Source organism: Mirounga angustirostris, unplaced genomic scaffold (genome assembly GCF_029215605.1).
Source record: "Mirounga angustirostris isolate CCGP_5_RB_7025 unplaced genomic scaffold, mMirAng1.0.hap1 SCAF_2, whole genome shotgun sequence".
Taxonomy (NCBI): Eukaryota; Metazoa; Chordata; class Mammalia; order Carnivora; family Phocidae; genus Mirounga; species Mirounga angustirostris.
The window spans coordinates 36,596,807-36,885,164 of record NW_026991710.1 but is presented as its reverse complement, the minus strand read 5'-3'; the positions used below and the strand labels follow the sequence as shown (position 1 = coordinate 36,885,164).

General features: G+C 36.7%; 1 protein-coding gene across 6 annotated transcripts; it reads left to right on the top strand.

Moving 5' to 3' along the window:
• The first annotated feature begins 49,159 nt into the window (after positions 1-49,159).
• KCTD8 (potassium channel tetramerization domain containing 8) lies at positions 49,160-286,649 on the top strand. Of its 6 annotated transcripts, none has more exons than XR_008506602.2 (4): positions 49,160-50,505; positions 95,863-99,899; positions 101,859-103,017; positions 106,007-133,172. XR_008506602.2 is itself a non-coding variant. In XM_045881218.3 (2 exons), the coding sequence occupies exons 1-2, from the start codon at positions 49,542-49,544 to the stop codon at positions 106,009-106,011; spliced, it is 969 nt and encodes a 322-aa protein (XP_045737174.1). In that variant the 5' UTR covers positions 49,160-49,541; the 3' UTR covers positions 106,012-133,172. The 6 variants fall into 6 exon arrangements, 3 of the variants coding, with proteins under 3 accessions (XP_045737174.1, XP_064440504.1, XP_045737172.1); XR_008506600.2 differs by having other exon boundaries at positions 101,859-103,726; XR_008506601.2 differs by having other exon boundaries at positions 101,859-103,749.
• Positions 286,650-288,358: the final 1,709 nt, after the last annotated feature.

Below are 288,358 nucleotides of genomic sequence, written 5' to 3'. Positions count from 1 at the left end.
TCGACCTTTAATCACTTTGCTGTGGGCATCACAGTAGTGTCCCTGAACACTCTATCAATTTTCTGGCACTGCTTCTAGGCTTTCCTAGGGTTCTTATATGGCAAGAGCCAAGACATGTGGAGCGTATTTGGGTTCCCCTGTAGTAGAAGCCATAGTAGGAATCAGGCAGTCAGCAGCATGGGCTGACTTATGGAGTATAGGAGAATTAGCAGCAGTTCCAAATAAGAAAATCCCCACCCCGGATATTTTGTGGCCACAGGAGCCTGTTTTCCAGACACCTTTGAGCATGTTGAGGTCGGTTCCATAACTATGTTCTTAATCTTCCCATAATCTAAAAATTTCTGTAGGTCAACTGCACATTTTTTCCTTTCCCTATTATTTCTTCTCTCCCCCTTGTTTTCTTAAACAGAGAACACAGTGAATGGAAACAACTGAGAATGTAGCTTCTTTTAATCCAAAACTATTTTTTCTCTGCCTGAACTTTTATCCTCTAAACTTAACCTACTCTTTTGTCTTAATGATTTCTCTCTCTGTCTGATTGAAGCCAGACATATGAGTTTATTTATGTCACCATTTATAAAATTTAGAAGTGTTTCACAAAATAATTCCTTATATGGATCAACTATTTCTAGTTTCCAACAAGAAGATCACAGTAACAATGGTCCTTCCTCAATCTCAATAAGCATAAAGGGCTAGTAAAAGTGCAAAATTGAATATTCACATCCATGAACAAAAATAAAATGATACTTCTTTGTCAGATTAAAAGTTTCTTAAGACCTGAACTCCTGTTTTGTATTTTATTTATAAATTTCAAACTGAAGGAGACCTATAATATACAAGACCCATCATTGATGCCAACAAACTGTACGTACAATAATAATGTTGAAAACAGCCTTGGCATTCCATTATGATGTACTTTCATATATATTACCTGATTTGATCAGAATATAAAACTGACCCTGAGATCATGATCTGAGCTGAAACCAAGAGTCTGACTGAGCCCCCAGGTGCCCCTCTTCTACATTTTTTAAAACATTATTTTCTTAGTGGTGGTCCTGAGAATTACCATTAACCACTTTAATTATAATAATAAAGTCCTGATTAACAGCAACTTAATATGAATAGTATATAAAAACTCTGCTCCTATGGAACTTCATTTTATCACCTCCTTTTTTCTGCTATTTTCTTTCTTTCTAAATTATGTCTTTGTACTTTGTGTGTCCATCAACATAGATTTATAATGATTGCATTATGCAATTGTATTTTAAATACTATTGGTCAAAAATAAAAAAATACAGTGATACTTTTTTTATATTTGTCTTTGTATTACCTATGTAGTTATCTTTATTGATACTCTCTATTTCTTCATGTGGCTGTGAGTTACTGTCTAGTGTCCTTTCATTTCATTTTGGAGGACTCCCTTTATTATTTCTTGTAAGGCAGATAAAATAACAACAAATTATCTCAATTAAAAAAAAATCTGGATGTATCTTAATTTCTCTTTCCTTTTTGAAAGATTGCTTTGATTGACTTTTTTTTTTCTTTCAAGCACTTTGAATATATCATGCTATCTTCTGGCCTCCGTAGTTTCTGATAATAAATTAGTTGTTGGGGCACCTGGTTGGTTCAGTGGGGTAAGCATTTGCCTTTGGCTCAGGTCATGATCTTGGGATCCTGGGATGGAGCCTAACATGGGGAGGGAAGAAGGGAGTCTGCCTCTCCCTCTCTCTCTCTGCCCTGCTCATGCTCTCTCTCTCAAATAAATAAATAAAACCTTAAAAAAAAAGAAATTAGTTGTTAATCTTATTTAGGATACCTTGTACTTGGTAAGTCATCTCTCGTACTGTTTTCTAAATTCTCTTAATTGTCTTTGGTTCTCAAAAATTTCTTTATGGTGTGTTTAGGTATGAATCTCTTTGAGTTTACCATGCTTGGACTTTCTTGAACTTCTTGGACATGTAGATTAATTTTTTTAACATGATTAACAGGATTTCTGGATGGATTTAATGCCAAGTTTGAGTCCAGTGTTTTTGCTGTTGTCGCTTGTTTGTTTTTATTAACATGTTTTTTTTTAGGGCATTTTTATGTTTACAGCAAAATTAAGGGGAGGTATAGAGATTTCCCATTTTCTTCCTGCCCCCACACATGCATAGCCTCCCCTATTATCAACATCCTCTATCAAAGTGTCATTTTTGTTAAAATGTATGAGCATACATTGATACATCATAATTACCCAAAGTCCAGAGTTTACACTACAGTTCACTTTCAGTGTTGTATATTCTATGGATTTGAATGAATATAGAATGACATGTAACCTACATTATGGTGTCTTACAGAGTATTGTCACTGCCCTAAGACTCCTCTGTGTGCCACCTGTTGTCCCTTCTCAACTTCCAACTCCTGGAAACCACTGATTTTTTACTGTCTCCATAGTTTTGCCTTTTCCAGAATGTCATAGAGTTGGAAACATACAATATGTATGTGTTCAGATTGGTTTCTTTCTCTTAGTGATATGCATTTAAGTTAACACGTTTCTTTTCATGGATTGATAGCTAATTTCTTTTTAGTGCTGAATAACATTCAATTGTGTGGACATTCAATTTACCTACTGAAGGACATCTTGGTTGCTACTAAGTTCTGGTAATTATGAATAAAGATGTGGTGAACATCTGTGTGCAGTGTTTTGTGTGGACATAAGTTTTCAACACCTTTGGATAAATACCAAGGAGTGCAATTGCTGGATCATATGGTAAGAGTATGTTTAATTGTGAAAGAAAACTGCCAATCTGTTTTCCGAAGTGGTTGTACCATTTTGTGTTCTTACCAGCAATGAGTGAGAGTCCCTGTTGCTTTACATCCTTGCTAGCGTTTGGTTTTGTCAGTGTTCCAGACTTTGACCATTCTACTGGATGTGTAGTGGTATCTCATTGTTTTAATTTGCATTTTTTTGATGGCATGTACTGTGGAGCATTTTTTTCATACGCTTTTTTGTGATCTGTATATCTTCATGGTGAGGTGTCTGTTAAAAATCTTTGACTCATTTTCAAATCAGGTTGTTTGTTTCCTTATTGCTGAGTTTTAAGAGTTCTTTCTATATTTTAGCTAACAGTCCTATATCAGATGTATATACTTTTTTAAAGATTCTATTTATTTATGTGAGAGAGAGAGAGAGTGCATTAGTCGGGGGCAGAGGCAGAGGGAGAGGGAGAAGTAGGCTCCCTGCTGAGCAGGGAGCCTGATGCGGGACTGGATCCTAGGACCCTGAGATCATGACCTGAGCCAAGGTAGACACTTAACTGACTGAGCACCCAGGTGCCCTCACATATATGTTTTGAAAATATTTCCTCCCTGTCTATGAATTGTCCTCTCATTTTATTGACATTGTCTTTCAGATAGCAGAAGTTTTTAATTTTAATGATGTCCAGCTTATTAATTATTTCTTTCATAGATTGTATCTGTGGTGTTGTATCTAAAACATCCTCACCATACCCAAGGTTATCTAGGTTTTCTCCTATGTTATGTTCTAGCAGTTTTATAGTTTTACATTTTACATTTAGGTTGGTGATCCATTTTGAGTTAATTTTTGTGAATAGCGTAATTTTTTGCATCAAATTTTTTTTTTTGCATGTGGATGTCTAGTTGTTCCAGCATTTGTTGAAAACACTATTTTTGCTCCAATATATTACCTTTGTTCTTTTGTCAAAAATTAGTCAATATATTTATGTTGGTCTACTTCTGGGCTCCCCTTTTTGTTCCATTGATATTCATCTATTTTTTTGTTAATACCTGTTGTCTTGATTACTGTAGCTTAATAGTAAGTCTTGAGGTCAAGAGGCATTGGTCCTCCAACTTTTTCTCTTTTAATAGATTAATTTTTTAACAAATTTGAAACACTTTTAGCCATTATTTCTTCAAATATTCTTTCTGATACCTTTTCTCTCTCCTCTCCTCTGTAACTCCCATTATTTCTCTTTTGGTTCACTTGTTAGTATCCTGCAGGTCTCTTAAGATCTGCTCATTTTTCTTCATTCTGTTATCTTTACGTTCTTCAGACTGGATAATATCAACTGACCTATCTTCAAGTTTGCTGGTTCCTTTTTCTATCTAATTGAATCTGCTGTTCCCCCACTATAGTGAATTTTTCATTCAAGTTATTGTATTTTTCAACTACAGAATTTCTATTTGATTTCTTTTTATAATTCCTATCTCTTTATTAATATTCTATTCATTAGAATAGCACTGAGTGTTATATGCGATTATTGAATCATTGAACACTACATCAAAAACTAATGATGTACTGTATGTTGGCTAATTGAATCTAAACTAAAAAAAATTCTATTCATTAAATATTAGAATGATAAACAATTATATTTCCCTTTATTTCTTTAGACAAGATTTCCTTTAGGTCTTTGGGTGTATTTAAAATAGCTCATTTAGGGGCACCTGGGTGGCTCAGTTGGTTAAGCGACTGCCTTCGGCTCAGGTCATGATCCTGGAGTTCCGGGCTTGAGTCCCGCATCGGGCTCCCTGCTGAGCAGGGAGTCTGCTTCTCCCTCTGACCCTCATGATCTCTCTATATCATTCTCTCTCTCAAATAAATAAATAAAGTCTTTAAAAAAATAAAATAAAATAAAATAGCTCATTTAAAACTTTTGCCTATCCAAATACCATGACTGCATTCATAAATGGAATCTAAGAAAATGAATAAACATAAAAACAAAATCAGAACTATAAATACAGAGAAAAAAACTAATGGTTACCAGAGGGGAGGGAGGTGGGGGGTTGGGCAAAATGGGAGAGGGAGATACAGGCCTCCAGTTTTGGAATGAGTAAGTCGTGGGAATAAAAAGCAGAGCATAAGGAATACAGTCAATGATACTGTAATAGCAATGTAATGGGACAGAAGGTGGCTACACTTGTGGTAAACATAGCATGATGTATAAACTTGCCATATTACTAGGTGGTACACCTAAAACTAATGTAACATTGTGTGTCAACTACACTAAATACAATAAAATATATATACACATATATATATAATTAAATATATAAAATAATATATATACAAAATAAAACTTTTGTCTAGTAATTCCAAGGTCTAACTTTGTCACAGAGTTTCTATTCATTGTTTTTTTTTTTCGTCCTGTGTATGGGCCCCACTTGATTGTTTCTTTGCTTGTTTTCTAATTTTTTGTTGAAAATTGGACATTTTAAATGATATGATTTGGGGCGCCTGGGTGGCTCAGTCAGTTAAGTGAATCTGCCTTCAGCTCAGACATGATCCCAGGGTCCTGGGATCAAGCCCCGCATTGGGCTCCCTGCTGAGCAGGGAGCCTGCTTCTCCCTCTCCCTCTGCCTGCTGCTCCCCCCTGCTTATGCTTATGCTCTCTCTCTCTGTCAAATAAGTAAATAAAATATTTTTTAAAAAATGATATGATTTGACAACTCTGAAAATCAGATTCTCCCCCCTCCCCAGGGTTTGTTTTTGCTGCTTCCTGTTGTGGTTGTGACTTTCCTAAACTGATTCTGTAAGTTACATATCTTTGTTGTTTGTTGCCACTGAAGTCTCTAATCAGTTAGCTTAGGATCAGCTAATGATTAGACAGAGATTTCTTTAAATATCTGGAACCAATAAATCTCCTCTTTTTTTCTTTCTGAAGGTTCTGTGTGCATGTTAGGACCTGTCTTCTATTTCAGTTGTTCAATTTACAACTCTGACTTAGCCTTCATTTCCTGCTTGCAGACCCTCAGGATCAATCAGAGGTGAGAGTTGAGGGACTTCTCAGATTTTTTCTGAGTACACGAACAACTCTACACTTGCATGTAGCATTCTAAATTTCCAGGAATATGTTGGAGTTTTTCAAAGCCTCTGTGGACATCTCCTTTCTCAACTTTTCCTTTTAAACTTATTGGTTAATATATTATTTGCTCCAACTGTTATCTGTTGCCTCAGGCAGTAGTGATGTTAAAATATCCAACAAATGGCCTCTGGGAAGAAGCTTTTAGCACAGGGTAAGTTCAGCTGAGGTCCATAAAGGCAAACTTTTCAAGTGGGATCTTTCAGGGAACCACTACTTGGGGCAAATAAGGACTCCTTTTTGGGAATGAGGTCTTGAAAGAATTCCAACAGTGTTCTGCTCCCTCTGGTTCTGTGAATGCTGGATGATATTCTTAAGACTGATGTGATAACAGGGGAACTAGGGGTGGGATGGGACTAGGCAGGGCAAGTAAAAGATGCCACAAATCTCACTATTCTTACCGAGATTTAGCTAACTTTCCCCACTAAATGCTCCCATTCTCTGAACTGTTATAAGCTTTTGCTTAATTTCAGGATTCTAAAAAATTGATTCTGATAATTTTTTCCAGTTATCAAAGTACTTTTATTGGAGGGGAAGCTTTCAAATGTCCTCGCTCCACTATCTTCACTATGTCCCCCCTTTAGAACACTGGTTCTTAAGCTTTTAGTTGTTGGTGGTTTTATTACTCTGGGATCTTTTTGTGGATCTCATAAAACTTATGGATATAATTGTGAAAAAAATCCATGAATGCACTCAGACTACTTTGGACAACATTCCACTGGGTTTATTAATACATTGAGTTCAACCATGGATCCCTCACCAGAAAATTCTGAGGTTAACAACCCCTGTTTTAGAGTTTCTTCTTCCTGAGCCAATATCAAAAACCCAACTACAAAGAACTCTAGGACAAATTATTCCAGAAGCCTAATAGCAAATTTAGTAGGCATATTTAATAGGTAAATTCAATCTTTTTTTTTTTAAAGATTTTATTTATTTATTTGACAGAGAGACACAGCGAGAGAGGGAACACAAGCAGGGGGAGTGGGAGAGGGAGAAGCAGGAAGCAGGCTCCCCGCAGAGCAGGGAGCCCGATGCGGGACTCGATCCCAGGACCCTGGGATCATGACCTGAGCTGAAGGCAGTCGCTTAAACAACTGAGCCACCCAGGCGCCCGGTAAATTCAATCTTATTGCCAATTTTCTTATCTGGAAAATCACACCTCGTAAGATTCTTGTGAGGATTGCATGGGAAAATTAATATGATATTGTTTAGAGTAGTGCCAGACACTTTATAAATTCTAACCATTAATAATATTGTTCCCTGCTGTTTATTTTCCTCCTGTTACTCCTTTATTACGTCCCTGAGGAAATTCCTTTGAAGAGCACCACATTTGTGCTCATTCTTTTAGGGGTTTTTGGAAATCTATTTTTTACTTTTACTAGTATACTAGCATTATTTTGTTGGAGGAAGTATTTGAACAGCAATCACTGTTATAAAGCAGGAAGCGTTATTTAACCACAAGATATGACCTTAATTGGAAAGGTGACAAGTCTAAATATAAATACAGAAAAGTGAAAAAGGGAAGAATTATGACTGTGTCAAAATGCTATACACATGGAGAAAAGGTTGAACAAGTTTGATTTCTATAATGTTTTTCTTTAAATTACCTTGTTTTCTCGGATATTTGTTAGATAAAGTCCAGACCAAATTACATTACATAAAGTACATTCCCATTAAAAAACATTTTGTGAGAGTTTGGTAATAATATGAAATCTTTTTTTCACATAAAGAATTAAAGTATTTGATAAGCAGAAGGGAAGTAATATAAATTAAAAATTCAAGCCTCAAATTCGACTTATGCTCTTAAAAACTATGACTTCTCAAGGTCAGCCAACATAATTGCTGCCAGGGGTTAGTAACAGGATGTGTCTTCTTGGATAAATTACAAAATGGAATGAGTCCAAAGCCAAACTAAGTAGTATCTGCGAAACACCTACAAGTTTCCAGCGAGGTACTAATACTGCCCACAGAGACTAAGATGTAGAAACCTTTAGAAGTTTATCACCTGTTAGAGAGTAACTACTGGACAGATGCTATATATATTTTATACATCTATCTTAGGAATATTGGGTGTGTTTTAGAAAGTAAGATGAAAGGAGACAAGGGGTGAAGGGAATGAAATACTATGAAGTTCTCCCTCCTTAGGACCTTTCTGTAGTCTGTGGGGTCCCAGGTTGGTGTAATGGGAGGTCTCTGATGCACAATGAATAGATAAAACTGATCAACTAAGATGTTGGTTCAAATAATGTAGAATAAATATCACTTTATTTCCCAAGGTCAATTTAAAAAAAATACAACCATGAGCAACATACCACAGTGACAATGAAATTTTATGTTATAACTTGCTAAAATGTTAGAGAATGCCACAGACACTTTATATGTAAATGAATTTATCTCCCTTGACTATTGAAAACCCTTGTTATTATTTTTAAATTTCTAGATTTTGTTTTCATACACTGTATTTACGGGTCTTCTCTTGTTTTTTCTTAGTGAAGGACATTGGAATAGAGGTACAAAAAATTTGTAATTCACATTTCTTTTTCGTCTGGATGATTCCAAACTTTAGATTTCAATTTTGTATATAGAGAAGCCAGGAATCTATGTTAAGAATCAAAAGTAGCTTCAATTAAGACATATATAGATTTTGGACTTTATAAAAATACTCCTGATCACTTCTGTAAAACGTGATTCAGATAATTTAACTTTTTTTTTTTTTTTTCTCTTTCTAAGTTAAACCCTTGTTGAGGGTGGGCTAGTTCATTTACGAATTTTGAAAGCTTGCCTAGGTGGTTTTATAATTAGGCCCTTCCAGGTAGCGGGAAATTTTGCTTTGCCTTCTCATTTAACAGCTGTGTTCCCAGCTGGGTCTGTTTGTTATAAATGAAAATGGCTCTTTAAATTTACATTCTCTGCATGACCAAGCTTGGCATCAGATGTAGCTTCTGGTTGATGCCAAAGATAAGCACCAAAGGATGTCAGATTGAAACTCTGGATCATAGTGTGTTAGATGGCATTATCAGCTACAACTGTATATTTCTATAAAACCAAATGATGTGGCCAGTGGATCTTTGAAAAGTGAATTGCTTCCAGTCTGAATGTTTTTGTAATGTGATTGAGATGAATCCCCCCCCGGTATGTCTATGGAGCATAATGAACTGTGAAATATGTAAGAATAGAGGTTGTGGCCACATAGGACACTTGTTGACCCAAGTGATGATAATACTTTGCTTTAGGCCATAGGCTGGTGGAGGAAGTGAATAATTACTTCAAATAGTACCCATTAAACATCATAGATTGGAATGATGTCTTCCTATTTCTTACTCTTTTTTTTTTTTAAAGATTTTATTTATTTATTTGAGACAGAATGAGAGAGAGAGAGAGTGAGCACATGAGAGGGGGGAGGGTCAGAGGAAGAATCAAGCTCGCTCCCGAGGAGGGAGCCTGATGTGGGACTCGATCCAGTGACTCCAGGATCATGACCTGAGCCAAAGGCAGTCGCTTAACCAACTGAGCCACCCAGGCGCCCTTCCTATTTCTTACTCTTTTTTTTTTTTCTTTTTTTTTCAAAGATTTTGTTTATTTATTTGACAGAGAGAGATAGCGAGAGCAGGAACACAAGCAGGGGGAGCGGGAGAGGGAGAAGCAGGCTTCCCGCCGAGCAGGGAGCCCGATGCGGGGCTCGATCCCAGGACCCTGGGATCATGACCTGAGCCGAAGGCAGACGCCCAACGACTGAGTCACCCAGGCGCCCCCTATTTCTTACTCTTAAGACTTGTTGTGCTCACAGTTCTCCTTTTTTTCCTTCCTTATTGAAATCAATGGGATGTGTAGACTTTTCACGAGGCAAGTCCCAGCAGCGTCTATACTAATTTACTGAAAATCCACAAAGCTCTCTCAGTACAAAAAGGATAAACAAATGTTAGAAGCTGCTTTGTTTTTTTCTAAGCAGCAGTTTTAGTTCATATCTGAGGAAGAGGATTGGGGAAGCAAACTCCAAAAAAGGTATAGCATCTACTTTAGCTTCCCTAAAATAGTTTAAATTATTATTTTTCAATTATTTTCAAAGCTTTATCTGTGAGAAATTATTAAAAGTGACATTCTCTCCGTCTTTGGGTTATTAACACCAGGTACATGGACCCCCAGTACAGCTTTAAACCCACTAACATTGTAAAAAAGAAAGAAAGAAAGAAAGAAACATATGTGTATTTAAAATGTATATATATATATATACATTTTCTCTGGGGAGAAAATTCTTTGGTATTTTAGTTTTTTTATTTTTTTTTAGATTCTCAAAGTAATCCAAAAATAGTTGAGAACCACATCTATAGAGTATATTTTTCTCTAGCTCATTTTGATGACATTTTTAATTTGATGACGTATGTACAACCTGAAATGTTTGTCATTTCACCTCTAGGCATTTTGTAATCACAAAGTAGCACATGAAAAAAACTCCCACTCATTTGCTCTCTTTCTGATTTCATCATCCATTATTTTGTTTTGTACTAACTGGTGAAATTTTGAATATTGAATATACCTAATTGAAATAAAGTGAGACATAATTTAAATATTCTTTCAATGAAATGTTAGGCACTAGTTTTTGAGCAGAATTTTTGGGTTAATAACTAATGTTGTTTTTCACTTTTTCTCTTTTGTCATTGCACAGCTGGATGGTAAAGTTTGAAAATACCTTACTAGGATTTCTAGCAGAAGCTAGGTTTTTGGTTTTTTTTTTTTTTCAAGATTTTCTTTTTTCTTTATTTGACAGAGAGAGAGAGAGAGAGAGAGAGAGTGCGCGCACAACCAGGCAGAGTGGCAGACAGAGGGAGAAGAAGCAGGCTCCACCCCCACCCCCCACCAGAGAGCCTGACATGGGGCTCCACCCCAGGACCGTGGGATCATGACCTGAGCTGAAGGCAGCTGCTTGCTTAACTGACTGAGCCACCCAGATGCCCCAGAAGCTAGGTTTTTTTTTAAAAAAGGACCAACTTAAAAAAATAGGAATGACTTAAAACATAGCAAAAGAGATGAAATTTAAGTCATGTGACTGTTTCTGTGCATTTATCTTTCAACATTGAGATCGGATCCTTAGAGACTTGATCTCATTTTTCCAGCTTAATCTAGGCAAATAAAATTAGTACTTATAGTTCAACTTTCTATTTCATTTGCATTAATTGAAATTCTATCACAAGGCCCAATTTAAAAGTTAGCACCTATATACTTCATTAGGACCCTCAAAAGGACATTATTGATTTATACTTCACCAAAATCATTTGTCTATTAGAATATAACACCCTTTATATCTGTCACTAAAATTGGTTCTGCTCTTAAACAGGACATAAGAGGAAGTAGTAAATTATTCAGTCAAACCTTTTACCCCCAGCATTTTAAGAGAGGTTAGAAAATTCTATTTCTGTTAAAGTTAATTCTTGTTGCCTTGTTTAGTCTTCCTTGCATTAGTAATTTATGTTTTTGGTGATTTGTCATGTGTCAGGTAAACACTTTACATGCAGATTTTCATTTAATTCTCATCACATGTACAAGAGTTTAGAGATACTGTTTTTATTTCCCAGGTGAGGGAACTGAGACTGAGAGTAGACAAATCACTTTCCCAAGACTACATAGATGGTGAGCAGTGAGACCAGACTGATGACAGACCACAAGCCCTTAGCTACGACCTTATATAGTCCATCCTCACTATTCTTGGATTTCATATTGAGCTCCTCTATTTGTTAATATTTATTTCTAACCCCCACATCAATACTTATCACCCTTGTGTGGTCATTTGCAGACATGTACAATAGATCAAAAACTTTGAGTCACCACACATGCACACTCCCAGTTGAGGTCCAACAAGGTGACGGATGCTCTGCCTTCTTTTTTCATATTGTAAGTAGGTATCCTTCTCATGATCTATTTAGTGCCATGGTTTTTGAATTCTTGTAATTTTTGTTGGTGATTTCTCTGTTTAAAATGGCATCCAAACAGAGGTGCTGAAATGCTGCCTAGTGTTCCAAAGGGTAAGAAGGCTGTGCTGTGCCTTACAGACAAAATACATGTGTTGGATCAGCTTCATTTAGGTATGAGTTATAGTGCTATTGGCCATGAGCTCAATGTTAATGAATCAATCATATCTATGAATTGAAATGTCTTTAAACAGAACACATATAAAACAAGATTTTGTATTGTTCAGTTGACAAAAATGTTGTGACCGAAGTCTTACAGGAACCTAACCCTCTCTTTCTTAGGAACAATGGTTCAGCGTTTGCTAATCTGTTGTTCACAGCTACTGTATACGAACAAAACTATCATGAATAATGAGAATCAAGTGTATTGCCTTTCAATAATAATCAGTCTTGGGGCGCCTGGATGGCTCAGTCATTAAGCGTCTGCCTTCAGCTCAGGTCATGATCCCAGGGTCCTGGGATCGAGCCCCGCATCAGGCTCCCTGCTCAGCAGGAAGCCTGCTTCTCCCTCTCCCACTCCCCCTGCTTGTGTTTCCTCTCTCGCTGTGTCTCTCTCTGTCAAATAAATAAAATATTTAAAAAAAAAAATCAGTCTTTATTGAAGACTTAATAGTCTACAGCCATTATTTAGTTTCATTTTCCCCCAAGTATTTTTTTCCCCTTTTTACAGATGAGGCATTGAGGTATGATTGTCACCCAGTTAGCAGGTGACTATATGATATTTGAATCAGGCTGTCTTCACAGCTGACACACTTTACTGTCATGATATATATCCTGGTCATTAACCTTATTTGTTAAAACTTCCAAATAAAAGTACTAATCTACATCTTAAATCATCATTCTTTATAGATGTTCTATGCAGCACATGATTCTATAATATAAACAAAACCTAGCAGAACAAAACAATAAGGCTCTGTTTAACAAAATAATAAGAATAGTAATAGCTATTCAGAAATGCTAGAGGAGCCCTATGTATTTTCAGAATATGTGGCTATTTTTGTGCAATAATTTTGGAATGACAAAGTTCCTCCACCCTCCTGATTGCTTTCATTCCACAATCTTCTTTTTTTATTTCCAGATTCAAATGAAATTCACTGGAAGGAGTAAAAACCTTCCCACTTTTCTTCTAATAAAAACCACTAAGTGGAGTTTAAGTGGTAGCCCTTTCCTGATCTGGGGAATAAGAATTTAAGGGATGCAGGCAGCATAAGACCCTGCAGGACCAAGCTGGGTTGGGTGTTAGAGAGCAAGGGCAGCTATCTTGTAGTTTCCCAGGACTGGAGTGCAGCAGGTGGGTGGGCTAGAGGAGGAAAAGCTGGAGGTAGAAGGACGAATGACCTGTTTTATCAAAAACCTGCTTTTACCTTGGGTTGACTCTGCTTAATTGGAGCACTAACCCTTCTTCTGCCCTACTCTGACCTCCATAATCACCCACGATAGCTTCTGGAGCTGTGTTTTTCATAACTTGAGATATGAAGAAGGCATCTTTGTGAGCTGACACAAAGTGAATTATTATTTCTGTGGGTGGGCCGAGCACTCTCGGATGAGAAACTTGTAGGGTAGCAAAGAACAGAGCAAGGAACATAGAGGTAGTGAAAAAAAAAAAAAAGTCAACTGAGACACACAATGCTTGAACTGAAGCCCAGGATTTATCACTTACTAGGTGTATAACTTGGAGCAATCCACTTAATTCCTCACTGAGCCTCACTTGGTCCATCTCTAAAACGGGGATAAAAATGAAAACACCACCAATGGCTATCTTAAGGCTTAAATAAAACCAGGCAAGTAAAAATGCTTTGTAAGATTCTTTATTAACAAAAATAATGTGATATTATTCTGTTTTAAGATTCTTTTTTAGGGACGCCTGGGTGGCTCAGTTGGTTAGGCATCTGCCTTTGGCTCAGGTCATGATCCAGGGTCCTGGGATCGAGTCTTGCATCAGGCTCCTTGCTCATCGGGGAGCCTGCTTCTCCGTCTGCCTGCCATCCCTCCTGCTTGTGCTCTCTCTCTCTCACCCTCTCTAACAAATAAACAAATAAAATCTTAAAAAAAAAGGATTCTTTTTTAAAATTGACTAATTAAATGAATTAAAATGCTTATTATAACTTAGAAAGTTTTATATTCAAAGTTTGCATTACCTTGGGGAGAAATATGTGTTTGCATTACATGGGGGAGGAACACGGTACAGTATGGAATACGATGAAGGCTTGCCCTCCCCCCAGGGATCTTTCTCTCTCATCTGCTACAGATGCTAAAATCATATTATAAAGAATTTTTATTCTAACCTCCTTTAGAACGCAAATGCTACTTGGGAGAAGAGATGTTTTGAATCTAATTTATTAATGAATTTTTATACCTGGGGATGCCGGGGCCAAGAAAGAATACCTTAGAGTCTGAAAGGGGCCTTCAAAGTGGCATACAAAAAATCTTGCCTACTTCAAACGTGGTCTCTTTCTTTGTTAATTCAGTGACCAGAAAATAATCAATCAGCACGTGTACACACACACACACACACGCACACACACACACTGTGGTGGAAATTAGAAAGAGGTAATTAGTAAAGCATTAGAGGAAACGGACAAATCATGTCTGTAATTAACTCGGAGCAGAGGAGAAGGAAATGTTGCAGCCAATGCCAAGATATGCACAAAAGTGCTTAACTTTAGATGCCATGCTACAGGAACGATGGGGATAAAATTACAGAGAAGCAAAGTGATGTTACTCTTAGGCACGTCCTTTGTCAGCGGATGGCTAGCTATGACTAATGTCAAACTCAGAGTGGTAAGAATCTGGCTTTAAAACACTTGGCATTTGCTTCTTCCTGTGTTTACCATGCTCTCACCCACAGTCATCTCCCATCACCTGGGACCGACCAGTGCTTCCCTCGTCAAGAGTTCAGCACTACCCTGCCGAACTGCCACCTCTCTGAGAGGCTTTTGACAACTCAGGAGAATAACACCTCCCCGCAACCTTTATGCTGTTAAAACACTTTATTCATGCCTCTTTAAAAAAAAATGTATCAAACTGTATTATATTATTTTTGTATTAGTATTTATTTTTTTCTCATATACATCCTTCTCTATCTCTAGAATGTGAACTCCTAGAGGTGTGCAAATCATCTGTCCAGTTTTGTATTCCTAGCACTTAAGATCAACGCATGGTAGGTTTTCAAAAAATGATTGCTGAGGAAATTAACATGATTATTATTACAATTTTTAGTTTGTCAATTTCCTTATCACTACTAACCTTTTTCTATTCACAAATTATCAGACTCTTCCATTTTTCTTTCCAGCTTACCAGTGATTTATATATCTTATTACATGTATACTAGTTATTCTACTTTTCATTCCGAGGTCATAGTTAGGACCACAGCATACTTTCTTGCTTCATATGAATAATTCTCTAATTTTGGCCAGATATTTGTTTTACCTCCTCCCATTATTGAGCTTACTTTTCTTTATTTTAATGTCAATGAGTTCTAATTTAATTTGGTTTATAGGAACTCCATTGGAGATTTCTCTTTCTATCAAGTTTTCCCTGAATTTTCAGTCCCCTAATAAAATTATTTTCTAGAATGCCAAATAAATCTTCCTTTTGTCAAAAAATTTTAGTTGCCTTGAACAAAGAAATGCCATTTTATCCTCATATATTATCTGGTCATCATGACATAACGACATTCTCATATTCTTTAAAAATGACACAGTAGTATAAGAAAAATTTTTCTCATTTTGAAGATTTAACAAATAAAACTGCATTATAGAAAATTAGTGGCAAATGGAGGTTTCCCCATTCTGAAGAAATTTCTATAAAGTTAATTATCTCCAATATTAGCTCTTTATTCACTCATTGAATATACTTTTATTAGGTCCTGGGCATGGATAATACATAGATTACATAGAGATTTCTTTTTGGTAGATAGAAGATTTAAAAAAAATAATGTCCTTATTCAAATGGATCTCTCTTAAAGCATTAGATTTAAATGTAACCCAATTTAGTAGTATTATTGATGTTTGTAATATGGTTTCATCTTAGGGGCGCCTGGGTGGCTCAGTTGGTTAAGCGACTGCCTTCGGCTCAGGTCATGATCCTGGAGTCCCGGGATTGAGTCCCGCATCGGGCTCCCTGCTCGGCAGGGAGTCTGCTTCTCCCTCTGACCCTCCCCACTCTCATGTGCTCTCTCTCATTCTCTCTCTCGCAAATAAATAAATAAAATCTTTTAAAAAAATATGGTTTCATCTTAGATGTTACTTAATTCAGAGAATTTCTCTGAGCAGAGGTATCTGATTTCATTTTTAAATCAACCTTTTTTATTATATGTTTCAAGGGTACATTATAATTCGACATCTGTATACACTACAAGGTGATCACCCCCAAAATTCTAGTTACCATCCATCACCCTACCAATGACCCCCTTTATCTCTTTTGCCTACCCTTCAACTCCCTTTTGCTGTGGTAGCCACCAATTTATTTTCTGTATTTATGAGTTTGTTTCTGTTTTAAAATAGGCATTTTTTAACCAGCTTGCTTTTCCCACTTTATCTTCATAGAATTTTCATTTACTATATCCATAGGAGAAACCACATTTTTTCTCTGTTTATAAAATCTTCAAATCTATCTATCTATCTATCTATCTATCTATCTATCTATCTATCTATCTATCTATCATCTATCTATCTATCTATCTATCTATCTATCTATCTATCTATCTATCATCTATCTATCTATCTATCTATATCTCACACCCAAAGATTACCAGACCCTACTATCGTTGTTTGTTTGTTTGTTTGTTTGTTTTGTTTGTTTCAAAGGCAGTCACAGAAGGATGTTTTATCCCCCTCTTGATTCAGGAAAAAATTTCAATTAGATTATCCATGCGTATACATGTTAGACGGTTTCCTCTGCCTTTGTTTCCCTTGACTTTGGAAATATGTTTAGCAAAAATTTGATGCAGCCGAGGTCCAAGAGGTTGCTGCCTGTGTCCACAATAGCCAAACTATGGAAAGAGCCCAGATGTCCATCAACAGATGAATGGATAAAGAAGATGTGGTATACACACACACACACACACACACACAATGGAATATTACTCAGCCATCAGAAAGGATGAAATCTTACCATTTATATCAATGTATATGGAGGGTATTATGCTAAGTGAAATAAGTCAGTCAAAGAAAGACAATTAATATGGTTTCACTCATACATGGAATATAAAACAGTGTAGAGGATCATAGGGGAAGGGAGGGAAAACTAAATGGGAAGTTATCAGAGATGGAGACAAACCATGAGAAACTCTTAACTTTAGGAAACAAACTGAGGGTTGCTGGAGGGGTGGTGGGTGGGGGGATGGGGTAACTGGGTGATGGACATTAAGGAGGGCATGTGATGTGATGAGCACTGGGTGTTATATGCAACTGATGAATAACTGACCTCTACATTTGAAACTAACGATGTACTAGATGTTGGCTAATTGAGTTGAAATTGAAGAAAAAAAAGAAAAGAAAAAGAAGGTTTCTTTTTTTTTTTTTAAGATTTTATTTATTTGACAGAGAGCGCACAAGCAGAGGGAGAGAGAGGGAGAAGCAGGCTCCCTGCCAAGCAAGGAGCCCGATGTGGGACTCCATCTCAGGACCCTGGGACCCTAACCCAGGCCAAAGGCAGCCACTTAACTGACTGAGCCACCCAGGCATCCCAGAAGGTTTCTTTTGAATGCCACCACTTTCCTTTGCTTACAAGTATTCTGAGATATTGCAAGGACAGTAGGGAGGTGGAGAATTTCTCCCTGCAGGACAGGCTTGGAACAAAGTCCTGTGGCACAACCTAGCATCATTTCTGCCACTGGTCAAGGGATCATATGCTGGTAGCTCTTGAATGAAAATCCTCCCAGTATACCACTAGGAGGGACAGGGAGATATTCCCAACACAGACATTTTAGGACTTCCGTTCTGAGTTCTAGGTCAACCTCCTCCAATAAAAGAACAGTATAAACTACAGTAGTTATTTTATTAAAATCTGTCTGTGAAATTGCTCTCTGAAGCATTAGCCACATGTATGTAGGGAGTTTTGGCAATGATGGGCACAGACATCAATGCTCTGGATTTAGGCATTTATCAACTCAAGTCATTTTTGGAATGAGGTGGATTATAAACGAATTAATAACAACAAAAAAGCAACCCAAAACGGCAGCCTCTTCAGTCACCTCGGTGGCTCAGTCGGTTACTCACCGAATTATTATTGAGACTCCTGGGGAGCAGAAGAGGGAGAAGGATAGTAAATGCTTAAGAGCAACCTATGGATCAATCCTCCTCAACAATTAGTGTCACTGTTTTCTTCCCTTTCAGTACTCTTTCTATGGATTTGCCTCTTCTGGTTATTTCATTTAATGGAAGCATATATGGCTTTTGCGTCTGGCTTCTTTCACTTACCATAATGTTTCAATGCTCACCCATGTTGTAGTAGGTATCAGAACTTCATTCCTTTTGATGGTGGAAAAATATTCCATTGTATGGATATATCACATTCTGTTTATCCATGCACCAGTTTGTAGACATTTGAGTTATTTCCATCTTTTGGCTATTGGAAATTGTCCTGCTATAAATATTTTTATACAAGTTTTTGCTTGAACACCTGTTTTCAGTTCTTTGGAGTATTTACCCAGGAATGGAGTTGCTGGGTTATATGGTAATTGTACTTTTAACTTATTGAGGAATCATCCAACCGTTTTCCACAGTGGCTGCAACATGTTATATTCCCATTAGCAATGTACAAGTGTTCCAATTTAATTTTTAATTAAAAAAAAGGGAAATAGTTGCAGGTGTGAAAGATATCCACAGGTTACCCAAGAAATTATGAACTGCTAAATGCCAACAATTTGAAATTCTAAGGAAATAAATATTTTTGACAATATAATACCCCAAACAGACACTATAACAGAAAATTTGTACGTATTAAGAACTACTACCAAATCTTTACCCCTAAAAAGAGGATATTATGGATGAGTTCCACCAAATTCCCAAGGAATATGTGTATATTTTATACAACTTCTTATAGCAGAAAAGATGTGCAACTCATGTTTTGATGTGTCACTTTGATATCTCTGTCATTCAGGGTCCCAGCAGAAGTCGTTGGCACATTCACACTGAGGAATTGAGGAGATTTTCATTAAGGGACTCTACTTTGGCATGGGCTGACTTTAAGAAAACCAACAGAAAATAGTTTTGCACTCAGACTTAAAACAGAAGAAGCCAATATCACTCTTTGGCCTAAAAGGGCGATTCAAGGGTATTATTTACAAAATCCAGAGTGGAGCTGGGATTTTTGTAGAAAAATGCATCAAACTGCAATCTAACAGAAAGGGAATTGGGGTGTTAAGTACCGAGACTTCACTCATATCCTGCCCTTGAATCCCCTGCCAGGAAATCATTGACAGCCACACCAGAAGTCAGAGGACAACGGAACCCATTGAAGGAATCTATTCAGTCACCTTCCATGATACAGAGCAGGGAGGAGAATATATAATAAATTGAAAGAACAAATGAAAAAATATTCAGCAGAATATTAAAATTAGATGAAGACACCGAGAAAATTAATGTATAAGCCAATTTCTCTTTTGAGCATAGATTAAAAATTTCTAAATATTAATTAGCCAACAAGGTTCAGCAGCATATTTTAAAAAACACCATGAATCAAAAAGGATTTATCTCAGGAATGCAAGGACAGTCAACATCAGTAACATAATAATATAATTTATCACAATAATGGATGCAGAGCGAACATCACATGACCATCTAAATATGCACAGAGAAAGCTTTTGATAATGTTCAAAATACATCTGAGATTTTTTTTAAAGTTCTTCAAAAAGCAGAAATAAAAGGAAACTTCCTTAATCAGATAAAATCTGTCTCTCCTCACCTCTATTGACACTCATCCCCAGTTGCGATATAAAGCAAAACAAACAAATTAGTAAATACAAGCCAATAACAAATGTCATATTTAATAAAGAAATTTCAGAAGATTTAATATTAGGAATTAGGTGAAACTCTGATATACTACTTTTAAGATAGTATTGGAGATTCTGTCCAATTAAATACAAAGGGAGCAAGCACGTATGTGAATTAAAAGGAAGAAGACAAATGCTCGGTATTTGTAATTAATTGATCATTTACAAAGAAAACCCCATATAATCAGCAAACTATTAGAACTATTGGCATTGCAGCAAGATCAATATGTAAAAATCAGTAGTATTTCTTCACAAGAGCAATTAACATTTAGAAACTGAAATACAAAATAGGATACTATTTACAATCACAATAAAGACCATGTAGCCTCTAGAGATTAACCACCCAGTTCTTGAAGTAAAAAAGTTTAGAATCCATCCCAGTATCTTGTTTGCTTTTGCTCCTCAGAGCTCATTTACCATTGTCTAAACTATTTCCCAAATCTGTCTACTTTGCTTTACCTCCATGACTATTACTTTTACTGAAGCAACAGTCATGTCTAGATTTCTGTTCAATGAAGTTACCACAGACAAAATTAATAGACAGTTAACAGACTAGGAGAAAATATTTGCGACATTAAAAAAAAAAACTTTTAATTTTGGAGTAGTTTTATACTTACCAAAAAATTGTAAATATAGTACAAAGAGATTATATATACCCTGCAGCCAATTCCCCCTGTTGTTAACATATTAGCATGAGTATCTTGTTACAACTAATGAATCTATATTTATATAATATTATTAACTAAAGTTTATATTTTATTCAGATTTCCTTAGTTTTTATCTACTGTCTTTTTTTTTTTTTTCCTTTTCTGTTCCAGGATCCTATCCAGGATAGTTAGTACATTACCTTTAGTCATCATGTCTTCTTAGGATCCTACAGACTGTGAAACTTTCCCTGTTTTGGATGACCTTCACAGTTTTGGGGAGCACTAGTCATTTATTTTGTGGAATATTCCTCAGTATGGGTTTGGCTAATCTTTTTCTCATGATTAAATCGGGATTATGGGGTTTAAAACAAAAAACCATTGAAGTAAAGTGCCATTCTCATCATGTCATATCAAGGATAGATTTTATCAACATGACTTACCATTCTTGATGTTAACCTTGATTACCTACTGACACCGTGTTTATCAGGTTTCTCCACTGTAATTTAGTCTTCTACTTTCAACCCTAACACACACCTTTCATATTATACTCAGAGTCAACTCTGAGAACCCACACTTAAGGATTAGGAGGTGTTGTATTCCATTTCCTTGAAGGGGCAGTCTCTAAATAAGTTCTTTGGGGGCCTTTTGCACAGGAGACTTGTCTTCCTCTCTTCATTAATTTATTTTTCAGTTATTTATTTAAATCAGCATGCACTCATGTAATACTTATTTTATACTCTAGTTTATAATACTACACTATTTTGTTGTTCAAATTGTTCTGGTTTAGCCATTAGAAGCTCTTAAGGTTGGCTCCTGGGCCCCTTTGACATACCCCCATTGTTTTAGGTATTTTTTTTTAAAATTTTATTCTTATGTTAATCCCCATACATTACATCATTAGTTTTAGATGAAGTGTTCCATGATTCATTGTTTGTGCACAACACCCAGTGCTCCATGCAGAATGTGCCCTCCTCAATACCCACCACCAGGCTAACCCATCCTCCCACCCCCCTCCCCTCTAGAACCCTCAGTTTGTTTTTCAGAGTCTATCGTCTCTCGTGGTTCGTCTCCCTCTCCAATTCCCCTCCTTCATTTTTCCCTTTCTACTATCTTCTTCTTTTTTTTTTTTTTTTGAATACATAATGTATTATTTGTTTCGAAGGTACAGTTCTGTGATTCATCAGTCTTACACAATTCACAGCCCTCTTCTATTGTCTTTGTGAACTGTTCAAACATGAGGACTAAAGATATGCTAGCTTGTGGCCCTTCTTAACTTTCTGGACCTTCATTTTCATTTGCACCATCTGTCTTTATTCAGCTAATTTTAGATTCTGTTCCAAGGGGGTTCTCCTTTCATCCTGAAGGGAGCTCCTCCAGCCTACTCTACCTCCCCTGGACCTCACTGCAGGTCCCAAGTACTCATCGGCAACTTGGAAAATGTGGAGATCCTGCCTAGTTTCTGTTCCCCAAAGGCTTGCTGCTGTTTCCAGGGAGCACCTGCTGGGGTTCAGGGTTTTTCCTGAATCCTGTAAGATGCATCATTACTGCCCTCTGTTACAAATGTTGATACTAACAGGTTGTACAGAGCTATAGTGTTTGTCTCCAGATTTAGCAAATAAAGAAAAGTTGCCATATTTAGCAAATAAAAATTCAGGATGCCCAGTAAATTTGAATTTTAGATGAACAATATATAGTTTTTAGTATGATTATGTCCCATGTTCTGTTTGAGACATACTTGTGCTAAAGATGTATTCAAGTTTTAACTAGATATCTTACATTTTATCTGGCAACCTAATGCAGCTTTTTTTATCCTTATGGGTAGACTCAGGGATATTTAAGAGCAAAGCCATCGCCATGGCCAGCAACACAGACTTCCTTTTCTTGCTTTGATTTTAAATGTTTATTTTGGCTCTATCTTGTAGTTATGAAATGATCCTTTTTTATTTATTCACTTTTTGTCTGTTTGAATTCCATGATAACATTAGGTGTGTTTTTCAGAAAGACACAGCTTTCTAATTTTACCTTTCTGTAGATGTCCAGAAATATTTGTAACTAGAGATGTGTTGTGACCTGCATGTTTGTGTCCCCCCCCCCAAATGCACATATTGAAATCCTAACACCCAATGTGATGGTATTGGGAAGTTGGGCCTTTGGGAGGAGATGGGGGTCATGAGAGTGGAGCCCTCATGAGTGGGATTGGTGCTCTTATTAAAGAGGCCCCAGAGAGCTCTCTCAGCCATTCAGCCACGGAGAACACAGAGAGAAGAACCTCTCTCAATCAGAAGCAGGCCCCCACCAGACACAGAATCTGGCCAGCACATTGATCTTGAACTTTCTAACCTCTAGAACTGTAAGAAATAAATGTTTTGTTGTTTAGGCCACCCAGTCTATGATTCTGCTATAGCAGCCCAAACGGACTGAGACAAGATGCATTAGTTGTAAATTCATCTAGCTCTGCTTCATATATGTGTGGTCAGGGTATTGACTGGGTTGGTGGTAAGGGCTTTTGATAGGTTACTAATTTACAATAAAATGCAGTTTATTTTGAAGTGACATTTCCAATTCAATAAATCATATAACACTTTAAAGGAAGAATCACTTATGGCCTTGAAAGGAGAAGGAGATCTTAAGGTAACATTTAAAAAAGGAAAAAAAAAAAATGACTCTGTTTTAGTGGGAAAGGACAGAGTTCCAGCTATATCAAGCAGCACTAATTATTTGTTCATAAATGTTACAAGGGCAAAGCACCACGAGAAGAGTTATATCCTTCTTTTGGTGCCCTATAAAAAAATATATCCTATATTTTTAACTCATAAGAGGAGAAAGGGATTAAGAGTCCTAACTAAAGAAGCAACAGATGTGTCCACTATTAGGAAAATAGGAAAGGGCTTTTAAAGGTCACAAAAAATTCTTGGAATATCACTTGATAAACACACACACACACACCAGAAAATGTGGCCAAAAAAGGAGCATCAATTTTCTAGGCAAAAAAAGGCTAATGTCGAGATGATTTTCTCCCACCCCCTAAAAATAAAAATCACCTCCCACATTTAGGTAAAATAAGAAAAAATACTATGAATAGAATTTAGAAGAATGGTCTCATTCCAGAATTTCTGAATACTCTGAATCAGACCTTTCTATCTCATGAATGTAGTTCATAAAACAAGGACAAAGATCATAGACAAAAAGCACACAATGAACAGCAACAGAAAATGTAGAGACAACTTCACATACAATGGTGTTTGCGTTGGAAAGGTACCCATTATGGAAGGTAGAAGATAGTATGATTTGAAGATCTTTGAAAGGAGAAAATGACGGGGCGCCTGGGTGGCTCAGTTGGTTAAGCGACTGCCTTCGGCTCAGGTCATGATCCTGGAGTCCCGGGATCGAGTCCCGCATCGGGCTCCCTGCTTGGCAGGGAGTCTGCTTCTCCCTCTGACCCTCTTCCCTCTCATGCTCTCTGTCTCTCATTCTCTCTCTCTCAAATAAATAAATAAAATCTTTAAAAAAAAAGAAAGGAGAAAATGAGGGAAATATATAAGACTAAGGATATTGTAAAATTCTAATGAAGAAAGAGTGAATTTAAAATCATTAAGCGCATTTCAACTGACTACCAGCCCACCACGTGCCCTTCCACCATAGGAGCTCACACCACAGATGGAGAAATGAATCCAGGAAGTAATGTTAAGGCACTTGCAGGCTGACTTTGACCTTTACGACTTGGCATTTCAAAAGCCACCATTAGAACTACCTTTTAGAATGGTCTTTTTTATATGTTTATATACAAGGAAAATAAGCCATACTAAATAGCACATACTATTCTATAAAGTGGGTTTTCTTCCCTGAAGTTTAAATGTAAATTTTATAGGGGCGCCTGGGTGGCTCAGTCGGTTAAGCGACTGCCTTCGGCTCAGGTCATGATCCCGGAGTCCCGGGATCGAGTCCCGCATCGGGCTCCTTGCTCAGCAGGGGGTCTGCTTCTCCCTCGGACCCTCCCCCCTCTCATGTGCTCTCTTTCTCATTCTCGTTCTCTCAAATAAATAAATAAAATCTTTAAATGTAAATTTTATAGTGTTGGACTGTAACTATGCTGAAAAAAATTTTTTCTCTAATAGCTAATAGTGTTTCCTGATTGTTTTGGGTGATAAGTTAAGTAGGTTCTAGATATTTTTGAGGTTTTTGTAAACTTCTTGAAATAGTTTCATTTTAAGATTAAAAATTATGCCAAACATCCCTTTTAGTAAGGGGAGAGTTTGCACAAAAAGTAATATTTTAGAATTCTCTAAAGTCTTACCCTTATTGTACTGGATTGGCGTTGAAAGAGAGAAGGGACATTAAATGCTATGTCAAAACCAGGTGCACTGAAAGTAGAAACTTGAATTAGAAGTAACACAGTCATTAGCCATTGAGAGTGTCACCTTAACATGTTGAAACCAATCTAAAAGAAATCAAAGACTTCATAGATAAGGAATATAAATTTGGATTTCAAATGGGAAATACTGCTTTTTTTGCTGATACTGCTTTTGGTTTTGTGTTTGGAAAAAAATTACATTATAAGCATCAATTTTAAGTGTGATAGGAAAAGTTTTGTAATAATACATTTCTTTTTTTTTTTTAAAGATTTTATTTTATTTATTTGACAGAGAGAGACACAGCGAGAAAGGGAACACAAGCAGGGGGGAGGGAGAGAGGGAGAAGCAGGCTTCCCTCCGAGCAGGAAGCCCGATGCGGGGCTCAATCCCAGGACCCCGGGGTCATGACCTGAGCCGAAGGCAGACGCTTAACGACTGAGCCATCCAGGCGCCCCTTAATACATTTCTAATGATAGATAAAAATATTAGAACACAGTGATAATTATGCCTACAGAAAAACTATATAAAGCTTTGTTAGATTCAGCAAAGATAAGCAGAATATAGAGCTGCACTGCCCAATAGAGTACCCACTAGCCATAGGTAGCTAAAAAAAATAAAATAAAATACTTGAAATGTGGCTAGTCCAAATGGAGATTGGTTGTAAACATAAAATACACACAGGATTTCAAAGACTTAGTATGCAAAAAAGTAAAATATCTCAATAATTTTTATATAGATTGTATGTTAAAATGATAATATTTTGGATATACTGAGCTAAATTAAATATGTTATTAAAATCCATTTCACTTGTGTGTAAAGAATTTAACCTTGTTCAAAGAGAGGTCTGGCCTTTGCCCTGTGATGTCCTGCCTGATAAGAATGTCTTGTTTACCTGATAGTCTTGGTACTATCAATGTGATTTATGATGAGGACTTTGAGTCACATGGTATCAGCTAAATCTTGGGGGGTATGGAGACTGAGGTTAACCATGTGGGCAGCCAGCTATGTCCATGGGATGGAGCTGCATTAAAATCTCTAGATATCAAGTCTTAGATGAGCTTTCTCGGTTGGCAATACTCTGCATATTGCCACACATTGACGCTGGGAAGGTTAAAATTGTCCATGACACCCTTGGGAGAGGACAGCTGGAAGCTCCATGTGTAGAACTTTCCAGGATTCTGCCCATGTATCTCTTCCCTTGGCTGATTTTAACCTGTAGTCCTTTACTGTAATAAACCCTAACCGCAAGTATAAATGCTTTCAGTGAGTTCAATGAGAACCTCTAAAAAATTACCAAAAAATGAGGGTGATCTTGCAGTTGGTGTCACAGGTGAGGATGGTTTTGAGGACCCCCAGACTTTCAGTTGGTGTTAGAAGCGAGGATGGTTTTCTGGAATGTTCCTGAACTTTCCAACCTGTTTCTCATTACTTTGTTTATTGTGTCAATTAGAACATTTAGAAGTACATACTTGTCTTGCTTTTCTGGCTTGCCTTGTCTTTCTTTTGGGCAGTGCTAGGATAGAATCTATGTCTAACAGGAAAAGGTAGAATAAGGCAACATGAGGTACCACAGCTCAATGAAGGGAAAAATTCTTTCAGTGACCGTTATTTAAGAACACACATTTCACTTTAGATTCTAATCATCTGATTGGATGCCATGAGTTTGATCCATAGAAAGGTTAAAAAGGAAATTTCAGTGACTTACAAAGGAAGTAGTTACAGGCTTCTGCAACTTTATACGAATCCTTCTGTTTATAAACAACAGCCCAAAATTAAAGAAATAAATGAACCAATTTTTCAATGAGCTAGAAATTGGGGTTAGTAAAAGGAAGTGATTATTGTTGTAACTCTGCAGCCAGACTGCTTGGTTTTGAAACTCACCTCTACAGTTTGTTAGCTGTGTGAGTTTAGGGAACTTACCTAATTATTCTATCCCTCAATTTATTTATTTTTTTATTATTTTTTAAAGATTTTATTTATTTATTTGACAGAGAGAGACACAGTGAGAGAGGGAACACAAGCAGGGGGAGTGGGAGAGGGAGAAGCAGGCTCCCTGCAGAGCAGGGAGCCCGATGCGGGACTCGATCCCAGGACCCTGGGATCATGACCTGAGCTGAAGGCAGTCGCTTAAACAACTGAGCCACCCAGGCACCCTATGCCTCAATTTAATTCTAAGTAATGGTAAAGATGATAGTGTACCTATCTCAAAAGTGTATTGTGAGGATACATGGTTTAATATAAGCAAAGTGCTTACGCTATTGGCACATAGTACACAGGAATAAGTATTATAGTTATGGGGTCACGACCTACCCAACCATCATTAAATCTTTTCTCGAACTCATCCCCTACATCCAGTGAATCACTAAGTATTGTTGATTTTGTTGCTAAAGGTTTTTCTGAATCTGTCTCTTCCACTCAGTTCTCTGCCACAGATCTAATTCAAGTCTTTCTGCTTGCCTGGATCATTTCAAAAATTTCTTAAATGGCCTCAAAATGTCCTCCTGCTTCCTCCCTCCATCTTATTTTTACCAGTAGGTTAATTATAGGACTCTTTGGCCTCAAATAGTCTGATAAGTCCCCACTACTCATATAATGAACACAAAATTACTTAAGTTGGCATTTCAGTCTATTTTGGCCTCATTATTTCCATTTGCTCCCTTCCAATTCTCTAGGGTTACTAAAAATCTTCTAAAGACACCAAATGCTTGTTTTTTCCCTTAATAACCCCCAGCTGGGAATATTACTTTTTGCCCCAAATCTTCCTTTTGTCTTCCACCTTGGCCTTTCCTGCCATGAAAATCTGGCCACAGTTCTTTTCATGGCTTGTCTTCCCTTAGCGTTTTGTTTATGTTGCTATTGGAGCACCATCACTGGATTATTGGTCTGCTCTAGATAGCTCCCATCTGCGCTTCCAAGTCCACTCTTTATTCTTTGATAGTTTACTCTGTGTTCTAGAATATAGACCCATATGGAATAAACAATGGGCTCCCTTGCTTTCTTGCTTTTGGTTGGGTTTAATCAAGTGATACTCACTGGCATTAAAAAAAATAAAATAATATAGAAAGTCAACTAAAGTAAAAAATAAGGAGGAGAATAAGACTGTAGTGTTTATTTTTCCCCATTCCTTCCTGCTGGGTTGCTCCAGGACGATGCTTCTCTACCAAAAATCACAGCCCCTCTCTATGTAGCTGCATCTCTGAGGTTCCAGTAACCGCTCCTTCCCTTTGCCTTTCAGACTTAGGCCTGGCGATCACCCTTCTTCTCTTACTAGTCCAAATACTTCTTCTGTTACATTTCTTAAACCCTATGCACACCAGCTCTTATCAGTGAAACAACAAGAATGTGTACTATCAGTTTCCTGCCTAGACCCTGTCTGACACAATGCTTATGATACTTTTTGAGAAAGGAGATTAAATGAGACAAATTCTAATTTGGAAGGATTGAATAGGAAATAATTAATTCAGAATATACATTATTAATTTTATTATTTTTTTTGGTAAAAGAAATAAATTACAGTTTGACCTTGCCCATGTTATTTTCTCCAAGTTTAAAGCACATTTGGCTTGTTATTTCATTAATCCTGGCCAGGCTCCATCAGGCATCAGAACAAACTAATAGTGTGAGACACAATATGATGTGAGACAGGAAACAAACAAGCCTCTTGGTTTAAGGGAGTCAAGATCTGTACTCAGATACAGGATTTTAAATACCAATACAGGAAAAGTGACAAACCACCTAAAAAATAGTTGGAACCAAGGAACAGACTCAAGGTCCAAGATAAACAGAACAGCCAAAGTAATTCTGCCTAAACCTGAGGTTATGCATCGTTTTTAAGGAGATTTGGGTTCCTGTCACATAGAAAGCATTGCATAAATATTTATTGAAAGAATTGGTAACAATATAACAAAGGAATGCCAGATTAGGAGGCATTTACTGCTCTTCTGTTAAGAATCCTTATCCAGCTGTCAGATATGGCTACATGAGGATTTAAGGTACAGGAAGGGACAGACTTGCATTTATTGATTGCTTAGGGTATGCTGGGCACAATCCTGGGTACATTTAATCCTTAATAAAATTCAAGTAGTAAATATTAAAATTTCATGTTTTATATATTGATATGGAGGCTCCGATAGAGTGAGTAAGCAGTCCAAAGTGAATAATCCAGAAACTGGACTGATTTTTCAAAATGTCATACAATCTTAAGTTGGTGGCAAGTCCATGGCTAATAAGGAAATTTAGCTATTCTGATTCCCAGATTAGTATATATGTTTCCAGACATGATTAATTCTACATAAGTAGGGAATGGACTAAAATAACAAAGACAGCTGCTTGTTATCCTGTTATTTTGCTCTCAAATGCTGGTTCCTTTAGGGGCCAGAGGGCAACATAAAACATTTTACTGAAGGGAACACCTGGATGGCACAGTAGGTTAAGCCTCTGACCCTTGGTTTTAGCTCAGATCATGATCTCAGGGTTCTGGGATCGAGCCCCACAGTAGGCTCTACACTTAGCCTGGAGTCTGCTTGGATTCTCTCTCCTTCTCCCTGTGCCCCTCCCGCTTGTGTGTGCTCTCTCTCTCTCAAATAAAGAAATAAATCTAAAAAAAACCAAAAACCAAAAAACAAAAAACATGTTTTTTAAAAGATTTTATTTATTTATTTGACAGAGAGACAGAGAGAGAGCACAAGTAGGCAGAGCGGCAGGCAGAGGGAGAGGGAAAAGCAGGCTCTCTGCTGAGCAGGGAGCCTGATGAGGGACTTGATCCCAGGACCCTGGGATCATGACCTGAGCCAAAGGCAGCCACTTAACCAACTGAGCCACCCAGGCGCCCCCCCAAAAAACAAAAAACATTTTACTGAAGTTTGGTCTAGAGATCTAAACAAACCCTAGTTTGATCCCAAACCTGCTGGGAGGCTGATTCGGCCATTTCATGGGCTATTTAGGTAATATATCTTTTATGCGTTCTGTTCAGAGAAGACTAGTTCTGCCTCTGCCAAAGCCGAGGAACCCTTCCTGTTCTCTTGATCTCATTTGTCTTTAGGCTTTGTTCCACTAAACAGTCTCTCTTTAAGATTTTCACTTTTCCACAGGCTGCTTCCTTTTAACCTACAGGCATTCCACTTTTCCTGCCCCCAAGGTCTTTATTTTCATCCTGATAATATATTCTCAATTAATCTCATTGCAGCCCAACTCTCTGATGATTTCTGCCTCTAGACTTTCTCTTGACCAATCTTCTATCCTTTATACCAATCAGCTTTTACTCCCACACTGAAGAAACACTGGATTCAAATCCAAATTCATACTCTGACCACTCCCTGCTGAGTGTTCTTGGTGGTGACTGACTTACTATTACTGAATCTCTATTTTCAATCTCGGAAAACAAAAATATTACCAACATCCCCTATGGAATTGTTTTAACTAAGTTAACATTAATGTTTGGTCCTTAGTTCTCAGTCAGGGTAATTAGATTTGCTACCACCCTTACTCTACTATTACATTTATATCAGGTATATTATTTGTGATACTGACCATTATTAGATACTCAAGCTTCCCAATATATAGAAACATTTAGCAAATCATTTTAGTTTCCCAAAAGCATTAATGATTTCTTTTTTCTTGTGGATAATTTGAGTCATGTAACTGATCACCTTTTGCTTCTTCTAGGAATCTCACATGCCATATAAGCCAGATTTGGGTCAACTTGAATAGCCTAGGATACTATGAAATATATAATTATGTTCTAATTTTCTTATTGGTCTCAATCTTGTATGCTCTATTTTCCCTATCCTGATTTTTATCTACTTATATTTCATAGCATCCTAGGCTCTCTACAAACCATCTTTTTGAAACAAGTCAGGGCAAGGATTGGTAGGTGAATATTGAATAGATGAGTAGATAGGTAGATCAGTGAGACAGTGCTGGTGACTAACTAGTTCTTTTTTTTGCTTATGCTAAAATTTAGCTTTGAAATACTACTCTCTGACACCCAAATCTATGAAAATTTTGTCCATTTTAGAGCCTGTTTATTCTACCCACTACCTACTTCTTGAAACATTTTCTAATCCTTCAGCCAGAAGTACTGCCCCTCTCTCTCTCTTTCTGCTGACCCTCATATCACTTTGTGTATTCTTCTGTTGCCACATTAACCTCACTCCTCTCTGTAATTCAATCTCTGGTTTATTTGTGGGCTTTTCTAATTCTCCTTTCCCATGTGTAAGTTTTTAAGGGCAATGGTATATGTACCATTCATTTTTATAACCTGCAATGCACTCAGCAGAGTATGTAACTGATATTCAATAAATTCTCAAATTTTATTGAAATGAATTTGGTATTCGCTTAGATTTTTAAGCTACTTCAAAATTGATTCAAACTATGTGTATAACTAAAACATAAATATCATCTTTTTTGGATATTTGGGCTAAGGTAACTAATGATTTCCTTTTATTTGATCAATGTCCCTAAGATGGGGCAGACAAATTCAAAAGTTGTGGTTTCATGGATAGCCATGTACCAAGGCATATTATATTTACTGTCTTTCTAATCTTTGAGTAAATAAGCAACAGAAGTAGGATGGAGTAAATGAGAGTAACATGGACAATAATGAGAAAATTTCGCGTAATGAGTGCTTCTAGACAGAGAGCCAGTACTTTTGTAGGGAGAAGAGTGAACTTTGGAACACAGAAACTGAAATTTATACAGTAGAGCTGTATCCATTACATAGTGATCAGAGTCGAGAAAATTGTTGAAAGACTGGGTAACAAGTAAATTTTTAAGCGTTCACAGATGTATTTGCATTTACAAGGTCAGCATCTAAAAGATGAGAAGAGGTGATTCACTGAGGGAGAATGAAGACTTGCAGATGTAATAAGGGATGTTGAAAGAATGAGGCAGAAGGGAGTTCTGGATTAACTAGAACAAAGGCAAATTGGCTGAAGCAATTTACGAGAGCAGAACAAATGGTCAATATGAAGAAAAAATGGAGATTTTTATTAAAAATGAAGGACATACTTGGCTATCCTTTCACGTCTTTAAATACTGGCCTAAGATTTCAGACAACTGGCTATTGTATTAGCTGCTTATACATGTGTGTATACTTCTTCCCGTTTATGTGTCCCCATACATCACTAGCAGATGACATCATTAGGTATGCAAAGCCTGTAAAATGCGTATCACAGCAAAATGGTATATGGCTCTATTTACAGTATTCTCTCTACATAAATATTATAAAGGGTGTAATGATACCTGATTTTTATAGTTTTTGTGATAGAGTAAAATTTCCAGGTAGGGCCACAACAGTATTTTTGGTCTTACATGTTCTTCCAGCAGGTGTCCACGATTCCTTCAAGCAGTAGAGTCTCTTTCTTCCCCTTAAAACTGGGAGTGCCTTTGTGGCTGCTTTGATAAATAGAATATGATAGAAGTGACACTTTGTGACTTCCTAGGTGAGGTTATAAAACATGACTCAGCTTCTGCTTGACTGACACTTCCTGGGTCATGCAGCTTTGGCGCCCTGAGTCACCACATTGAAAAGACCACATACACAGACAACAGGGAAAGAGAGAGAGAGAGAGAGAGAGAGAGAGTAAAAAACCTCATCTCTTCCAACCCTCAGATTTTTGTGTCTTCATACGTCAGGCACCAGATAATTGCAGCCTCAGATATTTGTGTCTTCATACGTCAGGCACCAGATAATTGCAGCCAAGCGACTATCTCATAACAACCTGCGAGAGACTGGAGCAAGAACCACCTAGTTGAGCCCAGAACTGTAAAGATAATGATAAATGATTGTTGTTTAAGCCCCTAAGATTTGGGGTGGTTTGTTGTGTAGCAATGCATAATCAGAACAGTACTTCCCCAAATATGTTAGGACAAGTCCATTTGACCAGCTAGGAAAGTGAACAGAAATGATACTTGCTTTGGTTCACTTAATAAATCTGTGTTATTCTTAGGGCTGGTATTAAAACTCAGAGTTTCTGTTTCTTATTTGGACCTCTGGTCCACTCTACTTACAATGGGAGAAAACACAACACACCCTAACATTCATTGGCATGAAAATTTATGACATACAATTTACTTTAAGGCTAGATTTTTAAAAAGCTGTTTACCGAACCTGAATAACATAGTGCACTATGATGGGTTTTCATTAGCTGGATTTATACCTTATATTAGAATGCTCTCCCAGATTGAAGCGCCGTGTTTTAATTGTGTTTTAAAAGTCTGATTTGATGGATGTATGTTTAAAAATAGAATCTGGAGATATACAAATATCAATATTTTCCTATTTAGTAATACATAGAAAAATTAAATAGTACCACACATGCCTGCTCACTGCTAATTAGTCATGCTGTAGATCAACAATTGGCCCATCATCATTTTAAGCTTCCTGTATGCAGAACACTGAATTGGAAATAAAACAACTGGAGAATAGTCCTTGTTTTCAAAGAATTTGTTATCTGGGTAGAGATAGAAAATAGACACATGTGAAGGAAAATTCAGAATACACACAAGCCAAATAGAAACAAATTGTTTTTTGTACAAACTATATTTAAGTAGTGAGGGGAAAAAAGAGTAAAGTGGTAGACAGAACTTTTCTTTTTGAAAAATCATAAATATTTCGCACACTTACATATGCATGTTTAAAACTCAAGTTATGAATTACGCATTTCTAAATATTTAAGCGTATACTGATATGGTGCTAGATTCATTGTCTGTCCTTGTTACTGAAACTATTAAGAAAATATTGCCTATTTTCTTTTTCTTCCCTATGACAAAATGGCTTTATTGTTGTTTTTTTTTTTCAAGTTTTTATTTAAATTCTAGTTAGTAAATATATAGTGTAATACTAGTTTCAGGAGTAGAATTTAGTGATTCATCACTTACATACAACACCCAGTGCTCATCACAAGTGGCCCTCTTAATACCCATCACCCATTTAAACCATCCACCTCACCTCCATCAACCCTCAGTTTGCTCTCTATAGTTAAGAGTCTGTTTTATGGTTTGCCTCTTTCTCTCTTTTTCCCCCCCTATGTTCATCTGTTTCATTTCTTAAATTCCATATATGAGTGAGGTCATTTGGTATTTGTCTTTCGCTGACCGACTTATTTTGCTTGGCATAATACACTCTAGCTCCTTCCACATCCTTGCAAATGGAAAGAGTTCATTCTTTTTGATGGCTGAGTAGTATTCCATTGTATATACATCTAGACCACATTTTCTTTATCCATTCATCAGTTGATGGACATTTGGGCTCTTTCCATAATTCGGCTATTGTCTGTAATGCTGCTATAAACATTGGGGCACATGTGGCCCTTCCAATCAGTATTTTTGTATTCTTTGGATAAAAACAGTGTAATTGGGGGATCACAGGGTCATTCAATTTTTAACTTTTTGAGAAACCTCCATACTGTTTTCCAGAATGGCTGTACCAGTTTGCCTTCCCACTAACAGTATAAGAGGGTTCCCCTTTCTCCACATCCTTGCCAACATCTGTTGTTACCTATGTTGTTAATTCTAGCCATTCTGACAGGTGTCAGGTGGTATCACATTATAGTTTTGATTTGTATTTCCCTGATGATGAATGATGTTGAGCATCTTTTCATGGGTCTGTTAGCATCTTTGTGTCTTCTGTCCATTTTTTAACTGGATTATTTGTTTTTTGGGTGTTGAGTTTGATAAGTTGTTTATAGATTTTAGATACTAACCCTTTATCGATATGTCATTCACAAATATCTTCTCCCATTCTGAAGGCTGCCTTTTTGTTTTGCTGACTGTTTCTTTCACTGTGCAGAAACTTTTTATCTTGATGAAGTCCCACTAGTTCATTATTGCTTTTGTTTCCCTTGTCTCTGGAGACATGTCTAGTAAGAAGTTGCTATGGCCGAGGTCAAAGAGGTTGCTGCCTGTGTTCTCCTCTAGGATTCTGATGATTTCCTGTCTTACATTTAGGTCTTTCAACAATTTTGAATTTAGTTCTGTGTATGGTGTCAGAAAGCGGTCCAGTTTCATTCTTTTGCATGTTGCTGTTCAGTTTTCCCTATACCATTTGTTGAAGAGACAATCTTTTTTTCCATTGGATATTCTTCCCTGTTCTGTTGAAGATTAGTTGAACATACAACTGTGAATCAATTTCTGGGTTTTCTATTCTGTTCCATTGATCTGTGCGTCTGTTTTTGTGCAATTACCATGCTGTCTTGATGATTACAGCTTTGTAATACAGCTTGAAGTCTGGAACTGTGATGCCTCCAGCTTTGCTTTGCTTTTTCAAGATTGCTTTGGCTATTTGGGGTCTTTTGTAGGTCCATACAAATTTTAGGATTGTTTGCTCTAGCTCTGCGAATACTGCTGGTGGTATTTTGATAGGGATTGTATTAAATGTGTAGAATACTTTGGGTAGTATAGATATTTTAACAGTATTTGTTCTTCCAATCCATGAACTTGGAAAGTTTTTCCATTTCTTTGTGTCCTCTTCAATTTCCTTCATAAGTGTTCTATAGTTTTCAGAGTACAGATCTTTTACCTTTTTAGTTAGGTTTATTCCTAGGTATCTTATGGGTTTTGGTGCAGTTGTAAATGGGACCGATTCCTTGATTTCTCTTTCTGCTGCTTCATTATTGGTCTATGGAAATGTAACAGATTCCTGTGTATTGATTTTGTATTCTGTGACTTTACTGAATTCATGTATCGGTTCTAGCAATATTTTGGTGGAGTATTTCAGGTTTTCTATGTAGAGTATCATGTCATCTGCAAATATTGAAAGTTTGACTTCTTCCTTGCTGATTTGGATGCCTTTTATTTCTTTTTGTTGTCTGTTTGCTGTGGCTAGGCCTTCTAGTACTATTAAATAACTAGTACTGTTAAATAACAGTGGTGAGAGTGGACATCCTTGTCTTGTTCCTGACCATAGAGGAAAAGCTGCCAGTCTTTCCCCATTGAGGATGATATTAGCTGTGGGTCTTTCCTACAAGGTCTTTATGCTATCAAGTTATGTTCCCTCTATCCCTACTTTGTGGAGGGTTTTTATCAAGAATGGATGCTGTACTGTGCCAAGCACTTTTTTTGCATCTATTGAGAAGATCATATGGTTCTCATCTTTTCTTTTAGTAATGTGGTGCTTCATGTTGGTTGATTTGCAAATATTGAACCAAAACTGCAGCCCAGGAACAAATCCCACTTGATCGTGGTGAATGATTCTTTTAACCTACTGTTGGATTCAATTTGCTAGGATTTTGTTGAGGATTTTTGCATCTGTGTTCATCAGTGATATTGGTCTGTAATTCTCTTCTTTAGTGGGGTCTTTGTTTGGTATCAGGGTAATGTTGACTTCATAGAATGAGTTTGGAAGTTTTCCTTCCATTTCTATTTTTTGGAACATTTTGAGAAGAATAGGCATTAACTCTTCTTTAAATATTTGGTAGAATTCCCCTGGGAAGCCATCTGGGTCCTGCATTTTATTTTGTTGGGAGATTTTTGATTACCGATTTAATTACTTTGCTGATTATCGGTCTATACGAATTTTCTATTTCTTCCTGTTTCAGTTTTGATAGCTTATATGGTTCTAGGAATTTATCTATTTCTTCCAGATTTCCCAATTTGTTGGTATATAATTTTTCATAATACTCTCTTATAATTGTTTGTATTTCTGTGGTGTTGGTTGTGATCTCTCCTCTCTCATTTGTGATTTTGTTTATTTGGTTCCTTTCTCCTTTCTTTTTGAAAAGTTGGCCATGAGTTTATCAATTTTACTAATTCTTTCAAAGAACCAGCTCCTAGTTTTATTGATCTGTTCTATTGTTTCTTTTGTGATTCTACATCATTTATTTCTGCTCTAATCTTTATTATTTCCCTTCTTCTGCTGGCTTTAGGCTTCATTTGTTGTCCTTTTTCTAGCTCCTTTGGGTATAAGTTTAGGTTATGTATTTGAGATTTTTCTTGTTTCTTGAGGTTGGCCTGCATTGCTGTGTACTTGCCTCTTATGCCTGCTTTTGCCACATCCCAAAAGTTTTGGACTGTCATGTTTTCATTTTCATTTGTTTCCATGTATTTTTTAATTTCTTCTTTAATTTCCTGGTTAACCCATTCATTCTTTGGTAGGATGTTCTTTAACCTCCATGTATTTGTGGTCTTTCCAAATTATTTCTTGTGGTTGACTTTAAGTTTCATAGCGTTGTGTTCAGAGAACATGCATGGTATGATCTCAGTCTTTTTGTGTTTGTTGAGGTCTGATTTGTGATCTAGTATGTGATCTCTTCTGGAGAATGTCCCATGTGCACTCAAAAAGAATGTGTATTCTGCTGCTTTAAGATGAAATGTTCTGAATATATCTGTTAAGTCCATCTGGTCCACCGTGTCATTCAAAGACATTGTTTCCTAGTTGAACTTCTGCTTAAATGATTTGTCCATTGCTGTAAGTGGGTGTTAAAGTCCCTAGTATTATTATCAATGCAATCCTTTATGTTTGTTATTAATCATTTTATATATTTGGATGCTCCCATGTTGGGGACATAAATATTTACAATTGTTAGATCTTTACAATTGTAGATCCTTTATTATGATATAGTGCCCTTCTTCATCTCTTGTTATAGTCTTTGGTTTAAAATCTAGTTTGGGGTGCCTGGGTGGCTCAGATGGTTAAGCGTCGCCTTCGGCTCAGGTCATGATCCCAGGGTCCTGGGATCAAGTCCTGCATTGGGCTCTCTGCTCCTTGGGAGCCTGCTTCTCCCTCTGCCTCTCTCTCTCTGTCTCTCATGAATAAATAAATAAAAATCTTAAAAAAAATAAGTAAAATCTAGTTTGAAAAAAATTAAAAGTTAAAAAAATAAAATCTAGTTTGATATGAGTATGGCTACTCCAGCTTTCTTTCGACATCCATTAGCATGATAAATGTTCTCCATCCTCTCACTTTCAATCTGTAGGTGTCTTTAGGTTTGGAATGAGTCTCTTGTAAGCAGCATATAGATAGGTTTTTGTTTTTTTTTTAATCTATGTTGATCCCCTATGTCTTTTGATTGAAGCACTGATTTCATTTACATTCAGAGTAATTATTGATAGATATGAATTTAGTGCCATTGTATACTTACTAAGTCATTGTTTCTGGAGATTTTCTCTGTTCCTTTCTAGTCTTTGTTGCCTTTAGTCTTTCTTTCACACTCTAAGAATCCTCTTTAATATTTCTTGCAGGGCTGGTTTAGTGGTCACAGACTCCTTTAGTTTTTGTTGGTCTGGGAAACTCTTTATCTCTCCTTCTATTCTAAATGACAATCTTGCAGGATATTGGCTGCATATTTGTCCCATTCAGAATGTTGAATATTTCCTGCCACTTTCTTCTGGCCTGTCACATTTCTGTGGAAAAGTCTACTACTAACCTTATTTGTTTTTCCTTGTAAGCTAGGAACTTCTTTTTCCTTGATGCCTTTAGGATTTTTTCCTTTTCTTTATATTTTGCAAATTTTACTACAATATGTCTTGGTGTTGGCCTGCTTTTGTTGATTTTGATGGGAGTTCTCTGTGCCTCCTTGATTTGGATATCTGTTTCCTTCCCCAGATTAAGGAAGTTTTCAGCTATAATTTCTTCAAATAAAACTTCTGTCCCTTTTTCCCTCTCTTCTTCTTCTGGGACTCCTATGATATGAATGTTTTTATGCTTTATAGAGTTACTGAGTTCCCTAAGTCTACATTCATGATCCAATATTTTTCTTTCCCTCTTCTTTTCAGCTTCATTATTTTCCATAATTTTATCTTCTATATCACTTGTTCATTCCTCTGCTTCTTCCATCTTTGTGGTCATTACATTCAGTCAGTTTTCCATCTCGGTTATAGCATTTTTTATTTCAGTCTGACTAGTTTTTAGGTCTTTTACCTCTGCAGTAAGGGACTCACTGGTGTTTTCTTAAGCCCACTTAGTACTGTTACGATTGTTGTTTTAAATCCTGAATCAGGCATATTACTTATATCTATTTTTGATTAGATCCCTGGCTGTGACCTTCTGTTGTTCTTTCTTTTGGGATGAATTCCTCCATCTTGGCATTTTGTCTAGGTCTCTGTCTTCTTTTGTGTGTTAGGAAAGCCTGTTATGTTTTCTGCTCCTGAGAGTAACAGCTTTATTAAGAAGAGGTCATATACTGTCCAGGGCCTGGTGTTTCAGGAAGTGTTTCTGGTGTATGCTGTGTGCACTCTGCTACTGTGTTTTGGCTGTTCTTTCCCTCAGGTTGGTCCCCTGCAGAGTTTCTTCTTGCCTGCAGTAGGGAGTGTTTGGCCCTTGACCAGAGTGTGGCAAGTTTTAATTAAGTGTGCTCTGGTCTGCTTGTTAAAAGAGATCTGATGCTATTTCCGCTAGAGTTGAAGCTTTGCAGCACTCTATGATTAGCAGACTTGGTGTGTGCAGGGGTTTATGCTGGTCTTATGGGGGAGGGGCCTGCTGTTGTTCTGGCTCTCAATCACACTTGCCCTTGTAAAAAAGGGGCCTGCCGAGCACAGGGAAGCAGGGCTTGGTGTAAGAGGTTTAGGCTTCCAGTGTTGGCACTATGCTGCTTACTGAAGTTAGTTTATGCTGAGGGACCAGGGAGAAAAATGGTACCAGCTGTCTCCCTTATCCCCAGAGAGGAGATTTTACACCCACTGCTGTCCAGGAAGCCCTCCCAGGAAAGCAGTCTTCCCTAGTGTGTCCCGGGCATCTCTCAGGTCCCTGCCTTCACCCAGTCTGTGTCCTGGCCTTTTGCCCACCTGGCAGTGCAGTGCACCTGTGTTTTACCTTAGGCAGGTGGCTGAGTTTTAAAATTCCAAACTTTAGGGACCTGGTATGGCACAGACCCACACTGGTCCTCTGGGAGAGGGTCTCGCCACACTGGGACAGGTGCAGGTTTATCCTAGAAGGGTAGTTCCACCAACACACTGGAGCTTGGAGTTTGGAGTAAAGCTAGCAAAAAGCAGATGTCCAGGTTAGCTGCCCTCAGCGGGTGTCTCTGTCCCTATGTTTAAGGGGCTGGGGAAGACAATGGCATCTGCCGGCTCTTTTGTCCCCTAAGAAGCAATGCCTTCTCTTCCAGATACACTCCAAGAAGGAAGAATTGTCTCTCCCAGTGCATCCCAGCGGATCGTCAGTTTGCTGTGATTCTTCCTGTCCTTCTCCACAGGAGCTCTGCAGTGCCCACCAGGTTCAATACCACCCATACCCTGGACCTCTAAAACTCCAGTCTTTGAGACCCAAAGACTGGTTGTAAAAACTCACAAAAATCAGCCCCTCTCATTCTCCCAGTCAATGGCTTTGGGGAAGTGTTTTCCTTGGGCCATCCCCTGTGCTCTCTTCTCTCTCTCCCTCATACATGTACCGGCCTCTCTCTGTGATCAGGGCTCCCTCCCCTCTGCACACCCATGACCCTTTTCTCTCCCAAACCAGGTCTCTGCACCTCCTACTTTCCATGATGTGGACTCTTCTCTCCCTCTATTTGTACAGTTTGTTCTGTCAGTCCTCAGATAGGTTTCTTGGGTGTTCAGAATGATTTGATATTTATCTAGCTATGCTTGAGGGACAAGACAAGCCTAGGGTCCTCCTACTAGTCCACTATCTTCCCTTCTTTTCCTCTAACATTACCAGCTTTCAACAGTTTTTACAAAATTTTACAAAATTTCATATGGTTCAGTCTGACCTTACAGTTTAGTGAAGGTACTGTCCCAGGCTCAGACAATTAACCCTTACCAAGGACCACAGTCATTTGACAAATGTTCAGTCATCCTTTTGAAAAATCCCAATGACAGGAGAGTCAATTTTATGTGTAAATAAATATATACTATATTTTATTATATCAAACTATCAGCATTCCCATCTATACTCTACATTTATAATTTTTAATAATAGATTACGTGGGAGCATTTATTTTAAAATTTTAATTACCTCTTTTTAGATTTAAGATAGTTATCAAACATTTTACAAGCTGCAAGCCTCAGACTGAAGGACTAATTTCATAGATCCAACGCACCCTTTGTTCCCAGTGGAGACAAGTATCACAGGAGACGTATAATATTTATAATAATGCTATTTGGGATCCATCATAACTTCCTTTGAGGAGGATCAAACACCTTCCAGTCACTATGTAAATAATCCTTTTGACAAACCTACTAAGTAGGACAAAAAGTTAAAAGGTATAGGAAATGGTTGAATTACAGTTATGATTAGGTTTTTGATAATGGAATCAAACCCATCAGTTAATAAATAGTTACTAGTCAGAATAAATTTAAGGAAAGTTTGTAATTTTGGGGCATTTCCAAGGGAAAATCTGACTAGTTATCAGAAATTAACATTACCGTGCTTATATTTTAGAATCTTCTTCCAATCAGTGAGACGTTTTGTTGTTTAGTTGCAGCACAGAATTGATAAAATTTATATTATGGGTATAATATCTCTAGTTATAGACTCCTGGGTTATGTTATCTGAAAAGGTTTAGAATCCATCTGGATCAGAATATTATCCCCAAATTCCAGCCTAAAATTACTACCCAGAATGTTCTAAGGTTATGGAGAATTATTTTCTTTATTCCCCCAAGCTTTGGGGAGCCAAGCAATGTTTCAGTGAGACAGCCAGTTGGGCAAGATGAAATACTAGACCATCTGTTGCTAAATTACCCTCAACATGTGCATTCCACACACATTCAATATATTAATTATAGAGCCACCTCTGAAAACATGACCTTTACATCATACACGTTAATTTGAAAATGGTTTATAAATGATTTTATTCACAAACATCTATTGATCACTTTTTATGTGCCAGACACTATACTAAGTGCCTAGATATATTGAACCATAATCTTTACACACTTTCATTAATTTCTTTGGGTATTTAACTTAATGGAGTTTTACCATGTGTCACCCTAACCTTTAATAGTGTTTCCGTAAAATTTATAATATAGAATAAGAACTTCTATCAAATTGTTATTTAAATTGCAGAAATATGCTATATAACATGTGCATCAAGCATCAATACTTTGAGTTTTCTGAATAACTCATTTCCAAAATTTTTCATTTCATAGCATCATTGAAATTCTGACAACTGTTATATGAGATTTTTGGAGTGAACTAGTTTCTATACTCAGCTTTCCAACTTTCCCCAGATTCTATTGCAATTGTTGAATTTGAAGGTGGTCCTTCCCATCCTATATTCAGTCTTGTTCCTACCAATGTTGACCCTGCTCTGGCAGCAAACCTTTTGCTTTTACCCTGTAGACGGCCACTGGCCCTTGGCTTGGCTCCCTTTTTACAAGTGTGGTGTGTGAGAAAAATGTGCTTCAATTTCATGATATAGGGGTATGATAGGTGTGAAAGAGGAACCCAAATTCTTCCACAAATAGAGTATATATTATTATTTTTCTTCTTTTTAGAACTCTTCCTTTTTTTTTGGCTGGAGAGATGCTTCCTGGTCCCTATTTCACGTGTCAATGATTCCACTCAAGTGGAATTCCAGCCTCCTGTCATTACAAGTCCTGTAAGGAAATCATTTAAAAGACATGTTATCCTACTTAATCCTCAAAACAAGTAGGTATTGACTCACAAATGCTCCAGAGATGGGCTGTGCAACACACATTGGCCACTGAGCACATGAAATACCCAAACTGAGATGTGTTATAAGTGCAAAATACCATATTTGGAAAACCTAGTTTGGAAACACGTAAATTATGCCATCAATAATTTTTTTATTAACAACATGTTGAAATGATAATATTTTGGATATATTGGGCTAAATAAATGACATTATTAAGATAATGTCACCTATTTCACTTTTACTGTTTTAATGTGGCTACTAGAATATTTCAAATTACATGTGTGGCTGACATATTTTTTATGTAATAGCCCAGTGCTCTAAAAACCGCAGAGCTCCTGGTTCAGGAAAGAATTCAGACTTTTTGCGTAGAACTACAAATAATTGAATTTTGTTTCTTTGTTTGTTTGGTAAAACTTTCAACTGCCTTGAATAAGATAAACAGATACCAGGAAATGTTCCTGAAAACTAGAATCGCAATTGGCCTTGGATACAAGGTCTTGATCACAGTCAAATGACTGAACAAAGTTTTTAAAGAAAGAAAAGGGCCAAAATAAATTAAACCAATGAAATTATATCAGCGTCTAGGATGATAAAGGGCAACAAGAGAGGGACAAAATGGCTATAGACAGCAAAGGACATGCTGGGGATGGTGCGGGGATGTTCAAGATGGTAGGACTATGTTACCTCAGGCCCTAGGGATGAAACAATTGAAAGGAAAGTGGAGCTGCTAAAATCATATATAATTATAATAATCTGCTTGGGAACTCAGATCTGTCTAGTTAGGATGTAGCTCTGCTGTCATCCCTCAGAACAATGGTGTAAAACAGACATAATAAATTTCGTGAACTTTATTAAACTTGAATGTGCCTCTGATTGGACATAATATCACAGTGAGAAGTCTGTGATCTTTATAATTTCCACTGTATCCACAAGAAAACTGAAGTTTAGAGGGGTTAAGTAACTTGCTTAAATCAAAAACCTAGCAAGAAACAAAGTTAGATTTTAACCCAGTTTGACCTGACTTTATTCTATGTTCTTCTTCTTCTATCAAAGAAGATACCTGCCTTTAAGTAATTCTCAGCCTAGTGGAGAAATATTTTATTTGTTGTTTTAAATTATAAATTATTTAATCTGGACTCAATATAACCTTTTTGGTTAGTTTGCTGTGCTTTTAGAGACAGTTTTGACTATGTTATTTTAAAATGTGCTAGAAATGTGAAGTGATCTAGCGTAGTTTCTAGTCAGAGAAGTTCGATATCTTATTTTTGCACAGCAACAGAAGATCTTAAGGACCTATCTTTATGATCAAGTTGGCCTAGGAAGCACTACTGATGTTTGTAGCTTAGAGCAAAATGGTTTTGATTACAGGCATACTTCAGAGATATTGTGGGTTCTGTTCCAGACCACTGCAATAAAGAGAGTCAAATGAATTTTGTTTGCTTCAGTGCATGTAAAAGTTATGTTTACACTATACTGTTGTCTATTAAGCACTCATGAGCATCATGTCTAAAAAAAAAACCCACAGTGTATATCCCTTAATTAAAAATACTTTCTTGCTAAAATATACTAACCATCACCTAAGCTTTCAATGAGTCATAGTCTTTTTGCTGGTATGGGTCTTACCTTCATGTTGATGGTTGCTGAATGATCAGGGTGATGGTTGCTGAAGGTTAAGGTGGCTGTGGGAATTTCTTAAAATAAGACAATGAAGTTTGCCATATTCATTGACTTCCTCTTATGAACGATTTCTCCGTAGCATGCAATGAATGTTCTTTCATAGCATTTTACCTACAGTAGGGCTTTCAGAATTGGAGTCAATCTTCTCAAACCCTGCTGCTGCTTTATTAACTATGTTTACGTGATATCATAAATTCTTTGTTACCACTTTCACAGTCTTCACAGCATCTTCACCAGGAGTAGATTTCATCTCAAGAAACAGCTTTTTTTTTTTTTGCTAATTCAAAAGGAGCAAGGAGCAACTCCTCATGTGTTCAAGTTATAAGATGAGATTGCAGCAAATCAGTCCCATCTTCAAGCTCCACTTCTAATTCTAGTTCTCTCACTATTTCCATCACATCAGTTTCTTCCTCCACTGAAGTCTTAAACCCCTACAAGTCATCCATGAGTGATGGATGACTTTCCATCCATCCAGAAGTGAGTCATCCACTTCTTCAAATTCCTGTTAATGTTGATATTTTGACCTCTTCAAATTAATCACAAATGTTCCTAATGGTATCTAGAATCCTGAATTCTTTCCAGAAGATTTTCAATTTTACTTTACTTGGATCCATCAGAGGAATCACTATTCTGTGTCAGCTATAGCCTTACAAAAAGTATTTCTTAAGTATTAAGACTTGAAAGTCAAAATGACAGTTTACCCATGGGCTGCAGAATAGATGTTGTGTTAGCAGGCATGACTATAACATAATGTCATTGTACACCTCCATAAGAATTCTTGGCTGACCAGGTGCATTGTCAATGAGCAATCATAACGAAAGGGATCTCTTTTTCTGAACAGTAGGTCTCAACATAGGCTTAAAATATTCAGTAAACCACGTTGTAAACAGTTATACTCTCAACCAGGTGTTGTTTTTCCACTTATAGAGAACTTATAGGGCCCTTAAGGGCCCTAGGATTTTCAGAATGGTAAACGAGCATTGACTTCAACTTCAAGTCACCAGCTGTGTTAGCTGCTAACAAGAGTCATCCTGCCTTTGGAAGCTTTGAAGTCAGGCATTGACTTCTCCTCTCCAGCTATGAAACTCCTAGATGGCATCTTCCAATGTAAGGCTGTTTTGTCTCCATTGAAAATCTGTTGTTTAGTACAGACACTTTCTGAATTATCTTAGCTAGATCATCTGGATAAGTTGCTGCAGCTTCTACTTCAGTGCCTGCGGCTTCACCTTTCACTTTGATGTTATGAAAATGGCTTCTTTCCTTAAATTGCATGAACCAGCCTCTGCTAGCTTCAAACTTTTCTTCTGCAGCTTCCTCATCTCTCAGCCTTCATAGAATTTAAGAGAGTTAGGGCCTTGCTCTGGATGAGGCTTTGGCTTAGGGGAATGTTGTGGCTGGTTTGATCCTCTATCCGGACCACTCAAACTTTATGCATATCAGCAATAAGGCTGTTCTGCTTTCTTATGATTCATGTGGTCACTGGAGTAGCACTTTTAATTTCCTTCAAGAACTTTTCCTTTGCATTCACAACTTGCTAACTGTTTGGCACAAGAGCCCTAGTTTTTAGCCTATCTCAACTTTCAACATGCCTTCCTCACTAAGCTTAATCATTTGTAGCTTTGGATTTAAAGTGAGAGAGTGGGCCTCTTCCTTTCATGTGAACACTTGGAGGCCATTGTAGGTTTATTAACTGGCCTAATTTCAATATTGTTGTGTCTCAGCAAATAGGGAGGCTGGAGGAGAGGGAGAGAGATGGAGGAATAGCTGCCTGCTTCATATGGACATGGATTGTGACACCCCAAAACAATTACAATAATACATCAAAGATCACTGATCACAGATCACCATAACAATTCTAAAAATAATGAAAAAGCTTGAAATTTTGTGAGAATTGTGAAAATGTGGCACAGAGATACGAAGTGAGTAAATGCTTTTGGAAAAATGGGGTCAATAGACTTGCTCAATGCAGGGTTGCCACTAACCTTCAATTTTAAAAACTGCAGAATCTGTGAAGTGTGATAAAATGAGGTATCCCTGTATAGTATTTGTGTTGATTGCTCAGTTCATCAAAATGATTGTTCCAATAGTGTAGATATCTTTTTAGTTTTCCCTTTTTAGATTGAGTTTGTTTTGATCAGATTCTGTTCTCACTTTTCCTAATTAGAATTTTGAAGGACCAAGTCTTACTTATCTCTGCAATCTCATTGTGTAGCCCGGTGTCTAGCACAGAGTTGACACTTCATCATCCATTCATGATATGAACATATTTATATGCAGTAAACATTCAACAAATAGAAATTTTCTATCTCTTATGGGCTGGGCACCATGCTGGGGATAGAATAGTGCATATGGTTATATGCCATACTTACAATTTAATGAGAGACAATGACACATCAGTGTGATAAACCCTGCCCATGTGTGAGCACAGAGTGCTGAGGGAACACCTGTTTCCATAAAAAGACGAAGATTTCCAGAGAAAGTGCTATTAAAGCTGAGACCTCAGGGAAGAGATAAACAGGGGGAAAGGATTAGGGAACTGATAGGAAAGGAAGGCATTCCTAGCAGAAAGACATTCTGGACCTGCAGTTTGTTTGGTTTGGAGTTTTGTTAGAGCGTTTAGTTATGGGAGGAAGTGAGAGTCAGAGGAATATGGGGAGGGAAGGGATGAAGGAGAAATGTTCAATCAACACTGAAGGAATTATTTTAAGAAGCAGTATAGCACACAATGCAATTCATTAAGAATTTCTAAGATGAGGGCACTTGGGTGGCTCAGTTGGTTAAGCGACTGCTTTCAGCTCAGGTCATGATCCTGGAGTTCTGGGATTGAGTTCTGGCTCGAGTCCCGCATAGGGCTCCTTGCTCAGCAGGGAGTCTTCTCCCTCTGACCCTCCCCCCTCTCATGTGCTCTCTCCCTCTCTCATTTTCTCTCTCTCAAATAAATAAAATCTTAAAAAAAAAATTTCTAAGATGATTCATTTAGAGTATGAATTTTAGACCATTTATCTTATAAGCGTATTTTATGTAATTAAAAAATTAAAATGGATTTTAACCTGATAATATTGGCGACCTCATATTCATAAATACATACGCATATGTATTTTATGTCCACTTCATTGCGATTCTATGGTCTGTACCATACTTATCATTAGGGATATTTGCCTCATGATAAATGGACTTCATTAGTAGTGGTTTGAGGCATTATTATTTATTCATCTATAAAGGTTATAAAGCTCCTATTAATTCATTTTCCAGGAACTATTATTTTAAATTCCAAATACTTTGCGCTGTTAGCTTTTAAATGAATAAGGTGAAAATTAATTCTCCTTCTTAATTTGATCAGTTTATAAATTTGGAGGGCAATAGGCTCATATAAGAGGATTGCATGAAGATGCATACTGTAAACCCAGTTTTAAGTCTCAGTCTTAGAAGATATGTGTTGTGTTCCTTCATTGGTCCACTAGGTTCTCTCAGACTCAGGTAACCTAACTTCAAAGCTGACATAACATTTTCTGTGGATGTCGCTTATAAGGATAAATTAATTAAATATTATTTATAACTCTCCAAAGAATAATGTATTATTTATAAAAAATTGAGGTTAGTACTGTTATCTCAAATCCAGTACTTTTTTTTTTTTTTTTGGTGGATTCAGAGAAGGAATCCTAAGTAGGCATTTAGAATTAAAAAAAAAAGTCTATACATTATTTTATCTATTAGTGGATAAAGTTCATCTGTAATATTATTATAATCATAGAAACAAACTACATTGTGTCACAGTATACTCTTTTCACTTTTGTATTTTATAATCAATGATTCTTCATGTTTTTGAACACAAAAGGATGCCGGAGGTGGATAGCCACTAGAAAGGAGATTTCTCATTTGCACTGCTATCCTAGGTAACTTTTTTTTTTTTTTTTTTTTTTTTTAAGGGAGACAGAGAATCTTAAGCAGCCTCCACACCCAGAGCCAGCCATCTTGGGGCTGGGCCTGTATCTTACCACCCTGAGATCATGACTCTGAGATACATGACCCAGAGATCATGATCTGAGCCAAAATCAAAAGAGTCCGTGTTTAATGGACTGGGCCACGCAGGCGCCTCCATCCTAACTCTTTATCACAAATAATGATGATCTTGCAGACTGTACCTGTGCTACGTACAGGTGGAAATTAGTGAGCTTAAATTCATATAATTTTCACTTGTGGCTTGGCTCTTGGGGTTAGAAGTGGAGTTGAAAGGAAAATGGAGAGATTAATGAAGGCACTGATCAGGATTGGAAAGTAGGAACAGGGAGTAAGTTTCCTCCCTGGTTGCGTCTTTTCCTCCATAAACATTTATTAAGCATTTTCTATGAATCAAATAATGAAAAGACGAGAGAAGAAAACAGTTACGTTACGTACAATCCTTTGTTAATTTTGTGAACCGAAATCAGATTTTAAAGATTCTTCAGTTATGCGTATCGCATGCAGTTAAATATGCAATCATGACAACTGATTGCAATAGAGGTTCGGGCATTTCTCCCTTCACTTCAAAAACTATGGTAAAAGCGCCGCAAGAGATTCACAGCCATGTAGTCTGCAATCACTGTTCGCACGCCAACATTTGTAGTAATTTCAGATTAGGAGCCTCGCATTTTTGTTATAATCCAAACTTTCCTACCTTCCCCCCTGATGCCCACTGCTCCCTGCCCCACTTCCCACCTTAATGCAAGCGTACCTCCTCGCCCCGCCCGCCCCAAACAAACACCCCCTCTCCTCCCCAGCCAAATTAATTTTACTGGGCGAACAGGGATTAGAATAAGGAAGGAAGGTAGGGAAGGCGGAAGAGAAGGAAGAAGGGAGGGACGGAGGGACGGACGGCTGGAAAGAATGAAATGAATGAAGGAGAGACGCTGTCCTTCTCCCCGTGTTTTCGGTTCCCTGCTCGCTCTCCCCGCGGGCTGCCAAGCAGCATCTCCTCCCAGCTCGGCCCCCGCCCCGCCCCCTAGCGTCGGAGCCCCGCAGCCAGCGGCTGGCGCCTATCTCTTTAAGTGACAGCTGCGGCTCGGGTCCCAGTCCGGAGCTTGACGTCAGTGCCGCCGCCCCGGCTGCGAGGAGTAGTTAGCGCCACCGTCCGCGCTCGGAGCGGGCTGCGCGCTCGCAAGCTGCCGGGGCGGCGAGTTTTCTTGGCTCCGGCCCCTCCTCCCGCCCTGCCCGCGGGGAGCCGAGCGGCCGCCCAACAGCCTCTCGCAAGTCTCTCTCACACTTCCCCGCCGTCACCCCAAAGGAGCAGCCGCTCCTCCTCGCGCCCCTGCCGCCGCCGCGGCGCCCGCGGGGCTCTTCTCCCGCGCTTCGCTCCCCCGATGGAGCCCGGGCGCCGCCGCCGCCGCCGCTGCCCCGAGCCCTGAACGGGGACGCCCGGCCGAAGGAACGTGCCGCCCGGCCCGAGGGCGCACCAGGCACACGCCAAGGCCGAGGGCCGCCGAGGGTGGAAGGAGAAAGTGCTGCTCTCCCGGGTCACTTGGCCGGCGGCGGGGGGACCATGGCTTTGAAGGACACGGGCAGTGGCGGCAGCACCATCCTGCCCATTAGCGAGATGGTCTCCTCGTCCAGCTCGCCGGGCGCGTCTGCGGCCGCCGCCCCGGGGCCCTGTGTGCCCTCGCCCTTCCCCGAGGTGGTGGAGCTCAACGTGGGCGGCCAGGTCTATGTGACCAAGCACTCGACGTTGCTCAGCGTCCCGGACAGCACTCTGGCCAGCATGTTCTCGCCCTCCAGCCCCCGGGGCGGCGCCCGACGCCGAGGAGAGCTGCCCAGGGACAGCCGGGCGCGCTTCTTCATCGACCGGGACGGCTTCCTCTTCAGGTACGTGCTCGATTATCTGCGGGACAAGCAGCTCGCGCTGCCGGAGCACTTCCCCGAGAAGGAGCGGCTCCTGCGCGAGGCCGAGTACTTCCAGCTCACCGACCTGGTCAAGCTGCTGTCGCCCAAGGTCACCAAGCAGAACTCACTCAACGACGAGGGCTGCCAGAGCGACCTGGAAGACAACGTCTCCCAGGGCAGCAGCGACGCGCTGTTGCTGCGTGGGGCGGCCGCAGCCGCGCCCTCGGGCCCGGGAGCGCACGGCGGCGGCGGCGGCGGCGGCGGCGCGCCGGACAAGCGCTCGGGCTTCCTCACGCTCGGCTACCGCGGCTCGTACACCACGGTGCGAGACAACCAGGCGGACGCCAAGTTCCGGCGTGTGGCGCGCATCATGGTGTGCGGGCGTATCGCGCTGGCCAAGGAGGTCTTCGGGGACACGCTCAACGAGAGCCGCGACCCTGACCGGCCGCCCGAGAAGTACACGTCCCGCTTCTACCTCAAGTTCACCTACTTGGAGCAGGCTTTCGATCGCCTGTCCGAGGCTGGCTTCCACATGGTGGCGTGTAACTCCTCGGGCACCGCCGCCTACGTCAACCAGTACCGCGAAGACAAGATCTGGAGCAGCTACACCGAGTACATCTTCTTCCGTAAGTTCCCGGTCTCCGCGTCTCCTTCTCCCGCCCCTTCGCCGACCCGCGGCGGGTTTGAGCCCGGCTGGACCCCAGACGGGGCCGGTGTCCCGGGCGGGAGCTGGTTAACTAGTAAGTGCGACGGGCTTTCCCTGCACGGCCCCGTCACGCTGCAGACGCAATTTACGGTTTCGTCCCTTGTGATCTCCCTTTCGATTCCCGTCTTCTTCAACTCGCGAGCACGCGATTCCCAACCAGTCCTCTTTCTTAACTTCATTGATTTTGCCCTCTCACACCCTGCCCTGCTCTTGGAGGCGCCGGGCTCCCTTCTGCCGAGGGCGGGGTAAGACGGGAGCCCGAAGCTGCGCGCGTAGGTCCTCTTCCTTCTCTCTGCTTCCGCGGAATTCCTGGGGTTAACTTATGTGGGTCTCAGAGGTGTCCCTACAGAGGGCAGTTCGGCATCGAGGCATTACGGCGCACGCCAGGATCATCTCCAGTTGGTGCCTGTCTGGCGCAGGAGCTTAAATTACGGGTGTTTTCGGAAGGGGGCAAGGAGAGAAAGGGCCACCGTGCCCCCTGAGCTGCCTAGGGGGCCGGGGCGTGAGGGCAGCTGGTGGGAAAGAGGTGTCCACCGACTCACAGAAACCTCAGATTTCCCCCACGCCAGTTGTCAGTTAACTGCTGGGTGTTCTGAACAGCGGAGGGTGGAGGGAACTGGAGTTTGGATGTCTTCTGCTGTCAGGTTGGAGATTAGGAACGGACGTTGTGCGTGTGCGTGTGTGTGAGTGAGATTGTGTTTCCTTTCTGGGCACCTCAAGTGCAAAAGGGGGATTGAGTCCACTTTCCCAGGGGGGAATGAAATGCCGTGGTTCTCTGAAATGAGAGAATGAGGGTGAGGATCCGGAAAGCATTTGGCATGGTGCTTTTTGTAGTGCGCTTCCGGAGGGGGCTCTGTGGATCAAGTTCAAGGACTACAGCAAATATCACTGGGGCTGGGAGGATGGGCTCAGCACAGCAATCAGTGACGCTTACCAAACGAGGAGGGCCACAACCAGAGAGCTGTTTGGACAAATGAAAAGCCAGCTGGGATGGCAGCAGGAACATCATTTGGCAAACGTTTGTTCTTTGGCAAAACACAAGAAGCTTTAAAACTTGCCTGTAGAGTTAGGGAGAATATCATTGACAGCTTATGATAGAAATAGACCAGCTTTAATTGTATCTATTTCTTTTGGTAATTCACTCACTGGGAACTAGACAATTTATTGCACTTTATTTTGACTGGAGAAGTGGAAAGGACTTTTTTCTCTTTTTTTTGCACAGGTGCAAGCTTGATGGGGAGGTGCTCATTGTATGTTCTAGGAACCTTGGAGATATGGTGACACAACACAGCACACAAGGCCTTCGTGTTAGATTGTCTTTTTTAATAGTGCTGGATTTCCCGTGAAAACCATTTCACAGAGAAGCAAAGAAAGTGCATGTTGTAGTGGTAGACAAAAATCTAATTGTCTTCATTATATCAAGGTATTATCTGCTGCACAGTAAAGAAGTTTGATAGAAAAGTAGCCTAAAGGAAGGTGGTATTTTATTGCTTACATAAAATTGGGATCCCTTCAATAGGTATTAAGTAATTAAAACATTTTTTAGCATCGCTGTTTACATCTTATCCTTTATCAATGGGACCTTTATTAGCATTTTAGCTCTTAAACATTTATGTCATTCCAACATGGGTGTACTTCCAAGCATTTTAGAAGATGAGATGAACTTTTGACTCTCTTTTGGCTAGAGGTTTTTGTTAGAGAAGATAGGAGCATAAGTGCTCAGTGGTTAAGATTCTTGCATTTTGCGATCTTTCACAGTGTTGGCCTTTCTTTTTCCCCTAGGGAGTTGTGGACTTGAACATGTTTATTTTGTTTATAAAGAGAACATAGGTTGTCTCTAAATTTTGAAAACATGTCCTTAAAATACTTTATTGCAGTGGGAAACTCATGCAATTTAACTAATAAGGTAATTCGAGAGATATTTGGAATTTAGGATATTTAACTTCTGGAGCCAGAAGAAGTGTTAAATAAAATAAAATATCTGTATTACAAATAACTATGTGCAGAGTACTCACATAACTAATGAGCTCTGAGCTTCATTCATAAAAGTCCTAGAAATCTAAGCAACCCACAGCCTTCTTCATTGATTATTCTGTGGGGGAAAATACACAAGCCCAGGTTAAATAATGTTCTCCTGAACTGGTATTTTAGTCATTGACTAACCAAATGTAATATAAAACCTATTTGTGATGTAAAATTTATCTTGAATCCTATTGTATATGCATTTATTTTATGTTTTGTATAGATTGTAGCATATTTTCACAGATTATTTTGCACAGGATTTCTTTTAATATTGGTGAATGAAAATACACTGTAAAGTTTTTATATTTCCATTCCCTTCAGCTTAAGTAATGATATAAGTATACAGAGTATAATTATTTTGTCTAGCAGTCTCTATTTAAGAAAACTATTCAGTGTTATTCATAAAAACAAAATTAGTGAATGAACTTGTTTGCCCACTATATTTTAGAGGTAGAAGGAGGTCGTATTATTTTTTATTTCCCCTTTGACACAGTTTTTTCAACAAATATTTATTTTAGTGTATAACATGTATCAGTCATTTTAACCCCTTTTAAAATTCTGGCTATGTGTGAAATCAGCAGCATAAAGATGCTCTGAAAACTATAGAATTGTAGTTTATACACTGGAACATCAGTTTCAGCTCCTTACTCCCTCTCCCCCTTTGCCCCTGAATTTCTATGTAGATGGGAAGAGAGTGGCAAATGGTTTGGTAATCCCAGACACTGCCATTGCCAAATGTGTGATCTTACTTAAATTACTTACTTTTTCTGAGTCTCCATTCCTCTACCTGTATTACAATGGGGGTTATTATAGTTCCAATTTTTTTTTTAAAGATTTTATTTATTTATTTGGCAGAGAGAGACACAGGGAGAGAGGGAACGCAAGCAGGGGCAGAGGGAGAGGGAGAAGCAGGCTTCCCGCTGAGCAAGGAGCCCGATGCCAGACTCTATCTCAGGATCCTGGGACCATGACTAGAGTGGAAGGCAGACGTCTAACTGACTGAGCCACCCAGGCGTCCCTATAGTACCAGTTTTATAGGATTTGAGAATACATGTAAAGTCCTTAGACCAGTGCTTGACATATAATAAAAGCTTAACAAATGTTAGTGGTTACAATTATAAGTCATATTATACCAAGTTTATTATTCTTGTCAATATTAAATTTTAACTTTGTTACATACTAAGTAGAGTTGATTTAATTATAAAGTTTATTAGAAAATTATTTTGCAATTCAGTGATAACAATAAACTTTCAAAAGTTTGACATGACCAATTTAATAACAAGTTCTTTCTTGGAACTTGGATTTTTCAGGCCAAGTTCAAGTCACCTAGGTTTGCTGGTCATACTACAGTTAGTTTTTTGGGTCAACTCCAACAGAACTCTTTTCTCATTCAGGGCCAAGAAGTGTTTTAATGCTCTCTACTAGGACTTGAAAGTTTGGTAATATTTTCTGACAAACACTGAGCTAGATTCATTATCTCCTTAAGTGCTGGTATCCAGGTCATTGGGTTCCAAGGCTCAAGGTTATATACAGGCTATTAAACATTTAATACCAACTTCATTTGGCTGGATGGACACTTTTATCTATTCTCAGTGTTAACTCATTATTTTACCAAGTCTTTTAGACTCTGCAACCTATACTAATGATATTACCATTCCATATCACTCTTTTAATACTGAAGATTGTCTTTTCTTGAAGGAAAGCAGAGTGATTTCTGTGCTTTTTGTTTTTTGGGTGGAGGGTGTCTGTTAAGTGTGCTTGTGGCTGTTTTTAGCTGTATCTAGAAGACAAGGCATTTTATGTTGGCATTGTACTACATCGACAATAAATAGTTATAGGCTTGGCATGTGATATGTAGACTACCCATAGTTAAAATAAACATTATATATATCCTTTATTTCTCACAATCAGGTGTTTACAGAATGGTAGTACTGCTCTTATTTCAAGTGCTTCCAGTTTTGTACTCCGTAGGTTGGTTGAGTAATATTTGGTGTGAAAGTATACATTTCTCCAGGATGCACTTGATATACTCTAAGTTTGGTGTACATTTTTTTTTGTTGTGATGTATGAGAGTACCAGATCTAGGAATTAATGCTATTATTGAACTGGGCTGTGAATTCTGATTTGTCAAAATGGATTCTTATATCTACTCTTTCAAATCTGTTTTGATTTACTTGACTGTGTTGGGTTGAAGATAGCTAGTTCAGTTGAAAATATTCAAATAGCTATTTAGTCCTATGTTAGCAGCCCTGTTGTATTCAAAGCTTTCTAACAAACATCTTCAAAAAGTTATCTATTTAGATGCATACCTTTATTTTATTTATTTATTTTATTATGTTATGTTAATCACCATACATCATTAGTTTTTGATGTAGTGTTCCATGATTCACTGTTTGTGCATAACACCCAGTGCTCCATGCAGAATGTGCCCTCTTTAATACCCATCACCAGGCTAACCCATCCTCCCATCCCCCTCCCCTCTAGAACCCTCAGTTTGTTTTTCAGAGTCCATCGTCTCTCATGGTTCGTCTCCCCCTCCGATTTCCCCCCCTTCATTCTTTCCCTCCTGCTATCTTCTTCTTCTTCTTCTTTTTTTTTTTTTAACTTATATTGCATTATTTGGTTCAGAGGTAAAGAATTTTATAAAAGAAAAGTAAAATTAAAAAAATCACCAACAGTAACTGCTAATAAAATCTTGATTTATTTTCTTCCAGTCTTTTTTCTATGCATTGTTGTTGTACTATACAAATGGTTTGTATGCTGTCTTTGTTTTGTTTTGTACATTTATTATACTTATTGACATTTCCCGCATGACATTAACATTTTTACTGACATCTTAGATAATAAAAGTATAATACATGCCCTTTACCAGAGACAATATTATAAATAAATGTTGATGTTAAATACTTTCCCTGTAAGCTTAGAAAAAAGTTGATTTTTTTTTCAAAATACAGAACGTGTAATAAAAAGAACATTTACTGTATACCTAATTTTTTGATGTGCTTTATACACATTACTTATTTACTTCTTCCTTGAGCTTGGTTCCCTGATACTCCAGTTAGGAAACTATGATTTGAAAAGGTTAAATAACATCCCTGGGTCATAGACCTATATGGGGCTGTGATGGAATTTGAATAGTTCTTACTTCAAAGCCCTTCCTCCTAAACATATAAAAACTATACCTGTTTCATGCAATTTGACAAGTATATTTCAATGTCCACTGAGTACTTAGAACTTAGCTCTATAAGCAAAAAAAGGTAGTGTGAACTATGTATGAATGAATCAAATATTTCTACATGAAATTTCCATAAGAATATAGTAAATACATATTTTATGTCTTTATTTGATAAAAGGGTTAATTTTTATTGCATAAGGCTACCATATTTATGAGTGTTTTTTAAACTAAAGAAAACAAACCATTTGACTCAATTCAGGACTTTTTGGGGGGAACAAGTAATATAAGTTTGATAAACTGGCTTAAATTTAGACAGTGCTAAGGTGGTCGCATACTCCTTTTCTATAGAAAATTCATTTTCACTTTGTGTATCAGAACTCATTTTATATGTTTATATGTTCTTTTCTTAGAAGGTGGCATAATGAAGAGGCTATTTTAGTTGAAATCAATTTTGTTAATTACATATAGTCTGTTGGTTCTGGATATTGGTTAATGACATTAAATTATATACTTGGTATAATTAAGTTCAAAACAGTATTAAATACCAGCTGGGTGTTGAGATTGACTCTCCCTCTCTATATATAATCTGTATATTATATGTACTGTATATAAATGTGTATTTGAAGTATTTGGAAAGTAGCATTTTAGATTACCCTTCAATTTATATTTATTTACAGGTGTCATTTTCAAACCCTTGTTTGAATTAACTTCAGGGTATTTGAGTAAACTCTCAGCATTTAGTAGCAGCCACTATCCTGCAAGACATGCTGGTGGCTTTTCCAGTCGAGTTTATTCTTTTAGTAGTGAGAGGCTGTGCCACCGGAGGTTTTGAAAGGAGTTGCCTAAAGATGAGAACAACTGTATTCATAGGATTTCAAAGTTACCCCAACAGATTAACTGCTTTACAAGTTCTAAGGGTAATGGTGAACCTCTCTAGCTGCTGACTTGATATACATGTCTTGTGCTTATCAGCTGTAAACTTCCCATCATTCACTTTTGTGTGGGAGCATTTCATGAAATCTAATTATCCTACAAGGCTAGCAGTATTTTGCACCTTCAAAAACAAAAGTAGATGAAGTATTTTATGCTGAGCTTGTATTATTTACAAGGTTGTATCCTAACCCATTGGGTTTAAGTGTATTCCTGGGTATCATAGTCATGCAACACTGAGTGACCCTTGCTGTAGAATCCTTTTGCATTTAGTCTCTGCGCTTGCCTAGGTGAAGAGTCCATACTGCATTTCCTACAATATGTAATTCCCTTTCTCTCTCTTTATTCCTTTCTTGATAGATCCCATTTTTCCTAACTTTATTGAGCTATAATTGATATGCAACATTTAGTAAGTTTAAAGTATACAACATGTTGATTTGATACATTTATATCTTGCAATATGATTACCCCTATAGCATTGGCCAATACCTCAATATCCCATAATTACCATTCTTTTTTGTGGCCGGAATGTGTAAGATCTACTTTAACAACCTTCAAGTATATAGTACATTATTGTTAACTATAATCACAATGCTGTGCATTAGATTCCCAGAACTTAATCATCTGGTAACTGGAAGTTGTACCCTTTGACCAACATCTCCCCATTTCCCCCATCTGTCAGCCCTTGGTAACCACCATTCTGTACTGTTTCTACAAGCTTTTTCTTAGATTCCATGTATAATTGGTATCATAAGGTATTTGTCTTTCTCTATCTGACTTATCTCACTTAGCATAATGCCTCAGGGTGTGTACATGTTGTCACAAACGGCAGGATTTCTTTCTTTCTCTTGGCTAAATGATATTCCATTGGATATATACCACACCTTCCTTTTGTATCTGTTCGTCCATTGACGGACACTTAGGTTGATTCCGTATCTTGGCTGGTGTGAATAGTGCTGCAATAAACATGGGAGTACAGATATCTCTTTGAGATCCTGTTTTCCTTTCCTTTGGCTATGTATCCAGAAGTGGCTTTGCTGGATCATGTGACAATCTCATTTCATATTGATCTTCTGCATTAGTCCTCTCCTTGAAAATTGACACCAAGTCTTTTGTGTTCTCAGCTCCCAGTGCAGTGGCTAGTACACATTAAACACTCAACAAATACTTGTTTTTTGAAAAAGAGTGCAAATTAATGAATGAACTAGATATGTTGGCGGTTCCATTAAGGTAGTTACTGAATTAAGATTTAGTATCACTTCAATTTATTTATTTATTTATTTTAAAGATTTTTATTTATCTGAAAGAGAGAGAAAGAACAAGCAGGGAGGAGGGGCAAAGGAAGTGGAAGAAGCAGGCTTCCCGCTGAGCAGGGTTGGATCCCAAGACCCTGCAAGGGCTTGATCCCAGGAGTCTGGGATCATGACCTGAGCCAAAGGCAGCCGCTTAACCAACTGAGCCACCCAGGTGCCCCATCACTTCAATTTAAATAGAACTTATTGAGCAATTACCGGGCTACACCACCATGGGACAAGACATACAAATATGAATGAAAGAGGCCTTGCATTTAAATGGTGATCTCAGTGAACTTTGTGTAATTATGAATTATGTTACTAGGTATGAGTGTATTAGCAAGAGGCATGAGTAAAGACGTGCGAAGTTGTTACACAGGCACCTATAAAGAATAAAAATAAGTAAAATGTTAACAAAAATAGAGGCAGATTAAAATAATGTTATAAATGAACTTGTTAGCATTGTAAACATACACACAGATCCCCACACACATTTATTTATATTTAAATGATATGAAGAATGTTGGGCAAATGCTCTGTGCTGCAACCTACCTGCAATCACATTGCTGAGTACTTGCCTTTCAAAACATCTTAGATGTAGAGTGGCTGCTACCTCCAGACATAGTCAGACCCTACTGAGGTGTAATATAAGGTCAGGAATTATTTGACTATACTGGGAGGTATTTACAAAGGTGAGGATCTGGTTAATTCTATATTGCAATCTCAACTCATAGTTTTAAAGATTTTTTTTTTTTATTTATTTGAGAGAGAGAGAATGAGAGACAGAGAGCACGAGAGGGAAGAGGGCAGAGGGAGAAGCAGGCTCCCCGCCGAGCAGGGAGCCCGATGCGGGACTCGATCCCCGGACTCCAGGATCATGACCTGAGCCGAAGGCAGTCGCTCAACCAACTGAGCCACCCAGGCGCCCTCAACTCTTAGTTTTTAAAAGTTACTTTAAAATACACTTAACAGATGTTGCTATTTTATGATCAGTATTGCAATATCAATTTTACTTATATTCATTAACCTTGTGTCAAGACAGTTAATAAAAATAAATCAACTTTGCTGGCAATAACAGCACACACTTCATGATGATGGTAGGATGCTCATTATTTCAGTGTTTATTCACCAAATTTAGTTCAATGCTTGTTCAGCAGTTAACTTAGAAGACTATTTCCACCATATTGTAACCATTCTCACATTAAAATCTATTTACATTGGGGGAAAAAGTAAGCTAAATACAACAGAAGAAATAATAAAAAAAATATATAGTGTCGAGTCTCTTCAACAAATGGTGTTGGGATAATTGGACAGCCACATGCAGAAGAATGAAACTGGACCATTTCCTTACACCACACACAAAAATAGACTCAAAATGGTTGAAAGACCTCAGTGTGAGACAGGAGTCCATCAACATCCTAAAGGAGAACACAGGCAGCAACCTCTTCCACCTCAGCCAAAGCAACTTCTTCCTAGAAACATCGCCAAAGGCAAGGGAAGCAAGGGCAAAAATGAACTATTGGGACTTTATCAAGATAAAAATCTTTTGCACAGCAAAGGAAACAGTCAACAAAACCAAAAGACAACTGACAGAATGGGAGAAGATATTTGCAAATGACATATCAGATAAAGGGCTATAAAGAACTTATCAAAGTTCTTAAAAATCTATAAAGAACTTATCAAACTCAACACCCAAAGAACAAAGAATCCAATCAAGAAATGGGCAGAAGACATGAACAGACATTTTTCCAAAGAAGACATCCAAATGGCCAACAGACACATGAAAAAGTGCTCAATATCGCTCGGCATCAGGGAAATCCAAATCAAAACCTCAATGAGATACCACCTCACACCAGTCAGAATGGCTAAAATTAACAAGTCAGGAAACGACAGATGTTGGCGGGGATGCAGAGAAAGGGGAACCCTCCTACACTGTTGGTGGGAATGCAAGCTGGTGCAGCCGCTCTGGAAAACTGTATGGAGGTTCCTCAAAAAGTTGAAAATAGAGCTACCATATGATCCAGCAATTGCACTACTGGGTATTTACCCCAAAGATACAAAAGTAGGGATCCGAAGGGGTACGTGCACCCCGATGTTTATAGCAGCAATGTCCACAATAGCCAAACTGTGGAAAGAGCCAAGATGTCCATCGACAGATGAATGGATAAAGAAGAGGTGGTATATATATATATATATATATATATACAATGGAATATTATGCAGCCATCAAAAGGAATGAGATCTAGCCATTTGCAACGATGTGGATGGAACTGGAGGGTATTATGCTGAGCGAAATAAGTCAAACAGAGAAAGACGTGTATCATATGACCTCACTGATATGAGGAATTCTTAATCTCAGGAAACAAACTGAGGGTTGCTGGAGTGGTGGGGGGGTGGGAGGGATGGGGTGGCTGGGTGATAGACACTGGGGAGGTTATGTGCTCTGGTAAGCGCTGTGAATTGTGCAAGACTGTTGATTTTCAGATCTGTACCTCTGAAACAAATAATGCAATATATGTTAAGGAAAAAAAAAAGAAGAAGATAGTGGGAGGGGAAGAATGAAGGGGGGGAAATCGGAGGGATGGACGAACCATGAGAGACGATGGACTCTGAGAAACAAACTGAGGGTTCTAGAGGGGAGGGGGGTAGGAGGATGGGTTAGCCTGGTGATGGGTATTGAGGAGGGCACGTTCTGCATGGAGCACTGGGTGTTATGCACAAACAATGAATCATAGAACACTATATCTAAAACTAATGATGTAATGTATGGGGATTAACATAACAATAAAAAATTTTAAAAAATATAGTGTCAACTTTTTGTCACCAAAATAGTGAGTGATTTAACCATTCAGTTGTGTAACTTCCATTTCTTTCACAAGTTAAAATAGCCAAAGCTTGAGCATAGATGGAATTCAGAATGTATTGCTCTTTCTCGTCATTTTGTATAATTAGACAGCTATAATTTCTGTATGAGGAGAATAGGAAGAGTAGTAGTGTGTTTAGGGGGAGACAATCCCAGAATCTGCTGGCTTCCACTCTGAAGAAGTAAAAGCCTTGAACACTATGAATAGTTCAGTACTTCTTGGTCAGATTCCTTGACAAATTCTTGACAAGCTTTGTCAATCTTAGGAAATCTTAGGATCTAGCTTTGTTATCTTAGAAAAATAATTTAATCTCCCTCTTGAAGGGAAAGTGAGGGAACCAATAATACTCATAGGTTTGTTATGAGGATTAAATGAAGTAATCCATATAAAACACTTAGAAGAATAATAGGCACAAATTAAATGCTCAATATAGGTTAGGGCCTCAGATCATGTAACTAATCCCATTTCTCTACATTATTAATTCTCAGCACCAGATTTCTTCTCTTTTTCTTTTTGAGGTAATCAATAGCAAATACCTATTTAAATTGCTCTGAAAAGGTCCCATCATCATTAGTGAAATTTTACAAGAAATACTGAGCTAGTAAGTATAAAATCAATGTCAAAATATTATTAAAATAAGTTTATTCTAGTTGGTTCTTCATTGCTTAGGAGAAAAATGTACTTTTCTAGGTTTGGTGCTAGTCACTGGTCAATTTTGACACAATTAAGAATATTGTTATTCACTGGTTATTGTCTAAACTATGGCATGTATTTAGGCAAAGCACCTCTTAATCATACTCCATATTTATATTTCTGGTGAATGCATTTAGCTTTGATTTTTTAGCAATTTTGTGCAAGAGAACAAATTGTCACAGAGCCAGGTGGGCTCAAACATTGCTCAGAATTTGGGCACCTGGCCAAAAATTTTAGGCTAGAAATTGGATTTAAATACATATTTCTACAATTTTGAGAGAACTGTGTTAACTTTCAACTCATTAGTTCCTATTGAAATTCTGCTACACATTTTGAATATAAGCTTTTTAGTTACTGAAAGTTCAGGTTTTTGAAGAAAGCAGAGAGATCTAAGGCAGATGCTCACAGCCATTTAGAAGTAACTCTCCCATATTTTGACCTCTTTTCTCCTGGTTGGTGAAAACTGCATCTAGGATGTCTCTGCGGGTGGAGGGTAAGGATTCATACATATAATTCCAGTGATTTCTGTATTTTTAAGTTTAAGGGGCATAGTGTGTTACTTTGATACATTTATATATCGTAATATGATTGCCCATGTAGCGATATTTATCACATCATATAATTATAGTGCAATATTATTGTCTGTATTCAATATACTGTGCCTTAGATCTCTATGGCTTATTTACTGCTGGTTATACTTTGTACCCTTAAACATCATCCTCTTAGTGCTCCCCCCCATACAATCCCCTGGTAATCACCATTTTACTCCATTTTTTTACAGGTTTAACTTTTTAAGATTCCACATATAAGTGATATCATACAGTACTTGTTTTTGTTTGACTTATGTTGCTTAGCATAACATGCTCAAGGTCCATCCATGTTGTCACAAAGAGTAGTACATTCTCCTTTCTCATGGCTAAATAATACTATACTGTATGTATGTACCACATCTTTTTTATTTATGTATCCATTGGTGGACATTTCCAGACATTTCCATCTCTTTGCTCTTGTGAGTAATTCTGTGATAAACATGGGCATGGATATATCTCATCAAAATCCTGTTTTCATTTCCTTTGGGTATATACCCGGTAATAGAATTGCTGATTGTATGGCAGATTTTTAATTCTTTGAGAAACCTCCATATTGTTATCCTTAGTAGTTGGACCAATTCACATTCCCACCAACAAGGTATAAGGGCTCCTTTCTCACCACATTCTTGCCAACACCTGTTGTCTCTTGTATTCTGGGTGATAGCCGTTTAACAGATGTGAGGTAGTATCTCACTGTGGTTTTGATTTGCATATTTCTGATGATTTGTGATGTTGAGCATTTTTCATGTGCCTGTTGGCCATTTTGATGCCCTCTTTGGAAAAACGTTCTGTCCATTTTTAAGTTATTCTGTTTGTTTTTTGTTAACTGAGTTCTTTTTGTATTTTTGTTATTAACCCCTTTTATAAGATATGCAAAAATTTTCTCCCATTCTGTAGGTTGGTTTTTCATTTTATTTGTTGTTGTTGTGCAGAAGCTTTTGAGTTTGATGGAGTCCCATTTCTTGATTTTTGCTTTTGTTGTTTGTGCTTTGGGCATCACATCCAAAATATCATTGCCATGACCATATCAATGAGCTTCTTCCTGTGTTTTCTTTTCATTTTCTTAACATGTAAAAAAATACTGAAGTATAATTGACATACAATATCATATTGGTTTCAGGTGTACAACATATTGATTTGATAATTCTATACATTACTAGATGCTTATCACAATAAGTGTAGTCACCATATGATGTTATTACAATATTATTGACTATATTCCCTGTTCTGTACTTTTCATTTTGGTGACTTCTTTATTTTATAACTGGGAGTTTGTAACTCTTAATCTCTTTGATCTGTTTTGCTCATCTCCCACCTACATCCCCTCTGGCAACCACCAGTTTGTTCTCTGTATTTCAGGCTCTGTTTGTTTGTTCATTTGTTTTGTTTTTAGATTCCACATGTAAAGTGAAGTCATACAGTATTTGTCTTTCTCTGTTTGACTTATTCACTTAGCTTAATACCCTCTAGGTCCATCCATGTTGTTGCAAATGGCAAGATCTCATTCTTTCTCATGGCTGAGAAATAGTCTATTGTGTACTTACCATATCTTGTTTATCCAATCATCTATTGATGGACTCGGGTTGCTTCCATATCGTGGCTTTTGTAAATAATGCTATAATAAATATAGGGGTGTGTGTGTCTTTTTGAATTAGTGTTTTTGTTTTCTTTGGGTAAATATCCAGTAGTGGGATTACTGGATCATATGGTATTTCTATTTTTAATTTTTTGAGGAACCTCCATTCTGTTTTTCAGTGTTTACACCAATTTACATTCCCACCAACAGTGCACAGGTGTTTCCTTTTCTCCACATCCTCACCAACTCTTGCTATTTCTTGTCTTTTTGGTACTAGCCATTCTGATAGGTGTGAAGTGATACCTCTTTGTGGTTTTGACTTGCATTTCCCTGATGATTAGTGATGTTGAGCATCTTCTCAAGTGTCTGTTGGCCAACTGTGTGTCCTCTTTGGAAAAATGTCTATTCAGATCATTTGCCCATTTTTTTAATCAGATTTTTCTTGGTGTTCAGTTGTATAATTTTTAAAATGTATTTTGGGTATTAACCCCTTATTGGATATATCATTTGCAGATATCTTCTCTCATTCACTAGATTGCTTTTTTGTTTTCTTGATGCTTTCCTTTGCTAGGCATTTTTTTAGTGTAGTCCCAATAGTTTATTTTTATTTTATATTTTATTTTTAGTATAGTTGATGCACAATGTTACATTAGTTTCAGGTGTACAACTTAGTGATTTAACAAGTTTATACATTACGCTGTATTCACCACAAGCATAGCTACCATCTGTCCTGTTACATTGCTATTACAGTATCATTGACTATTCCTTATGCTGTGCCTTTTCTTTTTGCTTTTGTTTCCCTTGCCTGAGGAAACAGCCATAAATATGTTGCCAAGGCTGATGTCCAAGAGATTGTTGGCTGTGTTTCATTTTAGGAGTTTTGTGGTTTCAGGTCTCACATTTAGGTTTTTAATTCATTTTGAGTTTATTTCTGTGTATGGTGTATGAAAGTGATTCAGTTTCATTCTTTTGTATGTGGCTGTCCAGTTTTCCCAACACCATTTGTTGGGGAGACTGTGTTTTCCTCATGGTGTATTCTTGCCTCTTTTGTCATAGATTAATTGACCGTATAGGTGTGGGTTCATTTCCTCTCTATCCTTTTCTATTGATCTATGTGTCTATTTTTGTGCCAGGACCATACTGTTTGGATTACTACACTTTTGTAATGTATCTTGAAATCTGGGAGCTTTGTTCTTCTTTCTCAAGATTGCTTTGGCTATTTAAGGTCTTTTGTGGTTCCACACAAATTTTAGGATTATTTGTTCTAGTTCTATGAAAAATACTATTGGTATTTTAATAGGGATTGCATTGAATCTGTAGATTGTTTTGGGTAGTATGAATATTTTAATGATATAATTCTTCAAATCCATGAGCCTGGTATATCCTTTCATTTGTTCGTGTTGTCTTCAATTTCTTTCATCAATGTCTTATAGTTTTCAGAGTATAGGTCTTTCCCCTCTTTGGTTAAATTTATTCCTAGATATTTTATTCTTTTTTTGGTGTAATGGTAAATGGGATTGTTTTCTTAATTTCTCTTTCTGCTACTTCGTTATTAGTGTAAGTAATGCAGCAGATTTCTGTATATTAATTTTGTATCCTGCAGCTTTACTGAATTCATTTATTAATTCACATACTTTTTTGGTGGAGGCTTTAGAGTTTTCTTTATATAGTATCATGTCATCTGCAAATAGTGAAAGTTTTACTTCTTTCTTACCAATTTGGATGCCTTTTATTTCTTTTTCTTATTTGATTGCTGCAGCTAGGACTTCCAGTACTATGTTGAATAAAAGTGATGGGGGTGGACATCCTTGTCTTCTTCCTGATCTTAGAAGAAAAGCTCTGTTTTCCACCGTTGAGTATGGTGTTAGCTGTTGGTTTTTCATATATGGCCTTTATTATGTTGAGATAAGTTCCCTCTAAACCCACTTTGTTGAGATTTTTTTATCATGAACAGATGTTGAATTTTGTCAGGTTTTTTTTCTGTATCACCTACTGAGACGATCATATGTTTTTTATATCTCATACTAATTTTTTATTATGAATGTCTAGGCAGGAGTGTGTGTGTGTGTGTGTGTGTGTGTGTGTACACATGAGAATTCTTTGGGGGAGCATCAGTATAACTCCATGGCCACTGCGGGCAATTAAAAATGTTTGCCCTCTGACCTGTGGTTGAATAATGACATTTGTTTTAGAAAAATGCAATATTGTTATTGATCTTGACCTTTTGTTGAACTTGCCTATTTTGAGATAAACTCAGTATTTTGAGTGTTATAATTTTTTTGGTTTCTCTATTACACCTGAATCCTTATGAGAAATTTTACCACTTGAAGAAATGAAAAGTTTATTCAATAGACCAGGTGTTGCTATATTTCTTACAGATGTTGCCTATTCTCCATGAAGAAATCCTCTAGTCAAATTAAAATGAAGACTTCTCCTAGTCACCTTTGACAGGTATTCCATGTTTAGATTGAATTTGAATTTGAAGTGGTTAGTTGGTATTCTTTTTATTTCAGTCAGGTGGACCTGTGATGTGTTGATTTAGCGTGATTCACAGACAGTTATAAAAAGATACGTATTTGTTTTGTAACAAGAAGGTATGGAACTTGTTAACAGTTGTTGATGTTGCTGGTAAATGGAATCATGGATAAATATGCTAGGAAGTCCAGCATGGAAGATTCTGTAGCTTAGTATAATTATTTACATTTCTTCTATGGAATGATGCATTTCTGTGTCATAAAAGGACCATTACAATATTTCAGTTTTTAATTCTTGTGTTAGCATGTTTGGATTGTCAAGTAAACAGTTATTTCAAGCTATCTGCTTTATAGCTACTACTATCAAGCCATATTTATCATAATTATAATTTGGTACTTAGCATTCATACTGGGAAGCGTAATAATACTCAGTATTTGGTAAAACTAAAAAAACAAACAACAACCAACCAACGAACGAAAACAAAATAACAATAACAAATTTACTCCACAGTTTCAGTACAAACACTAGGCAATAATGGCTATAATTTTTATTAAATTGTATGCAGTATCTTATGGGTTCTATTGTGTCTCCCCAAAAAGATAAATTGGTATGCTAATCCCCAGTACCTCAGAATATATGACCTTATTTGGAAACAGGATCTTTACAGAGGTAATCAAGTTAAAATGAGGTCATTAGGATGGACCATAATCCAGTATAGCTGGTGTCCTTATTAAAAGGAAAAACATGTGGACAGGGGCGCCTGGGTGGCTCAGTCGTTAAGCGTCTGCCTCCGGCTCAGGTCATGATCCCAGGGTTCCGGGATTGAGTCTCGCATCGGGCTCCCTGCTCTATGGGAAGCCTGCTTCTCCCTCTCCCACTCCCCCTGCTTGTGTTCTCTCTCTCGCCGTGTCTCTCTCTCTCTGTCAAATAAATAAATAAAATCTTAAAAAAAAAAAAAAAACTTTGGACAAAGAAATACAGACGTGCATGCACCCTGAGAGAACACCATATGAACATGAAGGTGGAGATCAGGCTGATGAATCTACAAGACAAGGAGTGCTATAGACTGGCAACAAACCATGAACGTAGGAGAGAACCATGGGACAGATTCTTCCTCATGGCTTTCAGGGAGAAGCAAGCCTTCCAACACCTTGATCTTGGACTTCTAGCTTCCACAATTGTGAGATAATAAATTTTTGTTGTTTACCCATCCTGTTTGTGATACTTTGTTACTGCAGCCCTAGCAAAGTAATATATTCATTTCAGACTCTTCATATTGTAATAAATCCGGGAAAAGTTTGAAAATACAATGATTTTTAAATGCCCTCTGTGTTACAGAGGTTTTAGTTACAGGTAGCAGACTCCACTCTAGATAATTTAAGATGGAAAAAACTTATTATTAAGTTTTTTATTATTATTAAGTTTGCATATGAATATTTTACTAGCCTTTCTCCCAAGGGGGAGACCTCAAGTCTCATCAGCCCTGCCTCTGTTTTGGGCAATGTGCAGTATGTTGTATGAGATCTGAATGTGATTTCTTGTGGAATGCTCACTTGTGAATTAATATATGACTATATAAGTTATTTGCTCTCTGTGCATCCATAAACAATATCAAATAGGATACTTGGATGGCTTCAGTAAGAACTTTTGTTTCAAGAATGGGAGAATGTGGAACACGCAGCATCCCAGGTCTATAGCAAATCCCGCTATGCAGACAGCAGAGACTCTCTTTCCTGGCCTTAGAATACATTTCTTAAGACTATCTGGTAGCACCTGGTTCTGCTATTGAATAAGACCCCCTTGCCTATTGTCCTTTACGGTCTCATTCTTCACTTTCTGCTAGACTCTTTTCTGTTCGGTGTCTTCTGGGGCCACATCTGAAGGAGGCACTGGGTAGTACACCCTGTTGGCAGCCACGCAGACTTCAAAGTGCACTTCTTTGCTTCGCAGGTCAGAGAAATGCGGGCTGCTTTAAGGGTTAAAGAGCCTCGGCTATTGATGGCCAGTCTTGCAGTTTCTTTGGCAAAAGAATTCCTTCAAAATTGTAGTGCACTTTTGGTCAGTTTCACAAGTGAGTTAAGATCCATCAAAATCAGTGTCCTAATCATTTTTAGTCTCTTTATTTATTTATTTTGAAAACTTTATTTTGTGGCCTCTCTGAGTCAATCATTTCAAATAATGTGTGAAAGAGTTATACCTCCTGCTAAAGCTGCAGTTTTGTAGTTGTTTTTGTTGTTGCTGTTGTTTTTGTTTTTGTCTTGTTTTGTTTTGTTTTTAAAGATTTTATTTGAGAGAGAGAGAGGGTGAGAGAGAGTGTGCACAAGAAGGGGGGAGAAGCAGAGGGAAAGGGAGAAGCAGGGAGCCCGACGTGGGGCTCAATTCCAGGACCCTGAGATCATGACCTGAGCCAAAGGCAGACGCTTAACTGACAGAGCCGCCCGGGTGCCCCGTTGCTATTGTTTTCTTAACATAAATTTTTATATTATGAAAATTTTAAACATAATGAAAAAAAGAATTGTTGAGAAAAATTCCCATATATTCATAATCTAGATTTAGCAATAATCAAAATATCACTTCATCTCTCTGATTTTATTTTTGCTAAAGCATTTTAAAAAAAACCCAAACCATTGTTATTTCACTCCTACACTTTAGTATCTAAAACAAAAAAAGAGGATATTTCCTTATATAGCCACTCTTCCAATTTCAACTCTAACAAGACAAATAATATTTTTTGTCAAAGTCTGATGTATAATCCACAATCATATTTCCAAGATGGTCTCAAAGATTTTTTAATAGTTATTTTTTTTTGAACTTGGGACTGTTATGTGCCTGTCCCAATATAGGATAGCTCATCCTCTCTCTCTTTTTCTGCCTCTGTCTCTATTTCTTTACGTATAATGCCATCAATTTGTTTACGGAAATAGGGTCTGGTGGCCTAATTATTAATGCCTTGTGTTCTGGATATGGTTGCTTGCTTTCTTGTGACCTCATTTAAATTGTGCCTTTGTCTCTACCTTTTCTGTAAATGAACATTAACTCAGCCTTGATTAGATTCAGCTTTTTTTTTTTTTTGGCAAGACTATTCATAGGTGATTCTGTGTAACTCTATTAATATATTAGTTCATAGGTGACCATTCCACAAGTGTCAGGTTGTCCCATTTTTAATGGTAATTAATCTGCAGATGTGTCAGTCTGATCCCTTCATTGTAAGTGCCCACGAAACATTGATCTAATAATTTTATATTGATGACCATTGCCTGATGCAGCTATTATATTAGGGGATGCCAAAATTGTGATTTTCTTATTTTATCATTTCTTCCATATTTATCAGGTGGAATTTTATAATGAAGAACTTTCTCTCAAGAACTACTTAAAATACAATTCATAGAGGAAAGGCAGGGAAAATGCATAATTCTTTCTTATTTGTTGTCATTTTCCACAGTAAGGAGTTGGTTCCTGAGTAACTTCCAATAATATTCAGGGAGTCGTTACTATTGTTTTGGTCTTTGGGGGGCTTCCCTTTTTCATTTCTTCCTGTTGTTGTCCTCATCCTTGTCGTTCTTCTCCTCCTTTGCTGCTTCTTTTCTCAATCTCTCCCCCTCCCTCCCTCCCTTTCTCTCTCTGTCTCTGTCTCTCAAGTGTAGTTGTGAAATCATGGATATTTTATGTATTTAAGCATTTCTGTCAATGACATTTGTTACTGCTATATGCTCAAACTGCTCAGTCTTTGACCAGCGAGAGGCTCAGTGCTCTTTTGACGTAGCCCCTTAGGTCCTTGGAAGATTCCCTGCCCTTTTGTGGCCACATCTTTTAACTGTTTCTGTTTCCTGTATGGAAATAGCTAGATTTGTCAACTCTGTAAGTTTCCAAATTCTAGGACTCTCCTTCAAATTCTCTTTCGGACTTCAGGCAAAGAGAGGAAAGAGCACCTGTTTTAGAAGAGATGGGTTCTCTTCTGTCTCTTCTGGAAGGTTTCCTAGGTGGGTCTCTCTTACAAGGCTTTGCTGAAAGAAGCAGGAAGCAAACACTACATACTAATATTCTGAAATGTCCTAGCATTTTATCTCATGCTATAGCTTTAGTTGGCATGTGTCTATGTTCTTAGGTACAGCAGATCATAATTTGACCAAATGGTCATCATCACATAATGGTTGTTGTCAGCTTTCCTGTTGGTAGCATCTTTATCCTGGCACCAACCACCTGACTGCCTCCCTGCTACAATAAACCAGTACCATAATTTATGTTTTGTTATTGCAGCAAAGAACTGTATTCTCTAGTATAAGACCTATTTCTAAGCTACATAAAACCAAATGCATTCTAGTTAGTTTAAGCTGAATGGGATTTATTAAGGATATGCATATCTTGGAATCATAGGAAGAACTGAAGACATGTACTTTAGGTTGAGCTCATAGGAAAGACTTCAGATTACACTGGAGAACTTGAGGAATATTTAAATTATGGAAGTATGTAGTTTCAAAATATGCATGTTAGAATCTTCGATAAATGAAAATCTGCTAAATCATTAGACAACTGTCTCTGTAGTTAGGCTAAAGTGTATATGGATTCTGGTGAAGATTAGAGAAAATCAGAGGCTAACTTCTGTCACTTTCTAGTTTATTGATTTAATGAAAATGACTTAAATACTTTGAGATTATTTCTCCATCTCTTACCTGAAAAATGATCTAAGCATAAATGAGATAATACTTGTCAGGTGTTTTTAGCATGTCGGTTGAATTGCACTATGTAAATTGAACCAGAAGTAACAAAATATAAGTTTCTTTGAGTTAAAATATGAGGAAGAAGCTGGTTAAAGCACTAACGCATTCTCCATAACAGTCAAGATACAAGCTGAGGCTTCTACTCTAGCGACTTGCCAGATGAAAAACTTTTGCCTGGCATTGGAATGTGAGTTTAAATTCATGAGGTGCAAGATACAGGGCAGTTGTAGGGAAATTACGGGCAACAATAATGCCTATACACTGTAATAAATAATCTTCCAAAAGCCCATGAATCATAGCAATTACTACGTTCCTTTAACTATCCAGAGAAATTTACTGTTAATCCTGATGTGGATGTTTCGGCTAGTCCAGAGTTAAGGGAATAATTTCACATTAGACATGTTCTCCCCTCTGCGGAGTGAAGTCTCACAGTGTGTCTGACAGTACTGTTTCTTTCTTTTTTAAATTTTTTTTTAAAGATTTTATTTATTTGAGAGAGAGAGCACACCCATGCGTGTACACAGGGGCATGAGTAGGGGGAGAGGCGGCAGGGGAGGGAGATGGACAAGCAGGCTCCATGCTGAGCACTGGGCACCGAGCCCTTCATGGGCTAGATCTCCCAACCCTGAGATCATGACCTGAGCCAAAATCAAGAGCCAGCCACTTAATCGACTGAGCCACCCAAGTGTCCCTCTTTTTTTTAATTTTAGTTCTAGTATGGTTAAGTACAGTCTTCTGTTATTTCCAAATGTACAATATAGTGATTCAACAATTCTATATATTAGTGCTCATCGTGATAAATATACTCTTAATTCCCTTTACCTATTTCACCTATTTCCCCACCCACCTCCCCCGCCTCCCCTCTGGTAATTATCAGTTTGTTTTCTGTAGTGACAAATCTGGTTTTTGGTTTGTCTCTTTTTGTTTTGTTCCTTTTTTTTTTTGTTTTTTGAATTATACATAGGAGTGAAATCATATGGTATTTGTGTTTCTCTGTTTGACTTCTTTCACTTAGCATAATACTTTCTGGATCCATTCATGTTGTTTCAAATGACAAGATTTTATACTTTTTAATGGCTGAATAATACACACACGCGCGCGCGCACACACACACACACACACACACACCACATCTTCCTTATCCATTCATCTATTGATGGACACTTGGGTTGCTTTCATAATTTGGCTATTGTAAATAATGTTGCAATAAACATAGGGGTGCATATGCATATAACTTTTTTAATTAGTGTTTTTGTTTTCTTTGGACAAATACCCAGTAGTGGAATTAACTGGATCTTATGGTAGTTCTATTTTTGATTTTTTGAACAACCTCCATATTGTTTTCCACAGTAGCTGCACCAGTTTGCATTTCCACTAACATGAGAGCTTCTTTTTCTGCGTATCTTCACCAACGCTTGTTGTTTCTTGTGTTGTTGATTTTAGCCATTCTGACAGGTGTGAGGTGATATCTCATTGTGGTTTTGATTTGCATTTCCCTGATAATGAGTGATGTTGAGCATCTTTTCATGTAACCATTGGCTATCTGTATGTCTTCTTTGGAGAAATGTCTGTCATGTCTTCTGCCCATTTTTAATTGGATTATTTCTTATTTTGGTTTTGAGTTGTGTAAGTTCTTTATATATTTTGGATACTAACATTTTATCAGACATGTCATTCGCAAATATCTTTTCCCATTCAGTAGATTGTCTTTTAGTTTTGTTGTTTTCTTTGCTGTGTGGAAGCTTTTTTATTTTGATGTAGTCCCAATCAGGGAATGTGTTGGGGGAAAATCTGGAAATGTAGGAGAGATAATACAGTACATTGTATGTCAGGCAAAGGGTTTTAAACCCTGAAGGGATGTGATCAAATATGGAGTAACATATGGAATTGGGGAAACCAAAGTTACTTGGTTGGCTCGTGGTTGTTGGAAAGGTTCAGGCTAGAGATCAACTGGTGTGCTCTAGAAAATATAGGGAGTAAGGAATAAATTCTAGTGCTGTGTAGGTGATAGAATCAATTGAACTTTGGGAGGAAAGAGTTAAAGTATCTGGTAGTCATCCTATGATTAATTTATTCCCTTTACCAGTAAGATGCCTTGGGAAAAAGCAAAGAAGTCAGGTGACTTGGTCTAATCTTCTTGTTAACTGGCTCTCCAAGTGAATAGATAAATGATATTTCTAGGAAGAAAGATCTTCTCTAGTGAAGGACTTTGCCATATGACCTTGGCTAAAGGATGACTTATGGTAAATAAGTAAAGAATCTATAAGGCATGGCCCCTACATAAGCTATTTATTTCTCTGGGTACCTTTTTTGAGTTCTTCATTGATTATTTGGAGGCAGAGAGTAAATATCTTATGTCAGAAATAAGGGACTGAGGAGGCACAAGGGATGTCCCAGACCACTCTTTGTTTCATCTGTGCCTCTATTTTCAAAATTATTAGTTAAGCCTGATACTCTAATCTCTCTTTCATGGGAGTCTGAATGATTTTTTGATCCTGTGTCAGGAGCAGCTCAGACTTTGTGACCTAATGGATGTAGGTGAGAGAGAGAAAGAGATATAGAGGATGACTCCAGAGTTGGTGATGGCCTTACATGAAATGAGGCATCCTGGAGCAGTGAGGACCTGCCCTTCTCCTTAAGGAGAATATGATGAGGTCGGTTTTAGACCTTTTGAATTTGAGTTATCTGTGTAATTTTCAGGTGGAGATATCTCATACACTGGTACTGGAGATCAGATGATCAGTAAGTTTGGAGAGGCAGAGAATGTGCTGAGGCTGTTGAAGATAGATAAAGAGCAACCTGGAAAATGATACTGAGAAAGGTCAGTTGGACATTGGAAATATCATAAGAGAGAAGTGGTTGTAGAATCTATGGGAAAAACAAGTTTTAAGCACAACAGTGTAAATGGTACAGAGGGTTGACCATAGATTAAGACTGAAAACATCAGTTAGATTTACCAATTAGTAGCTCATCAGTGATTTTAGAAATAATTAAAGGAAATTGTAAATTTGTAGTGGTAACAAATTGTGTGACTGGGAGATAGTCTCTGGTGTAGATACAGAAGTAGAGAGGGTAGATAATGGGATTCACCCAGCCTTGTGGATGCTTAGTGTGGGTCTTATGAAAAATAGAGCAGAGCTAGTTAAGGATGCTGATGAAAGAGGAATTGATAGAACCAATTGCTTCTTCCAGGATGTGTAAAAACATCAATAAAGCTATGATAGTCTAAATAACTTGTAGTAGCATCACTTGGGATGTTGGCTAAAATTGAATATTTGTTCCCTACTGAATTAGAATCTCTAGGGGATGGTGCTATAGAATATTCTTCTTTAAGCACTTTCCAGATTAATTTTTAGCAACCTGTTTAATTATAAACAAGTGGGTTCTAAGAAAAATTATGATCTTGCTGAAATACTAAGTGAAAAAACAGGACAGAGATCTGTATGCATAGAATGCTGTTAATTATATTGAAAAAGATGCAAGTCAATGTTCATGCATTAAAAAGGCTAGAAGGAAATGCCTTTAGTTATTTCTAGCTTGTAGGACTTTAAGTAACTTGTATTTGTTTTTTTCAAGTCTTTTAATTATAGCTTATACTCTTTCAGAATTAAAGATAAATTATAATTATTAAAAATTGGTAGCTAATAAATGATGTATTTCTACATATTGGATTATAGATACAGATACAGAGAGAGAGAATACTGTCTTAAAGAGGCTGTTTTAATAAGGATGGAAGGAAGAAAGAACATCAAAGCATTTTATATCTGAATTAGGTATAGAGAGAAAGATATGAGAGGAACATGGCGTAAAAGCAGAACTTTGTTTTTGAAAACCAAATCCATGTACTTCATAAGTTTGCCTAGAGTGGCCCATCCTCTAATACTCTGAAGACTACATGTATTCAAACTTTCAGCTCCTACCCATTTTGGTTTTTTTTGATCAAGACCAAAACTGTCCAAGTGTCATGGATTAAATAAAAAAAAAAAAAATACAGACAACTTTGTAGAATCAGTACAGTGATTTAGAGGGAACATCAGTCTGATAAAAAGCTGAGGCCATGAATCCAGCTGTGTTAGGAAAATCCCAAAGGCCATCTTAGAGAAGTGGCTGAAATCTGCCATAGATTTCTGGTCACCTAGGATTATATCTGTCAAAAACTATTCTGACAAAACTGGAGCACAGAAGACCAGAATATTCTTTGATAGCTTAAATTACAGATTTTTTTTTTTTACTAAGTGTTTGATAAAGCTGGTGTTATCACAGTGTTATCAGAGGAAAATGTGTCAGATTCATTGGTGTTTACCAAGTAATCATTATAGGCTAGATTCTTTGATGAGGGATATCAACATGTCTATATCATAAATACGATCCTTAACTTCAGTGAACTTACAAGTGGGGAGACAAAACAAATATCTTTATCCTGAAGATAAAGGTAGATATTAAAGATACAGAGCCAAAGGAAGACATGAAGGGAGTAGATTATAGCCAGAAAAGCCTTTGAGAGGTGATGATTGCAGGAGTGTAGGCATGAGATAGCCCTAGCTTGAACTGAGCTGATGACAATGTAAATGGAAAAGAGGGGAAGAGTCTGAGAAATATGGTGAAGAACTAATCATTAGGACTTCTGGACTGCTTATTGAGTACAAGGGAGGTGGGGAGGTAGATTCAAAGGTGACTCTAATACTTTCATTCATGCCTACTACCTAGAAGAACTCACAGGCATATAGAAGATGAGAGGAAGGGCTGATGAGTCATTTATTATATCAAGTTGGTCATCATTGGCATAGTCATATCCATGAGAATTTGTACTTCTGTTCTCTTCAGAATGTGCTTTCATGGACAGAGGATTGCCAATGAATACTCTAGATAGATAGATTACCAGGGGAGACACTAAGGTTGGGGATGGGGCAAATTTTGGCTCAAATATTTTTCTGGTCACTAACTCAAGACAACAAAGATAGACCATATGCCATATATATATATATAGTTGCTTCACTTTCAACACTATTAATTCAAAATCTCATGGCTCAAAATATCTTCTCCTGCTAGCTTGTGTGATCGCTGTCTGTTATAGCCACTTTCTTTCAATTCATCAGCCTTCCTTTGTTCACTGCCCTCATTATCTAATTTAGGTTACAGCTTTATAATTGCCATCACTTTCCTGGAAATAACCTGAACACTCTTGTTCTTCTGCCTTTTTCTTCTTTCCCCAATCCCTCTTGTGCCTTTGATTAGACCCAGCTAGCAAATTTCCCCAGTTATAACCAAGAGACTTGGACATGCTGGAGAAAGCCACATAATAGAACAGATCACCTCTATTAAAAATCCATGAACACTAGCCTTAATTAGACAGCCAACACTGCCTGACAATTCTCCTGTGCTTTTCTGATAAACTCTTCTCATCTTGACAATGTATTCTTATTGCAGCTTTTTTTTTCAAACCTCCATTTACCTCACCTATTCCTGTCCATCACTCTCAGCAAATGTCTTTCCCTCTTTCTTTACAGAAAAATGGAAACCATTACATTAATTCATCTTCCCGCTGCCAATGGTACAAACCTATCCACAACTGAATCCAACTTATGTGCCTTTTCTTCCATGACAGTAAGAGAGGAACTGTCCTTTCTGCCTGAGGATGGTTCTTCAGCTCTATGCTCTGGGTCCTATCACTGCCATTGTATTAGGAATCTTACATTAATGATTATTACTTTTATTTCTTGGCATTCAACCTCTCTTTCTCTCAACTGCATCCTTCCCATTAGCTTTCAAACTTGCTGGGTTCTTTCCATTAAAACAATAATGAAATGTCCTCAAAGTTCCTTATTTTAACCCAACTATCCTCTTACATAGTTGAATTTTTGAAAGTTATCACTTATCTTTATCCAGTTACCACCTTAATCAACTGACCTTTTTGAAACAATGGTCTCTATTTTGATGTTAACATTTCCATTTTTTCACTTTACACTTACATCTCAGCACACATCAAGCTATCTGGCTTTTTGTCCTCAGCACCTCTTTAAAACAGCCCAGTGTTTTTCATCCATGCCATTAAATCCAGTAGCTGTCTTTCCTTCCTTATTTATTTCCACCTCTTATCAGCATTTGCCATTGTTGACTCTTCTGTCTTGAAACCCTCCTCCTGTTGGCTTCTGTGCATATGGCTGTTCAGCTTGCGCCTAACTGAGGGGATAAAATCAAAGGTGTAATCCTCTATCCAAGCCTTGTAAAAAAGCTTGGACCAGTGCCAGACCAGAGGAAAAAGGTGATTTTTCTGTTCCTCCATTTATCAGGGACACTTTTAGGATTCTTTTTTTAAAAGATTTTATTTATTTGCAAGACAGTGAGAGCATGATAGAGCAAGCACGAGTTGGGGGCGGGGGCAGAGGTTGAGGAAGAAGCAGACTCTCTGCTGAGCAGGGAGCCCAATGTGGGACATGATCCCAGGACTCTGGGATCATGACCTGAGCCGAAGGCAGGCCTTTAACCGACTGAGCCACCCAGGCGCCCCACACTGTTAGGGTTCTTAATTTTAGGACACAACGGTATGCTTATCTTGTTGTCTCTTCTTTTTGTTTCCATCATTCTCTACCTAGAAATTAAATATTAGAGTTACTTAAGTTTTGTTACCATTCCCATGTCACTCAGAGATCTAATCCATCATAATGCAATGATCACTTATTCACTGATGGCTCCCAAATTTATATCCATAGCAGACTTGAGTGCCATACCCAGTGGTAACTAAACTCCTATTCAGAGTTGTGAATATGTGAGTGACATGTCTGATTTATTATATTCAAGTTAACAAGTTCTGAACAAAATTCATAATCGCCCTCCTTCTCTCCTACCGGTACCTATTTCAATTTCAGTAAATGGCCGTTTTATGCATTCTGATACTTACGCCAGAAACCTAATAATCTTCCTTCACATATTTCTCTTCTTGTTTTTCTTTTAGAGTTGAAAGGAATTGTAGCTGTTTGCTAGCTTAGAAATATTTCATCTGAGGCGCAGGGACCTCTTAAAGGTCTGTGAATTTTCTGATATTTGATTCACAATTATTTATGCATTATCATCTGAGCATTTTTAGGAGAGCAGAAGGTGCCTACTCTTCATGAGTCTCCAAGTGGTCTATAATCCAAAAATATTTTGATAATATTAATCAAGATTTTGATTAACTCTTGAATGAGGAAACTGAAACTCAGAGAGGTTAAGTGACTTTGCGAGGGTAATAATTCTGACTAGAGCCAAAATAGGACTTGAACCTAGGCTCCTGACCTACAGGCCATTACTCTTTTCCCTTTAACGCATTTAGTGGTCAAAATCAAATCGGTTGGCCGTCGCCTCTTACCACAAATAAAACTGCACCGATAGTAATGTAAGCCTGAAGATACTTGTTCTTTGCTGTGCATAAGCATTGGAAAATTTCCTATTTGTAACTTATTTCAAATAGGTTATGCTTATATGCAAAATATATTTTTATCACATTTTATATTTATATTTAAACATTTTTAGAATGAACTTCTTTTTAACTTGTTTGTGCAAATTAATTTCCATTATGTTTCATGTGCCCTTATCTATCGGATTTTTGATTCCTTAATCACCTAGGCCAATTCCCAAGGCTCCAAGGCCTATTTTGCTGTTGAATGAAAGGATTAGGCTCTGCTACTATCACAGGATGTAAAAATGACAAGGGAAACCTTGTACAAGATGTTACTTTTATTAACTTAGTAGTTCCACTTTTTATATTAAGGTCTTTTAAGTATCTGGAGTACTCTTGTATGTGGTATTCAAAGGTAGAATTGCAGGGTTTTTTTGCTTTTAATTTAAGTTCAATTTAGTTAATATATACTGTCTTATTAGTAGAATTTAGTTATTCATCAATTGCATGTAACACCCGGTGCTCATTACATCAAATGCTGTCCTTAATGTCCATCACCCAGATACCCCATCACTCCACCCCTCACCCTCCAGCAACCCTCAGTTTGTTTCCTATGATTAAGAGTCTCTTATGGTTTGTCTCCCTTTCTGTTTTTGTCTTATTTTTCCTTCCCTTCCCCTATGTTCATCTGTTTTGTTTCTTAAATTCCACATATGAGTGAAATTACATGGTATTTGTCTTTCTCTGACTGACTTATTTCACTTAACATAATACCTAATGCCCTCTATTTCCATCCACATTGTCGCAAATGGTAAGATTTCATTCTTTTTGATGGCTGAGTAATACTCCATTGTATATCTATCTATCTATATCTATATCTATATCTATATCTATATCTATATCTATATCTATACACATCATCTTTATCCATTCATCTGTCAATGGACATCTCTTTCCATAGTTTGGCTGTTGTGGATATTGCTGGTATAAACACTGGGGTGCATGTGCCCCTTCAAATGTTATGTTTGTATCCTTTGGGTAAATAGTAGTGTAATCACTGGGTTGTAGGGTAACTCTATTTTTAACTTTTTGAGGAACCTCCATACTGTTTTCCAGAGTGGCTGCACCACCTTGCATTCTCACCAGCATTGTAAGAGGGTTCCCTTTTCTCTGCATCCTCGCCAACATCTGTTGTTTCCTGGGTTGCTAATTTTATTTTTTTATTTTTTTTTATTTTTTTAAAGATTTTATTTATTTATTTGACAGAGAGAGAGACAAAGAGAGAGGGAACACGAGAAGGGGGAGTGGGAGAGAGAGAAGCAGGCTTCCCGCAGAGCAGGGAGCCCGAGGCGGGGCTTGATCCCAGGACCCTGGGATCATGACCTGAGCCGAAGGCAGACGCTTAACGACTGAGCCACCCAGGCGCCCCCTGGGTTGCTAATTTTAGCCATTCTGACAGGTGTGAGGTGGTATCTTTTTTTTTTAAATTTATGAATATATATTCTTTTTTAATTTATTTTTTATATTTTTATTATGTTATGTTAGTCACCATACAGTACATCATTAATTTTTGATGTAGTGTTCCATGATTCATTGTTTGTGTATAACACCCAGTGCTCCATGCAATACGTGCCCTCCTTAATACCCATCACTGGGCTAACCCATTCTTCCACCTCCTCAGTTTGTTTCTCGGAGGTGGTATCTTATTGTGGTTTTGATTTGTATTTCCCTGATGCCAAGTGATGTTGAGCATTTTTTCATGTGTTTGTTACCCATTTGTATGTCTTTGGAAGAAACTGGATTATTTGTTTTTTGGGTGTTGAGTTGGGTAAGTTCTTTATAGGTTTTTGGATACTAGTCCTTTCTCTGATAAGTCATTTGCGAATATCTTCTCCCATTCCACAGGTTGCCTTTTAGTTTTTTTGACTGTTTCCTTCACTGTGCAGAAGCTTTTTATTCTGATGAAGTCCCAATAGTTCATTTTTTGCCTTTGTTTCCCTTGCCTCTGGAGACGTGTCTAGCAAGAAGTTGCTGTGGCCAAGGTTGAAGAGGTTGCTGCCTGTGTTCTCCTCTAGGATTTTGATGGATTCTTGTTTCACATTTAGGTCTTTCATGCATTTTGAGTTCATTTTTGTGTCTGGTGTAAGAAAGTGGTCCAGTTTCATTCTTCTGCATGTTGCTGTCCAATTTTCCCAACACCATTTGTTGAAGAGACTGTCTTTTTTCCATTGGATATTCTTTCCTGCTTTGTCAAAATTAGTTGACCATAGAGTTGAGGTTCATTTCTGGGTTCTCTATTCTGTTCCATTGATCTGTGTGTCTGGTTTTGTGCCAGTTATCATACTTGTCTTGATGATTACAGCTTTGTAAGTCCAGATTTGTTATGCCTCCCGCTTTGGTTTTCTTTTTCACCATGACTTTGGCTATTAGTTTTTTTTTTTTTTTTAATTTTATTCATTTATTTATGAGAGTGAGGGAGGGGGAGAGAGGAGGGGGAGCAGAAGAGAGGTAGGGAGAGGGAATCTCAAGCAGACTCTGTGCTGAGCGGGGAGCCCAATGTGAGGCTCCATCTCACAACTCTAAGAGCATGACCTGAGCCAAACCAAGAGTCAGACTGGACACCCAATCGACTGAGCCACTCAGGTGCCCCAGGATTGCATTTTATTTATTTTTCTATCCACTACACAGAAATTTATCCTTTATTACTGTAGAGAAATTTATTCTTTCCACCTTAATTTATGCTAACAATTTACTCATTACCTTGATTTGTGATACGACCTTACTTGTATATTGTTATTTTTTAAGCTTTGGAGAGTCTCTGCATCTCTGTTTTGTTCCATTTGCTTAGTTTTATTCAGACCAGTGTTCTTTTATCTTTTCTTCCTTAAGTTGATTCCTACTTTGTAGGTTTTCTTTTATTATGAAAGGTATTTTATTTCTCATTATATTTTGTAGCTGGTTATTTGGTAGTTTCTAATGTAGAAAAACATTCATGGTTTTTGTAAACTGATCTTGTATTTGATCAAATTCTTTTGCTTTCATAGTTTGTCTAATCCTATCATTTCTTTCTGTTGTAGACCATCATATTATCTAAAGGACAGTTTTATTCTTTCCCTTTTAGTCTTTTTACTTTTATATCTTTGTCTTTTTTTTTATAACAGTTGCTAAGATTTATAGTACTATCTAGAACATATATAGTCTTACAGTTTCTTTGTCAACCTGCAATTCTGTAAGTCACCTGAAATTTAATATACAGTTTTGTATGAATGCCTATCTTAATTTTAAAAGGAATGTGTGCAAAGTTTTTCCCTTAAATGTAGTGTTAAAGCATGTTTGCTTTAGGTAGTTAGTTTATAACCATCACTAACTTTAGCCTGTTCCTTCTATTCCTAGGAAGTGAATTTCTTTTTTAATCATAAATAAGGTTTAAATTCTTTACAATTTGTTTTTCTTTATCTCTTGAAATAATTATATGTTTTCTCTTTATTAGTATATTGATATGATAAATTATATTGGAGTTTCTTTTTTAGTATTAAAATATCCTCACAGTTTTGGGGTGAATCCTACTTGATCATGTTGAATTTTATTTTAAATACCTTTTCATTTGGCTAATATTTTATTTTGGAATTTGCACATACACTTGTAATTGAATGGGCTTATAATATTCTTTTTTGTACTGTGTTTATCTAATTTTTGAATTAAGATTACAACTAGCCTTATAAAAGGGGCAGCTTTCTTTCTGCTTTTCCTTGAAAGGTAAGACTGATATGCTCCTTGATAGTTCAGTAGAATGCATCTACAAATCAGCAAGGCCAGAGAATTTTGGGGAGGAAGAGACTTTGTTTTTTAAATTTCTTTATTTAATTAATTTATTTATTTTTAAAGATTTTGTTTATTTATTTGACAGAGAGAGACACCGCGAGAGAGGGAACACAAGCAGGGGGAGAGGGAGAGGGAGAAGCAGGCTTCCCTGCCCCCCCTCCGAGCAGGGAGCCCAATGCGGGGCTCGATCCCAGGACCCTGGGACCATGACCTGAGCCTAAGGCAGATGCTTAACGACTGAGCCATCCAGGCGCCCCTTTAAATTTCTTTAATACTTATTGATCCATTCAAGTTTTCTATTTCCTTTCATACTAATTTGACATTTTGTGTCTTTCCAGTAGTATATGTTTTGCCTAGATTTTCAAATTTGTAGCGTATGGGTGCTCATAATATTCTTTTATTATTTTAATATTCTTTTGTGTCTATATTTTTTATTTCTGTCTTTTATTTGTATATTCTCCTTCCCTCCTTCTCTCCCTCCCTCCCTCCCACTTTCCCTGTCCTCCTCCCTCTCTCACTCTCCTTCTCCTTTCCTCCCTGCCCCCTCCCTTCCTCTCTCTCCCCTTTCACCCTTCCTTCTCCCCTTCTGCCCCTCCGTCTCTCCCTCTTCTCTTCCTCCCCTTTCCCTCCCTTTCTTTATTCCTTTCCCTTCTCTCTCTTTCCCAAAACGAATTGCTAGATTCTACTTACTAATCTCCTTTATGCTTTTAATCCTTTTTTTCCTCATTTTTTTTTTTTTGTGGTTTGTTCTCTATTTATTGATTTTTGTTAGTGTTTTTATTATTTTCTTCCTCCTTGTTTCTCTGGATTTGCTCTGTTCTTTTTCCCACTGTCCAAGTTCGGTGATTGGCTCATTTTCTCCCGTCTTCTTTCTTGATGAATGCACTTAAAATAAATTTCCATTTAAATGGAACTTTGCAAGTGTCCTGTACTTGTTGATATGCATTATTTCATTTAATTTTTTTATAATTTCTCTTTTCTTTTTAAGTATGTTATTTAGTAGTATTTTACTTGGTTTTCCTTTTTCAATTCTTCTTTTTATTGATTGCTGATTTTTATTGCTTTTGAATCAGATATCTTTGATATAGATAACAGCTGCTGCTAATTCCTGTCTGGCAAATGGTGTGGGACAGACAATGACTCTTCCAAAGCAGCATTTAGGAGAGGCAAGAGCAGAGTCTCTCTGAAAATAATCCTCAGGTACTGTGCCTACCCACACTCCGCCACATGGTATTATAATTCCACAACAGCTTTCTCATAGCTTTCACATTGGTTCCTTAGATCTATGATTATCTCTGTCTTTTGTCCTAAGGGTGATTTTTAGGTAAGAAGCAGTACCTTGTGCTGGTTTGCCATCTTGTTAGGAGTCAGTGGAAGCCACTAGTATTTTCTCTTCATTGATTCTTTCAGCATGCAGCCGCTATTGATTAAGCAATGACAGTGACCAGAATATAGTCTAGGTCCTCCTGAGGATTAAGTTCCTGCCTCTTAGTACTTACATTTTTATTAATAAAAAACGTTTTGTTTCCAGGCCAAAATGAAATATGTCCTTCTGTTTATGAATGCAAAACTAACTGCTTTGTCAGACTTAATTTAATGTCAGCATAGTTATGTGATATTTAGGGTCAAGAGAAGTGGAAGACTGGCTGACTAACTTTAGCCTGCTCTATTACCTTTTGTCTTTTCGGATGCAGATAGACTAACATGAGTAAATCACAGTTAATAGTGGAAATAGACTGTGAATCGTGGGAACTTTTCTCCCTTTAAATTTTTTTTTCCCAAAATCTTAGTATTGGTTTGCTGGGGCTGCCATAACAAAGTACCACAGACTGAGTGGTTTAAACAATAGAAATTTATTTTCAGTTCTGGAGGCTAGAAGTCTGGCTAGAAGATCAAGGTGTTGGTATGGTTGGCTTCTTCTAAGGCCTCTCTTCTTGGCTCACAGATGATTGTGTCCTTCTGGTACGTCTGTATCCTAATATTCTCTTTTAATAAGGACACCAGTCAGATTCGGGCCTATCCTAATGATCTCATTAAACTTTACCACTATAAAAATCCTGTTTCTAAATATAGTCACATTCTGAGGTATGGGAGGTCAGGACTTCATCATATTAAGTTTGGGGGACACAATTCAGTCCTTAATAATGGGAATTATATAACAATGAAGTGTTTCTTAATATTACCGACATTACTGGTAGATATTCTTTATGATTAAATTAGTAGAACCGTATATAATTTCCATGTTAACTTTTGGAGTTGACTTTTTGGGGTATTTTAAATGATGTAAACGTGTGTTTAGCTTTTCAGGGTTAATGTTGGAAGCAAATGTTAAACTTATTTTTGGTGGATGAACTGATAACCTCATACAATAATATCAAGCAGGACTGCTTTCAGCTGATATTTTCTAAAGATTATTTATTTATTTATTTGAGAGAGCGAGAATGAGAGAGAGAGAGAGAGAGAGAGCACATGAGAGGGGGAAGGTCAGAGGGAGAAGCAGACTCCCTGCTGAGCAGGGAGCCTAACGTGGGACTCGATCCCGGGACTCCAGGATCATGACCTGAGCTGAAGGCAGTCGCTTAACCAACTGAGCCACCCAGGCACCCCAGCTGGTATTTTCTAAACAGAATTTAGGGGTCTTTAACATTTTGTAAATGTTATTCTGTTCTGCATTTCCCATGCTTCTCTACAATTTTTGCTTATAAGCACAGAGATAAAATTGACAGAGAAGAGAGAATGGCTGTTTACATTGTGTGTATATGTAGGAGTCTAGTGAATAATGTAGAAAAGCAGGGTCACTTAGTAGAAAGAGCCCTGAGAAAGCTGGGCTGGGAGTGAGAACAATTAAGTGAGACTCCAGGAGCTGCTCCTGTACAGAGAGGCGGACATAGGTACATGGCCAGACTGGATGGGGACCAGAGGAACAGTTGGGGGAGTTGGTGGGAGATCCAAGAGAGTCCCCTTAAGGCCATAGATATGTCTTTAGAAAAGATGCGCCAACCCATATTAGTTAACAGTGTCTCTGTGGACCTGAAGAGTAGACAGTGTTCATTGCATAAGATCAAGAACCTATTTGTTTGGGTTAATGATGGATAGTGTCTGATAAAAGCCTATATAAATGTGTCTATATAAATTACCTACTCAGTACAACTTTATTAGGTATAGTTCAGTATGAAATTATGATATTATTTATATATTGTTTTTACCATCAGCACCTGAAAATATGTAAGTTAAATCAAGTCACAAGGCTTACTATTAAATCAAGTCACAGGGCTCATTCAGAAGCTTCATTAAATACCTGCAGAAGAATTAAACTTCTCTTTAGGATAAAATATCAGAATGTATAGAAGGGATATGGATCTGCTGATTACAGCGCTCTTCCGTTATGTTTTTAAGCAGCTCACCTTGTGTTCATAGCTCAATGGGATTAAAAATACTTATATTTCTTCATCATTGATGATTCAAGTAAACAATATCTCATGGTACATATATTATGTGCTTTTTTTTCTCAGCTAACTTTTTACTCTCCATTTGTCTTTAGAATTCTGGGTTTGCCTTTAAAGGGAGATGAAGTTCATTGTCTCTTGTGGACCATTCTCAAGAACTTTTTCCAGTTTAAATTAACAGAGGAATTGGGTCACTTTTTATTAAGCAGACAGACTTGCAGACATTCTCTGGAATCACAGCTGTGTCAGTTAATGAGCTGCAGAGAAGCTCTTTTTCACTGATGTCTTGACTATTAACAAAATAATTAACAGCATAGTTGTTTTACTAATGGAATATTTTGTGTTCAGAGTGTTGTGATTGCTTACTTTCAAAATTGCTAAAAAGTAGAAAAGCATGTACCCTGCTTTGTGTAAAAAATACTCACCAAAGAAACAATATGAATGTATCAACTTTATTAATTTAGGTCAGGGCTTCTCAACTTCAGTGCTATTGACATTTTGGGTCCAATAATTCTTTGCTGTGGGATGTTTAGTAGCATTCCTAGCCTCTACCCAATAGATTCCAGTAGCACAGCCTCTTTGTCTCCCTGGTCTAAATGTAACAACCAAAAATGTCCCCAGATATTGCCAAATGTCTTCTGGGGAGCAAAATCGCCCTAGTTGAGATTCACATACTTAGATCAGTGTTAACATTTACCTGAAAACTGAAGCCATCAAATTTATGGTTGGTAAAATAGAGTCGTAAGCCAGTCTCTTTCTTAGCCAAAACCAACAGCCCCAGCAATAACACCAGCCGTCACTACCACCGTGGGCTGAGAACATGGAAAGGGATATTTGCTGGATATGAACTAAGTACTTGGTACTGTCTTAGGCCCTTTATATTATTTCATCATCTCCTAATTGCCCTATGAAGAGGACATTGTCCCTCTCATTCTACTACTGTGAGAATTGAGACTCAACATGATTAAGCTTCCTATCCAGGGTCAAAACATCTACCTGCAGGGCAGTTGGGATGAAGCTTAGCCAGACCCATCTCCAAACCCTCTTCTTTCTGTCTCATTCTACTGTACCCTAAAAACACCTTCTTCTACAAGTTCTACTATTTCTGTCAATGTAACAGCGTTCTAAGCATCCAGGGTTGTATTGTGTTTTAATTTTTATATATTAATAAAATTATTAGCTCTACTTCAAATGTGATATGGTTTTCTTTTTTTTTAAAGCACACAATACAAATTTGGAGAGAATTCCTTTAAACAATATGTACTCTCCAAGGAATTCTAATATATGTTCTTTCTTGGCTAGGGGGTTGGTTCTATCTCCTCCCCCTACTCCTGCATACCCAAATGGAAAATCACAGTAATAAATATTTCTCAAAGGTATTCACTCCAGCAATTAATAATGGAGAAAAATATTTTCATATTATAAATATTTTAATTTCTAAATTGAGAGACTTTCTTTTTTTTTTTTTTTTTAAAGATTTTATTTATTTATTTGAGACAGAGAGAATGAGAGACAGAGAGCATGAGAGGGAGGAGGGTCAGAGGGAGAAGCAGACTCCCCGCCGAGCAGGGAGCCTGATGCGGGACTCGATCCCGGGACTCCAGGATCATGACCTGAACCGAAGGCAGTCACTTAACCAACTGAGCCACCCAGGCGCCCTAAATTGAGAGACTTTCTAATAACAAAATTCGATAGATTTAAATTTAGTACTTTTTATTGTTCCCTTGGTGAGAGGGGTCTAATCAATTAGCCACCGAATGGCTAATAAGTAGATAGAAAAACTAAGGAGGAGTGAGTGACGTTCTAAGTTAAGGATGTGAATGTCAAGTTTGAGATTTCTATTTCAATGCTAAAGAATGCTGTGAATTACATTTAGCATAGACGTTTAGAAACATATTTCTAAGTAACAAAAATAAGAATGAATGGGGCGCCTGGGTGGCTCAGTTGGTTAAGCGACTGCCTTCGGCTCAGGTCATGATCCTGGAGTCCCGGGATTGAGTCCCGCATCGGGCTCCCTGCTCGGCAGGGAGTCTGCTTCTCCCTCTAACCCTCCTCCCTCTCATGCTCTCTGTCTCTCATTCTCTCTGTCTCAAATAAATAAATAAAATCTTTAAAAAAAAATAAGAATGAATGGCATATATTTTAGGAGCAGTTACTTAATGCGCACGCTCACGCTCAGATTATATAATTGCTCTTAAGCACAGAATAGTTTAAATAAAGAGAAAAAGGAGATCCCTAGTTAAAATTGGAAACCATAAACATTATTATGAACAGGCCATTGTGACTTTTTTTTCTATACTATAAGGATTCTGGGCTTTCTCCCAATAGTAGTTGCATCAAACATTGAAACATCTGAAACAGATGTTGCATGTTTTTTTCCAAATTTCCAAGCATTTTATCTATTAGAAAAGGTAGGCAAGTGATAGGGAGTCATACAATACCCCTATCATGCTTATATTGTGATGAGACTTTTGTGAACTGTTTGGGTAGGTTCTTTGCAAAGCCTTATCTTCAGAAATTTGTTCTATTTCTTGGAAGGAAACATATACTATATATCAGTAAATATCATAAAACCAGAGGGTATGAAGAAACATTTTGCTTTCAGGGAAACCCACTTATGCTATCTCAGTTATCTGAATCAAACAAAACATAATAAAATGACCAAAAAAAGAAAAAAGAAAACGATAATTTTAAAAACACCTTCATGAAGAGATTCTACAAGTCCCTTGCCTTTTTGTTGGAAATTCACTGTCAGTCGTTTTTTTCCCCTCCTACCCCCCTTCTAAAAAGCAGCTTATTTTTGTTTCTGGACAGGTGCCATCCTAAGGACTGAAGACCATGAACCCTACTCTATTTTAAATGTTTAATTGTAGTTCCTTTAGAGACTTCATTTTCTGACAGGTTTTAATTAGCTTCCTGACATTCTTATAATCCTTCCCTGTAACTCGAATAATACTATCTGAATTGCTCTGTTAGGAATTATTATTTTATTCCACGAGGGAGACTTCCTCAGGATTTTCCTGATCTTTTCTCTGAGTGCCTGGGGGAGAAGCCTGGAAGAGGATGTGAATTCTGTCTATGTTTACAGCTCTCAGGAACTTTACTCTCTCTTGCCAGTGAACACTCAGTCTCCAGCAACTGATCCATCATCTAGCTCAGGGGTGGCAAACAATGGCCTGCTCTGTGTTTTTTGTGAATAAATTATTGGGACACGTCCATGCTCATTCATTTACCTATTAGCTATGACTGTTTTTGACATAGATGAGTGGTTATGACCCAGTCTGTATGGCCTCCAAAGGTGAAAGCCATTTACTATCTGGCCCTATGAAGAAAAAGTTTGTTGACCCTTTATCTCGTCTTCCTATTGTCCAGATGTATCCTGGTTAATTAAGTCACTGCTCACCTCTTCCTGTAGGCACCTGACTCTCCTGAGATTTTGGGTCAGTTGCTTACCCTGTGACCTAGGACTTCAGTAAGTTCAAGTTGTCAAGTTGCTGTTTGTTCACTGCTGTAGACTGAATATTTGTGTCCCCTCAAAATTTATATATTAAATCCTAATGTCTGATGTAATGGTATTTTGAGGTGAGGTCTTTGGGAGGTGATTAGGTCATGGCAGTGGAGCCCTCCTGGATGGGATTAGTGTCAGAGAGCTCCCTCACACCTTTCACCCATGTGAAGACAAGGTGAAAGATGGCTGCCTCTGAGCCAGTAAGTGGATCCTCCTCACGAGTCACTGAATCTGCCGGTGCCTTGATCTTGCATTTCCCAGCTTCTACAACTGTGAGAAATAAATTTCTGATGTTTATAAGCTGCCAAATCTATGGTGTTATGTTATAGCAGCCCGATGGACTAAGATACGCATCACATTTTGTTTAAGGTTGGGAGAGAAGCTCTTTCAACTCTGTATCTCCAAGTGATACTCAAAAGTCTTCATTCCTCTTCCCCTCCCTCTTCTCCCTCTTATGATTTATCTGTTAAAGAACCTGAGTAATTTGGTAGATTTCCCAATAGTGGGTAGTTTTTGTGTAGCATTGAAATAATATGGTGCCTTGTTTTCTGAGATTTCTTGGCGTGGTTCCCAAAGGCTACTTTTTTCTTGGGCTTTCTTATTCCTTTCTCCCTTTTGCCTCTATTCTGCTGTGTTTTGATTCCATTATGAACAATTTTTCCTCAGTATCAAAAAGACAGCTTGGAAGGTCCCTTTTTAGAAGCCACATGCATTAGGGGTGCCTGGGTGGCTCAGTCAGTTAAGCATCTGCCTTTGGTTCAGGTCATGATTTTGAGGTTCTGGGATTGAACCCTGCATGGGGCTCCCTGCTCAGTGGGGAGGAGTCTGCTTCTTCCTCTCCCTCTGAGCCTCCCCTCTGCTCTTGTGAGCTGGCTCTCTCTATCTCTCAAATGAATAAATAAAATCTTAAAAAAAAAAAGCCACATCCATTAAACTGTTCTAGCTCTATCAGCCCTTATCTTGAGACACTATTGGAGTGGGGAGAAGCCATCCATTCAGTGATGGCTCTTATAACTGGCCCGTGGCACTTTTCAGTGAGTACCTAGTGGCTACTTTGGAGTTCTTTTGTTCTCAGTGGCTTCATTGTTTCCCTTTGTTTTTTCCATAAAGTGATGAAACCAGGAAGGTCATATGGCTGTTAGTGCTTTGAACTCACCCACTTTTACTTTGGGGCTTTGCAAAATATCTTGTTACCTAGTTTTGGTAAATTTTGTCCATAGGTTCTTAGTTTTGCTATGTACTAACTCTATGTTTTTATATAGATACTCAGAATATTTAAAATTATGTTTCCACAATTGCCATCATTTTCCTTGAATTCTTGATTCAATTTTTTGATTAGTTAAGGGTATTTGAATGTATTTCATTAGAATATTTGAAAGTAAGAATAATAAAATAATTTGAGTTTTATTAAGTACAGCCACATTGGGATATATGCAAGGTGGTTGTCATGTGAAGAAACTGGGTATACATCCAAAATTACAGTAGGAATAGCGACTCTTTTAGGATCATCTTCTGTGTGTTCATGTGCTGTGTATTATCTTAATTAATCTTAGGAAATACACAGTAAAAATTTGTTTTTACCATTTAACAGATGAGGAGACTGAGGTTCCAAGAGGTTAAATATGATTTGCACAAAGTTTCACACTACTAGGTGGGGAGCTGGAATTCTAACAAAGTCACGTCTAATTCCAAGGACCATGCCTTGAGCACTGTAATACACTTGCAGTTGTTCAGCAAGGTCTGTTTTGATTCTTTCGTGTCTTTTCCATTATTTTCACCCACAGCTTTAATCCTCTCCCATAGATTCCAAAAATAACCCTCTGATCCTTTCTGGCTTCCGTCATGACTGTTGACATTGCCTGGCCCCTTGCTTACCCATAAGATTACAGAACAAGAAATGTTAAAACCTCTGTGAAAAGTTCTAGTTGGTCAGAAAGATGTATGAATGAATGGTATTCCAGTTCACATTTTATTGTCACAGAAGAGATTTCAACTGTTCCACCATTGGCTCTTGCTTAGTTTTTGCCCTGTTTCCAGTTACTGCCCTTTACCAATCCTGTGTTCTAGCCATATCTATCTATTCACCCTCTGTAGTGCTGCCATTTAGTTTCACTGTTCTGCTTGCTCATGCTGCCTTCTGTTCATGTAATGTCCCCTCTTTGCTTTGCCATCCTTTAAAGCCAGATGCTTAGGTGGTCTGCTCTGTGGAGACATACCTGGTTTCCTCCAATGATGAGGCAGAATCTGTGACTCCTTAATGGTCCTCACACAGTCATTGGAAAGGATCTCTATCATAGCATTCATCAGAGTGTGTTTAGGCGAGGTATGTTTGAACCTGTCTGCTCTGCTAGACTCTGAGTTTACTGAGGAGTGGGACATACCTTACTTTTTGTAAACCCAGAGCCTCCACAGTGCCTGGAACACCACACTGACTTAAATCAGTTTTGTTAGGTGAACCCAATTAGTGTCATTGACATTATTTTCTAGTAATAAGATTAGTTTTGTGTGTGTTTGTTCTTTTTTTTTTTTTTAAAGATTTTATTTATTTATTTGACAGAGAGATAGAGAGACAGCACAAGTAGGCAGAGTGGCAGGCAGAGGGAGAGGGAGAAGCAGACTCCCCGCTGAGCCAGGAGCCCGACGTGGGGCTCGATCCCAGGACCCCGGGATCATGACCTGAGCCGAAGGCAGCGGCTTAACCGACTGAGCCACCCAGGCGCCCCTTGTGTATGTTCTTTTTTATTTATTTTTTTTACTGAAGTAGAGTTGACACACAAAGTTAACGTTAATTGCAGGTGTACAACATGGGGATTCAACAAGTCTATATGTTATGCTGTGCACACCACAGGTGTAACTGACATTTGTCACCATGTAATGTTGTTACAACACCATTGACTACATTTCCTATGCTGTATTTTTATCCCTGTGACTTATTTTTTCCGTAACTGGAAGCCTGTTATAAGACTAATTTTAACTTCTTGATTAGAAAACAGATACTTAACAATTGCATACTTATTTTGCTTTTCTATTATGACTTATCTCATAACATGTATTCAAAACTATACTAAATAGGCATGGCTGAATAGGCAAAGAGCATGTTTAACTAAATTTGCCACAAAATTAAACTTCTTTCTTGTCTGGCAGTTCTCTGAGAATTATCTGGGTGTGAATAATATTTTTTCATGTAGCTCATCATGGCCAGCAAAATTAAATATTTTAATTAACATTTGTAATCAGCTTTTCCTATTCTTGGGTCTAGTGGTTTATATTCATTTAAGCAAATTGAATTTTAAAGATAAGTTAAACACAGCCTTTACAAAGCCAACTTCAGATTGATTTTCTTTTCTCTAATGTCATATACTTTATCAATTTACATTTCCATCATTCATTTATTTGTTCACTCATTTAATAAATCACATGTGTATTGAAAGCTAATAACCATCATTTCTGGATAGGTCTGGAATTTGCTCAAGTCAGGGTGATGGGCCTTTCTGGAAAACAGTGTGCTTTAATTTTTAAAATCACAATGAGACAGAAATCTCAGGATATCAAGAGACGCAGACTAGACAAAATGGTTTTACTATTCATTTATTTTCTGATCAAATAGTTTAAGCAATATTCATAAGTTAATTGATTAGAACTTCTTCTGGTCCTCTGTCTAAGGGTGAAATTATTCAGTTGTTCCAATAGGTCCAGGCTCCAGTTTATCATTATTCTTTTAATGACTGAGATTAAAAAGTGATGATGTCTTACCTTGCAGACAAGTTAAATACTTTATAGGCTTAGGGGCTCTTTTTATAAGGGGATAGGCTTTGACTCCTTTTTCTGAGGGTAGAAATTATGGGTCTTTCGATGACATTCAAACATAATTTTTTTAACTCACCTGCGACACTTCAGAGAAAATTTATCTCTTTTTAAACATAAGAGCAAGCAATTTCTAGGAATATAGAGACTATTTGGTGTTTTCTTTCTTTTTTTCTTTTTTCTTTTTTTTAAGAATTTATTTATTTATTTGTCAGAAAGAGAGAGAGAGAGGACAGGCAAGGGGAATGGCAGGCAGAGGGAGAAGCAGGCTCCCCACTGAGCAGGGAGCCCAATACTGAATTTGATCCCAGGACCCTGGGATCATGACTGAGCTGAAGACAGATGCTTAACCGACTGAGCCACCCAGGTGCCCCAGTGTTCTTTCTTATTGCAATATGCAGTCTCTAGTTTTGGAAAAAGACACACAGACCTTAAGGCAGCTTGTTTAGCACAATAGATACAGTTTATATAGTCTGCTAATGTCACCAGCTTCCCACAAAAAGGAGACTTTTATCCAGTGGTGCTGTTGGTGTTTTTTTTCAGGTCTCTTGGAAGAGATTTTTCTTAAGGATTTGCCTTGGACAGGGATACAAACCCAAGTAATACATGGTTCTTTCTGTCAAGTAGTTTATAATTTAACCAGAAAAACACACAACCAATGATTACAAATAAATGCGACAAATTCTTCTGAGTAACTAATTTACTAGGATAGATGATATTATTTTATTTTTAAATGATTTTCAAGGCTGATGTAAAGTGCTCTCCTAGAGAGTAATAGTCTATGAACTCTAATTTGGACATACTTTTTAATAAGCTTTGTTTCCTAATTTCTGTGGGAGCTATAAGTTAAATTCTGATAACAAGATTGGAAAAACTGATTAAAGACACCATAAATGAATTTCAGAAATCTAGCTCTCAGGGTCAATTTGCTGTGTGAGTGAAAAACCAGAAGTGACCCCCAACAACATCACTGTATTATAATAATCATTGTTCAGAGCTTGGGGCTTTGTAGTTCAGACAGATGGGGATTCAATTTCTGGCTCACTATTAATTGTGTGATCTTAGATAAGTTACTTAACTGCTCTAAGTATCATTTCTTCACCTGTGCGATGCCTCAGAAATTATTTTGAAGACTAAAAGACATTTATGATTGTTAAAGTTAACAGTATAGTGCCTGGTACCTAACAAGCCCTAAAAATATATTTGCTATCTTTATGTTACTGTGATAATGCCCCTGAATCAGTTTTAAAATATTTTAAACAATTTACAATGTATCTATTCAAGGAAGTGTCGAAATGAAAGGGAGTGAAATAAAGGTGTTACAAAGGGATCATGACAGGGCCCTGAGACTTCAGAAAGAGTGGCCATCCATCTAATCCTCAACCGTGACAGGCCAGACACTCAGTTTGTCAGTGTCTTTTAAAATGGACTCATCAGGATCAGGGGATATCTCCTACTTTGGGCTCATTGATAGTGGAGACAATGCTATTTGTAATTACAATTCACCAGCCAGAGCACTTTTTTCTCCTATTTTATATCCTAGAGAATTCAGTCATTAGCTTTTTGCACAGTGAGCACAGAAGCAAATCAGAGGTAATTACATTGTCTTGTGGAATTTTTTATTCAAGTTTCTTAAAAGCCCAAGACCTCCCGACCAAGAAGAGTACACCTTTTTAATAACTAGCGTACTTCAGGGTCTCTTTACTTTGGTCATCCTGAGTAAAAAATCTTCCCAATCTTTTGCTCTTTTTCACTGTTCTTTTTTTCAGTATTCTATGAAGACCACCATACTAGCTTCCTATTACAGCTCTAACAAATTACCTCAAACTTAGAGGCTTAAAACAATGTACATCTCACAGTTCTAGAGGTCAGAAGTCTGAATAGATCTCACTGGGCTGCAGTCTAGGTGTTGTCAGGGCTGTGTTTTCTTCTGAAGGCTCTAGGAGACAATCTGTTTCCTGGCTTTTCCAGCTTCTAGAAGCTGCCTGTATTCCTTGGTTCCTGGTCCCCTCCCATCTTCAAAGCCAGCGGAGTAACATTGCAAACCAGTCTGTCTCTTTCTCTGTTTTTGCCTCTCTGTCTCTCTGTCCGATTCCCTGGCCACTTTCTTTCACTTATAATGATCCTTGTTATTGCACTGGGCCTGCCTTGATAATGCTTGGTTATCTACCTCACCCATCTCCCCATCAAGATTCTTAACTTAATCACATTTGTACAATCTCTTTTGTGTGTCAGGTAACATGTTCACAAGTTCTGGGGATCAGAGGGTGGATGTTTTGCCAGAAGCATTATTCTGTCTACCACAACTACCTAGTCTTTCTGTGGGCGAGGCAATACTACTGATTGCATAATGACATTTTTCACATTTAACAATGCTATAATTAGATTTCCAGACTGCTCTGTAAGCATTGATTTGGGAGAAATCTAGTCCTTTAGGCAGATTTCTGTAATAACTCATCTTATTCCTTATATGGTTATAACCTTATAGGTTAATGTTATATTGAAGTTCAAGTACTTCTTTTACTTACCAACTAGAAATCAGAAGATGAGGTCATATATTTCAAAGATTTCCATCTGTAGGAATGAGAATTTCTTTTCTAAAGTTTACCTTTTAAAGTTGCAAGTTTCATTTACCTGGGGAATTCACTTGCATGGAATTGCTCATTTTCTAAGGATGCTAATTCATTACTTATTACTGTAGCACATATCTGAGTTTCTTAAATTTTAGCAAGTACTTCAATCTGACTCCTCATTTAGATGTACTCATGCTTTTCACTGTCTATTTAGGTAAATTATACAATAAATCTTCCTTTTTGAGGGTGTTCCAATGTGTTTGCATTGACCTGATGAGATATAATAGGTACTGTTATTATAGGATACTGTATTAAACAGCAAAATATAAAGGCAGAATGAGCATCTTTGACCCAGGAGTGACTTCTAGATGGCATGTAGGCAATATTTTATTGCATTATCTATTCATTTTATAGGTCCTGTACTCATGAATAAATTGCAATAGCAGGGAAGCATGATCATGACAAGGTAAGAAAACTGGGAGAAAGGGCTCAGAAGAAAGAAAAGAAGTATTTTTTTGTGTGTGTATGTGCTTTGGACAAGCCCTTTGAATAAGTAAAAATTATCTACATGAAGTCTTAGACAAACAGCTTTACATCATATTAGATAATTTAGCTAATTGAAAATATGGCTAGAAAAATAACATTAATTTTAAATTGTATTTTGAATGTCAAGATAGTAAGTGCATTCTTTTGCATTCCATTATATACTTGAAGACTATTTTATCCAATTAAATACTCTTAAAATTTGTAATCTTAGGCCAAGGTCTGCCTACCAAGTTAATCAAAGAAACAGATTTTGTAGGAATCCCTTTCACAGAAGGCTAATTTTCAAAGATATATGGCTCCATACTGTCTTCTAGTAGATGTATTGCTTTTAGAAGTTGTACTAACTCTTCTGGGCCATTAAGCTAATGCATAACATTTTATGGATACTGTGTCTGAGAAATTATATATAAGTTGGGAACCTATTTATAATATCTATTCTTTCTTCACTAAAATAACTTTGGAGCTTTATGAGGTAACTCAAGGCTGGTGGCTGGAGAGATAATATTGATAGAATGAAGTAGCTAATGTAGGAATGTCTTGCTTGCTTCCCATATCCCAGTTAGTCACTATCATAATTTTGTAAGGTATGAGCTGGTAGCCCCATTTTCCAGGTAAGAAAATTGAGTTTCTAGGTGTTCTAGATACTTTACTCCAAATATTCTAGATTTTGTCCCATGTTCAAAGTATCAAAATTTTGTCTATGGTAACTCATGAATGTTAGTTTCCTAGGCTGTTGTAACAAAGTACCACAGATTGGGTAGCTTAAAACAACAGAAATTTGTTCTCTTAGATTTCTGGGGAAGTCCGAAATCAAGGTACCTGGAGTGCCGTTCTCCCTCTCTGAGGCTCTTGAGTAGACTCTTTCCTTGCCTTTTCCTATCTGATTCTGGTTGTCAGCCCGTGGCTTTCCTTGGCTTGCAATGGCAGTACTTTAATCTCTGCCTGGGTCATCACATGGCATTTCTCCTGTGTGTCTGTGTGTCTTCACATGACATTCTTCCTGTCCTCTTCTTATAAGGATACTAGTCATATCAGAATAAGAGTGTACCCTACTCCACTATGACTTCATCTTATCTAATTACATTGGTAACAACCCTGTTGCCAAACAAATTAGTATTCTGAAGTCCTAGGGGTTAGAATTGCAATGTATCTTATTTGGGGGACACAATTCAACCCATAACACCATGTGTACCACATTTGGAAGAACATAGATTTTTGTAAATTGTGTTTTTTGACATTAGGTTCTTAGCTTTGTACCAAGGATGTCACAACTAATGATTATATGAAAATAATTATTGTACTTTTTTTTTTAAAGATTTTATTTATTTATTTGACAGAGATAGAGATAGTGAGAGCAGGAACACAAGCAGGGGGAGTGGGAGAGGGAGAAGCAGGCTTCCTGCTGAGCTGGGAGCCCGATGTGGGACTCGATCCCAGGACCCTGGGATCATGACCCGAGCTGAAGGCAGTCGCTTAACCAACTGAGCCACCCAGGCGCCCATTTTGTACTTTTTATAAGTAAGTGTTTCTCCAAATTTCTTCCAAGAAATACTCTTTTTAGGGTGCTCTAAGAAAAATGGAATGTGTTATCAAATGATTGTGGGATATACTAAATATTATTCTACATTTTAATCACTGTTCTTGGAGACCTAGTGACCCTTGGGATGTTAAAGTCACTTGGAAGTCCTGGGTAAAGTCTGTTGAACCCACCTTAAGTTCCCTAAACATGTTTGATGTCAGAAACTATCATGTAACACTTGTTACTTTGTACAGCCATCTTGGAAGATGCCACATTTGTGGATCACAGCATATATGCCATTTTCCCTTTTCATTATGAACGTGGGCAGATGACTTAACCTTTGTATGCTTTGGTTTTCTCAACTGTAAAATGAGAATAATAATTGTAGTTATATCATAAAAATTATTGAGACTATTAAATAAGATGAAACAGGCAAAGAGCATGACCTAGTGTTCAGCCATGGAAAGAGCTCAATCAATGCATGTTTATCATTATTGTGATTAGTATTCTATTTAGTCAATATTTGTCACTAGACATTAATCCTGAGTGGTGCTGAGCTCCAACAAACAGAAGGCCGTACTTATTAGCTTGAACACAATTTCTATATAATTTACAGAGTAAAGAGATCTTACTTTTTATTCTCAAAGTGTTTACGTATTTTACCTGTTTCATTGCAATGTCTCAGGAAACGTAAAGAAAAAAAGGCTATATTAGAGTTGGTGTAATATGTGTAATAAGAGGGAATTGTGCAGCACATTTTAGAAAGAGATTTTTGGAGAATGGTTAAAATTAAGGTTTCTCATTAAGAATACTAGTCATTTTATTGTGCTATTAATAAAGTGATGCCCCAGGAGCAATTGAAATATACATATAAGGCTGAAGGAGCTTGCAATGAAAGCCCCAGAATCCTATGCTTTGGATTCTTGTGAGTTTTTTCCTATTGTCTTTTATGTCAGGCATTCAGCTGACAGTTTTGGTTTTTTCTCGGTTTCTCAGGCACTTTATTCTATCATTTATTCTAACCACTTGCTGTTTTAAAATATACTACAAACTAGAAAACTGGTAATGAAGGTTATTCCGTTGTTTCTAAAATAGTAAGATTGCCGAAAGCTTTTTTCTCCCTGCAGATTCTTTTTTGCTTTTTTGTTTTTAAAATAATTTATTTAATTGTAAGTTTATATAATTTAATGTTTAATAATGATTTTGCTTAACTGGCTTACAAAATTTCTGAAAATTCAACATTAGACTCTCACAGCATACCACATGTGTTAATATTTTTTAGTATAGTTGTTAATATTTTATAACTTTTTAAAATTTTAATTCCAGTGTAGTTAACATAACAGTGTTATATTAGTTTCAGGTGTACAACGTAGCGATTCAATAGTTCCATATACTACTCAGTTCTCATCAAGATATGCTGCAGATTCTTGAGCATATTTTTCTACATGGTTGAAATTGCTAGCTCAGTGACTTCTATCCAGTTGGTGAAATGTTCCTGTAGGTCCCTTAAAATGATTATTTTTGTGTAAGCTAAGGATAGTTCCCAAGCTGTCACTTCACCATTATTTCTTGGTCTCTGAATGCCCCTCTTTCCCCATCAATTCCTCATAATTTCTCCAAATGGGTGCTGACCTGGCTACAACCGTGCCTTTTACAGCTAAACTACTCTAGTCAGAAGCTTGTCTTCCTGCCCATTAGGGGATGCGAACTGCTCTTCCAGTACAGCTTTATACCAGATGATAGTTCTGTCTTGGAAGAGCTGCAGACATTGCTTGGGGGTCCCCCTTGGATATATAAAAATCTCACTTTATTCTTTGTCAGTCATTTTACTTAGAAGAATCATAACGCTGAAAGGATGATTAGAAATTTTCCATTCAGGTCTTTCTGATTGAAAAATCATACTAATTTCTCAACTGTTAACTATATTAAACCCTGTCTTTCTGTTTGTGTATATGTCATTTGAGGGGATTATTTTTTGTTGTTGTTAGTAAAGAATTATAGTTAAATGTAACGTATATACCAAGTATATATTATTGATTTTCAAAGGATTCATAGAACATAGAATGTATGGGCAACACTAAAAGTATGAGAGAGATTTCCTTTTTGTTTAATACTTAGGGATCATGTAGTGAGTCAAGGTTATAATTTTAACAACTATTTTATGATTATACTTAGAAGTATGGATTAGTATTTAATAGACTGCCAAGTAAAATCACTAGTCTATGCTAGTACTTTTCATATAGTGTTTCATTTAATCTTTCGTTGGCCGTATTATTTTGGCCTGTCTTGCAGATAACGAAGCTAAGGTTCAAGGACTTAACTTGCCTTTCACAGTGGATGGATGACAGGGCTGGGATTTGATCTCAGAGTTGCCTGAAACCTCAGCGTATGTGTTTCCTACTCTGCTGTACTACTTCTGATGACATAAGGGGAAAAAAAAAATCAGAGAAGAGGTGAGACCAGATTAGCTTCTGAAGCATGAGGATTCAGTGGGCCGTGAGTAGGAGAATATCCTTTGTGCGGAGAGTGGTGTGTGGGATAGAAAATCAGCAAGTCAGAGACCTAGGGTTATTTGTAGGACTTGAGGAGCATATTCTGATTATAATGGTAGGGTTTGATAGGAGAGAAATTTAGGTAGTGTTATCCTCAATAACAGACTGGAAAGTTTAAACTTGTTTCAGTAGGTGATGAAGAATTATTGAAGGATTTGATTCCAGGCTGATGGAATGTCATGATGAAAGTGTTGAATTAAAAAAAAAAATAATGTGGTGACTATACCAGGGTAATTGAAAAGATAGTCTTTGAAGCATTAAAATGAATAAGGAGTTTGTCATAGCAACTGAGAGGAGAATGATGAGAACCTAGACTAAGTTAATAAATTAGGAGATTTTTTTTTTTTAAGATTTTATTTATTTATTTGACAGAGAGAGAGACACAGCGAGAGAGGAAACACAAGCAGGGGGAGTGGGAAAGGGAGAAGCAGGCTTCCCGCGGAGCAGGGAGCCCTATGCGGGGCTCGATCCCAGGACCTGGAATCATGACCTGAGCTGAAGGCAGACGCTCAACGACTGAGCCACCCAGGCGCCCCTAGGAGATTTTTTGAAGGCAGTATCTTTTGAACTTGTTTGGGAATGAAAGAGTTGAATGAGAGAATGAAGATGCTGAAATTTAAGTTTTAAATAATTGGAAGGATTGTGATAATATTGATTGAAGTAAGGACAATGCAAAGCAGTACTTTTTTGAGGAAGAAAAAGTAATACATTTAGAAAATTATGGGATGATGATTGGAATATGAAATGGATATGTCTAGTGGGCTATTTAAGACAAATGGAACTGAACTCAAGTGTTTGCTGACGATTAAGGAGAAAAATTAGATAGTCATATATATACATTTAACATCCAAGATTTGTGTTCTTATATTTATTTAGTTGTTATGCTTAATTCAAACATTTAAATACCCAACTTGAGCTCTTAAAATTAACCTGAGAACAGAAACATTTGTAAATACAATATGTAAATTTAAGAATAAAAATAATGTGACAAGAAGCACAGATGGGATCTCCTTCACTGGAATCATAAATATTTTTTTTCAAAAATTGTACTTCAACTTTTTTTTTTGGTTAAAGTTGTCATTCCTTTAGATATTTATGCTCCTACATCCTTTTCTTAGATTTGATATTTTATAGATTCTGTTTGACTTAAGAGCAGAGCCATATCTTTCGATGCATAAAATTATGCTTTGAAGTTGAATATCCCAGCTGTATTTAACTCATGAAAGCTATCCATTATATACTTTGAGTACTGCACTGACTACCAAAAACTTGTCCCTTTTTTTACCTAAACTTGAGAACTGATATTCACTGTATATTCATCTCCTTATCTTTGGATGCTGTTCCAGTGTGGGAAGTGGAAGAGGAGTCCAGGGTACTATGAAGAAAGCAGAAATGTCTCAATCTAAAGGAGACATGATACATTTTTTTTTCATTAGCTGTAATTTTACAAAGAAATGCAAAATAGAAGTGTTAATCTCAAAGAAAGCAGGGCTGCCAAAATAACATGTCAGTCTTCTAGCATGGCCACCCCTTTCTTCTACTCTTGTCCAGTTCTCTCCAACCAATCTTTGTTATGAGAATGGCTCAGAGCATAAAGACATGCTTTGGGATGAGAAAAACTGTCTTATTGCTTGTTCTCTGGAGGAAACAGGGCAAGTCCTTCAAAATACTCATATCTAGAGTGATGATTGATCAGTTGATCACCACATTAACCTTGTCTGCCCTTAAGAAACTTTCTAGTTTTTTTCTTGCATTAGGATAAAACTGGATAACACCTTCTTCTTGGTAAGTAGGGCTATTTGAGTAAAGATCCTGAGAAGAAAACAGAAGAAAAGAAGAAGAATGACTCTAAGTAGCCGTGGCCACTCCTTCTACTCTTCTGTGATTATAAAGACCTGGCTGATCAGATCTTTGACCCTAAAGAAGAGCTCATTTTGCAAGTGATTTTGTTGTTTTAACCTAGGACCATGTGTGGGTGTTTTAAATCCTTTTTCTATTGTTGTTTTGGTTGGGCCAAAAGCTGGTATATTTGGTCATGAATATTAGATCTCAGGAGGTCGAAATCCAGATCTAAATTAAGAAGCCTCATGAAATATAAATTTAGAAAAATAAAACTGCAGTTATCTACTTTGACCTGTAATTTTTTTAGGCTTTTCAAAGCAGCTTTGTCCTAAGAAACCCAAAATATTTTACTTCAAACATTGCTGAATGAAGGTGAACTGTGATTATTATGAAACAAGAGAGGCATTTAGCGGCTGAAAGTCTGACCTAAATTCTTCTCAACATTTCAGGGAATGTTGAAAGTGAGATTGATTGAAGCTTCATTACTTTTATGTGACTTCAAACATGAAATTAAATGTAAAATGATAGAATGTTGAATGAGTGTGAGTTAGGAGATATCTTGAAATGCAAAACATGAGGATTTTATAAATTAGATACCCAATTACTTCATCTCATTAGTCCCCTGGGTGTCTGTCAAACTGGACAGCTCTTGAGGTCATTCAGCTTATTTCCTCTTCTGGATTCTATCTTCTTAGGCGGGAGACAAAATTTGGATCATATTCAAGGACATGCTGATGTTCTAGGAGAAACTCTATACAGGGTTTATACAATTAGTGCCCCATTAAAGAATGATGCATAGATTATAATACAGAAAGATAAAATGTCATACTTATTTGTCTTCTTGGCAATGTCAGGCCCATGTAGATCTTGTTTGTGTCACTAGGCAAAATTTTCTCATTGGTAATCTAAAAATTTTGTACTTATGACCTTTATAGAGAGAAATAGTAACAAGACATGAAATATAATGTAATGAGAACACAGCAAGGAATTTAATGTTTGGACTTAAGGACAGTTGAATATTAGGAGAAAAAATAACCTTTTATTTTTTGGTCTTCTAAGGAAAGAATCTCAATCTATGACTTTTCAGAGATGACCATGTCTTTTGAAAATGTAGGTATCTTATATTAAAATGGACATGACATCTTTTTCAATGTCAATAAAATGATTTCTATTTTAGAGATTAGTCAATTGAATCCTGACACTCTATGAAGACATCGAAACTGAGATGGAGGTGGATCTTAGTTTTGTAGGGACTGAATCCGATGCAGTGTCAGGGGCAGGCAGCTCTCCTGAAAGAATACAAAATAAATTGTGAATACAAAACTAGGTGAATACAAAAATGAATTTCTCTCACACATGAGAAAATAAATTACAACAACTTGCACATTTAAAAAAGGTGACAAATAGCAAAAACATTTCAAAGTCCATAAAAATGACATACTTCTACAAAGGTTACTTTTTTCCACTACATTTTATGGCTACATACTCGTAGTGTCTGTTATGGGCTGGATTGTGTTCCCCCAAAATTCACATGTTGAGATTCTCATCCCAAGTATCTCAGAATGAAGATAGGGCCTTTAAGAGGTAATTAAATTAAAAGAAGGCCTTTAGGGTAGACCCTAATCCAGTCTGACTGGTCTCCTTATAAGAAGAAGAAGAAGAAGAAAAACACACAAAGGGACACCAGGGATGTATGCTCACAAAGGAAGACCATGTGAGGAAACAGTGAGAAGGTTGCCATCTGCAAGCCAAGGAGAGAGGCCTGAGGAGAAAACAAACCTGCTGACACCTTGAGTTTGGACATCCAGCCTCCAGAACTGTGAGGAAATACATTTCTGTTGTGTAAGCCCCCCAGTCTGCAATATTTTGTTATGGTAGCTCTAGCAAACAAATGCAGTTCCTCGACCTTCTCCCTATTAAAATGATTTTGCAGTATTTTTTTATAGAGAAAAAAATACAAAGGTAATTCAGCTTTTCTTCTTGTATGATTGATCGAAATTTATTTTTTCATTATTGGGATGCATAAACCACGTCTTTACATACAGACGTGCTGACTTTATGGCCAGTAAACAGAGTAATTGTGATAAATTCTGTTTTGTTCAACTCCAACCCCCCTCAAGCGTTCATAGTTACATATGCTGCATTGTTGAGTATCTTGACAAGAGATGTCGTGAGTTTGAACGGTGTTGGTATATTTCCCATTTTCAATTATACATTGAAATGTTTGATAAATGGAAAAAAAAAATCCCACAGATTAGCTTCTAGCTCCTTTCATTTCCAATCTTGTTTCTCCTTTAGTGACCACACACTTTGAGTGCTCGGTGCTGAAGGACTCATTTATATCATCACATTTAGTCTCTGTCTTTGTGTTGCAGAGCTGAATAAATTGTCCCAGTGAGCAGTAGGAGTGTTCTTGGAAGCCATTTGTACACTGGGATGGCTAATAGAATGGAAGCTATTGAAAATCATTTCAATATATCTGACTCCATGTATGCCTAATTCAACTTCCCCTTAGCCAGATTCCTGAAGTGCTCACAAACACTAGTGCCAATTGACACAAGGGGAGGTGTGACAGAAATCACCATGGGAAAAGATGGCAATTACATTCAGTTTCAGTTGAAATATCTTTTGCAAGTTTTATGAACATTTAAATGTAAATACAATTGCTAGGGCCCCTCCTCAGGCCGAGGAAGGAGCCTTGAAGCTTAAGCTTTATTCACTACTGGGTAAGTTGGCTTCTCAGACTCCAGAGGTTTGCCTAAATTCACACAGTGGTTAATGGGGACACTGCCCTAGGTCTCTTTCTCTATGCAGTTTCCTTTTTCTCTTTATTTTTCAAAGCATGGATTTATGCATTTTTGTTCTTTCTACTATATTTAAATGTCATATGACAATTAATTTCAATTAAATAGTAATTAAATACTGATACTATTTCGGAGACTCTAATGCCAAGAGGAAATAGGGTCTTGGAATATTTGCATTAGTAGATTATTGTTTACATTACTCTGTTGAGCTAAAGCCTGTGCTTAAAAGGGAAAATAAGCATTTGAAGTTGACAGGTTTAAATCCAGATACAGAAATGAAAAATCAAATGGCAGCATAACTAAAATCTAAAAAGTTAAAAAATGTAACCGAGTTATCCTTTATTCCGTTGCTGTTCTCTAGCTACATATCTCTTTGCTGTATATGTAGTCATTCAAATGCCAGGTTTATTTTACCTTTGTGGATTCAAATTTTGCTCTAGAATATAGATTCATTCTATAACTTAGAATTTTTTAAAAGCGTAGTGAAATAACTAAGGGAATCTTTGCTGGACTACTTTATGTTTCATCATATATTTCTGTTTGTAGAACTTCATGGCCCCTTATATAAACTTATTTGGGGAGAGCTGTGTTACTCTTGGCAATGTAAAAAAAATAGAATTTTCAGTTTCTTGGTGGAGCAGTGCAGGCAGGGCAATAAGAAGAGATGCCTAAATAGAATAGTGATTGCTGCCACATATTTGGGATTTAGTATGTCCTCTGTCCAGTGTGAAACATCCTGCATATATTAACTCATTTAATCTTTACAACAACTCTGAGCATTATTTCCATTTCCATTTTATAGATGAGGAGACCAAGGCTCAAAGATGTAAAGTAACTCATACAAAGTTGACTTAAACCCAGGTATTTTTACTTCACAGTCCATGTGCCCGGCCGCTGGCTTATCCTGCTGTTTTCTCTTTGAGAGTGAATCAGTGATGGCTGCAAGAAGTTGCACACTGTCTAAACACACTAAAAACAAGCAAGGATGAAAAAGAACTCCAGTCGCTCCAGAGAATTCTAAAGCATTCGTGCTTCTGAGATGGTGATTAGAGGAAAAATACTGGAAGTAGGAGATGTAGTCTTGTTTGAAAGCACTCAGCACCATAAGCCTATAGCATTTACACATCATGCCAAACTGTATCTTAAGAAACTCATGATCAAAACAAAATCATGAAATTTATTCATTGAACTAAAATAAAGTAGCCATATAGTGAATTCCCATGAGACTGGTTGAGCTGGCAGAACTGAAGGTGCTAAAAGAACTGCTTTTGATGTCTTTTTTTTTCCTTCTCCAGTGTGAGCATGGTAACAACCTGCTAGAAGAGATGGAAACTAGGAGACAGGAATATGAATCTGACCTGACATCACTATCTGATTGAAGCAACGAGAAAGTAAATGGAACTCCATGCTTTAAAATATTTTTAAGTGTTTTATGTCCGATTCAAACATTCAGCAGTTGTTATGTGGTAGGCAGTACAGGACATTATTTTAGGATTTGAAGGAACTTTATAGAAACTTATCAGAAATTAAATATAATTAAGAAAATTTAAACCTGTCTTCTTCTAGGAATAAAATAATGCAGATTTATTTACATAGAAATAGGCAATTAAAATATCAGTCACATAATTTGAAATGTACTATGATGAGTAGAGTTGGTAGTAATAGTAAATTGTCTAGTTTCTAACTAGCATGAGGTCTCTTTGTATCACAGAAAAAAAGTGTTGGATGAAAGAAATGATAGAGTGAAATTCAAAGTTGTTTTAGAGAACATCTAAAAATGTGATTAGCTGGCTTATCTACAAAGAATATATTTATTTTCAATACCATTTAGTGTATGTGTTCTGTAAAAGATTTATCCCATTCACAGTTGGAGGAAGATAAACATACCCCTTACTTACACTTAGGCCTTTTTCTTCTGTTGTGTGATTCATGCTATCCAACCTTAGTTAGATCCTTATTAGGACTTGATTGCTCTTTTTCATTTTGTGAGGGAACTTGTGATATTTAATGTAATATGTTCTACCAATTTTGCTTTCTCCTCAAGTCCCCAGGCCAGGCACTCAATGCTTTGTTGGTTGTCTTTTATCCTTCTGGGGGACCATCCCTTGTGAAATGGGCTAACTCTTTCTCTCCTTTAAAAATGACCATTGATCTCTTCTCTTGAACCTTTGCTCAGGGCCACTCTTCCACCTCTTATTCTGATCCCATTCCTTTCTGCCCCCTTTGCAATCTGCTTACATCCTCAGTCTCTCCCTGTTCCACTGGCTCTTTCACCTCTACTTGCATCTAAACTAAAATTTCCATATCCCAACAAGAATTTTTTTTTTTTTCAGTATTCTATCTGAGTGGTTTCTCTTCACTGATGTTTCTCTTATTTCCATCACTTGCAAAATCCAGTTGCCTGAATTCTTTCACTAGTCAATTATTTTTTACTCCTCCACAGTCTGGCTTCTGGAATGACCTGTAATGTTTGGCAGTATTGATCAGCTCCCCTTCCCCACCTGAAACTCTCTTCCTTGGCTTCTGTCATATAGTTCTGTCTTGGTTATCTTCATTGTGTCCAGACTTGCTAATTACTTTACCTTCTCCTCTGTACCAAATGGGTGAAGGCATTCTGGAAGGTTTTGTCTTTTCTCATTTGTTTATCGACTTAAAATTAAATCCTTTCTCCATCCCCCGGAGTCCTCATGAACTAGCTCTGGCTTACTTTCCGACCTCAACTCCTACTTCTCTTCTTTGGCATCAGTATACTCCCATCATTCTGGCCTTCCCTCGGTGAGAACCACATGTGATTACGAAGCATGGATCTGGCCCTTCACACGTTCTGGTCTTTCCTCAGGTATCAGTTCAACTGATTACTTTATATGTAGTAGGTCTGCTGTCTTGCTGCCCAGTGAAATCAGCTATAAAATGAGCTTGTACTAGATGTCCTCTTGAGTTCGTTCTGGATCTTTAATTCTGTGATAGACTTAAATGACCTAAGATGATAGAGTTAAAAGGCTGCTCTAAGCAGAATACCTTCAAGTATCCCCTTCATCAACTCTGTGTCCACAACAGCTAGAATATAGTTGATGCACAGTGGATGCTTGATGAATAAATCAGTTGTCACTGTGTGACTTAGGATAAGTCACTTCTCTTTGTACTTCATCTTTGATGTTTATGCTTCAGTTTTCCTTTTTTTTTTTTAATTTCTTGTGAGAAGTGACATGGATAGTGTAATCCTTTCAGGACCAAAGGTAGCAAGTGTTAAGGAGGGCACATTAACACAGATATCCTGGCACCATTTTCTTGCATCCTTGATTTAATGGATGTCAATAGTTGACTTTTTAAACTTACTTCCAAGGAATAAACTTCAGGGAATAAGGAAAATAAATAAAAGACTTTGACCTCTAAGGGCATAGAATTGTATAAGTTTGTCGTTTACCTGACAAACATCATTTTAAAGATTTTCTTAGGACTCCTATAAAATGAAATACATTTTTGAGTTTCAGCCTCTGAATCCATGAATTTTAGCTTTCTGTCAATGATTTTACTGTAGGAACATGGCTGTAAAATGAATCCTTTGTATTAAAAAATACATCTAAGCAAAGGGAAATTTAGTCTCTTTTAAAATGTAGATTTAACTGTAATTTGTTACACTACAACTGCTTTTAACCAACAAACAAATTAGTCCCATTTGTGAGATACTGTAATTGCAATAAATTGTATGTTAAAGGACAGTTCAAAATTCTTATAATGTGTTCTCACAAAGTAAGAACATTTACCAGTATATTTTGGTTTTAACACATTAACAATAATAAATCCGAATGTCTTTCTTCTAAAGAATGATTTGGTTCCTTTTGTAAGAAAAAGATAATAAGCCCATTGTTTAAAAAAAATAGATAAGCAATACAGAAACATTCAAGAAGAATAATAAAAAAGTTATTCAGGGGCGCCTGGGTGGCTCAGTTGGTTAAGCGACTGCCTTCGGCTCAGGTCATGATCCTGGAGTCCCGGGATCGAGTCCCGCATCTGGCTCCCTGCTCGGCAGGGAGCCTGCTTCTGCCTCTGACCTTCCCCCCTCTCATGTGCTCTCTCTCTCTCATTCTCTCTGTCTCAAATAAATAAATAAAATCTTTAAAAAAAAAAAAGTTATTCAAATGTAACCACTCGGAAAATACAATTACCAATATTATGCATCTGACATTCTCATCTGTCATGATGATGACAGCAGAATACCTTCAAGTATCCCCTTCATCAACTCTGTGTCCAGAGTTGGACCTCTTTATGTAAGACTTGACTCCTTAATTTTGTTTCGAGCCATGAACATAAACTCCTATTTACCAGCTGATTATTGTCCTGTGTATATGTATATATGTTTATATGTATATGTATGAGTGGGTGACACACATTTTTTATCTTTAAATATATGAATGTGCATAAATATATGTGCACATCTTATTAATGTATATATTTAAATAGAGAAAGGGGCTTAATATTTGCTACTAATGGTCAATGTACTTATAAATCAATAAAAATGGTTTTACTAATTGGTGTGTGATGTATAAAAGAGGCGACTGTTTCTTAATGTTTCTGTGGTCCTCGTTTTTATAGAAATTAATTCATTCATGTTTGTCATGATGTCTTTATTTTATGTCCAGTTAATCAGAATTCATAATCTAGCTAATAGAACCTGAGAAGCGACAGCTTAATGAAATTAAGGGGTTGGGCGCCTGGGTGGCTCAGTTGGTTAAGCGACTGCCTTCGGCTCAGGTCATGATCCTGGAGTCCCGGGATCGAGTCCCACATTGGGCTCCCTGCTCAGCGGGGAGCCTGCTTCTCCCTCTGACCCTCCCCCCTCTCATGTGCTCTATGTCTCTCTCATTCTCTCTGTCTCAAATAAATAAATAAAATCTTTTAAAAACAAAACAAAAAACAAAAACAAAAAAAAACAAAAAAAAAGAAATTAAGGGGTTATTTTGTATTCATGTGAAAGGCTAGATGGAGGCAGCCTAGGAATGTTATTGAGGCCCAGTTGTATCCCCAGAAACCAGACTCCCCTATGCTTTCTCAGCCTCTCTCTTGAGAATGTGATACTTCTCATAATTGCAAATTGGCTGCCAGAGTTCAGCCACCAGGTTTGCATTTCAAGCTGTAAGGAAAAGACAGAGGGCACAATGGAACATGCCAGCTTAGTTGGTTTCTTTCTTTTGAGGAGCTTTCTTAAAACTCCTTCCAACAATTTCCATTTTCCATTTTATGGGCTTGAAATGTGTCATGAGGCCATTCCTGGATGCTAAGGAAGGTGATTCTCTTAGTAAAGAAGTGGAGAAAAGATACTGAGCATTGCAAGTCGTGGACTCTGCCACTGATGTTTTCCTAATTGGTTAGGCAAAGACTGGCTTGATTTTTTTTCCCTTAGGCATTAATCAAATCATTTTTGTGTTTGTTTGTTTCTTCAGAAGTTTCATGTTATAAAGCAGATCCATGAAAAAGTTGCTGAAGTTGTTTTAGATTTTTGTGACCTGATTTTGAGGATAAACAAAATTGCAAGTATCTGTTTTAACTGGAAGCATTAAAAAATTCCTTCCTTGTAGTTCTTGAGGCAAACATTGTAATTGGATCACACAACACCCCTTCACCTCCTCCTTCTTTCATTTCTGTCTTTTCTGTAAAGTCTGGAGAGATGAACAGTTTCTTTCCCCATGTTTCTTGCTGGTAGGGTTGGAAAGTTCACAGGGTTTTGGCTATGGACATAGGAGGAAGTCTGCTAGGAGTGTGTATAAGATGATTTACTTTTCATTAAAAGGGGAAAACCAGGGGGAGACATTATCCATTTGTCCTCATTCTTGCCCCGAGTACACTATGATGCCTGAAACCTGAACATCCATGTTGAGAACACGAAGGAGTATGCATGAAGGGAAAAACCTAGATATTCACAGTTTTAAGTCCTAATATTGTTGAGTCACTGGGCCAAGTCTATCTCAGAACCTAAATGCGTTGTTAATGTGAAAAAGTGTTTGTCACTCTAAGTTTTTCCTTTACTTTCGGGTAAACTCTTGCCCAATTGATGCTTTATCTGTTTCTTCACTGAATCAAACTAAGGTTTTTGTTTTTCTTTTTGAGACTTTGGCCTGGTTTAGAGTTGTCATCAAAAGCCCCTACAGGGAATGCTTTATCTGTTTAGACCATGCATGTAATAGCAAAACTGTGTGTGCTCATGTTACCTGCTTTGAGCTCAGTGTGGTTTTATGTGGTCACACGGACTTAAGTTTGAAATCAGAATTTGATCTTGAGGAATTAAATCTAAAATATGAATAATAATGACTACATCTTGGGGTTTTTGTGATATTAAATGTGATAATATGGGAATACATATTGCCCAAACATTGGCTTTCTCCTGGAGTACTTTCACAATGACCAAAGGATTCCTTTTTGCTGAGATTCAGTTTTCTTTGAGACATATTATGATTTTTATGTTGGGATCATGGAGTTTGGAAGCTCAGAGAAGACAAGTATTCAAATCCCACTTGTATGAATTATGAGCTTTGGCTACTTAGTTGATCTTTCTGAACCTCTGTTTCTTTACCTGCATCTTCATTGTCTCCAGATTTGCTAGTTACTTTACCTTCTCCTCTGCATAGTAGCACTTATCCTTAACTAAATGAAATGATTCATGTGAAAACTCCTAGTCTTTGCCATGCTATGGGACAAGTAGTAGATGGTATTTGTTCTTCTGATTCATTTTAGCTTTCTACCCATAATTATATTTTAGAGTGAATGGTCCATATTTTGAAATAAATATTCCTTTTGATATTTTCTAATGACTTAAGAGAAAGTGAACTAGTGACAATAAACAAACATACAGAAGGGTTGGGAAATATTATGTTCTCTTGAACTCTGTATTCTCATTGACTGAAACCATATTACATAGATTATCAAATTCAAAGTAATTAATATATAATTAGTGCAGGATTACTAAATACCACTTACTTTTATATTAATAATACATAGGATACTTTAATATTCTGACAGTTACCATGAAGAAACTCCATTGTTCTTGCACACTAGATTTTTTTCAATGTTCATTTGAATTTTATGACTGGGTTTTTAAAAAATTGAGTTTAGTATTTATAATATTGGGTAGGTAGATAGGTCCCTTTTTCATATATTTTTTCAGAGTGACCTTTAGTAGCTGCTATTTTGAATATATAGTACATTTACTAACATTATTGGTGTAATTTTGATTTCTAATTTTTTGATTACCTAGCTTTAAACCCCACTGGTGTATGAATAACTAATACAGTTTTAGGAAAATTTTTTGATGGTAATTTTCTAAGGAACATAGTATTTGCAAAACCAAATCTAGGTTCTTCTTTTTATTTTCTTTATAATTTTAGGAAAATAGGATAACCTTTGTTCCTGTCCCTATCAGGTCTCCCTTACTGAAGCCTGATCCTACTTTGAAGAGCCAGCAAAGCTGTAGTTTGCAGTTATAATGCTTCTAAAAATACTGTGTTTATCTAAGGCCACAGAATTGTGCTCACTACAATCAATGCTTAAATATGGAAAGAGTACAACTCTGCTATCATCACAATATTGCATCTTTTCCCACATTTTGTGGCCTGTTTCCAGCAGGAATGGGGATTCAGTGTCAGCACTTTGCCCAGCTATGACTTAGCACTGATCAGTATTCTTGTGTTGTAGGCTGGGAAGAAAGTGCTTTTCTGTCCTTATCTGTTCTGACAATTTGATATATTTAGGTTTATCTCATGAATATCATTTGATGTTATTTTTGGCATTTGGTAAAAATAGATGTTTTTCAGCTGTACAGAGCTATAGTTTATAATAAACTTTATATTGCAATGTTCAAGGAAGAAATTATGATGAATTGAGACCATTCTCTGCCTGTAAGCCAAATCTCACCATTTTTACACTTCTCATTTAGCCTGGAGGGGAAGTTGTATCCTCCATTTGGGATTATTTCACCTGGCTATTCTTAGCTCCAGAAGTTTGTCACTATCAGCATGATTAAAAATACTTACCAAGCATCTTTTTTTTGGTTCTTTATCTGAGTGAATCAGCCTTGAACTTTTGGCTGGTCACGAATATTGTCAGGGAAAACCAAGGTGGTTTGGAGCAATTCAAAGTCTTCTCCAAGCACACCCAAACCATTTAATTTAACTAAGGTTGACTTTGATGTTATGGGTAATCCGATTCAATGATAGCTGAAACTATGTAATGATAATTAAAATATCAACCCACAAGTTCAGTTGTGTTTTCTTTTTTTAGGATTTGGAAGACATGGTCAACAAATATGTTATTTAATATATATTTAAGGTTTTTGTTTTTCTTTTTGAGACTTTGGCCTGGTTTAGAGTTGTCATCAAAAGCCCCTACAGGGAATGCTTTATCTGTTTAGACCATGCATGTAATAGCAAAACTGTGTGTGCTCATGTTACCTGCTTTGAGCTCAGTGTGGTTTTATGTGGTTTAATGCCTTGTTTTTGCAGAAGGCCATGCATATTACTATGGGAGGCTGCTATAACACTTCTGGGGTAGGAGAGGGTCACATAATCAGCCCACTCAAAGGACTAACTATCTCTCCTTCCACAAACCTTAATGTCTTTTCTCAACACGACTTAAAATAAGGAAGAGGTTTATATTTAAGTTTAAGGGACAGTAAAACCTATAGGTCCAATGCTGTTGAGTTAATGGAATAAGCACTCGTGTAAATAATAAGATCTGTGTGGGTTGAGGTAAGGCAAAGGGCTGCTTGACCAAAAATTTGTTCTCAACGTGTCAAAGTTTCTGAAATTTTCACAATTGGCAAGACTGTAAGTGTCTTTTTTTTGGCTTATATGGAGGTTTGGCATAGGCCTTTAGATTTAGACAACACCGGTTGTTGGCTTTAGCTCCAGGCTCAGGGTTTAGAAGACTGATTTGCTGAATGCCATCTCTGTGTCATTGAACTCATGTGAGATCATGTGGATTTGCCATCATGTGATGGCACGTCTAATCACTGTAACAATAATACTCTAACAGAATATGCCATTTGTATTGATTCTGAAAATCTGAACATATTTTTATGATTTAAAAAGTTTTAAGGGGTGCCTGGGTGGTGCTGTCGGTTAAGCGCCCTGACTCTTGGTTTCTGCTCAGGTCATGATCTCAGGATCCTGAGATCAAGCCCTGCATGGGGCTCATGCTCAGCGCGGAGTTGCTTGAGTTTCTCTCTCCGTCTCCCTCTGCTCCTCCCACTGCCCCCCATGCTTGTGCGTGCTCTCTCACAAATAAATAAATAAATCTTAAAAAAAAAAATAAAAATAGATAAAAATTTTAGAGGTTAACAGAGTGAAAAATCTCATGTGATTTATATATTGAAATAAAAGTGTATGTTAGTGTAAAATGCTACGAGGAATAATTGTGAATATTCTTATTAAGAAAAATATTTATCAAAAATTTCCAAATAAATTTGGAAATACGTCGAAATCTAATGGATCTATTAAGAGTGACTGTACTAAATAGATAGCTTAGGAAGAACATATTCTTTTTGAACCCACTAATATTTTTATATAATTTTAATAAGAGAAAGCAGAATATAGTTACATGACTTCATAATTCTAATTTTTAAGAATTAAACAAGTGAAATGTTCACATTGAAAGTCTTCACATCTTTTAAGCAAGAATGACAAAGACTATCAACTTTGCACTTCAACAAATTCACAAGCAAAGTAACCTTCAAAATCATATAAAAGATTCATGAAGAATCCTCTTCAATACACACAGTGTAGGAACTATAAAAAGGTATGAAGAGAAGAACAAACGATACAGAAAGTTGAGGTATGCCCTAAATATCTTTTTTTTTTTTCACTGAAAAATGAGCATGTAGGATTGTAGATGTGAAATTGGGTGACCACAGGAGCAATGTGGTAACTAACTCTCTATGCTAAGAAATTGTCCTTCACTAATAATGTTGATCTTTTAAAATTTGAATATCAGAAATTTTAATAATAAAATTATATTAATAATTAAACTGTTTAATAAAATCTCAGAGTTATTCTTGTATCTCATAAGTTCATTATGTAATTAAAATATTTGCTTCGGCAAAATATCAATTTTTAACGTGTGCTCATTCAGCATTTGATTTGTAGTATGTAATTGGTTTACTTCTATCTTGGGTGGATAGGTATGTTTAACTGAGTCGTAGAAGTGAGCTGGAAGACTAGAACCTAGTGTAGCTTAATTTGATAATGCTGTTGCTGAACATTAGAGAATGGAAATGCTGTGAGGAAGGTTCAGGATGGTGTGCATGATGTGTCCCATGATAGCACAATAATAGGGAAAAGGTGAGTTATTTACTTCAGATTGTCTGGGGCTGTTCCTGAGTGTCACAATTATTGATAAAGTGTGTATTCAAGTATGACACTTTAGGAAACAAAATAGTATATGCTAGGAAACATGCTATCTACCAGGGACTTTGTTCTTTTATCAGACAATGCTAAACTTACCACTGATATACAAGAGAAATATGAAATATTATAATAGGTTTTATTTAATTGCAAAGGAAATACCTAGTATATCAGTGGATTACAAAGTGAGCTAATAAAAATTTTAGACTTTGAGCATACTTTTATTAAAAATACACATCAGGTTCTGTGTAATTGCTAGATTATTGTGTGTATAATGGTCTTGCAGTAGAATTGATTAAGATTAAAAAAATTAGTAATACAAAAATTAATGTAATTTTACATAGCAACAATACACAATCCCATTACCTAGATTAATATGGTGTTTCAGTCAAATTAAAAAGCTGATATCCTTTGCAATGTGCTATCTCACAGAGGATATTTTACAATAAAATATGAGGAGCATGGGATTTTGATTCTTAACCAATTTATCCATTGTGATGTTATTTTAAAGGGACTTTGCATATGTTAATTTAAGGATATTGAGATGGGGAGGTTATCTTGGATTATCTGGGTGAGCACAATGTAATCACAGGTTTTATAAGAGACAAAAGGTTCAGAGTCAGAGAGATTGGAAGATGCTATGCTGCTGGCTTTGCAGATGGAAGGAAGGGGCCACAAGCTAAGGAATGAGGAATGCAGGCAGCCTCTTGTAGTTAGAGAAGACAAGCAAATGCATTCTCCCCTAGAGAATGGAAAAAACCAGCCCTGCCGACACTTTGATTTTAGATAAAACACCTGTGTTATTTTAAGCCACCAAGTGTGTGATAATTTGTAGCCATAGGAAATTTGTAACAGCAACCAATAGGAAACTAATGAGTCCCAGATATTTATATGAGTATTTCTTTGTGATTGCCTTATTAGTAAAATATAATCATTATATCATTATATTGTTCATTGCAGTAATTGATAATTAGTTAAAAACCATTTTTAATCAAGAAAATGTGAAGGTTATCTTAATATCTTGTTCATTCACTGATAATGTATGTATATATACACACATTCACACATACACACACACACACACACACGGCCAGGGTGGGAAGAGAGGTGAGACTGTCCAGAGAAGGTAGGCTGCCTCTTCACACGCTACCAATGCCCTGGTGTGAAATCTCAAGGAATATAAGAATTCTAAATTTCAATGTGGCCTCCAGGTCGTTAGGACTATTTGTAAATGTAGAAGGCTAGAGCATATTTTATTTAATAGTAGGTCAGCTTGATTTATGTATTTCAAATATTTAGACATACAATATGAAAGCTTCTTTTATATTTTTACTCTAGGTCCTGAAAATGTTAGTGTCAGGTCTTTTCTTCAAGATCATTTCCTGCTGTTTTTCACTTATTCTGAGTGCTCCAGACATAACAGGTTAAGCACAGATTTCTCAATCTTCCATGCTACTTGTTACTTTTGCTTGTATTACCTCCTCTGCCAAGAGTGCCCTTTCTTATTCTTTCACCTAGGAGCCTGACACATATTCTTCAAGACTGAGATCAAAAGTTATCTCCAACCTTCTCTGGTCACAATTAACCATTTCCCTATTGGTGGTCCCTTTGCTTCTTTTAGTCCTGATATAGCTCTTCTATCCCTAACTTGAATGTGAGCTGCTTGGTGGAAAGGACATTTTATTTACATCTGTATTCCCATGCCTTGCTTATAGCCAATATTAGTGAGGGAGAGCATTCTTTGTGTTTCTTACATACGTTGATAGTGTGAAATGAAAATCACTTAGTTTTCTTCCTCCTGTTGGTCCCAACTGATAGCACACATCCACACTAGATGCGTAGGTATTTAGGCTAAGAAAAATAAGCTTTATAAATGAAGACCCCATAGGCCCAAAGTGCATGCCTCCCTTGTGAAAGTGTGTTGAGAGTATGACTATGTCTTGAAGCTGAGGTGGGAATTGGGGCCCTACCACCTTTTTGCTAAATCTCAGCCTCAGGACTCTTTGTAGGGAGAAGCTCTGAATATGTTTACAATCCACCTATATGGAGCACTGCACATCTTCATGCACTCATGAGCAGATGGTCCAGAGAGCTCCACATGATACTAGAGGAGGGCTCCAGGATTGGCTCAGGAATGAAGGATTCAGGTCTGATCCTGTGTGCCTTCTGCATGGGTCGGAGAAGGGTGAAGAAATCTGGCCCTGATCCTCTGATACATCATCAGGCAGTGTGTGAGGGGTTGTGGGCGGTGAACCTAAGTCTTCTTTCTGAGGAACAGTATTCCTCACCGGTGGCAGCAAGCTCTCTAAACACATAATCACATAATCTCTCCAATCACATAATCACTCCTTTCTGAGGTGGGGTTAGGACGACAGAGAAGAAAAAGAGTAAGAAGTGGAGGTAGAAAGATGCAAAATATTCACTCTAATACTTCCTGAATCATGAAGGCAGAGGATGTTTCATCATGTGTAGAAAGGAGATTCTTGGGATTAAGTATAATCTTTTTTTTTTAAGGATATTATTTATTTATTTATTTGACAGAGAGATAGAGAACACAAGTAGGCAGAGTGGCAGGCAGAGGGAAAGGGAGAAGCAGGCTCTCTGCTGACCAGGGACCCCGATGCGGGGCTCGATCCCAGGACCCTGGGATCATGACCTGAGCCAAAGGCAGCCGCTTAACCAGCTGAGCCACCCAGGCGCCCCTAAGTATAATCTTCTAATAGTAGGAAACCAGTATGATTTTGCTGAGCAGTTTATGGGCTGTCGTGACTGAGAAGTCATGCATGAGGGCCACCCTTTGTTCTGCCCTCCCAATAGGCTCTCCACCCTGTTCTGTGCACCAGAAAGCTCATCTTGAATTGTTTCAAAGCACTCTCTTCCCTGCTGTCAGTTGGGTTTAGTGATAGGAGGTTTCCTGTAGACAGCTGCAATGCAGGTGTGCTCAAGAGAACATGGGATCTAGACATGCAGGTCCTGGAATTATTAGCCTTTGGCTACTGTAGAACCCCATGGAGTCTTTGAAATCACCTATTGGAAACTCAAGAACGCAGAGAAAAATTTTACAATGTTCTCCCAATTCCTTTATGTTGCACTTCTTTCCTGATGCATTGACTACTATTTTACCCGCTGTCCCCAGCGCCCCATATTTTCTTATTTCACTTTGAATGCTTCCTTCACTTATAATGTTCTTGATTTCTATCCCTATCAATTTTGCTTCGAATTGCCTGGCATTTTTTTCCTGCCTCAGACATCACCACCACTTCCTGGACTTCTGCGTTCCCTGTTTCTTACCTCATTCTCCCAGTATACACTTCTCTGTTCGCATATGTTTACTTAAGGATATTGAGATGGGGAGCTGTCCCATTGCTTCTGTCTATCCCCACTGACCATGTTTCTGTCTCCTCTATTGTCTCACATATTCTGCTTACATGGAAATAGCTTATGTAATATTTAACTCTCCAATTTTGAAATGTAAAGGAAAACGTAAAAGAAAAACAATTCAGGCTAGTGAATGTGATAATCTGGTTAAGTTATAAGGAAGATGTGGGTTTTACCCAATATGCTACGATTTTAATGGGACTCCATAATGTTTACTAAGCCAGGTTTTCCTTGAACAAAGACCACATCTAGAGGGTAAGTTAGGCATAAAGTTGCTTAGACTATTAGGGTTTCAGGTCACAAATTCCTGACTTAGTGCATTATATGGTACATTCATGAGCAGAAAGAATACACCATTTCTTTCTCTCGTAAGTCATATGGGGAATCTGCCTCATTTATTTGTTTTTTCTTCCAAAGGTCCTTCCGTTGGCCGCCATTTTTTCTCCACACTTGAACATTGGTCTGTAGGGAGTTACAGAAAACATTTAAGATATGACAAAAGGGTAGAAATAGACTTAGATATTTACATTTAGTAGATGTAAATATTTCATATTTATCTTATATAAAAGAAATGGTATTTGCAACAGATGTTTCATTCTGTATTATTGAACAGAAAAGTGTCTTCTGTATTGTACATGAACTGCTCAAACCTTTCCTGGATTTCCAAAAAACATTGATACAACTGGGATTTTAATTATAGTTGTGCTGTAATGAAAGATAATGTAGATAATTTCTCTGCACCAAACATGCAACTTGTAATAATGTCCCAGGTTTTTAAAAGAATTGAAACAATGTCTCTGAAATGTGACGTGGTTTTAAGAAACATAAATTAAGACACAAGTCTGTGCCTGGAAAGGCATCCTGTTATTGGCCTTAAGACCTTTTCTTTCCAACACAGTAAAGGATGGTTAATCAGAAACTCACTGGATTTTGAAGTGAGTTTGTGAGTAAAGTGAATGAAGAAAAAAAAATGCCTCTGGCTTTTTTTCCATAGAAATGAATAATCCTTCCAAAGATGTTCTCTTTACTTTCCTTGAATGCTTTACCTCCCTCCCCTCCCCTTCAGAGTCCACTTGTTTCTGTAATATGAATCTGCTCCTGTATTACCTCCTCCCTAAAAACACCTTGATTCCTCCTGCCCCTAGGTAGATCCTGTAACCTTCCTCCACACTGGGGCACATACCCTCAGTATAGCATTTGCATCTGCCTCATGTTCCTATAATTCTTAGTACATCTGTTTTCTTTCCCCGGACTATGAGCCCCTTCAGAGCAGGGACTGTATTATATTCAGTCTAATGGATTACATGACACACTGCTTATTAAAATCTGAATCACCTAATACCACTAAAATATTATCTAGTGGGGAATAGTGCTATTTCAGCTAGAAAAAGCAAATGCATGGTTCCCTAGAAATACAAGGCTTGTCACCAATATTCACCAATATTTCTCCTCCCCCTTTTTTAACCACTTCTAGGCCAAGATTGGCCTCAAATACAGAACCAGCAGAATGTAACTTTTACAGTAACTTTTACAGCTGCCTAAGTTCTCTGGAGCAGAAACGCAAAGCTAAAGCAACATTTTAAAACTGGCCAAAAAACTGGTCAAAGAAGAGGGAAGGGAAGAAAGCAGATTCTTTTGGATAACTGAGATACTTGTTTCAGATAAGCGAGGTGCTTATTTCATATTTCATACTTATTTCATGATCATAACGAACTTGGGATGTTACCCATTTTACAATGTAGATTCTAAAGCACAGCAGGATTACAGTTCACAGTAATGCTAACTAAAGAGAATCACTTTTAACAATCTGGAATTTATTTCCAAATCTGCTTGTATGTGTATGTTTCAGGACTGGGATCACAGAATATATAGGTTGTATTCTGCTTTCTTAATTTAATATTTTGTTGTGAACAATCTCCAGTGCTCTTAATAGTTTTTTGACAATATAGTTTTAATGACTGCCTATATTCCATTCATTTATCAATCACTCATTGAACGTTTCTATGTGCCAAGCAGTAGTATACTGTACCTCAGGGATATAAAAGCCAACAGATAAAACCCCTGCTTTCGTGAATTTATTTTAAAGATGTAATTTATGTGGCCAATACTGTTGGTTGGCTAACTTAGCATTCATCTCTATTTCCTCTCTCTACTTCCAGGAATTGAGGCTGGAAAAGAAATACGCTTTTCACACTTCTCTTTCAGTGAGGGTTGGCAATATAACCCAGTTATGGCCTGTGGGATTTCTGTAGAAGTCTTCTACTGGATTTCTGGGAAGTTTTTGCTTTTTTGATGAAGGGGATGGATGTATTGAGATTTTTGAACATATCCCCTTCTAAAAGAATATATGAGGGACGCCTGGGTGGCTCAGTCATTAAACGTCTGCCTTCGGCTCAGGTCATGATCTCAGGGTCCTGGGATCGAGCCCCGCATCGGGCTCCCTGCTCCGCGGGAAGCCTGCTTCTCCCTCAACCACTCCCCCTGCTTGTGTTCCTTCTCTCGCTGTGTCTCTCTCTGTCAAATAAATAAATAAAATCTTTAAAAAAAAAAAAGAATATATGATGCCTGAGCTGTGTCTGCCTTCGTTTAACTATGAGAATACAAGCAACATTCTGAGGATGTCAGAGCAGAAATACAGAAAAATCCTGGGATCCTGCTGAGATGTGAGCACCTAAAGCAGTGCCAGCTACTACTTACCAGTAGACTTAGTTTGTGAGAAAAATGAACTCTTATTTTTTTCAAGCCTCCATTAGTCAGATTACGGGTTATTTGCAGCTGAATAGAATCCTAATGTTACATATTATTTAGCCAACCTGCTAGGTCAGTGTCTTTAGATTGATTTACATTTTTTCCAATTTTTAACTTATGCTCTAAAGAATAATACCATGCAAAGTTTTGAGCCCATTTCTAATTATTCTGGTAAAATACATTTCTAGATGTAGAATTGCTGGATATGAGTTTGATTCTGGATGCATTTTGGCCATATTTCCATCTTGAAAGTTGGAGACCATTTATAATCTCAAAGATGTGAGAGTACCCAATTCAAATGAATTGGTACTTCTTAACTATATATTTTCAAATTATTGTATCCTTTCAATGACACTAAAAATTTGAGTTCAGAAAGTGACCCCGTGTACTCTCTGTGAGAAAGCAAGGTTCAAAAGAAAAGTAGGGGAACACTAATGGATGCCCAGGAACCTTTTGTAAAAGGAGAATATTTCCTTGTGTAAACTCTGTAGGTGGAAAAATAACCCAGTCTTGCTATCTGAGATGCAGAAACAGAAAGAACTACAGTGTCAGAGACACTTGTTCTCATCCAACTTGTAGTTTCTTCACCATTCTGAAATATCTGAGTAAATTTTAACCCAGAAAACGTCTTGAGAATGTGTGTAAATTCTGGGGATATTCCAGGCAACAGGTATGGTACAAAAAACCCTGCAAGGACTCGGTAAAGAACTGCCAGTAAAAGCAATTGTGCTCAGGTTTCATCACCTCTTACCCGATTTACTAAAAAAAAAGTGATTATCAGCTTAGTTCAGCAAAACTCAAAAGACTTCATGTTTAAGTGCTCTACACTTTGCCAACTTTTTCATATAAAATGTGTAAATCCTGCTAGCATATTGGAATGGTTATTTTTTCCTAAACATACTCTTAATCTGGTTTTGAACTATGGAATATAGATTGAGCTAAATATTATGCACAGCTTTCCTATTATATACAAGGCAAAAAAAAATTTCCTTTGGGAATTGTTTTCTAGAAGACCAAACATGACCTAATTAGATATACAGATAACCTTAAAGAAGCTTAAATAAATAATCCCTCTCCAATCAATTCCTGCAGGCTATGCTAAGGGAGTATTTCTCCCTCTTTAATGCAGTTCTGTTCCAGCTTAGAGCTCTTTTATGTCCATAAGCACTCTAACTTTTCTTCTATAACCAGAAAGGAATATTTTCATTCTGTGTCTTCCTTACACTGGTGTATATTCAGCTACTACTTGAGTAGAGTCGCTGGCATAGAAAACCTGGACCATCAGCTTGCATGGAACTTTGCAAAAAAAGGACAGAAGGAGCTGAGCTGTGTCTAAGCTGATGACTCACTGAAGTCCAGTCAAGTGTAAAATCAAGTTAGAAGCAGCCCAGGCCAGATACTGAAATGTGCCAGGTAAGATTTCTAGAAAGTGTGTTTTCATAATGATTATGAAAACTTTGATCCTTTCCCCAGATATCATTGCCCTTCATATTGAATCATAACTCTGGTTTACGTTGCTTACTCTGGAGCAAGTGCTTTTGAAGATACTGAGGGGTAAAGATGAGTCTAACAGGATTTGTTGTTGGTTGTTTCTGGGCTCACCTCTTTACCTTACAGTTTACATAACATCTTTTCCCTTCAAAAAACCTGTTCCCGTTCTGGGTGCCAAAATCCGCGTTTGTCTTCCTCCTACAAATTCCAGAAGTCAAAGGATCTAAGGCATAGCCTTTTCTATCTGTATTTAAAGGAGTTCTTCATGCGTTCAATGTGGTCCTTAACGTAATCTCACCAAACTAATTTTGTCCTTGGGCACCCTCCCGTTAGCTTAGTGTCACTGAGTTTCAGCAGTCATTGGCTGAATTCCGGAGTATAGCTCCTGCAGCATCTGATTTGCTTTTACGAAAAATATAAACCAGACGCTGATGAAACTGTTCAGGAAGCTCTATGCGGTGTGTGTGAAATCCTGGTTTTATCCTTAATCTCAAAGATTGGGCATGACTGCTCATATCAGAGGATTTCAGCTCAATGCCGTCTTGATAAAGCAACCACCAAATTTTCTAAAGAAAAATATTTTCTCCCCCTACTTTGTCAGTTCATTTTGTGGGGGTCCCTATCACGGTTTCAGATAGTAACCTACAGTGATAGCTTTAAAGATTGAATAAAATCATGAATATCTTTGGATAGGTGATGGTTTTCTCTGATGCCACTGGCTATGTTTTGTACATCCAGTAGCTGGAGAGATATTTAAAAGATCATCTGGCTGGATCATCAGACTTACACTCAGTAGAAAAGAAACACTGCCATCATTTTTTTTCTGTGGGGGCTCAGAGATTTTCAATAATGCCAATATAGTTAGTTGAATGGATAGTGACATTAATTCTAATTTCAAGTATGCCGAGGTCCCCTAAAAGGTTGACTGTTGAGGGAAAATATCTTTTACTCTCATTTTCCTCATATATAAAAATACTTTTTTAAAAAAATACTTCTTTGTGAGGCGCCTGGGTGGCTCAAATGGTTAAGCATCAGCCTTCAGCTCAGGTAATGATCCTAGGGTCCTGGAATTGAGCCCCACATTGGCCTCCTGGCTCCTCAGGGAGCCTGCTTCTCCTTCTCCCTCCTTCCCTCTCCCCAGCTCATGCTCTCTCTCTCTGTATCTCTGTCAAATGAATAAATTAAAAAAAATCTTTAAAAAAAAAAAATACTTCTTTGTAAGGTCAGTGATAGTCTGCGCATACGTGATTCCTTGTAAATTTAATGTACAGTGTAAACATTGAAGCCTGATGTGCTAAACTGGATCCGGTAATGAAGGACGAGCCTTTAAGAACTTTGTTAACTTTGAGATTGATTGATTGGTTGATTGATTCATTCATTCATTCATTTATTCATTCAGTGAGTTATTTGTTGAGTTCCTTCTGGGTATCAGGCTATGTGCTGGCAAAGCAATAGTAAGCAAAAACAGACATGTTCCCTCTACTCTTGGGGCTTGCTGTGAAGTAGAGGAGAGAGGTATTAATCAAATATATCATCTATTGCAGTTGTGATAAGAGCATCAAAAGAGGTACATGATGATGCTATGTGGTTTCTTAATGAGGGATTTCACCTGGTCTGGGAAGTCAAGATGGGCTTCACTGAGGACTTGACTGAAATGGCATGTGGAAGAAAAGCAGGAGTTAACAAGGGGAGTAGGAAAAGGAAGAAGCAGCAGCCTAAGAGCCTATGGCAGAAGGGAGCCCAGCAAGTCTGAGGGGCTAAAGGAAGGAAGACAGGGAGGCCTGGAGTGTAGAGAACATGGCTCACTGTGAGGCTGGAGTGGGTAGGTAACAGCCACTCAGGCTGGGTCTTAAAATGTCTGATCTTTATCTTGAGAGCAATAGGAATTCATTAAAGGTTTTTTAAGTGGGTGGTTCAGGGAGCAGGATAGAACACATATAATATGAAATTCCTCTTCTAAAAAGACCACTCAGGCTGTGGGGGTGAAAAGAGCCGAAAGACCAGGAGGGGAGTGTATGTATACCTGCCTTTAGTTTAGGGCTTTGGAGGACTTTACAAATGACAGAAGGGCAGTAAGGGGAAGACTGGGTTCCTTAAGCAGAAAGGTTAAGAAGGTTAAGCAGGGTTTCAGAAACTGGTAATGATTGTTTTTAAGTCCAAATCTGGTTACAATGAATTATGGATAACACATTTACTATGATGATAATTATGAGTCAGTAAGGTAGGCTAATCCATATGTAAGCCTTCCCTCATGGGTAGGGAAGGGTAAGTCTTCCCTCCTGGAGGTCTTATAAGTAAGCCTCTCTGGTTTGGTTTTGTTTGTTTGCTTGCTTGCTTATTTGTTTTAATTATTTTTTCCTAGTTCCACATTCTTAAGTAAGATGTAAAAATAAAAGCAAAGATTCACTCCCAGCTCTCTCTTTCCACACACACACAATGAAACACACACATTTGCATACATGCAGAATATTTTTGTACATACATCTTTTTATCCTTGTCTGATTATCTTTTTTAGGATAAATGTCTAGATGAAATTACTGGCTCACTTGGTATACACATTTATTTATTTATATTTTTATATATTTTAATTTTTTTTATTTGAGTATAGTTAATACGTACTGTTACGTTAGTTTCAGGTGTACAACCTAGTGATCTGACAAGTTTATAAGTTATGCTGTGCTCACCACAAGTGTGGCTTACCATCTGTCACCATACAATGCTATTATGTCATTGACTATATTCCTTGCATTGTACCTTTTAGTCTACTGACTTATTCATTCCACAGCTGGGATCCTGTATCTCTCTCTGCCCTTTACCCAGTTTGCTATCCCTTGCCCCTCTTGCCTCTGGCAACCATTTGTTAAAATTTCAATGTGTTTATGAAGTATCTGTCCTCCTAAAAGCTTGAAACAATTTAAGTTTTACCAGTTTTGGAGATGATTTCCATTTTATCACATCTTTGTCAAGGCTAGATAGATACATTTTTCGTCTGATTATTATTTTTTGCCTTTCTGATAGGTCACAGATGATTTTTTTTTCTGTTTTCATTTGCTTTTTAAATTTTTAATTGATGTCATTTTTCTCGACAGCTCTGTATCACATTTTGGTGTATTCATTTTGCTTTTAGGAATTCATTTAAAATAATTAAATATCTTTAAAGTACATCTGTGGTTAATATAATATATCCTTTCTGTGTAGATTTTGGAGTCAACTTTTTTATTCAGGGACAGTACAGGAATTTCAGTGGAACCCGATGCAATCAACATTTAAAAGACACATTTTCCTTGATGCTGTTATGCAAAACCCTATTTTTCTCAGACTAAACAATTCACAAATTTTTTTATGTAATCTTTAAAACATTAATAGACTTCATTTTTTAGAACATTTCTAGGCTTACAGAAAAATTGTGCAGAAGATAGGAGTTCCCATATGCTCACCACCCTCTCAACAGCATTGCCCCTACTATTCTTGCATTAGTATGGTACATCTGTTATAATTGATGAACCAATATTGATACATTATTATTCAGTATTGTTCATAACTTATATTAACATTCACTCTTTGCGTTGTACAGTCTATAGGTTTGGAAAGTGTATAACGTCACATATCTACCATTATAGGTTCATACAGAATTAGTATTACCACTCAAAAAATCCTCTCTGCTCTGCTTATACATCTCTACCCCTACCCTCACTCCTTGCCTGAACCTCTGGAGGCCGGGATTGATATTTTTTCTGTCTTTATTGTTTTGCCCTTTTCAGAATGTCACATAGTTGAAATCCATATATTAGATAGCCTTTTCAGATTGGCTTCTTTCACTTAACAATATACATTTAAGTTTCCTCCATGTCTTTTTTTTTTTTTAAGATTTCATTTATTTATTCATGAGAGATAGAGAGAGAGAGGCAGAGGCAGAGGGAGAAGCAGGCTCCCCGCGGAGCAGGGAGCCCGATGCGGGACTCGATTCCAGGACCCTGGGATCATGACCTGAGCTGAAGGCAGACGCTTAACCGACTGAGCCACCCAGGCGTCCCTTCCTCCATGTCTTTGTGTGCCTTGATAACTTATTTTTTTCTTATCGCTGAATAATATTCCAAACCACAGTTTGTTTATCCATTCACTTATTGAAAGACATCTTGGTTGTTTCCATAATTTGGGGAGATTATGAATAAAGTTGCTATAAACGTTTCTGTGCAGGTTTTTGTGTGGTTGTAAGTTTTCAACTCATGTGGATAAATTGTAATTGCTGCATTATATGGAAAAACTATGTTTAGCTTTGTAAGAAGCTGTCAGATTGTTTTCCAAAGCGGCCATACCATTTTGTTTTCCCACCACCAATAAATGAGAGTTCCTATGCTCCACACCCTCACCAGCATTTGATACTCAAGTGTTTACGATTTTAACCATTCTAATAGGTGTGAGTGTTACCACATTGTTTCAATCTGCAATTTTCCAATGACATATGTTGAACAAATTTTCATCTGCTATGCTTTTTTTCCATCTCTATATCTTCTTCAATGTGGTGTCTATTAAAATCTTTTCACCATTTTTAAATTGGATTTTTTATCTTTATATCAGTGAGTTTTAGGAGCTGTATTTTGGGTACAGTCTTTTATCAGATATGTGTTTTGCAAATTTTTTCCATGGATTGTCTTTTCATTCTCTTAATAGTGTCTTTCACTGAGCAGAAGTTTTTAATTTTAATGAAATCAAATTTGATCCATTTTGGAGTTATTTTTGTGAAAGTTGTAAGGATTGTGGTTTTATTGACTTTTTTTGTATGTGGGTTTCCAGTTGTTCAAACACCACAAATGTCTTGTCCATGCTTGGAACCCTAAAACACCTCTGTGTTATTAATACTAAGACTACAGATTTAGATGTAGACATGAATATTTTGCTACTTCTGAGTGGCTTACTTGAAAGCCAAAAAAAAGTGACATATTTACTCTAAGAGTCTTTAATTTAGGATGAGATCACTAGCAGAAACACTTCCATAATGTACAATTTTAATAGAACTGGTGTGTTATTTAGAAACACACAAAGGACTATTCAAAAGTTGGTGTAAAATTATAGCTGTGCCTAGAGAAAAAATTATGTTTCTTAACATCTCCCCTGTCTGCCCTGGTTCTTCTTACAGCTTCTCTTTTTACTCAAGTCTGTGATCTTTGTCTTTGTTAGCTTGCAGTGAACTTCATTCACTGATGCTGGAGGGAGAGAGTTTTCAGTTAGATGCCCTAGCTCCTGATCCATACCCTTGGAAACTGGATGTAGTCTCAATATTAAAATGTGCAGGAATACATCAAAGATATGTTTTTAAATGTCCCCCTTTAACCTTAGAATAAATAATTTGGAAGTATTTCTTTTAGTTCCTAGCTTTGATATGACTTACAATGGAATAAAAAGACAGGAGTTTCAGTTCCTTTTAATGCTTCTCTTCTAATAGGTTTGTGATTTGATACCATGGTGATAGGCATCAAGGAAATACTTAGGATTAATGATGTTTTCAGTTGATTTGGAAAAGAAGTGTATTTTTAATTCCTCTAGCTTCTTGGTTAAATTACCATCTTGCATACAAACTCCTTTTTGGCATAAACGAATTGAAAATACTGATTTCAAGAAATACTTTAATCCATATAGCACCATGCTTACTTTTGCTTAACTTTACCAGGTTATTTTAACCCAAATCATAGAGACAACAACAATAAAAAGAGTAAAGCAGATGGCTTAAATATTATAAGTACATCTTAGAACACTTTTGGTATTTAGAGAATTACTTTTAGAATTGCTGAGCTTTTTCTTAGTATTTAAATGTCTGCTATTTCTTAAAATGTTTTTGGTCTTAACTGGGTTAAAGTTTTAATTTTTTTTTTATTTTACCTTTAATGTGGAAAGAAATAGCCACTTGAAGTTATCAGAGTATTCCCTTTATGACACAGCAAAGAAGTTGTGTAGATTCTTTGGAGTGTCCTTTGAAATATTTCTTTCCCATTATTTTCCTGTGACAACCATTGCAGGTTTCCGCTTCAACCTGGACTTATTTCTTGATGTCTCTGACTAAAGTCTTTTCTTGTACTGTTTTGCCCCACATTCTACACACTGTTTGATCTTCCACAAACATTACTCTGCTCCTATTATTGTAGTAATTGTTCTGCATTGTGGTGTAGAAAGAGTATGGATTTTGGAATAAGTGCTACTTATTCTCCCTGCGCTTTTGGACACACACTCTAATCTCTAAGGCTTACTGTCCTTAACTATAGAGTATTGTCAGCACTCTCATAAAAGTTGGCATTATGATTAAATGAAAAGGGCTTGTTCCCTTAATACTTCTCATCACAATCCAGAATTCTTATCTTGACATATGAAATCAACCAAAATTTGTGCTCAGATAAGCTTTCAACACTTACATTAACTCACCTGCATGTGGCCAAAATTTTAGCCAACACCCAGACGGAACTCTCCAATTCATTAAAGTGACCTGAAATGACATCTCTAAATTCCTGATTAAATGTAGCCAGCCTAAAATGGCCTTTTTTCTTCCTGATATTTGTAGGGCACTGATGTTTGTTTTCTTGTGACACTTAATAATGACTGCTTTGAATAATAGTTACTTGTGTAGAGATCTTTTAAAAATTTTTTTATTTTTATTTTTTTAATTTAAATTCAATTAATTAACATATAGTATATTATTAGTTTCAGAGGCAGAGTTCAGTGTTTCATCAGTCCTTATATAATACCCAGTGCTCATTACATCACGTGCCCTAAGGAGGGTAGCCATCATCCAGTTACCCTGTCCCCCCACCCTTCTCCCCTCCAGCAACCCTCAGTTTGTTTCCTATGATTGTCTCTTATGATTTGTCTCCCTCTCTGATTTTGTCTTGTTTTCTTTTTCTCTCCCTTCCCCTATGATCCTCTGTTTTGTATCTTAAATTCCACATGAGTGAGATCACATGTAATTGTCTTTCTCTGATAGATTTATTTCGCTTAGCATAATACCCTCTAGTTCATCCATGTCATGGCAAATGGCAAGATTTCATTTTTTTGATGGCTGAGTGGTATTCTATTAAGTATACATACCACCTCTTCTTTATCCATTCATCTGTTGCTGGACATCTGGGCTCTTTCCATAGTTTGGCTATTGTGGGCATTGCTGCTATAAACATTGGGGTGTAGGTGCCCCTTCAGATCATTACATTTGTATCTTTGGGGTAAATACCTAGTACCCTATAACCCAGCAATTGCACTACTAGTTTTTAATTTTTTTAAAGATTTATTTATTTGAGAGAGAGGGGGCATGAGTGTGGGGGAAGTGGCAAAGGGAGAGGGTGAGAGATTTTTTTATTTTAAAGATTTTATTTATTTATTTGACAGAGAGAGAGACAGCAAGAGAGGAACACAAGCAGGGGGAGTGGGAGAGCGAGAAGCAGGCTTCCCGCTGAGCAGGGAGCCCAATGCAGGGCTTGATCCCAGGACCCTGGGATCATGACCTGAGCCAAAGGCAGACGCTTAACCAACTGAGCCACACAGGTGCCCCGAGGGTGAGAGAATCTTAAGCAGACTTTGCTTTGAGAGCAAAGCCTGATGCAGGGCTCGATCTCCTGAGCCTGAGATCAGGACCTGAGCCAAAACCAAGAGTCATATTCTTAACTTACTGCGCAACCCAGGTGCCCCTGTAGAGATCTTTTCTGAGAGGTTATAAGGTACTCAACTGCAAAGCCAACGTTATACCCATGCATCCTTACAGCACTGAGACCAATATCAGACATAAAGAAAAAAAAAAGTTTTCAATAACTATTTGGTGAATGAAGGTATCATTTACATTTTTAATATTCATCATTGTCCTATTATTTCAGGATTACCTCTTAGAGAATTTTTCCATGTTAAATCATTAAAAAATTGTCAAATTTTGAGGTAATTTTGTGGCTCAAGAATACTTGTTAGACCATTTCAGAGTGATATCACTTTGGGTATTATTATTATTATTATTATTATTATTATTATCATCTAGAAAATTAGCTCAAATTGACTAACAGCAGAAATGTTCCTTAATGTATCAGAGTTTGACAAATCTATTCCCATTAAGGAAAAAAAAAATCTGAGGCATTGTTAGTTAATACTTCATCTTTTAAAATATCTAGGTTATTTTTGACCCCAAACCTTCCAAATACTTAAGACTCTATTGTATTAATGAATGAATGTCCTTTTGTTCAGAGATTATGTTAAACCGTGCCTCAAATAATGCATAATATCTCATTAGACACCATAAGACTAAGGAAGACTTCTTAACCTGTCTAATACATTTTCCATATTTTCAGCAAGTTTACTTAAACCATTTCTGACAGGAAGACAACTTTTCTAGTCTTATTTATCCCAAGGGAAGATGATTTCATAGCCTCCCTTATAAAATAAGGATTTTCACAAATGAATGTGGTAAATGAACCCTAGAGCTATTGTGGTGACAAATGAATTCTGTCATTGAAAAACTTGGAATGAATAACACCAAGGAAGAAAAAAAAACTCACCTTGCTTGAGATTAGGTAAGCGTAAGGCATTTATGATGACTTTCACTGATGCTGCTCAGGAAAATCCTGCTTTGCAATAGATAGAGAATGAAGAGAAGATAACACACTTTGATAGAAGGGGAGAGGAAGAGAAAAGAGCATTTGAGGAAACTGAAGAAGAAATATTGGGAATTAAATGGAAAAATGCCATATGAAAAGAAATATACCCGTAAGTAAATGAAATATAAATGCACAAAAGGGCCCCAAATAGGAGGATCTTCCCTGGATTGCATCTTTAAGAGATATTTAATGCCCATCAGTGTGAAGTTTAAAAACTATTACCTGTGCATTTATATTAACTGTTAATCTTTAAAAAAACATTTAAAAACCTTTAAATACTAAATTTTTATGATTGCTTTCCTAAAAGTTTTCCTCAAGGATTTCTCTGTTTTCACTTTGGTTAGTTTTTAACAAATTAATTAAATATAAGGTTTGCCTTTCCATTCTCTTCCCGTGATACTCCTGGCTGTTTGAAAAAGAACACTCAATTCATTTAATAAAGGAAACACTTGTTGGGGTGCCTGGGTGGCTCATTTGGTTGAATGTCCAACTCTTGATTTCACCTCAGGTCACGATCTCAGGGTGGTGAGAGCGTTGGGCTCTGCATTGGGCATGGAGTCTGCTTGAGTGGAAGACCTGGAGTCTTCTCTCTCTCCCTCTCCCTTTGCCCCTCCACCCCACACCTCTCTTTCTCTAAAAAAAAAAAAAAAAAAAAAAGAAGAAGAAGAAGAAGAAGAAAAGAAAACACTTGTGATGAGCACTGGGTGTTGTATGTAAGTGATGAATCACTAAATTCTACTCCTGAAACCAATATGACACTATGTTAACTAACTAGAATTTAGATAAAAACTTGAAACAAAAAAAGAAAAGACTTGTTCATTGGTCCACCTCTCAAGACATCCAGCAGATAGAAGGATAATTAAACCCATCCCTTAGTATAGCTGTTGTTTTCCTTCTGGCAGCTTCAATTCTATTTTTTCTTTGACTGCATCTAAGTTTTCTTTAAGAATTTTATGAAATTGTCCAAGAAAGGTGACTCTAGGATCTGAGATGGCACTGACAGAAAGCAAGCCATACACAGTTAGTGTGCAAATCGTAACAGGGAGCAGGTTCTTGATTTGTTTTATCCTTTCTTTGAGTATACATAAAACAAATAAACATTTTATAGTTTCTTAGAGAATTTGGATAGTGGGTATGAAGCAATCTGGATAATCTACTTTTTCATTATATTACATTTATAATTTATATGTTCCGTAAATCCCTTTTTTATGAATAAAATGTTTTATTAAAATATAAAACATTTGGTGTTGGATTATTGTAAGCTTCTATCTACTGGAAAAATTCACTGAAATTTTTCCAGTTCCCTTTATTGTAAGGCTAAATACTTTTGCTCTTGAGAGATGTGTGTATGTACCTTTGATAGTAATAATCAGCTGTGCTTTTAACCCTGATGAAATAATTCATTATTCCTTATTTTTTTAAAAAGGCACATGTATATATCTATTCACTCTATAATACATAAAGGCAGAATAAAAACGTATGGTTTTGTTAAGCTGTATTGCCTCAAAATATTTAGGGGAAAACTACATGCAGATTTTTAAAAATAAATGTCTTGTCTGGTCTCAGTCTGGTCTTATCTGATCTCAATCTGATCAATGTTGAATTTATTCAGAATGGTCATTAGAGATTTTGCCTAAGCCTAGAGAAAATATAACTGTTCTACATGGGTTTAAACTTTGAATTAAGCCTCACAAACAGCAAGGCCAAAATAGCAGAGTTAAATAACTCTGAAAAATCAATGATGTTTGCATAAAATGAATTAATTAGAGTGTTTTGAATTTTATATTACTTCAATACAAGAAAATATACATATAGAAGCCATTCCACTAGTATTTCCTATATACTTCATTTCCTGCCCGGCCTCTGAGGTTTGCTTACTGTCCAGTCTGCAAATAACTGATGACATGGATGATCAATACATTTTGTAAGTGATGTATTGAAAATGTAATTCATTTTATTCCTATTACAAGCTTTTGCCTGCCATTAACTTCAATAAAATATCAATAGGGTAAGAAAATCATACAATTTGATATGTTAGGGAAAGCCAGTTAGTAGAAGAAGGAACAGTGTATTAAAATCTTGCTAAATAAATGAATCTAGGCAAGAGAAAAAATGAAATCATAAGAAAAAAAATTATGTAACAGAAGTTTTTACAGTACTATTCTATTAATACATGTGGGGCTTTCTGATTTAAAAACTATTATTTGGAGAGTAAAATTTCTGATTTACTTTTTATTTCAAATTTTTATTGGTACGACATATATTCAGAAAAGTCTCTAAAGCAAAGTTATATGCTACTGCAAAGCCAATACCTGGGCCTCCACATTCAGGACAGCAAATAGATCTTTACGCTCTTAAACACCATCTGTGCCGTAGCCTCCCAAGTTAATTTTTATGTTGACCTTAAGGTTACCAATTTAATGTTATTAATTTCCTTCTTTATAATTTTAACTTTTTTTAAAAAAGATTTTATTTATTTATTGGAGAGAGAGAGAGAGAATGAGAGAGAGCATGAGAGAGGGAGGGTCAGAGGGAGAAGCAGACTCCCCGCCGAGCAGGAAGCCTGATGAGGGACTCGATCCCAGGACTCCAGGATCATGACCTGAGCCGAAGGCAGTTGCTTAACCAACTGAGCCACCCAGGCACCCTATAATTTTAACTCTTAAGGGTGTATCCCTAACCATGTTTAGTTGGCCATTTTTTGAAGAAATGGAATCATGCCATATGCATCCTAGCCTCCTACAGTCAGCATAATGCTTGTGATATTGAGCCATGTGTGTAGCTGTACTTTGCTCCCTTTCATTGCTTTAAAAGTATTTATCATTTGGCTACTTCTCAATTTTTAAATCTATTCTGTTCATGGACATTTAAGTTGTCTCTAGTTTTGATCTTCATGTCTCTTGGGTGTATACACTTAGACGTGGAACTGCTAGGTACATGTGTCTTTAGCTTTAGTAGATAACGCCAAACTTTCCAGAGTGGTAGAACCGTGCGCTCCCTCCAGCCATTTGATATTTTCCCCATTACTTCATCTCCCTACCAACCATGGTATTTGTCAGGTTTTGAAAGTCTAGCCACTCTGATTAGTGTGCTCTGGTATCGCAGTGTATTTTTAATTTGCATATCTGACTAATTAGGTTGAGTTCCATTTGGCCATCTGGGAAATATTTGTTTAAATCTCTTGCCATATTTTTCTACTGGGTTATCTTCCCCTCCCCCCCGTTGATTATGATTGATACACACACCCACACGTATAAAAATCCTGTGTTGGTTCTATTTGTTGCAAATATTTTCTCTCAGTGTGTGGCTTACGTTTTTACTCTCTTCATGCTATCTGCTGGGAACATAAAGAATTAATCTTTTTTTTTTTTTTAAGATTTTATTTATTTATTTGAGAGAGAGAGAATGAGAGAGAGCACATGAGAGGGGGGAGGGTCAGAGGGAGAAGCAGACTCCCCGCCAAGCAGGGAGCCCGATGCGGGACTCGATCCAGGGACTCCAGGATCATGACCTGAGCCGAAGGCAGTCGCTTAACCAACTGAGCCACCCAGGCGCCCCCATAAAGAATTAATCTTTATGTGATCCAATTTAACAGTCTTTTTCTTCATGGGTATTGCTTATTGTGTCCTATTTATGAAATCTTTTTCTGCCCTATCATATACTTTCCTATATTATGTTCTAGAAGCTTTATTGTTTTGCCTTTTACATTTGCTCTATACTTTACCCGGAATTGATTTTTATGTATTATGTGAGATAGATGTCTAATTTCATTTTATTCCATTGTGGATTTTAAATTGTCCTAGAATCATTTATTGAAAGAGACTGTCCATTCCCCACTGTATAAAATGATATGAAGTGATAAAAATCAATTGTCTGTATATGCATGCATCTGGTAATGAACTCTTTATTTCATTCCATTTGTTCACTTGTTTGTCCTTGTGCCAATTGTCTTAATTGTGTTTTTGTAATAACTCCTGATATCCCGTACAGCAAGTCTTTTTGCCTTGTTCTTCCATAGTAGTGTCTTAGCTATTCTTGGCTCTTTGCATTTCCACCTGTTAGTATCAACTTGTCAAATTACACACACATACTTCACAAAGTTGTGATTTTTACTTGGATTCATTCAATCACTAGAGTAAATTGGGGAGAATTAATGTCTTAAAATGTTGAGACCTCAAATCCATGAATGTGATCTCTCTCTCTAGTTTTTTAGATCCTCTTTATTTTCACTCAATGTAATGTTGTTTTTCTGTGAAGAGGTCTTGCACATTTTTTATGATTTAATCCTAGTATTTTATTGGTTTTCCTACTATTGTAAATAGCATGCTTTACAAACATTTATCTAGCACTCTTATAAAACTATTTATCTCACATCTTTGTAAATCTTTGTAAAATTATTTTATATCAAGGTTAGTAATTCTCACTGTGTATCTAAATTCAGTACTTTAATTACATACTTGTCACTGACCCCCGATAATCTATGGATTTTAGCTTCCAGCAACAAACTAATTTTGGCTAAGTTATACAAAGGAGAATTTACAAGAAGAATGTAGGTGAAATCACAGGTTTCTGGGTTTCTGGAGATCTGTTTTGAAAACAAGTGAGAACCAAAGCTGCCTCAAAGTCCTTAGAGCGTGAACTAAAGTTTGAAAGCATGATGCCCTTGTGACAGTTTTCCTACACCTGTTCTTGCTTATGCTTGTATCTTCTCCTGGGTTGCAATATTCATGGCACAGAGCATTTGCTTTACCAAGCTTAGGTCACTTCCTGATTCTCTTTATGTAAGAAGGGAAATTTGGTCTTTGGGGTTATTTAGTGTAGGGAGCAGTTTCTGAGAATTATCTTTCCACTAATGCTACACACATTGGGAAAGAAAAAGCAGAATATAATTCCTCAAAAGATAATTGGGTGCTTTTAAGAAGAAGGTTTGAATGCTGAGAACAAAACCAACAAATAGTCACTTCTCTTCAGAGGAAGATAATAGATGACAGTTTGTTGTCCATCAGGCAGTTCTTTCTGAAGTTTATTAGTAAATGTTTTACAAAGTATAGTTATATACTGTAATAGGATTTCTGAATCATGATTGTTGTTATTCTCTACCTTCTCCCCCTCCTCCCTTCCTCCCTCTCCCAGCTCCCTCTCCACCTCCTCTTCCTCACTCTCCCTCTCCTCCACCCCCTCCTCTCTCCTCCTCCTTCTTTTCTCTCTTTCTCTATCTATATTCCACTATTATCCCCTATTGATTTTAATCCGTCAAAACATGAAATTGATAACAAAAAGATTTAGTGAAGCATAAGATTAGAGAATTAGGAAGTCAAGTCTTGGTATAACTATTTAAATTTTTTCTTTAGAAATTTGTATTATTAAGCAAACTAAGAGAAATGTACCTTATAACTTAGTTATATGTCCTTAGATATGGACATATAACATTTTATTTATCATCATCATCATCATCATCATTATTATTACAGAGCAATGAAGTTCAGTTGGTTGGTATTTAACCCTTTTTCCATTCTAGAAATGCTCCAAATTCAAGCATGTTACCCACAAAATGAGTAACTTGCTGTGTAGGTGTTTCCAGATGTTTTAGGCTTGGAGTAATGTTTATATATATGCAGGACTAAATGTTACAGTGACATGGTAGTCTACTGTGCTTTAAAGAGACTTCTGAGATCTTTTAGTTCAATCCCTACCTAATGAAGGAACTTGGCCTATATATCTCTGGAATTTATTGTGTAGTATCCATTGAAAGCTTCCTGGGATAAAGAATGGTACTCTTTGAAACAATCTTCTCCATTATTGGACAGTGCTAAAATCACTTTCCCTATCAATTCTTTAAGACTCAGTGACTCTACTTATTTTTGATCTATCCTTTTTCTGAATGTAATTTAAAAATTTTTAAAAATAATTGATGTTTCTTTTTTATAATCGATGTTTCTTTTAAAAAATTTATGCAGGTAGTATAAAATTATATGAAATAAAAAGTGAAAGTTTAGAAGTGTCTTATACCACTAAAGTAATTCTTTCTCTATACAATTTCCACATATCTAAGTTCAGCTTTCTGGAGCAAGAGAATGTGTGTCTGTCTACTCTTTCTTCACATAAAAACACTGCAGGTGTTTGAATACAGCCATCATGTCCTCATTAAGTGTTTTTCTCCCTTTCTTACTGTGCCATATATTTTCAGTTGTTAAGATAAGTATTTTAAGTATATATAAGACATCTTTAAAAGAGAAAATAGAATTGCCTAATGTTTTCATAGAAACACTTGTATGACATTTGTGCGATTTGATTTTATTACCTAAATTCAGGACAGTACTGAATAGGTTTGCTTGACATTCTGAATCATGCTTCAGCTAATACTGAGCTTTTACATGAAACCTCAATATGAATACCTATTGGTACTATTTATATACACATATGGCATTTTTGTTTGGGACACTGACTCAATAAAAAAGAAACATAATTTTGTCATTAAAATGTTACATGTCTGTATTGTTAAAAATTTCTAGATAGTGGAACTGGTAATCATAATTCTCCTTTTAATAAAATAACAGACAAAGATAGCATTACTTTAATTTGTAAAATCACTGCATTGAACGATCTTGAAAGTGCCTGTGTTAGTACATGCATCACCTCTTTAACGAATAAAAGAAGTGTCATTTCAAGGTCACATGCATGTAATATAGTTCCCATGAAAATAATTAATAGCAAATATTATCAACTCTTCTAATTAAGAAAGAGGTTCTTACTGAGAAGACTTAACACAGCAATAGGATGAAGAAAAAAATTAATGTAAGTTCATGATTGTGTCATTGAGATATATTTCTTAATATTTCCCCCTAATTTGTATAATTTTTAAGAAAATGATTATAATATATAACTACTCAGTAATGTGTTTTTAAAACAATAATGTATATTTGTATTTATGGAGTTATCCTTTTAAAAAAATAACTGCTCATTGTTCCATAGCTTGGGTGTTCTAAAAATTAATTTAGCCATTCCTCTTCTAATGAGTATGTAAGTCTTTTGATTATTTATAACAAATAATGTTGCAAAGAATTTCTTTGCAAGTGGATGTGAATATTTCTCTAATAGATTTCCTTGAACTGGAAATACTGGGTTCAGAGTATGTGATTTCAGTCATTGACGTACAAACCCAAATTGTTCTCTAATGACATTGTGCTTTCCATTCACACCAGGTATGGTACTTTGGAGCATTAGTTTTTTCACATTCTCTCCAACAATGAATAATAATCACAATACTTTTAATTTGGGCAGATTGATAGTCAAAAAATGATATCTCATTTTAATTTTTCAGTTAAGGACGTTGTAGTTTGGGACCATTTGAGTATCTTTTCCTATGGATATCCTTTTCTCATTTTTATTTTTATTTAGTTATTTTCAAAATTTTATCATATTCAAATTCAATTAATTAACATATGGTGTATCATTAGTTTCAGAGGTAGAGTTCAACTATTCATCTGTTGCTTATAACACCCAGTGCTCATCACGTCATGTGCCCTCCTTAATGTCCAGCACCCAGTTACCCCATCCCCCTACCCACTCCCCCTCCAGCAATCCTCAGTTTGTTTCCTATTGTTAAGAGTTTCTTATGGTTTGTCTCACTCTCTGATTTCGTCTTATTTTATTTTTCCCTCCTTTCTCCTAAGATCCTCTGTTTTTTTCTTAAATTTCACATATGAGTGAGATCATATAATTGTCTTTCTCTGATTGACTTATTTCGCTTAGCATGATACCCTCTAGTTCCGTCCATGTCATGGCAAATGGTAAGATTTCTTTTTTTTTTTTTGATGGCTGAGTAATATTCCATTAAATATATATATTTACCACATCTTTATCTATTCATCTATCAATGGACATCTGGGCTCTTTCCATAGTTTGGCTATTGTGGACATTGCTGCTATAAACATCAGGGTGTGGTGCCTCTTCAGATCACTATGTTTGTATCTTTTGGATAAATACCTAGTGGTGCAATTGCTGGGTCGTAGGGTAGCTCTATTTTTAACTTTCTGAGGAACCTCCATACTGTTTTCCAGAGTGGTTCCACCAGCTTGCATTTCCCATCAACAGTATAAAGAGGGTTCCCCTTTCTCTGCATCCTGAGGCACCAACATTTGTTTCCTGACTTGTTAATTTTAGCCATTCTGACTGGTGTGAGGTGGTATTTCATTGTGTTTTTTTTATATCCCTGATGCCAAGTGACGTTAAGCATTTTTTCATGTGTCTGTTGGCCATTTGTATGTCTTCTTTGGAGAAATGTCTGTTCATGTCTTCTGCCCATTTCTTGACTGAATTACTTGTTCTTTGGGTGTTGAGTTTGATAAGTTCTTTATGGATCTTGGATACTAGCCCTTTATCTGATAAGACATTTGCAAATATCTTCTCCCATTCTGTAGGTTGTCTTTTGGTTTTGTTGATTGTTTCCTTTGCTGTGCAAAAGCTTTTTATCTTGATGAAGTCCCAATAGTTCATTTTTGCTTTTGTTTCCCTTGCCTTTGGAAACCCGTCTACCAAGAAGTTTCTGTGGCTGAGGTTGAAGAGGTTGCTGCCTGTGTTCTTCTCTAGGATTTTGATGGATTCCTGTTTCACATTTAAGTCTTTCATTCATTTTGAGTTTATTTTTGTGTATGGTATAAGAAAATGTCCAGCCTTTCCTTATTTTTAATTGGATTCTTTTATTATTATTGATTTCTTATTGGAACACTTTTAAAATTAGGGTTGTTATTTTTTGTCTATTATGTATGATGCAAATATCTTATTCCAGTGTAGTGTTTGTTCTTTAACAATAGTTTGTGGAAATATATTTTGCAACTGACTTTTTTTCTATTTTTAATCTGTCAGTCTTTTATAGTATATGGTTTTCTGTCATGTTTATGGCAGCCATTTCTTTTTAAAGATTTATTTATTTGAGAGAGAGAGGGAGAGAGAGCAGGAGCTGGGGGTGAGGCAGAGGCAGAGGAAAAGGGAGAGAAGCATGTTCCCTGATGAGCACAGAGCCCCAGGCAGCTGGATCTGAAGACCTGAGCTGGAAGACCTGAGCTGAAACCAGGAGTCCAATGCTGAACCACTGAACCACCCGGCACAACTATAGTAGCCTTTTTTACCCCAAGAATATAAACTGTTATTCTCTATTTCTCTCATTGATGATATTTCTTTTTTAAATAGGTATCAAATAGAAAAAAAAGCAATATAATAATTGTTAATATATATTATGGGGTGCTTACTGTGTGGCAGGCAATTTCCTAAGATCTTTGCATGCACTAATCCATTTAATCTTCAAAATATCTGATAAGGTAGGTTTTTTGTCACTATGGATAAGGACACTGAAGCACAAAGAGATGAAGAGGTCACTCAGCAGGTATGTGGTAAGTGAGGAATCAACCCTTTGCAGTCTGCCTCTTCAACCTCTTCAGTTAACATAATGAATTGCTCGCTAATACAAGCAGGTTTAATGATGTACTATATGTTGGCTAGCTGAACATAATAATTAAAAATGAATTATATTTTAATATCTCTTTGTTTCCAGCACTATTGGATTGCATTATGTGGGGGAATATGGTAGAAGTTTAAGTGCTTCTCCCTTTCACATGGAATTCAGAACTAAGAAAATTGTATAATAACTTGAAAGCAATGGAAAACAAATAAGAAGGTCAAGCAATCAGAAAACAAATTGTATACTTCAGAAATGAGAAGCTCTTGGTGATAAAATTCACAGGTTATATAGCATGAAGGTTTTAGTCTTGGAAGTCCTCCTTACCTTTCTCTAAAAAATCAAGAATATGTTGAATCAAAGGAGAGCTTTGGAGGAACAGAGGTCACTGCATTTCTGATAGAAAAAGAAAAAGAATCTTTTCAAATAAGAAAAAAATACAATAACTCAATCTAATATGTTATGGCACCTAAGAGATCATCTGAAACAATCACTTTATTTCAATAAAGAAGAAAAAAAACTTTATAGAAGAAAGTGCTATCACTTGGTAGCGGTTCTGGGACTAGAATTCCATTAGCTAGCTCCTAAATTAGTATACTTTCTTTTTTTTTTTTTAAAGATTTATTTATTTATTTGAGAGAGCGAGAATGAGAGAGAGTACAGGAGAGGGGGGAGGGTCAGAGGGAGAAGCAGGCTCCTCGCTGAGCAGGGAGCCCGATGCGGGACTCGATCCCGGGACTCCAGGATCATGACCTGAGCCGAAGGCAGTTGCTTAACCAGCTGAACCACCCAAGCGCCCCTAAATTAGGTATACTTTCTACTACCTTCAGTTTCTCTGCTGCATATCCTTTATAATGTAATGGCTTTGATTGAAATAATTTTTAAATTGCTAATTAAGCAGTGACCCACCTTGATATTTTAAGCAACATGTTTATGCTCATATTAAATTACAAGAAGTGTGTAGCTTCAAGAGAGGGGGGAAAAAAACAACCCTGACCTTGTGAAGTCCTTCCTGTATGGATTTGGTAGAAATTTCCAACTCAGTTTCATCTTCTATATTTAGATATCTTAATAACATTCAAGGTTATCATAGAAAAACATTTCTGGCAGTGTTTCTTTTCTTTCATATGTTATTTTTTGACTATATTATGAAATAGAAAATAAACAAACAAATAGAACAGAATAAATCCAGAACATCCAATTAAAGAATATTTATGTTTAGAGAGGGTCTTGGTTATTATGCCAGATATAATTATTCCTTAACTTTGATATTTCCTTTTATTTGGATGATACCAGAGGGTAGCATTTATTCAAGTAAAAGGTACAATGTATAAAATAAAATATCTACTTAAAGATATATGCAGAAGTTAATTACATTTTTGTCCTTCAATTTTAGGTTAATTACAGAATGGTGGCCATTATATATAGTGCTCCTATTCACATCCTCTGAAAGATATATCCAATTCTGGTGACTCCTTTGAACAGATTCTCAAGGACTTTAACTTAATATTCTTTGTTCCATCCTGTTGGGGCTTTAGGAGGGGAATCCTCTGAAATATTCTTGTAATACACTTCAGCTGTTTGGTCTTTTGTATGAAGAGCTAATGTAGTTATTTTATGAAATGATCTGTGCCTTGGATTAATCTTAATCAAGAGAAGAAAGCTGCATTCGTTCATTCTTCATGCATTCAAATATTCATTCCTCTTTGTCTGTGGCAATGATTTGGTAATGATGGAGGAGAGGGAAGAGAAGGAGAAAAGGGTAGACTGACAAAGAAAGAACAAAGATCCAATCCAGAGCAGCCTCTGGAGTCAGGCTGCCTGTGTTCTACCACTTTGCTAGGGTAACATTTGTCCAATTATTTAACCTGTTTTTCAGTTTGCTCATCTTTAAAAGGGGTACAAAATGGTGCAGTAGAGAAAGAGATATTAATTAATGTAATGTGACTGTTAAGTATATTTTTATCTTTGTTTCAAAGATTTTGTTTTTGTTTTTGCTTTAAATGTCTTATTTTCAATACCTGCCCTTAAATTTAGTTTTGTGGAAAATGGTATGACATCTTACAATGGAGGATTTTCTACAAAAATGATATTTATTAATTTTATACTGTTCAGAGTTTTCAACATGTTGTTCTAAATGTGGAATTACTGAGTCTTACGACAATTTTGTATCATAGCCATCATGGTCATTAATCTCCTCATATAGACAAGGCCTCTTACATAAAGAGCAGGCTGAGTCAGAAATGAAATATGGATCACATAAATTCTGTTCCTTTCACTTGATACTACCTTACCTAGGACCTAGGTCCCTGATGGGGATAGGGAAAGGGATGGGGATTTAAGAACCTGTTAAGAGAAAGGAGCAATTACTGTCATAATTGTCAGCTAATAATGCTTAGTCTTTCCTTCCTTTTTTATTTTGCAAAAAAAGAAAAAAATGATGCAAAGAAAATTAAGAAGTGAGAATACATCCATCATTCTTAACTCAGAGCAAACTGCTTGTAATCTTTAGGATCTTAATAAATTTTATGTAAAGTAGGTAAAAGATTAAAGTTAAGTGAAAGGTAGTAAAAAAGACTTTTGGTGCAAAGTTAGACACTCTTAAGCTGTAGTCAAAATCTGAAAACTAGGAAAAATTCAGAGTAAAAATGTTGTGTACTACTCAACCATGAAGCAAAGTCAATATGGGATGAAGAAGTTATGTATAGTGTATCTACATATATATAGTGTTAAATGTGTGCATTCGTGTGTTTGTGTAATTATTTTCCAAGTTTAGATAGTGATTACTTTACAAATTATTGTTGATGATTATACTCAGATTTTTAATTTTTTAACCTTTATTGTAAATTATATTATTTTCTATACTTTTATGAATTTTCTTTAATGATTATATTTAACTCTTCCAGTAGCTTTGTTCATTTATTGAATATTTTAAGTAACTACATTGTACCATATGGAATGCAAAAGTGAATAAATAACATTCTTAGTTGGAAATTGATATTATCGAACAGAGATGTATGCTAATCTGGGTTTCTTGGTTGTGTCCATGCCCTCAATACATAGACCAAATAATTTTCACTGAGACACTGGATAGTAAATTTTCCTAGTTATGTAAATACTTTATTTGTGTAGAAGTCACATTCTAATAGCTCTAGCAGTTAAAACAAATTCACTAAGAAAAAAATGAAAACAATTTCTTACTGGAAAACATACTGCAGAGCCCATAGAGGATTATAATAGGATTAGAACCACCCATAGTGGCAGGAAATATTTTTAAAATCATGTATGAAGTTATATTGCCTAATTTAGTGAATTTTACATCACAAACTATTAACAGCATGGATTAGCGTTACTAAAAATGGAAACAATGTGTCATGATTCTTAATGAGGAAGAAGACACAAGAAGCAGCATGTCCAGCAATAAAGCAAATGTCCTCATTGATCTTGCTAACTCCTGAAGGCATGACCTTATAACTGCATAATTTAGAAATCCATATTTCTAATGAATGGATTATCAAGAGAAAGGATAAATAATATTTTGGTATTCCCTGTTTTAAAAGATATAAAAATCTTACGTTTTAAGATTTTTCTCAACAATAAATTGTAATTTTAAAAATAATGTTTTATTGGATAAAGGGGTAAATTTAAACTTATGTGGAAATGGAATTTCCATGATAACTGTTAGTCATTGAATTTTTCTCAGTTGACTCAATTTTCATAAAGTTTTCTATTCCAATTTTTAGTTTTAATAAAACAATTACTCAACATAAAGTATCAAGGCAGCTAAAACCATTCTATTATTTACTGCCAACTTCGTAGTTCTTGTGCTTTTATTCATTTTCCCCAAATCATATCAACTTTTAGAAGAGAATAGCATTTCATGACTATTATTTCTTACTCTTTCTGCCTTCCAGAGCAGGAACAAATACTTATTGTATCATGCCTGCTGTATTCAAGGTCTTTACTAAATATATTGCAAAGCCGTTGCCCTTGTGCAGTTTATATCTATGATAATGTGTAAGGATGTGCTGAGTAAAGTAACATAGCATAAGTAGTACAAATGTAGACAACTTATTTATCATCCCATTTGTAAGATAAAGATAATTACAGTACTCACTCAGCAGGACTTTATGAGGCTTGGATGAAATAATTGGCAGACTTAGAAAAGTAAGTGGCAGGGTCACCTGGGTGGCTCAGTTGGTTAAGTGTCTGCCTTCGGCTCAGGTCATGATCCTAGGGTCCTGGGATCAAGCCCCGCATCAGGCTCCCTGCTCAGTGGGAAGCCTGCTTCTCTCTCTCCCTCTGCTGCTCCCCATGCTTGTGCTCTCTGTCTCTCTTTGTCAAATAAATAAAATCTTAAAAAAGAAAACTAAGTGGCACACATGGAGTGCTTAGTAAGTTAATAAAATAAGAGTGTATTATAATGGCTCAGAAGAAGGAATTTACATCTATCTTCTTTAGGCTTCATGAAGCATGTAGTATCTGAGATGGACCTTAAAGATGTGATTTTGACAAATGGAGAAGGCAAGGCTCTAGAAAAGGCTGTTTCAGATGGAGAGAACCATTGTTCACAGATGGGATTCCATGTCATATTTAGGAAAGAGTCATCCAGTTTCACTGGTATGAAAAGTAAGCAGGAAGGAATAGGATCAAACTATCTGGAAACGTTAGGTTAGGGACAGGGAATGGGAAGCCCCCTAGGTCAATCTAAGAAGTTTTTACTTAATTTAGAAATTGCAAAAATCAAAAAGATTAAGCCTGGAAGCTGATATGATTAAAATTTTATCATAGAAAATCGTAGAAAAAATGTATAGTATAGTTTGTTTAACAAAAGAGATTGGAGGGAGAGAGACATGTTATATTTACTACAAAAAAACAAAAACAAAAAAACCGACCAAATAAAGCAGTAGGTTAGTGGTAATAAGATTGGGAGTTATGTATGAATGTTAGAAAACTAAGATTGCTGACACTGACAAATATGTGGGTATATATAAATAGAGTATTTTCCCATTTTGTAATTAAAAAATATAGTTGACTATTTAGAATAAGATAATAACATATGTAATACATGTAGCAGTCAAAGATGTGATAGCATCCTTTTATAAAGTTTTTCCATTATATATAAAATAATATAGTGTTATTTGAAAGTATGGTTATTGTAAGTAAAAGATGTATATGCATATTATAAACCATAGAGCAACCATAAAAATACCCAGAATAGGTGCAATTAATAGGCAAATGATAAAAATAAGATGGAGGTTGCCTGGGTGGTTCAGTCAGTTGGGTGGCTGGCTCTTGATTTCGGCTCAGGTCATGATCTCAGGGGCCTGGGATTGAACCCCACATCAGGCTCTGCGTTCAATGGGGAGGAGTCTGCTCAAGGATTCTCTCCTTCTCCTTCTGCCCCTCCCTCCACTTGCTCTCGTTCTCTCTCTGTCTCTGAAATAAATCTTAAAAAAAGAAATAAAATGGAATAATGTTCAATTAATCAACAAATTTTTTTTTAAAAAGATAAAAGAAGTAACATGAGACAGAAAATAAAAAGCAAGATGATTTTTAAGCCTAAACTATTGATAATTACATTAAATCTAAAAAGGTCAATATACTTAAAATGATGCTTTTTTTTTTTTTGCGAGAGAGAGAATGAGAGAGAGCACGAGAGGAGGAGGGTCAGAGGGAGAAGCAGACCCCCCGCTGAGCAGGGAGCCCTATGTGGGACTCAGTTCGGGGACTCCAGGATCATGACCTGAGCCGAAGGCAGTCGCTTAACCAACTGAGCCACCCAGGCGCCCCAAAATGATGCTTTTTATATGTAATAAGACACATGAGGTACTTAGGCATATACAGAACAAAATACATGCAAGATGTGAGCAATGAAAACTAAAAATAATTGATAAGAGAAATTATATAAGACCTAGCAGAATGGGAAGCTATACTATGTTCATTGTTTGGACAGCTCAATATTAAGATGTGAGTTCTTAATGACATTGTTAGATTCAGAGCAATCCCAGTCAAAATCTCATCAGGCTTTTTTATAAAAATTGACAAGCTGATTGTAAAATTTATATGGAATTATCAAGTACCTGTAATAACCAAGCCAATTTTGAAAAAAGAAGAAAAATTGAAGGACTTAAATTACTTGATTTCAAGACTTATTGTAAAGTCACAGGAATCAAGAACAGGTGGTATTGGTGTAAATGTTGACATAAATATTATTGGAAGTAAATAGAGAATCCAGAAATAGAACCTGTGCAAAGTAGAGAAGGCAATTCAGTGGAGAAAGGTAATTAAAAAATGGTGCCTGAAAAAACTGGATAGTCATATGAAAAAAAAAATCCCAAACCTTACTTCATACATTATATAAAATTTCATTCTAAGTGGATCATAGATCTAAATATAATAGTGAAAATATAAACTTCTAGAAGAATAATTTTAGAAAAATCTTAGTGGCATTGGATTCGGCAAAGATTACTTGTAGCATACAAAAACCATGAAGTGTAAAAAAAGTAAAAATTTTAAAAATTGACTTAAGCAAAGTCAGAGATTTTGCCTTTCAAAAGACACTTACAAAAATGAAAAGGCAAGCTATTATTTGGGAGGAAATATTTACAAAATATATATCTGACAAGGAACTATATAAAAAATATATAAAGAGATGTTACAACCAAATAGTAAGAAAACCACCCAATTGGGCAAAAGATTTTAGAAGATACTTAATTCATATATATGTATAGATACATATGTATCATGTATATCATATGTCTCCTCTATATATCATATATCTCATATATACATATACATACACACAAAATCTGATGCCTTTCTAGTCTCTTTATTTAAAAGTGAGTTTCCTGTCCCTGTCAATCAAGGGAGCTGTGCCTTTTCCTAACCATCATCACATATATCACAAACTTAATCACAAGTGGGCATGTCAGTGCTTCAGAGGTAGTAGAGTTCAAACAGGTCATTGATAAATATGGCGATGCCACTGTAAGCTGAATAAAGTCAGTTCAGCAGAGCTAAAAAGGCTTTCATTTAGGTAAGCTGGCTTCATTTAATGCATACTAGGCTGTATCCAAGGTGGTGATTGATCTAAGGTAAGTGAGCAAAATCTTCAAGAATCATGGAATGGGATGAGAATGCTTGTGTTCCTAGTGGTGACCAGGCAAGAGGTCCACTAGATTCCCAGGCCGGTTTCTTCCTTTCTACTATTTATTACAAAAACAAAAAAATAGACTATTTCATATTTCCTTACTTTTTTAGACTTGGCTATATATGCAAAGATGAATGGACATTTAATGGAGTTTGAATGTTGACTTAATAAAGTGAAACTAAAATGTTGAAGAAAGAATAAATGATTCTTTTCAGCTCAATCTAATAGCTATAATTGATGCCATCCCTCTGTACTCAGTAGTGTTCTAAGCAGGGAGATAATGTAAAGTTACTGGAAGGTCAGATTCATGTTTCAAAAATCTTATGAACTCTTTGTCCTATGAGAACATATTGATACTTTAAATTAATGATATTTCCTGGATTTTTATGTTGTTAAAATAACAGAACCTCATTTTTTAAATCTTCCCATCCAAAGGAAATATTGTGTGGAATTTCAATATATAAAATTAACAACGACAAAAGGCAAGTGGGAGGGGGTGTGAGCCTGAAGCTCTTCAAACTCAGAACTCAGTGATTTATTCATTTCAGAAATCTCCACAGAGTTTTAGGGTTCCTGCTGAGATCCCCAGACCTCTTGGGAAGCTTATGGTTCATGTGCACACAATTTCAAAGTCAGTAACAAAGATAATTTTGCAGCAAGCCTCCATTATTTTTTCTGAAGCAATGGCCAAAACCATATGGATGTCTAACTTGGTTTTGTTTACTAACTAAATGGGTTTGTTTGGATACTTTTAATGCACAAAAGTCCTGTTTTTAATAACCAAAAATTGAACTAATTTCAGTCCTGTGGTGAAAATATTGGATCATCTAACCCCTAATGTTATCTTCAGAACATCATTTATTCATGCATGCCACAGTTATTTACTGACAGAGCCATTCTAAGTGCTGAGAATGAAACAGCAAGTAGGATGAAGTCTATGTCCTTATTAAACTTCCATTATAGGGAAGGAGATTTTAAAAATTGACCAATTTAAAAAGTCGATAGTTAACTATGTCAGGTAAAATTATATGTATGTGAGGACAGAGCACATTAAAGGAATAGGTAGAGGTTTGGGGAAGCTGAGGAGCTATATTTGGACAGAGATCTGAATGAAATTGTGATACTGAGTGAATCAAAATGTACCCTTCGAATGTTCCAGGTAGCCAGCGTGGAATTCATTGGTGCATGTGAGAATGGTTGTATTCAAGTAGAGGGGACAGAAGTCTGATTGCATTGAATAGGAGGAGGCTAGGAGAGATGAGGAAGAAAGTAGGTATTGACAGCTCTTTCAAGGACTTTGGCTGATTAGGGCAGAAAATCAATTTTGGTTAAATAAATGACGGAAAGGATGGGCTGGTTTTCCTGATTCATTTAATGCTGTTTTACATGGATGGCATTTCATAGATTAGTGGCTATCAAAAATTTTCTAAACATATTTTATTCATTTTTACCAAATATGTATCTTTTGTGGAGCCATCATGCATAAACAGGTATCTTTAGAACATCACTAAATAATCTCATGAAGTTGTTAGCTTGCATATCACCAGATGATGTTACATTGAAATATTTAATGAGGATTTACTATTGCAAATGCCATGCTAGAAGGTTTGGTATTATGTTTATATATAAATATGTACATATACCGACCTTAACCTTATGATCCATTTACTGTAGGAATAAATGAAAATAAATAGGTGCAGAAAAAAAGGAACATGCGACTTCCCATGAGTGTTAACCAATTGGTTTGTTTCATTTTGTTTTTGTTTTTGTCTAAATGATGGAGCAACATCTACCTGGGGAGATCAGAAGGGGTTAGACTGTAAGACTTCAGATGATGGGTAGGATTTGAATAGATGAAAAGGTCTTGGGGAAATGATATGTTGTAGAGAAAGAGCTTAAAACAGGGTTAGAGGTAAGGCATAGGCAGCAAAGAATGAGACATATTCAAGGTATGGTAAAGGATCTGACTGGGATGCACGCAGAGGAGAAAGAATAGTAAAAGGAAATCAAAATGCATTAAATGTTTTTTGTGTCCTACAATTATCTCAATAAACTTGCAAAATGTACCTCAGATATTTTCATTTTACTAATGACGAAATAAAGGTGAAAATAATGTTACATACCTAGCAAGTGGTGGATAGAATCAGCATTTTAAGCCTGTCTCTCTGGCTCTGAAGTGTCTTTTCTACGGCACCTTACTGTCTCTTAGACAAATCTATAAAGAATGACTGGGCTCGTATTTTGGTGGGCCTTCAATGCTGAGTTAAAGAATTTCAACTTCATTTATTAAATAACAAATATGTAATAATATTAAACAATATTGAAGACTTTTGAATAGGCATTGGTACAATCAGAATTGTGCTTTGGAAAATTAATTCAATGGCTGAGTCTAGAACTGAGTGTTACGGAGAAGTCAGGATGGAACACACCAAGGGGAAGTCAAATGTAGTCATGGAAGTGGAAGGTATTGAGAGGATGGATGGCTGCCATGGGGTTGTGCCACTCAGCCGTACCTTCCAGAAAGAGCCTACTGGTCAGCGGCAAGTTGTACAGTTGCTGGACAGTTCCTACTGTTAGTGCTTTCAGGATCCACATTGGCTTTTGAACCAGGGTCATGCTTTTCCTGGGCAGCTCTCTATCAGTGGCTGAGCATGTCAGGTGTTCTAGAGCCTGGCCATTTCTAAACAATGTGGGACTGCTATAATAGGAAGTCCTTGCTCTAAAGCTTTCCACTGGGTTAGCCAAGACTTTGTCAGATCTTTACTGTGTTTGGAGGCTTTCTCTGCCCAGTCCTGCTTATTTCCTCCACCCAAATCCTTTTTTTTTTAAGAATTTATTTATTTGACAGAGAGAGCACAAGCAGGGGGAGTTGCAGGCAGAGGGAGGGGGGAGCAGGCTCCCCACTAAGTGGGGAGCCTGATGCGGGGCTCAATCCCAGGACCCTGGGATCATGACCTGAGCCAAACGCAGACGCTTAACCAACTGAGCCTCCCAGGCGCCCCCCAGATCTTTTTCTTAACATTTTCCACATCTATATCACAATCCGAAGTCTTTCCTTACCCAGCGTTTCTTCCCCTTTTATCTTTTACAGATATTATCCCCAACAAATCTCATGTGCTCCTACCTCTATCTCAAAAATGTTCATTCTACAATAGTTAATGTGGGGAAATAAAAAAGTGAAGACAGATGCTAGAGCTGCTCCTGGATGATGATGAAGGTGATGATGATGATGATAAGATGACTTTAGCATCACTTAAGTTCTTCTGTAGTCTCAGTCAGAAATGCAGTTTCTAAATGTGCAGTTTCTAGAACTGACAGTATATCCAAAGAAGTGGAATCTAAGAAAGAGAGAAAAAGTTAGGAAAAAAAAAAAGGAGGCTCAAGGGTGCCAGCAGAGAGAAGAGTTTCATTGAGGAGGAGGGAATCAATATCATAAATGCTGCCAAGCTGACAAGGAGAGTGAACACAGCCAAAAGGTCGTGTTACCTATTTTTTTTTTTTTTTTGGATTCTGAAATATAACTATTCTTAATGTGAGCATAAGGGGTTGCAAGCAACAGGGCCTGAGAGGAGTCACTAATCTAGAATCTTGGGTTTAGAACTTAATGATGTTAAAATCCTGAGGAAATATCACCTCCCCTCTGAAGCAGTAGGTATATTTTTTCTTATAAGTAATTTTGATGAGGAATTAGTATAAGAATCCTAACCAACTGTAGTTAAGTTATACAGATATTCATTATTAGAATGAATACCATTGATCACAAGAATAGAAACTTTGAAGATGCACATACACATTTAGTTTGCGTTTGTTCTGTGATTCTGGCTAGTCTGGTTGAAGCAAATGGAACTAAACATAGTTATCTCCTTAACTCGGTTTACACCCATATTTTCTAGAGTGTGACTTTCAGATTGGTGTTACATATGCCATCTGCATTATTGCAGTGATTTAAAACTGTGTTAAGAAAGGGGAAGTTAGAAAAATAGGGTTTTGACTAATGGCTTTACTTATCTAGTATTTAGGCCAATTAACTGTGTCATTTTCGTTAGGGATTTTCACCACTGACCTACAGACTTTACCATGAAAAGCTGTGTGCTCATTTTTATGTCATACAATCATTTTAATTATATTCTTAACTCTGTCTTTCTATGTTATTTGAAGCTAGACATACTAATTAGGAAGGAATAGTATATTTCCAAGTAAAACTGGGCTATCATTCCTGTACCTGCTGGGTGTATTCAGAGAACAGTTCTCCGACTGTGATATTAATATTACATTATTTATCATGAAGGAAACTTGCCGACTTATTTCAAGTGAAAGGCCAAGATTATGCCCTACGGGGATAATAATGGCACTTATTTTTTGCATAAAAGTATTGATCTAATTATTTCTTTAATGGTACCAGGAGAAGCATATGGCTGCCTGCATTACCATTAGCATGATTCTGGTTTTACATATAATATTAAGTTATATTTAAAACTAATTTTTAAATCTTATAACTGAAAAGTTTTATGTAAAATTCTTTTATTGATCATAAATGTCAGAATGTTGATAATGCTGATATGTTTTTTATATAATTTTCTCATTAATTCTACTAAGGATGTATACAGAAATTGTGACATAAAACACTTATTAATGATTTACTGGGTTTTAGTGCTAACTAAGCATTTTTAGTTGAAAAAAAAAAACACCTCAGGAATACTGAATTAAACAATGGGGAATTAATAGTGGCAAACAGAGGAATTTCTCCATAAAACTGCCATTCCACGCTCATATTTGAAGATGGAGGCTGGAAGGTCTCCAATGACCAGTAGCTCTTGCTGTCTCCAGGAATGCATTCTGGCTTTACTTGCCACTGATTAGCACCAAGAAAAAGCTGGGTCATTCGCGTCTGTTTGCTTTTACGCAGCCATTGTTTTGGTGCTGTCAGTCTTTAAATTTAGCTAGTTTAGTGAGGTTTTGGTGGTATCTTTTGGCTTATTTTGTTTTTCCCAGATAACTAATGCTATTGGACACCCTTTATATGCTTATTGACCATTTGTGTTTTTTTTATTTTGAAATGTCTTTTCAAATTGTTTTTCCATTTGGTGGGAGGAGTTATCTTTTAATTATTCATTTGAATAATGTTTTTATATTTTGTACAAATATTTTGTCAGTTGATTATGAAACAATTGATTAATTTCCAAGTATCGGCAGTTCTCTGAAATGTAATTGTAGAACTGTCCATTTCTCACTTTAGCTGTGTCATTTTGTCTTATTTATTTTGAAGTTCCACTATTAGGTACATATACATTTGGAATTGTTATGTCTTCCTGATAAATTGATCCTTCTGTTGTTTGAATCATCTCTTTATTTTTTTAAGATTTATTTATTTATTTGACAGAGAACAAGAGAGCACAAGCAGGGGGAGAGGCAGAGGGAGAGGGAGAAGCAGGCTCCTCGTTGAGTAGGGAGCCCAATTTGGGGCTTGGTCCCAGGACCCTGGGATCATGACCTGAGCTGAAGGCTGTCGCTTAACCAACTGAGCCACCCAGGCGCCCATTTCTCTGTTTATTTTTGATAGTACTCCTTAACCAGAGGTCATTTTGATATTAACCACTACAATTTTCTAAGGATTGGTGTTGTCAAGTAGTATCTTTTGCTATCTGTCTACTTTTAAACCATCTGTTTGTTTATATTTAACATATAAATATAACTCTTAAAGATAGCCTGTATTGGGGGCACCTGGGAGGCTCAGTGGGTTAAGCAGTGGACTGTGGATTTTGGCTCTGGTCATGAGCTCAGGGTCCTATGATAGACCCCTGCCTTGGGCTCCGTGCTCAGCGGGGAATCTGTTTGAGGGTTCTCTCTCCTCTCCCTCTGCCTTCCCCCTCCCCACCCATGCTCACTGGCACGCTCTCTCTCATAAATAAATAATAAATCTTGTTAAAAAGCTAACGTGTACTCAATTCCTGCTTTTCAAATCCACTTTAATAATTGGTTCTTTTTATTTATTTATTTGAGAGAGAGAGACAGAGATAGTGAGAGAGAGCACAGGTGGGGAGGAGAGGAAGAAGCAGACTCCCCGCTGAGCAGGGAACCTGATGCCGGACTCCATCCCAGGACCCTGGGAACATGACCTGAGCCGAAGGCAGACGCTTAACTGACTGAGCCACCCAGGGGCCCCAATAATTGATCCTTTTTTAATTAAGAGTGTTAATAAATTTATTAGTTTAATTATTGATATGGTTGATTATCAGCCTATTTTGCTAATTTTTTTCTATTTGTGCCAATGGTCTTTGTTTTTTTGTCCCTTCTACCTTTCTATTTCCTGAGTAGCTTTATTTTTTATTTATTTATTTACTTTTTAAGATTTTATTATTTGGGAGAGAGAGACAAAGATAACGATAGAGAGCATGAGCGGAGAGGAGAGGAAGAAGCAGGGAGCCTGATGTGGGATATGAGCTGAAGGCAGATGCTTAAGTGACTTGGCCACCCAGGCGCCCCTCCTGAGTAGCTTTAAATATTCTGTAATATTTATCCTATTGGTTATTTATTTTTAACTTACATAGTGAAATTTATTTTTTGCTTTACAGTTATATAGATTTTTAAAAAATGAGTAGAATTATGTCCACCACCATAATCAATATAATAGAATGTCCTATTAATACCCTGTATAGTCAGCCAGTTTTCCCACACCCAACCATTCATCTGTTTTCTATCCCTATATTTTTGTCTTTTTCAGAATCTGACGTAAATGGAATCAGATAGTATACAGCCTTTTGGGTCCAACTCTTTCACTTGAAAAATGCATTTGATAGTCATTCATATTGTTGCATGTATTGATAGCTCATTACTTTTTATTGCAAGTACTATTTCATTGTATGGATGTGCCAGAGTTTCTTTAGCCATTCTTTGGTACATTAGGGTTGTTACCTACTTTTGGTGTTTATGAAAGAATAGATTACAGATATTCATGTAGATACTTTGTGTGAACATAAATTTTTACTTCTCGTGAATAAATACTTGTGCTATATCCACAGTGCTTGGAAAAATAGAGCAGCTGTCAGGAAATATTTTAATAAGAAATTGCAGGATATTTCTTTTAAATTTGACTTCTTATTTATATTATTTCATTCCTATTTGTAAATGTCAATGTTTGAAGTGTTTTATAACAAAACTTTAAGAATTCATACGTCATTATGTTTTATAAACTTTACAGGTCATTAATTATTCTATGAAAGTCCTGGTTCTCAGTGTTTGGAGAGATCCAGTAAAACAACTGGACCATGGAGCCTTCAAATTACGCAAATGAGCAAATAACACAAAGGCAAATTTGCTAACTATATTAATGGGCAATATATAAAACTTATCACAGTGTTATAATCACAAGGGTGTTGTCAGAGATCAGGGTGGTTTTTTTTTTTTTAAGATTTTATCTATTTATTTGAGAGACAGAGATAGTGAGAGAGAGCATGAGTGGGGAAGAGAGGGAGGAGGCTCTGTGCCGAGCAGGGAACCCGATGCGGCACTCAATCCCAGGACTCCGAGATCATGACCTGAGTCGAAGGCAGACGCTTAACTGACTGAGCCACCCAGCTGCCCCGGAGATTAGGGTTTGAGTTTCATCTCTACCTTTTACTAGTTGGATGACCTTGGGCAACTTACTTTATCTAAGTCTCAACTTGTTTATCTGTAAGATAGGGATAAAAATAAAATCTACCAAAAGGGTTTCCTGAAAGTTAAATAAGATAATGTTAGTCAAGTATTTAGGATAACACCTGACATTCTATGTATATTAGTTGTTAGTAGTATTAGTTTTAATTATACTTTTTAGATCATATTATTTAATGACACTCTAAATAATTAGTATAAATACTTTATAATCAGTTAATGATCTAATTATATTTGACAGAACATGAGAATTTTATGACTGTCATTTGTTCTACCAAATGACTTCTAACATTTTCTCTATATGAGTTTTTTATTGTTTCCATAACAAATTACCACAAATTTAGTGGCTTGAACAACATGTATGGATTGCATGGATCAGAGGCCTAGTAGGGGTTTCGCAGATCTGAAATCAAGATGTCAACAGACCTGCATTCCTTTCTGGAGGCGCTAAGGGATAATCAGTTTCCTGCTCATTGGGTTTGTGGCAGAATTAAGTTCCTTGCTGGCTGTACACTGAGGACCAATTCCCAGCTAGAGGCCACCTGCATTCCTTGGCATGTAGCCCCCTTCCTTGGTATTTAAAGCCAGCAACAGTGGATTGAGTGTTCTCAATGTTGCATCTCTCTAAGCCACTCTTTGTCTACTGTCTTTCATTTTCAGAACTGGTTTGATTAGATTGGGCCCACCCTGATAATCCAGACTAATCTCTGCATCTTCAGGTCCTTAAACTTAATCACATCTGTAAAGTTCTTTGTCACTGAAGGTAACATATTCACAGGTTCTAAGGGTTAGGTCTAGGGCCCTTTTATTTTTTTGGTGGGTGTGGGGTAAGCGTTATTCTGCTTACCACAGATTCTAAGAATTTCTCAGGGATATTCTTTTAGTTCGTATAGGACATAACACCTCAAAGATGTCAGGTTTTGCCTTTTTAAATCCATTACAACCTCAAATGCTATCCAATACCCTATGTCCTATTAGACAGGAACCAATAATTTTCTGCTCTTTGTTATATCAGAGGTTGGCTAAGCAGTTGTTGCTGTGTAGTAATAGGTGGGGAGAGAAAAGACCAAATTTGGGATGAACTAAAGAAAGGAACAAAATATATATAAGGGATGCCAAAGCATTTGATTCTTTCTGTGTTCTTGTTTTAGCTACTTAATCATTCTTTTCCTTTTTGTAAATTTTGAGCAAATGATCACACACACACACACAATTTTTGAATTGATCCAGTTGTTACCCTGTTTTATATTAATGGTACTTTTTTTTTTTAAGATTTTTTTATTTATTCATTTGAGAGAGAGAGAGAAAGCAAGCAAAAGCATGAGCAGGGGGGAGGGGCAGAGGGAGGAGCAGGCTCCCCCCTGAGCAGGGAGCCTGATATGGGACTCGAACCCAGGACCCTGGGATTATGACCTGAGCCAAAGGCAGACGCCCAATCAACTGAGCCACCCAGGTGCCCCAGATATAATGGTACTTTTAAAACAGTCTTTTTTCTTACCATTAAAATGTTAGTGTTTCTGAAAACCGTGGAATAATCCTTAGTTCCCATTTTAAAATTTATTTTTCAAGTTTAGGGATCTTTTGGCTATACATCCAACACAAATACCCAAATTTCTTGTTATGTATTAACAATATTGTATTTCTTTTTTCCTCAATAAATAAGGCATGAATTATATGTTTTGACTTTTTAAAAAGTGCCTTTTGCAGTTTTTAAAGAAGTCAGCTGTATCATAAGTAATAATCACTTTGCTAACTATAAATTTCTGTGTCATATTTGGTTTTCATATGACTCTAGTAGGTAAATTGGGCAGGTAATATCTCCATTTTGGAGATAAAGTCAATGATGCTTAATGTCAGCCTCATTGTCAGCCAGCATAAACCATAGATTTATCTGTTAAATTATACCGTCATGATTTTGACTGTTTTTTTTCTTTTCTCCAAAATCTAAATTTCCCTGCCATGCAAGATGGGTGAAAAATAGAAAAAGAAATCCTACGTTTTCTCTTTTAAATTCAGAATATGCTCTCCTGTTCAAAAAAGGCCTCAACTAGCCCTTGCTCTATTCTGTTCTCTTGTGAGTATATATAAGGGACTTATATAAAAATATAAGACTTATATTTTTATAAATTAAAATATAAGAGATATTTTTCTGTTATAAATACAAATTATGTTCCTCACCATCTTCCCTACCATTTCCTTCCTCTAAAATGTCCAATTCAAAATCTATACTTTAGGAAAATCCCTGATTAGCTCTATAATAGGTCAATTATAATTTGTTTTACTTTGTAATTAATTATTAGTTAGATTGAACATTTTGGAGGTATTTACTACCTATGTGCATTTCTTCTTTTATAATGTATCCCTTGAGGTTCTTTCCTGGATTAATTCCTTTTTTGACATATTTATTCTAAATATTTTCCCATTGGTCATTTTAACTTTATTTGTTTTAATTTATCATTTCTTCAATCATTTTTAAACATAAAAGGGTTCTCTGAATATAGATTTATTATAGAGCAGTTTTATTTTATTCTACATTTCTTTTGATATACAAAATTGACATATAATTTTTTTTTTTAAAGATTTTATTTATTTATTTGATAGAGAAAGACACAGCGAGAGAGGGGACACAAGCAGGGGGAGTGGGAGAGGGAGAAGCAGACTCCCTGCCGAGCAGGGAGCCCGATGCGGGACTCGATCCAGGGACTCCAGGATCATGACCTGAGCCGAAGGCAGTCGCTTAACCAACTGAACCACCCAGGCGCCCAAAATTGACATATAATTTTATTCTTTTTTTTTTAACAAAGTGCTCATCAATTCTTTTTATATCTCCCAATAAAGGTATGTAGTTTTCTCCCAATAGGTGTCACACATTTATTGTTTGGAATATTTTAATTTCATGATATTATGGCTGTTTATATATTTTCTGTTACTGTTACAGAGAAAAGTTAGTGATTTTTGCATTTTTATCTTCTTCTTAGCCATTTGAATGGGATTTTTATCTTTAGTTTTTCAGCTGATACTTTGCAAATAGTCATACTTTCTCTTATAATTATAGCTCCTATTTATGTTTCATGTTTTTTGTTATTTTATAGACCAAAGATAGCAGCAATTTTTGTTTTTTTTGATTTGGGTGCCTTCAGTGGAGACATAAAAAAAAATGCTATCCAGGGACGCTTGGGTGGCTCAGTCGTTAAGCGTCTGCCTTCGGCTCAGGTCATGGTCCTGGGGCCCCAGGGTGGAGTCCAGCATTGGACTCCCTGCTCAGCGGGGAGCCTGCTTCTCCCTCTGCCACTCCCCTTACTTGTGCTCACTCTCTCTGTCAAATAAATAAATAAAATCTTAAAAAAAAAATCCTATCTATTTGAGAATGACATGCTTCATGACTTAAGGGAATACTCTTTATTCCTGATTTTTTAATTGGGTGGTATTAAAATTTACCAAATTAAATTTTGATTCCATGATGTTCTTTTTGCTAATTTGTCCTATTTATGGTAAGATACATTATTTTATTAGTAATTCTAACATTAAGGGATTTCATATTTCTGAGATGAATCTTTATTAAGTACACTTTAAAAACTTTTTTCATTTTTATTAACATATAAAGCATTATTTGTTTCAGGGGCACAGGTCTGTGATTCATCAGTCTTACACAATTAACAGCACTCACCATAGCACAAACCCTCCCCAATATCCATCACCCAGCCACCCCATCCTTCTCACCCCCCTCCACTCCAGCAACCCTCAGTTTGTTTCCTGAGATTAAGAGTCTCTTATGGTTTTTCTCCCTCTCTGATTTCATCTTGTTTCATTTTTTTCCTCTCTTCCCCTATGATCCTCTGCCTTGTTTCTCAAATTCCACATATCAGTGAGATCATATGGTAATTGTCTTTCTCTGACTTATTTCGCTTCGCATAATACCCTCTAGTTCCATCCACGTCATTGCAAATGGCAAGATTTCATTTTTTATTAGGTACTTTTGATTAGTGTTTTAATATTCTATTAAATTAGATTTGCTAATACTTTATTCAAAAATTTAAAACTTTCTTTTATACTTGTATACTTTATTTTTTCTGTTATGGTCAGAGATTCCTTGAGGTTGTACTTCTTTCATTGAATCAGAGGATGCTTTCCTTCTTTTGCATTCTCCAGATAATTATAATTTTTATTATATCTACATCTATACTGTACCTATAACAGATATTATCTGTTCCTTGAAAGCATACTATATTCACTAATAATTCTCAATTCACTAATAAAAACTGCCATTTTTACAAAAAAATTCTTTCTCATCATTAAAGTATCTCCTAGACTGAATATCTTTTTCATGGTTTTCAGGATTTTTATTTGTTTTTGTTAAGAATTCCACTTAAAAATAATTTTCCAATTCCAAAGATGATCAATTTTGTTAGCATAGACTGGTATACAGCATCATAATTTTCAAATATTTTTAATACATGCTATATGTAAGTTTTTAATCCTAACTTTATTTGTGCTTTCTACCTACCTCATTAAAAAAAGATATTTTGGGGAAAAAAAATAAAAATATGTTTTGCCAGAATCAAAAATATCTAGTTGTCTATTTGACTACTTTTAATTTCTATCTAAAACCATTTTATGTTTTTGTCTCTTGTCTGATGAAATTGTAATCATTTATGAATTTGCCTATTAGGTATTAACATTAAAATATGTTTATGTATGTCATTCTGATTTTGGATGTATTCCAGATAATCTGCAATTGTATGTTTGGATTTCACTTTGATGGTAAACAGTTGAGCAAAGTATTTCAAAATTTCCAAGGCATATTTATTTTATGAACTTGTAATCCTCCCTTGTTTCTGTCCTCAGCCTGTAATATTTATGACTGTCAATTTGATGTTTTATTCCTTTGTGATCATATATTAGTTTATATCCTGAATTTTTTGTTGTTATTATGTTAAAGGATTTTCTGACATTACTATGAATTCTCCTCAAACCTGTATTTTAAGTGGTTGTATATTGCATCATACGGTTGTCTTTAAAAACTTCCATTAATTATAATTCAATCCTTATGAGACTTATGTAATTAACTAATACCTCGATAAATACCCTTGTAAATAAATCTGTATGCCTACCTCTAGTTATTTCTTAGAATAAACTCTCAGAAGTAGTATTACCGAGTAAAGTTGGTGTGAACACTTAATAATAGTAATAATAATGACAATGATAATAATAAACTGGTGAGGACTTCGTTTGCATATGCCCAATTTAATTTGTTCCCATGTCATGTTGTGATTAGAAGATGTATCCTGCATAATTTCTGCTTTGGAATTTTTTGAGGGTTTTTTGGTGGCTTACTACAATGAAATGTGTGCTGCATGATGAAGGGGATTTCATCTTTTGTTCTTTGCTGTGTCCCAATTACTAAAAGAGTGCCTGCCACATAGTAGACACCCAATGTATCCAGTGACTTCTAAAAACTCTTCAGTGGTTTACTGGAATGAAAAATATATCTCTTTGAAGAGTGCTAAGTTCAATATACTATAGCTGTTAACTTTATTAATTCTAGTCTGTAAATTCTGTCCTAATTTCTATCTTCTTAATTGATAATAAGTTGGTAGTGATATCTACAGTTTCTTATATTTCCAAAAATCTTTATACCTTTAATGATACCTTTTTAGTGTTTGAAGGGTTATGCATATTATATCATTCTATGAGTATTAATTTCTAAGTATATAAAATGATCGACCCTCCTTTCCTTAATTTCCTTGGCAACTAGTAAGATAGCCATTACTCCTTTTTACATTTGGATTTGCCTTATGTTTTTGCCTTTCATTTTTGAACTTCTTCTGCCAAAAGAGTCTCCATGTCCATATTTTCAACCTCATTCTCTTTAGTATATCACATTGTTAGCTCAGTTGCTGAATCATCTTTTCTTTAGTTTCTAATCTCTTACATATTACTAGATACAATGATCACTTATTAAATGTTTGAAGATGTGTGATGGGGTCAGTTAGGAGCAGTCATCAGGACATTCCTTGAAGGACTATCAGCTACTGTTACTAAAGTAATCATGGAAAGCTTGACCTTAATTATATCTGCCCATATGCTCATCTCTGCCCTAGCCAACTGTGAATCACCTAGAAGATGTGGGTAAAACATAGTACTTGGGAAGTATTGATTTCTTTCTTTAAGTAGCCAGGATTTTGTCCAGAACATATCCAATAAAAATCTTACGGGGTTTTTTGGTGACTTATACAAGCACGTAATATTCTCTATATAATCTGCTATTCTATGTAATTTGAGACAGTAATATTGGTTATTGGCCTCACATCTTTTCCAGTCTCTGTATTAGGTTTTTTTTTATATTTATTTCCAATATCAATAAAGAGATATAGTTTTTCCCAAGGTCTAATAAAGTACCTGTATATTCTTTGAGGTATTCATTCCATTGTTTCCTTATGGTTAAAATGAGAAAGCTCCAAATTGAGTTGGTTGTTTGGGCCATTTAAAAACAAAAAAACGAATGGCATTGCTTTCTGTTCAGTCTGGATAATTGTGCTAATCATTGAGAATATAGCAGGCATATTGAAATGAATTGGTCACTGCCTTTGGCCTCAGTGTTGGTTTACCAAGTAGTTCTCAATTGGGGGGTGATTTGGCCCTCCCCTCCCAGGGGACATTTGACAATGTCTGAGATATTTTTGCTTGTCCCAACTGGGAAAGTGCAAAACAATGTAGGGAGTAAAGGCCAGGGATGGTGGTAAACATCCTATAGTTCACAGGGCACCGTATACCACTACGAAGGATTATCCAACCTTAAATGTCAATAGTGCCGCAGTTGAGAATCCCTGCTGGATCATATAAAACAAAAGGCATTTTTGAAAGAGTGACATGAATGTGGAACATGTGTGATAACTGGTGCTATAAAAATAGAATCATTCATGACGAAATTAGTATGATGCATTTGTCTTTTCATAACTATTGAGATTTGTTTATGTTAATTACCATACATTACATCATTAGTTTTTGATGTAGTGTTCCATGATTCATTGTTTGCGAATAACACCCCGTGCTCCATTCACTACGTGCCCTCTTTAACACCCATCACCAGGCTAACCCATCCTGCCACCCCCCTCCCCTCTAGAACCCTCAGTTTGTTTCTCAGAGTCCGTAGTCTCTCATGGTTCATCTTCCCCACCGATTTCCCCTCCTTCATTTCTCCCTTCCTACTATCTTCTTTTTTTTTTAATATATAATGTATTGTTTGGTACAGATCTGTACCTCTGAAACTATTGAGATTTTTTTTTTTAAAGAGAAAGACTAATACAGTGAGAACCTACTCCTCTTTCATTTATACTTGTCTTGCCTGTTTCATTAATGGTAAAAGCAAGTGAGATGATGTGAGAAACTGAAAGTGCTTTGTAAAAAGTGAAATGGCACATAAATGTAAGGTAGAATTGCAAATGAAGGCATTCAAGTCAATAACCATTTATTGAGCACTTACGCTGTATGATTCTACTGGGAATAAAAATGTTGAATAATATTCCATTCTCTTCTGTGCTGAGAGACTGAAATTTATAGACTGGGGATTAACACTTTTTAGAAGTGGAATACTTGATTTCAAACAACATTTAAGACATTTGTATGAGAGCGGTGTGGGACAGCCATGCCTGAAGATCCTGGGCCATGTTTCTCTCATCTTCATTCTAACAGACCAGCTCCACTGTCATCTGTTGGACACATACTGAAATTCTGTATAGATCGTGATTGGAAAGGAAAAGCCAACTGCTAAGAAGATCAGTTAGAAAAACACTGGCTGAGCAAGTCTAGTTCCTTCATGGTAATTCAGAACACTGAAATTTAGAGGATGGGTGACTTACTCAGGATTCTGTAGCCAGAAAATAATTGAATGATCAGTGAAATTTAGGTCTTCTGACTCCTTAGAGTATTTCTTTTAGCATATTGCATTAAACTTTATGTCTGGTAAAAGGTGATGATCTGAGAGAAATTTGTTCTGTGTTTTTTGTTTTGTTTTGTTTTTTAAGATTCTATTTATCTATTTGACAGAGAGAGAGAGAGCGCGAGAGAGGGAACACAAGCAGGGGGAGTGGGAGAGGGAGAAGCAGGCTTCCCGCTGGGGGCAGGGAGCCCGATGCGGGGCTCGATCCCCGGACCCTGGGATCATGACCTGAGCCGAAGGGAGACGCTTAACGACTGAGCCACTCAGGTGCCCCTCTTCTGTGTTTTAATTGAGGGTATCTATTAGTTTCTGTGGAATAACTGTGTAATAATTTCTAACCATGTGTCCCTTATTTCAGGTTTTTGAAAAATTGGTCTCAGAATGTTACTTATTTGCATGGACTCTTGTAGGATTGCATGCATTCTCTCCCCATATATATATATACATATTATATACACATATATATAGTATGTCATATACATATCTGTCTTGTATGTCATATATACACATATGACATAGAATTTCTGTAAATTGCTACCCCCAAAATCAAGAAATATTAGCAGTGAATTTTCTACTCAAAAATGGCAGTTTTTCTTGCAGACTGATTTGCAGTCAAATGCTCTACTCCTGAACTCTACCCCTCTTGCAGATTGATTTGAATTCACTTTGTGTCACGTTCATTATGTCAAAAACAATATAATTATCCCATCATCAAGACCTTATCATGATCTGTTTTCTCTTATTGATAGCAAATCATTTTCTCAATGCTTTATAATAGAATAAAGAATATTATCTTGAGTTTATATATTTTTCTGAAAGAAAATAATTTTACAATACTATGATTGTTAAAGTGTGTAGGCACTTTTACTCCTATCATCATTGAATTAAAATATCCTCAACACTGGGTGTGTCTGTATGTAATTAATACTCTTGTCCTCATTTTCTTTAACTTGCATTATTAGAGGCTGTAAAATTCAGAATATGTACTTAGAGTCCAACAATTAGAGCTATTTTTTGCTTCAAAATCTGCCTAACTGAGAAGAAGCAGATTGCTTCAAAAATGTAATTTTCTTATATATTTTATTTTAGTTTTATTTTTTAAAAATGTTTTATTTATTGGGCGCCTGGGTGGCTCAGTTGGTTAAGCGACTGCCTTCGGCTCAGGTCATGATCCTGGAGTCCCTGGATCGAGTCTCGCATCGGGCTCCCTGCTCAGCACGGAGTCTGCTTCTCCCTCTGACCCTCCTCCCTCTCGTGTGCTCTCTCTCTCTCATTCTCTCTGTCTCAAGTAAATAAATAAAATCTTTAAAAAAATGTTTTATTTATTGACACATATATAGAGAGAGAGAGCACAAGCAGGGGTAGCTGCAGACGGAAGGAGAGGAAGAAGCAGGCTCTCAGCTGAGCAAGGAGCCCGATGCAGGGCTCGATCCCAGGATCCTGGGATCATGACCTGAGCCAAAGGCAGACAGACGCTTAATCGACTGAGCCACCCAGGCGCCCCTATATTTTATTTTTTCACGGACTTTCTTTAGAAGTCATGTGAAGCTATCATGCCTTCTTAGTTTACAAAGTATCTGGGATTATGGAACAATTTCTTCCTTAATGAAAACTGTTTGGCATGTGTAGTCCACGAAAAGTAAAAGTTTTCTCATCTTAAGAGGAGCATCTCTTAGGCCTTAATGACATGTGATGAGAATGGGGTTGGGGGACGTGTCACAGTGTGGCATGCCTCCTCCATGCTCTGAGAATACATTTGTGCCAAAGCCCTCCCTTCTGTGGCTCAAATGAGAAAGTGATTGAAACTCTGAGTCAGCATCATGGACACATTGTCTTCAACATCACTGTCATCATTATCGTCACAGCTAACTCCAGCATAGATTGAGTCCTACTTGTACTGTGTACCATATGTCTTGAATATATAACCTCATCTAATTTTCATGGCAACCTTTCTGGTAGCCATTTTCAAACCTAATATATAGCCTTACTCACTGAGGCTCAAAGAAAGGCAATTTTACTCAAGTTCATGTCTCCAGGAAGTGTCAGACTCTGATTTATAGCTAGTTGTCTCTGATTTTAGATTTTCCAGGTTTTTCTCCATAACTGCATACCACAATTAACAACTTCGTTTTTATCCTAAAAGCTACTACAAAGATGGGCTGGAGCCTCTGCAAAACAGGTAACGTCTTGGGATAATGATAACTTCCATGAATAACAAAGCACAAAAATGGTATGTGAAACTCAATCCCAAAGATACAAACTTTCTAAAAATTCATAAAGTAAGAAGAGAAATTGATGCATTTGAGAAAGGAAGAATTAAATAAAACATGAGAATGATCGAGTGACAGTGTTACGGAAAAGTGAGGAAAGCTTTGGCCTGAGGTTGCAAGTTAATTGACAGTGTGGGTGTAATTTTTGTAAGTGAACTATCCGTCTGAGGCATGACCCACATTTGTACATCTTACAGGAAGTTCTAATAGCATATTCCTGATGGCCAAAGGACTCACACAGAGATCCACCTAACCACTGTGTTTCAGACACATCTAATCTGAAAGGTGAGGCTTTTAGTTACATTAAAAAGTAGAGTGAAAATAGAAAAAGCTGACAGGCTCATGTACATTTTTTTTCCTGAATTGTTTCTCTTTTTTTTTCTTTTTATTTGAGAAAGAAAGAGAGAGCATGAGAGAGAGAGAGTGCATAAGCAGGGGGTGGGGCAGAAAGAGAGGGAGAAGCAGGCTCCCCACTGAGCAGGGCTGTATCCCAGGACCCTGGGATCATGACCTGAGCTGAAGGCAGACGCTTAACTGACTGAGCCACCTAGGCGCCCTGTTGGGGCTTTTAAAAATAGATGCTGTGGCCAGATTGTGAGGTACTGAGCCATGAAATTTCATGTGATAATTATCGTGGCATTCTTGGGAAATTCCAATAGGTGAAAGCTGCCATGGTCTTAAATGAAGAGTCAAGAGTTGTACTCACTGTTGCCTTCTATAAGCTGAGATCTATGAGGTCAAATTTAGGATGGACATTTACATGTTATGTGGAAAAACTTTTTCCAAGATACACAGAAGGCTATTTATTTGGATTATTTAAAGTAATTTCCAGATTTAGTGTATATACTCCATGAAAGTTCCCTTATATCTATGACCTGTACAGAACATATTATTGATTTGAATTATATTTTAAAATCTACCTTCCTCTTTCACTAGCTCTTACCACCTACCCATATACGCATTATGACATTGAGAAACAAAAAGTAGTGATTTCAGTTCTTTGCATAAGAAGATCATGTTGATAGACTATTATTAATATTACATTTAGAACAGGTGCTCTACATTCTCATCTCACTTTTGTTTTTCATTCAACAAATTTGTGTTGATTGCTTATAATCTAGTACAAAAGTTTGTGTTGGGTGCTCATTTTTTAAAATCTGATTGCACAGAGAAAGCTAAGGCTTAATTGCACCTCTGATTAAAATTAAGAACATGAGAATCATGGGTGTGTTGCATCTGTGTAGAGCTTTACAGTTTACAAACTGTTTTCCTAGTTGTTAAACCTCATTCTTTTAACATTTTTCCAAGTTTAATGTATATAGGAATCATTTGAGGATTTTATTAAAATGTCAGTTCTGGTTCAACAAATCTGGGCTGTGGTCTGAGAATCTGCATTTCTGCAAGGTCCTGTTGATAGCTGTTGCTGGTTCACTTCCAGAAGCAAGGCATCTTTTCCACTTGCTCCTTTGCTGCAGGTGAGGCGACTTAGAGTAGACAGGTTGAATGACTAATTTGGTCACAGGGCAAGAGCTGGTCAAGCCAGGAGGAGTACATGAGAGGCTTGATTCAGCCCAGCGCCACCCACCCTTGATGTCGTTGAAAGGAGTGCTTACAGAGAGGCCCTCTAAAAAGAATTAGGAGCAAAAGTAATAAACTTTTAAAGAAACATGCAAAATGAGACAGGAGGTTTTTTTTTTTTTTTGGCCCCTCAAAATTTTCAGGATCCTGCCTAAGAAACTTCATCTTTGCCAGAAATATAATTGTTTTGTGAATGATCATCTTTTGATACCTCCACATTTTAAATAGAACAGATTTTATTTAAAGATTTTGTTTATGAGAGAGAGAGAGCATGAAAGAGAGTGCATAGTGGGTGGGGGGAGAGGACAGAGGGTGTGGCAGAGGGAGAGGGAGAAGCAGACTCCCTGCTGAGCAGGGAGCCCAACTTGGGGGGGGTACTAGATCCCAGGACCCTGAGATCATGACCTGAGCTGAAGGAAGAAGCTTAACCGACTGAGCCACCCAGGCACCCCAATAGAACAGATTTTAGAAGAAAAACATGGTGAGATTGTTTGCTATCTTAAAAAAAAGATAATGAATTTATCCTTAACACTGTTGAAACCCATTAATTTGTACAAGCCCCTGAGGTAGTATTTACTTCTCTGATGTTGTGTTCTAAAAGGAACACTCTGTTTCCTGCCCATGACCCCCAAATTTAGTAAGATCTTAAAAGAGATGTTTTAGTGCCAACATGTAGATAGAAAAACAAAAGCCATGGGAAGATGAGTGACTTACACAATATATTATCTAAATGGCTATAGAACAGGGACCAGAACCCAGTTCTCTTTTTCTCTATACTCTTCTTAGCTGCCTGGGATTGATAGACAAACCCAGTCTTTACTGACAGTCAATAGTGAAGTAAATCTCAGAGCTCACTAAAGATTAATGAATTTTCGAAAGTAACTTGTGGGTAGTTAAGATATGACCCAATAAAAGCTGGAACCACTTTCTCTAGCTGAGTTCAGCCACATCTATTATTTGCTAAAGCTTAGAAGTAATTCTCTGGATGGCACTGATTATTTAGCAGCTTAACTTTCATGGTCTTTGCCTAGTTCAGAATAGTTAATAGTTTTGTATTCTTACTGTAAAATCATCTAAAATTATTTTTGAGTACTTACCATCTGCAATAATATCTGTATATTTTATGGATGCCCTCCCTATATGGAGTGAAAATTGCCATAAACCAGAAGACACATGTAGGGTAGAGCCAATCATGAGGATTGCTAAAGAGTGTATTTCAACAAAGTGGTCACGCAGTTCTCAGTTGGGCAAAGACCTTTCCCTAGTTAAATGTATTTGCTGGACTCACAACAAAGTATTCAGTAGGTGTTAGGAAAGATCCTTTCAGTTACAACATAGTTGCCATTGTTGTCAACAAATTTAGCAGCTACAGTGGTTTGTTTTTATGTTGATGCTTCATGCAAACTGCATTCTATAACCGATAAATCTGATTATTATGTGTTCCTATTTGAAAATGAACACAAGGTTTTAGATCTATATTTATAGGTCAGCTAAATATTAACAAAAAATTAAATATGTACTTGATGTGAAATAGTGGCATTACTTTACTTACAAAAGACGTATGCCTGAAGGAGTGTATACATTCCCAATGTGCTTTGTAAATTAGTATCTTAACACTACTTGAAGTTACCCATTTGGGGCAGGATAAATTGCTTAGAACAGTGTCTGATGCAAAGCAAGTCTCAGTAAACGACAACTCTTTCTAATGCTTCATTAAATCTTCAAAACAACTCTATTTGATTTTCACGTTCCCCCTCACCACCCCTGGTCAACAGATGAGGTTATCAAGGCCTAGATATGTTGAGTAACTTGCTCAAGATGACACAGCTTAAGAGCTAGGCAATTGTAATATTGATACATGACCACAGAAAGTTTATCTCCAGAGACTATAGATTCTTTATTCCTACCTTCTGTAAGCATTTAAATAATAATAATAATAATATAATAATAATAATAATAATAATAATAAAGTAACTTTATTTCAAATTCTTGTGTTTTCTCTGAGCCTTGTTTATTTCACTGTATCCTTAGGGTTTGCTCTCAGTTCCAATATTTATAAAAGCTCTTGCAACCAGAGCTATGGTGGAGAATATCATGCAAACATTCTTTATTACCTCATGTATTAATTAGGAAGTATTTCATTTGCCAGAAAATGTAAGACAAAGACCGATAATTGAAAGAAAATAGAGATAGTGAGGCAGAAGTTAACATGCTTCATTCTTACTTGGATAAAAAATTGGATCCTGAGATTAACATGCCTGGAAAACTGACATATCAAAACCTGACTTAATTTTAAGCTGTTTTCAGATGAATTGTCTGAACTGTGAGAGGTAAATCATAGCAAAAATTGTGTTTGAGGTGTCACTTCATACAGAGTTAGAACTTTCTTGCTATAGAAATAAGAAAGTCTTTTGACCCCTGACTTTTTATGCTTCACTTGTTTGAACTGCATTTTTATTTTTGCACAAATTAAAAACCATATCTTTCGGCAAAGAGCCTATTAGAGGAACAAATCTTCCTTGAAAATGTTCTGAAACAGGCTTCATTTTCATCCTTGTGTAATTTTATTTCCAAACTGAGAGCCAACTGGAGCATGTCAGAAACAGCTGATGAGTAGATGAAGTAATGACTTCTTACATAACAAGATTAGTTTTCTCATTTGGAAGAATAAAGGAATGAAGAATACGAGGTGGTTAATTTCACCGTCAGAATACCTGTTACTCATGCATGGGAATCTTTCTGGAAAACAGCTTGCTTTCAAATGTTCAAATATTAGAAAGACAGGAGTATCGGTCATGGCCATACATAGTAAATAACAAGAAAGGAGAAAGAGCTAACTAGACAAACAACTAAGGCATAAAGCAGAGGAAGAAAGACACAACCTATTTACAGCAAAGAAAAGAAAAAAGATGAGCTAAAATGTGGAAGATAAAATGGTGCTTAAGCTTTAAACTGTTAAGACAAATGTAATAGAGAGTGAAACAATTATCTTGGTAATTCAGGCCCCAAACCCTGCCGGTAAGTAAAATATATGAGAATAGACCTGAGGTTTTTTCATACTGAGGGCTTTCAGTAATCACTTTCACTCTATCAGACTGTTTTAGTCATATTATAAATCCATAGGGATTAAAGGCATATGGTACAAAATAGAATCCTCGTTTTTAGAAAAAAATAATCCAGATGGTATAGACGGATACTAAAATACACACACACACACACAGAGTCATGTTTAATTATAAGTGTAATTGGTGCTATGCTATTGTTCGTGAAGGTAAAAATGACCCGGAATATGAAGTGTTGAATGTTAAAATGTACAGAAGGCTGTAGAAGATGCTCAATTTATTTAATGAATGAAACAAACAAAAAACCAAAATAGTACAAAGTTGTGAACATAACAGGAAAAGCAAAGGCATACGAGGATATGCATTTCAAACTGGATGTTTTTGAGCACATCTTGAATCTGGCTGTTTGCACAATGGCTGCCTTGTTCATATTTGTTTTCCCTTTATATTCAGAAATTCTATTTTGAGGAGTTATGCACTGAGTCTGGATTTTTCCCACCTCACCACTTTTTGAAGCAGATGAAAGGCATATCTTATATCTGTACATGTTTCTTCCTGCTCTGTTTTGGATTTATTATGCTTTATAACACTGGGTTAATTATATCCCCCATGAATTAAGGAGATGAGGATACACTTCCTTCTGTAAAGCTATATATAAGTATTTTCTACATATGGAGAGAGTAAGACTAAGCAAGCCTGCTGCTAACATTTGCAAGCCTGGGGCAAGAATATGTATAACTAGTTAAAATTATACATCAGGGGCGCCTGGGTGGCTCAGTCATTAAGGGTCTGCCTTCAGCTCAGGTCATGGTCCCAGGGTCTTGGGATCGAGCCCCACATCGGGCTCCCTGCTCAGTGGGAAGCCTGCTTCTCCCTCTCCCACTCCCCCTGCTCGTGTCCCCTCTCTCGCTGTGTCTCTCTCTGTCAAATAAATAAATAAAATCTTTTAAAAAATAAAATAAAAAAATTATACATCAAATTAGCAAATTATTAAGTAAAACAGGTTTTTTCATACCTTGACCAAGATATTTTCATAACAATCTAGAAGGCCAATTTTAAACTTAGAATTCTTCGATTCCTCAGGTTTCTATTCTAGAATTTGGCAGTGTGAGGAGGGCTGGCCCTCAGCCCCCAGCATGCTGTTTTTACCTCTTTCTCTTTACCTAGTATTCCTCCTGTTTTTTCAGGGGCCTTGCATACATGTGAAGCATCTAGTTTACAAATCCAAACTTCTGCCAACCCTCCCAAGAAGCAGCTGTGGCTAGATATCTGCATTGGGTATATTCAAACAGAAATTGTTTTGGAAGTTCTTTTGCCCAAAATTATAGAAATTTCAAGTTAACACTTAGAAATACTTGCCTTAACCAAGATGATTCTTTCCACTTTACTTTTTCTCATTCCTGTGTCATGTAATATTTAAAACGATGGTGTATGATATCTCTTGGCAGATACATCCCCAGATGAAGAAAATGAAGTTCAGGGATGTCAACATTCAGAAGTTTTAAAAAGTCATAGGTTAAGAAAATAATACATTTACCACAAGTCTCCAAGGGAAAGCCAATATCAATATTGGGACATTAGCAAGAGGATTTTTATTCCTAAAATACTATTAGGAACAATTACCAAGCCTAAGGTACAACTGAGGGAAAAGCTAATCAAACAAACTTTGAAAGATATTTTACAATGAATATTTATTAGTCAATTTTAAGATTGCGAACAAGGTATGGTCTATTACAGACATTCTTTGTCAGTATTTTATGACTATGCTGAAATGTCCTGGGAGAACCTGGGGAGAAAGTGGAAATGAAATTGCTTTCTGGGAACTAAACTGTGAAGTCAACACATAGTAGAGATCTGCAAAGTTGTCTTAAAGAGAAAGATTGGCTTCCTGAATTGCAAAACTAAACAATCTAATTGAATGTAGTAAAATATCCAAAGAAAGAATACGCCCACCAGAAAGAAGTGAGAAATGAAGTATAGAAAAGAGAGGGTCCCAGAACTGAGTTGACTGTGTCAATATAAATATAGTCTGAGGAAAAAGATGCCTTTTTGAACAAATCTTTAATATTCCTATCTCATTGGAAAGGCCATCCCTAAAGTGGGTATGCACATGTCAGGCCGTCTTATCCTGCTATTATATATTTATATCATTTAGCTATCTCTCTTTGCTCTAACTCAGTTCTCTCCTTCTTCTGATAAAGAATTTGTTTCCTGTGTAGAACAGTCTACCCGGCTGATTAGGTCTGCCAGAATGATACAGATTATGTGTGTCTGCGAATTCTCTGCCCAGAGACTGCGAATTCTCTGCCCAGACTTCTTACTAACAGAACCCTGATAGTTTTGTGATATTCCCAGTTGAACCAAATAAGCAAACAAAAACTACATTTTCCAGCCTCTCTTGCAGGATACTGAGGCTGAAAAAAAACAGAAAAATCAGAGGCTCTCAGGACAGTGCTAATGTGGAGTTGTCACACCTCTCCTAAACGACTTACCTCTGAACATTTTGTTATATGAAAAAACAAGCAACCATCTCCTTTGGATAAGCCACTGTAGAGTCTGTGTTGCCTACACCCAAATACAATCCTAAGTGACAAACTAAGTCTTATAATCAGCCTTTGAAAAACTGTTGTCATAAAGTTGAGGATGGCAAAGTAATTAAGTCAACAAGTAATAATCAAGTGCGTACTGTGTGTAAAGTTCTTGGCAGACACTGGTACATTAACCAGCACTGTTCCTGATCTAATTGCCCGTACGGTAAGGATTTAGAGAGGGGATGGGGAAAGTGAGAATAAACAAGTATAAGTAAAAACTGGCATTATAATAAATACCTGAAGGAAATAAACAGAGTGAACTCATAGGCAAAGCAAGGTAGAAAGCATTTACCTAGGGTGAACAGATGCACTTTTGGAACAAAAATGGAATAAACGGAGCGTGAGCTTAGCAAGGAGCAGCTTCGAGGGGTGTAGAATAGCATGTCAAATCCACCTGGGAATGCCATTTTGTGAGGCCTCCTGGTTTCGCCACCAGACGTCTGCTGTCACTCTAATCTTGCCCTTTTGCTTGACTTCTTAAAAGTCTCAAACAGAGTGGATGGAGGAGGTTTGCTAGGCTTTTGCAGAATTAGGAATAAACCTCACACTTGTTTCATTTTCCTCTTCCAGTCACCCTTGCATGGGAATTTATTATTAATTCATTAAGATTGTCTCCACTTTCTCTTACACAACTATGGCTTTACCTTTGTGCATCCCAGTCTTTCAATTTCAAAACCTTTCCTGAAAATGAATTCTAGCAGAGTGCTCTAAGGCTGTAATTATTCTTCCGAAATAAAAATGCTTTATTGGATGAGGTCTATTTTTCAGTGATTCTCTCTACACCACCAAAGTGTATGAAGCCTTATTTCACAATATTTACAGGAAAAAAGTACCAGCGACTAGGTATAACCATATATCTGAATCATAACATGTATTCTTGTAATTTAAGGCAGTACCAGAACCTAGAGTGAGATTTCTACTGAAGAAAATCTGAAATACCCCTTTCTAAAAGTCCTTGAAAAAAATTAGTTGCAATTAAAAATTCTATCCAGATCTGGGGTTCTCAAACTTTTCCACAATAGGGTCATTTTCTTTATGTGAAATTGTGTCTGAAGGGATGACTAAGAAGTGTGGGAGGTGATAAGAGTAATGTGTTCCAGGATTTGATGCTTCATGGGAATAGGACATAGAACTGTTATTCTCTGTTTATCCCCCTCTCACTGGAAATTCTATTGGGACATAAGCAGATCCTGAAAAACATAGGATTCACCGTAGAAACATCTACACTTTTCAGATTTCAGATCTATCACTTTTTGGCTTTGTCTAACCTTTTCAAGTTACCATTCTGAGACTCTGAGAGGAATTGAATAATAATTTTTCAATGTGAGAATTTAATTAGGTAATTCATTTCCACAACAGCAGGAGGGATGGATCATGGCATAGAAATGCTTATTATCTATTATTTTAAACATTTTACTTTCTAATCACTGCTTCTTTTCCTGCAACTCTCTCACTCCATGTTTTTACACAATCTTGTATTTTTTATCAGACAGTTCCTAACCTCTACACTTTCTTCCTATCAGTTACCTTGTACTTTTACTTCCTTCATAGTCATCTTAAATATCATGGTCAAATTTCATTCAGTCTCTTGCTAATCTCCCAGTTCTTCACTGGGCAAAACCCCAAGTCTCCATAAATCCAGCTATGTGCTTCTGCACCCTCATTGATACTGTGGAAAGCTGTTATAGAAAATTCCAGACTGAAGCTTGTGTCACTATGGAAGAATGATTCCTACCTTCGTTTGGATCCTCAGTACTTCCTCAATACTCAATGTATCCAAATCATCTCTCCTATCATTTATGGAAGAGGTTGCAATATATTCCAACCCTCTGAATGTCCCAGGCTAGTGAACACCCAACATACATGGTCAGCTGGTACCTTGCATAGAAAAAAAGTGATAGGATGAAACTGTTATGACCTTCTGCTGTTTAATTTCTGATTGTATCCACACCCATCCTTTGCTCTTCTCCTCCTATCTACCATCTTATCTAAAATGTATTCTTCTATCTGTGTGCAGGATTCTGTTTTTTTTCTGCCTCTTCAAGAATGCATTTCATAAATTATTCTTTTTCCTTTGCTCTCTCTTTCTTCAACTAAAATGTCTTTCTGTCTTCTCAAAGTTTCAGCCACTGGATTTAAAGGTTGATATATTCACTTCTATCTTCAAAAGGAAAAGCAACAACAATAAACAAGCAAACCAAGGTCTACTATTTAATCACACATTCCCAGCTACATACCAGCCTATTTCTCTCCTCTCTTTCACTAGAAAGTTGTATATGTTCACTGTATCTATTTCTTCAAATCTCCATCATTCCCCAAGCTACTGCTCTCCGCCCTCTTTGTCCACTTAACCTACTATCTCCAAGGTGACCAATGCCACCCTTGTTTCTATATCTAGAGCCACCTTCCCACCTACATCTCACTTGAAGTCTTCAGTATTTAGCAATATTGATTATGCCTTCTTGAACAGTTTCTTTTCTTTTGGAGTTCCACGTACTGGATGACAGCTTGAGCACAAGAATCTAGCTTACTTCCAAACTTTTCGTGGACTTATAAGAAATTTCATGAAAATAGAAGGTATAGTTACAATGATTATAAAGAAATAATTTATGCCAGTAATGGATCAGAAACTTTATGAAAAGCAGACAGCATATAATTTATATGAAATATACCACAGACATCAGAAATAAGCCAGGACTTCCCAAGGAGGTCTAGGGATGCTCCAGCTACACAGTCAACAAATGCAAAGACCATTGGGAATCAACCAGGTACTTTATTAAGTAAACACCTTTAGAATACCTGAGACAGATGCTTTTCTTCCCTCCTTCCCTTTTCCTGTTGTAAACCAAGTATGTAGCAACTGGGGTTTTTGACATCAATGATGAATACTGAGAATTCTTCTCTAAACACAGAAAAGGTTCTACCTGAGCATAGGTACTAGTGAGTATTAGAGGATGAGAAAAAAGTATTACAGAGCTTAACGGTACCCTAGACCAGGAGTTGGCAAAGGTTTTTAACAAAGGACCACATAGTAAATATTTTAGGCTATGAGAGCCTTTGGTGAAAGCAGCCATGGACACTCCACAAACAAATGAACATGGCTTGTGTTCTGATAAATTTTTATGTATGTCAACTCCTGCTCTAAATCAACCCCACTCCCCCACACCCAGAACAAGGAGAGCAATAAAACTATATATAATTTCATCTAGTAGGGAAAGGATTTTCTCCATTGCCAAATTGCTTATTCCTTACTCTGGCAAGTGTAGATGTCTGACTTCCTGTTTCTTATCTGTACAACCTAGGGGACAATTACCTGTTAACATGTCCAAATATATATATAAAAATTGCAGTTGGTCTTCCAGTTCAAGAAAGAGATCACCTAGAATAGTCTTACACAGCTGGTGAGAAAACAAATTTTACCCACGTCTAGCAGCTAACCTAGTACTTAATTTATATTTACGAATGGACAGCAGGCCATGTGACATCTGAGAAAAGTCAACATCATGAAAGAGAAGAACCAAGGTAAACTAAAAGAAAAACCAGCCCTGGAGGATTAGACATCATTCAGAGAACAAAAGAAATCTTAAAGACAATTTTAATTGTCCTTGGTATAAATTGCATCTATTGGAAACATCAGTTACAAAATTTTTTTTAAAATGTGGAAATAAAAAGATGGTCAAATCTGAATGGTAAAAATGGACATAGTTCAGGTGTACAAGTAGAAGAAATTATCCCAAACAAGAACAAGTTATCTGAAAGAGAATTCAAGGAAATCTGAAAGAATTCAGGCAAAAAAGAAACAGAAGTGAAAGTTAAGGTCCACGAAAACTAAATCAGGAAAGTCCAGTGCATTTCTAAAAGAAGTGTTAGAAAGAAAATAGACAGTGATTTGCCTTTTCTGATGTTCTGAATATATGGGTTAAAGAAAGTTTTTAATTTCTGAGTAAGATTGATGAAAAGAACCAAAACAGTAAAATTTTAGAATATCAAAGTTAAAGAGGAAATCCTAAAATCATTCAGAAAGAAACTAAACAAAGTAATTATGTTAAATTATGTTGATTTCAAAGACTCGGCACTGAAAAAGACATCAGACTTTTCATCAGAAACATTGGACTCTACAACAATTCCTTCCTAAGTCTGAGAAAAAATGTTTTGAACTTAAGAGTTCTGTATCTAGTATGTTATCAATCAAATGTGAGGGTAAAATACACACTTTTTCATATACAGAGAAACTCATAAACTTTACTATGCATGTTTACTTATTAAAAAAATTACTTGAAGATGTTTTTCAGAAAATAAAAGGAAATCCCTCCCATCTACCCCAAAAGGGGAACAATATAGAATATGAAAATAGTCTTGTAAAGAAGATGAGAAGGAAGCTAGAAACAAGAGTTTAAATGACATCATCTTTCATCTTTATGGGTCCAATCCCACTTTTTGATTTCTATAACACATAATGTGTACATAATCTTATAAGTTACATTCTTTACAATGTTTAAACATTTTTAGTATTAAGCTAAACAAATAAAGAAAATTCTCTTTAGCATTTATATTTACAGAAGAGAATGCCAAAGTCATAAGCCTTAACAATATACCACTGTAATTTCTACCTAAAATTTTTGAGAAGTGGAAGAAACAATGGACAGAGGCTACGTATTTAATTTCCATTTTTTTAACCCAGAGGAAAACTAGATAATATTAAAAGTTATAACTAACTCAAGAAATATAGATTACAATCTCTTAAATGAATATATAAATAAAGCAAACCTTAGAGAAGTTAAAATGATTAACTAACAAAGATTGGGATATGGAGCAAGGGAAATGAGAGGTTTCATAAGTTCCCTAAATATTTCATCTTTTATAGGTGGGGAGTAAAACAGATATAAAGTTGATGAATCATGTAATACAATTTTAAGTGTGATATTTAGAAACTTAACCTCCAGAGTTCCCAAAAGGTGGAAAGACTAGTAGTGGTTCTCTCTGGAAGAGAGAAAAAAGGTTTTAAGTTTTTAATTTTATTTTTATTACTTTTTTCACAATGTCCTTGAATTATTTCTATAATAAGCATTTAAATATAAATTTAAATGATTTACTCATGCTATAGTCATAAAATGGAATATGATGCAGCCATTAAAAAGTATAGCATCGATCCCTATGTACTCACAGTGAAATATATCCACAATCTAATAAGTAAAACAAATAAGTTGCAGAATATGGAATATGATCCCCAGTGTGTAAATATGCATAAATATGCATAGAGATGTGTGTATTTATATATACACAGACAATGGCTGATGTAATGCACACCAAAGTGTTATTAATGACTTCCAAGGATTGAGATTGCATTGGTGAAGGAAACAGGATTCATTTTTTTACTTAATGAACATTTTACTGCTTGGATCAGGTTATGAGGAACATATATCATTTATACAAGAAAATAAAAGCTATTCCTTTGCTTCCATGACACTACATTTTTTTCTTATTAATTTTCTGTCCATTTTATCTCAGCCTGCTTCATCTTTCAGCTATATTCTGATTATTACACATCTAAATCACCAACCCAGATATCTTCTAGAATTCCAATCTAAAATACTCAACTACAACCAGCTGCATCTACTTGTATGTCTCAAAGCATTTTGAACTCACATTTCCAAAACAAAATTCATGATCTCTTTGTGTTTCCCCTCACTGACCTAAAGTAACCTACATTGTCTAACTTGCCTTTCTTTATGAGTGAGACCTCCAATCCCACCAGATGCCCATAGTACACTTTGAGTTGACATCATTAACCCTCCGTCTTCATGACTGGCCATATCCAATCAATCCCTAATCCTGTCCATTCAATTTTCTGTTATCTCTTGAGTTTATCAAATTTCCTTTCTTCTACAGCTCCACTTTATTTAGGCAAAATGCTTACCATATTTTATATGATCATTCATCATCTGGCCACCGGTTTATTTCTTCAGCCTTATTTCTCATGACTCCTTCCTCTCGTATTCTCTTTCATGAAGGTGGAGCTACATTTATTTCTCTAACATTGGTAAGTCTACTTCCCAGTACTTTGCAAATGTTTTCTGTATTTGAAATTTCTTTCCTCAAGTCCTTCCTTGGCCAAATCCTGATTTCGTCGTCAAGTCAGAAGTTAGATATTCTTCCCAAAGCATCCTGTGCCTGTCCCTGTTTCCTTGTCTTACAGGTATTTATTTATCTGCGTTTCTTACAAGGATATTGTATCTCTTTTACTTAAACCAGTGCCGGGTAAATTTTAGACATGCAATAATTTTGTGGTAAGTGCAATAATGAATAAAATATGTCATTCTTTTAGACAGAATCGGAGTTATAGATGGACCAAACAAATGGCAGTTTTATTAATGTTGAATCACTTTACAAATCAACTCATTTCTAAGAACTAACAAGGGAAAACTTGTGTTCATTGAGGAGTTTATTGTGACCCAGCAACCACTGGTGCTTCAAAGTAGAAGTACCAAATCAGAGACCAATTTCATTTAAGATTATAGGTGCCCTACCAAGGCCAAATGACCCACCAGCTTCAGGTACCGCTAGACCACAGGTCACATGACTGCATTACCATTACATTCACTATGACCTGTTTTAACGCTCTGCTCTAATACTCCCTCTGTTGGTGTGCTTAGTTAATGCTTTTGACATGCACAAAGTAGTGGTGCTCACCCCACATTTGATATCATCAATGCACAGAGTTTTGGGGGCACACACTAGTAAAGTGCCACCTTGCTCTGATTGGAGTTCATAGGGAGTTTTCTTGAAATTCCACAGAAAGCTTGCTTGGGCTGGTACACAGAGAACTGTGTTAGAAGAAAAGAAAGTGACCCACCACCCTGGCGCTCTCATTTTATGGGAGTTTTTCTCCTAAAATTAGGAGAAAAGTCTCTGAATTTGGAAAAATAGTCTGAACCAGGATATGAGCTAGTAATGGGGTGCAGAGGGTATGAACTGCCTGCCAATTGGAGGCTTTGGGGAAAGTTAAGATCCTACAGCACCCTTTGTTGGGAGAGGAGGAAAATCCTGGTCCCAGCTAGTGCATTGCCGGGCAATGATCGTTGCCTGGTGGATCATTCCTTGAACAAGCCTGTCTGTCTTTCTATTAACATTATTGCATTTTTAAAATACCAACAGCAAATAAAGGAAACAAATAATCAGTTTACAATGTATGTGTGTAGAAACACACATATTTATGCATGAGGACAGTTGTGGAAGGATGTGTATCAAACTTCAGTCTTAAAGGCAGCAGAGGGTGGGCTATACGTAATGTTTCTTTATACATTTCCGTAAAACTTAAACTTTACTTCCTGGGTGAATCAAAATGCATTTAGAAGTTATTTCTATATCCATATAATAGTTATTTCTTCTCTGTTCCTATTTTTTTAAGGTTTTATACCTTGGATAATTTTCATTTAGTATTGCATTGAAAAACAAGTGAATGGTTGAAAGGAGAAAAAAATAACATGAATAGTAATCATATGTCTTTATTGTAACCTAAAAAGATAACAGATTATTGATCCTGAGTGATTCAAGTCCTGACCTGAATGCCCTTTCTGTTTGCAAATGCAAATAGGAAATCTATTCTGTTCAATTTTACAGTCCATTCAAGTGAGTTACCTGGCTTAGAACTTCCAACACTTGTTGAGCATCAAAATATGTTTTGGGAAACAAAGATAATTAAAACACTTCCTCCACTCTGAAGGAGCTCCCAAAGAGCTATCTAGTTCATTTGAAAAATCTTTGGAGAACATTTTCCAAGATTGAACTATTTTGAAATCTGAAAACATACTTCTCCTCATACTCATATTTTATCTTTTTAAAAATTGTAAATCAAGACACCTAAAACTCAAAGAGAATGTGTGTTTGGAATGGAGAGGGCAACACATAGAGGATGATGATGATTCTTTACTTCTGATCTGTGTCTATGGAAAAATGAGAGGGTGGTCTGTTTATGTTCCCACCTCTCAGTTTCTTCACTTAGTTCTGTCCAAGTATCCTCTGTGATTGATGACACAGGATTAGAACATGACTACGAGGAAACCAAGAGGAGTAAAAATATAACACTTGACTTTTAAAATTCAATTTTAGGGTCTTAGAGATGCAAATAAATTAATTTGGCCTTCTGTTTGGCAGATCCTGAATCACTTGTATCTGAGCTTCATGCTATAAAGCATATTTGTTATCTCTTCCTTTTGTATTTGTTTGGTAATGCCATGTTTTGTTCAATGTTAAATGTTCTATGTTTTCACTTGGGTCCCAACCTTGTAACAATAGGCTCTCGATCTGATCAGCAAAGGAGATGGGTGTTTTTACATTGCAATGGACATGCTGTGGTATCTGTTGGAGACTCTTGGATTTCAAAGTATAATAAAGTGAAAGTGGAAAGCATTATTTTCTATATTTAAATATGATTGGGGGTTGAATGAGCAATTTTCATTTTCATCTAACCGATTTGGACATGAAGATTATCATTTACCTTTGTGGTAGAAGAAGCTCCTTTTATTACCACAGAAAATGATTTGGAGTTTGAAACCAACACTGTATGAGACAGAAAAGTAATGGAGATAGCTTATTGCAGATATTGTCTTTATTGTCATTTAAACTGTGGATATAAAATAATTTTGAAAATTTTGGAAGAGACAAATGATGGGAGAAAGAAGTTATTAGAAAGAGAGGCTGTTCATGTCTCTGATTCTAAGAGATTGGTGGGAATGTTATTTATGGAAGAATTTGAGGGCCTAACTGTGTCTTTAAAGGAGAGATCCTAGGAAATTATTTACTTTAAGAGGATTCACCAAGCCTGAAATTTAGATCTATATGAAGATAATACAAGGGAATGAGAAATGGGAGGTGTGGAAGTGTGTGAAAGATGAGTACAGAACCACTCTGCTTGGGAAAACTGATGACGTGATCTGTGCTTAACATTCCAGGCACTGGGGAGGAAATGAGCTTATCCGTGCTAATCTTTTCTAGTTGACTTTTTATAATTACACAAATATGCACATGCAAGCAAAATAAAACAAATTCCCTACAATATCAAGACTGACCAAACTGAAAGATTTGGCTCAGTTGGTAAAGCATCCAACTTTTATGATTTTGGCTCAAGTCATGATCTCAGGGTTGTGAGATCAAGCCCTGCGTCCGGCTCTGTGCTGGGTGTGGAGCCTGCTTAAGATTCTCTCTCTCTCTCTCTCTCCCTTTACCCCTCCCCCCTAAAAAAAAACTGAAAGGTTTTCAGAAATTAAAATAGGATTTATAACTGAAATGTGTCTTAATCACATCTACAATGTGTCTGTGCACTGACAGTAACTAATTGTTTCGGGATCACCGTTCCTTATTGTGCAACTAATTTAAACATTGAGAGTTTAAATTTTCTATGGTAAAATATAAAGCATATGATAGTGAAGAAGTAGTTTGGTTTTTTCCTCTGAAAGTAATTAACCAGCAATATTAATGGTTTTAGAGCATATCCGGAAACATTAGGTCTTATTTTGCTGAATATGTATAAAAGATTTGTATTTTTATTCTCATTTTAAATATTTTGATTATTTCATAAAACACTAAGTTGCCTTTTTTATTATAGCACTAAAAATTATTGAATTCAACAACACTTCAGTGCACTTAGTGTCTCTTGGTCTAGAAATTATGTACTAAGGATGCTTTTATATTCAAAGCCAGATTATTCACAAAGTCTCCATTACACAAGCAGCATCTATACTATCAATCTATTTCATCGGGCTACATATAACTAAGTTTCAAATTGATCTCTAAAACGTCAAGTGTTTCTAAGTGGTACATATAAACAAAAAAGATTTTATTTCTTCTCAATTGGATCTAATTTAGTAATACCAGGCCCTATGCTTTTAAAGAATATACAATTTTTTTTCTCTTTTTCTTTTTGAAGGCTCTCTCCAAGGGTTTAGAAGTCTCAAAATGATACAAATCTTATTTGGATTGCCTCCAAAGATTCAGTATTCTGTTAGGCAACTATTCTTCACATTGCTATCATTTTAATAGATGTGGTTATTGGATAACTCTATTTTGAAATATCAGATGTTGAGAATGGGAAAAGAAGATTATGGGTCTTGTGAAACTTACCTAACTTTTTGAAAGTCATAATTAGCTCCATTTTATCCCAGTTATACAGTCCAGTAGCATGAGTTGCTTAATATTTTATGAGTAAGAGAATTAGATATAGCTGAAAGATTATACTGGATTTCCAGTATATTGTCCATGCTCAGAACAATGTGATTTGTAGGTTTATACAGATTTTCCCCACTATCCAAAAGTAGAGAATTCCTATGAAACCTTTCATAAACTGAAATGTCATAAAGGGAAGGGTTTTCCCTGCTTCCCAAAAGTTCATGTTAAGCCATTTCAGTTTTCCAAAAGACCTACATAAGTATCTGTTTTCTTCTTTTTTTTTTTACGATTATATTTATTTGAGATAGAGAGAGAATGAAAGCACAAGCAGGGAAGAAGAACAGAGGGAGAGGGAGAAGCAGGCTCCCCACTGAGCAGGGAGCCCAATGCGGGACTAGATCCGAGGACCCTGGGATCATGACCTGAGCCCAAGGCAGACGCTTAACCGACTGAGCCACCCAGGCATCCCAAGTGTCTGTTTTCGATAACCAAAAGAAACCTGGAAAGGACTTTCACTTTTATATAAATACCCATTACTGTACTAATGTAGGTCTTTTGTAAAAGCAAAGTGGTGTCACAAGAACTTTCAGAAAGCAGGGGATGCCTGCATCTTCCAAGGTGACTTTAAATTCTGTGAAATATTATTTTTAAGTTATTGTAACCAAGGTAGGTTTGAAATTGAAATTAATTTAGGAGTTCAAATACCTGCTTTTAAATATTAGATGTAAAATTCTTTGGTTTGGTTTATCAAAGATGAGTCAAGGTTATGTACATTATTTGTCTGAACTGTATTTGTTCAAGATCATTCTTCAATACAATTATGTCCTTTAGATGCTGTATATCAGTAATTGCTGCTCCTGCTCAAACTAGTTATAAGTTTCTATTTGGGGGCAAATTCCTGGAATTTCTAATTTGTAACTGTACTGTGAAAGGTACATGACAGTAATTCAACATTTATTTCTTTTTATTTCATTTAAAATTGTTTTAGTGTCTTAGTGAATGTCTTTGTTAGTCTGCATTTTTTGTTTTTGTTGATTAGTATATTTATTTTTAGTTTGTGATCTCTTTGATTATTTTTATCTTTAACTTTGTAAGAGAAAACCCTAAAACATTAAATATGTACATAAATGTAAGCATATTTACTCTCATTTAGTAGTATATTTATCCTTGTAAATATTACAACCTTATTTAAAAGATGCATCCATAAAATCAAGCTAAAATATATGCAGATTGAATTCTATGATACTATATTATGTAGATCCTGACAAAGAATGGATCAAATTGTACATTGTTGGTGTGCCTGGGTGCGTCAGTTGGTTGGGGATGGGACTCTTGGTTTCAGCTGAGGTCATGATCTCCAGGTCCTGAGATCTAGCCTCACAGAGGGCTCTGAGCTCAGCACTGAGTCTGCTAAAGATTCTCTTCCTCCCTCTCTACTCCTCCCCTCATCCGCACATGCTCTCTCAAGGAAAAAATAAATAAAATCTTAAAAAAATAATTTGACATTGTTTTTCCTTACTTCCTTCTCTCCTATTTCTATATGACTCTGCTGATTTATGATTAGTATACAATCTATTAAACCAGGAAAATGAGATTTAAATAATCTTCTTAATGAGTGTCTGAATGTGAAAGAGGTTCTACCTTTTTAGGAAAAAAGAAGGTTTACTGTAATTTAATCTCTACTAAATCTCTACAGATTTAATGAACACCTGATTGATTGATGGAATGATTGATTATACTATACTAATACATCAGTTGGAAAGTTTTGTTGCCATATCCATCTATGAGGTATCACATATATTTAAACCTTCTCTTTTTTCATCTTGACCCATGGAAGATTTTATTTAACTTATGAATGTGGATCACCAAAATATATATAAAGGATCACCTGCATATAATAGGAAAATGGTGTATTTACATATAATAGTAAGCTAATATATGAAAAATAGATGGAATATATTTTAGGATATGGAGTTAAGCAATAGTGTCTGTAATAGTGGGCCATATTTCCATGTTTGTAAGTTGCTTAAAGAAGTGATATTAGCCTTTTTATAATTAATGAATCTGTCTTCTGTCTGGGTCTCTAAAATATTTTACACTGAACTACACTATTTTAATTTTATGGATTTTTGACTAGAGATTTTATTTCAGTACATAGATTTATAAGCTATAAGACTACGCATTTTGAAAAAAAATGTACACTGGCCTATTTCATGATAATTTCTACTTTGCTCATCATGTCAGTTGATATAATGAAAACCATTGGCTGATATGCAGCTTGATTCAGAGTGTTTTCTCTTGGGGTTTGAAATTTGATTATGCAATTAATTGGAAAATAAATTACAGTGGAAGTAATCTTGTGTTAAACCCAATATTCTATTATTTTTTTTAAATAAAGGTTCACATCGTGTTTGTAATCTGACATCATAATAGGCAGTATTTTCAACTTTTATTGAAAACATGTGCATCTAATGCTGTGCTATTTTCTAAAAATAATATCACTCTTGAAAATAATGATACATAAACAAATATTAGATGACTACAATGTGAGGGTGTTTTGTCATTTCTCATAACACACCAGTTTTACACAAAACAGATATAGATGAGCAAGCTAATTCTACCTCTGTAAGTTTGATTAATTCAGAGTATGATACACAGAGAAAGTATGCAGTTATCATTACTAGAACCTAAACATGGGCTTGGAAGACCTCTTCGCTTTGTCCTAATCTGATCTTCCTCTGAGACAAATAGCTCTACAATATTCCTACCATTCACTCTGGTGAAATTCTTTAGGGGTGGGGACTTCTTAACTGGCTTTGCTGGCTTTTTGATTGGATAACACTTAATAAAATATTGTTCCTTATATTGAGCCCAATTCTATTCCTTTATGACTCTTAATTACTATTTTTGTTCATAGCTACTATGGTTAAATAATTCATCATTTATTTGAAGATGCTGTCAAGTTACTTTCTCAAGTTGAAATGTCCCTGGTACCTTTAACTATTCTTCAGAGCTTTTGGTTTTTCAGACATCATGGCCATTCTGGACTTTGTCTTCTACTGAAGATAATCTTAATTTGTTAATTAAAGGCTTTTTTCTCTGCTTTTCTATCCCGTCCTTCTTTTTTAACTGTCTGTGACAGAGAATGCTAGTTGTTTATTCATATTTACTTTCATTTTTATAACAGGTCAGTTTTATTGGCGATAAATCCAATAAAAATTCACATTTCTTAGCTCCCTGAGATGGCCATTTACTAATTTCTGGTCAATCACATTTAAGCAGGAAGTGTTGCATATATTTTCCATGAAAATGCCTTTACAAGGGGATTGACTCACATGGATGGACCTTTTCTTTTTACCCTTCTTCCTTCTGGCTGTAATTCACAAGCATGAGGTGGATCAGTCATTGTGTGTTAATGAGACAACAAGCACTTACTAAGAATGGCTGAACAGAAAGATCAAAGGATAGTAGATCTCTGACCTTGTAGAACTGGCATACCATCTTTGAATTGCTTGTCTCTAAATTGGTCTTGATGTGAGAGAAAAAGAATTCACTGACTTGTTTAAGAATTTTTGTTAGGGTTTTTGCTTCATGTAGCCAAATGTATTGAGTTGATGCACCTGTTTAATACATAGTTCTGGAACTAAGGTAGTGTTGAAGGTACAGCCTAATTGGTGATCCTGCCAAAGTATGGACATGGCAATTTTAAGGGTGCATATATGATTGTAAGTGTTAACATTACACTGCATACTTAGGTTACATTTATTTTCTATTACAATTCTCAGGTTGTTTTTTGTTTTTTGTTTTTTACACGAATTACCATCCACCTTTGTCTTCAGTATATGGATATGATTTTTTTAATTGAAAATACAAGGTACATCACAGGGGAGAACACAAGGTTTTTTGAGTCAAACGGGCCTGAATTATCAACATTTCTCTTTTTTTTTTAAAGATTTTATTTATTTATTTTGAGAGAGAGAGAGCACAAACGGGGAGAAGGGCAGATGGAGAGGGAGAAGCACACTCCCCGCTGAGCAGGGAACCAGATGTTGAGCTCGATCCCAGCACCCTGGGATCATGACCAGATGCTTAATCAACTCGGCCCCCAGGAGCCCCTCAACCTATTTTTCTTATATTCTTTGCCCTTCATTTTTTGTCATCTGTAAAATAAGGTTAGCAACCATTACTTCATTGACTTCTTGTGAAAGAACAAAAGCTAGTACCATATAGCAGATAGTAGGCCATTTTTAAAAAGGTATGTGTTTATTGGTCTTTAGCCAGGTTCTAGCCTACCAAGATCTTTGGGAATCTTGACTCTACTCTCTAATATATTATTGTCCCCCAACGTTGTATGCCTTGACCATTCGAGGTGAGTATTCCACATGATTCTTTATGTAGATGTGATATTAGATGAATAATGAGTTATTTATAGCAACTTCTTAAACTTTAATACACCAATGAATTACCTGATCATCTTGTTAAAATGCAGTTTCTGATGCATGCGTTCAGGGTGGGGCTGAGAGTTTGCATTTTTACCAAGCCTGAAGGAAATAGCAGTCCATGAATTATACTTTGAATAATAGGGATATGGATAACTTTATAAGTTGGGACTTCCTATTTCAATATGTGAAAACCAATTTTTTTTTTTTTAATATTTATTTTGGTCATATGATCTATGCAGTTGGCAAAGCATGAATTAAGAATTCTTTTTTTTTTAAAGATTTTATTTATTCATTTGAGAGACAATGAGATAGAGAGAGCATGAGAGGGGGGAGGGTCAGAGGGAGAAGCAGACTCCCCGCCGAGCAGGGAGCCCGATGCGGGACTCGATCCCGGGACTCCAGGATCATGACCTGAGCCGAAGGCAGTCGCTCAACCAACTGAGCCACCCAGGTGCCCGAATTAAGAATTCTTGATAAAGACATGTGAAGAAATTTAAAGTATATTAGAAAAAAACAAAGTCTTTGGACCTGGGGAGATATGTATTTTAATATCCACCTTACTAACAATCTGACCTTAGCATGGTTATTTAACAGGCTAGTGAGGATATAATGCTTGACTGATCTAAACATTAAATAATAGTATCATACAAAGAAACAAATAGCATAGAGGTTGTCGCATATTAGAGACCTAACAACTATTACTTCCTTTTTCTCTTTTAAACTGACATTATTTTCCTATCTATTTTATCTTCATTTTCTTTTTATGAGTTTTTGGTTTTATATTTATTATTTCATTCCTTCTACTTTCTTTGGGTTTATTCTTTTTCTTCCCCCCTTTGAGTTTAGTCTTGTATTCTTTTTTTTTTTTTTTTTTTTTTTATTTGACAGAGACAGAGACAGTGAGAGCAGGAACACAAGCAGGGGGAGTGGGAGAGGGAGAAGCAGGCTTCCTGCTGAGCCGGGAGCCCGGTGTGGGACTCGATCCCAGGACCCTGGGATCGTGACCTGAGCCGAAGGCAGTCACTTAACCAACTGAGCCACCCAGGCGCCCTAGTCTTGTATTCTTTATCTACTACTGTGTAAGTTAAATACATAGCTTATTAATTTTTAGCCTTTCCTCTTTTCTAATATAAGCATTTCATTGAATGGATTTCCCTCTAAATGCTATTTTGATATGCAATATTATTATTCCTCTTTAAGTATTTTCTAAACATTTCAAGAAATTATTCTTGTTATTAATCACCAGTTGAATTGCTTCGGGGTCAGAAAATATGATCAGAATATTGTAATAGCAAATCTGAAATTTTTTGAAACTTGGTTTATGATAAAGGTAAAGGCCAGGTTTTATAAATGTCCAACGTGCTTGAAAAACTTGAAAACATCCAGGGACACCTGGGTGGCTCAGTGGGTTAAGCATCTGCCTTCGGCTCAGGTCATGATCCCAGGGTCCTGGGATCAAGTCCCACATCGGGCTCCTTGCTCAGCAGGGAGCCTGCTTCTCCCTCTGCCTGCCACTCTCCCTGCTTGTGCTATCTCTCTCTCTGACAAATAAATAAAAATTAAAAAAACAAAACAAAATAAAAAACTTGAAAACATCCACATTTTCCACTTTGGGATAAAGAGTTATAAACATACACACATATATTAAGTCAGTCATGTTAATTGTATTATTCAGATCTTTTACAGCATTACTGACTTGTTGAATTGTTTCTGCTTGATCAATTATTAATTCAGGGAAATATAAAATCATCTAGTGTGACAATAGGTTTGTCTGTTTTTCCTTATTCCTTTGTCAATTTTTTAAAAATATATTTTGATACTGTGTGCATAGAAATTTGGAAATAATACACTGGTGAATTTAACTGTTCAATCTTCATGAAGTGAGTCTCTTTATCTCTGATAATGCCTTTTCCATTAAAATTGAATATTAATATAGCTGCACCTTCTTGGTTTTTACATGTCTATTTTGTTTTTTTTAAATATCCTTTTATTTTCTGTGTTTGAGTCATTAAATTTAGGATTTTTTTTAATAATCGGTAAATAGCCAGATTTGACTATTCCAAATTATAATCTTCATCTTTTACCTTAAAAGTGTATTCCATTTATAATAGCTTGGTATTTTAAATAGATTTATTTCTATCACATATTTTGTTAATTATATGTGTGCTTTTTTTTTTTTTTTTGCTCCTCTAGCATTGATTTTTTTAAAAGATTTATTTATTTATTTGAGAGAGAGAGTGTGTGTGAGCCAGGCTGGAGGGGGGGAGCAGAGGGAGAGGGAAAGAAGCAGACTCCCAGCTGAGCATGGAGACTGACATGGGCCTTGATCTCACAATCCTGAGATCACAATCTGAGCCAAAACCAAGAGTTGGATGCTCAACCAACTGAGCCAAGCAGGCGCCGCATAGCATTGTTTTTTTTTTAATTAATTTTTTTTCTTTCTTGTAGATTGCAATATATATATATATATATATATATATATACACTCTGTTCTGTTTTTTATGTGTTTGTTCTAGTTATGTTAATATGAATATTTAATTGAATAAACCATATGTTTAATCAACTGAGCATTTAAAAAACATACCATAAAAGTAGTTAGGGTTGGTTTTGTGTTTTTTGTTGTTGTTGTTGTTGTTAATTATTACATATGATAGCATTTTCTCTTGTTTCATTTGGATTCCAAAATTGATTATTCTTTTCTGCAATCTTTTACTAAAATACCTCAAATAAGTTTTCATTTAAAAAGAGATGGTGGGGCGCCTGGATGGCTCAGTCATTAAGCGACTGCCTTCGGTTCAGGTCATGGTCCCAGGGTCCTGGGATCGAGCCCCGCATCGGGCTCCCTGCTCTGCGAGGAGTCTGCTTCTCCCTCTCCCACCCCCCCTCCCGCTTGTATTCCCTCTCTTGCTGTCTCTCTCTCTCTGTCTGTCAAATAAATAAATAGAATCTTAAACAAAAGAGAGGATGGCAATACGGAGAATAATTTTCTCATATAATATGTATAATATGAATATAAGCTTTTTTCTGATATCATGTTTGGAATTAGATTTAGTTTGAAAGGTGCTCTACATTTACTATTATCTTATATTTCTACAATAAAAATCATGATTAGAAAGCAGAAACAGAAACTGTGCTTCTAATAAGTACCAGACCTTTGGAGGACTATAATCTCTTCTAATTTACACATAAGTAGGAAAACTTAATTATAATCTAAAACAATGTGTTACTCTATACCTCCATAGGTCATTTTAGACAATTCTGAATTTCCATTACATATTAAAAATAGATTAGAGTCAGCTTTTCCTTTAATTACCCAGTAAATTTTTATGCAAGAAGAAAGGAGCACACAATAGTTTGCTGTCTTACTTTAAACTTTTAGTGGAAATATTCTGGAGTTTCATTATTTGAAAATGCTGCTACATGGAAGAAGAACTTGTAGACAGTAAAGCATGATAACATAACCACTTTTTAAAGAGAAATAGGAAGAGTGTTTCTTTGAAGATGAGACTGAGAAGATCCTTGCAAACATCTGTTCCACTGTTAGATAAGGATTTTAGCAGTGCATATCTTTAGGTGATGCAGATATTTAGCTTTTTAATATTCTCTGTCACACTTTTTAAATCTTTTAAGCTTCCACAGCATGTATTCACTTCTGTAATGGGAAAAAAAAATGATACTTAGCTAATCTACATTAAAATAAATTACAGTGATGTTTATGTTTCCAACCTAGCGGCATGGCAATTTTCAAAGAGGCTTGGAGTAATAAGTAGATTTTATTGCCGTTGAAAACTTGAAATTAATTTGTTTGCAACTGTATGTATTTTATCATGTTTTCACCTTTGCAGTCTGTCTATTTACAGGAGATAAATGGCCTTTTCAAAAGGTTTCATTCACTCGTTACTTCATTTGCTGTCATTTAATTAATATTTATTTCATATTTAACTTCTGTGCTGTCGTTCTGTTCTTTTGAATCTAATGAGGATTATCCAAACCGGAAATGGTGTCACCTGTCTTTAAGAAGGTGGCATTTTGTCACTTGGATACAGACCGAGTGGGTATGAACTCTAAACTGATAGCTATTCTCAATACTTTAATAAAAGTTCAGTCAGTTGAGGGAGTTTGTTTCACACTGTGACTGTCAGGATGATTCTCAGGAAGCAAGTTACAGGAAAGTCCCGCAAGGAGCTATTTCCTATTGTTTCTGTGGACCTGTTAGCTCTTCCCCTGAGGTGATTTTAATACATATTTATACTTATTGCTGCTAAAACAAAAAAATGTAGGGAAAGCCAGTGGTGGTGATGATATTTTCCCTCCCCTCCCCCTAATTCATTTTAGTTAATTTTATCTTACAAAAAAAAAAAAAAAAGAAGAGGGCAGCTCATTAGTGTGTCAGCATTCTGTGAGGAAAAGTAGAGACTGCCATTTCCTGCAGGAATCCGGATCCATTTGGTGTGATATGTATAACTGAAACATGTCATCTTCTAATTCCCAAACCAAGGAAGCCCTGATGGACTAGTTGTGGGAGACGAAGGGGGGTCTTCAGTGTCAGTGGACCTGGAAGGACTACTGTGAATTCTCTTCTGAGCACAGAAAGAGAAAGAGAAACTTAGGGTCCAGCATCCTTTAATTATTTATGCAGCATCTTTTTGTATATATTCTTGTATGCACATCTTCTTGTGTACATTTTCCATTACAACTTCCATTTGTGTTTTCTTGAATACTGACATACTCTGTACCAAACACTGTGTTCCTTGTGAAAGGAAAGAGATAAATTAGACGGTTATTGACTCCACCAAGTTTAGTCTAGTGCAGGCTCAGATATGGATACACCAATTGTTGTATGTACAATAAAAGGCTGTTGGGTCCACTGTCTACTTTTAAAGCTACGACAGACCTCTAATTACCAGAGGTGAAATTCCATGGAGAACCATAGATACTCGTCGTGTGGAAGTACTTGGAAGTGTTAGAAAGGCATTGCACAAGTGTTGTGTTCCATGGACGTCTTAAATTTACCATGGAGGATTGTTTACGTCTAGAAAATAAACATTTTCTCTTGGATTATAAAGAGTCCAAGATATGCCATATTCTTCCTGAGGATCTTGGAAAGCTCTTTCTGGGGAGAGGCAGGTATGGTATTCTTCTTAAATATTATTAAAAAAACACAATCTTTATTCAAGATGCTTCTATGATAGCCATATGGGGAGCATTATATTTTTTAATTAAAAAGTTGTGTTTTGAGAGCAGTTTTAGATTCACAGCAAAATTGAGGGGAAAGTATAGAGATTTACCATTAACTCCCACCCCGATACATGCAAAGCCTCCCCCACTATCAACATCCCCCATAGAGCAGCGATCTGTTACAAATGAACCAATCTTGACACATCCTTATCACCCAGAGTCGATACTTTACATTATGGTTCAGTCTTACTGTTGTACATTCTTTAGGTTTGGAAAAATGGATAATGGCATGTTACCTTCATGGTGGTATCAGACAGAATATTTCCACTGCCCTAAAAATCCTCTGTGCTCTACCTCTTCACCCCTCCCTCCCAAACCTCCGGCAACCACTGATCTTTTTTACTGTCTCCATAGTTTAACTTATTCCACAAAGTCGTATAATTAGAATCATATAGTACATAGCTTTTTCAGATGGCTTCTCTCACTTATAAATATGCATTTAAAGTTCCTTAATGTGTTTTCACAACTTGGTAGCTTATTTCTTTTAGTGCCAAATAAAAGGTTTCTTGTGGACCTAAGTTTTCAACTCCACTGACTAAATTCCAAGAGTGTGATTGTTGGATGATATGGTTAAGAGTATGTTTAATTTTGTAAGGAACCACCAAACTGTCTTCCAAAGTGGTTCTACTAATTTTCACTCCTGCCAGCAATGAATGAGAGTTCCTGTTGCTCTGCATCCTCACCAGCATTTGGTGTTGTCAGTGTTCCAGATTTTGGTCATCCTAATAGGGGACATTATTTTTTAAAGATGTGTTAAAGTACAAGGTAATGGTAAATTAGTGTTTGCCTTAAAAGAAGAAACCATACATATATACTATATCTTCCTGATCCTAAGTTGCTGTTTAATTAATAGTTTATGAGAGGAAAAAAAGAAGAATACGATATTAAATGAAGACATCTATTTAAATACAAAAAATGTGCATCTTAGAAATAAGGAATCATGGGTGCCTGGGTGGCTCAGTCAGTTAAGCATCTGCCTTCAGCTCAGGTCATGATCCCAGGGTCCTGGGATCAAGTCCCACATTGGTCTCCCTGCTCAGCGGGAAGCCTGCTTCTCCTTCTCCCATTCCCCCTGCTTGTGTTCCGTCTCTCGCTGTCTCTCTCTCTGTTGAAAAATAAATAAAATCTTTAAAAAAAAAAAAAAAGAAAGAAGGAAGGAATCATGTTATGTAAAAAAAAAAGGCACAAAAGCAATAAAAATATAACCATTTGCAATGTAAATTGAAATTTTAAATGGCCAAATTATTTTTATAATTTTGTTGGAAATATTACTATTAGGCCATTTTAATTTAATTTGTTTTGTTTACTGAATTATACTTATTTGTGAAATGCTTTAGGTTTTCCTGTATTATTTTGAATTATATTTCAACTTAGGACTTCACATTGGTAACATGCTTTACATGTGTTAGTGTTTCAGTTGAATTATTGAATGCTTTATTTGGGCTTTTATATCAACCCAGTGCTTAGCACATAGAAATGCCAAGAATATTTGTGAAAGTACACTGCTTCAGTAGCATTAAATATACTCTTTAAGATGTGTAGTGTTAATTTGGAGAACCTAAAGTAGTATGTCTTACTGGTGTAAAAGAAAATGGAAAGGGGCCATTTTCCACTACCTAATGGACTATTTCAGATTATGTTTCACACACCTTGGACTGGGTGACCCTGCAGATAGAATAATCTTTGGGTTCTCGGGGCGCCTGGGTGGCTCAGTCATTAAGCGTCTGCCTTCAGCTCAGGTCATGATCCCAGGGTCCTGGGATCGAGCCCTGCATCAGGCTCACTGCTCGGTGGGAGGCCTGCTTCTCCCTCTCCCACTCCCCCTGCTTGTGTTCCCTCTCTCGCTGTCTCTCTGTCAAATAAATAAATAAAATCTTAAAAAAAAAAAAAACTGGGTTCTCATTCTTCTTGAAATTTTTAGAGGTAATTTGTTTCCTTTAATTTTAGCTTATCACTGTAGGAAATATTTTTTTTAATTTTCAGAAAATCATAGAAACTAAAGATTGAAAAAAGAAGCAAAAACCCAGCTTTCTGATGCCTTTATGAGAATTCAGGGAAAAAAATATTAGTAGGGCTTATGTGATATGATCCATCACAGTGTGATTATAATTTTGTGAACATGTTAAAGGTCAACAAAATCATATACAGATTATATTGGTATCTGAGATATTCTTTTTTTAACAAATAGAACTGATTTATAAATTCTGATGTCCCATAAGTCATTAATATAAAGATTGAAACTTATTATAATAGCATTATTGATGATTTTTTAATCCCTAATCCTGTTCACAAATAGCTAATTAACCCATGTGGATAAGAGTTGGGAATCAAACTAAGGAAAATCATTATTGATGGCCAGGCAGTTAAGGGCGGGAGTGGGTAGGTTAGTTTCAATTATCTGGGGATTTACACAATTTTAAAGTTATCCACTAAAGGACTGGGCTAAATATTTTTAAAAATAAAAACTGTTAAAATTGAATTAATAATTGGTGAATCACCAATATTAATAATTACACATCAAAATAAAGGAAAGGTAATGCTTATATGAAAATCTAAAGAGTGTAAATATACCCAGCTACAAATAAAATACATACTTATTTGCAACATTTAAAAAATTTAAATTTTCCCTTTGCTTTCCTTCCCTTTCCCAGAAACTGTCAATTAAATGAGAATGAGTTCAAAAGACCTGACAGGAGGGCTTTCCTGGGCCTCATATAAAAGAGCTGTTGAACCCAGGCCAAAGCTAAGATTGCCAGCATCTTAGTTCTAGAAGGCCCCATTAGAGAACATGTGTATGGCCTAGTTTTTCTGTCTTGGATAGCCTTTTATCCCCTCTTGTCCTAGAACATTTTGTCTCCCCTTTCCCTAGTTCTGTGGTGTTTTCACTGAGTTGCCTTGGCATTAAGACTCAGTGGACATGTTTCAGGATTTTGCCAGAGAAAAGTGGAGCCTTAAACATGAAGGGTTCTGGTTTCTCATTCTGCTTTTAACAAACCAGCTCCACTTTCATCTGTTCTGTGTATTGGACCTGGCATAAGATTAAGTTAGGGAAGCAAGTCCAACTTAAAAAAAAAAAAAAGTAAGTTCAAAAACTTGTGCACAAATTAATATATAGGATGTTATGGGGAATCAGTGTCCTTCCGTTCTATTGGTGATGGTGTTTGGTGAGAACCCAGGTAAAACCTCAGGGACACATTGTCAAGGAAATCAGGCCCCATCAGGAAACTATCAGTATTCATGAATAGGTGCTCTATATCACATTGAGCCCATTCTTTTAGAAATCAAAACCAGATAATCTCATCAGTTTCTATGGTGCTGTAAGGAAATGAATTTGAACTAAATGCCATGAGAAAAGAATAGATTTTCTTTTAAGAAAATATTTTCTTATTACAATGAGAAAATCTGGTTTTGATTTATAAGAGCCTTAGTCAGAATGTGTTCCTGTATCATGATCTTGCCAGTGCTTTGATGACTCATAGGTACCAGTGGGCAAGTGAGATATATAAAATCTAAGCTTCTAAGTGTCAGACTGGCTTCCTTCTTTCCTATATTCCCACAGGACTGCAGGGACCCAAATGTACTAGGTGGAGGGATGTTGTTAAGGAGTTATGTGATTGTTTATTTTCCCACCTCTATATTTATATGGAACTTACATATGTCAAATCATTTCTGTGATTTATCTCCACAATCACATGATATCATTTACATCATAATTTTTCTGAAAATCAGCTTCACTAAACTATGGCCAGCCATGAGCATTATCCCTTGTCAAATTTTTTTAAAGATTTTATTTATTTATTTGAGAGAGAGAATGAGAGAGAGAGAGAGAGATGAGAGGGGGGAGAATCAGACTCCACACTAAACGGGGAGCCGATGCGGGACTCGATCCTGGGACTCCAGGATCATGACCTGAGCCGAAGGCAGTCGCTTAACCAGCTGAGCCACCCAGGCGCCCTATCCCTTGTCAATTTTTAAGCAAAAATGCATGTCATTGTATTAATTTAAATTCTTATTAGTAACCATGTTAAAATTTTTATGTTGATAAGTTAATAAAACAAAATGTTGAAGATTGTTGAACAAAATGAACACATGGACTTATCTCATTCTCAATGCAGTAATTCTTTTCACATTTCTAATAAAGGAATTCTGTTTGGTTGGCTTTCCATAAGGTGTTTGACAATGTTTTCATCCTAGATCCTGTTGTTTAACCCCAAAATGCTGAAAGAATTTTTAGTGGCTCTCTCTGATATTTTTAACAGTGTATTCCATTTCGGGGCAGTGTTAAAGGGTTCTTAGGTCTTTTTCTTTTCTTTCTGTCATCAAACAATTGATTAAAATACTATCAACCAACCTACCACAGTTTCCTCAAAAAAAAAAAAAAATCAAAGCCTGGAAACCTAGCATATGAAGTAATAAATATCATTTGCTTTTTTCTGACATTTTCTTATATCAATCAGATTTCTTTATGTTCTCTGTGTGCTAATATCCACACTTGAATCTATAGATACTTATGATTGTTTGCCCACACATAAAATAAATCAAGTTCAGAATCTTGGCAGCCGTTAAGGTTAATATGGTCCAATAAGTATGGGGGATAAATTAATCTGGTTTTAATTTGGGCAATCTGAACATTTCTTTTGAAAATAATTTGAGGTCAGTTAATTTGGTAAATTATTTTCTTGGTATATTATATTTCTTGGTTATATTTGATAACTTTGGCTGAATGAGGAAAGCTCATCAATGAAGAAAAAATGTTCTTAAAATAATTTTCAAAAGAAAATTATATGGAAAAATCAAATAAAAATACAGAGGTGTTAGTTTTCATAGTAATTCTATGCTTAGATAAGATTGCCATCTGTTCAGACTCTGTTTTTGTTTTTTTTAACTAGCTGAAAATTTATTTATATTTTCTCTGGGGTACTTTATCAATATCTCTTAATAAACTACAATGATTTTATAGTATCTTAATAATTATAAATTTGTTTACAAGGAGGCTTGAATAGGACTTCAACCATAGAAGATGCAGAAAAATACTTTCCATAGTCCCTATGTAAACACATTGCAAAAAAATCAGTTGAACCACTTTAGAATTAAAAATTACAATTTAAAAAAAAATTTTGTTGGCAAATCACTGGTATTTCTAAGACAAAATCGAATCCCATAAAAATTTCTGTAATAGGAAAATGTAGGCCCTTTCAGGTTGAAGAATTATTAATAAAGACTAAATCTTACTTGATACTTCTTGGATTTTCTCTCCCGATATACCTAATTCTGATAACTAGTCACTAAAGAAAAATACACATCATAATCTAATTGTATTTTAATGATGGATAGGTGGGATCTGTCTTATTTTATCTAAGAATAATTATACCCAACTTTGTAGTCTGACTTTAATTTTTCTTTTTATTTTAGCCTATGATTGCTTATGGCAAGGAATTACATTAATATATTATGAGAGATAACTACTGAGGTGTATTGCCCCATATAATATTAATATTACCATGTTATATTAATATATTATTTTTAATTTTATTTTATTATGGTATGTTAATCACCATACATTACATCATTAGTTTATTATTAATATATTATTACAATAATATACTTGGTACTTGACATTAATATGTTTTTGACTGTTTCAACTATGCAAAGTATCCACAGACTCCCTGATAGGAGAGAAGAGGAAATTATCACCTTACAAAACCCACACTTGCTTAATTTTTATATGTTTAAACAGATTCAGTACTCACCATTAGGTATTTCTGACTTATCACTATTTTACATTTATTGAATTATTCTGATTAATCTCTTGGTTGGCTAGATTTCATTGTCAGTTTGTATGTCTGTGTGTTTAAAAAAAAAAAGCTTCCATGAGCTAAATTGCCTAATCCCTTGCATAGTTGCCTGAGTCTCTCTGTTGATTATAGATGAAGGAACACTTGGCTGAGTATACAATTTTTGATTTATACTTTCACACTAGAACTGTACAGTCATTTCTCAACTATCTCCTAATGTTAATTATGTGCAAGTCAAAAGTACCTTTTACATAAAAAAGGATTAGAAATATCTTCCTGATATGCTTTAACATTTTCTTTTAGCACATGGGCTTGAAGATACCAAGGACATTTGGCCTGCAGAAGGAAAACAAGAGACACATAATATTTATCCAACTAAAGGGCAATAACAAGAAGGCAGCTCTTATCCTATTTAATCTGGGCCAAGTGCCCTTTTTCTTGCCTCCATAGTATTCTGTACTTCCTTTTAAAGTAGTATTTATGAGTTTGTTTTATAATCGTCTGCATACAAATCTAGACTGTGAATTGCTTGAGTACAGAAACATAATAAGCACTTGATAAACATTTTTTATTTAGAAGGATTAAGTTTATCTGCTATTGATTTGTAGTGACTGCCAAGAATACTGTGCTGAGAGTGATTCTGAAGCCAGTGCTGGATCCGCAGGAAAGGGCACATTGATCAATTAGCAATGTGTGCTCTTAGCAGAAGAATGAAAAGTGGTGCCGAAAGTGACAAATATTGTTCATCTTAGATTAGATGCTATTTATTTACCACAGATGGCAGAATCAGGACTATTAGATAAATACCCCAAGAGGTAGATTTTGGCTCAATATAAGGAAAAGTGTCTTAATGATTAGATAAGTTTAAAAGTTGAGTTCAGTGCTAGAGTCACTGGGATAGGTGAGTTTCCTTTCCCTGGAATTGTTAGCACATATGGTAGCCAAGTATTTTAGAAATATTAAACATTATAGACACCACTCAATTATTCTAACCTTATAGGATACAGTTTATCAGTATGACCAATATGTGGTTAAGGAATTAATTTTAAAGCAGAGAAAGCATTGTTAGGTATATGAAATAAGTTTTAAAATCTCAATTTTTATTGAACTTATGCAATTTATATAGTTTAAGTCTATAGAATACTTAAGTGAGAGTAAATAGTCTTTGGGTTATATGTTTGAAGATGCCATAAAACAATACTAAGAGAATATTTCCTGACTCAGTAAATATTACCATCTACCAGGTTGCTTAAGCTAAGAACCTGGTGGTTACATTAATTTCTCTTTCCCTCACTTTCCCTGAGCCAGTCCATCAACATGCCTTGTGGTCTCTACCCCATTCTTGAATCTGCCCTCTTCTTTCCATCTCTACTCTCATCATCATGTCTCCCTGGTCTACTGAAATGCTTCTTCTGTGATACCTCTGCTTTTAGCCTTGCTCCTATACCATTCATCCTCCTTCCAGGAGCAGTTCTCTTTCTTAAAACATAGATCAGAATATTTCACTTTCCTATTTAAAATATTCCAAGTTTCCTATCACAGTAACATAAAATCCAGGATTTCTATATTTACTTAAAAAGCTCTACAAGAATTTATCTCTGACCTTTCTTTCTGATATCTACCCTGTTTCTTCATCCAAATGCCCAACCACTCTGGACTTTTTATCTGTTACGAGACTATTGCATTATTATAAGTGAGAAACAAGGTGGCGGTATAGGATATGATGAGAAGTATTCAATGATGGATGCATTTTGAAGATAGAGCCGACAGAAATCCCTAACAGATGTGTTGTGGCAGAAAGAGGATTTAAGGAGGATTCCAAGGTTTTTGGCCTGAACAACTAGAAGGGTAGAGTTGACATCAATTAAAATGGGAAGGGTTAAGTTTGGGGTATATTTGGAAGAGAAGATCAGGAATTCAGTTTTGGAGATGCTGAATTTGAAATGTCTAGGAGTTGGATATTATGAGCCTGGAGTCGCAAAGAGAGGTCTGGGCTGAGATAAAATTCTGTGTTGTTGGAATGTACTTGGTACCTCAAGTCATGAGACATCCTACATTTACTAAGGGAATGAAAATGGACAGAAATGAGAAGAGGCCAAGAACTGAGCTGGGGAGCACTAGAATATTTGAAGTTTTAGAAAAAGAGTAGAAATCTGCAGAGGAGACTGGAAAGGAGGTAGGAGGAAAACCAGGAGAGTGTGGTGTTCAAAAAGTCTAATGAAGAATATGTAACAAGAAATGAGAAAGATTAGCCATGTCAAATGGTACTGAGTAGCCAAATAAGATGAGGGCTGAGAATTGACCACTGGATTTGGCAACAAGTACGTTCTTGCTGATCTTGATGAGCAGTTTGGGTGTAGTGATGGAGGTGAAAATTTGAGTGAGTTAGGAGGAGAGGAATTGGAGACAGCAAATATAAACATCTTTGTCAAAGAACTTTGCTACAAGGTAAAGAAATAGAATAGGAAATTGAGTAAGTAGTAGTAAGTAGTTGTTTCATTTTAGGGGGAAAAAGCTGCATCATATTTATATTGTTTTTGTGTTGATAGAAATACACATGTAGAAGGCAAAAGTTGATGATGTGGAAGAGAGATGACAAATGCTTGAGCAAGGTATTTGAGTATGTGAGAGAGAATACAATTTACTACAGCAGTAGAGAGAATGGCTTTAGACAGAGCATTCACAGGAAGGCGGAGAAAGTGGGCGCAGTCACTCATAAGTGGGTAGATATGAAATGGTGTGGAAATCTTTGGAAGTCTTTTCTTTCCAGGTTTTTTTTTTTTTTTCAGAGAATTAGAAAGCAAACCCATTAACTGACAGGAAGTCCCAATTTTCTCTTCTGTTTAATGGAAGGATTTCAGAGAAGTACTAAATGAGAAAAAGTAACAAAATTGTTTTTGCAAACTCAATTCCAATATATAGCTATGGATAATATGTTTTTTAAAGATTTTATTTATTTATTTGACAGATAGAGACATAGCGAGAGAGGGAACACAAGCAGGGATAGCTGGAATGGGAGAAGCAGGCTTCCCGCTGAGCAGGGAGCCCGATGTGGGGCTCGATCCCAGGACCCTGGGACCATGACCTGAGTCAAAGGCAGACGCTTAATGACTGAGCCACCCAGGCGCCCCTATGGATAATGTATGGTTATCTCTCTAATCTTATGTTAAATGGAAAACTTTAAGTAATGTGATATTCTTTCATTTCTATAAAATAAACAAATGTCAAAATACCTTAAATTATGAAATTTAGATGTTGAAATGATTGACTAGTAAAAAAAATCAACTTTTCATAACATGTTCTATAAAATACTCTCAAAATATCCTTGTACTTGTTTCTAAGTAATTCAGATGAGTTCATATTTGCTGTATGAAATGCAAGAGAGTAGTCCCAAATATGCTTGATATTTTGTTAAGAGATTAGATACTTTTCTAAGTGCATGAGGACTTAGAAGGATTAAGCTCTGGTATATAACAAGCCATATGTAGTTAAGCAAGTCAGATTTACTCCACTGTTTTAGAATTACTTCTCATTCTTTTTAGACAATTTGTCCACATGCTGTTTATCCTCAGGGATATGTTCTTTTAGAATATCCTTTTGGGGATGAATGTTTCAAATGTGTTGGCCCAGCACCTTCATTATATAGATAGGGAAGGCAAGCCTCAAAAAACAAAGGACGTCTGCTTCTAACTCTTTTACGGTAAAGGATTACTCCCATTATTGATAGTGTTTAATACCAGTGCTGTGCTATTGAAGTTGTCCAGTCTTGGTGCAAAGTTCTTTATAGCTGCTTTCAATCCTTTCTCTGCTGGTACATTTTTAAGACTAATTCCTACTAGGATTTTGGCCTAATTAAATGATAGTGGGAAAGCATTTTCCATCATTACCATTGGAACAGGAACAGTAAATCACCAAAGGTACCAATTGGGAACTTTGTCTTAATATCATTAGACAGAAGAAGACATACAGAAAATTCTTATCAGTCAAACCCCAGTATTTAATGATTGTACACATTAGTTTTTTGGAGTAGTGCCCCAGAGAAGTTGCTGGAAGCAGGTATCTCTGCAACTTGAATCATTCGTAGTTTAATATGTAGAAGGAAGAGAGAAGGATACATATTTCTTCTAAATCTAAGTAGGAAAACATGTATTTTTTATAAAATGGAAACCATTGGCACGCATTCTATATGAAAGAACAACCATAAATTTAACTCTGTTGAAATCAATAAATATTCAACAACCAGGAATAGGGATATGATCAACATTGGTTCATTTGGGTGCAGATACCTGGAAACAGTTTCACAAATTGACTGAAGTTAGCAGAATTTTGAAAGGGGTGGGTCATGTAGTACAGTGGAAATAAGAGTAAATGGGACCCCCCCTTGTGCAAATCCTCCCTAGTCACAGTTAAGCTGTGACACTTTAGGCAAATTACTTAACTTCTCTTATCCTCAATTTACTAATTTTTTTTAAAGATTATTTATTTATTTTAGAGAGCGAGAGAGAGAACGCATGAGCGGGGGGTGGGGGTAGAGGAAGAGGGAGAGAATCCCAAGAAGACTTCCTGCTGAGTGCAGAGGACCATGCAGATCTCTACCTGAGGCTCCATCGCATGACCCTGAGCTCATGAACTGAGCCAAAATCAAGAGTTGGATGTTCAACCCACTGAACCACCAGATGCCCCAACAATTTACTCATTTTTAAAACACCATAGTTGGATTAGGTAAGTTTGAACTTCATAGCTCTGAACTCTCATCCTTACAAAAATGACAGTTTTCTTGGAGAAAGAGAAGAAATTCATCTATACTCTAAGCTACCTATTTGGGGAGAGATACCATCTTACTTTCCACATTACTCCTAATGAAACACTGCAACCATACTACTTTGATATTGCAATTTAAACCTGATAGTACTTATGTGATGTATGTAAGCCAAAGGAATTCAAGAAGAAAACCAAGGGCACGATCTCAGTAGTTGGGGGCAAGAATTTCATGTGGATTTGGTAGATGTTATGAGATCATAATGGAAGAAATGTATGTAGCACAGAGAAAGTTTCGGAGAGTGCAAAAAGAGAACTATCAGTATTATTCTGGCCAGCTAGGAGGACAGCTGCATATTATGAAATGTATCTGTCCCCTTCTAGAGTTTGATTCCTTGTGATAGTTTCCCTCACCCAGGGTAGCTGTGAGGGAAAGCATACAAGGAAGGTTTTGGTCCATCCTCACTCTGGAGCATCCCATTTGTTTTCTTAACTCTTAGTAGTAAGATTAGTAATTGCCATCTTTGATATCTGAAGAAAGGATGCTACTCTTGATAGTGATAGAAAAGTTGAGTGTTTGGGGAGAAGGGAAGATAACTTCAATTGCTTTAAACCTCTATTAAGCTGCTGTATGTAAAGATGCCCCATGGCTAGCAGTATAAGTTGTCTATTGCCCTGTGGCACCCACCTGTTTACAGAAACCTCTAAGGTTGTCTTATACCATTGCGTTGCAGGAGAAAAGTCATGGCTATCTCTGGTAAATATACTCCTACTATAGGTGTGCTTTGATCTCAGCAGTGTCTTTGAAATTTCTTAGTTCTTCAGAAAGTTAAGAGAAATCTGTTTCCTCAGCAATTCCTCACCACTAGAAATTCTGTAGGCCAGGAATTAGACAAGTTTCATGTGGAAATGTGTTATGGTGGCACTAGAAAATGAATATGCTTTGACCATTTCCATTCTACAGATAAAACTGAGGCTTAAAGTTGTGGACAGTGCATCCTAGGTCACATAGCTGATGTGTGTAATGAAAACTAAAACCCAGGAATGTTTGATCCTAAAGGCCATGCTCTTTCCACTAGTCAGTACTTACCCTGACAGATTCTAAGAGGGGAAGCTTCTCTGCTTTAAGAGTACAAGGAACAAGGATAGAGAGCAGAGAGTCTGGCAGTGAACTGCAGCCTATCAACAAAGAAAGCATTGGGAAGGCATGAAGAAGCTCTTGGTAGTGAGGGGAGTCTGTCCCCTCCACAGCTAAACAATAATGGAGACAGAGTGGTCAACTCTTTGAGTCATGATTGAGAGGTCAGAAAGGATGAGAACAAGATGTGGCCTTGGATTGGCTCTGAAACAGGTCACTGTTACTCTCGTCATTTCTGATTTCAGACCTTTTTCATTTTTTCAACCTGACTGCTATTGATCAATGTGGGTGTGATAGGTTTTCCACCTCCAACAGAATTTTAAAGTATGTTTGGATGACTTCCCAGGATGAGCCCAGAGAGCCAATGACTATTGACTGTTTCCTCTACAGTTTCGAAACTATTTCCCCATCACCTCTATAAATATGCTGCCCCTTCACTTTCCACCATTGCCCTTGTATTCAGTATGAAACTAATTACTATTATACCTTACCAATATTCTGACTTTTTAATAAAAATTTCTACTATAAAAAGCACTTCACAGCTATCTTTCTTTTTCTATCATAGGAATGAAAAGAAAGTGAGGTTAGTAAAAGACAAATGTAGGAGAAAGGAAGAAACCCTGACACTGACTGTGGATATAATGAGAGGAGAATACAGAATAGTTACAGAACATATACAGAATATTCTGTAATTAATACAGAGTATAGCATCATTTGTGAATCATTCAATATTGATTAATACATGTAAGTATTATATGTTTGGATTTTTCTCCAATATTCCCACATATTACTTCCCCAATGGACTTGTCTTAATTTATATACATCTCTGTGCAAAAACACTGCTATAAGTCAAACATTCAAAGACAGAAGATCTTGGAAACCCTAAGTAATGAAAAACAGAAGGTAATAGGTCTCCAGAAATTAAAGTTAAAGTGAGCTATTACAACTGAACATATTCCTTGGCTTTGAGATTTCTAGAAGGAGAGGCAATAGGAGAATATTTAAATAACTGTGGGTTTACCTTTCTGTATAAATTCTTGTTTTTACCAGACAGTAAGCTCTTTTAGGAACTGAATAAAATTTGTATAAGAATATAATGGTGTAGGGGCGCCTGGGTGGCTCAGTCGTTAAGCGTCTGCCTTCGGCTCAGGTCATGATCCCGGGGTCCTGGGATCGAGCCCCACATCGGGCTCTCTGCTCCACGGGAAGCCTGCTTCTCTCTCTCCCACTCCCCTTGCTTGTGTTCCCTCTCTGGCTGTGTCTCTCTCTGTCAAATAAATAAATAAAATCTTTGGAAAAAAAAAAGAATATAATGGTGTAGTAAGAACCCAGATTTTGGAGTTAGGAATATCTTAGTCCAAAGTCCTATTGCAGACGTGAAACCATAAAATTCCTAGAAGAAAACATAGGCAGTAATTTCTTTGACATTGGCCTTGGCAGCATTTTTCTAAATAGGTTTTCTTTGGGCAAAGGAAACAAAGGCAAAAAGAAGCTATCGGGACCACACCAAAATAAAAAGCTTTTTGCCCAGCTAAGGAAACCATCAACAAAACAAAAGGCAACATACTGAATAGGGGAAGATATTTACAAATGATATATCCAATAAGGGGCTAATGTCCAAAATATATAAAGAACGTATACAACTGAACACCACACAAAACCCCCCAAACCCAAATAATCCAATTAAAAGTGGACAGAGGACCTGAATAGACATTTTCCAAAGAAGACATACAGATGGCCAACAGACACATGAAAAGATGCCCAACATCACTAATCATCAGGGGAATGCAAATCAAAACCACAATGAGATATCACTGTACACCTGTCAAATGGCTAGAATCAAAAAGGCAAGAAATAGTAAGTGTTGGCAAGAATATGGAGAAAAGGGAACTGTCAGTGGGAATACAAATTGGTACCAAATTGGTACCAAATTGGTACAGTCATTATGGAAAACAGTATGGAGCCTCCTCAAAAAATTAAAAATAGAACTACCACATGATCCAATAATTCTGCTACTGGGCCTTTACCCAAAGAATATGAAAACACTAATTCGTAAAGATATTTCACCCCTATGTTTATTACAGCATTATTTACATAGCCAAATTATGGAAGTTAGGATTTTTTTATTCCCATATTATAGATAAAGAAACTTAACCTCTTGCCTAAAATCACAAAAACAGTTAAGAGCTGGACTGGTATCTGGACCCAAGTACTCTGTTTCAATGGCATACCTAGATCCAAAGCATCGCTGTAGATCACCTTTTTAACATCTCATTCTCTAACAAAATTATTTTCAGTAAGATTCATATAACAATCAAAACAATCCTTTTCTCAATTCACTCTTTAATTTTAAGACAGTTAAATTTCTGGAAAGAGCAGTAAATTTAAACTTTTTAAATTCAGTAGCTAATGTATGAAATAAAATGTGCACTTACCAAACAAAAATGTGACACCTGTATTTCTCTGTTGCATAGTTTAAAAAGTTGTAAAGCCGGGTGGTCACATAAAATACAAATAACTCAAGTTTGGTTTCCTTATTTTTATAATTATTGTGCCATTATTATTTATTTGAATTTCTGTGTAAACTAAGGAATATATATTACCACTGGGGTAAAGCCACCAAATGTGTCCGAAGAAAGTTTGAACAATTCTGCATCCTTGAGAACTTATTTTAAAAGAAATGCGTATAGCTGAATCCACATGGGTCAGAGGCCAATCGTACAACCAGGAATTCTCAGAATTAATTTCTATATGGACGTCATTAAAAGATATCATGTCCGGGGGTACCTGGGCAAGTTCAGTTACATTTTCATTCAGACCTTTAAGAAATATTTTTGTAACTGATAGCAATTGATTAATTGATGGCTAATAAAAAGCTGCTGTGCTTTTCTGTTGGTCGCTTTAGGGGATAGCATTGCTCCTGTCTTTCTTTTCTCCCTTCACGCTCCTGCACCATTTGCTGGGAGCACCCTGCCCCAGTCTGGCACTCACACCTGCCCGAGTGCCACCCCTCACGTGGGCATGCCTGCTCCAGCATTGGCTACCACCTATACAAGCAGCTAGTTCCACCATGATGCACAAGACATAAGCTGGTAAAGGACGCGATAGAGAGGCTGAAGCTTTTACCTTTGAAAACCATATTGTGTGTTTTAGTCTATTCTTGACTTTGGTTAAACCACATTTTAACTTCTTCTAGTTTATACGCATAAACCTGAAGTAAAGTTGTGTCCTCATTTGTGTAGTTTATGGATGAGTAAAGCCCCCCCGGCTAAATGTTTGGAAATTCCCAAAGTCTCTTGATCTCTTCTGTTTTCGAGCCACTTTGCCTGTTGTGGGTACTTTACACCATCTTTTTTTTTTTTTTTTTTTAATTCTCACATAAAAAAATAAAAGGAAGGAAGAAAGGGAAGAGAAGGAAAGAGAAGAACAGGGAAAAGAGAAAGAAAAAAATAGAAGGAAAAAGTAAAAAAATCTACTAATAGAGATAACACCTGATAAATTACATAAGTTCACACCCCACCACTTGTAATGTTAAGAACCCATCTTTTACTTTCCTATTGTCCCTAGCCACTCCATCTGGAGTTAGAAACTATGTAGTCTTACATTTTCCAGGTGATCCCTGTCTCATACCCATGTTCTTTTTTGAAGAATACTTTCCCTATCTGTGTATTCAGTTTAATTAAGGAGTAGAAGAAGGTCTTTATCCTGCCCCATACATAGATTTATCGTTTGAACAAGACCTTCCAATATTAACTTTTATTTCAAGCTATCATTTTAAGACATATTTTCTCAGTAAATCACTTCACCTCCTAAAAGCCATTCGGGGTAATAAAAATGACTCCACAACTTTGTCTATTTGTAGAACACCTTAATCAGTGCAAATGGTAAAGAAGCATTAAGAGACTGCGGTGGACCACATCCCACTCTCTGAATTGATTCTATTCCATTCTGAAGGTAGAAGAGTAGATATTTTTGCTTTATAGCAACTTGCCCAGTCAATGTAATTCCAATTTGAGACTACTTTAGAAAGTAGGATAAAATTTATTAGGGATATATCTCCTAGTCCAGACCTTAAGCTCTCACCATGAATGAGCAAGTAATTTTCAACCAAATTCTTGACATGGGCCAAGGAATGACTACATAAATATTAACATAATGTAATTAAGTTCAGATATTCAGATATAATTAAGTTCAGTCCAATTTGATAATGTAGTATGGCAGAATAGGGTGAGAATTAGAAGACAAGCTCACAAGCGCTAAGATGCAACATCATTATAATCTTATAATTAGCATTTGTCTGACATGGAGCCTCACGATATAGAGGTTCAAGGGGATATTCGAAGTCTTTAGACAGTGATAATGGAGATTGAAAAATGAAAATAGTAAATTAATTTTAATACCTTTGGGGAAACAAAAAGAAGAACGAGATGTCTCTGAAAAACACTTGACATCATTCAAGAGAATGACACTAGATTCTTAGACTTTCTTGAGGCTGGAAGGTGAAGTCTCCTTAAATTACTCCAAGGAGGGTCACACGTACTTGAAATTATTTATTAAGCCTATGAGGTATCTCTGTCTAAACCTGGTATTATAAAATCTTTGTTGACATCTCTAAAATTTGGCCAAATATTCAATTGCAATGAAACAATCTCTGGAATTAAACTTGAGTACAGGGAGTTTTGACACTGGTGGATAGATCCAGTAGGGTTTTATGATCTTTTTCAATTTAGAAGAGTAAGCTGGATAAGACTTTCTTTTTCTGTTATTGCCTATTTACATGATTTCAGACAGCAGAAAGACTTATACAAAGATAAAGAAGTTTTTAGATAGTAATAATCTATGTTTTTCTGAGACTTGATTGGGGTTTTTGATAAACATAGCTATGAGAATCCAACTTAACATCTGCTCATCTTGACAAGATAATTATAAAATGTATTGTCATTATAGTATTTTTGGTTTATAATTGATCATTTTTATCATTTTACAAATGTCCAGATTATTTGGCTTAACTGATAATGTTGTGTTTTCCCTGTTATGTATATCTTTTGCTTTTAACAACGTTATTTCTTAAAATACATTTTTCACAAGAGAATCCTTCAATTATCAGTGGGAAAAATGAAGAAATGGCTGTGTGTGCAGTACCCTGGCAATTTAGTTTAGAAGCTGCTTTCTGAGTTCAGGAAAGGTGACTCCTTTCCCTAAAATCTTCATCTTTCCCCACATGGTTCAATGACTGGATTGAGAGACAGTTTCTACTCTTCAAAAGATTTCTAATTCATATTCTAAACCTCTGCACTCTTTCAGTTATGAAAAATTCATTAAGGTTTTATGATGCTAACATTGAAAATGTCTTAGTTGTTTTCTCATAGAAAATATTTATGTAGAGGTCTGTTAATATACATATGACAAATGTACACACATGGGTTTTTTTGGCTACTCATTTGCTACTGGGAGAGTGAGCTTTTAAATTCAAATGGATAGGGCGCCTGGGTGGCTCAGTTGGTTAAGCGACTGCCTTCAGCTCAGGTCATGATCCCGGAGTCCTGGGATGGAGTCCCACATCGGGCTCTCGGCTCAGCGGGGAGCCTGCTTCTCCCTCTGACCCTATCCCCTCTCATGCTGTTTCTCTCTCTCTCTCTCTCAAATAAATAAATAAATAAAATCTTAAAAAAAAGATTCAAATGGATAGTTAGCACCCTTTCAATGTACTTATTTTTATCTGTATAATGGCAACATGGAGAAAATCATGAATTATATATGCCACATTAAAAGAATGTCACCTTTTGAATATTTATGAACACTTAATTTGCTTAAAATTGGGAAACATTTCTCTTTAGGGAAGAAGCCATTGAAGAAATGAACTGTCATATAACATTCAGAATTCTTTAAGCAGATTTGTGATTCACCTATTATTCTTCCAGTTTCCAATTTTATTGTTAGTTATCTAACTGTTTAAGTCAAATAAGAGGTTTTGTGGTTCTTAATATGTTATGTGACTCATAAATGAAGAGGGATAATCTTCTACATAAGAACAATTTACTCTCTCCTTTTCAGAAATATCAACAGCTCTGGCGCTCCTGAATGCTTACAGTGAGAAAAGGAATTTGAATTTTGGTATTTGATGAACTTTTGATGCTCTGTTTTGGTGGTATTGCAATGAGAACTAGATTCCAGCAGTTCCAGTGATCTGTGCCTACTTGAGAGCAGAGACCCTGCCTATCTCACTCATCATTGTGTCCCCAGTGCCTGATGCACAACTGACAAGAAAATGGATCTGTAGGGGCGCCTGGGTGGCTCAGTTGGTTAAGCGACTGCCTTCGGCTCAGGTCATGATCCTGGAGTCCCGGGATCGAGTCCCATATCAGGCTCCTTGCTCAGCAGGGGGTCTGCTTCTCCCTCTGACCCTCCCCCCTCTCATGTGCTCTCTCTCTCTCATTCTCTCTCTCAAATAAAAATAAATAAAATCTTAAAAAAAAAAAGAAAATGGATCTGTTGAATTAATGCATGAATCAAAATGCACAATGCCTTACCCTGTATTACCATTAATACAGTTTATTTATTTGACAGAGAGAGAGAGAGTTAGCTAAAGCAGGAACACAAGCAGAGGGATTGGTAGAGGGAGAAGCAGGCTTCCCACAGAGCAGGGAGCCCGATGGGGCCTGGATCCCAGGACCCTGGGATCATGACCTGAGCCGAAGGCAGATGCTTAATGACTGAGCCACCCAGGCGCCCTTAGATTATCATTTTTCAAAGAATATAAATACATGGTAATACACTTCATCCTACACATACTTTAAACATCTGATAATATGATATGATATATGATAATTTACAGTCCTTAGAGTTCAAGTTCATAAAGTTTCTCATTTTGAATTGTCTTCATACAATCATTTATCTTTCTCAAAAGGTCAGTGGGGGAAAATGTTTCTTTTGCTCAGTTTTCTGGGGTTTCTTTTAAAGCTTCTAGAGATTTGGTCTCTATGTACATGCATTAGATTGAAATATATGACATTTCCAATATTTGACAGATACTGGCAAAAAAGTGGTTGCTTATAGTTCAGCCTAACATTTATCCATGTTAATAATATTATGGGTATTTACTGATGGATCATTACTATGTATAGGCACTTAGTGTGTGTCTTCTCATTTCATACTGAAAACAGCCCCATGAGGTGTAGGTAATCATATTATCTTCATTTGATAGAGGACTTAACAGGGTCACACACTCAGTAAACTGTGGCATTGGAATTGAACATAGAAAGTGGAATCCAAAACTATAGACTTTAAATCATTATGCTCTTTTGTCTCCCACAATAAAACAGTTTTTAGCAAATTATCTGGTGTACTACTCCCTATATCCCTATCATGATTGATTACTTACTCATTAGATTGAATATTCCTTCTAGAAGATTAGAATTCTATGTAAATATTGAATAAGGATGAACTCCAAATGGAAGGAATTTGAAGTATATTATTTCTTCTGACAGGCAATAGTGGTTCTACTAAATTAAGATTTTAATTAATAATATAAGTGTAGACACTTGTATAACTGTTATTCTTTATGGATTTTAGCTTTAGTTTGGCTCCTGAGTTCATGCCTTTATATAATGTGTGGAGGGCGTAGAGTGTACAACCCTCATCATTTTTTCTAGCTCTTTTTCTGTAATACATATAGTCAAAAGGTAGGTTTGCTATTTTTGCATTCTTAAAGTCTAAAAAAATGTAGAAATGAAAGAATAAAAAGGTTGACAGAGGCATATGGGGAGAAAGGAATAATATTCTGAGAATAAGTGGGTTTAAAAGAAGAACTCTTCTCCTTATTCAAAAGTAGTGCAGATTTGCAGAGAAAATTCTCATCTTGACATGGAAATCATATGAAACAAAGTAAGTGTGTGTGTGTGTGTATACATATGAGTTTGTATATATACATATATGTATACATATATATATTTCTTATAAAACAAAATTATTGATAAAAATGTGGTTGCCAACAAACAATTTGTGCTTTCAGACGTTTCTCGTTATTTGTAATACACCACTTATATACCCAAAGCATCTGTTAAACCCAAGTGCTAGGACATAAGTATGTGAAAATCTCCAATAAAGGCCTAATACTGTTTCTAGGACTTTATATTTTAATACAGGTATTCTGATGAGGCTTGACAAGTGCCCTTGTATGAGGGAAATAAGAAAATTTAACACTGCCGTATAGAAGTCCTAAGTTTAGGAAGTTTAGATTTTATACTGGCTAATGGGGACCATACTGATTTCTGGCTCAAATACTAGGGCAAACTTTGAGTAAGTCTCACTTTTGAAAAGAGCAATAAGGAATGTCTCTTCTTCATTATTTTAGGACTAATGGTAATATTAATGATAACTAATATTCATTGAGTATTTAAAATATGATAGATACAATTTAAAGCACCTTACCATTTTTACTTTGTTTAATATCTATAATAACTCTCTGAGGTAGAAATTAATAATATCCCAATTTTACAGACAAGAAAATTTAGGCAAAAGAAGATAAGTCATTTGCTCTGAATTATTAAGCCTTTGGGGCACAGTCAAATGTGGCTGCATATCCCAGGCACTTGGAAAGAGTGGGAGAGACTGCAGACAGTTCCCTGCAAAGAAAAGAAATGCCAGGGGGCGCCTGGGTGGCTCAGTCAGTTAAGCGTCTGCCTTCGGCTCAGGTCATGATTCTGGGATCCTGGGATCAAGCCCCACGTCCGGCTCCCTGCTCAGCAGAGAGCCTGCTTCTCCCTCTCCCTCTGCCTGCCACTCTGCCTACTTGTGCTCTCTCTCTATCTCTCTGTCAAATAAATTTAAAAAATCTTTAAAAAAGAAAAGAAAAGAAAAGAAAAAAAATGCCAAGTGATGTCATACTGTTCGGGACAAAAACAGCCTTCTTTGGAATGCCCTCAGTTTCTGCTATAGAAACGAGTCCATCTATGATGTTACTGGTAAGTGTGTTGACAGACAAATGATTCTACTTCCTGTCTTAGTGGTGGATTCAACTTCTTGTGCCATTTGAAGGCTGTTGACTAGTACTTTTCAATATTTTTTTCTTTATTCTTTTATTATGTTATGTTAATCACCATACATTACATTATTAGTTTTTGATGTAGTGTTCCATGATTCATTGTTTGCGTATAACACCCAGGGCTCCATGCAGAACGTACCCTCTTTAATACCCATCACCAGGCCAACCCATCCTCCCACTGCCCTCCCCTCTAGAACCCTCAGTTTGTTTCTCAGAGTCCATAGTCTCTCATGGTTCCTCTCCCCCTCCGATTTCCCCCCTTCATTTTTCCCTTCCTGCTATCTTCTTCTTTTTTTTTTTTTTTAACATATAATGTATTATTTGTTTCAGAGGTACAGGTCTGTGATTCAACAGTCTTACACAATTCACAGCGCTCACCATAGCACTTTTCAATATTTTTAAATCATTTTCCCCCAAACTGGCTATTGCCTTCTCTTCCCTTTCTCTGCCCTTCCCTTTTTCTTTCCTTCTATTATTATTACAACTTTCAGTGTTTTCTAATATCAGAGTAAAATAAAATGGTAAACTAATGGTAGAGTAATCCATCTTTAGACAATACCAATCCCCAGTGTTTATATCTGGATTTAAAAGGCTCGAAGCAACTGCAAACAATTAAGAAATAATACTTTTAGGCCCCAAACATCAGGCAATTCCATTAATACTGATTTGAGGTCATGACAACCTTGGTGTTCTATTTATTCTCTTTGAAAGAATCAGAGACTTAGTCATGGTTCATATACCTATATTCTTTGAAAAATAAAGCAACTCCATTTCCTCGTCTACCTAGATTTTCAACCAGAAGTTCATGTTTGATGGGGGAAAGAAGCAGATTTTCAACTTACTTGTTATGCCTAAAATGTGACAAAGATTATAAAACTACAGACCTAAAAAGAAAAACTACCATATGCTTTCCATTGCTGCACTGGCAGAAGAAAGAACATGTCAGAGAGAAATTCAGAATTGTCATGGGCAGAGTGAAAACAATTACACAAAAATCTCATATAGCAAGCAACCCTTTGCCCTGAACTGATCTCTTATTATGGTAATTTAACATATGTTGAATTTCATATCAGCTACTCTACTCTGCTCAAGTTTTCATACAAACTACAACATCAGAAAGTCTCACTTTGAAGTTTGAAAGACACCTCTGAGAATATTGAATATTAATTTTCAAACAAGCTGTTACACTTTCAACTGGGAATGAATGATCAGTCCACACTTCATTATTCTACCTGTGTGCAACCCTCATCCTACTTAATATTTTTTAAAAACCTAAAGGAGGAAATGTAACCATTACAGAAGTCATTTTCTTTTAAGGCTCTATCAGTTGTTTTTGTCGACCATAAGACATTGACAAAAGACATTGATTCTAATAAACGTTAATTCATACTTTCTAGAGGTTTTCTCATTAAAATACCTCTAAAATAACAAAATATCTCCTTAGAATTAAAGAATAAATGCATTTTTTTTTTTACCTTAAGGTACTGGTGACTTGCAGGAAGGAAGGTATATTTTTTTTCTGAAGTGAGCAATGTCTTTCTATAATTAATATGAATTCTACCCCTTATTACTTTTGCAGCGATTTTGTTCATGCAGCTGTTTCCCTTTTCTTCTTTATCACCAGTTATCCTTTCTCTTCTGTTTTGTATCATAGATAGATACATAGATCCATAGATCCATAGATACATAGATAGATACTGACCTTGATCTTATATTTGATCTTATATCCCCCTTGGCAGCAATGGCTCCATTTGTTCTGCTTAAGGAAAAAATATTTTGAAATCTCTACTTTCTCATCTCCCATTCTCTATTGAACCCACTATAACAAAGCTTTGTTCCCCATCACTCCACTTAAAAATTAAGTCAAGATCTTGTCAAAGTCACCAATGACTTCCTCATTGTCAAACTCAGTAGACACTTGTTCATAGATTATTTTTTTTCAGAAGCATTTGACAGAACTGTTCACTTTCTTCTTAAGTATTTTCTTCCCTTGGTTTCTAGGACACTGTACTCTTCTTGTTCTTCGATCTTAATATTACTCCTTCTCAGTCTCTGTTACTGGCTTATTTTGCCAATGGTGAGATTGTTGAATGCCTGAGAGCTCAGGACTCAATTCTGAGACCTCTTTTTTTCTCTATTTATATCATCTTCTTCGGTGACCTCATTCATTCTCCTGGTTTTAAATAGCCTCTATACTCTGATGATGGCTAAATTTTGATTTATAGAATAAAACTTGCTACTGAAATCTAGACTTGTATGTTTAACTACTTACTGGAATTTTTTCTGGATATACTGGATATCTCATGGGCATTTCAAATTTAGCATTTGATTTTTGCTCCCAAACCTCTTCCTCCTTCAGTGATTCCCAACTCAGTGAACACCACTATAAGTTCACCAGATGCCCAGTTCAAATATTTTGACACCTTCCCCAAGTCCTCTGCACTCTTGTCCTTATTTCTCCTATGCAAACCATTAGAAACTCTACTAGCTATACTTTCAAAATAAATCCCAAATCTTACCACTTCTAATCTCTATGACCAAGACCCTACTCCAAACCACTTTCATCTCTTACATCTTTTAACTCAATAGGCTCTAACTGTTCTCACTGCTTCCAGTCTTACTTCATTGAAATTTATTTATCACACAGCAATCAGAGTGATTCTTTTTAAAACAAAATATATATCATGTCCCTAATCTGCTCCTAACCTTCCTAAGTGCTTGGCCTATCTGTCATGACCTAAATGATCCAGACCATGGTTGGCTCTCATCATGCATTTTCCATCACGCTTCTTCCTTACTTAGCTCCCGCCGCACTGGTCTTTCTGTTGTGTTCTTCGAAAATTCTAAACAGATGACAGGAACCCAAGAGTCTTTTCTCTTGAGCTAGAATACTCTTTTTGTGTAGATGTTTGCATGGCTCAACTCTCACTTAATTCCAGCCCTTGCTGGAAAATGGTAGCACCTCAAAGAACATTTCTTGATCACCTGATCTTAAGTGTCACCTATCCTCACTCTATCCCTTTAACCTGTTTCATTTTTGTCCTTCAAAGCACTTATCAGTACTTTATGTTTTATATACCTTTATTTATTATTTTGTTATTACTGATCTTTCTGTCTGGCGGTCAGTCCCATGAAGGTGAACACTTCTCCTTTGCTCAATATTGAATCCCTAGTACCTAGAACGTAGTAGGTGCTCAGTTCACATATGTTGAATAAATTATGGCTATCACTTCCATTTCCCTCCTACTTTTTTATTTATTTTTTTAAAGATTTTATTTATTTATTTGTGAGAGAGAGAGAGAGAAAACATGAACGGGGGAGCGGCAGGCAGAGGGAGAAGCAGGCTTCCTGCCAAGCAAGGAGCCCAATGAGGGACTCAATCCCAGAGCCCTGGGATCATGACCTGAGGCGAAGGCAGATGCTTAACGTAGTGAGCCATCCAGGCGTCCCTCCCTCCTACTTTTTTATTTCATTCCAGATATTTTCTAATGTTATCCTACTTACCTTTCTATTAACCACTTCTCTTATTTGTTTAATAATTGTTTTTATATTTTAACAAAATATTTATTTTTATTTGATGTTTTCTCCTTTTGCTTACAACCAGGTTAGCTTTTGCAGTGTTTCAAATGCTAGTAATTCATTCTAGTCCTTTCCTGGCTGACTTCCTAATACCTAAATAACTTGTGGAAAATTTAAGTATATATAGAAATTGAGTCTTCCTATCAAATTTGTACTTAAGATATGCAATTGAGCCTGTAATCGTATAATTAAAATGTTCAGTTTACAATTGGAATAAATATCTAAGGGTGTTTTTCGGTAAGACAAAGTATGAAAAAGTCAATATACCTCTAGACTTTTTGCTCCTATCAAAATTGTCTAGCAGTATGGCTTCAAACATTTCACAAAAGTCGTGATGCAATATATGTTAAGAAAAAAAAAAAAGAAGAAGAAGAAGAAGGTAGCGGGAGGGGAAGAATGAAGCGGGGGAAATCGGAGGGGTAGACGAACCATGAGAGACGATAGACTCTGAAAAACAAACTGAGGGTTCTAGAGGGGAGGGGGGTGGGAGGATGGGTTAGCCTGGTGGTGGGTATTGAGGAGGGCACATTCTGCATGGAGCACTGGGTGTTATGCACAAACAATGAATCATGGAACACTTCATCTAAAACTAATGACGTAATGTATGGGGATTAACATAAGAATAAAATTTAAAAAATAAATAAATTTAAAAAAAAAGTAATTCAGGCAGCTTCTATGGAAGAAAAAAATCATGTATAGAAAAAGGACTAGAAACAGAAAGGTGGTCGATTTTTTACTCCTGAACTTGCCTTGGAATTATTTGATCATACAGATTATAAGAAATTAGAAAAGATTGCCAAAGAAAAATACATTTCCATTTCAAGAGGTTTGAGAGACTAAAGTAGACTGTTACTTTTTTTGGGATGGCTTAAGTATTTGGATGTAGGAGGATGAACTAAATAAATCTTATAATTACTTTCTGCTCCATTGAATCTCAGTTTCTATAATCCTATGTCTATTTCTGTTTGAAAAGGGAAGTAGAAGCTTTATTTTCCAGATTCGAAGTGTTAGTATGATATGTTTATACTTGATTTATAGTGGGAACCTGCCAATGATATTTGAGGAATACCTGATTTCATCATGATGAAGGAAAGGTACTTGTAATTACCATCTCTCTACCTAACCTGCTACATGTAGGAGATCATGTATTATCACTCTGAAAATAAGTAAATCAATCAATCAGTCAGACAAAACTAAACAAAACTTTGCAAACAAAACTCCTGGAGGCACTATCTCAGACCCAGAACAGAATCTTTAGCTGGATGCTTAATTGGTATTGGTATTGGGAATTTTGAAAAGGCTGCTTTGCTCCAGAGTTTCCTAACTCACGTCATTAATTGTGAAAACCATATACTTAGAAATTACTGGACATAAATGATACAATAATTAACATTTATGAGCGCTGACTATGTGTCAGGTATTTCACACCACTTTTATACTGTAAGTATCATTATTATTCCCATTTTACAGATGAAGAAACTGAAATACAGGGAGGTTAAGTAACTTGCCCAAGATTACACAGTTTTTAAGTGGTGGAACCCGATTGGAATCCAAGCATTCTAGCTAGAGAGCCGACATTTTAAACTACTTGACTCAAATGTCAACATAAGTATTGAAGACTATCCTCACAATCAATTTAGATTAAAGGAAGTTGAGCCAGTATGAAAATAGAGTGAGGTATTATCCAGCGAAATGTATTAAATATTCTGTTTGGGTTTTAAGGAAAACAATCTTCATAATTGTGAGACCAAGACAAGTGGCCCTCTATTTGGTGTGGCCAAGACTCTGATTCAGGTGCTTTAAGAAATCATTTGGTCTTCACAATAACCTTTTCATTTTACAAGCTGGGACAAATGTGACTCAGAGATATTAATGAACCTAAGGACCATCCACTTATAAGAAGTGGCACTGCCAGGATTAAAACCTAAATCTATTTCCAAAGCTACACAGCTGCCTTGTCATTAGACAACAAAAGAACAGGAAGAGGATGAGAATGGCTGGTGGTGGAAACATTCTTGTCCATGATCACATTTCGTCCTCCTGAGTACCTTCTTGTCACTTCTTGTCCAACAATACCCTCCTGTAGATCACCTTCCTACTATATGGTTTGCTCCCAAAGAGTCTACCCAATCCCCCAGCCTTTCAGTAATGGACTTCTCTCCGTTTCCCTGTTATCCCCCACATTCTGACTATCCCCAGAGAGAGTTACTAGGTAGACTATAAGATACCCATGAAATACTAGGGACTTGTACTATAAATCATTCAATGTGATTATCTGGAATTCAAATTTGCCTGAGAAACCTGCATTTCTATTTGCTCAGTCTGACAACCCTATTACCAGGAGACATTAATTTAAGCAAAATGTCCACATTCTATTATCAATACTCTTGCTCCCAGAGCTCTAAACAGGTTCAACCTTCCTTTTCGTTAGGCTTCATCTCCATATTCAGACACAAAGATATTTATAGAGGCTGATTTTTCATCTTCTTTTCTCGTGATTCTGAAATTTGATTGCAGAAAACTTTTTTAAAATGCGCATTTTATCCATTTTTTTTTCTTAGAGTGAAATAAATATACCTAACATTTCCCTCTCCTCTCACAATTCCTTAAAGTGGCCAAAAAAAGTGCAAACTTTTGAATTTGTGACTCTCAAAACTCTATAAAACATATCCACAAAGAAGTGTTTTGTGAGGATAATGAGAATAGGGGATAGGATAGCCAGCTGGTTTTATGCAGAAGAAAAGGGAGCAGGGAGACTAGAAATGAATTGAATACTCCTCAGAATGTTTTAAAATATATAAAAACATTCGTATTCTTACAGTAGGACTGAAAATGTGGAATATGGCATGCTCAAAATAATACTCAGAAGAGGCTAAGGTTGGCAGTTATCAAAATGTATGTATCTATTCATGTTTGGAAACTCAGAAAATGACACTTAGTTAACATTATACATAGAATCTGGGTTAACATACATGTACGTTCTTGTCTGTGTTATGTTTTTATAGCAGGTATTAGTGGTATGTGAATTTTTCTTTAATTTTCTTTAGGAGAAAAAATATTTTAAAGATATAAGTAGAAAAGAAAGATGAGATTATTCTCATAATTCAATAAAGTGATAAAGGAGACTATCAAGAAAATGAGATTGAGTGTAGTCTAATTGGTGTTAAAATGTCGATATTCCAATAACCATATGCCAGCACTAAAGTTAACTTAATTAGTATATTTTCTTATCTAGCAATAAATCAAGTAGAAGACTGATTGCAGAAGAATCAGCTGACTCTTACAAAACATTCTGGAATTGGTTTTCTAAAACTAAGATACCTCCAAATAGGTCAGAAAATGCTTGAAACAATTTGAATAACTTAAGGATTCAGTGCATAATATACAACCTATATAATCCTCCCAATACTTTTTACATATGCTTTTAATACTTTAGCTTTTCATATTTTTTTTAGTGAAAAGATAGTAAACACTAGATCAAGCAAACAAAACCAAAAACAAATAAACAAACAACAAAAACAACCCCACAATTTCTTATTAGTTAGTGGCAGTATTAAAAAGAATAATATGATGATTATCCCCCCAAATTGCTGACTCAGAGTTATAACAGATTCCAATATAAGAAGACATCTGTACAGTGTACTTATTTCTGTCACATGGGAAATCCTTCTAATTTATCCTGACATACCATTGGTTCAACCTAATTAGAAATCCAACCTAAACTTTTGCAAAAATCCTCAAGGTAAACTAAACTCAAATGCTTTCTTTCCTGGCACATGATTCTGTCTCATACTTAGGAAGGAATTTGAAGTCATTGGGTATGAAATACAATTCTTCAAACAACCAAACTCAGCTGCATTTCATCCTATTTTTTTCTCCATCTTTCACAATGAAGTATCTCTCCTTGCATTTCAAGATAGTCACCCCACTTATGGTTTTTCTTCAAGGAATGTGCTCCATTGATCATATCTAATTTCTTCAACATCTTTATCCAAAAGCATTCTTTTTTGAGAAGAAGCGGGCTTAAGTTTCCCCTATTAGGAAAATAAACCTCCTTGGCTTGGGTCCATTAGCTACTTTCTAGCTATTCCTTTTTCTCTTGCTCAATTTTCCTGTTTTATCTTCCTTAAAGTGCCATCGATCTTTAATGCTTTTAATTCCTCAGCTCACCTTCATTCCCAGGGATCTTACTTCATCCCCACCTTCACGTCCACACCCTGGAAATACCCTTGCTAAAACCAACAATAAAGACTGTTCCCAAATCCAGCAGCAATTTCTCAGTCCTTGTATTTCCCTGTGGTCTTTGAAATGTGGAGCACGTATTTGACCTTGCCATCTTCTGCCCCTGTTTGTCCTACTCTCTGCTGTTCCCTTTTGATCATTGCTAGATCTTCTTGCTCTCTGTGTCCTTAACTCATGCTTTCCACAGGATTATGTCGTAGGCCCTTTGCTTTTTTTTTTTTTTTTAACTTGACAATTTTTATTTGTAGTATTGTTTATAGAGTGGCCATTTCCAATTTATGTCCATAGTCCAGTTATCTTGAAGGAATTCCAAAACAGAACTGTATCTGCCAACTGGTCATCATTATCTAAGTGCCTTACAAATCGCTGAAATCAACCTGTTCCAAACTTACCATCTTATACCTCCCCTAATGCCTCTACCCCTCACTTCCTCAAAACTGCTCTTTTTCTGTATTCTTTATCTGCTGATGGTGTCAATGACTACAAATGGGGAAAATATAATCTTAGATGCATTTTTAGTGATCCGTGCCTCCGCCATTCAACTAATCACTCACTTCGATAATTACAGCTTCTAATTATTTCCTAATTCTTGTTCTTTTTCTTTTTATTACCAACACTGTTATGGTCACTATTCTCTCTCTCTTGTTCCCCCCCCCCATAATTTCTTTATTGAGCTGCTGAGTATTTTTTCAAAATTTTATTTTGCTGTTGTAAGAACACTTAATATGAGATCTATCTTCTTAACAATTTTTTTTTTCTTAACAAATTTTTAGTTGCACAGTTCAGCGTTGTTAAATATAAACACAATATTTTACAACAGACCTCTGGAACTTATTTATCTTGCATAACTGAAACTTTATACTGGTTCAACAGCAGCTCCCCATTTCCCTCAGCCCCCAAACCCAGAAGACATCATTCTACTGCCTGTTTTTATGAGCGTGACTATTTAGGTACCTCGTATAAGTGGAATCAGGCAGCATTAGTCTTTCTAAGCCTTGCTTATTTCCCATAACATACTATCTTCCAGGTTCACCTATGCTGTTGCTTATGGCAGAATTTCCTTCTTTTTTTTAAGACGGAATAATGTTCTATTGTATATATAAACCACATTTCTTTATTCAGTCATCCGTTAATGGACATTTAGGTTGTTTCTGTATACTATTAGCTATTGTGAATCCAGGTTTCCCCTGCTACTGCAAAGAACTTTGTGCCACTTTGCTTTTACAAATGACCTCTATTAGGCACCTGTTTTTGCTAACCGGAAGAAATCCGAAGAGAGGACTTTTGCTTTTAGGAAATGGTAATTATGTCACTTTATGCCATTTTGGCTTAGGAAAGGTTTCATGGGTACGCTACGTTTTTGGCTGGTGGAGGAAACATAAAATGCTTCAGTGAACGTGGAGGCTTCCCAAAAAACTAAAAACAGACTATCATATGGAGCGATCCCACCTTTAAGTGTATCTCCAAATGATAACAGAATTTTGGAGAAATACAATAATTCCTTTACTCTTTTTTTTTCTGTTTCTGGTATTATCCTCTTTAAATCTATATTCCTTTCTGCTGCCAGCATGACTTTCTGTAACACTCACATCACCATAACTTCCATATGCTCTATTAAAAACCTTTAAATGACCCACCATTAAAAAAACATTCTTTTAAATAAAAAATAAAAAATAAATGACCCATCATTACCAGAATGAATGTAAACTTCTGGCGTGGTATGAAAGAATTTCATGATATGTAGCATTACCAGATTTAACAAATGCCATTATTGCATATGACATACTTAAATTAGTTATTATTTATCAGAAATTCAAATTTAATCAGGCAGCCTGTGTTTTAATGGCAACCTCAGTGATAGGGGACTTGATTACTTTTCTGGGTCATCTCTTCCTATGCTCCACCCATAATACTAACCCAACCCCCTCAAAAAAAAAAAAAAACTGGCCTGCTTCACTCTTTCTTTTACTCTTTTAAAATACTTTGCTTTCCTGTCAGTAACGTCTCCTCTCTCTCTATAGTGTGTTCCCCTTCTCTGTAATAGCTATGCTTAGGTCTGCCCAGCCAGATACCAATTCTCAAATGGACTTGCAGTTTAGGTGTGGCCATATAATCAAAGTATCTCCAAAGAAATGGGACCAAATGGCATCTGTGCCATAATCTACTCCTGTTTCATAAAGCTTCCAAAGAATGCCCATCAGTATTCTTTGGGATGATGAATGACACAGAAAGGGATCTTAAATCCATGTATGGCTGATAACCAAGCTACCATTAGCCTGAGTCCCTGCAAAACTTCATGAAGTAGTTTCTCCATCCCCCTGGAGGACCTGCCTCAGACTGTTTTGTGAGCAAAAGTAAAATTCTAGTGAGCCATATTACATTCAGGATGTAATTAGCCTATCTCACTAATTCACTGTTTTCCCTGATATTCACGTCGCAGCTAAATAAATATTATGTAATATGGAAAGATTTTCTGGCCTCCCAAATACTGAGTTGCAGAAGAAGGTATAGAATAGATGAAGGAGGTTTGACAATTCTGAGTATTAAGAGCTGCAGTGAGAAAAGTAAGACTTTCATTAAATTTTATTTGGGACGTGGATTAGAATGTAAGAGGCCTATATCCTCATTATTATAAACAAAGAAATATAGGTTAATGAATCTTTTTCCTCATGACTAATTTGGGCTTTTTGACTTCCACCTTTGAAATAAATTAGAAGTTAACAAGGCTTACTTTTAACAAGGCTTTTGAATAAAATCACTCCAAAAATCAATTCCCTTACAAGTCACTGCATTCTAAGACATATTTTTAAAAATATAAAATACTTTTAAAATATGGGAAACACTTATTGTACTTTATACCAAGCATGGACATTTTTTTTCTGTAAAGGGTCATATAAGAAATATCTTCAAATTTATAGGCCATAATGTTACATGCAACTGATGAATCACTAAATTCTACCTCTGAAGCTAATAATACACAACATGTTAATTAAATTGATTTTAAATTAAAAAAATAAAGTGTGGCATATACTCCAAAAAAAAAACACAAAAAACTTTATGGGCTGTAAGGTCTCCGTCACAGTTATTCAACTCTGCCCTGAAAATGCAAAGCAGCCGTAGATGACATATAAACAAATGAGTGCAGTTGTATGTATGTATGTATGTTGTATGTATGTATGTATGTTGTATGTATGACAATAAGATTTTATTTACATGATTTGCAGGATTTGGTCCATAGGTTGTAGTTTGCCAACTCCTGATCTATACTCAAATATATAGTACCTGTATAAACAACATGGAAATTATATATATAATATATAACATATATAATATATATACACTAATATTCTGTCTTATTTTCTTCCTCCATCTCTGTCTCGCTCCAAATTCCCCTTCTCCTCCTCCTCTCTTTCTTCCTCCTTCTTTTTCTGCTCTCCCTCTCTATTTCTCTGTAAAGAAAATATCACAGATACCTCCAAAGCCATACTTCCTGTCCTGTCCTCAGACCCTTCTTCCTTTTACCCCTTCCAGAAGTAACCACTATTCTGAAGACGGTGTCTGTCTTTCCTATGTTGATGTATTATGTTGAGTGTTACCTGACTTAAAATTTTGCCTATTTGATGAATGTTAAATAAAATTCCCTTGTTGTTTTAATGGTAATTGCTTTGACTTGTAAAGCGCTTATGTTGAGCGGGATCTAAATGGTTATTATGTCCTAACACACGGGAATCATATGAGGAGGTATTACTTTCATCTCCATTTTACAGCTGAGATATCAGAGGCTGAGATATCAGAGCCTCAAAGATGTAAAGTAATTTTCCCAGGGTCATTTGACTAGTCAGCGATAAAACCAGAAATTGAACCCAGGTGGTTTGATTTCATAGTCCATGTTCTTTTTTTTTAATTTATTTTGTTTGTTTTAACTTTATTTTTTTTTTAATTTAAATTCTAGTTAGTGAACATACAGTATATTATTGGTTTCTGGAGTATAATTCAGTGATTCATCACTTACATACATAGTCTATGTTCTTTACCCATGAAGCTAATAATTCTTTCTCTTGTTTGACTTTGCTTTTCTCTGAATGCGAGTGAGGTTGATGACCATTTAATGTGTTTACTAAACTTTAGATTTCCTCTTGTGAACTGCCTGGAAATATGCTTGTCTCATTGGCTCATTATTATTTAATTGTGCTTATTTTTATTGGTTTGCAGAGGTTTCTTTATATAGTCTGAAAAGTGAATACTATTTAGTTTATATGGGATATAAACGTTTTTCTCCAAGTCAAAAGCTTGGCTTTTCTTTCTTTCTTTCTTTCTTTTTTTTTTGTCATTTTGAGTTTTTAAAAAAATTTCATGTATGCAAATTTATCACACTTTATTTATTTTTAAAGGTTTTATTTATTTATTTGACAGAGAGAGACACAGCGAGAGAAGGAACACAAGCAGGGGGAGTGGGAGAGGGAGAAGCAGGCTTCCCGTGGAGCAGGGAGCCCGATGAGGGACTCGATCCCAGGACCCTGGGATCATGACCTGAGCCGAAGGCAGACGCTTAACGACTGAGCCACCCAGGTGCCCCTATCACACTTTATTTTTGTTCCTTCATGGTTTAAATTCTGATTTAAGAAATTCCTTCCTGGGGTGCCTGGGTGGCTCAGTCAGTTAAGCTTCTGCCTTTGGCTCAGGTCATTATCTCCGGGTCCTGGGATTGAGCCCTGTATTGGGCTCCCTGCTCAGTGGGGTGCCTGCTTCTCCCTCTCCCTCTGCCCTTCCCCCCAGCTCATGCTCATGCTTTCTCTCTCTCTCAAATAAATAAATAAAATGTTTTTTTAAAAAAGAAATTCTTTCCTATTTCAAGATCATAAAGATATTTCTTTATGATTTCTTCTTTATATGTCTTTCTTTTTCTTCCATATGGATAGCCAGTTTTACCAGTATTATTTATGGAAAAAAATCCATCCTTTGCTCCACTGAATTGTAATGTCACCTGCAACATTTACCATTTTTCCTACATGTAAAGTTATTCAGGGGCTCTTAATTCCTTTCCACTGAGATATTTATCTCTTCACGGTTATCAAAATATTATAACTGCAATATCTTTTTAATAAGTCTTATCATCTAGTCGGGTGAGTTTTCTCCCACATCATCAGAATATTAACTCTTGAGTATATTCATCTCTTCAGCTTTCCATGTAAATTTTAGGATCAGTTTGACAAATGCAAAAAACAAAACAAAAGAAAACAACAACAAAAAACAAAGGCCAACTGGTGGATTAGGGATAATCTGAATACATTGATTAATTTAGGGAGAACTGACATTTTTATTTTACTGAGTCTTTACTAACATAAATATGGTAAATCTCTCAATCCTTTGTGTCTTTTTGTCTTTCTTTGAGATTTAATATGTTTTCCATAAAAGTTCCATATAACGTGGGTTATATTTATTCTTATGCACCTTATTTTTTGTTGTTATTGTAAATAACTCTTTTAAAGTTAGATTTTCTAATTATTTATTGCTGGCATTTATGAAAGCTATAGATTCTTATGATAGTAGGCTTCCTTATTTTGTTGCTCCTTTAAAATAAAGTATCTTTAACATACCCTCATTAAGAATGATACATCTCATAAGTTTTGGAAGAAAATCTTTAGTGGAGTTAAAGACATCCTTTTCTATTCCTAATTTACTAAGATTTTTTTAAAGTTTTTATTTAAATTCCAGTTAGTTAACATATAGGGTAATATTAGTTTCAAGTGTACAATAGAGTGATTCAGCACTTCCATACAACACCTAGTGCTTATCACAACAAGTGCCCTCCTGAATCCCCTTTACCTATTTAGCCCCTTTCTCCACCCACCTCCCCTCTGGTAACCATCAGTTTGTTTTCTGTAGTTAAGATTCTTGGTTTGCCCCTCTCCCTTTTTTTCCCTTTGCTCATTTCTTTTGTTTCTTAAATTCCACATATGAGTGAAATCATATGGTATTTGTCTTTCTTTGACTGATTTCACTTAGCCTAATACTCTTTAGCTCCATCCATGTCATTGCAAATGGCAAGATTTCATTCTTTTTTATGGTTGAGTAATATTCCATTGTATGTATATACCATATCTTTATCCATTCATCAGTTGATGGACACTTGGGCTGTTTCCATAATTTGGCTACTGTAGATAATGCTGCTATAAACATCAGGGTGTATGTATGTCTTCAAATTAGTATTTTTATATTCTTTGGGAAAATACCTAGTAGTACAACTGCTGGATCATAGGGTAGTTCTATTTTTAACTTTCTGAGGAAGCTCCATACTGTTTTCCAGAGTGGCTGCACCATTTTGCATTCCCACCAACAGTGCAAGAGCGTTACTCTTTCTCCACATCCTCGCCACATCTGTTTCCTGTTGTTGATTTTTAGTCATTCTGATGGGTGTGAGGTGATATCTCATTGTAGTATTGATTTGTATTTCCCTGATAATGAGTGATGTTGAGCATTTTTTCATGTGTCTGTTGGCCATCTATATGTTTCTTTGGAAAAATTCATGTCTAGTTATGTCTTATGCCTTTTTTTGTTGTATTATTTGTTTTTTGAGTGTTGAGTTTGATAAGTTCTTTATATATTTTGAATACTAACCCTTTATCAGATATGTCACTTGAAAATATCTTCTCCCATTCCTCAGGTTGCCTTTTAGTTCTGTTGATTGTTTCTTTCACTGTGCAGAAGCTTTTTATTTTGATGAAGTTCCAATAGTTTGTTTTGGTTTTTGTTTCCCTTGCCTCAGAGATGTGTCTAGTAAGAAGTTGCTACAGCTAATGTCAAAGAAGTTACTGCTTGTGTTCTCTTCTAGGATTTTTATAGTTTCAGATCTCACATTTAGGTCTTTCATCCATTTTGAATTTATTTTTGTGTATGGTGTGAGAAAGTGGTCCAGTTTCATCCTTCTGCATGTTGCTGTCCAATTTTTCCAACACCATTTGTTGAAGAGACAACCTTTTTCCCATTGGATATTCTTTCCTGATTTGTCAAAGATTAATTGACCATATAGTTGTGGGTTCATTTCTGGACGTTTTATTATGTTCTACTGATCTATGGGTCTATTTTTGTGCCAGTGCCATACTGTTTTGATTACTATAGCTTTGTAGTATATCTTGAAGTCCGGAATTGTGATGCCTTTGCTTTTCTTTGTCAAGGGTGCTTTGGCCATTCAGGATCTTTTGTGGTTCCATACAAATTTTAGGATTGTTGTAGCTTCATGAAAAATGCTGGTGGTATTTTGATAGGGTTTGCATTAAATGTGTAGATTGCTTTGGGTACTATAGACATTTTAACAATGTTTATTCCTCCAGTCCATGAGTATAGAATGTCTTTCCATTTCTTTGTGTCATCTTCAGTTTTCTTCATCAGTGTTTTATAGTTTTCAGAGTACAGGTCTTTCACCTCTTTGGTTAGGTTTATTCCTAGGTATACCATTTTTTAAAAAAAATCATAATTGGGGGGCACCTGGGTGGCTCAGTCAGTTAAGCAGCTGTCTTCGGTTCAGGTCATGATCCCAGGTTCCTGGGATCGGGCCCCACATCGGCGTCCCTGCTGCTCCCCCTACTTGTGTTCTTTCTCTCTCTCTGTCTCTCAAATAAATAAATAAAATCTTTAAAAAATTGTTTAAAAAATCATAATTAGGTGTAGAACTTTTCAAATGCTTTGCTGCATGTGCTGAGAGTTTACTTCCCTTTATTATTTACTGTGCAGTATTTCAATAATAGATTTTTGTCATATTAAGCCACTCTTGCTTTACTGAAATGAATTCTACCCTGTCCCATGTGTTTTTAAAAGTATGCTTCTGAATTGATGTTGCTAATGTTTTATTTAATATTTTGACATCTACAGCCACATGTGACATGGCTTATGGTTTTCTTTTCATAAGAGATGCTTAAAATTTTTATTGCGTTATATAGCAGTCTCACAGATTGAAAAAAAGGTGCTTTCCCCTGTTTTTTTGGCATAGCCTGCATATTATAGGGAGTGACAATTTGAAGATTTATCATTAACCTAACCTTCAAAACCTCCTCAACCTCGGGTTTCGTTTTGTATTTGAGGATAGCTTTTAATGTATTGATCTTGTGCATTCAGTGGCTAAAAATTGTTTCAGATATTCCATTTTTTTTCTTGAATCAGATGTCAAAGTTTCAAACATTGGAATAAAGTTATGCATAATAAAGCATTAAATGCTTTTGTTATTTGTAATATTCTCATATTCTGAAATGAATGACTTTTCTCCTTTGTTCTTGTTCAATGTTGCTAGAGGTTTTATAGTTCATTAGTCTTTTCAAAGAATGAGTTATGGTTTTGTTGACCTTCTTTATTTCTTATTTCGTAAAATTTACCAGTGGAACCATCTAGGTCTGGGGTTTTCTTCATGGGAAGGTTTTTTTAATTACAAATTCAATTTTTTAATAGATAGGGGCTACTCATATTTTTAATTTTTTCTTTCATGACTTTTAAGACATTGTCATTTTGAAAAAGTCTGTGTCTGGTGGATTAGAAGTGGCTTTAAAAAATTTAATTAAAAAAATAGAAGTGGCTATAAATTATTGTCAGTACATCATTTATGGTAGAACATTTGTCCTCTGCTTTAGGTCGGGGTTAGTTTTACCAAATAGAATCCAAAGAACAGGCAGGAGTGATGCCATGCCAGTTCTAGATCTAGCTTTTCAAAGGGCTCACAGCTTCTACTTTTTCTCCCTTATCTTTTGACTCTGGTATCCAGATGCCATATAAAGAAGCTACCCTCAAGGTGAGCCTACATGGATATAGGAAGAGGTATGAGCCTTTTTTGTTTGTTTGTTTGTTCTTTCTAATTCTCCAGGCATACAAATGATTGAAGCCATCCTGGCTCTTTTAGCTCTATCTGGCCTCTGATTGTAGCCACATGAGTGACCCCAAGTGAGATTCGTGGAAAAACTACTTGGTCAAATCAGAGATTCATGATTAGTTTTGTCTTTTGCCATTGAGTTTTGGAGTTTTTGTTATATAGCAATAAGTAACCAAAACAGAAATTGGTCCTGCAAGTGGGGTTTAATTATGACTGAACCCTAAAATATGTGCCGTTGGTAGTGGGCAGAAGCTAGGAGGACTTTGAGGAAACAGTTGGTGCATAGTGTAAGGACAGTGAGATCTTATTGCAGGAAGTAAAAAAGACAACCTCTCTTATGCATTGATAGAAAATGTGGCAACACTGTCACCTACAGTAATATAAGGAATGGAAAATATACCTAATGAATTTGTGGATTTGGCTTGGAAGATTTCCATGCACAGTACTGACTGGTTTCCTTTAGCTGTATGTGCTAAGGCATGGAGACAGGTAGATGATATAAATAACAAGTTGTTCGGTTAATAAGCAGAATTTAGAGGAAATATTTCCGACCCAGGACTTGCAAATATAAAATTGTTTCTAATTCCCAGTCTCTCCCAGAAAAAAATATTTCCAAAATAAGTAATAGTCTTAGAGGAAAAAAAAATAAATGCAGGTCCTGGTAGGAAAAGAGGGTCTTAGGATCAAGATGCCAATGATCCCTTGTGCTGCTCAACCTCTGATACCTGCATCCAGTTCTCAGCCTGCAAAATTCAGTCATTGCCTGATCTTACACCGACTTATCCTGCAGACACACAGCCCAGACCTTGCTTGGCCAAGGGTCTGTAGTGAACACCAACACAGATTTTTTCCTTTCTTTCTATCTTTCTTTTTTCTTTCTTTCTTTCTTTCTTTCTTTCTTTCTTTCTTTCTTTCTTCTCTCTCTTTCTTTCTTTCTTTCTTTCTTTCTTTCTTTCTTTCTTTCTTTCTTTCTTTCTTTCTTTCTTTCTTTCTTTCTTTTCTTTTCTTTCTTTTCTTTTCTTTCTTTTCTTTCTTCTAGTAGGCTCCATGCCCAGGGTGGAGCTCAGTGCAAGGCTTGAACTCACAACCCTGAGATCAAGACCTGAGCTGAGATCAAGAGTTGAATGCTTAACCAACTGAGCCACCCAGGTGCCCCCACAAACATAGACTTGTAATTCCTCCCAATGCAGTTTCTCTTCTCCAGTTCTTTTCTGCAAATTTCAGACACTTCAGCAGCCCCGAATTCTGATCTACATCACCTGTGCTCCACAGGTCTGCCAACTTCTCTGCACTGTGGTAAGAACATTTAGAGGGCCTGGGTTAATAAGAAGCTCACTTCATGTATTTCTCCTATTTCCAGAATCTCAGCCTCTCTGCCTGTTGTCCAATAACTGAAGACAGTTTTGTTAAATCTTGCCCAGTTTTGTAGTTGTAATGGTAGGAGGGAAAGTCTGATACCATTTGCTCTGTCATGGCTGGTGGCATAATTGTTTTGAGCTCATATTTGTGCATCCTTATTTCTTTATGCAAGAATATCCTCCCTAATCAATTTTGTACTTATTTCTGCCAGTGTGCTGGGGAGTTTAACCACTTCAGAAATAATTTACTTGTTGAGGAATAAAATTCTAGACTTAAAACCAGTGAGTGCACAGAGATTTTTTTTTTTTTAGACCCAGAGCCCAGGCACAAAAATATAATAGCATCTTACCAGTGATGGCAAACAACTTTTTTATCAAATCACCCTTGGACTATTTGCAGCCTTTCTTGGATAATGAAGAATCTGTGGCCCCGACCCTCAACTCAAGCAGGATCTGTGCCATTGCTTCTGTTTTGCTGTGGGTGCTAAAACCTACTGAAATTCCAGAGGCAGAAAACCCTTTTGGGGTGCCTGGGTGACTCAGTCGGTTAAGCATCTACCTTCAGTTCCAGTCATGATCCCAGGGTCCCTGGGCGGCTCAGTCGGTCAAGCGTCTGCCTTTGGCTCAGGTCATGATCTCAGGGTCCTGGGATCAAGTCCTGCTTTGGGCTGCTTGCTCAGTGGGGAGCCTGCTTCTCCCTCTCCCTACTGCTCCCCATGCTTGTGCTCTCTCTCTCTGTGTCTCTGATAAATAAATAAATAAATAAATAAATAAATAAATAAATAATCTTAAAAAGAAAAAGAAAACCCTTTTAATCCCCAGCCATTCCATTCTTCCCTCAAGGAACCAGCAATACCTCTGTTTTGGGCATTTACCTCCCAAAATGTAGAAAATAGTTTTGCATTGTTTTAAGGTTTGTTACAGGAGCAATACAAAATACACTTCATGAAACAACTATTTCTTTCTTCAGTATATCCTTAACAGAAAATGCATTCATTAAAAGAGTTCCTAGAATATTCATAACAACACTCTTTGTAATACTGAAAGCTAGAAACCAATGGCCTACCAACAGTCAAATGAATAAATTGTAGAATATTCACAAAATGGGATACTATGTAGCAATGAGAATGAACCATCTATAAATACATGAAATAATATAAATAACGTCACAAACGGTATTGACAGATAAAGGCTTGACACACAAAAGTAAATGCTGTATGATCTAATGTACATAAATTTTAAGAATTAAAAATACTCTGGTTATAGAAAGTTGAACAGTGGTTACGCCTGGGGGCAGCATAGAGCCTATGTGGGAGCAAAGGAAGCGTGTTTGGATGCTGTTAATATCTGTTCCTTAGTCTGGTTGAAGGTTATAAGAGGGTGTTCAGTTTGTAAAAATCCATCACTTTATCTATGTATACTTTTCTGAATTTGATACTTCAATGAAAAGTTTAAAAATAAATGTAAAATATGTGCCAGAAATTTCTTTTGATTGACAACAGTGAAGATTAAAATGTGTGGAAAACTTAAAATATTTTTAAAAATTAAAATGATTAAAAAGTCACTTCAGATAAACCCATCAAAAAACATTAACCAAGGACTTTTTGAGGTCTTATTTAAAAATTGAAACATTCTCTCAAGGCCTGAGGGCTTCCCTAGACACTTCCCTAGTGCACATGAAGCCATGCATATTTAACTGAATAGGTAATTGAAATACACATAGAAAAATTTTCCCGATGCTGACACAACGGTAGTATTTTCCTTTCTAATTATTTGTTCTCATGTCCCTACTGAGACTAAAATCTTAACATAAGGGGCACTTTGAGCTGCAGGCCCTTCTGGTTAGATGTCTTTCAATTCCTCCTGAGCTTTTTGTACTACTTCTCCTTAACAGACATGCTGATATCATCAGTGCTCCCTCTCTGCTTAGAGAGAGGAGGGGTGGGGATGCAAAGCAGCCAGAATCTAGGTTTGGGAAATGTGCTGTGAGCAATGTCGTACAAAGCCCCTACTTTCCCCTTTTACCTCCACGGAGAGAAACACATCTCACTGTCAGGATACAGAAGTCTTGAATTACTGACCTGAATTCTCATTTTTTAAAAAGCCAAATTATTAAATATAGGTAAGTTTTGCTTCACAAGGAAAAAAAAGCCTTGTATTCTACATTCGCTGCACACAGAGGAGTCAGTGGTATAGAAGTAGGCAGCTGAAGTGAATGTGAAAGGCAGCATGGGATGGAGTCAAGGCACAGACTAATCCAGAGAATGACAATGATGGCCCCTTGAGTAGAAGCCTACCTATATGATCGTAAAGGTTGAAGTGAGGGGCCCAGTCCAGCATTATGCTTTCATTGCAGGCAGGTATTTTTTGCCCTGTCTTTTGTATAACTCAGAAACAGTGTTTGGAACAAGGTTACTTTATGTGGGTTGGACTCTCTGGGCTTATGCTTTCAGAAGTTTGGTTATGTTTTACCAGACATCTGATCAACTCTGCCTCCTGCCGTTCAAGGGGGTAAGTCACTTGGTGGCTAGCACCTCTGACTTCATTGAACTGAGCATTCAATACTTATATAGTATTATTTATTTGATTTCTATAGGTGGAGTTTTTTAAACAGAAAAGATTACATAAATAAATATTTATTTTGTAACCACCCAGTGCATATAGTATGTACTCCTTAAGTATTTCTTTAATTCCTTCTGGAGACAGACCACCTGGGTCCAAAACCTGACTCTATCATGTATTTAGCTGTTTGACCTTTGGAAGTTACTTAATTGTTCTATGCTATGGTTTCATTTTCTGAAATGGAGATAATCATAGAGGTTTTGGTAAGGACTAAATGAGTGTGTGAGTGTGTATTTAATTAATAGACATATATGTGTATGTGTATATATACATATATATAGTCTATTGCTGTACTAAATACAACCTCCTAATTTTCTTTCAGAATTCTGATACAACATTCACAAGATAAGTCTCTTTTTCCATCATTGATAGCCCTACGGATTTTCAACCTGTTATGAAGTATACCGGTATCAGAAACACAATCTAGTTTTTTTTTTCCTGGATAAAAGAGAAAATGTATGTAAAATTCATAATCAGTGCTTGGAACCTACTCTACCTGAAGTAAAGGAAATGCATATTAGGCATTTCATGGTTAGCAAAAAGAAGGCAGGCCAACCCTTTGCAATGGAGGAGGGAAAGAGTTGGTATGTTGGGGACGACAGGATTTTGAATCTGAAAGACTGTGGTTCTGACCGAGATCATGGAGAAGGGAAGCAAGAGTGAAGATCTTGTTACATGTCTTCCTCTGATTGCCTTCTGACAGGTTCGTTATGTAAAATAACAGAAATTTCTGCTGATTTCACTACATTTGAACAACAGCCTCAAAGGCTGTATAGACTGCACATTTCTAAATACCTTATTTTGACCATGGCTAGCTGATCTCTAGAATTGTGATAATGTCAGCCTTAAAGAGTTGTAAAGTTGCTGTGGGGATTTGTCTCTCTCTGGGCTCCTGGAGATACTTGATTCCTGTCATAGCCCTTGGAAAGATGATGGAGTCATTCATGAACACAAACAAGAATAAAATCCTGCAGCTGATAATATTTCTGATTCATGGGTGAAGTTAAAGACATATATTAAAAATATGCCGGGAGCAATACAAGACGGTGATGAAAAGTGGGGGGGGGCTGCCCAACCTACCTCTGGCAATCACTGACTCAAATTTCTCTTTAATCACTACAAAGTAAGGGAATAGGAAAGGAGTAGTCAGCATCTAGAGGATAAAACAAATGTGAACAATGAAGACCATGGGTCTCTTAAAAGCAAATCATGCAGAACTCACTTGATTGCTGTTTTGGTGGAGGGACACCGTTTGTGGCTGCCAAGAAGGCAAAAGTTACATCTCAATTTCAGTGAGTCATCTGTTAGTGTCTCAGGCAGTTCTGCAAATGGATTTAAATGGGAATCAAAGTGAATTTACTTCACATATGGTGACTGGCATTGGGGTCAGGATAAATGGCACTATGCAAAGTTCTAGTCATTTCTAAAGGAGTTGGCGTTTGGCTGCATCTCCAATTGCTTTATGACTAAATCCATACGGGGAGGCAGTTGACATGAAATGGAGAAGAGCGCTTACCAAATGTCAAAGCGAAGTACCCTCAAGAACAAGAGAAACTAGGTAGCAAGGTTAGAAGCCAAATTACTTTGGACAATGTGGAGGACTAGCCTGAGAGATGAACGTGTAAGGTAATCAGAAGAACCAGGCACACAGCTCACTGGGGAAGAAGACCGAGTAAAAGTGAAACAGAAAGACAGTCAATTTCCAATTGTTAAAGTGATACTCTCCTTTTAAAAATATCTCTGAAGTGTTAAATGGACAGAAGGCTGCAAAATCACATGGTGAACAGATTAATAAACTGCCATCACCCACACCACCCAGTATATGGAACCAATAGATGAGACAGTGAATTGTTAAATAGCACCAGTCCTGTGAATGATTGTTAATACTTAACCGATGCCTACTCTGTGGTGGGCACGGTTCCTCAGATTTTCCATTTGCTACCTCATTTCACCTGCATGATAACACTATGCGATACATGATATTATTGCCTTCACATTGCTACCGAGGAATCAGAGGCACAGAGAGGCTAAGTAATTTGCCTGAGGTCATACAAGCAGCAAGTGTGGAAGCTGAAATTTGAGACCAGACGTTTGGCCCTACACACTGTGTTCTTAACTTCACCACTTCTTGGTTTGGGAAGAGTATGATGTAGCTTCAGAGTCAGCCACAGCATCAGAATAGCTACAGCTTAAGGATAGCCTGTGATTATCTTAAATTTGAATTGTGCTTTGGATTTTACCAAGAGATGAGACCATATTATTTTATGTAAAGACAGAGTAGACAGCCTTTCCCTCATTCACACAGATGTTCAGGTTGTTTAAATTTACCCCTGCACATGACTAGCAATTTATGGAATTAACTAGAACCCAAGTAATCTATTTTCCCCCCCAAAGCAATCTGCTTCCCCTATTCTGCTTCACAGCATCTTATGATTTTTCTTTTATAAATCAAACCTAATATAAGACTGTTGAATATGCAACATTTATTTTAGAGCTAATTTATAATGTTAGAAAATTCACTGGAGTGTCTTAGATAGTTAAGATAATATGTAATAGTGCTGCCATATACACGAATTATATAGATTTTAAAAATGGGATAAGCATGTGAACAGTAAAGAAATAACTTCATTGTACCACTGTAACCAGGCAGAGATGATTTTTCTTTTTTTAACTATGGCCACTAAAATAAAATGAACTTTTTTTTGAGAAACAGAAAATATACTATGAAAATCTAATGTAGAAAACAATTTACTTTTCTGTATGAAATATGGTCTTGAGATACACTGAAATCTTATATCCTAAAACCCATAAGATCTATTTAACCCATATTTCTGCATATATACACATGGTATATTAACATATGAGTGACCTTTTTTATTAATTTGCATTCCTTCTTTTATTATTTCAGCAGATAATTATCAAAACAATACTAAACTCTATTATAAATAATAAGCATAAACTGTATTGTAAATACCTTCAAGAAGCTGCATTCTGGGTTAAAATAGTCATTAGTCAAAGAATCCCATTGGTAAATGAAACACCACAACTGGAATAAGTCTTGGTGGGTGTGGGGAGAAAGTAAGAAGCATATAACAGTAAGAATAACCTAAGCTAAAGGGTCAAGTAAGCTTCTTTGAGGAAAGGAAGCTTAAGGTGAAGTAGTAATCATGAGTAGCAGTTAACTAGGAGAAGGGTGGGTGAGGAGAACATTCCAAATAGAATAAACAGCATATACAAAGGCCCTGTGGCAGGAGGGAGAATGTTAGGTTTGAGAAATGAAGAACATAAAAAGTGGGGAAGGCTGTGGTACAAGATGAATCCTGAGTGGGAGAAAAGTCCAGAGCTCTGATCTTGTCAGAGATTCAGACTTCATTCTGAGAACAAAGGAAGATATTGGAGGGGTTTTGTATTGTTTTGTTTATTGATGTTTTGAATTGAATGCTTGTAGAGGGAGTGGTGACAGAAGTAGATCTGGGTGTTATGTACATATGACTGAAAACTGTGAAATTTGGACCTCAGCTGTTTCATTGCTTTCTGCATAATCTCTTAGCAGTGTTTCTCCCCTCTAACACCTGAGATTTATTTAATGAGTCATCCTGCTTCTACGATGTTCCTACTCCAAACAGGCAGATTAGAGGTCCTGCAAAATGAGCATATGCTCCAGGCTAAACAAAGAATCTCTCTTTTATTCTTACAGGTAGTTCTTGCTGGGCTTCTTTACAGAGTAGAGTAATAAAGGTCATTCCTTTCTTCTTCTTCTAAGTTGCAAACCAATTGAAATGATATGTAAGTTAGACAAATGGAGATCAAAATGTTTGTTTTATTACTGATAAATCTGAGTAGGGTAGTACAGTTTATGTCTAGGTCATAATTGGTCTTCCTGATTCCGTCCCCTGAATTAATTTTGCTCATTCAGAACTATGGGCCACTCCACCTCCATCAAACTCACTTCTGTCTCCCAAATAGCAACTTGCTCTATATGCTTAACCCAAAGAAGAAATCTTGTGTATCTTGAGAGAAAAATGGGAAGAAAGAGAGAGAAGACTCTTTAGAACCATTCATCTATTAGATGTCACTCTTTCTTCCTTGAGGAGGAATGAGAAGGTATGAAGAGAAGCATAAAAGAGTCACCCACACCGTCACCCACACCACCCAGTATAGGGAACCAATAGATGAGACAGTGAATTGTTAAGTAGCACCAGTCCTGTGAATGATTGTTAATACTTAACCGATGCCTGCCACATTATTCCTCTAAGGAGTATAGTGGAGCTTCCTTCCCCATTGTAGAAGCAAGAGGCAAAGTGGATAAATGTTCACCCTCCTTCCTAGCTATTTCTATATTTTCTTTCTTTTTGTTTGTTTTATTTTGTTTCTTCAGTATCTTCCAAAAGATCTGGCCCTTTCTTTTTGTCCTCTCTGCAGCCATACAAATATATCAACGTGTATCAATGTGTACCCATCTGGCAATTTTTTTTTTTATTTTATCATGTTATGTTAATCACCATATATTACATCATTAGTTTTTGATGTAGTGTTCCATGATTCATTGTTTGCATATAACACTCAGTGCTCCATTCAATACGTGCCCTCTTTAATACCCATCACCAGGCTAACCCATCCTGCTGCCCCCCTCCCCTCTAGAACCCCCAGTTTGTTTCTCAGAGTCCATAGTCTCTCATGGTTCATTTCCCCCTCCGATTTCCTCCCACTTCATTTTTCCCTTCCTACTATCTTCTTTTTTTTTTTTTATAATATATAATGTATTATTTGTTTCAGAGGTACAGGTCTGAGATTCAACAGTCTTATACAATTCACAACCTTACCATAGCACATACCCTCCCCAATGTCTATCACCCAGCCACCCCATCCCTCCCACACCCCACTACTCCAGCAACCCTCAGTTTGTTTCCTGAGATTAAGAATTCCTCATATCAGTGAGATCATATGATACATGTCTTTCTCTGATTGACTTATTCCGCTCAGCATAATACCCTCCAGTTCCATCCACGTCGTTGCAAATGGCAAGATTTCATTCCTTTCCATCAGGCAAATTTAAACACAGTATCCCAGGTGGAGAGAAGTAATTTCTTTTTAAAAATTATTTTTGTATATATAGCTTAAAAATTACATGTTTACAAATGCAAGAATTAAATACTATCAACTCACAATTATTAAAAACCCTAAAAGAGATGGGAAGAAATAAACACTTCTTCCAAAATGGAACTCATTTTAAAGTAATACACTAGATTTCAAAATGAACTCCTCATCCTTTTCTTCTCAGTTCCTTTTTAAAGTGAGTACTACACCCACTGTCCACTGAGTGGCCAGCAACCCTGGAACCAACTTGGACTCCTACTTAAACCTTACCCTTCAAACTCCAGGAGGCTGACCTTTCTATACTGCATTGTGGTCACTTGCACTCCAGTTTCCCACAGGGGTCTGGCAGTGGGAGGCACTGCAGGATATCAGGAGAACTGGAGAATAATGAGGTCAGGGTATTGATTCCCCTAGCTGCAGGTGGGCAGTAAGCTGTGTTCCTGGACCTGGGGCCAGAGCCCCTGCTGGGCAGCTCTCCACTCAGTTGCAGGCATTCTCCAAACAGGGGTAGCTATACTCCCCTCTTGCCCTCCAAATCTTGGAGACAGTGAAGACTCCCCTCTTTTGCTAGCCCTATAGTGCTTCAGCATTTCCCATTGGGTTCCCTTTATCCCCACTCAACCTTTGTCAATCATCCCTTCATTAACTTCTACTGCATCAACACCTTGAGTGCCCTGTTTCCTGCAATGACCTTGATTGATACAGGAAGTCATTGTAATAAGGATGAACTGTGTATAAAATCAAAACCTAGAATACTTATGGCATATTTTGAAAAGAATTGATTCATCAACCTCTTTGGGTAAATACAGAGGTATGCAACACAACTGAAAGATGTATGATATTGTTTATTACATTCGGCGTACTCATTAAAATGATGTAATCACAAATAAAATACTAAAATAAGAATTTTAGGGCGCCTGCGTGGCTCAGTTGGTTGGGCGACTGCCTTTGACTCAGGTCATGATCCTGGAGTCCCAGGATCGAGTCCCACATCGGGCTCCCGGCTCCTTGGGGAGTCTGCTTTTCCCTCTGACCTTCTCCCCTCTCATGCTCTCTCTCACTCTCTCAAATAAATAAATGAAATCTTTAAAAAAAAAATTGTTTATGACAGAAAACCCTGAAACAATATTGGGATGGGCAAGATAGTTATCCATGTCTCTGTTCTGCACAGACCAAACCCAGAGATAGATGCTCCAGGGCCGGTGGTGGCAGCAACGCGAGCATCAGGGACCCAGCCTCCTTCTAGCTTGTTCCTCCAAGCTCAACTCACAGCTTTCATCTCACGGTCCAAGTTGGCTGTTCAAAGTTGAACCTCTAAGGGGGCGCCTGGGTGGCTCAGTTGGTTAAGCAACTGCCTTTGGCTCAGGTCATGATCCTGGTTCCCGGGATTGAGTCCCGCATCGAGTCCCTCATCGGGCTCCCTGCTCGGCGGGGAGTCTGCTTCTCCCTCTGACCCTCCTCCCTCTCATGCTGTCTCTCATTCTCTCTCTCTCAAATAAATAAATAAAATCTTAAAATAAATAAATAAAAAATAAAATAAGAATTTTATTGGTCGACTGAAAGCTATTTGGTCCATTCTGTCTATCATCTATCTATCTATCTATCTATCTATCTATCTATCTATCTATATCTATATCCCTTTATAAATAATGACAAGGATTTAAACTTCAGTTTTGCCTCTTAAAGTGGCCTTAGACTGGTTATTTAGCTTTTCTAAGTCTCAGTTTTCTCATGTACAAAAGGTTTTAAGGTTTGAGTGAAATACTGTGTATAGAAAACAGCACACTCACTGCCTGACAAATTTTAAGGACTCAGTCATTTTTCTATTATTATTACTAGCATATTATTATTATTATTGCTCAACAGTGGTCAATCAATTCAAGTTTTGATTTAATGACTTTATGATCTTGATTTGTTATAAGAGTTGGAAAGCAAGCAAACATCACTGTCTGCTTCACAATTCTTCACATACTCTTTATTCTTTATGCCGTTGCTCTGGATGAAACTCATCTGCTAATCCTGTCATTAAAGGAAACACCAATCAGAATTGAGCCTGAATCTGTCTTTTCTAGAATATTAATTTTTAAAATATTTTTCCCTGAACAAGAGTGATAATTTCAGTAGTGAAGACTTTATTTTGTTCAGTTCACATAAAAATGTAAAGGCCCCCTGGGCACAGACTGTATCTGTAATGCTCCCTGCTATTTCCTAGCAGGGCCTGTCATATGTGGTCTCTTATATGTTCATTGACTAAAAGGAGATAGGGAGGGTAGGCAAAAGGAGTGACTTTGTGTTCTGCACTGTCTCTCTGAGAGTCAAAGCAGAGAGATGCCATGCAGGCTAGTCACACCCTGCTGGCTGCCCTTGCCTGGGACTGGACTCCTCTCTTCTAACTTTGTCCATCCAGTTGACACAAATAGTACTAGAGAAAAAGTAGCTTCAGTTTTCTTCCATTCATCCTAAAAAGGCTTCCTTCTCTTCAGCTCTTTCCTTTGATACCATCTACCAAAGGACACCTGCTGAGCCCATCCTTGTCATCTTCAGAACTGTCATGGAGCTTAGCTTCTACTACTTGATCAAATGGGGCCAGCTCTGCCCTAAGGGTTTCCTTCACCCTCTAGAGTAGATTGGAACCTCCTGTTGCCTCTTTGCCACCTCCAGTGTGCTCATGCCCAAACAGAACTCACACTTGATTTTATTTTCTATGTTCTATTCTAAGCTCCCTGAGAATAGAAACCATGTCTGTCACCAGTCATAGACACTACCATATCTCAATTGTGCAGAATCACTCGCTTAATCTATAAAATTCAGATGTTGATAAGAGTGACTCTTTCATGGGTTCTTTTGAGGATTAAGTGATGCTTGTACACAAGAGGCTTAAAATAGTTCCTGACACATGTTAAGTGCTTTGCATAAATGTTAGCTTTATTATTAAGCCATTTAGTCTTATTGTCTTGATAGTAGTTTAAGTCTTATTTTATATGAGAGAAAATTGAGGCACAGAGAAATTAAACAATTTTCCTACAGTCATGCAGCTAATAGGAAATAATATATAAATGAATGGGAAAATATTTGAAATTACTGTATTTACAGACTGACTCTATAGAAATGCTCTACAGTGTGCTTCTATCAATAATACACAATTTTAAAGAAACCATGATTCTTAGCAAAAATACTTAAAACTCTTAGGGACTATATGAACTGTGTTTTTCCTTTTTAGGAAATAGAAGTCTTGTGGTAAATTGTATTCTTAATCTAAATGTTGATAACCCTTGATATCCCCCCCAAGATATAGAATTTATATGAAAAACAAAACAAGGATAAATCAGCATAGTACACCTGACATTTCCATATGACAGTAACCTGGTTTCTATCCTTCAGTTCATTGTATCTAAACCTGGGGGCAACTGGATTTGTGACATAAAGCAAGTTTAATCTTAATGAAATCAGGGATTGACAGATTCAAATGCTGTACAGATTGCTGAATGGTAAACAAACCCAGGGCAACGGGAACACCACTCAGCATTGAGATGAATTGGGAAGCTGCTTGAAAAAGAACAGATTATATTTGTGATTATTAGATTCACAGAAACAGAAACACTCTGAATTGAAATGAAAGATAAAAAAGAATGGTATAAGAATTGATCTTTAAAAAAACGTCTTGAGGCTTTGGAAGATACTGAAAAGACAGAAAATATTTAGGCAAACAAAAAACTCGTAAAATAAAGAACCTAGATCATAATTGTGTAAAGATAACAACTAAAGTGAATAGAAAGGAAAACACACCCTTCTTTTTTTGACTTTCTCTCTAGAAAAAGTTCCTTAAGGTGAGCACCTAAATTAATTAGCTTGCTTCTAGAAAACAACAAAACAAAAAATTCTAAACCCAAACCAGACAAACAAAAACATTAGCTAAGCTAGTGTCCTTTAAATTTTTAATTTAGGTTTTGCACTTATTTAACAGTGTACCATATAGTTTAAAAAGGTCAAGTAGTACTAGAAGATTTGTAACAAGAGCTCCCTGTACTGTCCTCCACTTTTCCACTCCCAGTTTAGCTCCTCAGAGGCAACCAGGTTCTACCTATTTCCTTGCTTATCATTGGCTTCCATGTTTCAACATAAATATATGATACCATCTTATTTAAATAAATAACTAAGTCAAATAGAACAAATAATAGTGGAATAAACCTATATGCCAACTTTAGAAATAAAACACACCAGCCAGAGCTGGAGTGCCCTTTTCCCAAAGGAAACCATTATCCTAAATTTTTGGGGTTTTTTTATGTTTAGTAAACTATCACTGTGATAGCTCTATCTATGTACTTTGTCATATTTTGGAGGGCGAAACTAATACAAAGTTGCTTCTTATAGAAGGATAAACACTGCTGAATTCCTTTTTTTTTTTTTTTTTTTTTTTTCCCGTAAAGTGAGTGGAATGTTATGGTCACTTCATTCTCTGGCTATGCAGCTACGGGGACAACTGAGGTGTGTTAACGACTCTTACAGCCCTACCAGTCAGTCAGACTCCATGGGAGGTGGACTGGATCTATGATGGGGCAGGTGACATGGTGGAGCAAACGGGGTGGAGAGTGGTTTGAGTCTGTTCTGCTGCTGAAATTTTTGACAGCTCCCCTGACCACTCCAATCATTAATAACGGAGAGGTGAGACTTGGGCCTTGGGAAAAATAAAGCAAGATCTTGAGAAGTTAATCAGTAAGAAAAATAAGAAGGAATGTTTGAGCAAGGTGAAGGAGCCTTTAGTCTAGAAATGGTTGTTTCTGAAAATGTCGTTTCTGGATCACTTAACACTGAAGTGATCACTGAAGACTCAACTGGATGTTTTTAAAAAAATAGGTCTCAGTTCAGATGTATTGAATCAGAATTTCTATGGTGGGGGCCTAGAAATTTGGGTTTTAACCAGTACACCCTCTCCTCAGATAATTCTGATAGACACAAAAGCTTGCGAACTAGTGATAGTGACAATATTATCCAATTTCAAACTTTTTACTTCATTTTGCACACACCTGAGGATATTGAAGAGGTTTCTATTTTGGCCCTTGACTTTGAGAGCAACCATTCTGATTTCATTTCTGGAGTCACGGCCTAGAATCAGCCTGGTAACAACTTGCTATTCCATCAGACAGGCATAGGAAAATAAAAAGAGTCAGAGTCAGACGAAGAGAGGGGAAGGGAAGGGAAAGGAAGGGGGGGGGAAGGGGAAGGAAGGAAGAGGAGAGGAAAGGAGGAGAAAGGGGAAGAGGGGAGGGGAAGGGAAGAGATTGATTCATCCCAGATAAAAATTTTCTATAAGAAGTTGAAACTAAAAACACATACAGTTAAATGTTTTAGCATCCCTTTCTTATACATGAAGAACATTAAAATAATTTTATCAATAGGGTGCAGAATTGGGTTTTTAATGCTTCTGAGATAATGCTGAAAATATTTAAATTACATATTCAAAGATAACATTTCATTTTGGTCAAATATAACTTCATAATCATTGTTTGAAAAAATGAGGTAAAGGCCATGTAGTATCTCAAAAAAATGAACTAAAAACCAAGACTTAAGCATCAACCAAGTCAGTACTGGTAAATGTCACAGGTGAATTTATACACATTTTATTACAGATAAACCCTTTCCTGGAGTTGAGTGTTTTGCATCAAAATCTCCAGGTTTACAGTGTCTGCTAATTATAGTGTTTTGAATTTTTTATTATTATGTTAATCACCATACATTACATCATTAGTTTTTGATGTAGTGTTCCATGATTCATTGTTTGCGTATAACACCCAGTGTTCCATGCAGAACGTGCCCTCTTTAATACCCATCACCAGGCTAACCCATCCACCCACACCCCTCCCCTCTAGAACCCTCAGTTTGAATTGATTTTCCTTAAGTATCTATTTAATGTGTTAGGCCATTGATCGAAGCAATTATAGAAAGACCTGAAAAGCAGAGATAGAGCCTGTGTGGGGAGAAATCAGATGAGATATATGATCTTTTCCTATCCTACATATGAAAAAAGTTACATGGCTGCTGGAGGATAACTGGGATTATTGAATAGCGACCAACTCTTAGCTCAGGTGTTTGGAATCCAACATAATCAACTAAATGTGCATATCTGAGTTTGTCATTATGACTTAGCATCTCTGCTGCCCAGTGGAGGAATACTAAACAAACACAGAGAATTTAGGACCAAATTTATAAATTTGCAAGCAAAATCAATTTTTCCAGAGTGTTTGCTTGGAACTGCTTAGCACAGATGGCCAGATGGGTTCAGAAACCCCTCTCTTTTCCATCCATTATGCTTGAGAGTCTGGGTATTCCCAATTGGTAGCTATTGAAAATGCTATGTTCTAATAAGATGTCTAAATCCTGAAGACAAGTTTTGAATATGAAGAGATTTTAATGGCAAACCTGAACTGGAAGTTTGGCTCAAGAATTCCCCCAAGAGAAAGAACACTCAAGAGTATAAGCAACATTTTCATGCTAAATTTTGGGTGCCTGCCAAGCGGCCCCTAGATACCCTGTATCCTGCCATAGCTTTCTGCTATTTACTGTGTCTCTTCGTATCATTCGCATCAGAACTTTTTTCAGAAATACTTCAGGAGGAATTAATTTATAGACTCTAATGAAGTCCCATGTAAATAATGCTTCTTGCAACACAACTTTGTAATCCAGATGACAAGAAATGGTGAAGTCAGTCCTAAGCAGTGCCACTCATTGGCGTAACTGTATGATGCATAATCGTGTTAATTATATTCATTTTCATCATAATTACCCCAATATTATATCTTAGTATTTGTATTACCTCATCTACTTTAAATTGGTAAATAAATAACTTAACTTCTATAGTCTCCCTAGCTGTATAGTAAAGTCCTTGTGGGCAGAGAAAATAGCCTTAATCTCTTTTTTATCAATTATGGCAAATAATACTATACCTTGTATATCTCTAGTAGTAACAATAATAATAAAATAATAATAGCAAATATTTATATAGCATTTACCATGTGCTGGTGCTTCTAAATACTTTATGTACAGTTCATTCCATCAGGGTAATGTTCCAGTGCCAAAGGTATAGATATTAGCTCCAATTAGCAGATGGTGGCAATTGAATAACAAGGAGGTTATTCACTTTGCCCTAATTCAGAGCTGTGAAATGACAAGGCTGGCATTTGAGCCAAGTAAGTTTGGCTTCAGAATCTATGTGTTTTAAATCCAAAATACGGTAAGAAGTTTGAAAATATTTGAGGATTTATCTCACTTTTCTATTTTATATCAAGCAAAAGGAACAGTTCATTCATCAATTGTTTATTGAGGCCTTGTAAGATATGAGTCTCTATGCTATGCCCAGAGGGACTAAGGCAATCAATGAGTGAGGCTAATACCCTGCCCTAAGTTAGATTCTATTTTAAGGTGGGACACAGGCAATAAATATGCTCAACTACATTACGATGGGGTAACAGTGGGCAATAGTGGTGCTTTAGGTCTATTGGCAAGAAAAGACCTCTCTGAGGAAGTGGCCGTGAGAATAAACAAGAAAGAGAAAATCCAGACATGCAAAGAGCAGAAAAATTTATTGTCTCACATTTCTGGAGGCATGAAGTCCAAAACCAAAATGTCAGTAACTCCATGCTCCCTCTGAACCTCTAAGGAAAAGACCCTTCCTTGCCTCTTCCAGTTTCTATGAGCTCCAGATGTTCTCTGGCTTGTGGCCGTGTTACTTCAGTCTCTACTTTATCTTCACATGACATCCTCCTTCTGTGTCTTCACATCATCTTTCTTCTGTGCAAGTTTATCTTTGTGACTAACTTTCTGCTTTTTATAATGACACCAGTCATATTGGAATAGAATCTGCTCTAATGACCTCATTATAATTTGATTATCTCTGTAAAGACCTTATTTCCAAATAAGAATACTTCATATCCTGAAGTACTGGTAGTTAGGACTTCAACATATCTCTCTTTTCGCTCTAAGGGAGGGGGAGTACAAGTCAACCCGTAACAGTTAGTTTCTAGAATTGTATAGCCACATGCATTCTAAGATTATCATGAATTTGTAGTAGGGACCATCTATGAATCTCACCCTCACCTCAGGGATATTGTCTCTCAGGAAACATTCACTGAGTCCATTTCCTCCCACGTCATTCAAATATCAATCTTGGTATTACAGGGATAGAAAAAATTCTGGGTCCTTTGCTTCTAAAAATAATTTCCTGAACAACGTATTCAAAATGAAATCCAATGCAAGGGCTTTTCACTCATCACTACATTTTGTTGTGTTATCACTAGAATTGAAGAGTTTATCTGTTTTAAGAGCTAACATTATCCTCATAAATGCAGGTGGATATCATTGAAACTGCAAAGAGAGTGGAGGAAAGAAGGGCTTTCTGGTACAGGGGATGGTATAGGAGTAAAGACCCAGAGAGGAGAAATCACAAAGGAAAGAGACCAATTTGGCTGAAGCACCTCTACTGAGGTGTAATTGGAGATAAGCCTAACCAGTTAGGCTTTTATCATATAATTGAGGCTTTCAAATGCTAGATTGGGTTTTTATACTTAATTCATAAGGTAGTAGAGAGCTGTGGAGAAATTGGATGTGGGTGTTTTATATTCAAAGGCATTTTTAGAATATTTTTTTCACATCTATTTAAGTGTACCATGTCTTATTAAAGAAAGGATTATAGCAACCTTTGAGATATTAATCTAGCAGTGATGTTTAAGAAAGATTGGATTGAGGAGAGAGAGGAAACATAAAAGGATACTACAATACTTTAGTCTTAATCAGGGATCTGCAAATGTCTGCTAAGAGCCAGATAATAAGTATTTCAGGCTTGTAGGCCATAGTCTGGGTTGCAGGTACTCAACTCTGCCTTTGTAATGTGAAAGTAGTCATAAGCCATACAGAAAGGAATAGGCATTGCTGTGTTCCAATAAAACTTTATTTACAAAAACAGTGGAAAAGCCACTGGGCTTTCGTTTGTCTACCTGGGGTCTAGATTGAAGAGTGACAAGGCTTCAACTATGAGGAATGGGGTGGAAGGACAAAGGAGGAAAGGCATGGAACACAAAGAGAAGTCAATCAAACAACTTGCAGAGCTAATGTATAGCACTTTCAGTGTTGACTCTGTAAGCAGCATACCTCTTTTTCTGCTACTACTAGCCTAGGAGCTTTGTGAAGTAAAGGGTCAATTGTATTCCTCTTTATATTGAGAACATACAAAGTACCCAGTGAAATATTCACTGAATAGGATAAATTTTGAGTTATTGAATATGTAGGGTAAGCAAAAACAAACAAAGACCCAAAGTGCTTCAGAGTACCTATTAAGCTTCAGTTAATGTCAAATACTAATGCCTTTATTAGAAATACTCATGACTTTGAACAAGTTATTTAACCCTTCCATACCTGAATGTCCCAACGACATCTCAAAATTAGCAAGATTAGCAAGTATAAATGTCACATTTGATTTTCCTTCCTCCTTCACCCCAAAATCTAATCTTGCAGTGTTTTCCATCTTCATCAACGTGTTTGCCATTTATCCAGTCACCAGAAACAGAAACCCTATGAGCCATCCTTGTCCCCTTCTTTAGAGGAATGCAGCTTGGGAGAAAATGTCCTGTAGATCCTACCCCTGAATTAAATTGATAAAAATCCATCAATTTCTCTCCACCATCATTCCTCATATGGATTACTGCAGAACATCCCTCTTTCCGATATCGATACCCTCCTTTCAATCTCTACACCAATCCATAAACCCATAGTCCACATCATGACCTACAAGTACATCTATAGCTAGTCCCTTGCCCACATCTCCAACCTAGTATTAAGGCCACTCTCCACGCTACCAAATAGCAGCCAGTCACTGTTGCTGTCATTTCCTAAAAAGTCTGAAGCTCTTTTTTGCTTCCAGGTATTTTTGCTTTCCCTTCTTTCCTTTTGGCTATTTCTGCCTCTGTTTGCATGTTAGGCATGTGTAGTGGCTTTGTGATTGGTCTGCTGAACCAGAATTCCCAGAATTTCCCCCTCTGTGTAGTTACCAGTTAGCATTGGGCCCAAAATAGAATTTGTATGAAATTTGGAAAGTGGAAGTGAAGCAGCAACCACATTTTTTTTTTTAACTCTCTGAATGATGATGCAGAGCATGAGGACCTATAGCATCTGACGTTTTGGGCTGTGGCAGCATCCCAACCCACGGTTCCCCCCAGCTCTGGCCAGAGCTCTAACCTTATCTGCTCCCAGATATGTCCCAGGCAGATATGTGCGGCTGTGGAGAAGTGGGTAGCTTTTACCCCCAAGATCAGGGTTAGAGCTCTTGAAAGACACAGCCAGTTTTAGTAGTCCTTGTAGTTGTTTTTAATTTGTCCCTGTAGGTTCCATTTTGCCATTGCTGTCATCCACATTCAGCTTTCCTTCATGACTTCCAATCTTCATGATTCTAAAGCACTTTAGGCTCAACCCTGCAAACAGATGCAGTAGGCTGCCTGCGCTGTCCCATCAGCTTCCACACTCACATAAAGGGTAACCTCTTTTAAGTTGCTGTAGAATCCTGAAGACTGGAAGGCCTGAAGGAAAGCCTAGAGTAGGTTTCACAGATCCAAGGTTAGGGGTCTGGTATGTGAATCCAGGACTTTCTCCCCTGACATGCACGTGATAGAGACCGATGGAGCAGTTCTGCCCAGAAATTTCACTTACAACTTTTAGGATGAACCCTTCTAGCAACTCAGATAACGGCAACTCTCAACTCTATGTCTATTCATTTTTTTCTGTGTTCCAACTCACGGACAATTTTTGCCAATCTGAAAAAAATACCTTGAGATAGATTTAACAATTACTCCTAGAAAATGCTTTTATCTTGTGTTCTAAGCCCTGCTTATTTTCTAGTCCCATAGTTACAGTTAAGTGTTTCTAGCATGTTATCTCTCTGACCCTTAATTAAAGATTCTAGCTTATTAAGAAATGGGCTTATATTGAGTCTTCATTTAAAAATCCAGTAATTTCACTAGGGATTTTTGAAAAATTCCTTACTGATGAAACATAAATCTCATCCTCCAATAAGTATATCCAGTTCAAAATTGAAGTCTCCAAAAATTGTTTCAATTTTAGTATGCTCTCCAGTCTCTATTAGCCTGGGTTCAGTTAGGAATCAGAAACCACAAATCACGGGGCGCCTGGGTGGCTCAGTCGTTAGGCATCTGCCTTCGGCTCGGGTCATGATCCCAGGGTCCTGGGATCGAGCCCTGCATCGGGCTGCCTGCTCAGCGGGAAGCCCGCTTCTCCCTCCCACTCCCCCTGCTTGTGTTCCCTCTCTCGCTGTGTCTCTCTCTGTCAAATAAATAAAATATTTTTAAAAAAAGAAACCACAAATCAATTTAAACAGGGAAGTTTAATATTAAGATTTATTAAACTATGATGGAAGAATAAGTATGAAAATGTAATAATAACTCCAATAGGTAACTCCCTAAGGCTAAGGGAGGGTATCTAAGGAAGGCCACACTTGGAAGAAGGCTTTCCTTCTTATTATGGGTCAAACTGTGTCCACCTACATGTTGAAGTCCTAATCCCCAGTACCTCAGAATGTGTGACATCATTTGGAATAGTTATTGCAGATGTAATTAGCTAAATTAAGAAGAAGTTGTATTGGAGTGGGATGGGCCTCTAATCCAGCGTAGCTAGTGTCCTTCTAAGAAGATAACCATGTGAAAATAGAGACAGACAAGAATGCCATGAGACAATGAAGGCATAGATTGGAGTGAAGCCACCGTAAGCCAAAGTATGTCAAAGATTACTGGCAAACCACCAGGAATTAGGAAGAGGCAAGGAAGGATTCCCCTACAGGTTTCAGAGGGAATATGGAATTACCAGCACCTTGATTTTAAACATCTAAGCCTCTTGAATTGTGAGATAAGAAGCTTCTGTTGTTTTAAGCCAACCAGATTGTGGTATTTTGTGATAATAGCTCTAGGAAACTAATATGCTCCCCACATCTGGTATCAGACCTCTTTGAAGAAGGTAAAAGTGCAATCTGCAGATGAAGAAGTTGCTCAGAAAACAATCCTCTGTGGCACTGATGAGCAGAAGCTGGTGGGTGGGCATGCAGAGGAAGTTGGGGCACCAGTCTGGTCGTGAGTCCTGAGTCAGGCATTGTTTGTGTTAAGAGGGCGTTAGCAGTGTCATCGGCCAACCTAGCCAGGTCTGTGAGATCTCCAAGGGGCTGCCTCTTTGGGCACATGGCTAAGACAGGGAAGTCCTGGATGTCCCTTCACACACACATAAATGCACACATGCACACACATACACCTGGTGGACCATGCAGCAGACGGAAGAAAAAGCAAAACAGAGCGCATTCAAACAAGAGCTTCTCCATTCCTCCTGCCATGTTCCACCATCACCCTCTGCTGCCGGTTCTTAACATCATATCCATTGTAAAGGAGAAACACTCAAAATGCTTAAATAGGCCAGTCTATTTTAACAGAGAAGGTACGAAGGGTGAATTTGGAGCTGTGAGACGATAAATTGAAAACTCCCATAGAGCCCTTTGGTACGTTAGTAGCATATCAATCATGGACAATCATGGAATTCCAGCTGGTATTTCCCCCATTTTGCACTTTAGGTCCAGCATTATGCAGTGATGATGGCATGCATTGCTGACTCACATCAGGATGGTGGATTTATTCTGTTTATTCAGGGCTGTGTGTGTGTGTGTGCGTGTGTGTGCGTGTGTTGGCTATTGATCCAAAATCCATCACATGTCTCCCAAAATATGACAAGCAAAAAACCAAGATGCTCATGGTCTAGGATCAGAATGGTAATGTGGTCAAAAGCCTTCAACCAAAAGTAATTTCCCAAACACTGTGAAGGAAGATATAGAACCCAACTTTAATTTTCTTTTTGCATCTTCTGTTCATTTTCCTACCAGAGCAGTGAATCCTTCACCCCAAATACTCCTGAATCTTTCCAACTTTGATCCCAGCTCCAGGTAGCTATCATTCTCCTCTTTAGTCAGTGTTAAGATGCCCCAAAGAACTTAGTGTAAGAAGGCACATCCCCTTGTGGAGGGAAATCTACAGAGGAGTGGAAATCTACAGAGGAGTACAAATCAAACTGCTCCTCAGTGGGTAGCAGGAGCAGAATGTCTAGTACTACAAACTTCATTTTGATAATCACATCTTTATTAAAGAAATGTGACAGGGGCATTGAATGGTGTTTGAGGCATGATCAAGGGTAGAGTGTGCTGTTTTCTTTCACCACACTTTTTCACTAGTCAAACTAGTGTCTAGACTCACTAGACACCTAGTGAGGAGACTCTTCAAGGATATTTCTTATGTATCTTTGCATCAGTGCCCGTTTTCCTGCTACTACATCCTAGATGTTAGACATTAGGTGTAACCTTCTCAGACCTACTTGTACCTACTCCCTCTTGCAGAAAAAAAAACTAATGAATATTTCACCATCATTGATTATTTACAACCTGTGAGGAATACCTTTATGCTCCACCTCCAAAGAAACCCCCAAGCATCCCTTTTGTTCTATAGCCCCTACCTGGTAGCCAAGTTTTTGAAACACTACCATTTGGGGATTAAGCTGTATAAAGGGAGGGACCTGACTCTCCATTAAAGTTCTTCTAACCTCCTCTGCCTTGCCATTCCACCATTACTTTTTTTTTTTTTCTTAAAGTATCAGATTTATAAACTGCTGCTGTGAGACTGAATTACACTGGTCAATATCCCCATGATTTCTTGGCATCTTTTTTTTTTTTTATTGTGTTATGTTAATCACCATACATTACATCATTAGTGTTTGATGTAGTGTTCCATGAGTCATTGTTTGTGTATAACACCGAGTGCTCCATTCAGTACATGCCCTCTTTAATACCCATCATCCCCCCACACACCATTACTTTTTAAAAGGAATGAGCATGCTGTTTTATAACTCTTGTCATGGTTCATACTATTGATTGAATTTATGAGAGCATGCAGTCTCTTAATACCAGTTTCCCTAGGATAGTATTAATTTAGATCCATCACTTTGATGGCATGGCCTCATTCTCTACCAGCACCTCAAATGCAAGCATTCCCCTATCTAGCGTTATACCAGATGTAGGCTCTATTATGTTATCAGACTTCACTGGGAATGCCCAATCCCACAAGGAAACCCATTGTACAGCTTAGAGATTTAGATACAACAGACAAGAAGCATTTTATTTCTAGCTTCCTGCATTCTTTCAAACTACTACAAAAGCTATGTGATAAGCTATTTAAAATTTATCCTTTAACTTAGATTAGTATTGGATAAAATTCTGAACTCATCTTGAATCCAAAGGCAAGGTTCAAGGCCCAATATCAATAAATGGGTAGTAAAGCCAGTGGAATGATTGATGGCAACATTTTGTGTACCCGAGGTGCTGCTTTGATTTGTATAAGTAAAAACTTTATGCTTTCCTTCAGCATATGCAGAAACCAAGTCTTGTAATTGTTTATACCTCTTGTATCTTTTCTACTATTCAATTCTGGCTACATAAACGCTCAAATAGTTTTTACTTACAGGACAAAAGTCATTAACCTCATATTTATAAATTACACATGATTTTGGTCTGAATCTTATAGATAATTTGCCTTTGGCAAAATGTTTAAATCATCCTACCTTTATTCTCACTGATAGAGGTCACTGTTTGGAACATGATTATAAACTGTATCTCTATACAGATATGGTGACCAAAAATTATGTGCAAAAGTCACTACCGTGACAAATATTTCATAATAAAGTGATTAAGGGGCACCTGGGTGGCTCAGTCGTTGAGCACCTGCCTTCGGCTCAGGTCATGATCCCAGCGTTCTGGGATCGAGCCCCGCATCGGGCTCCCCGCTCGGCGGGAAGCCTGCCTCTCCCCCCTCCACTCCCCCTGCCTGTGCTCCTCTCTCACTGTGTCTCTCTCTGTCAAATAAATAAATAAAATCTTAAATAATAATAATAATAATAATAAACTGATTAATTTCCTATGGCTATCATAACTTTGGGTAGCTTAAAACAACAGAAATGTATTCTTTCATTGTTCTGAAGGCTAGTTGTCTAAAATCAAAAGGCCATGCTCTCTCTGAGACTCTGGGTAGAAACTTCCTTGCTTCATCCTAACTTGAAGGTGGTGGCCTTCAATCCTTGGCATTCCTTGAATTGTAGCTATAGAATTCCAGCCTCTGCCTTCATGTTCATATGACATTCTTCTCTGTGTTTTTGTGCCCAAATTCCCCAATCCTATAAGAACACTGGTCATCAGATTAAGAATCACCGTAATCTAATATGACCACATCTTAACTTGGCAAAAATCCTTTTTTGCATATAAGATCACATCCAAGGTACTAGGAGTTAGGACTTGAACATATCATTCTGGGGGTACATAATTCAACCCATAACATAAACTAAAAGTTAGTATTTGTGGGTTCTTTGCTTCATGTTGACATTTCTATTTGCTTAAAATGATGAAAATTTGACTTGCAACATTTAAAAAATTTGTCCGGATAAAGTAATTACTAAAATCATGGATTGGGGATAAAATCAGAAATAAATTGAAATCCGTATTATTAAAGCCTTATTCACTAAGTGTATTTTATGATTTGGTTCCTTTTTAATACTTCTTGAAGTAGCTGAAAAGAACCTGTGTTGGGCTCATGGTTGGATGATGGTGGGTGAGCCAAGAAAGCATGGGGCCATTTCCTACAATACAAAACCGTGAACCACAGCACTGTGAATAGAGGAGAATGAAATTGCTTGTGTAGGTACGTTTAGGAAAACATGAGTCTGGTGTTATGAAAGTCAATGACCATAGGGCTCTGGTTACAGTTTTATGAAGCAAAGAAAATGTCATCATTATTCAACTCAGAATCTCACTTTTTCTTGTGTCTCTAACTCTTGTTTCGCTCAGCTACACTGACGCAGAAAGAGTGGAAGATGGGGCTTAAGAAAGGAATCTTGGGAAAGCCTTTGACTCAGCGACAAAAACCTAATACAGATGTTACACGGCGCTTAATGTTTCTTACCTTTGGAGACTAGTTTGAATGGCTCTTACACACTTCCATGTTGGTGCTACTGGTTTTTGTAGTTTTGTTGTTGCTTCCACAAGTATTTCTCTTCTAGCTGATAAAATTTTCCTGTAGATGAATTTAATTGTCCCTTTGTTTCCCTAGTCCATCCCTATTTTGGGGTCAGGAATCATAATCCCTATAGGCTGTCATTTCATTAGACTGTTTCATTTATTTTCTGGGAGTCTTAGAGATTCTTAGGGAAATGATCTGTGGGTGATTGCACCTGATATCTATGAATTAAAAAGTCACTTTCGTTAATAATGATGAGAAAACTAAATTGTGAAATTCCAAAATGTATCTACTGATAATCTTTATAACGTGGTGAATTCTTTATATTGTCATCAACTCTAGTTTAGAATTGCCACTCAGAAAAATTTGGGTAGCAGAGGTAGTTTTCACAAACACTGATTTCCTGTTCTGCACTATCTTTTATTCAAAGTCTCTCTGTCTAAAAATTGAAAACGCCTTTTGGCTAAGTGAATGTTAGCAGTTGCTTCTTTCTGCATTTCACCATATTATCAGCCTTTGGGTATTTTTTTAAGCTGAGAATAGACATGACACTGCCCAGGGGACCTGTTTCTGATTTTGTACTCTAAGAAAGAGATATCAGTTTGGGCAGATACGCTGCTCTTTTCACAGTTGTGGGTTCTTTCCTTTCAGGAGAACTAGACAGATTAATAGTGGCCCACTAGTTACCAAAAGCCCCTTTTGTATTATATAATTCTGGATTCATTAAATCTCTGTATAAGTTTAATGAAGCATTACAAATTGGGAAGATAACCAGATCCTCAAAACAGTCCCTGGCTAAAAGTCTATGCAGCATTTTCTGTTACTTCTCTAAGAATCTGAATTAAGGATTTAACTTATTGATCTCCTAATTAAATACATAATCAGAATATATAAACATGAAATTTAAATGTCTTTAGCTTTCGATTAAAATTGACAAAAATGTTTCCATATAAAAATTATAAACTATTTTAAAATATTATTTAAATTTAAATAAGTAAAGAATTCTATTATTTTATATAAATTTTGTTTAAAATGAATTACCACTTGTTAATATTTTTTAATTGAAAAAATCTTAAAAATAAAACTATTTTCTTTCTGGGTTATGATGTTACATTACTTTCTTTGATAGATAGTTTACCTTAGATTTAATTTTATACTAGTAAATATTAAGCTGTATAGCATTGCTCATATTACTATGTGTATGGGTCATTAAAGTACATGATTTCCCTTTTAAGCAGAATTGAGAAGACCTTTGATATGGAGAAGACTGCATTTTTGTATACTTCAGACACTGTCCCAAGCAGAAAGAGAGGAGAGACAGGGTAAAGAAGGTAGGAGCTAAGGGGTTCACATGGATCATATTGAGTCATAAACAATTACTGAGCAAGTGTTGGTGCTTAGAATTCACTCAGATATTCAAAAGATAAAGGGATAAGGGCAATACCATTGCCTAACCTCAGGGATTTTACAGTCTAAGGAGATAAAATTGATACTCATTAAAAATAAATGAACCATACAAATGAGTATAAACTAAATGATGATGGGTTGGATAGTTCATTTTATGCTACACTTCGAGTTCAAACGAGCTGATAATAATGGAGTTCATCCATGAGAGTCCATTGTAGTATTGCAATAGATGGAAGAAATATTGGATTAGAGCTAAACATCATGTTATAACGCCATTTTTGCCACCTTTTACCTGTATTGCTTTAGAAAAATTGCATAATCTTTCTTTTAGTTTTCTTATCTGTAAGATGGGCTAGTTAAAGGACTTAATTGTTTTTGTTTTTTTATAGCAGTAAAACCGACTATATATTCTAAAGAGTAATCTTTCTACAAGTAGATCATTGATGAATTATCATAAATGATAATTTAAGGACTCTTGAACTTCCAAGGAAATCCCCAATGCTCAAAAAAAGAAGGAAGAGGAGGAGCAGGAGAAGATAGGGAAGAGAATTTGGATAGGGTCTATAAGCCGAATGTAGCCAAGCCCGTTATGGGTGCAGACACCAACAAGGGAACTGAAATAGCCAAAGTCAGACAGGAAAGCTAGGCTGTGTTAGCACAAGACAGGGAAGCCAAGCTGATATTCTGCATTAGTCTAGGGCTAGTAAAGGAAAGAGTACTAATTTTGTGACAACCTAGACCCAAGTAGAAGGAAACCCAAGTTCTCTCTGCAGGAAAATAATTTATAAAAGAAATATTTCAAAAAGAGAAAGAAAATCACTATAGCAGAAAAGCTTAAGAGTATAAAAATTAATTAACCTCTATAAAATATATAGTTAAACATCATAATGATAATGTCTTCATTATGGAATTACAAAAAAAATTAAAAATAAAACAGAAGTCAGTCCTGGCCAACAATAGCATATAAGTAGAGAGGGTGGTAGAGTTGAAATTTCTACTCTCTTGTTTTGTTCAAGAGGGTGGCCAAAACATTTATTAAGCTTGGGTTTGAAGTCTAAAGATGTTATGTATCTGTGGTAAATTTTTATACCCACTAAAAAGAATAAAAACAGTTTATAAATCTCATATTATTTGAAGGAAAAATATGAAGCCAGAATAAAAATATAATTAAAATTTTCAGTCAATAAAAAAAGAAACAAAAAGGAATAGCGGATGAAAAGGAGAGTGAAAGAAAATAAAAATTAAAAAGTAAGATGTTAGTAATTCACATAAATATAAATGGACTGAAATTTCCAGCTAAAATTCATAGATTTTCAGATAAGATTAAAAATGAAAATCTAACTAAACACTATTTACAAAAGTCATATTTAAAACATAAGAAATATAAAATTTGAAAGGAAAATAATGGAAAAAAACAAATACCAGGTAAAGTCTAATAAAAAAATTATTGTATTTAAAAAAAAATTAAACATTTTATTTTAAAATCATTGTAAATTCACATGCATTTGCAAGAATAGTACAGAGGGCTCCTGTGTACTCTTCACTCTGTTTCTCCCAGTGATAACATTTTTAATAATTGCAGTTCAGTATCACAACTGAGAAATTAACATTGATACAACTCATTGACCTTATTCAGATCTTACTGGTTTTATGTGCACCCATTTTCGTGTGTGTATTTATTTCTATGCAGTTTTGCTACGTGTGTAGATTTGTGTAACCACCACCACAGTCAAGATACGGAACTGTTTCTTCACCACCAATATCCCTCATGCTATCTTTTGATGTAGCCACACCCTAAGCCCCCGTCTCTAACCCCTGACAACCATCAACCTGTTCTATTTCCGTAATTTTGTCATTTTAAGAATGTCATGTAATTGGAATGACAAATGAATTTTAAGCCCACGAATATATTAAGGAAAAACAGGAACACTATAAAATCATAAAAATTTGAATTTATCAGGAATATATAAATACTGTAAAACTATAATAATAAAATACAACAAAAAATAATAAAATGGCTATGATAAATAGTATAAAATATATAAATAACATGGGGACTTTTACAGATTATGGGAAATTTTTATTTCCACTTTTAATTCTATAGAAACCAAATAGACAAAAAAGAATTAGCAAACAAAGAAAATGTGAAAATATGTGGCATTATCTTACAAAGTTAAACCGTTTCTGCTCATAATATACTCTACAGAATTTGTACATGAGTGTACCAGAAGACAGAATGTTAAATTGAAAAAGATTAATAAACTATGACAACATTTTCAGAAAACTCAAATATAAGAAAACCAAAGCAAATGTGCGTGTATGTGTGTGTGTTCATGTGTTCTAAAACTATTTCTAAAAACAAGGTAAATTAATAAAAAAATTAAGGGTAATAGCTGTCTTTAGTGGATCCTCAGAGGAATGACAAAGTGAGAAGGCATGGGTTTTATTAAGGACGCTGGTCGTCTGGGCGCCTCGGTGGCTCAGTCATTAAGTGTCTGCCTTCGGCTCAGGTCATGATCCCAGGGTCCTGGGATCGAGCCCCATGTTGGGCTCTCCCTGCCTGGCAGGGAGCCTGCTTCTCCCTCTCCCTCTGCCTGCAGCTCTCCCTGCGTGTGCTCTCTTTCTGTGTCAAATAAATAAATAAAATCTTCTTTAAAATTTTTTAAAAAGGATGCTGGTTGTTTTACTTTTGAAGTCTGGTGGTGTGATCACAGTTATTTGCTGTATTATATTTCATCACATAACACAAATGTTGCATGTGTTTTTGTATGTACAAAATAGTATATAATAAATTTTAAGTAAACAAAATGAGCCTAATAATATTCCCTGTATTATAATGGCATTTTAAAGATACTTTAAGGATATACAGAGTTAATGTAAGGAGAAGTCTCTTTGTCAAATATAACATTGTTTACCAACATAAGACAAATTCGTAATGAATACATTTCTGCTTCTAGATTACTGGTGAGCTTCGTCCCCGCTACAGTCCCAACTTGCCTGCATGCCTCATTCTGTTACTCCCATTGATGGTGACAGTGACTCCCTGTTCACCTCCAGAGAGCAAGCTTTCCTACTTCTGCCTTTAAGTTGAAGTGAAAACTCTCCTAGGACCTCACCTGTTTAACATCTGGCTGCAAGCCCCAGCCTCCGAGCACATCTTAAAACAGGAAAGAGTGGTCCCCTCCATCAGAGAAGGAGGTGTGCCCCATCTCCATATTCCTACAAAAACTGATTTATTCCCTTCTTCCACGCATTAATCAGACTTAACTGAAATCTTGTGCAGATTTTTTAGTAAGATTATTTTCCTGTGTGATTATCAAAACAAGTAATGGGGAGGTGCTCTTTGAAGCAGACGGTAACAATGAAGTAGCAGCGAGGAAGAACTACTCATTTTTACAACAAATCGCTTTATTATCTCCTAATCACTTACACATATATCCTCATTTGATAAGACTTCTTTCTTGGTTATTTGGTAAAAACATTTTCCAGATTATCATCTTGCTTTCAAAACAAAAGGACGACATCAAAAGCTAATGATGTACTGTATGGTGACTAACATAACATAATAAAAAAAAAAACCTTAAAAAAAAAGGACTATGACTATTAAGGGGTAAATATTCACAGATACACCCAGAGAGAGAAATGGGAAAGCTCCTCACTGCGATCCTCTGACTTCCTAAAACTCTCTTTTTTATTTTAATTGTGGTAAGAACAGATGACACGAGACTTAACCTTCACACATTTTTAAGTGAACAGTATAGATTATTGGCTATAATGACATGTTATACAGTGGGTCCCTAGAATTTATTCACCTTACATAACTGAAACTTTATACCCATTGAATAGCCGCGCCCCATTCCCAAAACTCTTAAAAGATTCAGACTCACGGATGACACGTTAATGTTACATAGGCAGGGGGAAAACACTTCCGGGGAAAGAACTGTGAAGGGAAGGCGTAAGAGAGATAAGTGCTATCTGATTCACTGTTGCAATATTTACACAGTGCCGAGAAAAAATATATGCTGGGCGTTCAAATAGAGAGATCTCAGACTGAGTTCAGAGAGGTTAATTTGCCTTCTGGTCTCTCTGTTTTAACTCTGCTTTTTATTATCCCATTCCTCCGTTCTAGAACTCTCAGCAGCTTTCACGTCTTGGAGTTCCTTAGCTAGAACTCCCCAGTCTCCGTGGGTCTCCGTGGGTCTCTCTAGGATCTGTAGCCAGCCCACTTTACATACTTTACGTATTCACTCTCCGTCTGTCCAGGCTCTTCAGTGCGCCTCTGCTCATACATTCATTTTTGGTTTTTGTTTTTCATTCACAGTCTTATGCTTTTATTTTATATATAGTGAAAGGAGGAGAAAGGAGACCCCTTTTCTAAAGTCTATAAAATAAAATGTTTACTTTTTATTTTACTGACTTAAAGAGTGAACTCAAAAAGATGAAAGTCATATTTGAACCCGACATTCCCTAGTGGGTGTCTTGCCTTTGAATAGGAATTCTGAATTTCATATTCTTCTATTAAATTCTCTGCTCTCTCACATCTCTTTCCTCTGTTTCTCATTGCAAGAAAAGCCATTTTAAAGCCAGCCCTGCTGTGTATGCATAATAAAAAACCCTTAGAAAAAAACCTGTTTTAACATATCATTAAATTTGTTGCTTGTGAGGGGGTAAAAATCCAAGATTCCAGAAAAAACACATTTTTATTCTTTTTGCTTTAATTTTCCTATTAGGATACTTAAACAGAAAGTGCATGCCATTTCTAAAATAACGAATCCTCAAATAAAATCCACATGCCAGGAAATTAAATGTCTCTTAGTAAACAAATAGCATCATCCCCATATTGCTAGAGATTTAGACTGTGGATTAAAGACGGATCTTCAACTTTCAACTTTTCTCTGTCTTGACATCAGCTCTCAAGTCAGAACTGACAAGCGCCGTAGAAATAAACAAATCCTCCCTAGTCTTCTTTCGAATTCCAATACAGTGATGCAGCCTTCGCCTCATTCAGTAGTTGCGGTATTTGTAAGTGGGGGAATTTCCAGTTGAGTTTTATGAGGACGAACGAATGGAAGGGGGTCAGGGCAATATATCAGTGAGAGTTAAGAGGCACAGGGCTTCAATAACTGTAGCTCAATTATTCCCCTCCTAGACAAGATCTTTCTCTTTAAGAGGAAAAATTTGCATACACAGTACTTTCGGAGCATACCAAGCTTCTTATTTCAGGTTATTTAGCAGTTTGCCACGTACTTTGCAATTCCAACCTGTGGCCTGATGTGATGACCCTCATTAGGAAATGCCTCATTTTATGGAAGTAGTGATAAGAGGTGGAGGTGCGATTCAGAGGCTACTCATTAGGATGCATTCTGGAGGTGGTGTGGTTCTCCGAAGGTCCTTGTGGCTGAGCTCCCAGGTAATTACCTCCCTGCTAGCTGGCTCTTCACTGTGCCAGGGTACACAGGAGCAAACTTGAGAGATGACACCAAGCGGTATCGACTCCAGAAAACCGTTGTAAAAATAATTACCAATAGCGCCTTTGGCTAAACACTGAATGCAATTACTATATTACAATTACCGTAGTGATCAGAAACTGTTTCCACAGAGAAAAGAAATGAATAGGACAGAGCTCATTGCTGAGGTAATTGAGAAATTTTCTTTTCTAAGAAAAGAAATTGTCTTTTCTAAGCATGGAACCTCTCCATAAAGGCAATGTTCACTGCTTACCCTCAAAAAGTAAAAACACAGTAATGGATACGAGATTTCTTAGCCTGTCCCAGCTTCCTGCGACTTCTTTAATACTTGTCTCTTGAACTCCACGAGAAGTTCGGATGTCACCCAATAGGTCAAGTGTGATCATCTCAGCCTGGTCTTGTACCTCTGATTCTCATCCCTGCTTCCTCCGCCCGTGTTTATTCTGGTAGCAACTCAGCAGCAAGCCTCCCCCGTGCTTTGGAGCACCTAATAAAACTCCTCAGGCAAAGCAATTTCATCTTTCAGCATTATCCTAGGCTTCCTGTAGAGAACACTGTTTTTATCCGCTACAAAGGAGTTTTTAATATATTATGTTTGCTGCTTGCGTAGCTGTTGACATGGGTGACATGTACCCGCGGGTTTTTACCACCCCCCCAAGGAATTAAGGAGATAAATGTTTGTTTAAAAACATTCAGTTCACATGTTGACACACACATTTGGTGGGAAAACAATTTTGTATTCTAATAACATAGGACAGAGGGGAAGGATGCCATGAGGACTTTCCACTCAGGATGGGAATCAGGAGGACAGAAGTGGAGGTAGATTATGACTTAAAATACGGTGGTTAGAGTCAAACTCACTGAGAAGATGGTGTTGATCAAAAGCATGAAAGAGAGGGGCCCCTGGGTGGCTCAGTTGGTTAAGCATCTGACTTTGGCTCAGGTCATGATCTCAGGGTCCTGGGATTGAGCCCCGTGTCCAGTTCCACACTCAGTGGGGAGTCTGCTTCTCCCTCTCCCACTGCCCCTTCCCCCCGTCCCCCTGCTCCTGCTGTCTCTCTAACAAACAAAAAAACATGAAAGAGATTGCGTAATGTGATAGAGCATTCATACTTTTCCATTTGCATTGCATTTAAAGAATCAGTTATTTAGTTAAAAAGTATTTATTGAGTATTTACTGAGTACAAGGCAAACGTTTTGTGAAAGATACATTTTAATCTCTGTTTTACATCTAAGGAATACAAGGGATGGTGAGTTCAAGCAGCTTGTTGGAGGTTACACAGCTGGGAAGTGACAACACAAGTATTAGAATCAAGCCCTCTGCTATCTCCAGTATCAGGTTTCTCATCTGATCCTTGGGCACAAATACACTATTTCACAAAGTTGTTCTAAGTACAACTGTTAGAAAAGGGCCTGTTAGAAAAGAACTAATAGTAAAAGTTCATTTTGAGTGATTATTAATATTTGTATCTTCTAACTCCTAAAATAATCATGAAAGCCTACTATATGAAGATTCTGTACCTGTGTTACACGTCTCATGTAACCTGACAACAACCCTTCATAGGTGGGAAAACTGATTGTAGGGAGATGTTTACATACCTCCCCTAAGGTGACCTCCAGCCAAGAAGTCACTAATCCTGGGCTTCTGGCAACTCTTCCAGACATAGTTCCTTCTCAATTAGAAGCTTTCAGTCTAACTGGAGATGAACAAAAATTCATGTGAGTTTAGATGAGATGACCTTGCTCTGGTGCCCAGAACAAAAGAGCAGTCAGCAGGTTCGACTAAGGACTGCCCTGGTGCAGTGTTTAGGTCACTGGATAGATATCTCTCATTCCCTTTCAATAAGCCCTAGACAGAGGCGGCAATGACCTGGTTATTTAATATAGAAGAGTTTCATCTTGATCACCAGGAGCTGTAAAAATTGGGTACACATGCTGTGGGCTTCTGGCTGGAGGCTGTTTTCAGTCAAGGGGATGGATACTAGCTAGATCTTGCCAGTAGGAAACACTGGATCCCAAATCTCCATATCCTTCAGCTGGGATGTTTGCAAAATTCAGAGCAGAAAGGGATCACCTGGTGGTTCTCTTGAAATTGTTTTCTGAATTGAAGTTGGGGTCCAAATTGGTGGAATCCCTTCTCAAAAGTCCCCGCTGGTCTCTGGCAGAACTGAGACTTAAAGCCAAGTCTCTCTCTTTTTTTTTTTTTAAGTTTTTTTTTTTGTTTTTTGTGTTTTTTTTGACACAGAGAGAGAGAGGGAGAGAGAGCAAGCACAAGCAGGGGGAGCGACAGAGGGAGAGGGAGAGGCAGGCTCCCCAATGAGCAGGGAGCCCGATGCGGGGCTCAATCCCAGGACCCCTAGGATCATGACCTGAGCCGAAGTCAGATGCTTAATGACTGAGCCACCCAGGAGCCCCTAAAGCCAAGTCTCTTATCATGTCTCTCCCCCATGTTCTTGTAGTCACCAAGAAATGAAAACAGCAAATTTTAAAAAATAATAATAAAGTGGATGAGGAAAGCCCCTCTTCACTGGCCCCATACCCAGGCTCTTCTACCCAGAGAAACTAGTCTTATCAGATTGGTGTGCTTCCATTCAGCTTTTTACCATCTTTAATTTGGAACCGGAATACCTCCAGGAAAGATGCATTTGCTTTGCTTCTCTATGCCACGAATTTTAGAGAGGGCCTTCCTGAGAAGTGTGTGTGTCTGTGTGTGTATGTGGTATGGTGTGGTGGAGCTACCTATGATTGTCCAATTCTGCCTATGACATGGTTAGTTTAATTCTGCAACGCAGTGGTAACAAGATTGTCCCTCACACCTCATCTCATGTCTTCCAATGGTTTTATCATTAATACATGTGCCATTTTGTTTTCCATCAGCCTATGTGGTTTTAGCTTGGTTACATGGTTATTTGGGGATAATTAGATCTTTGCAGTATTATTCTTACAGGGAACATACTTTTTCCCTCCATTTATTCCATTTCTCCAGGTCTCTCAGTAAAATCAAATCATCCCAAAGTTTCATACTTTTCTTCATATACCTCTTGTTCAGTGTGAGACAAAAAATTATCAATTTATCCACAGTTAATTGAACAATTATATATATATTTATTTAATTAACACTGCAGATATAGAAGAAAGCAGTTGATTTTTCTATGTTGATCTTCTACCTAGCCTCCTTATGAAACTCTCTTAAAGAGTTTTTCAATTGTTCTAGATCATATCACCTAAAATAATGACACTTATTTTGTCCCTTTCAATATTTCTATTTATTTTTATTACTTATTGTATTGACTATACTCTTAAGGAAAAAAGTTGAACAGTAGTAATACTGTTTGATACTAGTCATTCTGACTGGTGTGAGGTAATATATCTACTTAATGGGAGAAGATATTTGCTAATGATATATTTGATAAGGGGTTAATATTCACAATATATAAAGAACTTATATAACTCAACACAAAAAAATATATTAATCCAATTAAAAATGGGCCGAGGTCCAAAGAAAACATATAGATGGCCAACAGACACATAAAAAGATGCTCAATATCACTAATCATCAGGACAATACAAATCAAAACCACAGTGAGATATCAATTCACACCAGTCAAAATGGCTAGTATTAAAATATGTCCTGTTTTTAACCAAAAAGCTAGTTAGAAGCTACTCAAATATTAAACATATTTTGAATATTTAAAATATCCACACATTGAATATTTAAAATATTCAATAGGGAAAATGATCAAGTTATTATTTTTACCTCTCGCATTTAGGGATTTTACCTCACATAAGTCATCTATTAAAAAATATCCTCATATTTTAGGGTGCCTGGGTGGCTCAGTTGGTTAAGCGACTGCCTTCGGCTCAGGTCATGATCCTGGAGTCCCAGGATCGAGTCCCGCATTGGGCTCCCTGCTCGGCAGGGAGTCTGCTTCTCCCTCTCCCACTCCCCGTTTGTGTTCCCTCTCTCGCTGTGTCTTTCTCTGTCAAATAAATAAATAAAATCTTAAAAATATATCCTCATATTTTCAACTTACTACTTTTTTTACTTGATGTTTTTGTCTTGATAATTTATATTATGTTTTATTGGTCACTTATTTTGTTCCATTTCATTTTTTACTTCAATTTTTTCCAAGCATGCTTTGTATTTTTATTCTTTTAGTAGTTTAAAATTTTTAACACATGCTTCACGTATTTTCCAACAATATGTAGAATTAATGTAGAGAATTAATCAGGATCTATTCTTCTCCCCAATATCCTAGTATACTATTAATTCCTTTCAACCCCTCATATTCCCCGTTGTAATCATTTGGATCTTGGTTCTAGATTGTTTAACATAACCATATCTATATTATGTCTTAGTGGTTTCTTTTTTCAACAATTTTTCTTATGTTCTTTGCCCACTTTCTTGGACTCAGGGGACTTATTTTTTGAGATACAAAGAAGTATATGTTCAAAAGCATGCCTGAATTTCTATGTGGGTATGTTAAACTATTTCTAATAGTTTCAACCACAAATGAACTCATGGTTTTTTTCTACACTTAGTTCTCCACCAGTATCTACCACCTCAATATGGCAGACCATCCAATCTATTATGAAGGCCAGAAACCTAAGTGCCCTCATGATACATCCACCTCCCTCACAGCTCTCTCTTCTTACCCACCACCAATTCATCACTAGATTCTATTCATTTGTGCATTCTAAAATTCTATACTATTTTCACCTCTCTCCATCATCATCCCCACCACCACCACTAATGTTTTACTGTAATTTGTTTTCATCTCTCACCTAGAAAAAAGGGAAAGGCTTTTAGTTGTTGCTGCCCTGACTGCCTACAGTCCCCTCCCAAGCCATTCCATTTCAGGGTGGTAGTTACAAAATACACATTTGATTTTTTTTTTTTAAAGATTTTATTTATTTATTTGAGACAGAGAGAATGAGAAAGAGAGAGCACATGAGAGGGGGGAGGGTCAGAGGCAGAAGCAGGCTCCCCGCCGAGCAGGGAGCCCGATGCGGGATGATCCCGGGACTCCAGGATCATGACCTGAGCCGAAGGCAGTCGCTTAACCAACTGAGCCACCCAGGCGCCCCAAAACATTTGATTTTGTTCCCAACTTTCTCTCTGGCTTAAATTTTTCTGCTGTTCTCCCTTTGTTCATCGGACAAATGCTAAATTTCTTCATGGTGCCTTATAAGAACGTGAATTGTCTACAACCTCTGTGGGCCAACTTCGGCCATGTTGCATAGATGTGCTGCCTTTATTCAGTTTTTATGATTTTTCATGCTTCCTTGCAAATGGAACTTTGCTCATGCTCATATCTCTTGCTCCTCCCTCCCCTGGTCATCCAGTACCTTATATAATTTCTTTACCTTCACAATTCCTTCCTGAGCAAAGCCCTTCCTTTACATTTTGTAAAACGTAACTTCCTAAAATATGCTATTATAATATCTGTTAATACCACTCTTATTGCAGTTACAACTTTGCATTACTTTGTGTGATTTTTAAATGAATGTCTATCATCATTAGACAAATTAAACATCATTGTACATTTTACATATTTCTACCATTGTCTAGCAAGATGTCATCCATGTATTGAGTCTCAACAAATATTAAATGTATGAATCAACAAATTAATAAGTTGATATTCATTTTTGCTGGAGTACAACCTTGACAAATTCTTTCAATGAGGCTCTTTGGGTAGTAAAATGTTTGAGTGTCTCCACAGATAATTTGTACATTTGAATGCTAAAATAACTGAGGATGAGTCTCTAAGTTCAAACTTATTTTTTTTTCTAAGACCTTCAAAGGTATTGATTCATGATCTTCTAGAAATCAAGAGTAGTCAGTGAAATTGTCAAGCTGAAACTTTTTCTTAATCTTTTGTCTATAGGATGCTTTATTTTCTCCTGGAAGTTTTTAGAATTCTCCTTTACCTTGAAATTCTGAAAATTCACTGAGATGCATTTATAAAGGTGTGACCTTTTTTTTTTTACATTGCTTAAAACTCAGTGACACTTTCAATCCGAAAACTATACTTATAGACAAGGGACATTTTTCTTCTATAATTTATTTTGTTATTACTGCCACTGCTTTCACTCTGATCTTTTTTTAAGGAATCCCTATTATTTAGATATGGACATGCTGGATTGATGCTTATCTTTTCTTTTCTTTTTTTAGAAAGAGAGAGAGAGGGTGTGTGGGGGGGAGGTGGGGGTGTCCAGAAAGGGATATAGAGAGAAGGAGAGAGAGAGAATCTTAAGTAGGCTCCAAGCCTAGGACAGAGCCTCACTCGGTGCTTGATTTCATGACCCTGACATCATGACCTGAGCCAAAATCAAGAGTCAGATGCTTAATCAGCTGAGCCACTCAGGCGCCCTGGATTGATTCTTATCTTATACTCTATGTATCATTTTGCTACAAATTCTAAGAAATCATGACATTTTATTCCAGACTATTAATTTTATTTTTAGCCAAGTTCTTCTATGTGTTCATTTTGTCATGTTCTACTTTTATAATAAAATATTTAGTTTCGGGGCGCCTGGGTGGCTCAGTGGGTTAAGCGACTGCCTTCGGCTCAGGTCATGATCCTGGAGTCCCGGGATCGAGTCCCGCATCGGGCTCCCTGCTCGGCAGGGAGTCTGCTTCTCCCTCTGACCCTCCTCCCTCTCATGCTCTCTGTCTCTCATTCTCTCTCTCTCAAATAAATAAATAAAATCTTTAAAAAAAAATATTTAGTTTCCCCCAAAAAAATATATTTTCATAGTTGTCAACTCTTAAAAGACTTAATATCCTCTCATTTCTCTCTGAAGATTCTTTTTTTTTAAGGATTTTACTTATTTATTTGTCAGAGAGAGAGCACAAGCAGAGGGAGTGGCAGGCAGAGGAAGAAGCAGGTTCCCTGCTGAGCAAGGAGCCTGATGTGGGATTTAAAAATAGACTTTTTAAAATTTTCTTCTATTCTCTGATCCATTTCTATTTGTTCCAGGCAAAAATATTTTTGTTTATCCAAGTCCCTCTCTTTAATGCTCTTATTTATGTAAAATGTCTAATTCTTGTTTTGTTTTGTGTTATATTAATGAATGAGTGGCTAGGTTGCATAGTATGAGTAGATGTCACAGGCTCAGCCCAGCAGATTTTCAAGTGTCTTTCTCCAACAGACTATTGTAGTGCCTAGGCTCTGCCTTACTGGGGAAAGAGGGTAGTATTGTTGACTGGATGACCTTATTTTAGAATGCTTTGTTATTTAACTGGTATATAGACTGAGGCCATCCCAACTACATATGCACAATACCCACCTCTTACTTTCAGTCAAATCAAGGAGAGATTTTTGTTTGTTTGTCTTTTACTGGGTAGATCACCTTTCCCTTTACAGACCCATCCATCCACCCCCTCACCTATACCAGACATGGGAATTACTTTAAAGCCCTTCTCCTTCATCCCTTGAAGGCATTATCCCCAGAAAAGTTGATTCTCTTTAGAGAACAGTTGGATTTTTGTCCTAGGGTCAGTGCTTCTTCTGCCTTCTACTTGGTGAAATGGACCAGCCCAGCCATATAAACAAGGCCCCGGTCTTCTGATAACTGACCCAGAAGTCCTTCCATTTCTTTTAATTAGTTTACTCTGGACTTGAGTTCTACTAAATTATACTTTATTTTTTCCTGTGAGTGTGTCAAGCTAATGTTTTCTCTGTTCTTCTTTAGACTGATCTCATCTGCTTTCTGTCACCCAGTTATTTTCTGTTCTGTTCATGAAGGTTTTCTTGTTTATTAGCACTGTCAAGGATTTAGTTCATTTGTTCTCGCTCTCTCCCCCATTTCCTGGCCATAACATATTAAAAGGTTTTGTAAGAGATTGAACAATTAAAAAAAAAAAATGGCCTGCCATTTTGATTCAATCTCCTCCATTTCTTTTTCTGTCCCTTCTACACTATTACTACATGAAGGTAGAATATGTTCTTAGTCTCTATGACATCTGTCATGATGCCATCTTCCCTGATGATTTTCAGTAAATACATATACTAATAAAAGTGAAATGGGTTTAATTCATTTTTCCCTATAATTACTTTGAGTTTTATAGAATGCCCTGTGCTAAAAGGTAATATTTTTAATAAAATTTATATTACCAAAAATTGAGTTATAAAACCACCTTTTTGTTGTTCATTAAATGCTTAGGTTTATATGAATTTTGACACATAATGCTAAGGATTTTGATTATAAAGTTTTATTCTAGTTATATGTATATTTTTGCTATTATAAACAAAAAAGGATAATAGAACAAATGCAATAAAAACAAACATTAATAATTCTCAATTGCTCTTTGATCTACACACTCAGAATATTCTCAGTCTTCTGAATAATCTTTGACCTTGATCTCGCAGTTCTACTTGTAAAATAGTTCAGAGCACACTAAAGACAAATAGAGCCGTTCAAGCAAAGGAGTTGTGAATCTTTAATCATTGGTTAAACATTCTTTTTGTACTTCTTTGATGCTGATATATAGTCACAGTTGTATTAAAATCATCATAATGTAAAAAAAGAAAAAAAAAGAAGAGAAGAAGGTAGCGGGAGGGGAAGAATGAAGCGGGGGAAATCGGAGGGGTAGACGAACCATGAGAGATGATGGACTCTGAAAAACAAACAGGGTTCTAGAGGGGATGGGGGTGGGAGGATGGGTTAGCCTGGTGGAGAAGAAGAAGAAGGTAGCGGGAGGGGAAGAATGAAGCAGGGGAAATCGGAGGGGTAGACGAACCATGAGAGACGATGGACTCTGAAAAACAAACTGAGGGTTCTAGAGGGGAGGGGGGTGGGAGGATGGGTTAGCCTGGTGGTGGGTATTGAGGAGGGCACATTCTGCATGGAGCACTGGGTGTTATGCACAAACAATGAATCATGGAACACTTCATCTAAAACTAATGATGTAATGTATGGGGATTAACATAAGAATAAAAAAAATAAAAAATAAAAAAAATCAATCATAATGTAAGTCATAATTCCCAATTAATTAGTGATCTTTGTGTACATTTCTTATAATTGAGTAAATGTAGCCCTAGTTTAGTTCCTTGTTATGGAAAATTTGCCCTAAAAAGAATGCATATGGTTGAATTTTCATTCAGACTTTACATAATTTGTTTAAGTAAGTGAGCAAATAGTGACCACCCCAGATTACTTTTCACTGAACTACATGAAGTCAAAACAGATATTCATTTCTGTGAATCCTGTGTTCTCAGAGCTTCGTGGAGAGTTCTGTAATGCATCCTACTGGGAGCATACTCTATTACTAATGCTTCATGTATTAAAAAAAAATTCTATCTTCAAGCTTTCAACGAATAACTCTTAACACATCTTGTAATTAAACATGGTTTTTCAAGAGTATTCCCAGTGCAAATTCTTCCTTTTTATAGCTATTTTGACGGATCCACACCAAAGGTATTACCAGTACATCTTTTTCTGTGGCAATGATTTCATTAACACCATTTCACAACCTTTTACTTTTAATCTGTAAGGCTTTAATGTCAGAGAGGGAGGTTGATGTTACTGCTGCTATTGAAATATTAGGCTTAGACTAAGTGCAATATTAAGTGACATGAGAAGTTCAAGGTGTCTCAATCGTGACAGAATCTATTCATTATTTAATTAGGCTCTGAGAGCTCTTAGCAGAAATTTCTGGCCTTAAGTGAAAATGTTTCAAGAGGTGCACATCACTGAAAGGTTCAGTTTTAAGGGTGCCTTATTGTACAAATATAATTCTGATATTTTGGAAACTATGATATCTGACAGGTCATGAGTCTTAAGATAATTCCCTCATCCTCTCTGGTTTTTCTCTGCTATAATTCTACATCTGTTTGTCAGTTTTCCTAGTTATTTCCACTGTGGAAATTTTATAGTGGAATTCACATCTTAAATATATATTTTTTCTTTAAACCATATTTGCTTCTTGACCTGTGTTTATCTAATTAATGTAAAATTTTTAATTGGTCTAAATTCACAAAAATATGCTTTTCAGAGGATATGACAACATAAACATTTGTTTCAAAGTAGGAAAATCTTAAGTTTGATAAATAGAGTTTGCCTGGTTAAAGTGCTTTTGTCCCAATAATGGTCACAAGGAACTGAGTTAGAAGTCACATGCCACGTTTTCATACATTTAGCCTTTTTAACTTATTTCTCATCAAGATAGCCAGACATAATATAAAATAATACTATATTGTAAATGATCTAAAGGAATTCTAACACTTAGGTACAGTTTGACACTTTTTTTTTTTTTTAAGATTTTATTTATTTATTTGACAGAGAGAGACACAGCGAGAGAGGGAACACAAGCAGGGGGAGTGGGAGAGGGAGAAGCAGGCTTCCCGCAGAGCAGGGAGCCCAATGCGGGGCTCGATCCCAGGACCCTGGGATCATGACCTGAGCTGAAGGGAGACGCTTAACGACTGAGCCACCCACGTGCCCGCAGTTTGGCACTTTTATCCCAATTTTTTTATAGCTGTGCATCACACTTCAATCCTATCAGATTAAGAAGACTTGAAGCTCATATGAGTAGTTCTAGCTCTAGTTTAAGATTTCAGGGAAGCTGATTTAAGCACCACTTTCAGGTTTTTGAAACAGTGTATCTCAGAGCTGAACTCAGTATAAGCTCTGAAGTCTGGCAGATGAACTTCTGAATCCTGTCTCTGCCACTTCCAAATTTGACCTGTCAAATCACATAACCTCCTAAGCCTTGGTTTCCTCATGAGCAAAATAGGCATGATAGGCCCTTACTTTATAAAGTTATTGTGAGGGGCGCCTGGGTGGCTCAGATGGTTGGGCGTCTGCCTTCGGCTCGGGTCATGATCCCAGGGTTCTGGGATCGAGTCCCACATCGGGCTCCCTGCTAGACGGGGAGCCTGCTTCTCCCTCTGCCTCTGCCTCTCTCTCTCTCTCTGACTTTCATGAATAAATAAATAAAACATTAAAATAAAACAAAATAAAAATAAAGTTATTGTGAGATGTAAATGAGATGCTATGTAAATGCATTTAGCATGACGCCTGGCCCATAGTAAGTGTTCAATAAATGTTTAATGTGAATGTACTCTTGTACTCACTTGAGAAACTATGAACTAAGAGAAACTGTCCTGGCTGCATTACTAAGTTTGTTTCTCTAAGCTCATTCTCTCCTTTAACTAATGGCTACACGGGAAAAGATGACACACAGTGACAGGTTGCTATGGGATGGTGTGAAACACTTATTTTACTACAGTACAACTTGGTTTCTGCATTTGACTATACTTCCATAATAAACTAGATATATTGGCTTTGTGTGTGTGTGTGTGTGTGTGTGTGTCTGTGTGTCTGTGTTTACCTTGTACCCTGTTTTACTTCTTGAAACAGATCTTTTCCCCCAGGACACAGGAATGGATGAGAACTTAGTGTAAGACAATAATAGTATTTTACCCACTCTGGTCACAGGCTCTAAGGCAGGGATGGGGGCCCATGGACCTGTTAAGAAGAGTAAAAGTAAATCCCTGAGATTCCTTAAATTGTATATATTGTTGTTATAATGATGGCTCATAAATACACACTGATTATATTTTTTTCTGCTTAATATAAATTTCTCCAGATTTTCTGATCAATAACTTAATATGTGCATTAAGAATTTAACTTTATGCATTTAGCATTAAGTGTTGAGTTCTCCAATGACAATACAATCAACATGTCACTAACTTGCTTCAGAAGAGAGGTTTTGGTTACATTTCAAGGTTATATGCATCTAATAAAATATCTAAACAGGTGTATAAAAATGATTTTTTCTGATAAGTTTAATATTTTATCTGGCCTAAAATACTCATCTAACAGGTGGAGCTGGCCGGAGGGATTACGGAGTCAAACACCCAAACTCCCTTTCTGTTCTTATTCTCTTCTACTATAATTGGGACTGGGGGACTTAGTTCTTGCCGTCACATCTGAGAGCTTTTTGGCCAGACGTGTAAAGGCCTTCTTTTTCTCTCCCCTCATCAGTAGTTTAGTATTCCAGGGATTTCCTGTTATTAAACTACCCCGATTAGTTGTCTCCCAACCCTCATCCTTGCCTTAGATTATGGGGCTGGGTTAGTAAGGTATTATGACAGGCCCAGTCTAGGTTATAAATCCACTCCTGTAGCCTGGCGTTTAGGATCTGTTACATAAGAAAGATAGGAACACCAAGCATATTCTCAGATACACATACACACATGGCCAATAAAGAATTTATTCCATTTATTTAAGTATGCTATAAGAGAAAAATCAACCTATAATTTACATAGGTGAGGCATTGAATACATGTGATATTTAGGATAATATCAATATCTCCAGTTTGGCTTGAATAGAAAATGAGAGTAATAGAAAATGAGTTTTGGAGTTTAAATTGGGACCACACCATAGAAAGTCTTGTTTGTGGGTCTAGTAGATTGAATATGTTGCTGAAAGCCTTTGCTTTTTTCTGAGAACAAGTACTATAATAAGAGCTATATTTCAGTGTTAGGTAGCTGGGATTTTAGTATAGATAGCAGGAAGTAGATATTAGAGATGAATAGATCTCTAGAATGTCATTTCAATAGATTCAGGAAGAGGTTAGAATGTGATTACAGTAGATTCAATACAAGTTAATGAGGATCATAACTGTGGGGAGAAGACTGAAATGAGAGGTGACTGAGACATTATCAAAGTAGGCCCAACGAGATTAGGCTGCTGTCACACGAGCAGGGAATCAATAGGGGGATAGGAATAGAAATAATGAAGAAGACTCTAAGACTGCAAACCTGGCTGATTATGAATATTGTGGTGCTTTTATAAAAAAGAAAAATAGAAAACATAGCAGGAGGAACTGGTTTACAGGGAGAGAATAATGAGCTCTTTTTTGGGCATATGGTATTTGAAGTTTAGGAAATGTCCAGAAGGCAGTAAACTTGTGGTGCTAGAATTTCATGGAATGATCAGTTGCTAGATGTGTGTGGAATCAGTTACAGATGAGAGACAGTTCTATGATTACATTATACACACACACATGCACACACATGTATATGTGTATATATGATATGTATATATATGTATGTCATATGTGTATGAGGGTAGGGAGGTGTGAGTATGCATGTGTGTAGAAAGAGATAGAAAAGAGAATTTTGTGGGAATGTTACTGTGTAGAGTGTATTGGGATGTGACATTAGGAGACTATAAACCTCATTATTGCAAATAATGGTTAATTTATATAATTGGGGAAAACAGACTAGAGATGATAACTGTTTTCTAAAATCCTATGGGCTATTAGTTGGAAGAGAAATAGGATGACAGTCTGGCAGAGACTGCAAGAGATTGTATTTTAATAGAGAAACTAAGATCCTGTAATTCAGATCCAATAACATCTGGTTGTTAAGGATAATATATTCTCTTACAGAAATGCCATAACTTAACATCTACTGAGGGCCAGACATGAGACTAAACAGACTTGTATTAGTTTCCAGAGGCTGCTATAACCAATTACCGCCCGCTTGGTGGCTTAAAACAACAAAACTTACTGTCTCAGGGTTCTAGAGGTCTGAAGTTCGAAATCACTTTGGGCAGAAATCAAGGTGTCAGCAGGAGCAAGCTGCCTCCACACATTCTAGGGGAAAATGCGTTGTCTGTCTCTCCCAGCTTCTTTCCTGTGGCTGCTGGTATTCCTTCACTTCTGGCCGCCTCGATTTCAATCCCCTGACTCCATGGTCTCACTGCTGCCTTGTCCTCTGTGTGTATCAGATGTCCTTCCAACTCCCCTGTGTACGGATACCTGTGACTGACTTAAGGTCTAACTGGATAATCCAGACTAATTTCACCATCTCACTATCCTTAATCACATCTGCAAAGACTTTATCATACAAAGTGACACTTTACAGATTCCAGATATTAAGAACGGATATATTTTCTGGGGCTGCTCTTTCAGCCTCCTGTAGAACTCATCCTCACACGTATCTTTACTTAAAGCAACGCTAGGAGGGACGCACCATATTTTTAATCCCTCTTAAGCAGAATGGGAAAAGAGTCTTGATGACACCCCTAGCTACACATAGCTAGTGGGTGTCAGAACACTGAAGCACAGTTTTGTTATTTCCAAAGGCGGAGCTTTTTTTTTTTTTTAACTGTCGCACAACTTCACATTAAACGGCTGTGAGCATCTATGCTTCCATTTTCCATTCACGTTACTGATTCTGCACTGAGCGGCTTCCATAATAGGCACACTTTTATGAATCTCAAAGTAAAAAGAGGTGGCACTCACATTAAATAGTATGGCAGCTACAAAACGTTACATCTCGCTGACCATTGTTAAAAGTACTTGAAAGTACTTACTGGCAGGAAAGCACTCAAGATCTGAAGAGATCTGACAAATAAAAATCCCCTCAACTGTGACTTTCTGCCTGCCATTTCTGCTGCTTCTGGAATCCAAGAGTATTACCCTCTTTTCTTTTTCTTTTTGCCTTGTCACAACCTCTTCTTCCCCTCTTGTCATCAAAAGATTTTTCTCAAGCCTGAGACAGCTGTTTCGTATTTATAATAGCAACGATAATTTACAACCAGCATGGTTTTATGTTCACATAAATCTGTTATACACAGCACATCACAAGTGTAGCCCCAGCCTGTATTTACAAAGCGCCTTCCTTTCCCCTCCCAGGGCCATCAGATGTGTTGTAGATACAATGTCTCATTAACCCTTGCCAAGCTCCATGCAGGAGTTATGATCCACAGTCTGTGGACATGAAACAAGCAAGAGTCGACTTGTGGTCACAAATTTGAAAAGCAGATCAATTATCCGTCTTATACAGAATGTCCCTTGAAAAGGGAGGTCATTAGAAGGTGACCACCTAGGTACGTGGAAAAACTTGTTAACAACATCAATAATAAGGGATGGTAGATTCAGAAGTGGGAACCCAGGATTACACAGGTCTTAATTCCAAATTCCAAAATGAGCCTGGGCATCTTAATGGAGTTTTTTTCTTTGAGGGGGGGTTTATTTATTTTTTTAAACACAAAAATGCTGAATGTGCCACAGAATCCTAGCTCCCATGAGTGAAATGTGGAGGGCGGTTTTAAATGTAGCGCTCAGACAAGGTATCTGTAACCATTTTGCATGTGATCGGGCTTCTAAAAGGACAAGTGAACACCTGATACCTTTCCTACTAGAAATATTTAGGTGCAACAATCCCGTACAATCACGTAAGTGATGTAGAATTCTTTGGCAGAGCAAAGAAAATGGGTTTTCCTCATTATTTATGGTTCCCAAATACTTTTTATTTCTCTTTAATAACTTAAAAGGAATAATATAGGGGCCTTCCCAAATATTTAGAGTAACTAGAGAGACTGTAAGCCTCTTCTTATAGCTCACTGCCAAAGGCTCATCTTCTTCTTCACTTGTTTTTGTTACACCTTGTAAGCTTAATTATACTTGGGTTTATCTTTTTTTATTTTTTTTTATTTTTTTAAAGATTCTATTTATTTATTTGAGAGAGAGAGAATGAGAGAGAGCACATGAGAGGGGGGAGGGTCAAAGGGAGAAGCAGACTCCCTGCCGAGCAGGGAGCCCGATGCGGGACTCGATCCCAGGACTCCAGGATTATGACCTGAGCCGAAGGCAGTCGCTTAACCAACTGAGCCACCCAGGCGCCCGGGTTTATCTTTTTTTAATTAAAAGAAAACAAAACAAAAAGATGTTCTTTGGGAATAAAACAATTCTCTATATGCTTAGCCATTCTTTTGTAGGTAAGACTAATTTCATTTAATTTAACAATGAGTTACTGAATTAGTATGAGCCCAGTCATGCGGGAGGTGCTTCAGGAAATGCAAAGCTACAAAAGAAAGAATCTCCGTTCCACAGTGACTAAAAGTTTGGATGTGTATCTGTGTGTATGCGTTGTGGAGCAGAACACAGAGATGAAAGTTAAAAGTAGTACGGAAATGACTATTATTTAAGACCAAATAGGCTCCTTACTTTGAGATAGATTCAAACAAACTGCTATGGGTCATTAAGAGAGTAGGAGCAAGAAATTATAACCAAATGTGAGAATGGAAGGTTTTATGCTGAAAACACCATTTGGCACAGGCTCTGAAGGGTGGAAGGAATAGAGTCCGTGGGGAGGAAAATAGGCATGAGTTAAGCAAGGCATTTACCAGAGGCAACACGTATATTTTGGCTGCTGTATCGAGAGCACTACAAGATGGGCTGGGATAATCATTTGGGTCACACTGAGGACAATCCTCAATGCCAAAATATGGTATTCAAGTTTCATCCTGTGTGCAGAATGAACTATTTAGAAGGTTTTTGTACAAGTGAGACACTTGATGGAATTAGACTTCAGGAATATTTATTTAGCAACATTGCAAAAATAGTTTGAAGTGGAACTAAAGCGAAGTCAGAGAGCTGGTTAAGAGACACAGTAAGGGGTAATGAGAAACCTGTTAGAAGTGGTGGAAATGGGAACAGAAATGAAGGGATTGACTTAAGAGCCACTGTAAGAGTAGAATTAACAAGACCTGGAAGTAATTGGAAATAAAAAATTAGTCCATTGGGTAGCCAAAGGTGACCTTGGAATTCCACTACAGAAATAACTACTAGGAAGACACAGATACATGAAATGGAAGGATAAGATTACTTTTGAAAACCTCCTCAAATATATGTTCAATTAAACATATATTTTCTCTCACATTTTTTCCTAATGCTACATTACATTTGCTTATTCACTTTATTAGTACGAAGTGACAGAACAAATCAGCTCCTGAACTGAGTGACCCAAGGAAACAAGACACGGTCACTGCCCTCATGGAAACCATAACCACCTTACGTAAGATAGGACAGCAGATGTGTGACTTTGGGACAAATATTTATGTGGGGATGATGGGAGCTTTCTTACCTCTCTGTGGTCATCTTGGTGAATATTTAGTAGCATAAAAGGTAGTGAATGTTCATTCAGTAATGAATGATGTAATAAGTAGTAGATACTATAGATATTCAGAGAAGTAAAGATCATTTTATTAATTTGGTCAAGCAATTACTCTGATTAAGACTTCATGATAGGCTAGAAAGGCAGTTTCTACCTTCAAGGCATTTAAGTTTGGGACTGGGAGACACACTGTAAATAAATAAGTACAATCAGAAGTTAGCAAATACAGGGTGGGTCAAAAGAGTGGACTAGTGACTAATCATGTCAGGATGGAAAAAGGAGTACCACAGCATGTTTATCTTTCCAAATTACACTTCTTTTATTTTCTTTTTTATTTCCCTTCATTCATAAAAATGGTTAAGTAATGATAGTAGAGACTAGAAAACATGAAGAAATGAGTGTAATTTTTCTCATATAAAAGTTAATCTTTATTTATTCAAATAGCCTTTTACTCTAATATGAACTCACCTCCTGTATGGACTTTAAGTTTTAATTTAGTGTGAGAATTTAACTGATGAATTAAAAATAATGCCCATTCCTTAGTTCACTCCAATCACAATTGATCCCTGCTCCCTCCTTCCTGCCTATTCAAACTTTAGTTACAGGTGCATTACTGTCACCCTGAGCCTGATGTACGTGTGTGTGTGTGTGTGTGTGTGTGTGTCCTTCCTCTTGGAACTACCACTATGCCTGGTACACAGTAGGTGCTCAACAAATGTTTAGAAAATCAAAATAGAGGTGTTTTTTTTTTTTTTTCCCTTTTGACTCAACTGTTTAATACCTAGAGACATGTGGTGCTAATATTTAAGATGGTTTGGTTAATTCTGTTCAAGTAGGACATAACCATTCACACACCAATGAATTTAGTACTATTAAAGGGTAATTTCCCTTCTGGGAACTGTGCCTGTTGCAGATATATTTTACATATTCAGTCTTTTTTATCATCACTACGCAGGTAAAGAGATTAAAATAAAAGTTTTTTTCAGGTGTGCAGTTGTACACGTAGACTACATTTGGAAATGCCTGTGTATTCCAAGAAAAAATATGGAATTCTTCAACATGTTTACACCCAGAACTACCCAGAAGTCACCTGTCTTTTCTAAAGATGAAAATATTAAGGCTTAATTTCTGTACTACACTAGCCACCCAAATGACTCAGAGAAGCTATAATTTCCTCCGTTTTGTACCTGTGTAATAAAACTCAATGGAATTCATCGAAAGCCCTGTTTTGCCCAATTTTACAATTTTGGCCCATTGTGATACTTTCATTTTGTTTTATTCTGTTTAATGTAATGTTTTTACTATTGCCTTTAACTCACACATTGTAATATCTTAAAGGAGAGCTTTTGTGCTTTATTTTCTCAAATAAGTTCCTTTTAGGACATGAAAATTTAATACTTCATAGCCTCTCAAATCTATCAGAGAGAACTTCATGGCAAATTGCTTTGACATATGTTCTCTCCTTTCTTAGTATAGCCTTATGACTAGGTATTTCTATTCTTATTTCATTTTTACTAGATAAAAAACTGAGGCCTAAAGAAGCTAAGAGACACCTGGAAGCCATGTGTTCGTAGGTACCACGTGTAGAGACAGAGTTAGAGTGGAAATATTTGGTTCCTCCATTAGTTGTCTCAAAATTCAAATAAACAAATTGGCCATACTACCGATGGCCAAATCACATGGGATATTTATACTGAGTAATAATAATTAACATTGTGAGGATTTACACATGCCAGGCACCACCTAAGTGCTTAACATGTGTTAGCTCCTTTAATCCTTACCACAATTATGTGGAAACAGAGGCACAAAGAAAGTCAGCTAAGGAAAACACACCTAGTAAACTGTCGAACTAGGATGTGAGCCCGGCCAGTCTGCACTGTGTCTCCTTAAATGTTATTCTCTTTGTTTGTGTTTCCATGACAGGAACAGATTTAATGAAACAAATGTAAACTGATAATGTCTTCTAAACTACACTTCCTATCAGTAAACTTAGAGAAAGTTATCCTTGAACCCTGTAATTCTGCGAAGTACTTTAAAGGAAATTGAATTTGTTTCCACATTCTAAGAGGTAATCTTTATTAATGGTCACTCATTAATGTTTTATATTTAATATCTGATTAGAATTTTACTGCCTGGAAAATCCCTTCCTATTCATTATATAATTTAGAATTACTGAACTTCATAACATAAATGAATTTAGGGACCAACCCCAACATTTTAACGGACAAAGACCAAATTTTAGAGAGATTCCATGACGACCTCAAAGCACTTTGTTAGAGTGACTTAACCAAGCTCAAACCCAGATCTTCCAAGGCCATTCCCACACTGAAAAAAAATGTGAGCATAATAAATGAGTATAGTGTGTGTGTGTGCTCATGCGCGTGCACATGTTGTCTACTGACTGTTCCTTAAAAAAATAGTACTTGTGCAGAGGCATGAGCTAGTTAGCTGGCTTGCAAGTCTCCAAGGTAAGGCTGTCATTCCCCCTGAAAGACGATCAACTCCTAGATGAAAATCCTAATGTATTTAATGGCAAATAGCCAAATGAAAAGATTTAATCGTCCAAATACTTTTAGGAAAGTTTCTAGGTATACGTATGTATTGGATATTTTTAAATAATTAACTCCTTTTAAAAGTTAAGTCTTAAATAAGTAACAGATTTGCTTATTCATTGACTTGTTGCTTATTCTAATAATTACCAGTGAGCTTATTTATGTGATGGAAGAAAGCCCAGCTGGTAAGACCACCAAATTACATTTTGTTTTCTTTTCTTAAACTCAGTCTGATTGGTGCTCTAACTCAGGAGGCAAGATGCTTTTAGGAAGATCATTTAGATATATATTTTATTCTATCACAGTTGAAGAGACACAGAGAAGTTTCTGACATGCATGCTGTTCCCATATATGCAGGACTTGGATTTAGTGCTATTTAAATAATTTTTCATCTTGTGCTTAGGGCATTTCATGTGGCTTTGGTTCATTGAATGGAATAATATAAAATTAGAGTTTTAAATTATCCCTGGAAGCCTACAATTAGCAAGCATTCTCAAGGAAACTAAGCAACTAGAGTAAATCATAATTTCCTCTGAATTTTATTTATTTTTCTTAAATTTCATGTCATAAAATCCCATAAATTATTTTATTGTTGTATCTTAGCCCCAGTTTGAATCCACTAAGTTATCAGTAATTATTTAAAGTATGCTTAATCAAATAGCAATAATAATACATAATATGTTAGGCATTACCAAAAATCTAACATTAATCAAAAGGAGACTATTTGTTCCTCCCAGTGATTTATACAGAAAACTGTCATAATATTCTGTACATTCAAAAGTGTGGACTAAGTAAAGTTAAAACTTTTCCTTTAAGTCATAATAGAAACATCTGAACCTGTTTGGTCTGCTGATGGGAGCCCAGCTTGCTTAAAGATAGTTTATGAAATAGAAGGAGTGAAAAATAAAAGTGTATATTTGCTGTTTCTGGTTAATATCTGTACCTATTCTAAGTTCTTAAAAAAGAAGAAGAAGAAGAAGGAGAAGAAGTTCTTAAGATCATAATAAATTCAGGTTCCCACGTTTGTTTTTTTTTTTTTTCAGAATTTAAAGTCTATAGTGGGAGACATTCTAAAGTGTTCATGCATTTTAAACACTCAGTGTATAAAATACCATAAAATAGCCTGTGCGCTTCACCTGAGCACTTACTATGAGCCTCCTCTAGGTCCTACCACAGTGCCTGGCTCATAGTGATACTCAATACAACTCCATTGGCTAAACTGATTAATGCCTTCTTCACAGAAGTCTTCCTGGATGTTCTGTCTTATACTTAATAGCAATTCATTTCCAACACACATATGTTGCATTCTATTGTATTATGGAGTTTCTGCATCCATCTGCCATTAGGCACAATAATCATATGTAATTTATTTAGCTAACACATGGACTTTATATAACTCTGTACCCTCCCTAGCATATCAGAATGAAACATTTGCTCTGGTGATACCTAATACCTTTTTCTATACTGTTTTCCACTCTGATGTTACCTTACTGCCTTGGTATTCTACCAAATGCTCTATTCCCCTGCCTATTAACAGAAAAATGGTTTCTCATCACTCAATTATCCTAAGATATAAATTGGTTTTCCCAGGTATTTGCAGTTAATCTTTTAGTCATTATTGGGAATGAAAATCATTGACTCTTCTGTAGGGATTTCTGGTCAAAGTAAGGCAGGAGACAGACAGAAAAGGTAAAAAGCATTTATTTATATCCTATCTTGGAGTAGCCTGGCAGTCCTCATGCTAGCTTGAGGTCACACTCACCCAGAAAGATAATTAGATAAATAGATGCTACACTTCCTCCACCACCCTGAGCTCCACGTAAACACATACATACAAACCCTTCAGCAAACCTAAAATCTCCGGAGGTGGCCCTGAACATCTGCCCATTAGAAAAAGTCACAGTGATACATGCTGATTGTTGAGATTTATTGTATTAGACCCTTTAGTATGGTATTTCATTTGATCTCAACCTATGAGGAAAGTACTATTACCCCATTTTACAGATGAGAAAATTGAGGCTTAGAGGAGCTATGTATCTTGCTCAAGGCCACTAGACTGTTTGCCAGAGAGCTAGAATTTGATTCCAGATCACTAGGACTTTAAACCCATTTCCTTTTCAATATTATTACCACTCAAATCTGATGCCCTTGAAACACTGATCCTGCAAGTAACACTGAAGAAACATGGTTAACACCAGCATGGGTCTATTAGTCAGAGTCATACACGTTGATTTGTTTCCCCACTTTTCTGAGTAGTATAAAGTATTCATATTGGTTATTAATTCATTTACTATATATTAGACTGAAGAAAGGTTCATAATCTTGGCTACAGATTGAAATCACCTAGTTCTATTAGATGGCCTGATGGCCTGATGGCATCTCATTAAAGTAGAGTGTCTAGAGTTAAGACCAAGGCATCAATAAGCTAAGCTTTCCAGGTAATTCCTTATGTGGCCAAAGTTGAGACCCTATGGGTTAGACCAATTGTTCTCAACTCTGGCTACACAATAGAATCTTCTGGGCAATTGCTTAAAATTACTGATGCCTTTCCCCACTCCCCATTCTGATTTATATAACCAGTTTATAAAAGTTGACTACAGGAAAAAAGTAAGATTTGAGTAACATACTTCTCAATGGTTGGGCTTTAGTTAATCAAGGTTTTATTATAGTTCTGGGTATCTGGTGGCATTCAATAAATGTTAAATGGAGGTCCTAATCCCACAGCAGAGTCAAGAAGAATAAAATATGCCCCCTCTTGGAAGTAAACTGTTTGTGTATTTGAAATAATTATCTTGGCAAACTATCACTTTCTGGGAAAACTGTCCTCCTAGGTAATTTACCTCAAATGGTAAACCTTGTATTTTAAGAAAGTACTATATTTCAACTATATTTTCTCACCATAATATTAGGCACATATATATCTTACCTCACTTTCATAATTCTCTTCAAGGAAATAGACAGGAAACAAGATTAAGAGACTGAGGATAAGATTTAAACCAGTCTCCCACTTGGAAACATAAATGAGGCTATTGTGCCTATGAGCCTGAAGAATACTACTACTTTGTAAAATAGAGCAATGATACTTTCTGCTTTTATAATGGCAAATATATACACAAAGGACTCCTAGCCCAATAACTAGAACAAAAATGAACTAAGTGTCTCATGAAACAGTTATGGAACTAACAAGATATTTACATACGATATCTTTTTTAGATTTCAGGAACTAGTAACTAAAATAACAAAAATCTTCTTTTCAGCATGAAGTTATTGATGATTTATGATGGCAGAAATGCTCATTAAGAAAACCCCCTAAACTTGATTGTATAAATAATTAATCAGCATGCTGCATGTTTCAGTGTGCATTAATAAGGCTAGGTGTCATATTTAGTTCCTCAAATGCAACAAACAGCAATTTTTTGAAGATAAATATTCTTGGTTTAAAAAAATTTTAAAAATATAAAGCTTGGGGCACCTGGGTGGCTCAGTTGGTTAAGCGACTGCCTTCGGCTCAGGTCATGACCCCAGGGTCCTGGGATCGAGCCCCGCATCGGGCTCCCTGCTCGGCGGGAAGCCTGCTTCTCCCTCTCCCACTCCCCCTGCTTGTGTTCCCCCTCTCGCTCGCTCTCTCTGTCAAATAAATAGATAAATCTTTAAAAAAATATGATGAGGGGCGCCTGGGTGGCTCAGTCGGTTAAGCGACTGCCTTCGGCTCAGGTCACGATCCCGGAGTCCCGGGATCGAGTCCCGCGTCGGGCTCCCTGCTCGGCGGGGGGTCTGCTTCTCCCTGTGACCCTCCCCCCTCTCATGTGCTTGCTCTCTCTCTCAAATAAATAAATAAAATCTTTAAAAATAAATAAATAAATAAATAAATAAATAAATAATAAAACTTATTGAATTTGACCTTCCCACTTCTTATTTAATTCTTCTACTTTTTTTTTTTCTTTTCTTTCCTCTTCTCTTTAGGACCACCTCAGAAAATAGCGTCGCCTAAACAAGAACATGAAGATAGGAAACACGGCAAAGTCACAGATAGAGGGAGTGAAAGTGGGACTTCCTGTAACGAGCTCTCCACCTCCAGCTGCGACAGCCACTCGGAGGCGAGCACTCCCCAGGACAAGCCGCCCGGTGCCCAGCAGGCCGCAGCGCACCAACCCAACACCTTAACACTGGATCGCCCTCCCAAAAAAGCACCTGCGCACTGGATGCCCCCACCAGACAAACGCAGAAACAGCGAACTCTTTCAGACGCTCATCAGCAAGTCCCGGGAAACCAATCTATCCAAAAAGAAAGCCTGTGAGAAGCTAAGTGTGGAAGAAGAAATGAAGAAGTGTATTCAGGATTTTAAAAAAATCCACATTCCAGATTATTTTCCAGAGCGCAAACGCCAGTGGCAGTCTGAACTGTTGCAGAAGTATGGCTTATAGTAATCGTCACGCTCCTGCGGTATTTCGATGACATTCGACGTTTACTGCAGTGTCACCACCTGGCTATATCCTGACGATGGTCAGTGTGATCCTTGCCGCTCTCCCTTTTTGTGAACAGTGGATGTGGGACGGTATTTTCCTTCATTCTTTTTTGTTGTTGTTGTTGCTGTTGTTTTTAGAAATATGATTTTGAAAAACAAAAAATAATAAGTGTTTATTCAAAATGGCATATCTGATTCAAACCGTTCTGCAAGAATGAAAGTAAAATGTGCATGATCAAGAAGCTTCGAATCTTGATTTTTGAACTGTGGTCAACTGGATATGTTTGTCATTTTGTAACTCACCAAAAACAAGTCATCGTATCTCTCCAACGAAAATGACAGTATGGATGAAGCAACATCAATTAAAATGTTAGATGATGGTTTTGGGACCCAAATCCAAACCTGTTTAAATGTTAATGCAATAAAACAAGTTATTATTTTTGCATGAACACAATGTAACAAATAAATCACAAGACATAGGGAAGATCTGTTTGTTGCTTGGAAAGAAAAAAAATTACAAAAAAATAAAGCAAAAAAAAAAAAATGTTTCAGGCGAAGCCTATAAATGTAAACTGTCTAGGAGATTGATTTTATTTGTTCTGGATCTGTGATATTTTTGTGTATGTGTATGGTGTTCTGTATGTTAAGATGGTGTAAATATGCCTTATGCTGTTGTGTTCTGGCACTGACATTCATATATTAATGCAAGTCATGATTATTTCTGTTAAATGAGTCCTTACATCAGGCTGTGAAAATTGGTATAATGATCTGAAAGATCCTATTATCCTGTTAATCAAAATAATTGAGGAAAATGGTAAAGAGCTTTATGTATTTATTAAAAAAAAAGGAAAATGTATTAGAATTCCTTGATTCCTGTTGACTCTCTTTGAAAATACTCAATTGTCACACTGTCTTCCATGTTCCCTTAAAATGCCAAGCTGGAGCATGATATGTTCAACTGTAAACGTTGACAAGTTAGAGTTTTAACATAATTCAAAATGGGTATAGAGTCCAATCCAGATAGCCGTGGGATTGATTAATAAATCCTTAACCCACAAGAGTAAAAGACTTCATCTGAGAATGCACTAAACTTTTATTTTAGCTGACAGCCAGATTGAAAGCCTCTCCAAAGACAATTGGGAAGTTACCTCCTACAAATTAAGAGACAAAAATGTCAATAGCAAGCTGAGAGGTTAACCTGAATGACAAGAGATTTCTTCGTGGTTGCATGTATGGAAACAAGCTTTCTTACCATAGGCTACACAGTTTTTGCCTCACCATCTCTATGGAAAAAATACATAATATCATGAAATTTCACTAATGAAGAGGATGAAAAAGAAGGTAAAAGTATCTTCAGGAATTATAGAGCTCAATCTCTGGGGTGGGTTAAAACAGAAGTTGAGGAGTACTTGTGGTATCATTTATTTAATAATATAGGGAGATAAGCATTGTTATTTCAAAAATGTTTTAATCTACATACCTTTTTAGGTATTCTTAGATTTTGCAATCTACTATTATACAAAATACCATCTATAGTGGACTATTAAAGAAAACCCAGATATGTGATTGGCCTTGAATTACCTATCAGGCTTTAGGGAAAGAGCTACTCTCAAATTCTGCATTTCCTTTTGGGAAGGTTGGGAGTCTCGCCATGGCCTGATGTAGCTGTAACATGCTGGTTAAATGAATACAGTTGGTGTTTGGGTTGTCACAGTTCAAATCCCACCTCTACCATTTATGACCTGTGTGATCTTAGGGATAATCGGGGGTAATATTAATATAGAGAAGACTTAAATGAGGTAATTGAAGAAAAGCATCACTACCACTCCTGGAGATCGAGGGAAAAGGGGAAGTGGCGGTCTTACTAGAATCCAGGAACCAAGGCTAACAGATGGAGAACTTAGAATACGAGGAACAAGCTGTCCAGTGAGAACTGTAGCCACTAGAGAGTCTGTCACTTCCACGATGCCTTGCAAAACAAAAAGAAAGGGGAGGGGAGTGCATTATCTTAGGTTCCCAGTATCCCACCAATGTTCTCCATTGTTCCAACATGAATGGAAACCAGTTGGTAAAGGAGCCTGGGAAATGTAATTTATAG

Bases quoted from the DNA above. Each gene is read 5' to 3' on its own strand.
- KCTD8 (XM_045881216.3), top strand. From the start codon at position 49,542: ATGGCTTTGAAGGACACGGGCAGTGGCGGCAGCACCATCCTGCCCATT. The intron at 50,506-285,758 runs GTAAGTTCCCGG...TCTTCTCTTTAG, and splicing joins CACCGAGTACATCTTCTTCC to GACCACCTCAGAAAATAGCG.